Source organism: Falco biarmicus, chromosome Z, assembly GCF_023638135.1.
Source record: "Falco biarmicus isolate bFalBia1 chromosome Z, bFalBia1.pri, whole genome shotgun sequence".
NCBI classification, from domain to species: domain Eukaryota; kingdom Metazoa; phylum Chordata; class Aves; order Falconiformes; family Falconidae; genus Falco; species Falco biarmicus.
Genome location: NC_079311.1, coordinates 30,349,943 through 30,638,300, shown reverse-complemented (window position 1 = coordinate 30,638,300; position 288,358 = coordinate 30,349,943). Strand labels below are relative to the sequence as shown.

Below are 288,358 nucleotides of genomic sequence, written 5' to 3'. Positions count from 1 at the left end.
GCCAACCGTATCTTGGACTACATTAAAAGAAGTATGGCCAGAGGTTGAAGGAGGTGAATCTGCTCCTCTACTCCACTCTCATGAGACCCCACCTGGAGCACTGCATTCAACTCTGGAGTCCTCAGCACGGGAAAGACATGGACCTGTTGGAGCGGGTCCAGAGGAGGGGCACAAAAATGATCAGGGGGATGGAACACCTCTCCTATGAGGAAAGGCTTAGACAGTTGGAGTTGTTCAGCCTGGAGAAGAGAGGGCTCCAGGAAGACCTCATGGTGGCCTTTTAAGTATAGAGGGGGCTTATAAGAAAGACAGAGAGAGACAGATTACCAGGGGCTGTAGTGACACGGCAAGGGGAAATGGTTATAAACTAAAAGAAGGTAGATTTGGATTACACATAAGAAGAAATATTTTATGATGGGGGTGGACAGACGTGGCCACAGGTTGCCCAGAGCAGTTGTGGATGACCCATTATTGAAAGTTTTCAGGGTCAGGCTGGATGGGGCTTTGGGCAATCTGATCTAGTGAAAGATGTCTCTGTCCACAGGAAAGGGGCTTGGACTAGATGTTTGAAGGTCTTTTCCAACCCAAACCATCCTAAGATTCTATAAGTCTTTGAAATAAATTTAAGGGCTTTTCATTTTTCAGTGCTATCACAGTCTGCTCGTATAGCTCTGGGAAAAATACTACCTTTGTTCCCTACTTCAGTAATGTTAGGTGTTGATCCTTTTGCTTTCCCTGTGCACCTCTGCTGTAAACTGTTTCCAGCAGGGGATGACCCCTCAGTCTGAGCATGCGTAGAAATAGACCACAGAGCCTATCTGTCTGGACAGCACAGTAATAATACATCCTGGTGGTATCTGGAATTTTGGAACAGTATTAATTTTGTTTAGGAAAGAGCTTGAGAGGGAGCTAGAGCTGGTGCTGAAAGGTACAATCAGATGGTGTAAAACAGCAAGGTTCCTATATCTGGTAAGGAAGCTATGTGTGAGACAGAGAAGAAAATAAAAAAACCTGATAGACCTTTCTGAACACATACAGGCTGGATACATAATCCCTTTTTGACATTTCTTATGAAAGACCTATCATGAGATAAAGCATTCTATGCCCTAGCTCTTAATGCTGTAGCATTTTCAGTCTCACAAGAGATTTGCAGTCATAGAGGAATTTTGCTTAGAATGTGGAAGCAGATTTTTTATTGAATATTTCATATGCAGGAATAACAGTATTCACCAAGAAATGATCCGCTTGGGAAATACTGATAAAGACTGGTTTCATTTCTTTAGGTTTTCTTTAGGTCCTCTACAGAGACATACTGGCACTTTGTTGGGTTAATCAATCCCATTTCTATTTGCCTTCAATTAGTTTTCTACACTTCTGGTGTTAGCTAGCAGAGAATGAAGGTGAGGACTGGGATTAGGAAGCAAATTTGGCCCTTGGTGAGGACTAAACAGTCAAGCAACAACATTATTTCATTGTTACCTTCGTGAAGAGAAAAAGGCAGACCTAAGAACTTTGCCACAGACATTGGCACCATCTTAACTGTCACAATAGAAACTAAGGAAAGGTACTGAAGATACTGTCTCGGTTATAGGTTCATGGTGAACAAGTTTGGAAAACTGTGAAAGAGCTGCCATCTTTCTACTGTTCACAGTTTACAGTCCAGCAGCTTTGTATAGGAAGAGGAAAACGTGTTACATGGATCCTATATTAGGGTGATGCCAGCAGCAAGAGCAGATACTGTTTCCAAAGGTGACTTGTACTAGCATCGATGTGTACCACAACAGGGAAACTGAAGCAGCAGGGACTGCAGCACTGGCTGTACTGGCAGCAGCCCTCTGGGAATCTATCAGATGGGTTTGCTGTGTGAAGTTCATCCTGTTTTTCTGCCTATTGCACATTATGCAGTCACCTCTCTGATTTCCAAATAAACACAGTGGGTAGCTGATAACCTCTCTGTTACTGAATTCATGAGAACTTTTGTGCCAGTAGAACTCCATTTAGCTTGGAGTCTACTGTTTGCTTGAATGATAACTGTAAATAGTTAATGTGTTGTCAATGTGACCCACCTGTATTGCTGGAGAGCAATAGCTTTTCAGGTATTGTTCAGTGAGCCATTTTTTCCCTGTTTGTGTATAGCACCAAGTGTAATTAAAACATATGGCAAGAGAAGAAACCTTGCAGTCTCATGCACTGTTACCTTCCTTCCCATCTGCTTCAGGAGTTGGGTGTCCTCTTTGTGGATTATAAATGGCTTAGTCCATCTAACCATTTCTTTTAAGAGTGAGATGGAAGGGGAAGGGAAGGTTCCAAAGGGCATAGCCAAATGTTTTCAGTTCCTGGGATTTTATTGAACAGGTTGAGAGTGAAGCCTTTCTTAAAGCTCCAACAGCTGGACTAGGAAGAGTAGCACTCTTTTTTTTTTTATTTTTCTATTTTTTTTCTTTTTTTCTTTTTTTGTTTTTGAGAAAACTTTAGCTTCCCTGGCTGAGGAGAATATCTGAAAGTAGACCTGAATGTAGACCTGAGTATATCATACAAAGCAACAAGTATGAACTAGATGGCTAAAAGACCACCCAAGTTGCCTGTTTTAAACACAGCTGAACAATCGGAAGATTTGAATTATGGTGCTTTCATGCTTGGAATAAGACAATGCTGCTTGTATCTGGTAATCCTGCCAAGTGTTCCCATTCCCATGGCCTAAATCCCAGATCTGTCCTCTCTTCCAATAGGTACTTAGGACACACCTTCCTGCAGTTCCGTCACTTTTCCCCATCTCTGTCTAGAATGACATCCTCTAGGGAAGTGGTCTTCAAAGTGGAGTGCACACACTGCAGGAGCTACACAAGGCAATCCATTGGGTTACAGGAAGAGAATAGGTTTTGTACCATTAATAAATAAAAACTTAAAACATTGCTTATTTAATCTTTATGTCATCTTTAAAAATTTCTGATTTCATACATGTTTTATAATATACATACTATATTGTTGCAGTGGTACACGTATATGATAAATGAACATAGTCGCATTGTGTGCTCAAAATTTTTTTTCTGATAGGGTTGTACAGTCAAAAAAGTTTGAGGAACATTGACTTCTTTATTTTTTTTTTTCCCAGTGGTAAAAACAAGCATTAAGAGGGAAGGAACTGAAGTAAAAATATACATTGTGAACTTCACTTGTTCCAGGAAGAATAATTTTCTAGCTCAAGTTTTTGAGCACTGTAGCTAGTGCTTGAACATTTGGATTTGATTAAATAATGAAAAGAATAAGTAACCTTATTTTCCCAATGATGCTTGAGCAGAGATTACCTTTTGTTTATACTTGCTGTTAAATCTATTAATCTCCTTACAGATATCAGATTAAGTTCATATTTTGTGTTTTATTGTCCTAGTTCCTTTAGATCAGACTGTTCTGCTCTATATCTGCCTGGAGAAGGTTAAATTTTGCAGAATGGCCTCTGAGCCACTTTTCAGTTCTTTAGTGGTCATGTTTCCATGAGAATCCCAACTGTTTTTTCAGGCACAATCTTAAAGTCTTTAGGGTTTACACCTTTATTTTGTCGGGTGGTAGAGGGCACAGAGAAGAATAAATTCATAATGTTCAGTAATGTAATTTTTTGTTTTCAAGGTAATTCCAAGAATGTTCTGACCTCAGCCTTGTCATAATATTAATAAAATACTTGTACCCATTTTTATACATGTAATATAAAAGATACTGTAATTTGTTATTTTGACTTTTTCTGAAATTTTGAAGCAGTACTTTCTTAGCTTTGAAGCACATCCATCTTCCCATCTTTTTAGTCAGTTGTTCATTAAATAATTCCTCCATGAATCTGTATATCTGTTCATTCATCCATCCATCCATCCATCCATGCACTACTTCTTGGAACTGGACTTGTATGTGACTGAATATCTCTCCGTGTCTTTGTATATTATCAAAAAACAGAAGCAAACATTTTTTTATGCACTACGATGAGAATCCCAGAATATATTGTCTCATTTGTGTATATTCTGAAATTTATTTCCATTTCAATGCTTTGCCAACTTACTTGTGGTTATTTGTTACAAAAAGAGAACATTGTGCTGTGGTGATGAAATCTGAGATTAAACATTGCAGCCCACTTAATATAAGTGCACTGCACTCTGTCATTGTGGCACGGCAGACACATCAAATTAAGTTTTACATTTTTTTTATAGATGAGGGTTTTATTCTAAGTGGGAGAACTCAAATTTTGCAGATGGACCTGCAAGTTACACTTATTTTTTAAATATTCCCAATACAGAAAATTTCATGGAAATTTTGTATCATTATAGAAAACAAATACTTCTTCATATTTTTTTTACAAATGGAAAAAAAAAAAGCAAAACCAAAACTGTAACATGGGGGTAACCACACCTGAGTTCAACTTCTCAGTCAGAGGTCACATGCTCATTCTTTGGAGGAAGATCATAATTTCTTCCAGCAGTGGTATCCAGCATTGAATCACAGGCTATGGTTATGACTGCAGTCCCTCTAACAGTTTCTGGGAATGGTCATACTTGGGAGAAAAAGGAGAACATACAGAGTTCATTTAAGTAAATGGTCATACCTGGGAGAAAAAGGAGGACATAAAGAGTTCAGTTAAGCGGGAAGAAACCTATTTTTTCTCCCACTTAAACCAGTGAAAAGGTCGAGAACCAGGAACTTAATAAAAGCCCATGGGACCCACAGGTTTAGATCACTAAGGCTTCTTTAACTGCAAGATCTGCCACAAGAAACTGGTGCCTGGAAACTATAACTAGACTTTATTTGGATTAGAAATAAGGCTCCTGGTTTTAAGGTGGAGGGTAATTAACCATTGCAGGAATTTGTTCAAAGATGTGACAGCATCTGTATATTATCTATATATTTTGATGCCTTTCATGGAGTCTGGTTATCCAACCATAAGAAAACGTCCTGTGGTACAGTGAACATAGTTGCTCTATGTTGCTGAGGGAATGACAATTGGTTAGATCCCCTCTGTGGGTTCACGTTGGAGAGGAAGGCCATGTGAGACTGTGCAGAACAAAGAGCTGAGCTATGTGCAGATTTTCAGAGACATTAAAAAATTCTGTATGTTATTATCCGTGTATTATATAAGCTACATATATTATGTTAGTATAATTAAATACGTATGTCATTTTAGTTTTGTGGCTTGTGCTGTTGCTCTGATTCAGACCTGACTTCAAACATCATGCTTGGATAATGAATAAATCATGGCACACTGCAGTGGTCACTGTCCTAACATACATAGTCTTTCAGACCTGGAAACCTATATGTGAGGAATCAAAGACTGAAGACAAAACCAAGACTCTGAAAGGCTTAGGGTTTTTTGAAGCTTGCTGCATTGATAGAATGAAGAAGGAAATTCAGTCACAGCTTGAAAAGAAAAGGCAATCACAGAATACTTATCACAAACATATGCTGCTTCAGTATTTTAAGTCACAGGTGTTCTTTCTTCCTCTAGTTTCTCCCAGGACTTGGACTAGATCTCCACAGTCATTCAGTGAATCTTGAGGAACTGGTGCTGGTGAATGATAGGGACCTAGCAAATGAACTGCATCAGAAAGAGCCATCTACAAGACAACTAGGAAACAAGGACTGAACTCAGTCTCTGGCTGTCTGAACAGTTTGGCCTACGCTAGCCTCAAAGGTATTCATTCACACCACCACTGTCTGTGCCATCCCATCTGATTGCTCTGCAAGTATCTTTTTTAAATCACAGAAAACCAAAAAATGACCTGGGACACAAGACAGCCAGTTATTACTAATTTAATTGGAGGAAGGTCAACACAGAGTGGTAAAATCCCTTAAGAAGCTCTTAAGATCTGATTCTTTGCAACCAGATAGAGACTCATGAGGCCCACCACACAATATTTAATGAGTCACAGAAGCTGAAGAAATTCCCAGGAGTCTGAGAAAGTCAGGTATCCTAATTTTTTGAAAAAAGGGAGAACGAGACCATGGGGAACAACTTCAACTTGGGAAGGATTCTTAGGCACATTATTAAGAAATACATTTACAAGCTCTCAAGAGCATATTAAAAGGATAGAAAGCAGTTGATATGGATTTGTCAAGATTAAGTCATATCAAACAAATAAAACTTTCTTCTCTGACACTGTATCTGGTGTTGCAGATAAGAGGAAAGTTGCTAGTGTAATAGATCCTGATTTCCACAAAGCATCTGAACCAGGTTGTCCTGGGTTTGTCTGACAGGCAGTGTGGCAACAAAGAGGCCTCTGGACAGCACAAAGAATCACTGTGATTCATTCCGTGTTATGATTTGAATTGTCCTCTGGAATGGGACTATCGTCTTCCGTTGATTGGCAAACTTTCTGTTTGAAGGGGTCTAAGGCTGCTGGTCTTCTAAGCTGTGTCTAACCATTTACGCTTCTCAGGAGAGGTAGGTAAAATCTGGGCCATTGTAAGAGACCTATTTTGCTATCTAAACTTGCTATATAAACTATTGTGTTAATGATATTAAATAGCAGGTAGAGCTAGCTGGCCTGGCTGATCCATACACAGACAAGCAGCTCTGCAGCAGCAGTGGGGACACAGCTGACTTCTCCATCACTGGCCAGTGGATCAGAGCACGGTTTTCAAGGGAGAAAGAAACCTGTTGTGAGATTCGGGCAGGAAAGTTTTTATGAGAATATGGGAGAGAGGCTGAATTGAGATTAACTCTGCTTCCCTGGTACATACGGCTTTGCTTTCTTAGGATCATTTTTGTCTGCTGTCATGTAGGAAAGCCTCATGTGAGTCAGTTTACAAGCCCAAATGCGAAAATTGAGTGACGGCTTAAGTGAAACTAACTGGTCATTGTTGTAAGCCAACATCAGCAACAAGCCAGAGTGTATCCAGAAGTAGGCTTAACAGCCAAAGTCTGTAGTCTCTTCAACTCTTTCTCTTGTGTGCTGTTACATATCTAGCTTTTATCCAGGCTGTGCTCAGCCTTCCAGTGCTGGCTGGGAGCTGCAGAAGAGAAATTCATTATGATGAACTATTCATGTACTGAAGCGCTTTCTTTGGAGTCAGCAAAATACATAGTTTCCAGAAGCACCTGAAGACTAGAGTGTGCTGCAGGCTGCACTAGGGAAGGTTTTGCCATTTAATGGTAAATTAAGTCCCATTGGAGGTTAGATTCTTCCACGTTCACCAGGCTGCCTATTCCCCGAGCAAGGTAAAAGTGTTATTATCTCTAAGAAACTAAAATTATCTAACTTTAACTCAGTGTGTGGCTTGCATCCAATTTTTGATGAAGTTGTATTTCTTCCTGCTTCCTTTGTTTATTTTAGACATTACAGAAGTATTACCTGTATAATTGTGGGCAATACAGTAATTTAGAGAAGTACTGATGCCTGGTTTGAATATAGCAGTCTTTTGCCTATTGCTAGTATCATATGAAACGTCAGTAGGGCACAAGCATTCCACTCTCCAGGTTTTTCCTCATTTTTCAAGACTTATTGAAACCCAGGGTATGTCCCACTGGCAGTGGATGAAGACTAGGTTGTCAAGTAACCTTTGCTTTCTGCTGCATCAGACTTGAGGTATATGAGAGTCTTCTGTACTATAAAGCTGATGAGACAGAGACTGCATAGTTTGCGTCTTAGGCTAGAAATGTTACTGCTTTATTATCTTGTGGGGGTTTATTTGGTTCAGTTAAGTCCACCATGAAACAAGACCAAAATCAGTTAGACTGCAGCATCTCATAATACATTAGACACTGGCACGTCATTAAGGCAAGACAAATCCTGAGGTTGCCTCTCCTGCTAAACTCATGCTTGACATCAGTAAACCCTATCCCGTGTCATTCAGGGAAGGGGTTCTTTCTGGCTGTATATCTCCATGGAGCCTTACCAGAGACACTTTCCCTTTCCATGCTGCCACAATATCAATGGAAGAATAGTGTAGATCCTTAAGTTTAATGGTTACTGATACAGGGATTCAGATTTTATGGTTTAGTTCTGTCTTCAGGTTACTTCATTCATCCCAGAAAATCTTAAAAAAAATCTAAGTTACTTATAGGTTACCACAATCTACTCATTACATTTTTTTTCTCGGTAGAGATAATGATGCTCATCTTTCCTGAGAGGGGGGGACACTGTACTCAGCTGATGAAATTGCAGCTGTTGCCTGGCCTTTTGACAGTGAAACAGAAACAGAACATGCTGAGGCAGCGTTGCTGGAACTGCAAGGTATGCACTGTCATGGTGAGCCTTGGCTTGCTTCAAGCTTTTTCTTTTTTACCGGTCACTGAAAGATGATCATTATCACTGGACATTAGCCTGTATGTCAGAAAACAGAAAACCCTAGAAATATGCTTAGAAATTCAATTGGCACTAAATAGTAGGGTCTTCATTGTAATTACACATCTGTTTATTACACCTGATGATTCTGATAGAAACTGAAGGAGACCAGATGCTGCAGCATTAGGTTATAGTAATGACTTTCATCACCTAAGTGTAGTTAGTCACTAAAAAGAAAAATAGAAAAAACACCCTATTAGCTTACCTCATAATATTAATTAAATCATGTCTGAATCTGTGAAACTGTCAAACAAATCTAATCCTCTGAATAAAACATGAGTTTAGTTGTAAATGTTATTATTCAGATACAGTAGGTATTTGCAGTCTCCTTAGCATTGTCTCAGCAGGAATAAGGCAGCTTTTGTGCAGTGAATTGACAGGAGCATCTTCTGAGCTGCAGGTTTTGTGTACCCTGCTTCCACTGTTCTTAGTGGGATTAACAAATCTCCAAGATGGGTGAGTGACAGTCTGGTAAGAATGGTGTTAGTGGCAGAGATCTGTTCCTGGAGGGGTGTGAAGCAGTACATAATGATCAGCACGTGGCATTTCATCAGCTCTCTTGTCTTAAAACACCAGTTTCTTGAGTTGTGGGGTTACTACATTTTGTTCATAAAAATAGGCATTTAGAAGTCTTCAGTACACACAAAGGCTTGAGAATAAAACATATTCAACTTCAAAGACTCAAAACAGAAAAAAATCACAGAGTTAAAAAAGGAAACCATATATCATTTAATGATATCTATTTTTAAGCTAATCCTATGTATAAAAAATTATTTTAGGTGTGCCCAAAATTAAATACATGCAAGAACACAGTGCTTTAGGTTTGTATTTGTAAATAGCCTGTAAGAAGATAGGCTTTTGTTTCTTTTCCTTCTCTTTGTTAGTGGAAGCTGATTGTTCATATCCTGATGCTACTCCAGGGACTAGAGCCTGAAGACAATCTCAGACTTTAGGATTAAAGCATGAGAACTGTGAGTGGTTGGAATTCACAAAGCTTCTGAAAATCATTGAAAGCAGAGAAGCAATTACTTGTTTTTTAACAAATTAAATGACGTTCCATTCCAAAGAGATATACTAAGAAAAACTGCCTGGACAATATTCAGCAGAAGATCACAGTGTCTTCAAGACCAGTAAATGCAAACCCTTGTGCTGAAATGCAATGTTATGTTGACCAAAGCTAGTAACATAAGCAGGTCTTAGACCTGCTGCCAGGATCTTCCCATGCTTTGTGGTCTATTTCGGCTGGTTTTTATTCTCTCTTCAGTCCTCAATTGCTGTGTGCAGCTACAGAACATCAAGGAGAAAGGGACCACCATTTCTTCTATCTTTGCAAGTTGAGTCTTTTCCTTTCCTTTTCTCCAGTCATCTGTCATGCTGGCCTAATTTTCAGTTTCTGTGGAACGTTCTATATAGGACTTTAAATTCACTTTAAAAGTTTCAATTTGTGCAAAAAGAATCCATTAGCTCAATTTTGCAGATGTGTTTCTGGCCAGCACAGCATAAGATGCCTGTTCTAATTCCTTTCCTGTGGTTCTGTGAACCAAATGTGTAAGGAAATCTTTATTCCAGCTCTTGCAATTCCTTGTGACAGCTGGTCCTGTTATTAGTAACATTTGCTCAGTAATGGAGTCTGCTTATCTCATTCTGGGACTAGGACTTTTTATTTCTATAGCTGTAGTTATAAAGGCGCTGCAGAGCTGGGAATGACCTCCTGAGCTGACACCAAGGCAGGCTGCAATACTTAGAGAAGTAGACAAAGAATTACACTTCACACAGATGCTCAGGGCTGTAGAACGACTCCTGTTTTCCTCCCAGTAACACATTAAAGTCCCTGTCCTTCCCTCTGTGTTCATGCTAGGCCAAGTGGGGTAAACACTGTGGTTCACTGGAGTTCATCGACCCTTTGCCACAGGGTGGCCGAGTGAGGACTGCTGTGAAGAGAAAACCTTGCTTCCCCAATAACATAAGGAATGATACTCCCTTACAAAGCCACATTAGTGTTGTTCCAAAAAAGTCATCCTCCTTTTTTTTTTTTTAAGAAAACATAATAAAATAAAAGCCAAGTTAATTTGCTGCAAGTTCTTCATTAGGCAACACCTACTGCAACCTATCAGGGATCTGTGATTGCCTTTGGCCATCTGGGGATGCTGGGCATGAGTGACTTTTACCTGCCTCTGCAGGACCCTTCCTAAGGTTCAGGTTTATTTCTGAATAATACAGGCATCAGAGTGCATACAGAGATAATAGGCTTGAGCAGGGATGAACTGTATCTCCAGCTGCCCAGAGTTAATTTGTAAGGACCAGAAATTCACTGTGGACCCTTTTGTTCTTCCTGTACAGATACAGGCACCTGTCTGATAGTAGAATTAGTTGTCTTGTGACTGTTCATTTGACTTGGAGTACAATGCATGATTTGCTGTTTTGGGACTTTGTTCCACTTCAGCCAAACCTGTACCACAGCACCCCCACATATATTCATGCAAGTAAAATGGTGGAAAAGAATGACAGTCCTTGCAGATGTTTGGCAGGTTTTTGGACTATTTTGCTGTGAAAAGTACAGGTAGGAAGAACAGTAGCCTTTTATCGCATCATTCTCCAAACTATCAAGCTGCAACAAGGTCTTTTACCATCTCATACCAACACACCCTTCATGCCAGTCCCTCTACTGCCTTCTCCTCATCCAGGGCCTGCTCTCTCTTCTCTTGCTTCTTCCTCTCTCTGCTTCTTCCTCAGCTGCCCTCTCTTCATTGGCTCTCAACCCCTTAACAGAACCAGCCACAGCTGCGCCTTATCTATATCAGCCAACCCGCAGCCCCTGAAGCCAGCCCACAGTTGTATATTATCAATGCTAATTAACCCAGCTTCATTCCTCTACAGCCTTTGAAGCAGAAATCTGAATTACATGAAACACATTTTGGGTCCCTCTCTCACTCATCCATCTATAACTCAATAAAGCAAATAAGCTGTGCTGGTAGCATGCTATTTAGTTGTTATTCAGGCACCAGGTGCTGGAAGAATGCATTAAAATGCACGCTGACTAGCAGGAATATAATCATTGAAATTATACAAAATTTTAGTTTTATTTGCACGATGCATTAATTTCATCCTTAAGTGTACTCCAGAACGTTTCTGTTGTGGATTAGAGCTTGATGCAAAATCCTTTGGAGGCAGCGTGAAGAACCATCTTGATCTTGGAGAATTCTAGATAATTTCACTCCATAAATTCAGGATGTTTCATTGATGTTTGTCAGAAAAAAATCGTAAAAGAACCTTTGGAAATGAAGATCCCAAGAGAAGGTAACAGTGTAATAGATAATAGATAGACCAGCTGTGGGAATTATTAGACCATTTGAAATCTTTATCCAGGGAGACACATCATTGTATGTCTGTGACACACATTAACTAGGCACGGAATTTCCATTCACCTTCCCAAGAAAAAATTATGTCACTGTGGTTTTGGGTTCTTCTGCAAAGATGCCACACATCCATCTGATTCATGTAGTTTCTTCTGTGAGGAGGGGACAATGGCTGTTGCTCCATTCCTTGACCATTGGAAGCAGTGCCCCATCCCTTCTCTAATCACAATCGTACAGTATTGTTGCATCCACAGTAACACTTCCAGCTTCATTTTCTTTTTATTATGATTTGTCCTGCATGTGAATGAGGTAGCTAGTTAAGACTGCTGCTTCTTGCCCAAACCTCACAACAATTAGTGGCAAAAGGAGGTCGCCAACTCTGTAGCAGAATCTCTTCTTGACTCCATGACTGATGCTGGGCACATATCAGAGGGTTTGTAAGAATAAGCAGGCTTCACCTAGGACATATTACAATTTAAAAAAGTTTCATAACTGAAATGAACCAATTAAACACCACCTGGCACTGTAAAAACAGCTGAGAAAGACAATTCTTTATTACAACCATAATAGGTTTTCTGGGTTTTTTTTAAGTTTAAGGCAGAAGTTCTTTTGAGTAGAAAAGTGCACAATGGTGCTTTCTCATGATACAGTGGGACAGCGATTTCCTTCTGGCATCCTAACCATTTTTTAACATGGGCTCCAGTGTTTTCCATAATATGGATGGCAACCTGATGAACATATCCTACACCATCATATCCTAGGTCTTTGAGGATTGTTCTAAATGATTGCTCATTTCAGGATTTGGAGTGGAAAATACAGATAAAGGAATGACAGGGTTGTTTAGCACCAGAAGGGTCTGGTTTGTTATGATCCCAAAATGAAAGACACTCATACTCTGTAAAATACCACTTTAAAACAACATTTGTTAGAGATAACACTATTAAGAAAGAAAGCGTAGTACAGACAAACTTACATCACTTCAGGTGCTGGCAATCCCAAGTTGCGCAGTATTGAATGGGTGTGGCGCGTTCCACAGATCCATCCATGGGAAGTTTATCCCACTTTGCTCCTCTGAGCTCTTAAGGGATTTTCTTACAAGGGAAGTAGCTTTATTCATCATTTCCACTGTGCACCAAAAGGATGTTCCCTTGGGAATTTGTTGCTGCACTATCAGATAAAGGCAAGGACATACAGGTGGTGTAGTCACTGATACCAGATGGGAGCTGCCTGTAGGTTTCTCTGCTACAGTCAACCATTTAAGTTTATTCTGCAGCTGATGGATATGCACAGCACAAGACAAGCCTGAAGGCCAAGCTGTGTATGCCACATAGCACAGCCCTGGCTTGGGCCCACTCTGCATCAGCTGTTACATGAATCAGTAACTCTTCAATGTACAGTGGTCTTCCAATCAGGATCGTTACATGAAGCTTACTGATTTTGCAGCACAGGGTGTTCTTTTGTGTATGCTCTTGCTTTAGATACTTAGAACTAGATCCATGCTTCCCAGTTTGTTTTCACTTTTAATTTTGAGAGTAGTGCAGAACACCAGGACTCCATGCAGCATGTTAGGGAGGACTGGGTATTTCTGAATTAATTACCTCATATGCTGGGTGCAATGCTGCCTTCTAGATGGCTTACTGGTACTTCCCCATTTATTCGCATATTTAACTTCTCCTTCCTTATTTCTGGAACTGGTTATTGCCTTTGCTGCTGTCACTGCCAATGACTACTTCTTGTGTTGTGATCTCGGCTCCCAGCATCAGATGGCTGATATATGTGTTGCCCTTACTCTTGCATTGGATGCAACATTTGCAGGTCATGCTATTCAAGCTGATAGTTAAGATATTGAGAAGAATGGGATCAGGGTGAAATGTGGTGGGGCCTCATTCAACTGCTCCCTGAATTTAACAGGTTATCATTAAGAACTGGTCTTCTAAACTACATCTTCAAACAAGTCTATTCTCATCACTGAGTGTTTACATATATCTGTGTGTGTACTCTGGAAGGAAAGCTTAACGTCAAGCTTCTGGGCTCAACTCTGCCTTCAGCTCTGCAAGCTCAGATGACAGTATTGGAAAGACATACTTTAGGGAAGCAAGACCAATTCTCTCATCTTTCACTAAGGAGTCTGCAGTTTCACCTATAGCATCTTCTGCTTGCCACTGAAAGGGTCAAGATGTAAAACAGCTAGATGGGCATCCAGCCTAATGCAGTCCTGTATACTGTCATGATTTCCTTGTCATGTATAGTTTTGCAGGGAAATATTTAGCAGAATTTTGGAGAGAATAAGTCTGTATACTGGTTATGGAAAGAATTCAGTGATAGTGGGGAAGGTCCTTAAAATAGACAGAACATGGATGGGACTGCCTTTGCTCTTTTCAAGTGCAGCTGTGGGCCTTAAAAAGACAACATCGGTAAGCTAGTTCAGAATTACATGCATCTAGTTTCAGAGGTAAGTGCTGCCCTCTGGCCTTCTGGGCAGTTCTCATATTTAGACATTTGTCATGAAGTTCCAATACAAAAATCTTGGTTCTTACCCTCAAATTTATGTAAGATTTTGTCATTCTTACTCTTTCCTAGGTGTGAGAATAAAGAAAATAATGAAAGCTCAATTGAACAGAAAGGAATGGAAAGGGAATAGCTTAGAATAAAAATAGAAATGTAACATTAGCGTAGCTTCTGCTAGTACTGTAAGGTATAATAAAATGGAAATCACAGTGTACTTCAAAGAAGTATGTTTTTATAATCTCAGTTTGGATAAGGCTTGCTATAGGTTCTTAAAAAAGATATATGCAATTTGAAAACTGCAATATTTTTGTTTTGTCTGGCTCTTTTACATCAAACTTATGTGTTTTTGGCAGCTGGTTTAAGAGGGCAATTTACACAATTCCATTCTTCAAATAAAAAGAACATGAATCCTTGCAATGGGTGGAGGTTTGGGCAGGCTTTTAGTATGACTAGAGGTAGGAAAATGGAGCTTATAGATAAATAGATTATGTTCATATTGTGTTTCAAGTGTTTTTCCCTTTCCTACCAGCTCTCTTCTTTGATTTGAAGTGGACTCCCTTGCAGTTTTCTCAACTTCATATATATATTTCAGGAGCTCTGAAGGTTTTATGCATATCAGATGAAAACTTTACCTCCTAGGGAGATTGACATGAGTGGCTGTGGAGCAGGAGTGGGTTTCAACAGTTAAACTACAGGGCTGAGAAACAATTACAGGCTTGGTTTAGCCTGATTAGCCTGATTAGCAGGAGAAAGTTGTAGCAGATTAGATATTTGGGTAAGTGGCCAGCCAGCAGAGGGAACAGCAGATTAGTCAGACTAAGGGCTGGTTAAAAAAAACGAAAACAAACCACAAAACCCAAACAGAACAAATAAGCTACATAAGTGGAGATGCCTACACAGAATCCAAATTAGATATCATTATAGGAATTCTGTCGGGCTGTCTGTTAAAGTCACTATCAAATATTGTGCTAGATAACCATCTTTTTTCTTTCTTATTTTTTTTTGAAGGATAATACAAAATGGAGTATGTAAACAGTGGGAATGAAAACCATTCACTACTTTGCAAGTACTAAAAGGTAGGATAAAAAAAGATGTCAGCAAGAGACCACCAGGGTGTGCAAGGTCAGAGATCTTACAAGGCAGGATGGTGTGAACTGGAGACAGATCATAAAAGTAAGACTCATATTCAGTTTATAGGAATGGTGAAGAACATGGATTAGTGTTTCTAAAGTCATGTTTGTAAGTGACAAAACATCAACCCATAGGATTTGGCAGTTATTAAGTAATTATTAGTACTTATGCAGGTGGCCTAATTCTAGGTGAGCATGAAACATGTTCTTTTCTGCTTTTTTTTTACTAGTAAGACAAACAGTAAGTTATTTAGAGAGTATCAAAGTATTTCATTTTGATTTCATTTTCCTGCTACTTCTTCCATTTGTTTTTGTTGTTTTGGGTTTTGGGTTTTTTTGTTTATTTGGTTTGGGGTTTGGTTTTGTTGTTGTTGTTGTTTGGGGTTTTTTTGGCAAAGGTATTTGTTAAATTTGACCTATATTTTTAAACAGTTCAGTAACCTTTTTGTGGGTTTTGAGGTTGGGTTGTTTCATTGTTTTTCACCAATCTGCTGTAAGCTGACATAAAGATGTTGAATAGCGAAATGGGTATGATATGGAGGTCAGAGGCATCACTGCATTAGAGAGACAAAATAAGAACAGGCTAAATATTTGGAGAAAGTCTGCTATGGGTCACTTTCTGTAATGTTCGTCTCTGTTGAAGCAGCTAATGAATACTTCGAACAATGTTTTTTTCTAAATACTGTGCTTTGATAAATAGCTCCCACTGATGGAGTGTGAAAGGTTGTGCCTTGTAAAGTAGACATTCTAAAGGACAGTATGTGTGCATTGCTATTAACATATATCAGAGCCTACTACTGATTTAAATGAGGCCAGAAACTTTCCCACACAAACCTTCTGTATGGTAATGTAAAAATAGCTTAGGCTCTTAATTGGAACTGGCATAAAAGTCACACTAGGTGCTATCTATAATTAATGTGTCTGCATTTCTAGTACTGAAATCACACACAAAAGTTTTCACACTGTGATCCACCTTACAGATTCACAGATTCACAAAGTCACAGAACAGCTGAGGCTGGATGGCACAACTAGAAATTGTTTAATTTACCCCCTCATGTAGGTTTTGCTAGAATAGGCTGCCCAAAACCATGTCCAATTGGAGTTTGAATGTCTGCAAATTTGGAGACTCCACAACCTCTCTAGGCAGCCTATTCCACAGTTTGATCACCCTTACAAGAAATTTCTTTTTTCTTATGTTTAAATGAAATTCCTTGTGTTTCACTGTATGCCTGTTACTGCTGGTCCTGTGACTGGGCACCACTAAGAGGAGTGGCTCCCTCTTCTTCATTCCTTCCTTTCAGCTGTTTAAACACATTGGTAACACCCGCCCTGAGCCTTCTCTTCTCTGCGCTGAACAGTCCCGGCACTCTTAGCCTCTCCTCGTACAAAAGATGCTACAGTGCCTTAATCATCTTTCTGGCCCTTCATTGGACTTGCTTCAGAAAGTCCATATCCCTATTGTACTGAGGAGAATGATACTCCAGCTGTGGCCTCACCAGTGCTGAGAGGAAGAGGCAAAGGATTGCCTCCTTCACCCAGCTGGCAACTCTCTGCCTCATTACTTTATATTTATTGTTATATTGTATTATAATTGTATTATTTCATATACAATGCCTGAATCTTAGAGAGATTGTCTGCCTATGATATCTCCAATGACTTGGTGATATTGATACAAATTTTGTCCTGTACTACAGCTTTGCTTAATGTAGAATAGAGAGCAGTCCAGCAGTGTGAAAGACCATGTGGTGTGCCTCAACCTTATTCATGTGTCAGCACAATGTAAGAAACGACACTTGGGAGTTTTTGTTGATAGCCAGATAGTGGTGCATAGGAATCATCCTGCTTGGCTATGAATAATGTGGTTTTAAAAAGTTGGTAAGTTCCTGTTCCTGGTAAGTTCCTGGTAATTGCCCTGTTCCAAGTGACCATCACTTGCTCAGATATCTGAGATGGCCAAAGGCCCTCTGAAATAATGCAAGGAACTCCTTACACCCAGAATCAGAGGCTGTGTGTTTCCAATCCACTGTACCATAGTGATTACTGAGACAGTTGTAGAATTTTTCATGCCCTTCTGTATTTGTTGACCCTGTTAGGATTTTAGCCTAGAAATTAGATCTTGTTAAAAATCATGTACAATGGCCTTAAGGATTACTTCTTCAGTTCAGCCCTGCCCTTGTAAACAATGTTAGCTGTATCTATATTAATAGGCCTGGATTTGTGGGAAAGCATTCCTGGAACGCAGTTGCCCAGACTAGTAGGCTGTTAGCCCCGTTCCTGATCAGCTGAGCACTGTCCCAAACAGGATCTTTCAGTGAACATTTGCCATAGGCACTTGACATGCAGCCACCTCCACTGGAAACTAAGACAGCTTACTAAGAGGTCAGCTCATGGCATGTAGCCAGAGGTGCCTGGGAATGTTCCTGGTCATATTTAACTTACTAGGATGGGTGCAGTGCCTTCAGGCCTGTCTTGAACACTATGAGCGGTCTCGTTGTTACATCTACATGTATATGTACAAGCTGAAGACTCTAGTGAATGTTTGCCAGCTTGGAGTTACAGCACAGATGACTGAAGTAATATAATATATTCTTTTCTAATGATGAGCTGTAAAAAACTTCTTCAGGAAGGCTTTATTTAACCAGTATATCAGCATCCTGTAGGTTCTTCTCTTTCTGATGCTGGGATGTAAACAGAAGTTGGGGTCTACTATCTCTAATTCTGTTTTTCATGACAGGCCAGGAAGCTGTACAAATCCTACTAATATTTATCATTGCTAATCTACTGAGGACTCTTCAGCTTCTTTTCGCCTGCTACACAGTGACTCCAAATCATGTCCTGCTAAGAGCTTTGGCATGTAAACAACAAGCAATAGGAAGCATCCTTTTGGTGGAGTCAGGTGCAAAGGTAGTGACTTTCTCATTCTCAGACTTCAGGGGTTTTTTAGTCTCAGACTGTTAGGAATTTTCTTCTCTCTGGATGCCTTTACAGACACTATTGCTGTACTGGTACTGGATAGCTCTGCCCCACTCTGCTTTTCTTGCTTGAAATTAGGTCAGCTCTGGTGGTGAGGGATACCCTCTGCTCCCTGAGGTGCATGTTGGCAGTCTAAAGTAATGGAAGGACTTTCCCCAAGAAAATTTGTCACCTGCTGATGGCTGGAGACCCTTCAGTGAAGTGTAATTGTACACTATTTGTGGTGTACTGATAAAAGTGATACCTGTCTTGCTAAGCTCACCCCAATAGTGTTCATGCAGCAGGTTGCCTTGCACACCAAGATACCCTCATTGCTGTTCCACAGCCCACAGTAACAAGAATCCCTGGTACCCAAGTACTTCTCTCCATGTCACTTACCACATGCATCTTCTGGTATCTGTCTACTTCCTAGCATCCTTTACACCCTCCATCCTGCCTGGCCACCTGTGACAAAACAATGATCTACTACAAGATATCTGGTTTTGTTCTGGTATTTTATAGTTTCAGTATGGGAAACCTTTGGTATGTTCCATTTTCCTGGCACATTTCATGCTTCACATGAACATTTCAAAGCTGATATGCTTTGACATGCGGTGGGTGGGGACACATATGCACCACATCTAATTGTGATCCCACCTTCTAGCTATGCCCTGTGATATCTCATATGCCTTCCTGTTGTGTGACTGATGCCATCATTTGCAAAGATGTGGAAGAAATTTCAGTCTCCTCTGCAGATTTTCATTCTTCATTTGCATTCTCCTTTTTGATGTACTGGTCCTCAAAATGGCCAGTTCAAAACAGTGCAAGAAACACCAGAAAGAGAGGTCATTAACTTTGAAGAAAGGGGGTGACTTGGGATACTTCTCACCAGGGGTATTTTCCAGTGACTTGAGTTATTTAACTTCATTTCAGGTATTTGTTCAGCTGCTCTCACGAAGTCTGAGGAGTTGTGTGCAATACTTTTCCTATGGACAGCATTCCAGGAATGCTGCAGTGCTAATTGACTACCTTAGCTTTTAGGTTTTTAGAGAGGCTTTATGCTTCGCAGTTTGGGAATATGCTTTAGGAATACCTGTCATATCATGTGCCTGAACATGGTAGTCCTGCCTTGCAGGAGGCTGTTCTAGACTGAGGTAAGGAAATTATGATTTCTGTGATGTGGGCCACTTCTCCTGTGACAAGGCATTAGGTAAAGCCAATGTGTTGAATCGAAACAATGCCATGTTCTATGGAATGCCTGACCCAAAGCAGAGCACAGCACTATCCCACACCACTCAGAGACAGCTGCTTGTAGTCAAGGGATGGGAATCAGTATTGGGCAGGAATTAGATGCTAGTCTAAGTTGCTTCCAGTGACATCCTTTCAGTTCTGCATGGATTCACTGTGCAGTTCAAGGCACCTGTCATGCTCTCTTCCTCCTCTGATCATTTCATTAACCTGTTCTCCCCAGAAAGGAACTGTATTCTACAGACAGGTTTGGAGATGACAGTTTCTCATGGCATATATTAATATCATCTCCCAGAACACTTTCTCAGTGTTTCATGGATATCTGCTTCACCATTTGGAGTTTAGAGTATACGAAAAGTGTTTCAATTTTTATTCCATTTATCAGGATCTGAGACCTACAATTTGGCTGTCAGAAACTTAAATGGATGAGAATCACTTTTAAAGCCAAAAATTATTATAGTCCCACACCTGCCAGACAAGAAAGAGTCAGGACACTTGAGGGAAATGAATTTGTTAGGATGGGTGACAGACATTTTTGCTAGTGATTCACATTATGAGGATGTCTGACTTTTTTTTCAGCAGTAACTACAAAGAGATTATTTTTCTACCTGTTGGAGAGATTCAATGAAGACATATTTGCAGGGCCAGGACTCATTTTCTCTTTGGCTGGGTTCCCCCAAATGCATTTTTTTCCATTTCCTCTTTTACGAACAAACTTCCTGTAAATCAAGACTACACTTACTCAGAAGGTGAGCTGCTAAGGACAATACATGCTCATAATACAGGATCATGTATTGAACAGGACTGTAAAGGAACGGAACATACAGGCTCCTGGCAGGATGTTAATAGAATAGAAGTTTGTTTGCATGGGATGAAAGCTGGCTGACCTATGGTATTGTTTATGCTACTTAGACATTGCAATCCTGTGTTCTTTGGCGGAGGAGGAGGGTGACTAACTGTCAGCCCATGGTACTGGAGATGCCATAAATCTCCTCTCTTTTTCAGGACATGGTATGAAGTGAGATCAGAGTTCAGATTGCATGATGATTTTGGAAATGAGTAGAAGAGGACCTGTGATTCTCTAAACCAGTGAATGATGCTTTCCACGCCTGCTTGTTGCAGTCAGCCTGAAAGCTTTTCTGTGTGAAGAGTCTATTGCCAGTGAAAACTAGCATATTCATAAATTAGCTTTTCCTAGGGGAAATCTTGTGGTAAAAAATCATATTTACTATTTATCCCATTAAATCTAGTGCAATTTGACCAAGCACAGTACATCCTTCCAAAAACTGCTAACTACAACTTTTCCACTATCATTCACTGAACGTCAGATAGGTGAGATTATGGCAGTGGCCAAGAAAAAGTATTTAAGACTTGCACTGGAGTTCCAGCCTAAGTGGGGATAAGCCTGGGATGGCAACCTGCCTGATGCTTCCCTGGGTATATTATCTATAACTAGGTATTTATTATTTTGATTGATGTGTTCATATGCTTCCAGGTAAATACAAATGTTCAAATGTAAAAAATAAATTGTTAATTAGAGGAAGTACTAGCCATAACAAGAAGAATGTAATACTCTCGTACCAAAAGCTGTTCTGTAACGCAGCATTAATGTCTCCCATTCCCTCTGTTTGTGTAGGCTGTCCAAAGAATAAGAACTGTCTCTTCCTTGCATTTATCAGGCTACTCTGGGTGGGGAACTCTGTGAAAGAAAGAGCAAAAATAACACTAAGGAAATTGTCCCAAAATTTGTTCATGATGAAAACAATTTGCAGAGAGTCAGGGGATGTTGAGACTTAATTACACTTCTTTTCCCAGCAGCTTTGCCATGTTTCAAATGACCAGGGCTAGATCAGGCTATGTACACTGAGCTCTTCAGCCTCTTCTGTTCAAGGCTTTTGCCTTGGAGCCTTTTCCAAAAGGGAGGTGTGACAGTTTCAAGTGGAATGATGATCAGGATGCTTAAATCTTGCAGGTAATTTGGAGCTAAAAGAGAGGAGGAAGGAGTCTATAATATATACTGGTAGGTAGGAATAAGGTCTTTCAGGCTGTATTTCAGAAAAGTGAAGAATTTCAGAAGTAGGCTGACTTGCCATGACAGTAATCTGGAGCTGCAAGTTTGAAATAAATGGGATTTGCTTTAAAAGACTAAAGAAATCCCGGTAAACCCAAAACACAGTAACCCCCACCTGCTTCAGGTAGGGAATAAACAAGTCTTTGGGCTTATTTTGGGGTTTCTGGCAAGAAGACAAAAAGGCCAGGACAATCTAACCAGATGCCCTCACAGTTGCTACAGAGTGGACAATTTGACTGCATCAGGGAAATAAAGTCTTTTTTCCATGTGGCTGAACAAAACAGTGGTTTTATCATCTACAGTTGTTCTTAGTGATTTGACAGAGCAATTTAGTGATTTTACTTTGAGTTTTGTTCAAATGTCTGAGTCAAGAAGGTGAAAGCACACCAGAAAATAAAACAGTGAAACGGACCTGCCTGAAGTATCACAATGTTTGTTCCTACGCATTAAAGAAGTGAAAGCTTCAAGAAATCTTTTATGCACAGGAGGCAGAGTATAATGAAATACCAATGGAATGCCATAGAATTCCACTGGAGCAAGAGAGGTTTTTCCAGAACAGTGCACTCCCTGAAAGAGAATCTGTATTTGAGAAACAAAGTAGAAGTATAAATGACTTCTACTCTTTCTTTCACTGTCTAGAAAGGTTCCTCTGAACATCTGATTTTCAGTCCAGCAGCTGAATCACACATCAAGAAAAAAAGCCACCACAAAACATTCCAAATCAAGAGGAAGTTTTCACTTTTTTTTCTCTGACTGAAGTAAAAAAGGCAGTGTTTTGACCTGTTGGACATTAGCTGTAATAATTTGCACTTTTAAAAAAATGGAAGTGCAAAAGAAACAAAGAGTGGATCTCCAGACAGTACTCATTTTTTTCAGGATGTTATATGATTAGAAACCTGCATGAGAATCAGAGGAGCTCATATGCCTTCAGACGAAGGAAGACAGGTTGGGTCTTGCACAGTGTAGTCAACACACTAGGGTTTGGATTAAAGGGAGGTACCAGCATTACTGTGGGAGTTAAAATCTGGAACCTCGGTTTACTGCAGCTGAATGGTTTTTTGGGTATTCTGGCAAGATAGAAGAACAAAATGGCTTTGGGTCTGAAGATTACTTGTGATATGGAGTAAAATCAAAGGAGCCTGGCCCTGTTTGTACACAGATACTCTTGGTCATTACTTTGGCAGTGACCCTTCGGGCCTGTTACCAATGGGTTTGAAGTTAAGTGGTTTTATAATCACTTCAGCTAATATTATCATTAGGTGTTAATCTCCCATGAGCTGAAGATCTCTTAAAATCACAGAGCATAAATGTTGAGGCTGGCTGGCACTTCTGGTAATTGTCTAAACCAAACACCCTGCTCAAAGCAGTGTCAGCAGGATCAGGATATCCTGGATCATGTCCAATTGGAGTTTGAATGTCTGCAAATTTGGAGACTCCACAACCTCTCTAGGCAGCCTATTCCACAGTTTGATCACCCTTACAAGAAATTTCTTTTTTCTTATGTTTAAATGAAATTCCTTGTGTTTCACTGTATGCCTGTTACTGCTGGTCCTGTGACTGGGCACCACTAAGAAGAGTGGCTCCCTCTTCTTCATTCCTTCCATTCAGCTGTTTAAACACATTGGTAACACCCGCCCTGAGCCTTCTCTTCTCTGCGCTGAACAGTCCCGGCACTCTTAGCCTCTCCTCGTACAAAAGATGCTACAGTGCCTTAATCATCTTTCTGGCCCTTCATTGGACTTGCTTCAGAAAGTCCATATCCCTATTGTACTGAGGAGAATGATACTCCAGCTGTGGCCTCACCAGTGCTGAGAGGAAGAGGCAAAGGATTGCCTCCCTCACCCAGCTGGCAGCTCTCTGCCTTGTGCAGTCCTGCTGCTTGAAGGCCTGAGGGTGTATTGCTGGCTCATGTTCAGCTTGCTGTCCACCAGGATCCCCACATGCTTCTCCATAGTGGTGCTCTCCAGCTGGTTTCCCCCCAGAATGCATGAGGTTATTTGTCTCTGTGGGCAGGGCTTTGTTTTTTCCCTTGTTGACCTATGTCAGATTGCTGTTGGCCCGATTTTCCAGCCTCTAAGGCCTCTCTGAGCCACCTTTCAAATTTCTTATTGCAGATTGAGTCTCTATCTCATCATCTTGGTCATTAATGAAGAATTTAAGATATATTTGCCCTAGTATTGACCCCTGGGGTACATCACTAGTGACTGAGTTCCAGCTGGACTTCATGCTGCTGATTAGAACCCTCTGACCTTATCCATTCCACCAGTTTTCTGCCTACCTCACTGTCTATTTCTCTATCCCATACTTGATCAGTGTGCCTAAGAGGATGTTATGGGAGGCAATGATGGAAGTCCTGAGAAAGTCAAGATAAGCAACACATGCTGCTCTCCTCTCCTCCAGCACATCGGTCATCTCACTGTAGAAGGCTCTCAGGTTGGTCAATCATGATTTCCCCTTCATACATCCATGCTGAGCACTCCAAATCACCTTCTTGTCCTTCATGTACCTGGAAATGGCTTCCAGAAGTAGTTGCTACATCACTTTCCAAGGACCTGAGGTAAGGACCTATGTTAATATACACAGCCTATCAGGCCTCACAGGCTTACATATGTCCAGTTTGTTTAAGTGTTCACTAGCCTGACTCTCCTCAACCAAAGGTAAGTCGTCCTTACTACAGGCATCTGATCTCAGAGGCCTGGGATTACTGAAGGCTGGTCTTACCAATGATGGCTGACTTGAAAATGTATTGAGTATGCTGGCCTTTTCCATGTTTTTGTCACCAAGTCAGCTACCCCATTCAGTAGCAGGCCCACATTTTCTCTAGTCTTCCTTTTGTAGCTGATGTACTTACAGAAATTCTTACTGTTGGCCTTCACATCCCTTGACAGATTCAACTCCAGGCAGGCTCTGGGTTTCCTAACCTGATCCCTGTACACTCAGACAGTGTCACTATATTCCTCCTAGGTCACCTGTCCCTGCTTTCACCTTTCACATGATTCCTTTTAACATTGAGTTTTGTGAAGATCTCCTTGTTCATCCATGTAGGACTGTTGCCACCTTTGAAGTGGCTTCCTGCCCACTGGGATGGACCATTCAGGAGCTTGGAGGAGGTGATCTTTGAATATCAACAAGTTGTCTTTTGCACCTCTCATCTTCAGTGCAGTGTCCCATGGGATCCTTCCAAGTAGATCTCTAAAGACATTGAATTCTGCTCTCTTTAAGAACAGGGTTGTGGTACTACTTTTTTCCTTGCTCCCTCCTCTCAGGATCCTGAACTCATGGTTCAGCTCCTGACCCACTGTTTCTCATTTGTAAATGTCAGATGCAGTACAGCACCCATACTTCCTTAGTCACCCACAATACAAAGTTATCCTCAATACCCTCCAGAAAACTGCTAGACTGACAAGTTTTGTTCATAGTCAGAACATGTCACTATGCTTTATGGGGTATTTTCCCATAAACCCTTCATAAGAAAAAAAATAAAATAATGGGTTGGATTCTTCTATTTGTATTTGGCTCACTTTTAAAAATGAACATCTTCTATGGGTAAAAAAGCAAAATTTTAGCCCATCAAGGGAAAAAAAACCGTACTGATACAATCTTTTTGTTGAATTCATATTATTTCCTGTTTCTTGTAGACAGAATCTGAGATAAAAGACATTGTCTAAGTTATTAACCATCTTTCACGTTGCCTAAAATGGTTTTAGTCACAATTATTTTGCATTTCAAAGATCTTTTTGATGAAAATTAGAAAATGGAATCTCTCAATCTCCAATCCTTTCTCTTTTCTAATTGATTTTCTGCATGACAAGGTCACAGCCACAGTGCTGTATCAAACTCCCAATTATGCCTCTAATTTAATTCATCAGCAGAGGAACTGGGCAATCTATCATGAATAATTTCAGGGCTGTGGAACTAGACAAACAATTCAGCAATGCCTTTAATATATGCTCAGTTCTTTGGCACACCAAGAGTCAGGTGATATCACATATCTGCACTATTTATTGCTAATTGTGCAGTCATGGACCAAAACATGGTGTCTGACGTGCCAGTCAGAATGGAAAAGGATGGACTTGTCTACCTTCATTCATTTCAGGGAAAAATTTACTTATACCAAGACCATGTTGGTTTACTGAATTTGTCTGTGGTTTCTGGAAGAGACAAAGAATTGTAATAGAATTATACTGTTATTTTTTTCCACTCTGAATGAAACTGTATGTAGAGCACTAGTTCTTATGTAGTTTTCCTGCTTATATTTACCCATATGAGTCTAAATATGAAGTTTAGGCTGCAGGATCATCTGTACACTCTGGTACTCATTTTCTTCAACCCAGAAGGAGCACTGGAGGGATTTGCTACACTGATCCAAGGGGGATTCCAGGAGGAGAACTAGTCAGAGAGAGGGGAAGTAGGTATAGTCTTCCCACTGCCTCAAACATGAATTGTTGTATGACTTTCTGGACCATCAATATCTTTTGTCTGTCAAACACAACCCTGCCCCCACTACCCCTCCCCCCCCCCCCCCCCAAAAAAAAACCAAACCAAACCAAAAAACAAAAACCACAAAGGAAAACCTAAACAACCCCCCCCCCAAAAAAATCCACCAACCGAAACCCAAACAGATATAGGGAAAAATATTAACATGGGAAAAATATTCTGAAGTGGGTGGGCGGGGCTGCTTGTCCTGGGCAGACAGTTCTCCATAACTCACAGGGTGTGGGGCTAAGGAACATTATCAGCACTGAAGAACACAGAGCCATCCATTTTGTATGTGCTGCCTTGTTAGGCAGCAATGCACAGAAGTTAGTGCAGGATGCCAGCAGCAGCTGAGAAGTCTTGATCTCCTTTTAGAATGGAAAAATCTGAAAGACCTTTGGCTGCAGGTCTGTTTAAGCACCTGTGGTCACCTGATGCCAATAGCCATACATAACATTTTTTCGAAAGGATAGTACACTTCCTAGACCTTCTTCCCTTGTACCCTTTTCTGTCTCAGTAGGCTGCCACAGGCAGTTTCTTGCATACACACTTGACAAGAGTTATGCTGTGATTCTAAATTTGTCCCTTGATGAACGCAAAGTGACCCTGTTACAGGCTCTGCTCAGAGGCTGCTTAGACTTCAGGTACTTCAGAAAATACCTGTTACTTCTGTTTGCAGCTTACCATGAATGTATTACCTTTATGATCGATAAACCAGCCTTGCAGACTATTTCCCAGTACAATTTCACTGCTGAGACTAATACCTGTATTGCAGCAGCACTTCTCAGCACTAGAGAATAGTCTTGAAGATGACATTTCCTGTGCCTAAATAAACTCAGAATTCAGCAGTGTGCCTCCAGGAATTTTTTGGCCCATGAGAAATTAAGATTCTTCAGGTCTCTAAAACCTTATTTTGAAATGCTGAGTAACTGCAGTTTTCCGAAGACGAACTTTCAGGGAGGCAGCTGTCCTTTCTGATTTTAGGGCTGCTTCTCTAAACTGCATTTCTGAAACTGGCCAAGTGAGTACTCAAGTGGCTTAGCTTGCAAGACTATGATGTTGCAGGTCTGCAGTGTCTGCAAAGAAGACATGGCAGTAAACCTTGGTGTATAGGAAGCCTGGAACATGGTGTAGCCAAATGAAGAGAGGCCAGTAGCAATGGGGAGCATTTGGTCTGCAAATCTGCATAGGGAGTGAAAGAGTAGTTCCAGAAAACCAGTGGAAATGGGCAGCATAACTGAAAGAAGGACTGCTATAAAGAAAGCAGAAGGAGAATGAACAAATACACATCAGTCGTAATATGAGCAATGGTGTCAACAGGCTTGAGGATTCATGCCGAAGAGGAAAAGAATTAATATAACCAACAGCATGGATTTCCTAAATATGGAAGAAAAATACCTACCTCTGAGATGCCATAAAAACCCAGTAATTCCAGAGATGAATGTTAGATAAGCAAGCTATTTTTGAACTATTATTAGAAACCATATTAAAAGAGAATTTCTGATGTATCCCATCAACATCAGGCTGGCAGGCAGGTTTAATGTCAAATAAAACTAGCTGCATCTGTACAGCCTTCATACACAGAAAATCACATCTGTGGAAAGCAGTTGCTCTCCTGTGGAAAGTAGATACTCTTCTTTAAAAGTATGTGCATTTTTAATGCTTTCAATGTTTGTATGTAAAGTTGTATGTTTTGATACTGTAGGCAAACAATCCTAAGGGCTTTTAGCTTGGGTGACAAAGTGTATTTGAAAATTGATTGAATAGAATAATAGAAAAATAAAAAAATAAAAGGCTACATTTTATCCAGAATGTACAGAATTAGTACACTGAATTAGAAATTATTACTGTGAATTAGAAGACCTGATGCCTTGGTGCACTGAGGAACCACTGAACAACCCTCCCTGTTATTCTTGGTTGCCTTCCTTAAAACCAGACTTCACAATAGAATTGAAATAATTAATAATTAAATCCTACAGAAAGTATAAGCGTAAGAGGATTTTTAACCCCCACTCAGGTTTTTCAAGCAGGACACATACTTTGGCTACTAAGTGCTAATTTAGGAATTGATTGCACATTTCATCTTGTAGGCTACCACACGGAGTTTGCAAATGTAGCAGGAGATGTTGAACAGTAGCACACTTTTTCAGCTAAACCCCATCTGCCTGGGATTAACATAAGCATTGTGAGGGTTCATTTTTCCTTGATATCAGTTGTAAGAGAGGGCAAGATTAACACAGGAAGTATTTTGAACCCTGTCGGGCATTTATGTCACTGACCAGTTGCTTAAAAATAGAGTACTTTGTTTGGGGTGTACCAGTGCTAGGAATGATTGCATCTCATAACCTATCTGAAACGTTACATTGGCCCCCTCCCCACTCCAGTATAACAGGCTAAAAGCTCAAATACTGAGAAGCATTTTAAATGCACCACTCCCTTCTGATTGAAAAGCTGTACATAATTACGACTCCCATTTCTTAAGTTAACTGCAATGGTATTCTGATGAGATGTGTTCTTTCATCTGGCATTAGCCAAAGGAAATGACTTTACATAGACATTAATCTCATGACAAAGGAAATTGCAAAACTAAAGCACTATCATCACATTCCAGGAAATGGGTCACAATCCACTCTGGCTCAAACAGTTCTGTTCACCCCAGAATTAGTTCATACCTCAGTACAAGCAGAAGCATCCTACTGTAGAAATCTGGGCACCCTCTCAGAAAAGCAATAATAATTTATATATTTTTTCCCCACAGGTATAACTACCACCCAAACCCAATTTTGAAACTGTATACAGGGGAAAAAACCCTATGTATTAGTTTCAAAGTTGTTCCATCTCCTGCACCCCACAGGCTACAACATTGGCCTGCAGTGGACCTGCTGCTGACGTTTTCCTGTTTTTTTGCCTCCTTTTCCTCCCTTCATTATCCTTCCTTCTCTGAGAACGTTCCATACGAGTCAGAAGATCTGCCTAACACATCAGGATACGTTTGCTGACTACCCAGGTTAAATTCTCATGGGCTTTTTGTCATTGCCTTCAGCAAGGCCAGACCTACAGGACCTGCAGCACTGAGTGGTGGTTGCAAGAAAAACAAAGCTAGGGCTTGGATTAGGGCAGCATACTGTGACTTCTCCTCGCTTAGAAACAGTCTTAGAACACAGTATTCTGCAAGATGTGTCAGCAGGAAATGCCAGGTGGTACAACTAAGCACACCCCTATGTTCAATTGTGGCTGCGGTCATCCTAGGCTGTAGCTCCCATGAGCAGGTTCTGTGCTCAGAAAATGCATTTTGTGCTTGCTCCCTCCCCCCAGTTTTTGCACTTTACTTCACTCTTCTGCATGCTGAGGAGTAATATTGTTTCCAACTATCTGTGCTCTGTTAAGTATGAGAAATGCATTAAAGCAAGATGGACCCCAGCCATTGGCTCATCTACAATGTAAATATTGCTGAATCCTCTTGCTAGAGAGTATAGAGTTCTGAACTCCCCTGCCTATGTATCTTGGCCCAGGGACTCTTGAAAATCAAGAACTATTGGAGTCCGCTTGCTTTCTACATCCTTGTATAGCCATATTATTGGGCTCTGGTCTGATTCACGGTGTTGGTGTGCACTCCTTTGACAATTACACTGAAGAGAGAAAAAAGTCCACAGGCAGCTGTTAGTTCTCAGGAAAAGTATAGATAGTCTGAACAAAGCCACATTTAGAGGGAAAATGGTGGGTGGCTTTCTCAGGAGGGAAAGAAGCAAGCACCACCACAGTGACCCCATCCCTACACAAGCAGGCACCATTCCTATAATCTTCCCAGGATACGTGTCCCTGCTTTCACTGCCTGTGCCTTTCCTTGTTGGCCTTTAGTTTGACCAGCAGGACTCAGCTCATCCACACTGGTCTCTTGCCTTCCTTTCCTAATTTCTTACACCTGTAAATTGGGGATGCACAGGGGATCAGTCCACCTAACGTGCATCCAGTGCTACAATAAAGGAATGTCTGCTTCTTAATGCTATGTTGGTGTTAAGACATTTTCTTATTCCTGATTTCAGTGATGGTTTTGGCAACCCAGATGGCACACTGCTTCTTAATCTCAATGGATTTGTGAGATCACAGGACCTCCACCTGGTACCAAGGGATTCTCAAGGAGAAGCTCTGATCCCTAGACCAAAGATCTCTGAGCAAGACCCTAGGAAAGGTAAAGGCATTCTTTGGGGAGTTCCCTGAGTCACAAGGAGAGCTCTTTGCATTAAGGAACTGTGATTTTATTTGGTATTATAAGTCTGGGGATGCCCAGAATTGGGTTTTTTTGGTTACCCATCAGTATTATTTACATAATGGCACGTCAGAGTCCCCCTCTGTGCAATTGTGATTTTGATCTTAGAACAGCATTAGAAATTGAGACCTAGACTATGTTTTAAGATGAAAATTTTTGTAACAGTGTGTGTATGAGTGATTTGTATTGGATTTTTGTATTGTACTGTCTAAGGTGTTTTGTCATTTATTGTAATCTGTGTTTATTATTATCATGAGAACAACTCAATCCATTGAAGGATGTATTTTAAAGAAAACCCCTTTGGGATGTATATTGAAACATTGGAAGGATATTGCAGGATGCCTGGGAGGTTCTTTAATTAAAGGGATATTTTAATTAAGTATTGTCATCAGTGGTGGCCATTGCATAAATTGGAAAATTGTGGTCAAAAAATGGTACTCTGAATTATAATATACTTTTACAACTAATGTTGTTTTTACAGAGGGAAAAGAAATGGGATGAAGTTATGTAAGCTAACATGTTCTTCACTTTAAGAAATCATCCAGAGTGGCAAAAACAAGTCTAGTTGCAACAGATCCTTTTATTCTAGCATTAGATAAGAAAGAAAATTTTACTGGTGTCAAAAGATATTGTTCTGCTTGTAGTATAGCACAGAGGTGTCTCAAGCTTGTTGAACAAATGGACGAGGATGATACAAACTTGATAGTTGCCCTGGGTTGCCACACGCACCCAGGAAAGCCTATATAGGAGCAGGAGGAGAATTGTCAGAATCAGTAGGGACAGTTGTTGGGAGCTGAAGGACTTAGTCCTGTTGCTGGGCAGACATGAAATTACCAGGGAGAAGTGATACAGGCACACCTATGTCAAGTGGTAGGAACAGAGGGACTAGTAACAGTGAAAGTTCCTTTTTTGAATTGTTGACTTCAATAATTGGAAGGTCACCACAGGAAACTGTAGGGATGATCCTGACAAGGTAGCCAGCACCTTTGAAATGATGGTTAAAATTCAAGATCCTGACTGGAAGGCTGTAGAGGCAATAATGCAAGTGTTCTTTGATGGTGCTGAGAAAAAGGTGGTCCACAAGGTAGCCAGAACACATGTAGAGGCTCAGGTAGCAGCAGGTGCACTGCAAGGAACTGTGAAGCAAAATTTTCCCTGTGTGGACCCTAACTGGAACACTAATAGCCACAGATCTAGACAATTATTAAATCAGTATCAAAGGTGGATCCTGTTTGGAATTAGAAATGGTATGCCAACAGCTATAAACTGGTCTCAATTGTATGAAGTAAAACAAGATTGCAAAGAATCACCCACAGATTTTGTAATAAAGGAGGCTGCTCTAAAGTATACAACTATTAATCCAGAATCAGAAGAAGGGAGAAATCAACTGGCCTCACTTTTTATTGGTCAGTTGGCTGATGATATTAGAAGAAAATTACAAAAGTTACACAGTGAAGAGGCCAGAGATCATGGAAATTTATTAGATATAGCACAGACTGCTTATCAAAATAGATAGAGAAAAGGAAAAAATAAATAATAGATTGGTAGCTGTACTAGATAAGTCTCAGGATAAAAGGGAAAATCTGAAAGAAGGAAAATTAAGTGCTACAAGGGCTCCAGAAGGAGTTGCTGGAAGAAGGGGCGGTATAGGAAGAGGGTACAGGAGAATGGGAAGGAACAGGGGACCTATACATCCCTGTTTGGCAGAGGACCAATGTGCAATTTGTAAGAGAAATGGACACTGGAAGAAGGAATGCCCTAACTTGGATCCTGCTTTGCAAGCCATTAAGTTGATCAGATTAGATGATGAGTACTGAAGGGGACCAGGGGAGTCATTCCCAGCTGAACCTCTTGTTATATTAAAGCTAGGAAATGATGAGACAGAATTTTTGGTAGATAGAGGAGCTGCTTATTCTGTACTCAATAGTTTTTAAAAATGTCTTGGTCAAGCAACTGTAAATGTTGTTGATGCCACAGGGGAAAGTGAGAAGCGACCCTTCCTGTGACCTTTAAAATTCAAGTTAGGAAAAGAATGGATAACTCACCAATTTTTTATGTGCCTGAATGCCTGATGCCTTTAATGGGAAGAGATTTATTAAGTTAGATGCACAGATGTTTTTTACTAATGGAGAAGCACAATTGTTAATATCTGAATTTAAAGCTGTGGAAGCAAAGATTTTTATGTTACAGAATACACAGGAAGAAATCCCTGAAGAAGTAAAAGATGCAGTAACCCTTTTGGTACGGGCTAGTGGAATCCCAGGTTGATCCAAGTTGGCTGAGCCAGTAGGAATCATTTTAAAGTTCAAAATCAAACCAGTAAGACAAAAAGAAGTATCCTATTAAGTGGGAGGATAGAAAGGCACTGGAAGAGTTAATACGGAAATTTTTGAATTATGGACTGTTAGTAGAATGTGAATTGGAATATAACACTCCAATATCGCCAGTAAAGGAACCGAATGGGAAGCATAGAATAGTTCAAGATTGAAGAGCCATAAATCAGATTTTTCAGGACATTCATCCCATGGTAGCTAAGCCATATACCTTACTGACATCATTAAAGGAAAAACATAAGTGGTTTCTGGTGCTTGACCTTAAGGATGCTTTCTTCTGCATACCTGTAGACAAAAGTAGACAGGTGATATTTGCCTTTGAATGGGAAAGCCCAGCCACCAGATGCAAAACTCAACTTACGTGGACAGTATTGCCACAAGGGTTCAAAAATAGCCCAGTAATATTTGGCAATCAACTGGCAAAAGAATTAGAATTTTAGAAAAAGGAAAATCCAGAAGAAATAATATTACAGTATGTGGATGATATTTTATTGGCTGCAGACTCTTGGGGAGAATGTCTGCAAATGACTATAAGCTTGTTAAATTTCTTAGGACAAGGAGGATGTCATGTATCAAAGGGCAAAGCCCAAGCAGGAAAAGAAACTGTGCTCTACCTAGGATTTGAGATTTCCTAAGGAAACTGGGAACTGACAGGAAAGAAGTGATTGGCCAAACTCCAGAACCAAGAACTGTGCAGAGCTGAGAGCATTCCTGGGCACGGACGGATGCTGCAGACTGGATCTCAGCTATGGAATGTTACTAAACCCCCTTTATGAAACCCTGAATGGGTCAAAAGATACTCACTTACTATGAACCCCCAAAGCCAAGCAACCTTTTAAGGACTTCGAAACAGGCTCTGATGTCAGCACCTGCAACGGGACTGCTTGGCTTGTCTAAAGCTTTTGAGCTATTTGTGTATGAATGCCTACATCTGGCCAAGGATTTGCTGACTTCCCATGCTGGGAACATGGAGGAGAGCTGTGGGATATTTTCCCAAACAATTGGACCAAGTGAGCAAAGGATGGCCAGGATGTTTGTGTGCTGCGGCTGCAACTGTTCTCCTAATTCAAGAAGCAAGAAAATTAAGAACGGGACAGAGAATTACAGTACATGTGCCGCATATGGTGGTTTCCATTTTAGAACAAAAGTGAGGACATTGGTTATTTCCAAGCCACATGCTCAAATGTCAATTTATCTTCTTGGGACAAGATGATGTGGAACTTAAAATTACCACAGCGATTAACCCAGCAATGTTTTTAAACTCAGAAACAAAGGATTCTGAATCCCTGTATCATGCCTGCCTACAAACTATTGAACATGTATATAAAGCAGACAAGATCTGAGGGATGAACCATTAACTGAACCTGATTTGGAATTGTTTACCAATGGCAATAGCTTTATACAAGATGGAAGACGAATGGCCAGGTATGCGGTGGTTACAGCTACACAGATGAAAAAGGCTGTGGCTCTACCCATCAACACATCAGCCCAGAGGTAGAACTGATAGCACCAAGACAAGCCTTGAAGGTAGCTGAAGGAAAGAGAATAAGTATATGGACTCATTCAAAATACTCATTTGGGATAGTCCATCCACATGGGACTACCTGGGAGAAAAGAGGACTGTTAGTGGCCCAAGGTTCACCTATTAAACACAAGGAAGAAATTCTTCAACTTCTACGAGATATCAAAAAACCTAAAGAAGTAGCAATAATGCATTTTGAAACACATCAGTTTGGATAAATTGTAGTAAACGTGGGTAACTGATTGGCTGATAAAACTGCTAAGGAGGTGGCTGAGCAAAGCATCCTTGCATTAGTGCCAATAGGACAGGTACAGCTCCCAGTTCTGAAGCCCAGCTATAGTGAGGCAGATCAACAATTTGCATCGCTATTAAAAGCAATTATAAATAGAGAGGGATGGTTAGTAACTCCCACAAAACAAGTCCTTGTTCCATTGCAAATGATGACTGAAATGGTAGAAAAGAAACATGAAGAAACGCATTAGGGTAGTAAGGCTATGATCTCCAGTCTTCAGAATTTTATTGTATGTGTAAGAATGACTGGACATAAAGTCTGTAATAGCAAAGTGTCCCATTTGTCTACAAAATAAGCCCATGAATAGGAAAAGACCACACGAGGGACCACTAAGCAGGGAATATTACTGGAGATTACTGGCAAATTGATTTTTATGAACTACCAAGATAGAATGGGTATAGGTATCTTTTAGTACTGGCTGATTCTTTTTCAGGATGGCCAGAGGCTTTCCCCAGTCACACCAACAAAGCTAGAGAAGTAACTAAGGTACTACTCAAAGAAATAATACCAAGGTTTTGGGTACCAATAGGAATGTCCTCTGATTGAAGTCCACATTTTGTAGCAGACATCGTTTAGCAGTTAAGTAGAACCCTTGGTATCAAATGAGAGTTAAATACTCCATGCAGACCACAATCAAGTGGAAAGGTAGAAAGAATTGGGAGAATGGCACCACTTTTATTGAGTAAGGAGGACTTAGTACACAATGAAAGAGTTAAGAGAGCTGGGAGAGACATACTACCATTACCAGAAGATTGCATTTAATAAGTAACTCTGTATGGAGTTAGTGAGATATCAGCTGCAGCAATTCTCGTACCTGGAATCAGGGTGGCTATGAATTATCATATGTTGAAAAGAATCACTTGTGCTTTAGTTAAGAATATCAATTACACTTCCCAGGCTCTTAGAGCAACGCTGGAAAAGAAAGCAGCCATTGTTAGCTATTATTAAGACAATCATGAGTGGGAGGAGTTCAAAGGGATGTGTTGTTTCAACCTTACAGATAATTCCCAATTAGTAGAAGGAAAAATTCAACAATTAAAATAATTATCTATAGGGATTAAAGAAAAATAAGGATTGGAGTTTTCTTGGTTATTCTGTTGGCTTCCCAATCTGAATTGGCTAAAAAAAGTTTTTTTGTTTGTATTGTTACTAATCATGTCTATCATTGTCACTTGCTGTGTGTTTCAATGTTTCCATTGTGTAGACCGCAGATTTACAAGGAAAGGGTGTGCGACTTCACCATGTGCATAAATTGTAAGTCTTCAAAGGGGGGAATTGTTACCATGTAATATAGTCTGTTTTAGCTTTGCAACTATATTGTTTGTTTCAGTGTAATCACTATGGTCAGACTGCTAACCAGCCCTGGTTGTGTAATTTTATCTTCGGAGTGAAAGAGTCATTTAAAACATACAGTCACTAAGGAGTCTATATAGTAGCTGAGGAGACCATTGTATAGGTAACTAATGAAACAAACGGACTGTCCATATAAGGGAATTAAATTAAGGTTCAGTAATCAGTCAGCTGTAACTATAGGATTGACTGTTATTTGAGACCCCTTAGAAGAAGAGATACCTGTAAGGAGCATGCACAATGCTTAATTAGCATAGTACTCCCTGTTGAATGAATATGTATGATTTTTCCTGAGAAGTGTAATGCATAAATGTAAGTGTGGACTATATATTTTTGCTTGAATGAAACATACAGCATGCACATTAAGTGGAACAATCCACTGTGCATCCAGTGCCGCAATAAAGGAATGCGCTGCTTCTTAATGCTATGTTGGTGTCTTCTTATTCCTCATTTTGGTGACAGAAGCAACTTAAAAATTTGGAAGAATGGGACATTCATGTAAGCTATGACACAATTTACTTTCCCACATTTTATGTTGTTTCTTCATGTTGGGGAAAATACTTGTAAGAGTCATGAGCACAGACTCATAAAAGGTAGCTTCAAACTGTCTAGTCTGCCTGCTTTCTTTGTTAGTCATCCTTAGAGCAACTGCTTTGGCATGAGTTTGGTGCTGTCCTCTTAACACCTAGATTCACAATGAACAGTCAAGCAGCTGCTTCCCAGAGTGTCTATTCAACCAACATTGTGAAATAGAAAGCATGTGTAAGGATGCTTCCTGTGAGCATATGCCATGACATTCAGAAGGCAAAGCAAATAAGGGGGCACCAGAACAGAGCACATCTGTCTGTCTGTCTATGTCTAAATTTCTAAGACAACCAAAGAGCAATTGCTGATTGGAAATTAGATTTGTAGGTAAAGCAAGAGACTTGCTTTAAGACCTAAATAATTTCCTGTCTGTTGAATTACATGAATCTCTCAAACCAAATCAAGCGCTGCTGAAGAGACACAGCAGCATTTGAAGTAGCCAGGGGGAATAGTGAATGTTTTGTAAGTCATACAAGTGTCTCAGATAATAATGAAAATAATCAAAGGCTACTCAGCTGGAATAACTTTTTCCTCCAGGAAAAACACTACTGACAGAACTAATGGGCTTTAGAAAAGCAAACACAAGCCAGGACAGTGCATTTAAAGTGACTGTTGCTGAAAAACAATATAATTAGATCTCTGTGTTTGCTTTATAGTCACAAATTATTGCAATTTGCCTTGTTCCCCGGCTTCCTGGGAGTTAAAATGAAGATGAACAGGAATAAATCTCCCTGCGGGCCTTGGTATGTTAGCCAAGCCAGTGTTAACCAGACATAGCCCATTACAGAGATGTTAGCTCACCCATGGACATTAGAAGGATGTATGACATTTGTTGTTTATTTAGAAAGAATATATTTGAACTTATTAATCCTTTCATTTTACTTTCCTTCCTTCCTTCTCTTCCTTCCTTCCTTCCTTCTCCTCCCTGCCTTCCCTCCTTTATATAACATTTTCTCCACAGTTACTTATGTCTAATCCCCAAACAACATGACAGCTCTGAGATATTAATACAAGCAGCTATTTAAACTCTGTAACTATATCAATGGACTTTGAGAAAAACAAACCAAACCAAACCAAAACACAAACCCCCCAACAATCTTGTGCGTTTGTCTCTGCTGCAGAACTTCCCTCCACCATACATGTTTACTACCTGATCTAAAGAGCTGAAAATGAACCCCTTTGCACTGTCCCTCCCTCTCTCCCCAGAAAGATATCACTTACCTCCTTATGTCAGAATGAGTGCTCCTGCACTCCTGTGCCTGCCTAGGAAGGAGGTTGTCTATCACAGGCTATTTCTGATGATTTTTTTTTATCTGCAGAATGAGCTCAGATGGTTATTTTCCCATGGGTTCTGGGAAATTACCCTGAAAGCGAAAGTATTTGCTTGTGGTGGGAATCAGCCCCAAAGGAAATGCAAGGGAAGCCTTTCCCTGCTGCAAAGCCTGTGTAATACCATGTCTGTTAAGCACACTAATTCCAGCTCAACATTCACCAAAAGGTGTCCTTTCAAAAAGGTGTCCTGTGAGCAGCACTGTGGCTGAAGCTGTTGGGACATACTCAGAATCAATACATAGGGTTAGACACAGACACAGCAGCAGACAATTGAATCCTTGTGTCTTTGGGAGAAGATGCAAAATATGCTGTAATTTTTACAAAGTACAGAAAAGAAAGAAGTTACTCAAAAGCAATTGAAGACACTCACACCTCTGTGGTATGTGGCTAAGTGTTTATGAAGTAACTATTAATGAAACTACCACTCAAGCAAAAGCATACCTTGAAACATGAAAGGCTAATGTTTTAGAATGGCCTTGAAGTTGGGAAGTGATAGAGGTATTTAAATATGGAACAGTCAAGCAAGACCCCAGGCCTCCAAGTATCGTTACCCCCAGAATAGCTTAGCCTCGGGGAATATAGTTAACAAGATAAAGAGAAGAGGATTCCTGTTTCACTCATGCAGGAAGCCAAAAAAGAAGACATTACATTGGAAGTTTTATCTCCCCAGACAGCATCCTGACCAAAAGATGCCTAGAAGAATCAATGGATTGATTCAACTTCTTTGTGATTTTTCCTCAAGGTGATAAATTTTACTCACAAATGCCCAAGAAATTTGAAGTATTGGGTTATTCTTTGCATATTTCAGAATTTTCCAGTTATATTACAGCTGCTCAACATACAGATGAGCTTCCATTTTCCGCATGCTGTGGAAGCAGAAAAAGCATGGGATAAGCACTGTAATGTATCCTCTCTAAAAAAAGAAAGTGAAGAAGAAGCTTCTGACGGTAAACAATTTACAAGAAGAAAAGCTTTTCTCAAGGTTCTTAGTTCATGTTTTCATCAAAGTTCTTGTGTGTGTCAAGGCAAAAATTATTTCTGCTATCAGAGCTGAGTGTAATACAAGAAAAACTACATCATGCCTCCTTTCATTTTAAGATACACAGGTATGCCTCTTGCAGCAATTGTGTAGCATATGGTTTCAGTTTCTAAGGAACATTTACCTTCACCCTTCACCATGCAAATGCAGGAAGACAGGTGACGTTTCCTACTGTCTGATGTGTGCATTGTAGGTCAGGTTTCATCTCTCAGCACCACTTCTAGCCCAGCCCAGTACCAATCAGCATGGAATAGAATCATAGACTGGTTTGTGTTGAAAGGGACCCTTGAAGATCATCCAGTTCCAACCTCCCTGCCATAAGGAGGTCAGAAGTCTGTAGATCTGTTAAATAACACTAACCAGAAAAAGGTAATTTCAAAGCTGTCTTCTTCTGTGGATTTTTCAGGTGAGCATAGGCCAGATGTAACACTTGTTTGTGAATGAGTTTTCCTTGCTGGAAAAGGGGGAAAGATTCTGCCACATTTCACGTAAACCTTTCTGATGATATTCACCTTTTCCCCTTGTTATTTCAGCCTCTCAAGAGATTACTATGCAAAGAACAATAACAATGAATACATCAGCAAGATCTTTGCAGCCTTCAGAGGTAACTGAGTGGCTGGGCTGGAGTTGCAATCAGGCCATTGGAGGTGGAGCAATCAGCAAAGTTAAAGGCAAACCCATTACAAGGCTTTCCTTTCTATAGACTGAGCTAGTTAGGAAAGACCATCAATGATGTGGAAGTGTGTTTTTGTCCAGTGCTTTATAATTGCTGTGGACATATGGTGCCAATAAGGAACAAGTCAAAAATGAAATATTGTAATCTGGAATCATTCCTCTGTCTTGGTTAACTGCTAAAACATCAGTGTTAGATAAATGACTTTTTCTGCCTGTGGGATGCTAAAAGCAATCAGAAGACATCCTCAGCTTCACCTGAAAACCTACCATCTTTCGCAGTAGGCGGACTGGGTAGATCAGTAAACATAAATCTGCATTATTTCATTGACTTCAAGATGGTTACTGGGTTATTTTAGTGAGCTGAGAAATTGGCCTATACTGTCCATGCAAGGAATCTGAAGGTGTGAGGGCCAAGAGAGTCAGATGCTGCAGGTAGTCATGATAGCTGTCGAAATGGTGGAAACTGCGTGGCTGTAATTATACAAGAAGCTAAAGCTTCGTCTAACAGCTCAGGCATCCCTGAATTTTCGTGTTTACAGACTTATTACATATTATTTCAACTGTGGCAGCAGACTTCATTTGTTCCTGTATGTTCTTGAATCATGTAGATAGGATAAGGTAAATAACGCTATTTAAAGCCTCTTTACTGAAGTTAAAGCTAAAAGGTTTTTCTTCATATTGGAGTGGGTCAAGAGGGTGAGCTGCTGTGACACAGCTCACATGGGGAATACATGAAGCAACTCTACCCAGGCTGTGTGTTTGGACCTGAGTTCCCCATGGCCATATCCCACATCCCTCTGAAAGACAGCTGTCACACCTGTGTTGCTCTCTGCAATATGGTGAACAGTCAGGCAAGACATGGAGTGATGGAAATATCTATTAAAACACTGCTGTGACACCTGAGTGGGAAGAAGCCTTGAGTTCAGTGCAATACTCTGGCTAACCCTGAGACAGATGCAGGATATACTCCCACCCCCATAAAAGATAGAGCTGTGACAAGAAGATGTAATACATTTGTCTAAATTAATAAAACTGACAGGAAATTAGGAACTGAAGGTGACCTACGGAAATGAAGTTATTGACTGCAAGAAACTGGTTGCTGTTAGACAACTGCTAAAGCAGGCTCAACCAGTTAGCATGTTCACATTCAACTCACAGCTTAAGAAAACCTGAGTCTTAAAATAGAAAGCTTGAGAGAGAAGGAATTGAAGGAAACAATGCAATGTGTAACAGCAGAAGTCTGCATTTCATTCCTGCATTTTTCTTTAGGTACAGAAGGGTGTGTGTCACTCACAGCTTTGGCCAGCCCTCAGCACCAAGGCAGCCCTGGGGGTCTGATGGGAGGCAGCTGTCTGCTGAGTGAACAGAAGTTACCCCTTGGAAGTAATGGTGCTGTTTTCTAGCCTGTCAGTGGGTCAAACAAAGACAGCTGTGATGTGAAATCTCTGAAATCTCTTTAGCTACCCTGAGCAATTTACTGCAGTGTCTGGGGCTGAAAGTGGAAAACCTGAGTAACACAGGTTTCATAGCGGTTGCAGACACAGTGGGAGAGTACACAGCAGTCAGTGGGAGCAAAGCAGAGACCTGACCATGCTTCCAGCAGGTGGTCTCATAGTCTCCTGCCTGTGGCCATGTCACAGCCTGTTTCCAGAGCACAGAAAATTTTTAAGGGTCAGCTAGCGTATGGTTCTCAGAAGACAGGCTGCTCCTAGGAAATAAGTACCTTTCCAGTGGCTAGATACAGGAATTTTAGACAAAGTAGTCTGTTGGGGAGGCCAGAGGGAAGGTTTTAAGTGCGGTAAAGCCTGTGCTTTGTGTGCCAGATAGAGAAAGGCTGATGTTTCTCATGCAGCTCATGGGCTTCAGTGTTTACTTTCTGTACCACATTAAGAGAGACCCTGATGGAAAATGCACCAGGCAGCAATCCAGAGGACACAGGCTCTGTTTTTAGCTTCAGGTCATTTTATCTCTTCACCTGGATAGTGGTGGTGTTTCTGGAACTCCTGAGTACACGGACAGTAAATTCCATTGCAGTGTGGCAGCACTTGTGTGCAGACAGCTGGGTTTTACCCCTGCTAGTCAAGACCTTAACTGGGATAGGTCATATCTGGTTTGCTGATGACCAGAAGTCATTTGAAATCATGATGAAAAATAATTCACGTGACTATTTCCCACTAAAAAACCCAGATGTTTTAACATTGTGCTACAGCTGTGCTACTCATCTATTGCTTCTCTTTGTGAACTGCTTAGGTGTTTGAGAGTGAAGGAAACCATGTTTCTCTTTATGATGACTCATTTGCCACTGCCTCAGAGTGCTGGCATTTGTTCAAATGCATGGTAAGAGCATCTGGCACTGAAATGCTCCTATCTGCTAGACAAGGGACGGAACTGAATCTAAGGGCACAGACCAGGGAAACAGCTTTTTTTTTCACACAGAGACAGAGTACAGCTTTAAATGTGGGTATATAGATCCAGCGTAGAGTTTGAGCTGATGGCATTTTCAGCCTGACCATATTTCTTCTTGCTTTTCATGCATTCAACTCAGGGAAAATCTGGGCAAACACGGCACTGAAAGCAGATGAATGAATCTGACAATTGAGGTCAATTTGTAAAAACCTCTTCAGCAGATGTGACAGAGGATGTTTTTGTACGAAGCCTCTGCAAACATATAATTTCTAATGACAAATCTGGAGGGACAAAATAAGAAGACAGGAAATTATAGGAAGCACCAGCTGTGCCATCTGCATCTGTGAGCAGGTAAAGACTTTGCACCACAACACTTACAGAATGGCACTCACCATTTAACCCCTCTTCACAGTTGGACTCCATGATCTTAAAGGTCTTTTCCAGCCCTAAAGGTGCTATGATTCCTTTCCGGTCACTCACAAGCCACTCCATCTATTTGTCTCTTACACAAGTAGATAGGCAATGGAAAGCTGATCCCACACTCTAGAAAAACAGAACAGGTTTTTACTTTCAATTATCTGGAATTGGCCATGAGAAATAAAATGAGCTTAAGCACAGAACCAAAAAAGCTAGGGAATTAATGAGGTTATGAATCTAAAACCTCATCCACAGATAGGACTGGATGCAAGTTTACAATCTGGCATTTTCTGTTTCTCCACACCCACATCCCCCACACCCAGTTATTTCCCATTTGAACAGATTTTTTTTCAAATAATTTTTAGTTTCTTTCAAAATAGTCTGGGTCTCTGTTGTGACTGCCTGTGCTAGCTTTTACTCCTTTTTGCATAGTTAAGGTCTTGAAGCAAGTCTTCACTTCAGCATGTCGTGAACTTTGCGTTATTATGCAGATATGCAGTGTGTGGTGAAAAAAGACCTTACTCAGAATTGTTGCAGTTGATATGAGTTGACTTATGATATACAGTCATATACATATATATGATACACAGGTTCTGTCTGACAACTTGCTTGAAGGTGGGCAGTTGACCCTAATCAATGCCAGCAATCAGCTTGAATGCTCTAAGCTGCTCCTTGAACCATACCTGTTGGATTGATGTGGTTGCCTACCTTGACATTGAGAGAGGAATTACCCTCTTATGCTCCACACCTTTGTCATTGCTCTTGCTTTGCCCCAGTAATAGGAATTGCTTTGCTACCCCAGTCTGCTACTTGCAGACAGTCTGGCTACATCATGTTCCACAGCACCTCCTCAGTGTTGCCTTCAAACCACATGGTATCCTGGCTATGCAGTACAGGTTGAACTCGAACCCAATGAAACCTCTGCATGTGTCAGCTGGTGGCTTTCTGGAACAGGGCACCTGAGTAGCTGCAGGTCACATTCTTTCGTGCACTCCTTACACTTCTCAAAAATTCTCCTTCCTGATACTTACAGACCTTCTAACAATGCCCTTCTTGGCCCAGGCAGGGCCTGAGGGGTGCCCCGCTCCCTGCTTCCTGCAGCAGCTCTTCCCCCTGTGCAGCCACCAGGCCTGCTCTTCTGGTCATGCAGCCTGCTCAGGTGCCTTGGTTTTGCCCCCAGGGGGAAGCCATTTTGAAGAATGCCATTCCCCAGGCGTTCACTGAGTCTGGCTGGCAGCAGCTGCTGCCCCTCCATGTTGATAATACCTCAGGAGGTCCCCTCCCACAAGATGCACAGAGTCCATTATGGTGTTTCTGCTGGCCTTTGTCAGAGCACTCCTTCCCACATGTCCACAGACTTGGCTTTGAGATGTCCATGGAAATTATGGTTACAGCACTAGTGTAGCAAAAAAACCCAGCACACTGGAAAATAATTCACTCATCTTGGTTCTGAGCATCATGTTAAAATGTTCTACAACTGCTGCATTTACTTCATCACTAGTAAAAAAATTATGAACGTTGTACTGCTTTAACAGGCTGTTTAAAACCTGATTTAAAAACTCTTTTCTTTGGTAGGTCTGTAATTTCTGAGGTGTCTGGCCACCTGCTAAGAATTATTTTAAAGGCCTGGGCTGTTTTAGAGCTTGTTTTACCTTTTGAACTGATGGTTCAGCCATGCTTGACTACTACGTCCATCACCATTAATGATGTACTTAACACCATTGTCATATGTGGAAAACCAGTGCATATCCACCAAGTCTGCCTGTCACCGCACATCCACTTCTGTCACTATCACCTGGCCTTTTAGAGTGGTTTCTTGCCGCCTTCTGTAAACGTTAAGTGTCCTAGTTGGAGAGCCAGGTTGCCACTTGTCTTCTGTTCAGAATGACAATTTATATCTCCCACATTTTCCACCTTCCCACACAGTTAATGGCTTTTAACAAAAGCACTGATACAGGCATGTCTAGTGACCTGCTGCTACTACACCCTTGTAAAAAATGCAACACCTGACAATCAGTTGAACTCATGTACAGGTAAACTTTACTAACAGTGTATGAGGGCAGCTGGTTGCTAAACTCCAGCCTTTTCCCCCAGAGTGTCATTGTCCCATCTATGTCCGTTCTCCTTTCTATGACTCTGCCAGGCCCTGGACAGGAATGTGAGGAGGTCGTAGTCCACTTCTGACTTCTGCCTCCTCGATCAGTCCGCTGGAGCTTTTTGAAACTTTCTGTAAGGTCACTGGCATAAGGGTAAGAAAACAAATTTAGCACTGCCCATTGGTCTTGCAGGTAGCTTGAAGACCTCCCAGCCATGGGGAAAGGGAGCTCACCACCACCACCTCTCCTTTATGTGTGAAAATTATGGAAAATTTCACTCTCCAGTTCTTAGGCCCATTGGACAGTACTCCCAGTCTGTATGGTCTACGTCAGAAAGACTTTAGGGGCTTTCTGTTGTTGTGCCCCAGCTCCCCCCACCACCCAACTGCCCGCCCCAATCCTTCCAGAGCTGACATTTTTTCCTGGTTTTTCATTTTCATACACAGTGTTGCCTGTGTCCTGCATCACTGTGCAAAAAGTGAAGTCCACCCAAATCACACTGTATGGTCATCCAGCTGGCCTGTGGTCAAGTGCAGGGGTCTTTTGGTTGACCTCATAGGACTGGTTTCTTCCATCCGCAGTTCAGAGATTGCACAAGGGACCCCTTGATTGGGCTCTGAGTATGGGTTCACAGCCATCAGTCATGTTGTACCTTGTTTATGTCTCCCACTCTTATGTCCTGCCCTCCTGCCCTTCCCCCACCCCAGATCTGATAAGGCTTGTTCACTTGCCTTGTAAAGCAAGGTGGGGACTGAACCTGTCTTTAACTTTTCATTTAATTGCTTTCTATTCACACTTAAACTTTAGTTACTAATTTCCTTAGCTCTTATTAAAGAGTATTTTCTACCTTTTATATCTACACTTTTATGAATATATACATGCATATTTAATTTCTGCCTTTATGTAAGTATATACCTATATATGAGTGCTATATATACATAAAGGTATGATGGAGTCAAGACACAGCAAATCACAGACCAGTATGAAAACATCTGGGGCATGACAGTTAGTAAAATGGTGGCTACTTGCCGTAGCATTGTGGCTGAGACAAGTGGATCATTGCACATTCAGTGGTGGGGCTTTCCTGCTCTGAAGTCCTTCCAGGGTAGACAGAGTGGGTGGATGTCTGTGGCCGCCAGCCAGTCACAGGGCAGCCTGTGAACACTTGGGTAATGATATTTACAAAGTTGTGACGCTCAGGGTAAAAAGAGGTGGAGCAACCAGACTCCATGACTGGAAGAAGGGAGAGACCTATGGGGCACATGGACATGTGACTGCCTGCAGAGGGTGAGGCTTACCCAGGTAAGTACTGTCATTATAGTACTTCCATACACTTGTCCTGCCTTATTCTTCAAACTGTTAACCTCTGATTCTAACTGTTTTTTTCAAACTGCTTCTTGGGGAAGTTACATATTTCCATAATTTCTACAAGCAGAATTCCAAAGGAATGTGAAAGAGAAGCTGGCATTTTTTTATGGGACACAACTCATCTGACCTACTTTGCTACTGCCTATGACTTTACGTTGATTGTAAAGTGAGTGTAATTCACACAGCGTCACCTGCTCTCTAGATATTTAGTTAGGTAAAGTGAAACATCCTACCACTGGGAAAATATCCAGGAATAAGAGCTTATTAACACCTCTGCTGCAGGAAAAGCTATGAATGAGTAATAGCACTCTGCCAGACAATCAAGAACACCTCCAGGATACAAAAAACTAGAACACCAAGCTGGTATGATTTCAAGAAAGGTTTTAAGCTGGCAGAATTTGTATCTTAGGTAAACTCTTGAGAACTTTTCTGTCGAGTCTGGCCACCCAAATCTAATAAAAAGTACTGAGACAACTTGGTCCTTGTGTAGGTTTATCGGGCATGACCCAAAGACCACTTACGTCTAGTTTGGGCTCTTCATGTTGCCTCCTATGCCTCCTTTAACTCAAAGTCAATTGCAGAACACTTAGGCCAAACTAATCATGTACAGCCTACAAGATAGTTTGGGGTTCCTTACCTGCTTGAGTTTGTAGAAGTTGCTTGGGATTCCTTGCCTGCTGGAGTTTGGCTTAAGTAGGGCTCAACACTGCTTTTTCTTGTTCCACTTCTCACCATCACTAATTTTCACCTGGGACTTGAGACAGAAACTCAAGCATGCAACTAAGGAAGTTTCACAGGATTTGTAAGAGTGAAATGAGGAAGACAGTTATTAATTTTTGTAGCGTTCCCCAGTCTTCTCATATGCTGTGTATTATAAGGAGATTGATGGCAACCTCCTTATATTTTAGCTAATGTTTGATATTTCTGAAAATCATGCAGCTGATGGATGCCTGCCAGGAGGCACATTTTTTTCTGCAGAGAGGCAAGGAGTATTATTCTTGTGTTGAATCATAAGCCTCTAATATCTGCCAACAGACTGTGATGCAGCTGTCAACAATGCATAGACCAGTCTCTCTTTTTGGTGCCAGATCATGGTTTGAGGAGGAAATATATGCTCTATAAAGGACAGGATGTTTCCAAGTTAAGTTTTTTATTTTTCTGTGTGTTATTGCAGAAACATATTTATGAAATGAAAGTATGTGGGGAAGTACACTTTCAATCTTATGGCCTTACTAAATGTTTTTGACAGAATGTGGTCTCTTGTTGCTTTCTGCATAAACAGACCAAAATTCATTAGATAGAAATGAAGCAATAATGAAATTTTGACACACAGTGCCATCTCTGGAAATAAGCAACTATAAATTACAATGACAAGTTCTGTCCGGTACTGAGAGTATGGATTAGAGTTCAAGGTAAGTAAATCACTGGAGTAAGATTTTTCAGTTGAGCCCACCAAGATATAAGATCATAAATCATGGAGGCTCAAGCTATCCCTCATATAAAGAGGTCCTGATATGTGGTAAGAACTGACAACTAAGCAGAGAGGAGTGAGAGAAGACACACAAAGAGCAAAAGGAGATATCAAAGAGCAGATGTATGATTTTGCTGGGGAGGAAGATTGTCCCTTTACTGTATTCATAGAAAGTTTTGATGATACCCTGATGGTTTAATGATTCCCTGATGGTTATCATGGTGTGCCACTGTGTGAAACTTTAGTGGTGGTCTGCTTATGATGGGATAGATCATGATCCTTAACTAAGGGAGGCACATTGTGGACCGCACAGTGCTGCCTTCCACCATACTGTAGCATACTTCAATGATGTACGGTAATCCTTCTGTGCCTGATCTTTTGCAGGAGAAAGACCTATTACTGCAGCAGAGATTTTTGTTCACATGGAGAAGAAAAATCTCACACCAATTAAAGTCAGACTCCTGGTGTGTGAGGTCTGCTCACAGTACCTGAGAAGGTGATACTTTTTGGAGAAACATCACTTACACAGCAACAGTCACTTTCAGAACCCAAAAGCTGTGATGTATACCAGAGTCACTGCTGATCTGCTTGAGCCCTTTTCTTGGAATGGTTCAAGCCTGATTCAAGCATAGAGGATCTGGAAGTTCATCACCTTGGTTTCTACCATACCTCAAAGAGAGAAAGGATGAATGATTTTTGGGGTTTTGCCAGTCAATTAGAAGATTTATCCTTGACCTCTCATGACCCTGGGCTGGTCTTTTGTTTTGTGTCTTCATTTGATTCACTTTGAAGAAAAGAAAAATGGCTTTCAAGAATGGTAATAGTAACCTATCAAGAGCCTACTGTGGCAAGAACACTCTCCTCTCTGCAAAGTTTAGTACTGGGCCTCCCCTGTTCCTTTATGCCATCCCAAGCTTGTGACCCCTGAAAGCCCTAACGCCACTGGGTTTATTTTTTGCTGCTGGAACACCTGTAGACAATGGCTGTTTTCTAGGTTTCTCTCCCATATGCAGATTTGTCAAATGGCTGTGACTCATGTCTTCCTTGGCTGCAGTCAAGCCTTTAATGGTGTTTTTCTCCCAGAGGGATAGCTCAGATCTCCTCTTTGCTATGTGGCTTCATAGCAAGTGGGGAGTCTTTGGCATGGAGTTGCATCAGGGCGGAAGTGCTGCAAAATCACCTTCATAGCACCTATGTGGTTCTTCAGCCTGCTCCCATTTTATTTCCCCCTCCTGTTCCCTTCACAGATCCATGCTGCAAGTATGATCTGTTCATCATACAGATGGTAGTGTAGTGATGAGAAGTCAGAGAAAGCTGTCTTCTTACCTCTCCACATCCTCAGCAGAAAGGAATTGCATGCTTTTGCTCACACCAGAGAATAAAAGACACTTTGTGTTTGGCCTGAAACGTACTTGAATTGTCAGCTCTATAAGGTGGGGAATCTTGCAGAAGCTTCTGGACAGTTGGGCTGAGTAAGACCGATGCTTACTAAACACTTTGATGTTTTTTGCATACCTCATATTTCAGCACTAGAAGTGCTGATTTTCTTCACTCTTGTTTGACTTCCATAATATTACTCCAATCTCAGAACTAAGTCATTTTGCTATGAAGATGAAGAAGACCTCACAATCTTGATAATGCTTCCCCTTCTTCCTTTTTCTCCTGATTTTGGACCTCCATTATATCCTCTGTGCTCTGCTGTTTCTGTTCCAGTGGAATAATTTTGTCCCAAGATGACTGAACTTAATTAGAAGTATGTGTTGGTAAGCAGAGGTTGTTCAAGATGTCTTTTATGTATCCACCCAGCTGTGGCTCAGGCACAAAAGCACAGGATTCAGAAATCACATGACACTGCTTTCGTGTCACTGTAATCACAGTACACTTTGTGCAAATGAATACTGCAATCTAGTGAGACAGCATCTCTGCCATTGCCCCTTGACAAAATTCTTCATTGACCTGAGAGGCATCAAAGGCAAAGCTGGAGCAGAAAGCTGAGATGTGGAGAGCTGATTAGCCAGATTGGGACAGAGAATGCATGCAAAGAGGTGCAACATGTACCTCCTCTTGTGATGAATTAAGACAGGCTAAAATGTGCAAGGAAACAGTACTGACATCTGAGGTATATGAGACAGAAACACGGAGTTCTCAGGGCTTGACATGCACACAGAATTTCAGGTCATCCTGTGGTTGTTGTAAGGTAGTATTCACTGGGATCTCACCTGTGGGATGGAGTGCATGATGAAGCATGGGATAATGTTTGTTATCCTTTTGTCCTCGCAAGTGCCAGTCATTCTGCAAAGGAATTTCCTCCATCAGGCTAGAAGTGACGAGCTGAGGGCACCCATAGACCTTTGCCAACCTCACAGCTCTTTCCACAGGCTACAGTTCTGCTCACTTTTCAGCTACCTGGTGACTGACTCTTTCTATAGCTGCAATAATTAAATGCCTGTTTGCAGCTTGCCCTGGCAAGCCACATACTCTACTGCGTTAGTTGGTGGGACATCATCTAGCTCACGTACCATTCATAGTTATCTTCTATTAGATGACCACTTCCTTCCTCCCAGACTCTTCCTGCATATGCAAGACTAGATATGATGACATCAGTACTTTCTGTACTAGTGCATCTACATAGTTCAATGCTGTTATACCAGCTTCTCCCAGCTTCTTCTGGATGGTGGTTGCTAGGCCTCCAGCACAGTTCACAGCCCAGAAAAACAGCTGTTGTAGATTTTCCTTGGTCTGTATCTTCTTAGACAAAACTTAGATTCAGAGGCTTATGGATCAGATCCATGTTCTTAGGTTTTGATTTGCTCTGTTGTACAAAGCAGAGGTAATGTTTCCATTCCTATTTGTGGGACATATCTCAAACATAATACCCTTCCACTTAGACTAATGGGTGTACAACATCACTGTGAGAAATGTAGTTGAATTATGGTGCGCTGCCTATTCTTTTCTTGTCCTGTTTGACAGGGTACTGACAGAGTCTAAAGCTGAGACTGAAAGCAGAAATTGTTTGCATCTCATGGGAAAGACAATATGAAGAAGTCAGCATGGAAAAGACAGTGATAACAATCTCTGGCAGACAGAGCAATTCTACTAGACAGTTCTTTGCAGGTGGCATACACACAGACACAAACAACATGTGCGATTCCCTACAGAAAATTCAGTACTGGTCCTTTGAGTCTCTGTCACAATGGGAAGAAAGAACAAGTGAGACTCAAATGTTTATTCATTGGCCTAGCACCCTGTCTCTGGAATGCTTTCCACTTAGTGAAAGTAATCTGATAGAGAACTGTAAGATACAGTTTCCTCTGTTTAACTGAACTGATAATTCTTCAAGGACAAAATCTACATGCAACCAGATGCTCAGATGGAAAGATATGCACACAAGCATCTTGCTTAATGACTGTATGCCACTTGCAAATTTGCTGAAATGGCTTCAGTTTTCTCCAGAAATGTGGAAGTGAAGATCCAGCAGATCTGTGATGCTTAGAATGAGAAGTGACCTCTAAACTGAAAAGCCAATACTGCAGATAAATATAGGTTTTGGTGAGCCTTTGGAACAGACAGGTTGTACTATTCAGTGTAAAGGCTACAGGGTGCACAAAAAGTTTCACTCCCTCATGATAACAAGGATTATGAGCTCAGTCAGTGAGCAGAGATGCTGATAAACCTGTGCTGACCAAGAGAAACTATATTCTTTATGTTTCCCATCCTGCTTCCTCATTAATTTTGGTTGCTTCATATTTTCCTACTTTGCTGTCAACTAGGTCCTCATTAGGCATATTCTATGTGATTTTTCTGCTGGAAACTGAGTGATTATGAGAGATACTGCCATTTGATTTCATCCCTCACTATTTAATAAGTCATGGAGCATTTTTGCTTCAATAGATAGAAGTGAATTGATTATAGCATTGTTGGCTTTTGCACCCTGGAATTTGCAGGAAATTTATGCCATGATGCTGCAGAGAAGGTGAAATTCAAGAGCTTCTTTTACTATGTCCAATTGTTGCTTAGGAAGGATATTCATAAGCTGGGTGTATTCAGAACTACTTGTTAAGGTCTGCACACAGAAAGCTGCTTGTACAGGTTGTAAACAGTATTTCTTAGCTTTAAACTTCATTTTTATTGCTTTCTAGAGATACATGTGTATGTTTACTTTAGATTTGTCTCTTAATAACTCACATCTGATATAACTGGGTGACTTTAATTTGTTTTCTACAGTCTTTTATGTGACTGGGAATTTAGAAAATACATACATTTCTCTCTGCTGACTCACACTCATTTCTTTAGCTGTCTTCCAAATATCCAGTCAAAGATAAGGTCAAAATTGCTTTTGTTGCTTTATTGAAAGCCTTAAGTGCTAGGCTGGGTTAAAAAAGTAGTCTTTAATTCTGTGAAAGCCTCTCTCTTCTTCATTCATTTGCCTGTGTCTTGCCCTGAAAAACTTTCCGAAGAACTGACTTTGACTTGTTTTGTATGATAAGGTCCAACCTTCTCCCAAAGTCTGGCAGCTGGGAACAATACCTGATGGGACTGTTCTGTCATTTATGACACCTTACTTCTTAACAGAAAAATGAAAAGCAAGCATTTATTTTAAACTGTAGAGAAATGCATATGGTAATTTATACAGTGAATTGCTGTCAGTTATGTTCTCTTTTGATCACTTTAATTTCCTTTCAATAAATAGCTTTATCACTGCAGTTTCCTTTTAGAGGTCAGAAAGTTTCACTGATTTATTCCATTATTCTCTTTTGTGATCCTCTCTTAGGCCATTTTGCCTTGAATTAAATTTGTCTAGTAAAGCTCACTTGTACCAGGAACAGAAGAATATTTATTATTAAAGCATTCTGAAACATGCTATGTCCCTTTAATTTTTTAGTTGTAAAGACACTTTTGTCAACTCCTTGGAATGTTTTTGTGATACATTATTATCTCAAATTTTTATTAACATTTAGCAAAATGTTTCCAAGTGTACTGAATATTAGAGGTGCTTTTAATTGCCTTTTTTTTTTTTAAGAATACCTAAGCAATTTACTTCTGTTTAGTCCTTACGTGACTTTACACAGCTTTCCAGTTCATGCCAAGAACCCCTAAAAAGCTGAGTGACACTTTTGGATGTTGAAGAAAATGAAATTTTGAAAGAAAAAGAAAAAATGCCACTTATTACACAAAAAGATTTCTCTCCAAAATAAATGCTTCTTCACCAAAAACATTTCAACTGGAAATGTGGCTAATCTGATCCATTGATAAGGGACTTTCCCCTGCTTTCCCTTGTCTTAGCATTTATCTCTCAATAGTCACACTGCAAAATCCTTGCTTATGTCAATAACCATATTCTTTGAAAAATCTCCTTCTGAAAAGAGTGTGGATGACTCATTGGCTTAAATCTGACTCTCTGACTCAACCAGTAGCACTCTGGTGATGTGCACAGACTAAGGAGTAGAGCCTTTTCCCAGGAGTATGGGAGAGGTCAAGAGTGGTCTGCCTGTGGCAGACTAACTAAGGGGAGAAAAGCTGAAAGAGGAGAGAGGAAAACAAGACAAAGTTGCTGAGAAAAACCAGAAGATCTTCTGGAAAGGAAAACACAAATTAAGGGGATAGAATGGAAGAATAGCAGTGCACGTGAAAGGAAAAGGCCAGGACATGCACCAGGGAACATCAGGCACTGAGAACTGCCAGAAGTAGTGACACCTCCTGCCCTAGTGCTGTAGGACATCCTTCCCTGTCTATCCTATAGCCTATGAAAAGCTGTAGGCAATATAAACAGAACAAAACCAGGATACAAGTGAATCCTTCAGAAGGTGACCATCTGAACTTTGGATCTCTTCCTCAAGTGCTGAAGTAGACATCTGAGATTCCAGCTGGACACTTCTAAAGTCCTGACAAGATTAAGGCATTTGCCAGAATACCTTCAGTTTCGAATGTTCTACCTGTGTGTGCTTCAAGTCTCAGGCTGGCTCTGAGGGGCTCTCCCAGTTTTTCTCCAGCAGTGGCCAGCTGTCCAGGTACGGGTACACATGTATCTGTGAGACTGGAGCCTTGAGTGATCATGACAAATCACAGTAATATCTCTGAATATGTCCTTCAGGGAAAGCAACATGGGCCCCTACACAGCTGTTTCATATTGGTTTGTATTGTTCAGGCAGTTCTACTCTAGAAACTGCTCATACCTCTGGAAGGAACTGATCTTTCCATGTCATACATCATATTCGTGTTTCATAGAGAGGCTCAAAGCATAATCTCGCTCTGGTCATGACTGTCATAAGCTTGCACTTGCTTTTTTGTAACAAACATTCCTGCAAAACTGTTCATCTCCTCATCCATTTAAGAGCATACAGTGCTTCTCATTTGATTTGTCTTTTTTTTTGAGTATTCCAGATGTGGGGAAAATTAGTAATTAATAGACTTTATTTTGTCCCAGAAAATATGGGTTTGGAGTTGTTTTATCATTTTCAGACTCTGACAGTTCTAATCTTGAAAATCTTTTTACATATCTTGACATTTTCTTTCATACTCATAGAGCAGTCATTGCAATTATGCTATTCTAAGCTATGATTTTGGGAAGTGTTTATCCATGGCTTTGAAACTCCTCTGGAAGCATGGCTAAGCTGAAATATATAAAATTGCATCATTCTCAATCAAAATCTCAAAACTGGCTTACAGTTTGCAACTTTCAGTGTCGTGGGACTCATTTTATTTGCCTTATGGTTTTAAAGCTCTTGCAATATTGTTGAGTCATGTTATCTAGCACTGTGCTGTATTCCTGAGGGCTAGAGATTATTGGACTTTGTGTGGAACTGGATTTATTTTTTGTGTATTAATAGAACTCCAACAGCCTTAAGAGAAAATATCAATTGCCATCCCAGGGTTCTCAGAGATGGCACTGAATCTGAGGCTTACCTAAGAATTTGCCTAATAAAACCTGCCCCTAAAAGCTCAAACAAGAAAAAACTTGAAAAAAAAAGTAGTAAAATACATTTTTTTAAGTTGTCGCCTCTACTGTTTAAAGTGAGTCAGCAGATCAGTATTTCTAGAAAGGGGATTATCTGTGTGTCATCTATGATCACATCTGTTCCAGGACTGGGTTTCCTTAACTACACCAAGAAAATATTCTGATCCTATACACATCGCCTCTCTATCAATAGGAAGCGAGCCTGCAAGAAGACCCAAATATCACTACAGATTTGAAAGGGACAGTACTGTCCCTTTGAAATACTGGTTTGCATTCCAGGGATCTACCTGTCTCTTGCCTGTGGATCACTGGAGACACTTTTTGTTACTTAGCAATATTTCACCTAGTCCAGGTTCAGATGGGCAGAGCTCCTGAATTCTTATCACTCAATTCTGCCTAACTAAGCATCACGACCCACTGGTCTCTGTAAGGATCCCTGTGCATGCCCATGGAGCAAAACCAGCTATTTTTAACTGCCTTGCATAGTATCTATTTAGTACTAAGTACAGTATAGAGAAGGGGAATGATCGGAGACCTGTGATGGCTTTGGGAATGAGTAAAGAGACTGCTACTGCTATGAAAAATAATAAATAGACTTCACCATGGGACAGAGAAAACTAAGGGGGTATGACAGGGATCTATAAAATCTATTGTAGTGTGGAGAAGCTGAATGGAGTTTGACTATTCACTGTATCTTCAAAATAAAAAATTAAGAAGCAACACATGAAATTAGAAGGAAGAGGTTTCAAAACAGAAGGATTGTTTCTTCATACAAATTACCATTAATCATTAATTAAACTCCTCAGAAGGCAACTTTCTTTTCAAGGATATAAATTCATTGGGGTCTCTTAAATATAAAAACATCTTATTTGGCTGGGAAAGTCCTTGAACTGCAAATTGCTAGTGGTTAGGAAACTATTTTATAAAATATTGCTGCATGTTTGCCCTGTTCTGCTCTCTCCAATCATCTGGTGTTGTCTAGTGTTTCAGACCAAAACTGGACATTTTCTGTTGTGTGCAGAGTGTTGAGAAAAACAGTCCCTAATATTTCCATGGTTTTGCAGCTACCCTCAAAGTCCAGAAGCTGGATATTATTCATGGCAGAGGAATATGATGCAATATTTTGCTCTCTTACTGTGCTGCTGATTATGGCTATGTAATTGCTGTTTGACTAATAAAAAAAAAAATTGTTTCATTGCCTCTTCAAACTATACTCTGGTGGAGGTATATCCTTTTTATCCTGCTACCTAACACCTTCGAGGTGTACACAAGCTGACATAACTTATGACAAGGGGACAGGTGGGAGCAGGGCTGCATCTGTACTGTTTAGGCAGAGTCTCTAGTGTTTCTCTGTTCTGCCTTTTTTTTTTTTTTTTTTTTTTTTTTTTGTAGAAGGCTAGCCAGAGAAGCTGACTAGCATAGGAGGTTGCTATTGTTCCATGTGGTCTTTGTTCTTGCCAATGCTTACACTGAAGGCTTATAATAGAAACATTTAAAGTCTTCTCCCATGCTTATAGACCTCTTTTGAAGGACAAGTTGATTTTGTTTTGGTTTTGCTTGGTTAATTAATGTGCCTTTAAATAAGCCTTTACTTTGTGAAACTCAGCTTTTCTTCTCCCGGTACACCTTTTGATGTTTCTGTTTTAGTTTTCCATTTGTTCCACTGCTGCCTCCAGGGATGAAGTCTTATATTTATTTTTTAATTTCTAATGAATGCAGTATCTTTTTTTGTGTATTTTAACTGCATTTTATTCTTTCACCCATCATCCTATTCTCCAGTCTGAAAAAGCTTACTTTGCTCTTAGAACTCCATTTATCAGCCCTCTTAAATCAGTTGATTGTGGCTAGGATATGCAGTGCACTTCTGGATGTATGACACAGCAGTGAGGTACTTGATCTTTCTGACATGCTGCTCAGCCTTCTTGTAAAAGGAGCTTTAAGGAGGCATTATCAATCCATGAACAAAGATGATTGTGTGATGTCCTCTACTTCTTCCCTTGGCTACTCCAGCTGAGAGCTTTGCGATGTTTGTATGCGTGTAACAGGATGCTGTTCATTGTCCTGAAGCTCTTACAGCCTGAGGAAGCCTTGTGTTAAACTGGGAAACCACAGGTAACTAGTCTGTGGTTGACTGTCCGTTAAAGAGAATAACCAGCCCTCACCCCTGTGAGGGCAGGCTGGTTGATAGTTTGGACATCAAGTTCTCCTGGCGTGGAAGAAGCCAGAGCTGAACGGTTGTCAAGCCGTGCAAGTGCAGTCCTACAGAGTGACACAGGTACAGGGAATTTGCATCATCAGAGCCAGTAAGTGAGTCTTGTTTGTGCCTTCATGCCTACATGCCCATAGTACCTTGCTGCTAGGTTATTTTGGCCTTCTGATGAGGTGCTTGAGTCTCTCCACAGACCTTACAGACAGACTTAAAACAGTGTGAACCAATTTGTACACATCACTACAGTGGTGCAGAACTCCATGGGGCACCATGGCCAGATCCTGTCAGAGCTGAACAGCACTAGCATCTAGTAGTGGTGATGGGCATTAAGACTAGTTGTCTAGCTCCCTGGGCATCCCCTCACAGAAGAAAAGTCTGTCCTTTGGCAGGGCTGAGTATATCTGTGCTTCCAGTAAGCACTCCTCAGAGCCTGTGTTGGGAAAACCTTTCTTTGAAAAGGAGTTGGTGTGCCCTACAGACAATGTAATAAGATCAGAGAATGAAACGTCTAGATCTGCAAACCCTCCTATGACAGATTGTCCCTATCTCTGTGTTAGGAACTCACTGATGCCTACCAAACCTTTGTGCTGCTCCAGGAACACTGGGAATGTATGTTGACTTATTTCAACTCCTGCAAGGAGGCACATCCCTCCTCACCCAATAATCAACTGTCATCACTTTTTGCACAAAGCACTTGGGGTGCATCCCATTGTAGGAGGCAAACTAATGCTTCTCATGTTACCAGTGGAGCATCTGTGACACTTTAGGAAGACACTGAAGTCAGCAAAAGACATTAATTCAATTTTTTGAGCAAGAAGTCTTAACTCAAAAACATGCAAGTCTCTTCAGTTTTTCTGCCTTTTCTTGTAGCTGGAAGGACTTGAAAGCGAGTTTAGTATGTAATGAGGAAGGGAGAGGCAAGTACTCCATAAAAACGAAAGCCACTTCGGATATGTTAGTGCACCCTCCAGGGTGCTCATAACTTAGAGCAGTCCTGCTGAAACAGGAAATTCTCCGTGGATGCTCTCTGCTTAGAAAAAAAAAAAAAAAAAAAAAAAAAAGAGGCAGTTTTATGTACCTCATTAGCATGCTTAGGAATTTACATATAAAAGTCTGCCTTGTTGGACAGAAGCAACACAAGGTGGTGATTTATCTTAATAATAAAAATATCCAGGCACAACATCCCCAATGTATTTCCCCATATATCTTCTTTGTGTTTATAATCTGTTAGATCATCCAGGAGACAGAATGAGTCATGTGAAAACTTCTCTTGCCAAGTTATTGACTCAAAGCAGAGTAGGCAGAGTCTTAAAAACAAACCCAGGGAAACAGACAATGTTCTACAGTTAAGATCTCTTGACAAATGATTAAGAGTAACATGAAATCTGGAAGGCTCTTAATCAAGAAAGTAAAGGAATCTATGTTGCATTTAGTTGACCTCGTGTGTAAGAACCCTGGAGGGGTATCTTTACTGTTGTAAATATATAGGTCCTGGAAGCCAACATGCCTTCTCTACTAAGACTGCTTTCAGCTTCTTGTGTCTTAGAAGAGTGGTTAACTTTCATGCTCACCTTTTTTTATCCCCTGTTGCATGAACATCCCTGGTAATGAGAACTAGTTCCCAATTTTTGTTAATGGTGTATGAAGACCTACCCTGGCTGCTCAGATCCCTCCTCTACAACTAAAACCTGCAGTAGCTGGCCAGTGGACAAGGACAGTTTTATAGCTGACACTAGAAAGTAAGTGTTGAGACACTGCGGAGCCTGAAGACACTGGGAGTTTGAGACACATTTGTTTACCTCTCAGAACAAGTACAGGGGGGTTTATTCCTTCTTGTGCTCTCCAGAGATATCTTAGATGAGCAGATTCCTGTTCAGCCAGTTCTGCCAGAAGTCACTTCACTGTTGCAACATACACATTTTTAGAGAACAGTTAATGCAACATTTTCTGAAAATTTTGCTGAAAAATGGCAGAAAAATTTCAGTGTGAAGGAAAAAAAAGTGAAAACTGCATCCTGAACACTAAATGCATTTATAATTTTTCCTCTGTCTTTTGTGTTTGCTTGGGGGTTTGGTTGTTTTGTTTTTACTGAAAGAATGAGTGATTTTCCAAATTATGCTCTTACCATACCTTCGCAGCACATTTTTCAGTGTTGATTGCTGAAAAATTCTTTTGAGAATGGACGGTACACGTGAAATCTCATGCAGTTAAGTCAGTTCTGAACCCAGTTCTTGCAGAAATGGACAGCTGCTTTCTTCCAGCTGACAGACTTATTTCTTTCATGTGCTTCTATCAGTGTTACCATATAATATAGTTAGTTTTAGCTTTGCAATTACATTGTTTGTTTCAGTATAATCACTATGGAGAGACTGATAATCAACTTTAGTTGTGTAATTTTATGCCAAGATGGAGTCATTTAAACCCTACGATCACTGGGGAGACCATATGGTATCTGAGAAGACCATTGTATAGGTAACTAATGAAACAAATTCAGACTCTCCATATAAAGGAAGTAAACTGAGGTTTAGTGATAGGTCAGCTGTAACTATAGGGTCGGCTGTTGTTTGAGACCCCTTAGAAGAATCAGGGATACTTGTAAGGAACATGTACAACACTTAATTAACATGGTACCAGCTGTTGAATGAATATGTATGATTTTTTCTGAGAAATGTAATACATGAACATAAGTGCAGACTATATAATTTTGCTTGAATGAAACATGTGGCATGCACGTTAGGTGGAACGATCCCTCATGCATCCAGCACTGCAGTAAAGGAATGCCTGGTTCTTAATGCTACATTAGTGTTAAGGGTTTTTTTATTCATGATTTTGGAGACAACAGCATAGATCATTTAAGCTTGATAAGCAAACAGAAATGTACAATTGTGTAAGTAGGAAGCTGATAATGTAAACCTGGGAAGGATTATCAGGTTGAGATTAGCCCTTTAAATACCATCACTTAGTGGGCTGGAGGGTTGTTGGGGAAAGAAAAGGAAGAAGTTTCAACACAGTTCACGTGCACACACAGTTTTTGACATGTTGACAGCCTGCTCTTAATTGCTTACAAATTTTTTATTATTGTAGGTGTAATAAATTGGAAAGATTGAGTCAGCCATGTCGTTTTCCTAATAATTCAGTAAGCAGGAGAAGTCTATGGTCTGCACCTTCACCTTGTTGGTTGCAAGGAGACTGAAGATGTTGATGTCTGTTTATCTTGTGCACCCAGATGATTTTTTTTCTTATCCTGTTTGTCAGGGTAAAGAACTGCTATTAATCGTACATTGGATGAGATATTAGAGCAGTTCCTAGCTCCCTATCTGTCAGCACAGATAACAGTTTTTCATGAAAGTAGGATAAATATCTCTGCTGACCTCAGATGATGATGTCTAGGAAGTGTATGGTATGCAGTCTTTATGTTCAGGTATGGGCTGACTGTTTGATATGCAGTCTTTATGTTCAGAAAACTTAAAATGAAAACCTCAAAAGAATTGCTGGCTTTTATTAAGATACCTTTTTCTTTGTATCCTTCATTCTTTAATTAATTTGTTGATTTTTCTTTTTTTTCTTTTTTTCTTTTTTTCTTTTTTTCTTTTTTTCTTTTTTTTTGGGGGGGGGGGGGGAGGAGGGGAGGGGGAGGGTATCATAATTACTCATAAAATCACCAGAGGAGGGAGAGGGGAGGAAAAGATTTGGGCTGGGGGAGCAGAGCCCAGTCCAGCTGCACTGGCAAAACATGAATTCCTTTAGGATTAATAGCCAGGTTCTGCTCTGTGGCAAAGCCCTCCCTGTTGGTGAAACTACAGGCTAGGAATCCCATCAGTGAAGATTTGACTGTCCTCTTCAGAAATTCAGAGGATGTAATGATTGTGACACTGATAATTGCCTTTCAATTGACAGGCTCTTGCCACCATTAGCAAGGGCAAATGGACACAAGTGTTAACGTACCTAGTGAACAACTTTGAGTGGCAAAGAGTAAAACATTTTGGGGATATTTGGTCATTAACAGGCTGTTTACTGTTATAACCTAGACCATCATACTTAACAAAGCAAGGAAGTGTTGTCCAGGCTCCTGTTTGAGGAGTGGAAAGATTTTAAACCAGGCAGAGGCTACTAGCCCCTGTAATTGATACATTGCTGCTGGTGATGTCACTGAAATTGGGAATAACAAAACTCCTTAACACCAATGTAGCCTTAAGAACCAGGCATTCTTTATTGCAGTGCTGGATGCATGGGGGATCATTCCACCTAACGTGCATGCCACATGTTTCATTCAAATAAATTATATAGTCTGCTCATATGTTTTTGTATTACATTTCTCAGGAAAATCATATATATTCATTCAACGGGTAGTACTATGTTAATTAAGTGTCGTACATGCTCCTGACAGGTATCCTTGATTCTTCTAAGGGGTCTCAAACAATAGTCAACCCTATAGTTACAGCTGACTGATTACTGAACCTTAATTTAGTTCCCTTATTTGGAGACCCCAAGGAGAGTCCAAAATTGTTTCATTACTTACCCGTAGAAAGGTGTCCTCAATGATCATAAGTTTTAAACAACTCTTGCCCTCTGAGGATAAAATTACACAACCAGGGCTGGTTAGCAGTCTGACCATAGTGATTACACTGAACAAACAATATAGTTGCAAAGCTAAAACAGATGAAGAAATATAGTTACAAAGCTAAACTAGACTTACATGGTAACAGTGGGGAACAGTGGAGTCCATTTCCAGGTCGGTTTCAGTTCTGCATGGTGGAGGGTACCCTGTTCCTGGTCCCTAGCAAGCTCAGGTGTGCAGTACAGGTGGCCTGTACTGCAGTGAGACTCTGAGTAGACAAACCTCTCATTGGTGCTTCAGTACTGGTTCAGGTTGTTCAGCAACACACACTAGATTGAGCTTTGCAGCCCTGGGGGTTGGGACAGAGTTGTAGTTGTGAGGTGAGACCCCCTGGTGAACCAGTCTTGCTGTACATGCTTCTGAGCTAGCCCCCTCTCCCAAAAGTCAGCACCTTTAGGCCTCTGGCAAAACTGCCTCAAGCCATCTGTGGTGTTTTATGAGAGGCAACACTGCTTGTTGTGTGTGATGTTCTTGTGTTGCTGGGAGCTTTGTCTGAGGTGGCAAAGGCAACTGTCTGCCCTCTTCCCACCAATACTTGTGTGGAGTGGTTGCTGCCAGTGCCTAAGGGATTTAGAGGCAAAATATTTTGTGCTTCCTGTGCTCTCACATCACCAGCTGCCACTGTGCCAACCCCACCTCTATGCCCAGTCCACAGCTCAAATCAGCAGAGAGCTGACAAGTGGTCTGTTGAAGTCTTGCAAACAAATCAGCCATGGCGTTCCTTGGTCAAGAGCAAGAAACTTTAAGCTGCTGCTCAAACCCAGCTCTTTTTTTCCTCAGCAGAGGCATTTCCATTCAGGGTAAAACTCTGGTTAGGAAAGATGGGAACAGAAAGAATTCATGCACCCCAGGGTCCCAGGGCATACTTCATGGGGGGTTAAGGTGGGTGAACACATCAGAAGTTTGAACACAGCAACTCTGGTTTTATATCAGATGTCTCCCATGGAGTAAATGACCTCTGTTCTTTGCTGTTCAGATGAGCCTCTTTCCTTGGGCTTGCTGCCATGGATGTAGTGTGACCATCCACATCCTTAAGTTTATGTACAATGCTAGTAGTACCACAGCTACTGATTCCCCTTCTATTGGCTCAAGTTTGTCCTTGGACGTGTCTTAGCTGGGTTGAGGGAATGGGGCCAGGAGGACAAAGTCTGTGTTGCTGAGTTTATCATGGGACAAAGACAACTAGGGAAGAATCTGGCATTTGTCTCTTTTGAGATCGAAGTCTTCTGTTGCTTTGGCCTGGGGAAGAGATGACCAGTGAGTAGTGTGGTTCACACTGTATTGCTACCTGCCTGAAACAGTATTTTCACAAACAAAAAAGTCTTGTTATGTATTAACCAGAAAGTTCATGGAGAGTAGACTACCCAACAAAAAAGCATAAAATGTGTTTACTGGATTCCCATCAACAATTTTTATTAGACACATGAAAGGTCCCATGACATGGAAAATATAATTACAGACATATTTTTACTGTGTCTGTAGGGAGACAGAAGATCTTAAAAAGCCAGCTATAGCACCAGCCTTTTTGTCTTGTCTCATGCAGCTCTTGGACATTTTGACACCTGAAAATCTACTAAAATTGGTGGTGCCTTTGTCTTTGTGGAGGCACCCAGCTGCCATCTCACTTTTTAAATTGACAAGACCAGTCTTTCCTTTCAGTGTTGTCCCCTGTGTCTCTAACTCTAGGAGTAAATGCACAGGCTGGATTTTATCTGCTTGTGGGCCACCACAAAAAAGGAATGTTGTTCAGTCCAGCCTCTGCCTTCAGCAAAAATGCACATCATAGGTCCGTGTAGGGAAATGGCAGTTAGCAGAAAGCAGCAGCCTGATTTTCTTCTGTGAAAATGCAGAAAGAAGGAAGATGAGACCCTAGGGAATGTTTTGCTCTGCTAACCCTCACCATAATGATGAACTCTTTCTTTGTTTACTGGTACACCATGGAAGCCTGAAATGAGTGTTACCTTTCAAAGATGTTGCTTCCCTCCTTTGCATGCATATTAATGGAGACTTTCATCCTCAGATATGCAGAATGAGTCCCCCTGGACTTTCTTTGTGCAGCAGGAAATCCAGATTAAGGTAATAAAGTAGAAGAGATGACCTTCCTAAATGCCTGAATGGCCTACATGCCAGAAACAGATGCTTATAAAAGCCTAAGGATTAAGGTACAATTTAGAAAGCAGGCACCTACTTCTAAATACATTTACAAATAAGTCTGTTGTTAATGCATTTGATCCACTTCCTGACATCTTATCTAAACCTCTCAAAGAAGATATTTTTGTTATTAGCTTATTTTTATCACTGATAAGCACAAATATTAAGTGCAAACAATATACTAAATTCCTTCCCTTAAACCTCCAGCATACTTATGCTTGCACTTTTATGCTTCATAATATCAAAAGATTGTTCCAGGTAAATAAAGGAAACAAACACATACTTCTGATTTGCTGCTTGCATTGCAGTACTATGTAGAGACCATTCATAAGAATACAACCATGCAAGGTGTTGAACACACAGGGTAGAAATTAATTCAGAGCAGAGGAGTAAAATGTGTTATTAGTTCTTCTTGCAGAGGAAACGAGGTTCTGGAAGAGATCGTGGGGTAGACAACTGGCAGCACCATGCCATGTCACTCTAGTTAGCACACAAATGTGACACTAATCCTGAAATGAATCCTTAGCAGTGGTCCTGGGAAAGCAAGCTCTCTGCCACCTTTCCGATCCCCTTTCCTAAGCCATTTTCTAACCTAACCACCTCAAAATGTCACCTGCTCTGTCAATTGCTTTTGAAATGGTTTCATAGGGCAACTGTTGTGATGCCAATCTGTAGACTCCAGGGAAGGTATTCAGTGCTGCTAAAACGCGATGAATGACTGTGGTGCCTAGCAGGGCTGATTTCAGTGAGCTCTGGCCATGGTATAGACATGGTCCTCCTGAACATCTCAGAAGATGCTTTGCCACAGAGAAATGCCATAGTTGTATCTGTAGATGAGTTTTGTTCCAGCAGTATACCAGCTAGGTAATTTCTCCTTGTTTGTCATTCATCAGCACTTTCAAAGGCCAGTGCTGCTGCATGGAACAGCTTTCAGTGAGGTAGAGCAGCTTCTCTTTGCTTAAAACCTGGTTATATAGATATACATATATATAAAAATATTTTTATATATAACTCCAGGTATTTACATATCCATATATATATATATCTATATATCTCAAGAGAGAGCTGGTGGAAAGAAGGTGAATTGTCATCTTTCTGAGACTTGCCATCAGGTTTTAATAGTGAGATGTAATTTGGGCCCTAATAGCATATCCCAGTAATAAAACAATGTTTAAGTGTTTTAGGAGACAGAATGAGACCAGCACTTAAGACCTTCTGTTCCCACCTGCTTGTTTACCTTTCAGCTTCAGTTTGTGAAGGTTTTTCCAGGCTATTTCCCCTGCTCTGTAGAGCTGATTAGGCAGTGTTGTAAGAATTACTACACAGGAAAACACAACTGCAGCACAGCAGGCTAGGACATTCAGACATGCTTCAGACAGGCAGATGATGATGTACTAACTTGCTGAGGCTTTCAGGTGCACACAGAGCTCTTTATTTTACCCTCATTTGCCATCATTTCTGGATAATCAGCTGTGCAGTTCCCCTCTGATGCACAGAATTTAATACTGTGCACAGGGCACTGTCTTCTGCATATACAGGAGAAAGGGATGTTCTGCCAGCACCTGGAACTGAGGTAGGGAAAGGTAGCAGAAATTATGAAGGAAAGAGAGGGAGAACAGACTACTGTCCTCCAGGTCTTCAAGAATATTATCTCCGTTAGGGCTGCATTATGAACCTGACAGCATCCATCTTAGTGCTTCCCTCCTCAGTAGTGCCACAGTTTGGAGAAGACATCTAGGTTTTATCAGAAAACCTGAGATTAACTTCTCTAAGTCATTTACATCTCTTTTGTCCCAAAATGTGCCTGATCTACCTGACTGAACCTTTTCCAGCAGTGGTGCAAATATGCAGAGACTTACTAGTAATCAGGTTCTGACTAAGATCCAGACTGCACCTGGTTAGTCTGGCACTTCTTGTCTGAGGTTGGTACTGGCTTCCCAGCCATTTCTTCCTATAGAAGCTTTTCTGGAGATCTCAGTGAGGCATATGTGTTCAAAAAGACTAATCATTAGGTATGCTACTTGCTGATTTATGCTCCTCAAAGAAAGAGAACTAGAGTCAGTCTAGAAGGAAGGAAATCACTGTGGCTGGTCCTGGCACCGCTGGGAGAGCAGCTAGTGTGCTCTGTGGGTGATGTTTTCCATGACAACCTACCTGACATAATAAGCATTTTGCTATATACTCAGCAACTGGGCTGATACTTTTCCATGCGAGCTGTGTGACTGACTGAATGCTATTTAGAAAGGTTCAGCTAAATCTGCCCAGCTGTTGTTGTGAATGAGACTTGGAAAAGCTTCACTAGCATATTCCTGCCTGATCTTGGAAAAAATCAGGCCAACTGGCATGAAGAGAAGAGTTTCTGGTGAGAAAATGTAAGTGCATGAGGTGCATCTGAAGGGCAGGCCCACTGGATAAGCTGGAGAGACATTAAGTGTATAACCAGGACACATAGGCTCTAGCTACCAGGATTCCTTACTCTCCCCAACTCTCCTGCTGTCAGCTAATAGCTGTATCAGCAACAGCAATCACTCTTAGACATTGTTTCCCAAGATGCCAGAAGATACTTCCCAGTCAGTATATCTGAGGCTGCTTCGACAGTTGAAACACATTAAAAATTTACCAATTTTAAAGCATAAAGGAAAATTCCTATGGAGTTCATTTTTCAATTCTGTGACAGCTAGATTAAAAGAAGCATTGCATTTATGAATCACCCAGAAATCTTCATCATCTTCCTCTGTTGCTTAAACTAATAAAGCAAGTAATTTTCCATTCTCTGTCACTGTGTCTTGACACAAGGCTTTAGCATTTAGGTGAGCAACACACACTGAAATTTTTATAGAATTGCTCCATGCTGTTCAGCTCTAAACCACAATTCCTTGGTAGTCTTCTTGTCTTAAAATCTTAAAACAATTTCAATGATAATCTGTTCTGTGCTTTTCATTATTGATAATTGTTTTCATTTATTTCAATGATAATTGTTCTGTGCATGTACTGTCTGATTGCTCCAAATACTGATGTGTTTTGTTTGACTGCTGTATGGGGCAGTGGTGGAACTGCTTTCCCTATAGTACTTTAATTTTGCCACATGTGCAAAAGAAGGATAAATTGTTCTTCTTCCTTTAAAGGGTGTTGTAGTCGTTAACACACTAGGCAAGGAAAAAAAAGCTAATTCTGAAAGCATAGCACTGATCCTGGCTTCCTCACTTTTTCCCTTCCTCACCATCACCATGAGATATCTTATGCATTGCTTTCCCACTCCACCTGTTAGACCACAGTTCTGTCTTGTGCAGAGCAAACATATATATCCCACCCACCCTACTTCCTCTTTGGCTCTTCAGCCCCATGTGCAAGATCTGTACCTCCCAGAATAAGGAGAGGTAGCAGTGTGGCATGCAGGAATATTGCGCCACATTACAAATGGCCCCTAGAAATGAATTTATGATATGAGAGACAGCAAAACCTTAATTATAGTCTATAACTGTGCTGCTTAACTAAACTCTTACTGTGTTTTCTGAGTCTTCCATGTAAAAAAAAAGGTAAAGGCATTCCTAATTTGCTAAAGGAGTAGATAAATGGCATCAGCTTTCTGTCCCAGTTGCAGGAAAAGGGATTGGCAAAGCCTATGAGGAAAGTTTAGCTTTTTCTTGCCAGGAATAGCTCATTCAAGATGCAAGGTGACACAGCAATCAGTGTGATGGATAGTGACAAGTCTAGCAGACTAAAAATCTCAGGAGAGCTTCTGTGATAGTTTCAGGGTTGTAACATTTCCCATTTGCCTGTTCTGCTTCTGTTTTCTCTGAAGGGAAAAGTTCATTTAAAAATAATAATAATACTAAAAAAGATTCTTTTCCCTCTCCTCTAGAACTGCAAAGTTCCATTATGCAGTATTTATCAACACAGTACATTCCTCATTATGCTTTTTGAAACGATGGCTCTATTCAAACAAGAAAGGCGAAGTCTGATTTCTGGACTTGAAAGAATCCTCATAAAATGCAGATGTTTGATCAGGCTGAAATGGCCTGAAACCATCTTTATATTTCTGGCATTCAAGCTGTCAGCTTGCCTGCTTTAAATTCCACAGCCTTTAAAGACAAAATATATTCTTTTGGTATATTTACTGGCTGCCTGACTCCCCATCCAGTAACACATTTTGCAGGTGATGGGTTGCACATAATATACATTGGATCCAATTGGGCATTAGATTATTCCATACTGATCAGTTCTACAAGCAAAGCACATAAAGGACTCTTGCCAGCTAGAATGCACATACAACCCACACCATGCAATGGTAAGCTAGCATGTGTCTTAGAGGCTATTTAGATACATACTGATCTCTGTATGGGGCTGCCAGACTCTAGTATTTGGGTGAACAACCAATAAGTAGCTGATAACACAGAATCATATAATCATTTAGGCTGGAAAAGACCTTTGAGATCACCAGGTCCAGCAATTAACCCAAGACTGCCAAGTCCATCACTACACCATGTCCCTAAGCACTTCATCTACATGTTTTTTAAGTACCTCCAAGGATGGTGATTCCACCACCTCCCTGGGCAGCCTGTTCCAATGCTTCACCACCCTTTCAGTGAGGAAATTTTCCTAATATCCAATCTAACCTCCTCTGACATAACTTGAGTCCGTTTCCTCTTGTTCTGTTGCTTGTTATCTGGGAGAAGAGACTGACCCCCACCTGCCTACAACCTCTCAGGTAGCTGTAGAGAGCAATAAGATCTGCCACCTTCCCCAGAAGTTTCATCCAGGTTGTGCATAGCTTTAACCTTCACTGTGGTCCTGCATGGAACAGGGAGGAAGCAGAAACGAATGCCACATGGCATGTAGATAAGCTGTAGAATAGCAACTAAGATTAATACAGACTAACAAAGCTGAACAGAGGAAGGAATTCATGCACTGTGAATTCAATTAACTATATTTAAAAAGCAGCATCCCACAAGTTCTAGGGATACAACTGTACACTGAGAGATAAAAAGCAACAGACACTGCGTAATGAAAATTGACACTAATTAGACAAATAAATGAAAGCAGCAGTTAAGGAGAAGGGATCTCTGAGCAATTTTTCTACGTCAAAGGTGGATACCAGAAAGGGGCTGAGGAACTTGTGGAGTGGAGGGCCATTCTCTGCCAAGTACTCTGCTCCACAGCCAGCGTCAACATCTTTTTAGAGGTTATGGAGGAGGGCTTGTGAGTTGTATTCTTAAAGACTCTGAGTTTCTTTAAATTATCATCCCACCTTTTCTTTCCAGCATTTGGGCAAGCATGGATCTGTTGTGTACCTGAGTGCAGGGGCTGAGCTTCAGAAGCAAAGCATGTCCAAGATACTACCTGCTACTACCTACTGCCACGTACTCCTGCAACCTGCATGGCTCAAAGCCTGCAGAGTCCCATTCACGCCAGCTGGGCCAGATTGTATTCTCCCCACCAGGGGATGCTACTTGCAGGCAGCAGCTATTATTTGAGCCTGTCTCCTCTTTCCTCTCAAGTATTGGCAGTCCTTAGCAAAATGGAAATGTCTCCAGCACCAGTACCTCCATGCCATTGGAACCGAACAGTTGCAGCTCCTTTGAGTATCAGGAAAACATTGATTCTTCTCTTTGGATTGCTAGTGCTTTGGCACACTTACTGTTGTCTCCTTCCCTACACAAATGCCTATCAATAAGTATCAGCTGATGTTCCTGGGCCAAAATGCCAATCACAATTTCTGGCACAAACGGTACAAAAAAAATTAAGAAGTCTTTTTCTGCTCTTGGTCTGGCAGTTCCTTGTGAACATTTCCTGCCTGCTTGTTCTGCTTGTTTGTTTTCCAAACCAGATTGTTCTCTGAGCTCACATCTGCCTTTGGTCTTCCAGTAGCTCTTTTTTAAAATTTGTTTTTCTTTAACATAGGCCCCACTGGGCCCCACTATGTTGATTCAGTCTTTGTTGTTTGCAGCTAGTTTTACCTCTGGACTGCTCCACCTTCTCTGCCACCTGTCATATGATGGGTAAGGCCACCTGCATGTTCCCAGGCTGCCAGAAGTGGCATGAACAGAAACTATCCTGCTTTATTCTTTATCTTTAGAAGATCCCAGAGCCACCATAGAAAGCTTCTCCACTCTCATCTCAGTGTTGTTTCCTGCTTGCTCTTTTCTGCTGGAGAACATCAGAGAGGACAGCTTTGAGAGCTGGCAGACATGAACATTGAGGGAAAAAAATCTCATTTAATGATTTAGGCAGACCATGGCAACCTGGACAATTTCTGAAGCTCTCCTACACAACCTGCACTGGAACTGGGAGGTTAAAGTTAAACTACATATTTACAGGCTTGTTGTCCATGACTTCTACATGGTCTGCCTCCCCATTCTCCTATGACAGTAGATTTCACAAGTTTATTTCCCAATGGATTATTTTATTGCTTTAAAACAATTTCATATTAATTTCATTGAGTGTCCCCTTGCTCTAGGCTTGCAGAATATTCCTTGCCCTCCATTTTCATGATCTAGTAAACACCCATGTATTCCTTCCTCTCATATTTCTCCTGTCCAAACTGAAGAGTCCTGGGTTTAGCTTCTTTCTCTAGAAGTCCATCACCTGATTGCCTTTATGTATCTGGTCCTCACAACCACTCATTTAGAGAGGTAAAGAACAGAATTGCATACAGTGGTTGTGAGGTAGGTGTGAGCTGTTTTTATGTACAGAAGAGTGGTTCCCTCCATATTGTTCTCCATCCTTCTCTGGTGGTCCTTAGCTTTCTTCTGGGTTTTGTTCAACTCAGTGCTATTGCATGCTGGACCAATGATTGCAAAGACCTGCGTGTAGTGACTCTGAGAGCTCTGCCCTAAGCCATAATTGCCAGTTCTGCTCCCAGTGCCACATTGACATGGCTTACAGTTATTTTTTTGTAGACACGTTATCTTAGTTTTGTTTATACTGGAGGTCATTAGCCATTCTTTTGACAACTAAATGCGTTTTGAGAGGTCCTTCTGGACTGCCTGATCATTAACTGTGGCATTTGACTACCTGAAAGACTATCATCAGCAGGGTTGGAGGTTCTTCATAAATTCTCTGATGAGGTTGCTAACTAAAACCTGAGGGATATCATTACTGAATATTTTCCATCCAGAAAAATGATCATTAAGCTTTCTTTCCTTCAACTGGAGTTCAGTCTATGAAAGAACCTTGTTTTCTTAATGACCCTTAAGATTTTGGGATTCTTGCTGTCCTCTCCTTCCCTTGTGCACCCTTGGATACATGATACTCTGGAGAAATGCATGCTGCTGTGCCTCTGTTTCTAGCCAGTTCCATATTACTGAGTCCTCAATAGCCATTATGCAGCACAGGCAGGGCACACCTCTCTTTCTTAAGATTACCCCTGATTGCCTGTTGCTCCAGTGAGCCCATGACAGAATGGTTTGAGAAGCTTTCCTGCCTGCAGTGATGTTGCACCTTCCTCCTTTAATTTCTTACCACTCAGAGATGGTGTTTGTTTGCAGTGAGATGGTCATGCTGACTGAAAGATGAGATAGGTAAAGGCATTCTTACAGGCTGCTGTAATGGTGTAGCTGTCTCTTGCATGTCATGCCATGTTGTTAAGATGCTGCAACTGCAGTTTTATAGTTAAGTATTAATGTTGTTAAGTGCATGGCCAACGCTTACTCAGAAGACCAATAGTAGAATATGCAATAAAAGAATAGATGTCTAAGACCTTATTCATGTACCCTGACTGAGACTTTCCTCATGTTCATGTGGAGCTCATTACTGCAGCCTGTGCTGGCCACTTAAAACTCCAGTCTCCTTCTTTATGAAGCTCCACAAGAGACTCAGCAGGAAGACTTGGTTTGGGGATGTCCAGTCAGGTTAAGCTATGAATTGCTCAGACTTCTCAAAAAGGGAGTGTTTCTGGGCAGGAGAATGGTGAAGTCCTGCAGGATAGTCAGAGCTGATGGTGCTGGGGGCCTGAGAACCATCTGGTGGGTGATGGTGGAACGAATCTCAGCTGAGATATGCTGGGCTCTTACTGCTGTCTACAGAAGGGCCCTCAATTTGCACTAGCACTTAGTATCAGACTACTAAAATCAAGTGCATAGATTACCTCTGTGTCTCTTGCTGTCACCCTATTCTTTTCTCTTGTCTGATATGAGTGGCACAAGGACATTTAGGAGCCCTGTGGCAGGACAGGACAACTCACTCATTCTGTTTGTCCTCTCTTCTCTTTGCTGCTGCAGTGCAATCACTATTAAACATCAATGCAGAAATAGTTTCAGCCTTCCCTTCTCTGCTGGAAGAAACAAAACAAAGCTGTTGGGATCTCTTCAGATTCAGGAAGGGGGAGCATGAACTGTTAACCATCATGCAAAGAAATTAACAGATGTTCTCTGCACCAGGTATTCTGTTCCGCATTTTCTGTAATTTTCCATTGTTTGCTCTGATGGTTATTTCTAAGCAGATGAAGTATGAGTTTTTGCTTATTGTTATCTGTGTGTGTTGTGATTTGCTGTGCAAAGTAATACTGCTTATGAATTTTGTATACCCTTTATTCTTCCTTGTAGGAAAAGATTTGTTTACAATCTTCAATTAATGCATAATCTTTCTCACCTGCACTGATGTTAGCAGGGCATTCTTCTGAAAGGATACCCTGGCTTCTTCCAGCAAATTCTCTTCAGTGCTGTGCAGGTAAAAAAATTGTTTCAGGGGGATATAAGGAGGGATCCCTTTGTATATCAGTGGCATTAGCATCTGAAAGCCTCTAAATAATGGGTCAGTGACAAGAAAAGGCTGTGTCATTCTGCTTTTACAGAGATGTGAAGGGATGAATTGGCCAGAAAACAGCTTCTTGGATTTCATTCATAGAGAAAGATAGCCAATTCAGGAGCCTGGAACTGCCAAGTGAAGGCCAGCAGGAATGTTCACAGCTGTTGCTAAGAGCAAGAAGGGATCTTTTTTCTCCATGTTGTGCTTTTAGGAATGGACTACAATGAAAACAGCAGGAAACAGTGATATTTTTTTTTCTTCTGCAGAATTATATTTGTTGGGTTTGGGCTGCTGCTAAAAAAAAGCTCCATCTGAAAAGAAAAAAGTAGAGATGGAAAGTTAGAACACAACTTTCAGTGCTTTACCTCCCATTATCTTTCCGTGAGGAACCCTACAGTAGAAAGTGAAGCACTGCACTGAAAAGTCTTAGGAAATTATTACCACAAAGGGATTTCTGTGTGAAATCCTCACTTCTTAGTCTGGGACCAGACTCGGAAATCACAGGTTCAAGGTCACCTGAAATACAGCTGAGAGCAATATGGAGCTTACATTCCACCCATCCAGTTCTGCAGCTGTACATGTGTTTCAACAAATCCCTTTGTAATATTCATTTCCCAAAGCTCTTCAGTGCATTGACAATTAAAAGCTATTATTAGGCTAGGAAATTGGTATGAAACATCTGCACTCAGTTCTTTGTTGTAACTGAGAAGGCTTCAGGTTTAGCTCTGAGAGACAATGGAATGCATTCATCAAAATGATGGTAGGAACATTCCTCACTCTATTTCACCTGGCTTGTTGACTGGACAGGTCTGAATTCCTCTTGAATAACAATGAAGTGCTTAAGAGCAGTGTAGTCACAGTTATACACTGTGCTGTAAAAGAGTGCACTTTACTCTCGTGGTGATTGGCTTATTTAATAGTGGCATTGCATGCAATAATATGAAAGGAACATATTCCTTAATTCTTGTGCATGTTCCTACAGGCATACCCCTGCCAGTGATTCCCATGCTTTCTAACTGCAGGATTCATTACTGTCTTTTTGGTAGGTAGGAAAACAAAAGTTTACAAATAATTTAGTCAGTACATTGGTGAAGAACAAATCCGTTATTTTAGACTTCTGCAGAGCGGCTAATCTACCACTTCATTATGGTTTCACTTGAGGCTCTAGGCTTACATTTAAATCAACTGTAGTTGCAGAAGCTACCCCTAGTAATAGAAAAATTCAGAGAAAGAGGAACAGAAAGAAAGAGAAAGAGAAGAAGAAAAATCAACAGGTATTGTAGTTTTTATGGATCTTGAAAAACGTTACACCTTCTCCTCTGAGCTTCTGTTTTCTTGGCTTGGTGGGCCCTGAGTTTCTGATGGAGGCAGAAGTCAGGCACCAGGGGGACAGAAGATATGTGCCATAACTGAGTCCGTCATGCTCTGTCTACAAGGAAAAGTTATTCCAAAACAAGATACGGTTCATATTTAAAGGACACAAACAATCTTTTATTTCCTGTAACTGCAGCATTTCACAGTTTAGTCTCCCTCCAAAACTGGTGGAAAAAGAGGCTTTTCCAAGTGTAATATGGGCTGGCTAAGATCTGAGTCACTTTGGGGAAGATGAGCTCTCCACACACCACAGCTCCTGCTAGAAAATATCCACTGGCATGAGGTCCTCTATGGGCTGCAGTGTGGATATCTGCTCCAGCATGATCCTCTCCATGAGCTGCAGGGGAATCTCAGCTCTGGCACCTGGACCACCTACTCCTCATCCTCTGATCTGGGTGTCTGCAGGGTCACTTCTTGCATTTTTTTTTACCTCGGTCTTCACAGCATTTTGCCCATTCTTAAATACATTTTCCCAGAGGTGCCACTAGCTTCACTGAGGGGCTTAGCTTCACTGAGGGGCTCAGCTGTGTTTTGTGTTGGGTCTGTTGGAGCCAGATTGAACTGCCTGGAACTGTTTGTGTCCAGCACAGGGCAACTCCTGGCCTTTTCTCATAAAGGCCAGCCCTGCAGACCCTCTACAACCAAAACCTTGACACCTGCATCCAATATTTTCTGCCCCTCACCTCTGTGAAACTGTATTTTCATTAAATTATATGTTCATCGCACATCTTCAGATGTGTTACTTGCATCAACAAAAAAGTTCCCCACCTGAATGTCAAAGTAATTCCTCACAAAACCAACAAAGTTGGACAGTTTACACAGAAAATAAAAGCATATGCCTTGTCCCTTCACCACATCGAAACAACAGAATTACTGCACAATCTAGCAATGTTCAGCCTTTTCCAGGAAAGCAGGGCTTTAACACGTGTACCAGCAGTGTGGGAAGACAAATGCCATAACCATGAACATGCCTCCTTCCTCCTCCTTTCCCCTAGCTTTTATTGCTGAACACAAGCATATTGTATGGGGTATCTCTTCAGTCCATTGGGATCACAGCTGTGTCATCTCCCCCCATCTTCTTTTGGCCCACCTCTGGCCTGCTCATTGTGGGTACAAGTCAGAAACAGAGAAGGTCTTCACACTGTGCAAGCACTGTTAAGAAATAACTGAAACACCAGTTTATTATCGACATTTTTTAGTCACAAATGCAAAGCACAGCTACATGGCTGCTGTCAAGAAAGTTAACTTCCTAACTTTGTCTCAGCCAGACACAGTACAGCAGTAAATCATTAATAGCCCTGCTTTCTATGGTTGAAAAGCCATAAAAAGGAGAGGTTTTATTCAGAAGAATTACAAGCATACCCTTTCGCCAAATAAATTGTCTCATGAGAGCAGTCTGCCTAACTGATAATATTTTAACCTATATAAAGAGAAATATGGATTCCTTTGGTTCAGGGATAAAGTAAGTTTTATCTTAACTCGGTTTTTCAGGATAACTTTTTCAAATGCCTTTGTTGGACCTGAAGAGGTATTACTGTGGGAAAAAGTTCTGTCCAAAAAACCCCAAGCTGAATAGATGATGGCTCTGTCTTGTCAACTGCAAAAACAAACAGAAGTGAGCAGTTTCATACCTAACTGACAAATGGGAGAAAGATGACTGAAATTTTCCATGTTCATTCAGAAAGCATCAGTTAGGAAGAGTCTGTTATTTTAAAAGGCATTGTTGTGTCCAGTCGCTCAGTTGCTCAGATATTAAAAATCTGCTGCTTTGCTGAGAGATGGAGTTGCCTGGATGCCTTATTGCTATAGGCAGTGTCATGTTCATAGGGTTCTGTAAAATGTGACTGGAAGAGTGAAAACCCAACATTTATGATGCTTTTTTTCAAGAATCATTGTAAATTTCTCCCCCTGCCCTGGCTCTGCAAGCCAAGATGAAAAGGCACCTGTTTTGTAGAGTCAGTGTCTCTCATTAACTGCAGTGTTTTGGTTGGGATTAACTGCTGCCTAAAGCTGGAGGGTCCCCCTCTCCTGAAGCACAGCTCCATAGATTTCTGTGGCAGCGGTGGGGAAAGAAATGGCTGCTCTATCTACAAAGCCATAGCCCATCAGGGGTGTTTCTGAGAGGAAGAGCAGATAGATGGGTAGAGTCTACTTCAGTTTTATGAAATTAAAACAAATTGGACCAAAGACTCATTCCACACAATATCATGGATATGTGAGCCTTCTCAGAGCTGGGACTCTGAAGGTGTTTGCTCAAAATTTTGACAAAGGTATTGCATCCCATGAGCTCTTTTGTGTTCCAGTTCTCTTCCTGGCCTGTCCCTGAGAAGAGAGGTATTGAGAAAGGAAAGAATTAAAGAAAAATCTGTTTAACATTTCTTAATTCTGTATTGGAGGATTTGCATGCAGTATTCCTGGAGGTGCCTCTCCTGTATGCCTGACATGCAGGATTAATTCCCTGTTGAGAGGATGGTAAATAATCATGACAAAGGTCTTTTGTCTCCACATGTATGATATTCTCCTCTTGACTAGGAGCGTTGTCACACTTCTGCCCTGTTGCCTGTGGCCCTGGCTGTCTAGGAATGCTGTGCCTGTTTGTCCCTGCTTTCCCAAGGTGGCTTCCTGCAGGCTGCGTTTCTCAGAGGGACTATCTGTTTTTGCAAAGGGCAAGGGTCTGACATATGGCATAAACTGTAAATGGGCAGTCATAAACAGTGCACAGCAAAAGCCCTTCTTTTCAGAACATCAATTAAATAATGTGTCCCAGTGATCTGTGCACAGTATCATAAATATTGAGTACAATTCCACAGTGGGCAGGCAGGTAAGGGAATCACTGGCAAGCTATGAGCAATATAAGTGCTCTAAGTTTGATGCCTCAACTTCAACAATGCAGTTTATCTTCAAAATATAGTCCCCTTATTGTAATTGCTATAGTGACAAACTTCTAATTTTTCAGTTTATGTAAATCCAGGATAGCACTATTGTTTAATTAGTAAAGCAATCTCAGTCCGAAAAGATATGACTCCAGAAGGAGCTTTTTCTGCTGGTACACTAATTGCCTAAAAATGAATTGATCTTTCAAACAGACAATGATGTAGCAACCCTCTGTGAACAGGTTGTTTATGCAGCTGTTTGCAAAGGTACTACTTGAATATTTTATCTTCCAAAAAGGCCATTTCATCAGAATGAATAAAAACTTTACCAAAAAATGTCAATTCTGATGAAATTTCCTTGAAAAGAGAAGGGTGGAGTACAATACTTTGATAATGTCAGCCCTTTGCAGAACAGGCTTTCAGTTTTCTGTGATTTATCATTGGTCCTGATTTCTTTTAAAAGTTTTTATAATAGTAAACACAAACAGTTCATGCTGGAATGCAACATTGTGATCATGCCATAGTATTTGACTTATCCTGAGATAGTTCCTTCTTTTTGCCCCAATATACTTCTGGGGAGACTTAATAATTTTTTTTCCCCTTACTTGTTTCTGATTCAAGAATCTGGTATTTCTCATGTCCTTTCTCACCCACATAGCCAAATTATTAGTGGGTGGCCATAAGTAGTGTCTCTCTTGTCATTTCTTGTTATTAAGACCTGGTAAGTGTTGTAGTGTTCCTAGATGGTGATCAAGGAAAAATATGTATTGTAACCTTTCAGCTCAGAGAAATGTTTAAAATAACCACAATAAAAACAAAAACAAAAAACAAACTTTTTTTTTTCATTGGACGTCATTGCTTCTGTCCCATGCCTGAAAGGAGGCTTGAAGTTCAGTTGAAGGAAAAAGTCAGGTCCTGTTCTGCCCTGTGGTCAAAAAGAACTGAACTCTGGAGAACTCATTGACTGAGGTTCTCACTTTAAAACTAGAAAATCAATTAGGAATCTACTAAATGAGTTCATTTTCTGCAGGACATTGGGCTTTGTGTTTCTTACTACACTGAGGAAAGTTGTTGAGCAGAGGTGGGTGACCAGCATAGAAACTCAGAGGTGCTCCAGCCAGCTTTGATAGGTAAAGCCAGGCTGTTCGTTCTTAAGAAGTGTCCGTCTGAGTAAGTGCTTGCTGTTGCACCAGGAAACTCAGAGGATGCGTGGTGGTTTTTTGATCTTTATGATATCATGTGGTCTTATTTCAGATATTTTCCAGCTTGTGGTGCTTGATTTTGAAAATTCTCTTTCATTTTAAATATATTTTTATATATTTTAGGTAGGCATATGTCAGTGTATGTATAGTTATGTGAATATTTTAAAACCATGCAACAAGTGAGATTCCTCTCTGTTTAAAGACCCAGATTTCAACATCTATATCTAAGCTGGCTACTCTTTTTGGATGTTAAGAACCATGCCCAGGCCTGTCTTGAACACTTCTCTGGTGAGGTGAATATCTCTGGTAGTTCTACTTTTCCTTTTGTGAAGAAAGTCTTGAGTAACTAACTCAGTCTTACACCTCTAACTTTTAGGTAGCTTGTTCAGGGCATATGAATCTCCTTTCATTGCTTCCACAATCATAACAGAAATGTGTGAGTCCTAGTGAGAAATCTGTTTGATGGCACCTGGCCATGTGTGAAATATTCTAGCAGAAACATATGATAATTACCAACTCATGTACAAAACTCGGGAAGTGTCAACCATTTCAGTCCCACAGTAGTTTTTCTTAAAGGATCAGAGATCTCTGTAATGACTGCAGCAGAAAATCCTGATGTAACTCTCCTTAACAGAAAACCAACACATTGCCATAGATTAACAGGTTAACTTCCCAAATAAAATACACCTTTTGGTTCAGTCTCATGGCTTATCTATGCTTATATGACTTAAGATTGATACCATGAGACATGTAAAGGATTTGTGGAACTATATGCAACTCATAATTCAGTTGTGCACCTATCATCAATTCACAGATTCACCAATTAAGTTTTGGATGCTGTAGTTTAAACCAGATTTTTCACATTTTGTATCTCACTCCTGGTCACTGCTTCTGCTGTCTCCACCAATTTGTGTATTCCCAGCTACCTGGAAGTGAGTATCTGGTGGGTACTTTTTTTCAGGGGCAGGTGTGCATTGAACTTTCACAGACCCTAAAACAAACACACCCCCAGGGACTTTTTTCTTGGATTGGAAGACATGCCTGTAGTTTTATAAATGGATATTGTGTTAGTGTCTCTGTAGTAGACCCAGTGCCTGACTGTACCAGATGCAGTGCAGACAGAGTGTAAAGCCACAGACCTTGGCCCAAAGTTGTTATCTCTTGTAGTCTAAAGTTCTTGTCACCAGCCTAAAGCTGATAGTTTTCTCTCTTAGGTTTTATGTACTTTTTCGGGTCATTCCCTGGAAACAAAGCCAGAGAATCTCAGAATATCTTAAATAAGATGAAGACCAATTGAAGATGAATGTGAGTCAGCATCAGGATGACCGAGAAAAGCATCGCAACAAGGATGTATGGTCTAATGAAAATGGCTTTGCTATTGTTACATGGTCCTACATCTTTGCTTGCAGGCTTTGGCAGATGTTGTAGTAGGCCATCCTTCCCCATCTTGCCCACCCTCCCCAGAATGCGAGACCCCAGCCATCCAGGCAGTGTGGTGTGCATGGCATCAGGTGTTGAGAGGGAGCCTGCAACGCTGCCTAGCAGTGGAAAGGAGAGGCTTTACCTGACAGCAGAGCCTCAGGAGCTCAAGCTTTTGAGAAACTGGACTTACAACAGATGCTGCACATTCTATCCCTACAGAACACAGTTCAGACTGAACAGCTGCAAGGAGGGAGCAGGAGAAATGCAGTGCCACTGGTAGCTTACACAATTTATGTAATGCAGTGGACTGATGCCACTTTGGGACTTCTGGGAAGTGTCTGACCAAGGTCACATTTCCTGTTTCATGCTTCTAGCACCAGACTGTATAGTTTGCCTTTGTTGGGTTTTATTTTGTGGATGCTGGAAATACTTGTACTGCATTCAAAGGAAATAAGGTCCTCCCCTTCTCTTGCTCCTTCCATGAGTGACTTTCTTTTTTGACTTCTCTGTGTATGGGCCAAAATGCAGCAGCATTCACACTGTGGAGTCAGTGCTGTATATTTATGTACATGTATAGGCACAATGTAGGGAGCTTTAGGGTGTATTCAGTCATATCTGGGATTTGTGTAGTGAGCCTGCCACAGAAGGTGTACTTAGTTGTCCTCCATTTGTGTGTGTTTCGAATTCCCTGAGGTAACATTTAGAAGGAAGATCATCTATATGCAGTAACAAAAGGCACCATCTCACTATACTTGGAGACAGGCTGTGCCAAGGCTGATCCATGGCATTGAGAAGGCACAACTGAATTTTTGAGAAGGATGAGAAGATAATCCTTTTCTATTAAAGTCACAGGGCTTTAGAGGTAAATTTCATACAAGAGCAACCACTCAAAAAAAGGAACACAGCTGTCAACCAGAGTTGTTTTCTCACTAAAGGTTCTAACTCAGCCACATATATTAGCATGCTTTAAGCATTTGCATACATTTTCTGATGGATTAGCCCTGTGATCTTTCAGACACTCTGTATGCAAATATATCCTTTCTGGAAGATAATTCCTGCCTCACTGCAGTAATGTACATGAGGTGCGTTATACCCTTTCTAGTTTAAGTTTACTTAACATGCTGTTAAAGCACTGGAGAGAAATGTTTTGCTTATTCCATATTTCTAAGGTTGAAAACAACATTTTTTATCTCAGTGACCATATACAGTAGATATAGTGTTCTTTATATCTCATTTTTGTGTCCCTCCCTATTTCTTTAAACGTACGCCTTGGTCTAGGGTCTGCAGAAAATAAATGAAAGGTGTGCATTAATCTGAGCAGAAAGTGGCTCATGGTCTGAATTAATTGCCAAGATGCAACTAGAATGTTTTTCTAAGAGTAGAATTGATATGTCACTGTCTCCAGGATATTATTTACTTGGTTTTTTCAAAAGATGAACAAAACAGAGAAAAGTATAAGTGTGAACTCTTTTGTTCTTCCCTATTGCAAGACTGATAGGATCTTTTCACAGCTGGATTTGTGGTGGTAGGTGGTCCCACTGGTTGTACTAGAGATCCCATTTCGTTAGGTGCCTTTGGTTTTGTCAGGCCATTGCTACACAACTGTTTTGAAAAAGCAAACTCAGATCACATAATTCTGCTCTCTGTGTTGGCATTCAATTCAGCCAGCTCCAGCTCTGGGCCACAACTCTGATTTTCAGTGCTATGTGATGAGATTCACAGAGGATACGACAGGAGGTATCTTCTCTGATCTCCTAACTGGACCTTTTTGTGTAACACAGGAGAAAGCCTTACTTGATAGTTCTTACATCAGTCCTGAAAATAGTGGAAGAAATGGGGCATGTCTTAGGAGGACCTTTAACCCAAGTCCTAGCTATGTCAGAGGAAACTCTCTCCTGAGTCGACACCCTCTTTTACAGCTGGCTTACGTGGATATTTCTCACAGTAAGTGAAGCTAGACATACAAATGGCAGAGAAGATGGGTCAGAAGGGAAAGTGAGGACATTTTGTGAGAGCTAGATGGATTGATTGTTAGAATCCAGGGCTGGGAGACATAAAAACAGCTTTCTCTGCAAATCCAGCTCTCCTCTTATACAAATATTCTCCTCATTTTGCATAGAAAGCAATAGCTAATAAATACATAGAATCCCATCACTCTTCTTTTGTGAAAGAGTTGAATAGTCATTTATTATGAAAGGGAAGTATCAGATAATTACTACTGCAGACATTGTTTTGGGATTAAAGTTAAAGCTGCATAGCTCTTCTACCTTATGGCTAAAATAGCTTCTGCTTAGTAGTTCATTAAAATGGAAATACACTAAATGCATTTCATCCACTGGAACTGTGGGTCACTCATGCTGATTACTCATTCTTTGGCTTTTCTTCTGATAGTGCTAAACTTACATTTCTGCAACAATTCCAGCTGTAGGTACCATCACAAATTCTACATATACAGTTAAGTCCCACTCCAAACAGGATTTGAACTTGTCTTGTTTTGAGTTCAAAACAAATTTGAACTTGTGCTATTGTTTTGCTTGAGCTGCGTTTCCCTCATGGAGCCTTTATTTTTACAAAGAGAACGTCTATGTAGGCATCTTCTTTCTGTACATTTTCCTTGGCACTGTTTCATTTACCAAAACAAAGTCTGTTGCAAGATGTGGAGCTCTTTCTTCTTTTGGCCTCATGACATTTTGCTTGCATTAATGTTGCCTTTCTACAGAAGATAAACTTGCATATAATACTGAACCACAGAAGGAATTGTCAAACTTTTCTTTTTGGACTAATCAAGCATGTGCCATTCAGGCTCTGCATTGATCAGCTGTCACAGTTCAGGCCCTTCTTCTTTCAGTAGGGCTCTTCACAGATGATTATTGATTGCTATACTGGACTAAAATAGCTTAAACCACATTACAGTTGTTTAGAGACCTTGTCTGCTGGGTTGACTTGTATGTAGTGTCTTTCTGATGACATTCACACTATAGCTCTTAATTTCTACTCTAGAAACCTACCTAAAAGTCAGAGTTTGTTTTAAAGGATAGTCGAGGTTAATTCCTCTCTCATACTGCTTTCTTCAGTTGTTTGGGAACATTTGTCTTGTTAAGTATTTCAGTAGCACCAGACATGACAGCGCAGACCCTCAGCCAGCTGCCCTACAAAGGTAATGGCTGTTGACAGTTAACACGGCACTTACTGTCACACAGTTGAATCTGGTATGAGAGGAGTTTGCAAAATCAGGGCCTGTCTCTTTCCATCTCTGAAGCCTCTTCTGAGGTATCATAGGCTCTCTCTACCCTGTCGAGAGAAACAGAGGACTGAATATGAAGTGCTAGGCTGCTGACCATCCATGTTTGTCAGGTTGGCTCTGAAGCAAGACTGCTATGGGACACTCCAGAACATGGGCATACAAAGAGCACTGGGATACTGCTCCTGATCTGTAGCTATGGGCAGAAACAACAAAACTGATGTCCAGCATTATATCTCAAGTGAAAGCTACAAGCTGTGGGAGAAAAGACCAAGGCCCAGCTCTAGCCCAGCACCATGCATAGTGCCCTTTTGGAGAAAGGACCCTCACCTGGACTTGCTTCTTTAACCCCTGTTTGGTCTTTAATAGACTGAAAAAAATCTGGGCTGACACTTCTATATCAAGCAATCTGATGAACGGTATGCCACTGAGCCCATCTTTGTTGGTCTGCAACATACTGGCTTTACTGGGGTTTGGGAGCCACCTGAAGTCAACAAGAATCAAACAAGTTGGCGCAGTAATTTGAAGTTAGAAAAGTTCAGATACGCTACGTGCTAAGGATCTACATCATATAAGGCCACAAGAAGCTGAACTCCATGCAAGAGTAGCCAGTGGAACTCAGACCCAGATACCTGGCCTGTATCTCTCCAAATGCCCTAGCTTTTGGTAAGCTGACGGGAAACTGAAAAAAATAACAAAATTTTCTTCTTTTAAAGTCTGACTTGACAGTTATACTTGTTGTAAACTCCTAGAAAAGGGACTTTTTATAATGAAGGCTTTTTGAGCAAGAAACATGTTAAAATATCTTGGTGCTGTTAAATAACTGTGAAAAAGTAAAATAGCTGACCAATTTCTGGAAAAGTACCATCGCAATTGGAATAACTAACTTCTCTTGTGATGTACAAAAAGCACAGGAGCAGACAAACTCCACAAGATGAAAGCAAGAAGCCTAGCATGCTGTCTTTAGCAGGAGCTACTTTTGGATCTTCAGGGAACAGGGTGAGAAAAGGGGCTTTTATACTGTTCTGAAAGAGACTGAATCTCATTAGAGGTTTTGTTAAGATCCCAACCTTTCAGGCTGTTTGTTAGAATTGTCCATTTTTTTTATTCTGATTTTTTTTTTCCTGGGCATACAAAGGTAAAAATTCCTTTGAAACCTTGCAATAAACTTTACATGACAGATCTATAACAACACAGAAAAGCTGCACTGAAACATGAAAAGAGTCTACCTGTTCTTGTTTGAGGCTTGCATATAGATATATAAGTTTATGTATTTTTGATATGAAAGGAGAGTATGTGGGCAGTAAAGATAAAAACCAGAACTCCTGATTCTCAGGTGATTTAACATGTCCATTTTTTATGCTGCTTTATGCTTCATCACTGCCAGAGTGCTTTATTCTTATTGTTATGTTTATTATTTATGTTCCCATGGCAACCAGGAGCCTTTGTCAAGGAGCCAGCTCTCTGTGTCTCCTTGTAAGAAGTGTCTCATAGAGACAGTCCCTGCTCCAAGGAACTTACAGGCTACAGAAGTTGGTCAGAGGAGATGTGGAAATTAGATGCATGAATCAAAGGTAGCGGTGCTGGCTGTGCACTCTGTTGTGAATGCATCCAGGGATGGATGTTCACTTACAGAGGACAGGAGCAGACCAAGGAGGTACAGGAGGATTAATGCGGGGAACTGACAGATGTGACATGTGGTCCAGGCACAGAAGTTGTTCATCACTGGGATAATCTTTCCTGGTAGGGCAGGTGTCACCTGTCTTTGTCAAGGTCAAAGGTGTCATGTTGAAGGAGGGATTTAAACCAAGGAGGCAGCAGCACAGTTTTTTGTTACATGTCTGTCTGGCTTTCACCAAGTTCACGAAGACAACAGTTGTAATCCTAAAAAAAACACATGCTATTTCTGGCTGAATGTTTCTTATGTTGAACATTTATGAATTTTTAATTGTTTTGACTATATCTTCATATAATGCAGAAGCATTCTTACTTTTTTATATTATTGGTCTTACTAAAAATACAACAGAGGAATTTCTCTTTAAATTATAAGACATTTGGGAACATAAGTTATAGTTGCTTACAAAAAGTTTAAAAATATGTTATAGGGGGTTTTTTTTAATTGAATATGAGCTTGGCAATTTTGAAAAACCACGAGGAGCACAGCCATTCATATTGTTTTATTTATGTTCATGTAAATAACCCTAATGTGTTGAAAGTCTGCCGGATTCCAGATGGACTGGTGTAAAGCTCCCTTTCTAATATTCACACTGCAACTGTATGGCTGCCAACCCAGAAGAAGCATCTCAAACATACCCAAACAACCTTACAGACCACTTTTTGTCTACAGAATTAACGCAGCTGTCAAACTACACATCCCCTAAAACAATGTCCATGCTATAGACAGGCAAAAGTCACTTCGGTAGAAAAAATTAACAGGGTTATTTTATTTTTATTTGATTTCAACCTTTTTAAAGTGTCCTACGTTTTAATAAACAAAAGCATTTAGAACAATGTACTTATTTTTCATTAAAATCTTTAGAATGCTACAAATTCTGTTAAGAGGGTGGCAAAAATACTAGTAGGAAGTTTTTGACTATTTTGTATGGGCCCCTATTTCATAGCTTCCACTGCCTGCTCAGCCCTGCTGAATTCTGAAAACGATGACACTGCTGTAGAACTCCTTAACCAGCTCTTTAAATGTCCACAGTCCTTTCTTGCAATGTATAATGCATTAGGAAACAAGTTGTACTTTTTTTTTTTTTTTTTTTTTTTTACCTGGCCCACCTTAACAGGCATCTTTAACAAGTGGCTGCTTGGGATTTTGAACTAAAACACAGTTTCCAATATTATGGGGAAAAGCCAGTCAAAACCTTAGCATTATACCACAATGCATGTGCCTTCCTTCTCCTCCATTGCATTATAAATTGCCTTTCCTGTAATCAGATGACTTTCAAAATACTGTTGCTTAGAAGGAAACTTTCTAGCTATATCACAGAAGACAATTATTCTGTATATTTACACCATTAACAGTTGAATTTAAAAGGCCACCACCAAAATGTTGTCTGGTTGCAGCATTTCTGGACAACAATACAAATCCTAACTAAAATAAAATACTTGAAGTGGGATAAATTTCTTTCACAGGCACATCAGGGAAACTTCTTGCTCTGACAGTAAATTGCCAGGGTGGAGACATACCTAGGGCAGTCTTCAAACTGTCTATTCAACATTTGAAAATATCGGGACATTAAGTTGTAATATGTCATGCAGAACTCAGTGGAGCATATTTCCTGACTGCTGTGCCACGTGGGTATACACAAAGCCACCTGGCTGGTCCCGTGAGGTACTGATGGGCATTAGGTGTTTGTCAGATTGTGGTGTAAGATACCTTCCATCCTCTAGGAAACCAAGGACTATGGGAGCAGGGCTTGTGGAGGCACTTTCAGAAAGTCTAGAGGCCAAGGAGAAGGCAGGATCATGCAGCCAGCTCATGGCAGTGCAAAATTAGTAGGTGGTGTATCAAAATAGTTTCCTGCTGTGCTATGTGCGTGCAGAACGGGGATGAAGCCTGGTAAGTGGCTGTGCTCTAAGATGCCTTCTTTTGATTACAGTCCCAAGAAGTCTTTAATGGGATTTCACATCCTTGCATCTGGGCAGGGTCAAATTGTCATGCCTCCCAGATCCTAAGCCCAAATGACAATTTTTGGCTATTATGCTATTTCTGTTCTCTTCACTAATGACTAACAGCCTGTTCCAGCTCTGCTGTGATCCTTGCAGCACAGGTATTGCTTCTTCAATGGCGGTGCAATCTCTCTGAGTCAATTGTGGGAAGAAACAATCACTGCCAGTGTATTTATGCTGCTTAATCTGCGTGTGTAGGGATCCAGTTAACTGGAGGGTTTCTGCCCTGCTGCTGAAGTGTGATGGAGATAGAAAACATCCAGCAGCTAGTCTGGGAGCAGCTTTGTTGTGTTGGAAAAGAACTCATGAGGATCCACATTAAAGGTCTGCATGAAGTGCTTTCCCAGGAGGAACAGGACTGGGACCTTGTGTTCCAACCTGCTGTGAAGGGACTGTAATTTGCCCCAGCCAAGTATCTGGCCTGGACCAAATGCTACACAGGCATTCACAGTATTTCTGTCCTCTGACTATATGGCTAAAACAAGTGTAAAATTCATCTGCCAATGTGGCCCTTAGGTAAAATGTAACATCTTGGAATGGCAAATGGCACGCAGATGAGAGCCTTTTGTATGTAGCTGGATATCTGCACTGTGAAAATTAGATTCTGCTCCACTTTTCCCCATACAGCTCAGAAACAAGGAAATGAATCTGGAAAACACATATTTGTGATCTCCAAACAATTGCACATGTGAAATATATGATAAATTTTGCCCACGTCATCCATGGTACCTAAGTCACAACATATGTATTTGGTGGGATCTTCAAAACATCCTGAGAAATACAGAGCATAGAAATCCACAGTTCATGCACTGTTTGTGCATGCAGTTCTATGTTGCATGCTCTTCCTTGCACAGGACCGTCAGGCAAGAGCAAAGCTTCGTGACTAGAGGCAAGTCAAGAACAAGAAATGCCAGTGGGTTTCCTTCCAAAGAGGCACCCAAAAAGAGGCAGCAAGTCTGTAAACTGCAGGCTCCCGTCCTAGACAGCAAATGAGGCATGAAATATTTATCTGTGTCACTTATCTTTATTTTATCTTCCTAGTCTAAATCTTTGTCCTTTGAGTCAGAACCAGCTATTTTGGTAGAACAGGAAAGCCATCTGAAAGTATTGTGGTGTTATTGGGTAAACAGCTGAGCTGCTGAAGTGTGGGAGCTGAAAGTGAGAATGATCTCTCGGTGTCCATGCATTGCACATTATTCTCCTCATCAATATCCACGATGACTTCTGTTGAACACAAAATTTACATGAGTGGATCACTGACCAAGCACAGATATTCTCTCTGCAAATGAACAGACCTGGGAGTCCTCAGCAAGCAGGGTATGTTCAGAGAAAAAAGGCTAGCTCCCCTGATGAGTGTGTGTCTGGGGGGGGGTGTTGTGGAGGGAAACTTTTGAGTAACATGAGGCAACGGAAATGTTCTTTGGTGGATTCAATGGATGGCTGCACCTAAATCGTTCTCCACTGCTTCCCTCCCTACCACGCATGTATGAAGCAAGCTGCTGATCTGCAGAGGCATAGGCTTATTCAGTTCTTATGGATCCAACCCCTTACACTGGAAGGCACAGTGGGACACAGTCTGGGGTTGTAGTAAGAAAAGCTTATGAGCCTTGACTGCAAAGGATCTATGCTGCAGCAGAGAAAAGATCATCCTCCAGATCATCCACTGTGATGGAGGTGTGAGTGTCCTTGGCCACACCACCATGTAAATATTCTCACTGAAAGGAGAAGGGTTTGGGAGGTTTCTTCAGGTAGGATGCTGATGTACCTGTCACTCCCAAGCTTGCTCTCTCCAGTTTCAGTGAGAACTATAGGAGGAGCTGGCTACCAGTGAACACTGAAAACTCACACAGGAAATTCCAAAAGACCAATGCTTATGACCAAAGGGCTACAGTGCATTTGGATCCTACCCTGGGAGATGCTGGCTTTTTCTCGCTTACCTGCTGTCTAATCCCATCCTAAAAGTTCACCTTTGGAAGCCAAGCTGGGAACAGAACTTGTTAAAAAATCAAGCTCCCCGCTGCTCTCTGATTTGTGGTGATGAGTCCCTTGCTTCTAAATGTTACAGTCATGAAGATTTTACCAATTTCTGTTTCATGCTTAATGTATACCCATTACCAGTTGATGGCAAGTTAAACAGGACCCCATGTAGTGGGATTTCTGCTTGGAGATTAGATGCCTTGTGATCTAATAGTTTCAGAATTTTGTTTGCATGTGAATGCCACTCACTTTGTCCCATCTGGTTTGCTCATCCCAGCAGACTGGAAAACATGGCAGAGATGAGTCTGAAGAAATTGTTTTTTGCAAGGTGCAAGGTAAACCCAGTAAGAAGTTAAACCAATGAAGCTGTGATGAAGTTTTCCAGACAATGCAAAATATTTAATAGTACCCAGGCTTCTTCCTCATTACATCTGTAGCAGTAATTCTACTTGGGTTACAAAACTCAGGAGATGGTGGCAGATAATCAAAACAGTGTGCTTTGCTACTTTTCCCCACCACATCTGTCCTGATCACTTTTACTTCTTGGTTTTGTGAAAGGGAGATACAAAGGTTGTAAGGTTCCTGCTATGGGTGCATGATTTTGGCCTCTACTGCTGTAACACAGTGACTGGTGGTAGCACTTGGCTCTCCTGAATCTTGTTTTTGCTTTCCTTCGCAATGCCTGCAGCTCTCCTCCCTTCTCTGCCTGCCCCTCACCTCTCCTTCAGTCTCTTTTCCACACATCTCCCTGTAGCTTACTCATGACCTCTCTTTATTGAGAAATCAGGCTGTCAAAGGAGCAGAGTGAAAGTGCAGAACACCACAGGGCAGATGCTGGACTTAAAATGATTTGGTGGTCTCTTCAAAATAGCAAACAGGTGAATTGCTGAGTGTTTATTAACAAAAGGCAAGGTATTCCTTTTCCATCCAAGCTTTTTTGTGTTTAAGCCTTAGTGTCCTCAATTTCTTTGCCAGTGTTGCTGTAAATGCACAGTTGCAAATTCACAACCAATTACACTCTAATCACAATTGTTAATGTACAATTGTGATCTCCAGTACTGCTGTAAATGTTTCTGGTGAAGTTTGACCTGTGGCATTTTTTTCCTTACAGTATTTTCATTCTATTTGGAGGGTCATGATGCCCCTTGTGTTTTAAAAGATACTGTCCAATTTGTTACCCCATTGACCACATGCTTTTTCCAGTGCTCACAAGAACAACTGGATGTCTGCATTAGCTGCCAGAGCAAACCTAGGGCACTGTGTTGATCACCTCCTTCTTTTATATGTGGTTTTAACTGCTTGAATTCCAGTTCCAATTTATTTGCACAATACTACATTCAAATACATTTGTATTTGAATCACCACTTGCTGGTGGCCTGATTCACTCTAAAGAATAGAGCCATTTGACTTCCGTCGCATACTTTATGGAAGCTGGACTGTACTACCATCAGAGCTCATCCTCTCTCTGTCTTTCTTGAATTTTAGCCTCTTCTGTTTCTTTTGGCACATCTGAACCAAAAGATGAATATGTTGATGCAGTGACTTCTAACCAGAGTGTTGACAGCAGCTAACTCTCATTTATTCATACCTGATATGTTTTTGTCCACCTGCAGGTACTGGCTGAAGAGAGCTCCTAAGGGTTATCAGATGGGCAGTATGGATGGGAATGTTCCTACCTTCCTGGTTTGTGATGGACTTGAGAAGCTGTCATGCTTACAGTAATATTTTGATACACTTATGATCTGTTCCAGTTGTTCCTTTTCAGCCAAGACATGTCTTTAACACACAAGAGAAATTCTTGTTCTTCCATCTGCACTCACAGAGAGTTTGCAATGTCCAGAGAGGTATCATACATCTCAAAATATATAATAAAAATCTCTCCTTAATTTATCCTACTGCAGAATGCCCGCCTCTGCTGGCATTAATTGTTTATTCTTTCTCATTATGTTTAATGCTCTGACCTCTGGCACTGGTCCTGACTGGTCTAGAAATCTAGGTTTTGACATTTTTATGGAACCTCTTTCTAACTGTGGATTCTTCTGGCAGACATGCTTTATTGCATTGTATAGGATTCTTTCCCACATTCTTTCTCAGTCATTAGTTATCTCAGGATAGTCATGATTTCTCTCTGAAAAATATCTTTTTTTTATGCTAATATTTGTCTGAGGGGAAAAAATAGTTCAGGCAGCCTGCCTGTATCTTTTTTTAGCTTGCTTCAGTGCTTCAGTGAAATATCAGCTGTGCTCTGCAGATTCATTGGCTTTTTTTGTGCAAATACATACTAGAAAACAAGCAGGACCTGGTTTGTTGATTAGGCCACTACTTTTGACAGGCCCTGCCAAGCTTGGCTTTTGAGCTTTCTACGGTATTTCTGATTTCATGTTCCAAAACTAGGGGAGGTTTTGTGGCAATCTTTACTTTGTCTGCTAAATGCCTAATGTGACTCCACACCAACACTTTAACCAGCAGTTCATCAGAGAAACAAAACCCAACATCTTTTAGCGACTGTGAGACCCTCAGCAGTGATCCAACCGTACATGGCTCAGGCACCCAGGGTATGCAAGGCCGGAGCAGGGAAAATTCAGAAGAGCTATGCAAATCTAACATGCATATGTTAGCAGACAGCAGAGTTTAAAGTTATACTTTTTTTTTCCTTACTTTTGGTCTGTGATTATTTTTTTTTTAGGTTTATTATGGTAAATATGATTCCCAGTGCAACAATAACCATTTGAGAGCAAAAGCCTCCATGGCAAGAAAAAATCTTCTGAAAATTATGATAAAAATAAAACTGCTAATGATGTTTTATTTAAACACCCTGAAGGCTCTCATATTTACAAGATACTTCATAAAACTATGACTTGTTTTTCACGCAAAAAAATCCAAGCAGTTTTTTTGTGTGCTAGAGGTAATTTTTACAGAACAAAGCAAGAGTGAATGAAATTAGGTACCAGCTCATCACAGCCAAACTTACTGCAGGGATTGCATAAAACACCTTCAGAACAACAGGGTGCCCACCCCAGGGAAGAGAGCACTTACAAAGAGCTCTTTCTACATCCACCAGCTTTTGTTTTTCCAGATACTTCAAGTGCATTTCCTACTAGACAAAAGTATTTTAAGTGCACACAACAAAACCAGGCCCATTCTAGTGGCTAGTTAAGATTCAGGATCAAACCAGTGGCATCAGATTAGTGATGGGTAGTTGTGAGATGAGGTTTTCACAGTGCTGGTACATAGTGTAAATTTATAGCAGGGGTAAAAGACTTCATGTCAAAGACAATGATTCTATGTTAGCACATAATCAGCTTGTGTAAAAGACATTGCTTGCTTCAGAAGCCTGTGAACCAAATATAAGATACAAAGCATATGGTAGAAAAGGTGGAAGGAGAAGAGCGTACAGTACTTACCAGCATGGTGGTAAGAAAGTCTGCTTCGGGAGGGTCCCTGCTGTGATTGTGATCAGGAGACTATTGCATGTTGAGGAAGTAGTGATCCACAATACAGTTAACCTGAGCTCACCAGCCCAGTGCCGTTTTGTGCTGAGCATAAGCATGGCCATCGTGCTTACATTGTGATGCACAATACCTTGGCAGGATAAACTCATCCAACTCATTGTAGCTACAGGCAGCTCCCACCTGGCACCAGTAATTACTACATCTTCACAGTCTTGCCTTTATCTAACAGAGCAGCAAGAAGTTTTCATGAGAACACTCTTTCTGTTTGACAGCATAAATGGTGAACAGAGCTGTTTTGCTGTGACCAAAATGAAGGAACCTTTCTCCACAGAGGCAATCATCACAGCATGCCATGGGAAAATCCATCCAGGGTCTGTTCAATGCTGCACAGTCATGGGTTTCCCAGCACCTGAAGGACGTAAGATTTACTTGCTATGTATTTTGCTCTTTTTATTCTCTCTTACTAAAACAGCTATTTTGTTAAGCCTTCTTTTGTCAGACCTTTCTCACTGAGACCCCGAAAGAGCCCTGTACCATCTCACTCTTTCTCACCTCACCTCCTTCCTGCTTGCCCTCACCCTCTCACCAGCGCATAACAGGCCAAAACCCAGCCTACAGTGGAGAAGGTCCCTTGGGTTTGGCTCACTGTGTTTAAATACCTGGATGGGAGTAGAGGGATGATAAGGACTTGGCTCTCTGTAGGGGGTGGTAGGAGCGGAGAAAGAAGAATCTGTCAAGTACCACGGTGAGGGGACTCTGTAAGCATAGACCAGAAAGCCATGCACAGGCAGATAGAAAAGCTATTGAAGGCAAGCAGCTGTCAAAGGCTGTGTCTTGTAGACTGGGGACTGGGTGTTTGTGAAAGCCATGGTTACTGATCCAATGTTAGATATGGAGCTGAGATGTCTGCCAAGTCTGTTCCATGCTATTATTTTTGCTAGCCTCTGTCACAGGGAGGGGGGGAGGTGGAAGGGACAAATCCCAGCATTAAACCTTTTAACCTTTTGTCAAAGACAGAAAAAGAAGTGAATCAAGCTAGACTGTTTTATATATGCATTATAGCATGTGGCTTTCATTCAGCATTAACCCTTGTTCCTTACTGTTTAGCTGCTGAAAGCCTTTAATATGGAAAAGTCATGTCTGGCAATCCTATAGACCAGGGGTCCTCACACTTTTTAACCAGGGGGCCGGCGCGGATGCAGTGGCAGGCAGCCATCTGCGGCGGCTTGGTTTCCCCCCCCAGCCCCCGGCGGGGGAAGGGGGGGGGCAGGGGGGTCTGTAAATACCGGGGGCCAGATTGAGGACCCTGGGGGGCTGTATTCAGCCCGTGGGCCGTAGTTTGAGGGCCCCTGGTATAGACTGTATTAAAGAGAGGGGCTGGAAGGCAAGGAGAAAAGGTCTGTTTAGATGTCTAGAGCTTCTGTTGTCAGTCAGTCATTTGTTTTCCTTCAGACACGCACATACACAAAAGTGTAGAAAGACAGCAAAGATAACTGGGGTTCAGCCTGTGGTGCTGACTTTGATTTGGAGAGCCACTCCACGTGGTCAGCCACTCGGCAAAGCAAGAGATCAGACTGCATTGCCTTCTCCTGAAACATTGCTTTTAACTTGCCTTCAGATCATAACCTTAAAGTAGAAATGGAAAGGGTAAAATTACCATGGCTAAAACAAACCCTTATCAGAGGCAAAAGGAAATAATATGTCATAAGCAGCAGGTGGCATCACTGGAAATCTAAGGATCCCTTACAGAACCATGTTGAGGAATAGGAAACTATCTGATTTCTTCTTACTGGTGGCATGGAGGTATGGAGAAGGTCTGTGTAGAAAGAGGGGAAAGAAGTGGGGACAAGCTGTTTGCAGAAACATTTCCTATTTATATATGGGTGAAGGTTCTGTTTTGTCAGCTGGTGGTGGCCTTGAAAATATGTGTAAAACCACTGTCTCAGCTCTTTCTCTGTGTCTGCTGAAACCTCTCAGCACTGCTGAGCTGGAGCTAGGGCTCATGGGCATCATACTAGCTTCTGGACTCCCAAAAATTAGTGGGAGGCTCTTTCACAGCCTCTTTATATTGTCTATTTCCCTCACAGGCTGGGGCAAGTGACCTCTGAGCCAACAGTGCTCACATGGGCTGGCAGTCTCTTCAAGCATTTATCAGTCCCAAACCCATCATATTCTCACATCAGGTTTTCCTCCCAGCTGTTCTGCTCAGTTACCATTCCAATTCATGCCTTTATAGCAGCATCCATAAGAACCCTTTTAGCACCATTCTCTTAAACCTAAGGAGTTCCAACTTTGTCCCAGCCATCCTGCCTCTAGCTTTTTTGATTCTCATAATGAATTTTATGGAACAGGCTGAGCTGGATTTTTGTTGCTATGGAATACGTGAACAGGCAGATCTTTACACGGTAGGGGCCAAATAAACCTTTTGGGAACAACATAAATTTCTGCACCACTCACCTTTGCAACCCTTAATATTATTTTCTGTTTCACAGAGGAGGTAGGAGTGGTTTTCTTGTGTGTAAACCTATGAGTTAGGAAGGAAATGAAGTGTGCTTATGAATATGCAGCAGCCTGCTTAATGGCAGGCCATACAATAGGTCAAGGGAGGGAAATGACTTGCTGTATGCAGCTCTATTTTGCATTTGAATGCAAGCTACCCTCCTCTGATTACAACTTGAGAATCAAAGTTTGTCACCCTGTTAGAGGTTACCAGCCTACCTAGCACATGGATGTTGTGGCAGAGGGAAGGAACTGCCCTGTCTAGGATTCTAGAAGTGATCACAGAGACATCTGGTCTTTGGCAGTCCCAGGGATGTAGTAGGACCTAGATCAGTAAAAGTCAAAGGGCTGCATAGCATGTTCAGGGAGAAAAGACCCTCAAATAACAACTTTCTTCTGCAGGTGGGTATATTCATAAAGAAGCTTTCTCTGTGTCTGTCTAGGAGTCAGACAACTCAAAACAGCATTCTCTGCTGCATGCAGGAGGGCTGGGAGAAGTGTTTTTTGAAGTCAGACAGAACGATCATATACGGAGTTTTCCTCAGCCTGGTACTGATCTAAGTCAGGTCACTTTCTCCCCCAGGGCCCTAGTTTCCTGCACTATAAACAAAATAAACTGTCAGGTTTCTCTGTGAGGTGCTTTCAGCTTTACTGGTATAAATCTTATAAAATAGTGATCCCTAGTTGTCCTTCCTAAAGGGATGGATTCGTGGGGTATTTCATTCATGTCAAACCTGTTAGTGAAGCAGAGGATTTATTACAGGTAATCATAAGATGCCTGTCAGGAGGGAGCTCTCCTGATGGACAGTGAGCCTGGGGTAGAAGCAGGAAGAGCTCTAGGACCACTAACTTTTTCTCAAAGAAGCCACCTTGTTGTGAGATAGCCTGTGAGGAGAGATTCTGGCTGCATATCCATTTATTCTTCTCTTTCCATTTCCAGTTTACTTGGGAAACGATTTGATTAGACTGCTGTTATGCTGGTGGAGGCTTATTCAGGTGGTCATGGAATGGCTATTAAGTCATTTAGACTTAAATGCGTGCGTTCTCAGAGTGAATCTCATGCTTTCAACATGGTGGGCTTTTTAGTGGGTCTTGCATATTTTTCTTTTTTTTTTCCCCTAAGCACACTGTTCTCCATAACAATCTTTTATTTTTGTTATCAACCTTGAGCCTATTTTTAGCACTCTATATATGCACGCAGGCTCATGAATATCTTAAATGTCACATATAAATGGAGGCATCATTTTTTCCCATCGTACTGATCACACAGCTGGTGGCAATCATTCCAGCTTCAAGCTAGCTAAGGTCAGCATAATTAAAAATTCTACTAAGGATGATTTTACTGAAGAAAGATTCATGGCAATAGTCAAAGTTTTTGCAGAGACTACAGATCATGGAACCTCGTGATTTTTTGTTTATTGGAGTAGAGTCTTCCTGTCTATTAATTCTGATTTTTGTATCCATTTCCTGTCTGTGCTATTTTCTCATGGCCTATCCCCAAATTTTTCAACTATCCTGATGTTTCTTTGCAGAATTAGCTTACTACCTTCCCCAGTTAAAATCAATTAGTCTGTGGCAAACAGGAGGAGCATAGTTAGGAGTTGTTTAATAGCAGTATTCAATATTTGAATTCATATATGGGTTTTGTTGTGTTTGACTTTCCTTGTGAATTCCAATTTTCCATAGATCTGAAGGACTCTTCAGCATGATACTGCACAATATTGTAGTTAAGTCCACACAAGAACTTACTAGGCGCAATAAAAACTCACAATCTGAAGCCAAGCCTGTTGCAGAAAGATTGCCTCCCACTTCTAGAGACTTGTTAAACACCCACAATAGCAAGCAGTTTGCTGGCAAATACAGCTTGCTGGAAGACAGCTCTAATCCTAAAACTATGACTGCCTCAGACCAAGGATTTTTAACCTGTCAGTGACTCAGCTGGCTTTGCTGAGATGCTGAGAGACGAGCCACATCTGCAGGGAGGGCATGTGGCTTCCTTAATGAGGATCTTTATCAGTGTAAGTTCATAGCTGTACATGAAACATGTTAGTGTATGTATGCTGGGGACAAAAGACAGAGAGGGGAGAGAACCAAGAGCCCTCAATGCTTTTTCTTCTGCTACAATGTGAACAGATGTGTTGATATTTTTTATAGCCTTTCTAGGAAAGCACTGTTTGTTTCCTCCCTGAGCACAAGGAGACCATGGAGGCCACAATCTCAAGACTGCTGTTCTTTTCCTTTGAAAATTTGAGCTTGACGTGAAGAGCTTCTGAAGCTGTTTTCCCACCACAAAGAGCCTCACAGTTTAAAAACACAAGTAAGTGAGAGGTAAGAAACAGAACACTTTACTGTATCCTTTCTCCTCATGCTGTAGAGCTGGGCTTTTCTGGTCAGAACACAGAAATCTCCTCTTCTCCCAGAGCGGTTTCTGTCACCCTGTGTCCTGGGTTATGGCCAGATGTACTGAACTAGCTAAATCAGTGTGCTCTTCCTCTTCTGAGAGTGTCCTGACTTGCCGTTCAGGGCAGCATATGTCAGATGTGCTAAGGAAAGCACGTTGTTGTGAGAGGAAAAAAAATTACAGGGAAGGATCCACAGGCTGGGAACTACTTAAGATCCACAGGCTGGGAACTACTTAACTTACAGGCTGAAAACTATTTAATGATGGTCTGTGGTGTACTGTAAGATGAGACAAGAGGAAAGTTGATGGCTATTCACTATTTTGACTTAGTCTTGTGTGATCTGGTGGTAAACTGGCTTCCTGAAAGAAGATGACTGTAGGAATGAGATTTGGATCTCCCCCTACATACTGCCTGAGGCTCGGAACTGTGGTAACTTCTAGCAATAGTGGTCCTCTTTTTCTGTCTTTGACCATTTGGCCGAAGATCTCTTTACCTACACTGACAGCTGAGGCTTAGTGTACAAGCTAAATACAGACACACACCAATTGGCGGAGAGAGGCAGAAACAGCTCCTGCAATGTCAGCTGGATGGATTTCCATACTGTCTGAGGATTTCTGATGCAGGGTGGGCTGGTAATAAGTAAGATTTTTCATGGCTTCTGGAGGAGATTTGGTCACTTGCATTAAATCACTGGGTCAACTGGTAAAATACATGGGTGTCAGTATGGGTCAGTGGTGGTACTGGAGGTCATATTGTGGCCTGGAGTTGAGAGATCTTGGTATATATACTGGCTTGTTTGAAGAGGACAGCCTTTGGTGAGAAGCCACTTTGCCTTATGCACAGCTACATCAAACTGACCCCAGGTGCCAGCAATGCAAGTCACATCTGTTGCAAAGCAAGGACTTGAACCCCAGGTACTAAATCCCTATTAGAGCAGGTTTTCTTTCTGCAAGCTTTACCATGTACAGTCAGGGAACTGAGTTCGTTAAGTGATGTTAAGAGCATGACCACCTCCTATAGCAGCCCAAGAGTCCCTACTGCCTGGCTGCTGGCGTCCAGCCCAGTGCCCGGGAATCCGGAGTCTCTGCCCATGCATCGTTATCCCAGATCTGGGTTCTTCACCTTGTGCACAAAAGCTGATCCGCACACCGATTATCGCACATCTGCGATTGTACATGATATGGAGAAATAGTGTGAAATGGGGACAATGGACATCGATTGTGATTGTATATGTCTGCCCAGGAATGTGGGTATGGTGACTGGTCATGGGTGCGGTGTCTGGTCACATAGGCACACAGCTTTGAGGAGACGCCTACAGTTTTGAGGAGACGCCTGCCCTTCTTCCTCTAACAAAGGGGAGATGCCTGCCCTTCCTCCTCTAACAAAGGGGCTATTTAAAAAGAATGAGAGATATTCCAATGCTATCTAGAGGGAGGGAGTGCTAAGTCTCCTTGCTGGAGAAGACTGCTCCTTGCTGGAGATGCAAGGAGACAATCGGATGGTCACAAGAACATGAATCACCTACAAACCTGCAAGACCACCACATTCCAGGCAAAGGACTGATAAGCTAATTAACATACGAAGCGGGTTTAGGTAACCAATATGTACAGGCGTTAATTGAATATTCATTTGTTTTATTGTATAAATGTGAGATGGTTCGTCACTTTGGGCATGCACGCTTGTGGAGGAGCGATCCCCCGTGCATCTGCGCGCAATAAACATACCTACTTTATAACTTTCGAGTTATAGAGTCTAATTCCGCACGTCATACAATTACATTTAGTCACACTTAATTCTCACTGGTTCTTACAAGCCTCGTCTCCATTTAAAGGCACAGTGTTCTTTTTTTTCATAGCACATGTGTTTGGGGAGGGGGCTTTGTAACTGGGGTCTTTCTTTGTTCTCTGGTGGATGTTTTAGTATGGTAATTAGGACAGTTCACACATTGTTCCAGTAATTTTCTGTTTGGTCTCATTAACCATTTGGTTCTCTTTGAGACTACTTTGTTGTGCCACAACTTGACTATAGTGTCTATTCCTTCTCCCAAGGCCAAGTTTTGTTAACTGTTCATAAGGATTTAACAACATCCTCTGTTTTTCAAATTCTTTCCCGTTTTTCACTATAGATATTTACAGTTCTTTTTCCCTCTATTTTTCGTTCATAAAGTAAATAATTTTTGTATCAGGATGAGGCATGTGGCTCTTGATTTTCGATTGGCACGTTTAAACAGCTGAGCACACACACACACACAGGACACTGTGATGTCCAGTCACACACACTGCCACAGACGAGGCACTGCCTTGCACAGCACCCACATGCAGGACGCACATAAACACAAGGCCAGCCAGCCGAGTCCCTCCTCCTCATGGGCTGGCAGAGAGGTCACTAGTGCAGGCCCACACACATGACAGTCTCCAGGTTCACAAGCACACACAGGTTCATGGATATCCCAGGTACCATCATGGCCCTCTGACTACCCGACACCTCTGCCTGGATCCCAGTTACTCGAGGCCACACATGATATACGGCAGAGTACTTGCACATTCACAGTACATGAAATATTCATTCACGCACAGGGTTGGGTACAAGTTTCTCTCTTCTAATGCAAAGTAGCTCACAGCCTCAGGTAGCATGGCTGGAGGTTTTTCCCAGCTATGCAGGCTCCCTAAGCAGGGGCTTTCGGGGTGTGTGTGTGTGCGTGTGCTATTTGAGTTGGAGGTCATGATCTCTCACTACACTCCCACTACCACAATTACCTTTGTCCTACTTTCAACTAATTTTCTGTGGGTTGCAACACCTTAACAGCTTGTCTCCTCTTGAAGCCAGAAATTTCTCACTTGGAGGCTTCTTTCTGCATAATTTAGGTAATTGGGTTCTTATCATGATTGGTTCTTCGTTTCCCAGGGATGACTCCCTTGCTTAGAAGTCCTTCCATTCATCAGTTTTGATGACTTGAGAGGGTGGGTCAGTTTGACCTAAATTTTGTGCACATACTTGTTTAACATATAGTTAAACAGCAAATCAAAGTTTGGTGATTTGGGAATTCAAGAAACACTCCCTGTTCCCCCACACATTGCCTCCTTGGCTGGCGTAGTCCCACTGACCCGTCCAGCACCCTGGACCTTCAGGTGTGCATCCTTATCCATTGCAAAGTCCCAGGTTTGCCTGAGGTTTCTTGATGGCCCGTCAGCTGATGTGACTGACCCAGTTTGTTTCTGGTTGTTGGCTTCAGTAATGCTAACTGCTCATATTGTTTGTCTCCCTTATTGTCACAGCTGAGGAAAACTTTGTCACACTCCACATATCTGCATGTGACTATCTCGTTTAGAATCTTTTCTGTCTACCCCACCTCCCCTAGCTTCTGCCTTTTCCTCCTGCATGTCCCTTACGTGTCTGTACAACTGTCAATTCGCACACACCCCGTTGGGTGCCCGGCATCTCCCCACTTATTCACAAGTTTATCAGTTGCAAAGACCGAGATTCTCATGCTAGGCTGGCCCTGGTAACTGCTAGATGGCCCATCATTTAGTGAAACCGGCAAGGTTAATTTCTTGCTCATGTCTTTTTGTTTGGGTTCTTTGTCAGATCTATGCCCCAGTATGCTTGCTTTATTGTCTCCCTTTTCCTTATCACCCCAATTACAAGTCCTCAATCAGATGTATTGCTGGTATAAACTTTCTCAGCTCCACTACTTTATTTATCAATTAGAGCAACTGAGCAGATTTCTTCCTGGTCATTGCCTTTGTTGACATCAATTGATGTTTGTTCTCTTCCCTTTCCTGTCATGTCATCCAAGTTTTGCAAAGCCCCTTGTCAGACAATCTTACTTCAAAGGGTAAACATTCCCCCACTTAATGTATTCTTTCAGCGTTGTGTGACAGTTGTCTCCAACAGAATTGTCAAATGAATGGAGAAATTGAAAAGTAGATATTCCAGTTATACATCTGTCCGGCCACAAAGGTTGAACTGCTGCTTAGCTTGCCCAGCTGCCAGACTTCTAGTCTTCCAAGCTACCTGACTTCCCATCTAGCTTGAGCTGTATTGATAGAAATAGTAAGAGAAAGACATTATTTAAAGGAAACCCAAATGACTATACAGGGTTTGTGGTTTGTTGGTTTTTTTCCCCACAAATGAAATTACTAAGCAAATTCAGTCCCCCAGCAAATGGTGCTTATTTATATATTCATTCTAATTCAGGATGGAATAAATTAATATTTGAAAACTTGGTATTATTTTAGAGGCTGAAAAGTCCATTTGCTAGCCTTCTCTTGGTCTTGATCTCTTTCATAGGCTTTTGGAAAAGTGGTAACTGCATTACACAGAGCCACATACTAAGGAAATAATTATTTTTTTTTTTTTTTTTTCTTTCTTCCCAGTTTGGAAACTGACTCTTTTGGCACACCACAGAGCTTTGTAAGATTTGCTAAGTGGCTGATTTACATTAATAAGTAATACAGTTGTAGAAAATAATATGTTTGTATAAAACGACCAAAGGGTTTTGCCAAGTAACCCAGTAAAAACAATTGCACCAAAATTGGGGAAGTAAGCCTGATTCATTATAACTTTTTTTCTATGGTTTCACTTTATGAAGTTAATTCATTAGTTTCTCCTCAAAATTGTTTAAAACAATGTATCAAGGAAACAGAAGAGATCACACAGGAACTTTTAAAAAGCTTTTGAATATAAGATATGATGTGACCTGAAAAAGTTTGGATTAAACCACACCTTGGAATGAACAAGAAGTTAAATTTTTCATTTTCCTTAAAGTCATTCCTCAGTTTGAGGAGGTATTTTACTGAAAATAGGAAGTGACTGCCAGCAAAATATCAATAGAAGCTCTGCAAAAGAGGTCTGTTTGAGAGTTTGCCTTTGAACTACACATCAAAACACAGCAGTTCTTACCAAAATTGTACGCATTTCTGTCACAGACAAAATCTCACAGCTATCAGAAAACTCAAGACTGTTCTGTGTAACCTCACTGACAATATGCAGATGTAAAACATACAGGAAAACACCAATCAAGGAAAGGAAAACCAGCCGTGTATTGTCACACCTGACAGATTAATGGCTGAAGGAGGAATTAAGATTATGACGGAGCGATTTAATAATTAAACTGAATTAGATGAAAAATGCTTAATTGTTACTTATCATGATGTTGCTAATGCAGTAAAATCTTGAGCACAAGAAAAAGTGATCCATTCTTTACTCTTCGGTTACCTATCAGAGAAATGATCAGAAATTCATAGTTAGAAGTGGGAATGACCTTTCTAGCAGAAGAAATTTTCAGGGGCCTTACAGTACTGTTCACAGAAAGTTCTGAATAATTTAATCACCACTTTAACAGCTCTGGGGCAAAGACTACTTCTTTGCTGTGCTGTCCCATAAGTTACGGTCCTGGTTTTACTGGGACAAAGTTAATTTTCTTCCTAGTAGCTGGTACAGTGTTTTGGATTTAGTTGGAGAATAATGTTGATAACACACTATTGTTTTCAGTTGTTGCTGAGTACTGTTTAAACTCAGTCAAGGACTTTTCAGTTTCTTAGGCTCTGCCAGTGAGAGGGCTGGAGGAGCACAAGAAATTGGGAGGGGACATAGCCAGTGACCCAAACTGGCCAAAAGGATATTCCATACCATATGTTGTTATGCTCAGTATATAAACTAGGGGGAACTGGCCAGGGAATCTACAGATCACTGCTTGGGGACTGGCTGGGCATCAGTCAGTGAGTAGTGAGCAATTATTTTTTTTCCCTTAAGTTTTATTTCTCTTTCTCTTTTTATTATCTCCCTTTTCATTACAATTATTAGTAATTAGTCTTATATTTTACTGTATCTCAATTATTAAGCGTTCTTATCTCAACAGTGGGTTTTACCTTTTTCTGATTCTCCTCCCCAACCGTGGGGAGTGAGCGAGCAGCTGTGTGGTACTAACCCTTGCATAGAATTCAGTTAATTAGTGGCTACTCAATCCATATTTTTCCCTTTCCCCACTTCAACATCCTTCTCTTCACTGTGTAACTGCAGTCTTCCTGTGGTTTTTACAGGGACACACACTGGGCAGTCTCTTGCAGGAACAGCATTTCTGATTTGTGTTTGATTAATCCTTGTGAAAGGAACTCTGATGACAATGCCAGCCCTTCACACAATAAAAATGCTTTTTAAACTCCTGATGCTCTTGTGTCCAGCCTTGGCTCTCATAACCACAGGAACAGAGGTCTGCTCAGTGTCCTTGGAAAATGCTGATTTTTCTGTAACAAGTCACAGAATCACAGGCTGGTTGGTGTTAGAAGAATCACAGAATCACAAAATGGTCAGGGTTGGAAGGGACCTCAGGAAAACACCTACTCCAACCCCCCCCTAAAACAGGTTCACCTACAGCAGGTTGCACAGAATTACTTGCAGGCAGGTTTTGCATATCTCCAGAGAAGGAAACTCTACAACCCCTCTGGGCAGCCTGTTCCAGGGCTCTGTCACACCTCAGAATAAAGAAGTTTTTCCTCATATTCAGGCGGAATTTCCTGTGTTTCAGTTTGTGCCCATTGTTCCTTGTCCTGTCACTGGGCTCTGTTGAAAAAAAACCTGGCCCTATCCTCTTGACACCAGCCCTTAAGACATTTGTACACATTGATAAGATCCGCTCTCAAGCCTTCTTTCCTCCAGGCTAAACAGGCCCAGCTCTCTCAGCCTTTCCTCTCATCATCTTTGCAGCCTTCCGCTGGGCCCTCTCCAGTCGCTCCCTGTCTCTTTCGAACTGTGGAGCCCAGAACTGGACACAGCACTCCAGATGTGGCCTCACCAGGGCAGAGTAGAAGGGAATGATAAACTCCTTCAACCTGCTGGCCGCACTTCCCCTGATGCAGCCCAGGACACCACTAGCCCTCTTGGCCACAAGGACATGCTGCTAGCCCACATCCAACTTGGTGACCACCAGGGCCCCCAGATCCTTTTCTGCCAAGCTGCTTTCCAGCTGGGCAGTCCCCAGCATTTACTGGTACATAGCATTGGTCTCTTGCTGCAGGGCCTTGTACTTCTCCTTTTTAAATTGCATGAGGTTCTTGTCAGCCCATTTCTCCATCCTGTTGATGTCCCTTTGGATGCCAGCACAACCCTCTGATGTACCAGTCACTCCTTACAGTTTTGTATCATTAGGAAGCTTGCTGAAGATACACTCCGCTCCATCATGACAATTATTAATGAAGATTTTAAATAGGATTTGACCCCATATTGACCTGGGGTACACCGCTAATGGCTAGCCTCCAACTAGACCTCGTTCCACTGATCATCACCCTCTAGGCCTGGCTATTCAACTAGTTTTTAAACCACCTCATTGTTTGCTCATCCAGCCTATCCTTCATCAGCTTCTCTATGAGGATGTCATGGGAGACGGTGCCAAAAGCTTTAAGTCAAAAGTCAAAGTAGACAATATCCACTGCTCTCCCCTCTTATACCAAGCCAGTCTTTTAATCATAAAAGCTCATCAAGTTCATCAAGCATGACTTCCCCTTGATGAATCTGTGCTGACTTCCTAGAAGTGTCTGGGGGATTTCCCTGTAACGTTGCCCTGTAAGCACCACATTGCTTACATGGAAATGGTGGAGCTGCCTTTGTTTAACCCCCATTTTGTTGATTTTGTGATACCTTCCTGTCACTTTACCTCATGCCTTTTCCTTGTCAACCCTGTCCATCACTGTTTCACACAGCTGATGATTACTTTCTCCCTCCCCTGTCATTCCTAGTTTAGCCTTGCCCAGTTAGCTATCCAGTTAGCTGGCAAAAATATCTTTGCCCTGCTTAGGAAGGTGGATCCCATCTCTCAAGCAGATGCTGATCTGTGCACAGTGTCCCATGGCTGTAGAACCAAAACCTTCCATCACCAACACCAACACCAGCTCTGCAGCCAGTTACTGACCTGCATTATCACTGTCCTCCTCTCACCCTCTGCCCTGACCCGCAGGGTTGAAGAGAACACCACTGGGGTCCCCCTGCCCTTGACTACTTAATACTACGTGACTAAAGTGACAGGGATACCCAGGTGGAATGAAGATTTGAACATAGCACCTGGCTCCCTGCATTGCTTCAAGGTATCTTGGAGCAATATTTGGAGTGCTTCATGCGACCCCTCTGCCAATCCCACCTCTGTGTATGGAGGTGCAAGTCTAAAACCAGCTTCTCCTGAGAGCAGGTATGCGGACGTGGTCATTCATTGCACATAATTGCTATGTGGACCCACAGAGTGTAATGAGGGCTCAGATGACAAGGCTTTAGTTTGGGAAATCTCAGGAGCTCTGTATCCAAATACTCTGGATCAACTAAAGCCTTAGGGCAAGAGCCATCTTCTAAACATTCAGGGCCTTAGGTGCTCCTTCCCCCAGTACAGACAAACTGCTTCTTTACAGCCCTCACAGTTTAATAGATATCCTGTGGAAGATACAGACGTTAAAAATAAATGTCAGCAGAGATTTCTCTTCAGCATAAGGCATCTGTATTTTGAATAATCCTTATATCCTGATTTGCTTTTTTCAGGCATAGCTACAAGGACCAGTGTAATAAAAATATTGTCTCATGATCTGTGCATTCTCATTTGTCTCTGTTTATTTCAAAAACAGTGCAGACTTCAGAATGGATCTGGACAGCACTTCACCAATCAAAAAAATGGTTTCTCCCTTCCCCAAATATTTTTTTTCTCTGAGGTTTTAATTTTTTTTTCATTTTTCTTCTTTTCTGAGCAGCAGAATGAGAACTGAAAAAAGCAACCATAAAATTCCTGAAAAAGAAAAATGCCACCGCTGCTCAGAGCCCCAAATCTAAATACTAATGATATTTATGAAATACTTCCCTGAAGAACTTCACATTTTCCATAGGACTTCCAGTACAAAAGGAACACTGACAGGTAGGAGTCTTTGTATGGCACACTGCGTAACAGGTCCTCTGCACATCTGAGTCTTCAGGTGGTCCCTATTCTTGTTCTCTCTGTCCCTCCCATTTACACGTAGCAGTGTTTTTCTTCCAGTGTTTTGGTTTTTTGGGGTTTTTTTTCCCAAGTAATGCTTTAGACCTTCCAAATCCATCTGCTTTTTTGCCTCCAGTCACTGACCTATGGAGCACTATCATTGTGCCATGTGCCATGGACATCATTATGATCACCAGTAGCTGACTGTCACTAGACCAATTCAATCAGTTTTTAAGCTGACTTTATTAAAATACAACCAATAAAGACAAATGTATTTAAATTCCCAAATCATGCCTAATTTAAGCCTTTTATGGAAACACTCTGGTGCTAGTGTTTCCAGAGTACCTTCTGGCAGTTTATCCAGAATATCCCTTTGTGTTTGATTTCTGCATTTTTAACAATATTTATTCTTTTCTTAAGGCTTATTCTTGTTCTAGTCATTCTAACTGTTCTGCCTTTCATTTTAACGGAGTAATGAAAATAACTGAACCTGGTCTTATTGTGGCCTGTACTTGTGAGCACTTAGAGTGTCCTTAGGGATTTCCTTTATGTAAATGACAATCTTTTCTTCAGTTGGCTTTCATTGCTCAATTTCTCCCTGATGAGATGAACCTTTTTTTACTGCTTTGGGGTACTTTTTAGAAATTTTCTCTAAAGGTTAGCCAGCTGACCTGGGGAAAAATAACAAATTTATAATTCTGTGGCTGATTCAAAAAAAATGGAGGAAAAATCCAGAGTGAGTCTGACCGAACAGGTGTTTTCTTTTCTAAATGAGAACCCAGATCCATTTAACTTTAGCCTGTTTTGTATTGATTTTTGATGCTTCCTAAAAAAATTTGAATTATTTAAGCCTTTCTCTAAAGAACTATTTCTCCTATTAATTGAAGACAGGTTAAAAATGCTATTTGTAAATGAGGGGTGTCTTTTGTTTGCACAAAAACCACAGAAAAACATTTTTATTGACTTAAAGCAAATTATAACTTAGAAAACAGCAACAAAGATATTCTGATTTATTTTTTTTAAAAGTCCTTATTTTTGACAAAAGCATTTGTTAAAAATGGCTAGCTTTTTGTCCTTTTATTCTAATCACATTCTCTGTTCATTCCTTATGCTTTGCCTCATTCTAGTTACATTCTATCCTATATCAATTTCTCATATAGTGGTATCTTTCTGCTGGGATGCGCAGATTCACAAAGTATTCACTACTCATATGATGATGCTTTCCCATGTATACCCTATGCAGTGTGCTTTTCCCCTCAGTTTTCTACATATTTGCAGCAGCCAGTGAGTTAGGGAGCTATTCTTGGGACAGTTTGGCACAGTGAAATTGATGGAGAGCACTGAGCTGGTTTCATACACTTCTCCATATAGGTGTTCGGTGGATGTGCACTTGTGGGTGCAGCATGGAAAACATTCAGCCGTGTGTGTTGCTCAAGAAAAAGAGCAATATTTAATTCCTACACAGACAGGTTCAATTATTAGTGTCCTGAGACGTAAATGATTTTTTCTTTTGTTGGCCCTGGGATTTGGCTTATAATTGTCCTTTTTATACAACTCATACTGCAGGAATTTGTCTTTTCTTTATTATTTTTAAATATTACATACAACCAATCAGCAACTAAACATTTTCCCATCACTTCTACAGATGATATCAAAATCTTCTTTTTATCTGTTGGAACTAGGTCAGTACCTGTCAGTAAATAGTCTGTAACTCCTTTTCTTTTTTTGATGAAGGCTTTTTGTCTTCCTCATTACACTGCAGATTACAGGAATTCACACAATCCCACTTTTTAGAAATCTTACTGTAGACATTTACATTTGGAAATGAAGATATTTTCTGGTCACTGTAAAGGCAGCCCAGAGAGTTAATATGATGTGGTAAAACAAAGGAGGTGATAGAAAGAATGTCCTTTAATATCAGAAGGAATGTTTGGGGATGAGGAGGCATAAAAAAGGAACTACAGAAATTCATATCTATGCAGAAAAAAGATTAAAAATTACAACAAAGCCTGCTGTGTCTCTAGGGCTGTGCAGTTCTAAATGGAAGTAATAACAAAGAATTATGGCTATTTTTTTTTACAAGTAATCCCAATGCCATTTTATTCTCTTTAGTGCTGGGTGTATGTCAGGAAATTCTTTCCTAACAAACACTTGCAAATGTAATGGCTCACAGAAAACTGATCTGAATGAAAATGCTCACTTTACTTTCCACCCCTTCAGCATGGTTCTCATCAGGCATAGGTGCTCCTAGAAAACCAGGTGCTAGAGTGATGGTGTAGGGAGGGATGATTCACAAACAGCTGTCATCTTGCTTCCTCTCCCTCCTACAGGTCTCAGGAGAGCTACTTGCCTGAATCCTTTGTAACCCACACTAATCTTGATAGCATGGTTCATGGTGGGAGAGGTAGAAGTTCCTGGGTATGCTACCTCCTTCACTGGTAGACCTGGGTCTGGAAGGGGATACCTGTGTACAGCCTTGTAGGTGGCAACACAGCCTGCTAACAGTCCTTATAGAAGTGACCTGTTTGATATGGAAAGAGGCTACTGCATCCCAAGGTCAACCTGCAGTGACTTGGCTTGCAATTATTAACATGAATCACTCAAGTCACAGGGCAGTGAAGAGCCTGGAAAGAATGTTAGCAGGTAGACCATTTCTGATACTGAAAAAATGGCAAAAAGAAAACCCTCTAGACTTTATTTTGTAAGTTCAGAAGGCAGCAATTCTCTATTGCAGCACTGGGCACACAGAGATTAGCATCTCAAATCATGCACACCCATCGAACCAGTAGTCCTTAGTTTACTACAACTAAGCATACGTATTCATCATATTTCACTGAAATATAATACATAGTATAACTACTTCCTCAAAAGATCTACATATGCATAAGGCACTTTCACATGCGCACTTTGTTCCTGGGGGTCTTTTGAGACTGCTGGTGGTCAACAAGTTGATGAACTTCAGCTGAACTTTCCTGGGGAACATGCGCACTACTTGTATTCTTATATAACTTCATTCGTTCTCTGTGCTGTACTGTTTTGACCGCAATGCTCCATTACCCCACTTCTCTTGTCTATTGTTATATCCCAGGTGTCTCAGAAAGCATGCTACATCTTAGTGAGAGTATTCAATAGGTCAAGTTAATTATTGCTTTAGTTTCAGCCTCTGTTAGTGATTCTTTATATCTTAATTACATCATTTCCATCTTCCCATTGAGGGTATTCACCACTGTCTGGTGACTGGGGCGTTCTTTTCCCATCGCTAGAGAGCAGGTTCCTCTGTGCTTTGCAAAAAATGATTGCCACTATGGTCCAACAGGCCCTTCAGTGAGACATTTAAAGCCTTCTTTGCAACATCAGTGTCCCTGACGACCTTGGTTCCAACTCACTACCAGTGATGTGAATCTCATAGATATCTTTGCTTGTCCACAGGTATCCAGGGGTGATTTGATCCCACCTCTCTCAGAATGCTGTTTTGAGACTTTGTCATTCTACAAAGGGAGCTTAAGGAGGTGATTTGGAGCAGATATCTGACTTTCAGACAGCTGCATTTGAACCATTAGAACCTTCACTTAGGAGATCTATAACCAGCTACTGTGCAAAAAGCATTGATATCTCTTTCCAATTCATGGAATAGGTTGAACACCAACTTTCATCTAAGATGACTGGCTCTGCACTTTGCCATGGTGTTATCATTGAACAATACAGTTTATATCTCCATTCTTACTGGTAATAGCTGAGTCAATGGGATAATTCCTTACAGATGTTCTCTGTATCTTCAAAGAGAAAAAAAAAAACAACTGACCCAGGGTCTTCAGGTCCATCTCAGAGATATGTTTGACCCATTTCAGGCAAATAAGACAGGAATAACCTGTGGTTCCAAGTTGTTTGAAAGGAAGACTGGCTTCTATAATTATATTCACAAGGAGCCTAGAGTTAATAAAAATGTCCCAGAGTAATGAAATATTATTGAAAAGAGATAATTAAGAACGTATCACAATTCCATAGCAGCTGGAAATACAAATGAATTAAAAGAACTTGGGAATATACATCCAGTACACAACAGTGTTTCCAATGGTGACTGTTGCCAATGGGATGCTGAAGATCATTAGCTAGAATAGTTAGCTCTGGTTGTGGACCTTACTTACCCTGGGAGTTGAGGCATATCCCTCTTCCATGTTGATGGGTATGTACGAGGCTGTATCTAGCACTTGTCACCCTTCTTGGAGTAGGAATCAGCAGGCACAATTGGCCCAGTGCAGCACCATGGACCAGGTTAAGTTTCATGGTAAGCACTCGTGTCAATACCATTTTTCTTCTCTCCCTTAATAGTCTGAGGATAGGTGCCAGATCAAGTTTCTTGAAAAAGAGGCAGTATTACTGATGGCAAGTCCTGAAACTCCTTTGAAGCTGAGAGTAAGTGCAATTTGCCACTGTGGGGTTTTTTTTTTTCCTTCCTTTGCACCAAATGTTCAGTTAGAGATGTATTTGGTATGCAGGATGCTATAATACCAGTACGTAGGTCACAGTTTCTGCAGTATATGTCACATAATGTTAAGCTTAATATGCAAAGTGTTTTATTACGAGTCTTACGAAGACCCAGCTAGAAATCGTGATAGCAAGAAATTATACTACACATGCATCTTAATTCCAGCCATTACTGGACTTTTTGTCATCATCAATATGTAAGTAGAACGTATGGTTAAGAATAAATGGGACAAAGTCTCCCAGATAGAAAAATCCCTAGGACTAAAGTCTTCTGTGTTAATGAAGGAGAAAGAAGGAAGGGACATTTGAAAATCTGCAGGCTTGATCTAGTAACTGTTGAGTGGGAAACAGCTCCATTAGCAGCAATTCCTACAGTTCTGAAAAACTGAACTGAGACTTAGCTGCTTGGAGCCTTTTCCTGTGCTTGTTCTCAGCGTGGGAGAAGACTATAGTTCAGTGGTCACCTTTGTACTTGAGTGTGTCTCTAGCATTAACTGTAGCTGCATATCTCTACATGATGTTGTTTCAGATTAATTATATTTATGATAATAAGTCACAGTAGAAAACAGATGGACAAATATTCAACTTTATCAAAAGTGCAGCTCATCTGGGTCACAAAAGCTGTCTTTCTCTGGACTCTGGTAAAACCTTAAAAGTTGTTCAAAAACCTCACAGTTCATGGTGGGAATATAAAATTTTTGCTTTCTGTGATTTGGCATGAGGTGAGGGAGATTTTTGTTAAAAAAAAACAAACACCAAATACACATTTTCTGAGAATCCAGCTCTTTTTCCCCAGGTAAACTTTGTCTGTGCACATGCTCTACTCCTGGGAAACAACCACAAAAAAAAAAAAAAAAAAAGTGCTATTAAGGGGGAAAAAATAATCCCAGAAAGAAATGACAAGTCTCTTTGTCTAGCAAGGATAAAGGAAAGCAGTGTCCCTGATCAACAGGTGGAGTGGCTTTGGGCTGCCATTGAAGTTCTTGTTTCTACAAAGAAGGCAATCCTATACTGGAAGTGAAATGAGAGAAAGTAGAGCAGTAGAATTGTTTTCTAAAAGGATGTCACAAAAAGCACAACAGTAGGCTTTGCTCAAGAGATGTTTGTGCATCCATGTGGAGGGAAGAAGGGCTTAGCCACTTGAGCTTATTTGAAGCAAAAGGTATACTTGTCTTAGGTGGACAGACAATGCACATTGCTGGTCATGTGCAAGCAAGGAGTAGTGTTTTGCAGTGGTCTCCATAGAAGAAGGCAATACTCTGAGGGAGGGAAGGAGGAATGCAGAAGGTAGGCCTACATGTTTCAGGGTTTAGAAAACTTTCCTGTTTCCTGAAGCTTGGAACCTAACGTCATTTTTATGTTAGCTGCAAGACAAAAACGATCAATAATAAAAATGTGTCCAAAGAGGTATAGTTAGGGAAGCAGAAGTCTTGTATTTTACAAAGCCTTCTGCCACTGGATTCCTATATGGCTTCAGCCAGAGGCAACTGAGGGTCACATTGTCTTCTAACTTCTCTTAAATCCTATTTGCAGGCAAGAAATAATCCAGACAATAATTAATTTTTCTTTTAGCATAGTGCTCCATGCTGGACACAGTACTGTATTTGAAACCTTTTCCCTCCCCTAAGACTGTATATTCAATATTCCTGTGAACACATCCCAGGGGAGGTGCAGTAGCATACTGCTGCTGTCTGTGAGCTAGTTTCACACTCAAAACCCCTAACGCTGTACTAGCCATCTGGCTACCTTTTTTGTAATGACACATTTGTTTTCCCTCCTTAGAATGTATCACTTGTCTCTGTGGCATTTCATCTTGTTGACCTCAGGCCAGTTTTCCAATTTCTAAAGATCATTTTGAATTCTGATCCAGACCTCCTGGATGCCCCTTTCAGTTTTCTGTCATTTGCAAATCCTATATGTGCCCTTACTCTCTATCTTCCTGGTCATTAATGAAACAATTGAATAACATAAGGCACAGGACAGACTGCCATGGGAACCAGTTTCCATCTCTCTCCACAAATTACAGTGATTAATCAATAACTATTCTAACTACCTTCTAAAAAAGAAACAGACCATCTCCCAGTCAGCTGTTTGTTCCCTAGATGGCTCGTCAGAGCCATAGGTTCATTGTTTGCTAACAAGGAAGTTATGTACAGGTTTACTGAAACTGATATACATTACACCCAATGAGTACCATGATGAGCGAGGCCAGCTATGCAGTACTTGAAAATGCCTAATACCTGTCCTTGTCTTTTCCTCCACAGTGACCTTTGTTTAGTCCCAAGGTCTGTTTTTCATGGGGCTGAAGTTAGAATGATTAGCTCAGAGCTCTCTAGGGTCTCTTTTTCCATTTTACAAAAGTAGTGTATGTTTGCACTACACTTTCATGGGACTTCACCTTTCCTCTACTAGTTCTCAGAAACAGTAATTTTAAGAATATTTTGGTTGTTTCGTTCAATACTCAAGGATGACTTTCTTCAGACTTGGCCAGCTTTTCCAGTATTTTTATCCTGTTCTTTTCCTTACTCTAGCCAGTGTTATTTTTTCTTTGTAACACTGTCTGGTCACCATTTTGTGAAGATGAAACGGAAGGGGGGGGGGCTGTGTATGTGTGCATGTGAGAGTGAGTGAGTGTGTGCGTGCATGTGTGTGTGTGTGTAAAGACTGAGAAGCAGAATATTTGCTTTTATCACCCGTTGTTTCTTCCATGAAGTAACAGACCTATACTTTGCTGTGAACTGCTTTGTTTTGCTTGAAGAATGTTTTCTCATTTATTTTTTTTTAGGTGCCTTATACCTATTCCTCCACTTTTATATCCTGGTATTGTATCTTTTGATCCTCTAGGGTAACATTTGGAGTATATCTTTGCACTTTTCTCCACAGCTGCAAGGTTTTCCATTTGTAGAAAGAAAATTCTATGAAAACTATGCTGCTCCTGAAGATGGGATAGCAATAAAAATATAGATGTGATGCCACACAGTGTCAAACTGTGAGGAACTGATGGGGTAAATGCCAAGTATGGTTGGTAAAATCATAATGGAGTGTCCTGTAGACTTATAGGACATATCTCTGCAAGGTAAGACTAAAACATGTCCTCACCATTTTGCATTCACTTCATGTTGCTGTATTACTTCCCTCTGATTAAGATGTGGGCTAGTATAATTAGGGACTAGACAAGAAAATAACAGAACCTGGGGAATTTGGACAGGGCACTTATTTTTCTGATGTTGTTCTTCTTCCAGCATCTTGTTTCTAAGCTGCAAACTCTAGTCCAACTGGTTCATTAGGAATAATCACATGCTGTTGCTCTCTAAAGACAGCTGACTATCTTAAATGGTTTGATGGCATAAGCATTCTATATGTCTCTCTGAATGATGGTAATTGAGTCTAATACATAATTGCAGACTATGGAACTTCAAGCACAAATTGTTAAGAAGAGTAACTGGAAGCAGTTTAGGACTGTGACATTGATGGAGAAGTAATACTGCAGTTTGTGGGATGAATTAAAGCAAATCAAATACCAGTCTTGGTGGCCCAGAGTTAAAAAGTAAACACCCACACAGTAAAAGCACAGATGGCTTGCAAGTCATGTGTGAGAGGGCTGTAATTAATTGCAAGGTTGAGCTGGAGAAACAGTCTAAGACGCTTACTGTTCAGCAGGGGTTTCTTACTGCATGATGACTCATTACACATCTTACTGGATGTGCAATAAGTTTTCATTGGCTTGGTAACCAGTGGGCAGAGGCATGAGTGATGCTACCTGACCATTACAGTGCTAATTTCCCAGCTATCATCACATCTTCAGATGCTACGGGTGCATCAAACAATAGAAAACTAGTTTTTCCTTAGTGCACGTGACTGGCATAGCTTCCTGTGTTATGTGCTTCTCTGTTTGGGAATGATGACCTAATGGCCTGGCACAGCACATAGTGTGGTGTTGAGCGGGAATGGTTGCACATAAGAAAGCTTCTTCAATCAGGTCAACTTCTCATGTGAATAAGAATACAGAGACAGTTGTGGTCATATCCAGCAGGGTCATGTCTGCTTGCCTACAGAGCTGGTAAACTGACCCTTTCATATCTTGGATGTAAGTATGGGGATTAGTCAAGAGGGCTCCCTCGTGGATTTTTATTGAGATTATGGGTATCAGACATCTGTGTTGAGTAGGCAATAGGCAGCAGATGCGTGTATATACTTAGCTGCCTTTTGTGGTGTGGTTTAGTTGGTTTAAGCATGTTTGGAAATATTTGCTTTTATTGTAAGAAGCTATTTCTCTGAAGAATTAATTTCTTTGTAGATAATATGAGAAACTAGTCATAACTGACACCCCAGGAACAGTCAGGAGTTAGTTCAGCAGTAAATGAAACCTATCTATGTTAGTACCGAAATCATTAAATTTTATGTTCTCCTACAATGCTGCTTGCTGTGAAGTAATATTATGCATGGGATACCTTTTGCTGTCATTGCAATTTGTTAGGCATATACAGCATGTTTGCTTGTTAAAAATGCTCTTAAGTATGAGCTAGGAAGGCCTCATCCACATATGACAGCATTGTTTTGAACATGAAGCCCGCTCTTACTTGTTTAATGGGATCTGGATTGTGTGCACAGGAATATTGAGCTAAGAGGCAAGATAGGAATCCATTCCGTTTTGCCTCATGTTCCTGGAAAGCTTCATGTCTCCTCTCCTAGAAGTTCCTTTCCATTGGAATAGGCAGTCTGCCGTCCTGGGGAATCTCTCTATTTCCTCCAGCATGTGTCACCACAGCTGGTGCATCTGCTTTCAGCAAGTTCCAAACTATTTGTTTTTAGTCTGGAGGGTATGATGAAGAATTATAGCCTGTAACTTCTGTCTCTTCCTGCTCAGTGAGTAGGCACCTTCTTTTGTCCCTTCTGTCAAAGAAACAGGCAACCTGAGCCTCTGGTCCTGACTTCATCTTTAGGCAGTTGCTCAAGGCGAGACCAAGGTCAAAGTGAAGCAAGACTAAGAAAAACTTTTTTCTTATGCTTGCTGCCAACAGGACTCTAGGACTCTCCTCTTCCTCCAGCCCACAGCTCTGAAGGGTTTGTGTTCTTCCTTTTTTTTTTTTTTTCTCCTTTTCTTCCATTAAGACCTTAGTTATTACCAAGAACTTATGCAGAGGAACTGCAGTTCCATTCACACCAAAGCAATTGGATGGGTAAGTGCCAAGAAGGAAAACCAGATATCGATGACAATATCATAAGAGAAGAAAAAAGAAGTTATTATGGAAATGTTCCCCTTTCACTGTGTTTCTTCATAGTATCTGTGAAGATAGTATTCGTTCCAGGTTCCTCAAGGACAAATTTACCAAGTGTGCTTCACTTGAGTAAAGAAGTTGAGAAGCGAGTTTTGGAATTGCAGAGTCCTGCCTTACAGATTAGGTCCATATGGGACTATTAGAAGGTCTTTAGCATCAGACTAGAGGTAAGGGCTTGTTATTACTGTTGAACAATAAGTCCTATTGGAAGAAAAGTGCAGTTGCCAAGGGAGAAAAACACATTAATAAATTTGCCCTTAATTGACAAATATTGTTTAGAAAACAAATATTAAGGGAAAATGTGTAAGACCTGAAACATTATTTTTAGTTTTTGGAGTTTTTTCAAGTTTAACTTCAATGTTAAAAGGTAACAAAACAAAAAAAGAATTAAAGTTGTTTGTTTCTTTTTCAGGCTCCCCACACATCAAAAACCCAGACATCTTTTGCCATAAAGGGTGGAAAAATTAAGGGAATTCGAATAGTTCTGCAGTTCTACCCTAACTGCAACTGAACTAACACAGTGAGAAGGCACATCGCTGGGTGCATTATATCAACATATGCAGACATCCAGCACTTCCAGCTTGTGGAGGCTTCACCTTTCATAACAAATAGGTTGCATCTTTGTATGCACTTTGGCACAGAGTTCAGATTATACTGGGCTATTTATAGTTAACATTAGGAAGACACTTCAATGCGCTGATGCCATTAGGGAATGATACTAATTTAGGGTGAATAGTGAACACAATACTGCAGATGCTTTCTAGGAAAGAAAGTGAAATGGCAGGACTCTGGGGACAGCTTTGGACAGTGATGAAGGAGCTCTCAGGGATAAAGAGATGAGGAAGGGCTTGAAATACTGAGTTCTGAAGCGGGCAGGTCTAGAAGAATCAGCATTTCCTATGGAATGGAATAACCTGGTCATGAAAACTTCATTAATTTTACAGCCATTCATTTATTAGCACTAATGAATAGATCCATAAATAAGTAAAATTAAAAGGGAGTTTGAGAATATCCTTGGGAAGATATTAACAAGAAGGTAATTAAACCACCTCTAACTCGATGCTGTGCTTCGGCTGACACACAGGAAAAAAAAGGCTTCACAGCTTTGCCATGAAATGGGATGAAGTATTAGTATATTTGAGATGAAAGAATTTGAAAACTTAAGACATTTCAGGAACTCAGTTTTGCAGCAGCAGTGGTTATATTTCCTAATGAAAATGGGTTTTGAATGAAAAGCCAGTTTCATTTTATGGCAAACATTTTGAACAAACAACTTCAGAATTTGTTCCTACCTTTTCCTGGGGAACAAATATGTCATTGACAAATTCCTGACCAGATATTGTTAAAAAACAGTGAGATTGATTTCTTCTTCTCTTGTATAATATTAGGATGCTATTCATGCAACTGTGTCTTTTGAATATTGCACTTCTCCTGCTAACAGCATAAGTCACTATAATTCCCATGTCTCTCAAAGGTACAGAAGCAGAGAAAATGAGAGGTTACCAGGCAGCATGTTAGTATCATCACCTCAAGACAGTAAGGAAGCTTGTTTTCCAGCCAGAAAAGTTGATACAAGAGAGCAAAGAGCTGACATACATTTAATCAGGGAACGATGCACAACCCGGCTTATATAAAGAGGTTGGGTTATACTGGATATGCAGTTGAGTCTTGCTATCTGATTGTGATAATAATGGGTAACAGTTATGTCAATGACACTGCCATAAATTATCAATTTTTAAGCTAGGCGCTGTTGGCAAGAGTAAGAGAGAACTGATCACCAGATACTCTGCAACCAGTACCTTATTTTCTGGATATGAGTGAAACAAAAAGTATGAAAACTAACTTGGAGCAGGCTGACCCCTCTGTGCTGTGAAACAGTGTACCAGTTTATGTGTTGTGTATCATAACAGCCGGAAAACTTTGGAAAAAATGAGAAATTATTTTCTTTTTCTCATATCACTACTGGTGTCAACTCTCACATGGGAAAAGGCAGACTCTGGCCTTTGGGTCATTTGCCTTATAAGACACTGCGAGGGCCATTTCTGTTTGGGTTTTTTGGTGTTTGCTGTGAATTTTGCTTGTTAATGAAGCTGCCTGGAAGAAGAAGAAGAGTATTTTCTTCTCAATGGTACAGAACAAAATACTAGGTTCTTTTTTAATCATGTCTTGATGATATTAGTTTGGGTGTTTCATTTTGTTGGTTTTTTTTTTTTACCTGTCAGTTTCTAGTAGGGAATTTCATTTTGCTCCAGCATATGGGAAAAATAAACTTCTGACTGGCAAGTTTCCTCACTAATGAGAACACAGAAAACCCTGAAATGACAAGAAATATTTACCAAAATAAAGCTGAAGTATTTACCAAAAGAACAAGAACACTTTTGATGCTTTTACTGAGATACTGCAACAACCACATTATCTTTTCATATTCTTTCATGTTGTTAGAAGACTTAGAAAGGAATGAGAAGTATTCTGAAAGAATTCTCACTGGCTTTAGTAAGTTTCTTTCTCCTTAGTCTAAAATCCAAAAGATTCTTTCATTCTGAAGTCAGTATTTTTAATGAGGTCAAAGCATTCCAAAGATATTTTTTTTTCTGGAATAAATCTGCCAAAGTGAAAGGACCTGCACTAGGGTTTACTTTGTTGAACTAAGCCAAACTACCTGTGGTGTTAAACCAACCAATAACACACATACCCAACAGTCTTAATCTGATTCTTTGAAAGAGTGCAGACCCCAGTTTATTTCAGCAGAATGAGTTCTAAGGAGAATATCCATCTTTTGAAAAGGTGAACAACACCTGTAGATGCCACAGGAGAGTTCAGGAAACAATGTGTGTGTGCCTGCAGCTCACCATGTAGTTCTCTGATTTGCCTCAACCTCATAGAGTCCAATTGAAGGAGTCTTGAAAGGTATTTAGATCAATATGCCTTGGGGACTTCTCTTGTCCCCAGGTTCAAGCTTCACTTAGAAAGGTACATGTGGTTGTTCAGTCATTGCATATCTGGAGAGAACCATCCAAGGCCTTGCTTCTTGTGCTTGATATTGCCCATAGCACATGCCCTTATGCTGGAGTCTGGGAGATGGCCTATCCAGATACCTTTGATGTTTCAGATTTACAAGGTCCAGCAGTATCCCATGCAGGAATCAGGGGATAATTACTTAATGCTTCTTTTTTCCTGCATGAAAATTAATGCCTAGAGTGATGTCATTCAACACAGGCTCACCAAATTCATCTTCTTCCACTCTGGAAGTGGAAAATTAAACAGGCTACCCAGGCGTGAAGGAGTTTTATCTCCAAGCCACATCTCCATGCCCACAGATCTGCTTTAGGCAGAAGCCTTCGCAAGCAGGAACCCTGAACTGAAGCAGTAAAGGATGTGGCATAACTTTGAATCAGGGAGCACACACCTCACTTGTTCTGCAGTGCCCGTGTTGAGCACTGCAGCATTCCTGAGACAGTTTATTATCCACTCCAGCTGGGATTTACAAGGACAAATACCTGATGGAGTCTTTTGTGTGAGCTAATGTGATTAATTCATTTGTTCTCTATTAAGCCTGGCGCAGGTCCTCTGAGGCCAACATCTTAAAGACCTCTTTTCTGTGAAACTCTGTGATGGTGAGTCACTCTGGAATCTAGCAGGAGCAGGTAGAGGCAACAGTTCCTTGCTTTAAGCTGTACTTTCAGAATATTTCTGTTTAACATTACTTTGATGTAGCTGGTTGTTCCTTTTTGTCTATTAATTTTAAGAAATATATGGCAAGCTGCACTTGGTGAGTGCTTTCAGAAACCTCATACCTGAGCAGTTCCAGCTCAGAAACTGAAACTGAAGAAAACATTTGGGTTTGAAGAAAAAGGTACCCATTTAGATTATTGTCACAACCTTGGTGGATGGTGACAGACTGACAACTGTACATACCCTTTGAAACAACAGTATTGCAAACAGGAAGGTGTCAGACTTCCCAGGCTGACATGGAAATTATTAAAGCCCAAAAGCCTGTCAGAGCACTGACTGTAGAACCCAAAATGTCTGGCACTGTGCTTACATTCTGCTGTCACCCCAGTGCAGGGGACGAGCCAGCATGGGAGTAAGCAGCACCATGACCAGATGTGTTCCCTGCTCCTGAAACACTGATGAGAAATTGACTAGGAGCTGTTTGTGCTGTGCACCCTTCCTGCACAGCTTAAGAGGTCTGTGCTGCAGTAGGAACTATGGAAAGGAGCTGGGGGACTGTCTGTGCTTAAAACATTTCCCTAGTACTTTTGCAGTGGGTTGTGCTCACAGACAAATGATAGCTACAGTCGCCACTAAGCTCAGTTCACACGGGCCTAAACCAATTTCAGATCAAGGTCAGTCATTTTTCTGTGTCAGTGAGAACTTTCAGTTAATTTGACAGGTTGGGCTAACTTCATCACAAACAAAAAATATCTGGACAAGCCCCTCTCAAGTTCCCCTTTTGAGCAGTTAAGCTCAACAATGCTTTACACCAACTGTTTCACTTTTTTTCATTTTGTTTGCAATTTCATCAAAACAGTTTCCTTAATTTATCAAGGGCTACATCTTAATGTTTCCAGAGAACAAAGCAGTAATGTTTGCTCAAGGAAGGGAGCTGCCTTTTGCTGCAATTCTACTTCCCTGTACTGAAAGATGAGGCAAGCTACAGTGATACTGATGTGAAAATATGCTGTCAGCAAGTAATGTCACTGCCGAGGACAGACTTACACTTCAGTGACTTTGCTGGATCTGTCACTGGTACATGTAAAGCTGTAACGATCAAAGGATTAATTATATACTGTACAAGATGAACTAAGCAATGGATTTCCCATGAGTGTTTTCTAAGTAGCAACTATTATAGAAGCTGGTATTTTAAAATTATTTTTGTGATTTTATTTCCTGCGCAGTGATTAATCTGTATCCTCTGTACACCTATTAAAAGATGTGCAAAAACTGCACTCTTGCATCAGCTTTGGTTGTGATGGTGTTCATCCTTGTTAGTTGAAAAGTGACTGAATTAATGAATGGGAACAAAGAATGGGAGCAGAAGTACCAGAGACCTCTGCATGAAAAGGAAGAAACTTCAGCTGCCTGAAGAACTGGCCTGGTTAGTAGCCAATGCTAAACTAAGACTAAGGGAACTGTTTTACTTAGCTGTCAGCTGGGAAGGTCCATGCGCTGTAATCCTGCTCACAGGATTATTCTCTGTGGGTTGAATCCCTATAGTGGGCAAAATTAACTGGGGAAAAATACATGACTTGAAGCAAAAGAGGGATTTGTGGCAAGCTCTGTGCTGAAAATGGGTCTCACTCATTCCCTACAGCCCTGCTAGTGGTTACAGCAACAGATTAACCCTGCCCTGAAGAGTAAAAGGCAGACTGAAGAGGTGTGGAGGGGCTGAGCTGTCCCTCTCCGTGCTCTGTGAGCCCCAAGGCTCCAGCATGCACTCTGCGTATGCGTCATTATTGTTTTTATTCCTGAAATTTTTCCTTTCATCTACAATTTCTTCTTCCCTGTGCTGTACACCCTCAACTTCTTTGCAAGCTGTGGACACACCTCAGAGTTCTCCATTACATCTGTAGCACCTGCCCTTGCCTTCCTGTCTTCCAAGAAAATCCCTGATTTCCTTCTACCTTAACCAGCATCCTGTTCTTGCTCATTCATCCACTGCTAATCTTGCATGCTTTTTCCTTTTGTTCCCAGGATTCTGGTGCATGACTCATAACCTCTTTTCCAACAGCAACTATTTGTTACATTTCTGCTTCCTTCCTTCCTTCCTTCCTTCCTTCCTTCCTTCCTCCCTCCCTTCCTTCCTTCCTTCCTTCCTTCCTTCCTTCCTTCCTTCCTTCCCTACTTCCTTTCTTCCTTCCTTCCTTCCTTCCTTCCTTCCTTCCTTCCTTCCTTCCTTCCTTCCTGCCTCCCTCCCTCCCTCCCTCCCTCCCTCCCATTCAGTAGGTTCACTCAAAATAAAGTAGCTTTTTCTGTCCTCATGGTACAACAATGATTTATCATTCCAGTGACCTGACATCAAAGTGTTCCAAATCTCCCAAACTTCCCCAAACACAGGTTATATAAACAGGTTGTGGTATATTGGGCATGCAGTTTCCTGTTCAGGGTTTCCAAGTCTGCCTGTCCAAATTATCTTAAGTTTCTCACCAAAGGATGTCTGACCCCCATGTCTTTATCTTCTGGAAGAATGCAAACCCTTTGTTCTCATTGCAGTTTTGCTGCTGAGTATGGTATTGTGATTCAGGAGAACCCTGCATGCATCCAGAAAAATCAATATTGACATCCTTCAGTGGAGTTCATCGGGATTTTTTTGTGAAAGCTCCTGTTTTGCATGAAAATGGCAAAACAAACTGATTCACTTGACAGCTGTAATTTCACAATATCCAAAGGGCTTTGCCCTGGTATCAAAGAAGATACTGAGTGCTTCATCTCAGACAGCATCAGCCTTGCAATGAGCTGTGTGCTGCCTATATGTAGACGTGGGTCCTTACTCCCAGTTCATGGTTATGAAAATCTGTCACCAGTCACAACTGGTTCTGATTTCCTGCTTGAATCTGGAGTGACCTTCTCCCTGTGGACAGCCTAGCATGCCCATCTTTTCCATTGCTAGGTGTATTTTTCATATTATGAAGACAGGGGGTAGGGAGAGGGGGTAGGGGCACAGGGATAAGGAAGGTCCAAGACCGAAGAGGGTTCCCCCGTGGAAAATTGGCCAAGTCCCGACAATCACACCAATATGGCTACATGCCATGCTCACTTTATTAAACAAACAGGTCATATTTATAACTTAAACTGATCGCTCACCCGACTTTACACACAGGTGATTGGATAAAAGTCTCTGGGCCACGCGGGCGTCCGTGTGGCTGACCGGTGGGCATGCTGCAGGCGCCTGATCTGAGTGTGCCAATGACAGTGTGTTGATTTCGCGGTTCCCAGGACTTGCTCCGCACCTAGCTGCTTGTTTGTGCATAGCTTGTTTTCTTTCTCCCACTGCTTGTCCCCGGGACAATTTAAAACTGCTCTGCAGCTTCAACTAACAGGCCTGGGTTGTCCAACCCAGACAATGGCAACATATGTCCTCAGTCCCTTAAAAATCCCTCTACACAAGACATCAGTTGATCAGCACTGTACTATGAGAAGATGTTTTCAAAATTATGTCAGGAGGAATTTGGCAAAGCTCCTATAAAACAGAAAGACCATCTTGATTTTCAGACCACATCACAAGAACCCTTGTCTGTTTAGATCTGCATCACATGGCCAAGAGCTTGATTTTACCATCCACGCAGATAGCTTTCTGCCCAGAGTACTGGCCTAGGGATTATGTGAGTGCCTTATTTCCCTCTAGTCTCTGTGGCTGTGCTTACCTGTGAGGGGGGTTCACCTTCAGTCTCTGCGCCATACAGTCAGCTTTTGGTCACAGCCTTCTCGCAGCCTGCCTGTTTGTGGTTCTACTTGTTAAGTGGCTGATGGGTCAAAACACCTGTCTCTCCTAAGAAGCTCCCAGTCTGACAGGAATACAAGCATACACATTAGCAAGAAGAACAAAACAAAACAAAAACAAAAACAACACAGCCATCATAGAAATGCACTGTGGTCATCACTTTGGCTGTTCCAAAATGAGGGCCTTCCATTTCAAGTACTCACAGAGGCCTTGACCCTCATCAGAAGCTTGTCAGAACTTCTTTCCGCCTTGGGAAGACCACACTGTCTGTGGCTCAATATCCGCCACTACAGAATGGTTTCCTTCAGCAGAATTTTCTCTTCAGAAGCTTTTCATGGTCTCCTTGACAATGGATTTTAGTGCTAAAAAAGTCTGTCAGTGTCTGTGCTTGAAAGAACATGTGTTCAGACCAGACCTTACCATTTGATTTCTTATTTGACCATAGCAAGTTACAAAGCCTAAAATTTCAGGGCTACTGAAGAGCCTGTTGTGACTCAAATGTGATCACTAATTTTGATATCCCTGGTATCTAGAGATGCTGCAGTTCTTGGATAGAAGCGAGGCCCGTTCTCCATGTTCCACATCCAAACTATTTGCATGCAGGGTTGTCTAACCTGGCTCATGAACTGCTTTTGCTAAATCCTTCCCCCTGTTCCACTGGGCAGGGAGTCAGCAAGCGACTGTGTTGTGCTTATATGCCTACTGGGGTTAAACCACATTAGTCAACCTTCAACAGTAGGCAAGAGTTCCTGACTTGATTCCCTGTTCTGCTGCTCAGCCATGCCAGGAGTGGAGTTCAGAACCAGCTGAATTTGTTCACTACAGCCTTTCTGAAAGATGTTTGGAGGCTTCCCTGAAGAATGAAAAGAAAAATGTTCAAAAAATTAGACAGCATGCAGTGAGGCAAACCCTACCTTTATTCCACAAGGAACAAGTATCTGTTATGCCTAAGCCTTGTGAGGGGCAGCAAAGATCAGGAAAAAGCCAGAGAGCTGTTAACAGGACAAAGAAATTGGAAACAGCACAAAGTGGTTCTGAATCCTTAAAGCTACTAGTTTTTTGCAACCTCCTGTTAAATGCACTTGTACTTTGAGTGCCAAGAGTTCCTTCTGTTGCAGAAATGCAATTCCCTTTAATATGACTGGTGCTCCAACATGCTGGAAAGAGTACCAGCTGCCAGAATACCAGGGAAACTATTATGATAGCAGCTTGAAGGTGGCAGGAGTCAGCTCCAGTGATTGGCACTGACTCACAGATAGAGCACTAATGAGCACCCACATCAGGAGAACAGCTAAGCTGTGCCAAAGGGAGCATCAGGGAGTGGAGAAACGGTTGGAGTGGAACACAATTGAAAGAAGGTGGAAAGGGGATAAGCTGTTTGGTTCAGAAATATGATTGATAATCCTTGAGCCAGTTGATCCATCTCAAATAATTCCTGAGCTTTCTGAAGGCAGAATTGCTTTGTCTGGAACCAGCTGGGTGAGGAACAGTTGCTCCGGAACTCACTTCCCTGTATCATACAGGTGAAATACAACAGCAGGCCAAGAAGTAGTGATTTTCTGGAGATCTTGAGGATAATTAATCTTCAAACAGTTGATTCACTGTGAGTGTGCTGGCAGACTATGACGTAAGCCAAATAAAGCAAATACTGTTTTTCTGTTAGTGAGTGAAGACATTTTCACACGAATGTTTCAGCTAACTTCTCACAGGCTATGATTTTTTTGCAGTGGATGTTTTTAAGTAAGTCAGGCTTCATAAAACACAAAGCTCACTACAGAAACATTTCTTGGTGACAGATCTTAATTGGTCAACCCTTGGAAAGCAATTAACTAGTTTTTTTTCTTGAAACTCCTTGGACAATTCAAGTTTTATTCACAGATAATGGTCTGAAATATGGCAAGATTTTTTTCCCTACTTGCAATAAAAAACCCAAAGAAATTCCCCTCCTGAAGCACACAAATGTATCTTTAACCATGACAGTACGATAGTAACATAATTGCTGATAGTAGATCACAAAAGTAGAAAACATTTTCCTGATGCTGATCTTGTTACTTTCTGAATTTGAAATTAACCGAGGCTAGGGTACATAAAATCTAGGAATAGATTCCATCATTGGCTCGGTGAATTTACTGTGCCTTCTGGAAATTTTACTCGTAATTTAGAGTGCTGTCAAACAGAGCAAATGACCATAGTGGTTGATGAGAAGAGGAGTATTTGGCATAGGTATCTCTGTCATTGCAAAAATCTCTATGAAGAATCATCAGATTCAGGTATACTTTCATATCCATTTGCAAGTTTATCTGTTGCCTGGAGGTACTGAAAAGGACTCAGCAAGTGAAAGAATCAAAGAACACTACAATCAAAGCTTTAATTCAGCAAGAGCACAACTCAAGGTCAAATGAAGACTTCACAAATAGGAGGTTTGTTTTACAAGGTGATTTTGTCAAAACTGAGTTTTCTTCTCGCTGGCAAAACTTAATGGTCCTTTGAATATTTCATGTCTTCAAGGGAAGTGCACTTATTCTGTTAGTTCTGAAACATACTAATTGTTTCACCTTGCCTATGATGTCCAAATATACCTTAAAGCTATAAAGGAAGCACTAACATGAAGAGGTAACTTCCTGTAACTATAAAAATATCTGAAGGCAGTAAAACCCATTCAGAATACCATTTCAAGGCTGTAATTTTCAAGGCTTCTCAAGAAAAGGTGAAGCTTTTGTCCTGATTACTTGGCCTGAAAAATCTATTAAACTTCATTCAAAATCTCAGTGCTGTCATTCAGAGAAAAGACATGAAACAAGGTGAAAATGAAGCTGAACACCACTGTAAGACAGGTGGGTTGTCATTCTTTCTCCACATCTGTAAATAGGAAGTAGAGTTTTGTCATGTGAAAGTCTGAAGGGACAAATAAAAATTTCTTCTGGTTATGGAAAGAAAGTAGAACAAGGAAACTGCTGCTCCACTTAGATGTGCACAAGTGTATGGGGCTCGATGTGATCCACCTGAGGGTAGTGACGGAACTGGTGGAGGACATGGCTAAGCCATTTTTCTGTCATTTGTCAACAGTCCTGGCTAACTGGGGAGGTCCCAGAAGACTGGAGGTTGGCCAGTGTGACACCCATCTACAAGGAGGGCAGGAAGGAGGGTGTGGAGAACTACAGGCCTGTCAGTCGGACTTGGTGCTGGGCAAGGTTGTGGAGCAGGTCATCCTGAGTGCCATCATGTGGCACATACAGGACAACCAGGGGATCAGGCCCAGCCAGCATGGGTTTATCAAAGGCAGGTCCTGCTTGACAAACCTGATCTCCCTCAGTGACAAGATAACCTGCCTAGTGGATAAGGGAAAGGCTGTGGATGTTGTCTACCTGGACCTTATTAAAGCCATTGACACTGTCTCCCGCAGCGTTGTCCTGGAGATACTGGCTGTTCGTGGCTTGGATGGGTGTAGCTGGGTGAAAATCTGGCTGGCTGGCCAACCCCGAAGAGTGCTGGCGAATGGAATTACATCCACCTGGTGACTGGTCACAAGTAGTGCTCCCCAGGGCTCAGTATTGGGTTATATCAATTCTGTTTAATATCTTTATCAATGAGCTGAATAAGGGGATTGATGGATGACACCAAGCTGAGGGCCAGTGTTGATTTGCTGGAGGGTAGGAATGCTCTGCAGAGGGATCTGGACAGGCTGGACAAGGACAAGGAGAAGTGCTGCACTTGGGTCACAACAACCCCACATACCACTACAGGCTTGGGGCAGAGTGGCTGGAAAGCTGCCTGTTAGAAAAGGAACTGGGGGTGCTGGTTGACAGCTGGCTGAACGTGAGCCAGCAGCGTGCCCAGGTGGCCAAGAAGGCCAATACATTTTGGTTTGTATCTGAGATGGTGAGCTCAGCAGGACAAGGACAGTGATTGTCCCCCTGTGCTTGGCACTGGTGAGGCTGCACCTCGAATCCTGTGTTCAGTTTTGGGCTCCTCTCTTCAAGAGGGATGTAGAGGTGCTTAAGCATGCCTGGAGAAGGGCAATGAAGCTGGTGAAGGGGATGGAGCACAAGTCTGATGAGAGGCAGCTGAGAGAACTGGGGTTTAGTCTGGAAAAAAGGAGATTCAACAACTGCCTGAAAGGAGGCTGTAGGCAGGTGCAGGTAGGTCTCTCCTCCCAGATAACAAGTGACAGGACAAGAGGAAATGGCTTCAAGTTATGCCAGGGAAGGCTTGGATTGGGTATTAGGAAAAATGTCTTCACTGAGAGGGTGGTGAAGCATCGGAACAGGCTGCCCAGGGAGGTGGTAGAGTCACCATCCCTGGTGGTGTTTGAAAAATGTGGTGTTTAGGGACATGGTGTAGTGATGGACTTGGCAGTCCTGGGTTAACAGTTGGACCTGACGATCTCAAAGTTCTTTTCCAGCCTAAATAATTCTATGATTCTATGTTTCTAAGGAAATTCAAGAGGATTATTTTTTTCACAAAGTAGTAGCTAGATCCGTTTTTTTTTTAACATGCAGTCCCTGAAGGACAAGTTAACAGGTGTACAGTATGCAGTGATCTCCATTTTTCAGAAACAAGTGACTCACCATGGGGAACAGTTTTTCAGAGTTCTTGGGCAACCCATTCATTTGTGGCTACTGAACTCCTTCCAAAACCCATCCTCAATCAATTTTCACTTTCCGGCTGCAGGAGTCTGAGGCCAAGACCCTGGAAAGCAAAGGGGTCTGTCCATTATTCTAAGAAATATCTAGATTCAGTGGATTCTGTAGCACAAATATACCAGCTTTTCTTGAGCATTGTTTTGGCTGCTGTAAAACTATCAGGAGAAGAGTGGGAGTGGCAGGATAGATAAGCCAGGAGTGGGGACTTTGTTAAGCAATGAACAAAGCAAGGATCTTCTAAACCAAATCTTGTTTGTCTGAGTTTTCAAGCACAGAACACAATTTCAGCTCTAACTTTTCCAAGCATGGGGTTTGTGCACAGCTGGGTGCAGGTAATAAGCTAGAGCAGATCATGCTCACCCCTTCTAGGCATAAGGTCCTTGTCAGTGCTAATCCAAGCCTTCACTGTGCTTTTCTAAAACAAAAAAAATAATTACCTTTATCAGACAATGAAAATATCCTTCCCTCTGATGGCGTTAAGACACTTTATGTTGCTTCTTACCTTTACCTTTTGCCCATAATGTAGCTCAGGTGGAGGATTAGTGCAGTGCACACCGCAGATAACCGTACAGGCCTGAATCCCTCTCTTGCAAGAATGCTGCCCCTGCTGTGCCTTCTGCAGCCTACTTTCTTCTGGCAGGTCCATTCAGATGACTGATTGAAAATGAGCCATTCTAAAAATACATTTTTTTTAAAATCGTCTTGCAATTTTCAGATTATTTAATAATGCAAATACATCACTGTGACATATTTAATTAAAAAAGAAAAAAAGACAGATTAAACCGATGTCTTTCCTAAATGATATGAAGTTACTTTCAGCCATTACACAATTAAATGATGTGAGCTTTTGCTAACCATTTTCTTGAGAAGTACAATGAGAAAAAAGGGCCCTCCAAAGATAGAGCAGAACCTTCAGAAAATGTTCTCATCTGTGATGAAACAGAATCCTTTAAACTCCAGTCTAAAGTTTTAAAGTACCAGAGTACATTTTTGTGGGACTGACATTGCAGTCTTTCAGTTTTCTAAGAGGTAAATGCCCCAGCCTTTGAAATTATTTTTCGTATGCTTAGAGTGTAGTGTATCCTCAGAAAGTTTTCTCAGCTAGGTGAGATGAGCTTGGGCACAATGCTGGTCTGACCTGGGCAGCATGCTGTGTTGATTTGCTTTGCAAGAGCTTCCTCTTCTTCCTTCTGTTGTGGGATGAGAACTGAGCACAGGTGCTGTTTGAGACAGAATTTGCTTAGCCTCCACTGCTTAGCCCAGTGTTATCCCAGTGCAATGTTAACCCCCCAGCAAACAAGTATTGGGGGAAGGAAGGACTAGCAAATGACAGAAACTGGACCTCTAGTAAGCCACCAGGCTTTATCTCATGAGGAAGCAGGGCTGAAAAGGGGTTCAGAAAGAGCACATAGTGGACCTGAAGGGAGCAGGGTGAGAGTTGATGAGGGAGGAAATAGGATGCCCCGTTGTCTGCTGGAAGTGCTGGCACTGACAGCTCAGAACATTGCAGCCAAGACCGGGCAAGTAAGACAGGTATCACATGAACCTTCATCAAATTTTCTTGCAGAAAGCAAGCTCAGATAAGCAATGAACAAATATGATTTTTTAACTGATTAGAAGCTTACAGCAAGCACTTAGCAGCAACAGATATTAACAGCATTCTTCAGCTTTGTATTAATTCAGTTAATGTTTACAGAGAGACATGGAAAAATACTCTTCTACTAAACCTTCTCCATGGAGTCTGTTAATAACATAGGTCAACTTTAGGAAAGCTGTAGAAGTGAACTTATCCAAGGATTATATAATTTTGCCTTAGTACCACATGCATAACTTTGTAAATTATTTCACACCCCTGAAATTAATATTTAACACAAAAATTAAATAGAAATGAATTAGTAAGAGGAAACTTCAGTAAGTTACTGTCTATCTGCACCATTAGAAATGCAAGAGCTTTTCTTTATCTGTTTTCCCACCCCATACTCTATAGCCTGTTAAGTCATGATCCTGTCTTTGTTCTGCTGCACTTAGCTCTGTAACTCTGTATTCTGGTATTGTCATCAATTTAAAATAGCACTGTCATTTTTCAGTATGCATCACATTATAACGCACAATAAGCCTGTGGTTAAAACTCAGTACTGCCTTTAGCAGTGAAGTTTTTTACTGACTGTGAATGTCTCTTTTTTTTAAATAGTTTTAGTGTTATTGATTAAAGACCTAAATTTCATGCTTTTATTCTGTTGTACAAATCTTGTCTTCCAGCATGTAACATAAAGATGAGAGAACAACATTTCTCTAGATCTGGAAGCATCCCCTTGAACATTTTGCTAGGTCTAAAAGTTTGAAACCCTCATATATTTTTCATTTATAATTCATGCAAATTTCATATTTAGGTCTGAAATCTATTACCAGCCTCTTTCTGATAGTTCCTGCAAAAGAAAAACTCTTTGAAGTCTCAGATGGTTGTTTTTTTTCTTGCAAAAGGAATCTAGTAATTAATCCATTACATAGGATTTAAATCCCAGTTTCTGTGGATTTTAATTTGTTTTATTTTTAAATCAAGTTCAGCTCTCTTGCCAGTTTGCTTCTTCAATCTAAATATAGATCTATATCACGATTTATATTCTGGGAGAATCTCATTTGAAACCACAGTGGCACCCAGCACTTGAACAAAACATCGATGTGAAGTGTATAGCTTCCAGGTGGAAGGTAACAAAAAGAAGAGGCAGAGAAAAGCCAACCTAAATCCCAGTCTGGTGACCTAGCTCCCAGTCCACTTGTTTCCCTCCAAGCCAGTGACACTTCAGCATCCTTCCTTCAGGATCCAGTTCACCACCACTGAAACAAGCCAGTGCTTCCCCAAGGACATGAAGAAGAGAGTATTGCTCCTCTTTCACTCCTGTGATCATTCAGTTTCTTTTGGTCTCAGCCATATAGCATTCTGAGAGCTGGGTGAGACAGCAAATGCTGCATCTTTGCCTTATTCTAATAATACCTTTTGCCAGCCAGGTCTCAAAACCAAGAAAATGTTAGTGGAAAAATAAGCACTCACCTCAGGTTTGCTACTGTGAAAGCAGACTTTTGCAAGCCAAGAGCACAGTGTTTGTGACATAACTTTGTGGGGGTTTTGTGGTCTGAGATATTGTGTCTGGGGGGTGTGTGTGTGTATGTGTATGCCTTTTCTCCCAAGAACTCCTTATGCCTTGTGGACTTGCTGGGCAATTTCAACAGGTCAAAGTCACTTATAGCCAGCTCTGACAATTGCAGTCATCTGCAGCTTCCTGTTAGCTCTCCAACATTCAGGCAGTCTTGTCCTCAGTAAGGGAGGGAAGTTTTGAAGGCTGTGTTTATTGCTGTGGGATTAGCTCCTCCACTCCTCTCAACAGCTGTAATTGTTAGTTCCATGCAGTCGTTTGACAGTGACAAAACCATGCTTGCCTACAGGTTTTCATCTAAAAAGCTGTGATTATGATTAAAACCAGACCTGGTTTGTTGGACTGTGCTGCCTTTATTTTCTTTTTATTTTTTTTTAACATCTTAGGTTGTCTAGCCTCAGAATTAAAAGTCCTGGTGAGCTGTAGTGCCACACTTCAAAGTAATGCCTGCCTCAAATGTTGTGGCCCCACTGGACTCTTCTGTGGTGATTGCTATTAAAATGCCAGTGCTTGATAGTGGCTATTGCATTTGTGAGTTATTTTAAAGTAGAGAGGACATGGTCTGGTTATTGTGTATTACCCAACACTCTCACTGTTAGCAAACATTGGCTTTTCACTGTGGGGTTTGCATGTGGGAGACTTCTAAGGTAGAGGTTAAAAAATGGTGATCAGTTCAATTTTTACAGTTTCACAGGTAATATTATTAGAAATTAGATTGTGCTTTATAGTTAAGCCTGAATTTAAAAGAACTGAGTAACTGCCAAGTAGATTGATAGATCTGATCTTTGGGAAGATGGCAGGGAAAGTATTTGCTAACTGGAGCTTGAGTTTCTCACTTCTTATCATTAGAGGATATGTTCACAGAAAATGTGCAGGACTCCAAGGATAGAAGGAACCTTGTTCTCTTCAATGTCCTCATCTTCTGCTCTATCCTGTCCCATATCTCCTTGCACTACTCCAAACGAGGAGGTTTGTTTCTCTGCTTCCTTGGAAACTTTGTGCCAAAGAAGCCCCAAGCTGCATCTGGTGACTCATAGAGACATATAATAGTGTATTCTCTTCCTAAAACTACATTTCCACAGCAAGCCTGGCCGCAAGGGGAGATTAAGAGCAGGGAGCTACAGAGGGAACACCTACTGTATGGAATGCAGTTTAAATGGTGTACCTTAGTCATTTACCTTCTGCCTCAACAATTCACACAAGCTCATCCTCCTGCATATTGGCATGACACAGCTGGAGTACTACCAACATGTCCTTGGAAGGAAATTTGTCCTTAGCAGCCAGCCTGCAAAAGCTAGTAGTCTCCCAGTGCTATCTGGTCCTCCCTTTTCTTTTCTAGTCACACTGTCATTTGTATCTCATTCTGCCCATGCACCTGCTGCCATAGGATGGCAGGTGTTCAGCTACAGGATTACAGCTTCTATTTGGCAGAAGGGGAATGGGTTGCTCCATAAACACAAAGAATCAGTGAAAGTGGGAAGCTTTTGAGAATCAGGCTGATCCTCACACAAGTACTTCTGTTATGCTCATGTAGACGGCTGATGTGATGGCTACCACTTGCAGGGGAACTGCTGTGCATGCAGCTTGGAGTTATGTTAAGCCCCTAGCAGAGACTGTCAATTTCAGAGAAGGTAAAGGGAGATTTTCCAGAACTGTCTTATATCAAGCTATTTGTCAGCCAAAGGTATGACATCTTACATTACACTGACACCTAACAGTACTGATAGGTCTTAGGAGTGTCCCTAAGATGGCATTCCAGTTGCTCCAACAGTAACAAAAGGTGTTCCTGCAGAAATTGGGCAGGGCAGTCTGCAAGCTGCTGTTGCAAGCATGATGAGATGGAGAGTTTTCCTCCATGATCAGCAATAAGGATGTCATTCTGGCCTTCACTGAGACCACAGCAGGGAGGGCCTTAAGGAAACTTGTGACACATTTCAATTAAACCCTGCTGAAGAAAGGCTTATCTGAGATGGTGAGAGAGTAACATAGTCATGTTGAGATCATGCCGGCTCACATGGTCCCAGTGCTGCCCAGAGGTGCTCTAAACTTACAGATCTGGTTTTTTATGTAGTGCATTTTTTGTTTAAGCAAAGCAGATTTCTATGCATTGGGTGGTTTTGTCAGATCAGTGTCTCTTTGAACCCACTGGGAGATGGTAGAGAAAGACCATTCTTTGATGAATCAATTAAAATTAATTTCTCAACAGTCAAGCCAGCTTCAGGCTTATTAATATGAGCAAATTTCATGTTGGTCTGTCATTTTTTATCACATTCTTATAACACTGTCCTAATACCATGGAAAGCTTAGGAATAATTAATTCTCTTGAAGAAGAGAGTTGTTGCTTTTTTTTCCCTCCCTAGATTATTGATGTCTTCCTTGGAGAAGCATGAATAGAGTTTCTTCACTGTCATCTGCCAAAGTCTTTTGGCAGTAGCAAAACAGTCTGTGAAAGATGTAAGCTTAAGTCTCCATCAATTAATGAACCAGAGTGGCATTAAATGCCTGCACAGACTTAGGGTGGACCAGAGCCAGCTGTACTCTGCCAAACAGCAACACACAGGGGAAAAGTTGTGCATTATCTCCAAATACAAGCTTATAGATGTTGCTGTTATCTTTCTTCTCTGAACACTCCATGGTGACTGCACGTAAAAATGCTGCATGAGCCTGGGTGAGGCACTCACTCTTGGCAAAGAATTGGAGCTAACCTGGCTTGGGAATATATTTCTTAAACCTACCACCCAGCAAAAGCTAGGGCCCAAGGCACAAGGAATGCCCTGGCATTTTTACCCAACAATGTGGAAGCTCAGTGAGAGTTCAGTTGTCATATCTGTTAGGAAGGATTTCAAACCTCCTTCCTGGCCCTCTGGTCCCCAAAAGTTGAACAAGGTCCCAGATTCTCACCAAATGTATTGGTAACCAAAGAGTCAGGCTACCATTAGGTAGACCACTGAAGGAGGTGTGGAAGGGTAGTAGGGAAGGAGATAAGGAAACAGGAAGCAAAATATGAAAGTCCTGCATGCTGTCACTGACCTTCTGTGTTCTGCTGACATTTGGGAAACCTGCTGGTGCAGTGTGCAGCTTCTGAGGTGGTCTTTCAGAACAAATTCAGACATCAGCTTGAAAAGCTGTCGAAGAAGGCCAAGCAGAGCTGTCTACTCCACTGCTTGAGACTCCTTCATCATCAGCTTCTTCTCATCCCAGGAAAAGCCTATCAATATACCTGAGATGGCTGGCACAAGGGGCAAGGAAACAAAGAAGCTACTAATCTTATGAACTGGGCACTGTGAGGGTAGGGGTCCCAGTTCTACATCAGCAGAGAGGCACAGAAGGAATGAACCCTGCAAATGTGGCAATGGAAATGTAAGACCTATTTAAAGTAAAGGTGGAGCTGGTAAAAATATTTTCACTTCAAAATGTTTCATATTTTCACTTTCCAGGAAAAAGGACATAAGTTTGGAAAGGGAAGTATGTCGGAGCTAGAGTCTTGTGCTTTTGAGATGGCCATGTGTTGCTTTGCAGTCACTAGACAGAGCTGGGAATGGGCCTTCTGTGCTGGCCAAGGAAGGTGAATCAGTTTTCTGACAGAGTTTAGTTGACATGAGAAATGAACACATAATGCTTTGGCTCTGGTCAGTGCTTCCGATATGCCTACAGTCAAGCCCTGAGTTCCCAGGCTTATGGAACACTGCAAGTCCCTCACTGTGCAGCAAGCTGGAGCACTGTCAAGAGTGGCCGTGCAGAGACACTCACAAACTGTGGAAAGAGGGATGAATGTTTACCCCAGCTTTGTCTCTCCAGAGCACCTCAAGAGTCCTTCAGGCTTGCTGAGCAGCCACTCCCTGTCCCATCATATGCCACATCACTACTAGTCTGTTTCTGCCTTTTCTCACTTTTTTTTTTTTTTTGTCATCTTAATCATAAAATCTGGGTACTTTCTTTGCACAGAACCAAGCCAGAGATTTACAAGCCAGAACAGACAGGGTTTAAGAAGCCTTTTACAGTCATCAGTGGGGAAGTGTGTTTTAGCACATTAACTCACTTTCTCAGTACAATTCTTGCTTTCTCCTTTCTGGTCTCTTGACCAGACAACAGTGTTATGGCACAGGAGGTCTTCTGGGAAGCAGGCTCCTACTGGCAGGCCTGTGCTTTTTCTGACAGCAGCTGGTACTGTATCTGAGACCCTGGATGTAGCCGAGCCTACTTCCATGGGGAACCTGGTCTTAAATGGAGACTTTCAGTACCTGACAGTGACTACTATCAGCCATGGGACTATGGGACATCACTCACAATGAACTCTGCATTTGTTCAGCCCTAAGCATTGCTTTCCATGATGACTACAACCTCTCCTGAGCCCTTGCTCTGAGCTACTGGTGGGAAAGACAGGTAGAGGACTTGCAAAATTTTTGCTCTTCATTAATCCTTTTACATTACTTATTAATATGGAAAGTCTTAAGAAGTTTATTCTTCATCTGTTTTTTTGTTTCGTTGTTTTTTTTTAAACAAGCCAAGAATTTAGTCTTCATTCCTTTTCCTGGCGGATCTTTGGTCTGGGAATACTATGATAATAACAAGTGAGTAAAATACTAGAGTAAATACTCTTAGTTCAGAGAACTTCTTGACTTGGAAGAAAAGCTCATGGTGAGATATTTAACGTTCCATTTCTGCTGAGTGTTAATTTACCACCCATGCAACATCCACTGAATGCCTTGCCTAAGGCCAGACTGTCTTGTCTCAGCATTTGAGAAAGGAAATGAGGGCACAAAGGAATTTTTTTAGTTGAAAACACTTGCAGTCTCTGAGAAACAAAAAATAACGTAAGTGAATAATGGCCACTCTATGGTGAGCTTTAAAGAGGCTTAGATTGGTTCGGGGGGGGGGGGGTGGGGCTGGGGGGGCGGGGTCAACAGCAGGTAAGTAAGCTTTATCCTCGATGAACATTTACTTGTAGTGAACTGACTATGTCTCTCTCGTTTGCTAAGCTGCTTATGAAGCGTAGTTATCTTTAAGGTGGCACTCTGTGCTCCACTTTTATGTAAGTATGTAGTGGACATTAATAAATTTCCATTTGAAAAATATATGCAATTAAAAATCTGACTATCACCTAGGCTGCTCTAACTAATTTTATTTGGGGTCATAGCCTAAAGTAACATTTGGTTCATCAGAACTTTTCCATTTGTTTCACCTCATCATTCCCAAGAGTCTTTCTGACACACATTCCTTGGATATTGTTGACATCTGAGTTGCCAGAGTCCTCAGAGAAGGCTGCTTATGTAAAGAACGGCATGTCTCACTGGGACATCTCAAAGAGGGGTCAGTGTCACTATCATTATCCTCACTTCACCAGTGGGGGAAAACAAAGAGCTCTGTAGCTCTAGCTTCTTCTCACGCAGGTGAACTAGACTTTAATAACCGGGCGGTGCTCTCCCTTGCGTTTTTTGCACAGGGATTACTTTCCACATCCTATTCTTGTGCATGACTAGTGTTCATGCTGGGCTATTCCTCACAACCTTGGTGAGTAAGAGGACTTGTGTAAACTGCCTAGGAATTTTCTACTGAAATGTTCTATTCTCATTTTTCTGCTCCCAAATGTAGTGCAGAGCTGTGCTGAGCTGACCTAAAAAACACATGAATGATCGCCATCTGCCAGCCCATGATTTTAACTGCATAGTGGACATTTTATTTTTCCTCTCTTTGTCATAGCCTATTAAGCTAATCTGGCTCATATGCACACTAAAAATGGCTGTAAATCCACAAAGAATGAAGGAGCTTTTTTTTTTTTTTTTTAACGTAAAAACAAATTATTGTTGGGAGCTTCCTAATGCTACACTGTAACATGATGTGAAAACCTCCAAATGCCTCGCCTCTCATCCCCACTTAGTACTGTGAAACCCAATTCTTTATTTAATCATCTACTTAAGAAGGGCTTTCAACCTGTAAGCTGGTGGTCTGCTAACAGTTGCAATGTTGCGTGCAATGGATGTGCTGGATTTTCTTCAGATATTACTTAGAAAGAAATAATAGTTGTGGGTTTTTTCCCCAAGTCTCCCAGATGAGTTTCAGCACTAAGATATTTCTTCGGAGAGTCAATCTCTATTAACATATTTATTTGTAAATGCATTAGTGCCAAAATGTTCACATTTTGTCTGAGATTTGCCATGCTCAGACTTCACAAAAAAAAAGGATTCTTTGTGGCTGAGGGGTGAGTATCTGATGAGCATCTGTTCAGTTGTTGATAAGGTAGGGAAACCTGGAAAGGTATCTTATTTTTAACAGTTTAAAAAAGAGCTGCTAGATATTGGGTTCATGTATGCAGAAAATTCACAGCTTATCAAGCTATGAAACTGGTATAATAAAGAGTCCCAGCCCAACCATGCACGGATTTCAGGATGATGGCTTACATAACCAAATTTGAGGTGGCTGCACACATACTTTGGCTATTTTCAGCACCCATAAAGTGAAAATTGAAACAGAATATAGAGTTAATACTTTAACTCTATTTCAGTACACATTCTCCCTTCTCACGCAGACTGACTTTTACTTGGGTTTGACTTCTTTCACCAGTACTGACAAATTGGAAAGATGATGTTCCATTTTGTGTAAATTTAAAAATAATTTTTCATTAAAAATGTAATAGAACTGAACTGAATTTTCAGTCAGGCAGTTGTTGCTTGTCATTGTCTAACCCTCTCATAGCCCAACTGAAATGTTCACCACATAGGTTTTAAAGAAGTCATTTTCTGACTCAAAACACCCTCGGTTGCTGCAGCTAGATCTTGCCAAATACACTGCTATATCTGATCCTCTAGTATCGAAATACAATTTGGGAAGAAAGAAAATCTCAGATGAAAAAATTGCTTCCATCACACATTAGTAGCAGAATTTTGCTTCCTTCTAAATACTGAAGGCTCAAGAAAGCATGGGTATTTGGCATCACATGCTCCAGCCATTTGTCTTTCTCAACTGTGCTTTCAGCACTTAACTCAAGCTGTCTGTAAAATCACCAGAGACATGCCGTAGCACAGCTGTCTTCAACAGGGAATATCCCAATAGAGTTGTAACCTTGTTTTTCCTGAAGAGAGGAGGAACAGTTGGAGAGGGAAAATAAAAAATATTGGTTGAGATTTTTAAACTGGGGCTGATGGTGTTTGCCACATACCTCCTGGGACCTACATAGGATGACGCTGTGCCAGCATTGTCCAGTAGCCTTCATTCAAGTCCCAATTGCAAAGGAAGTTTTATGAGGCCTAGATCATCCATAGAAGAAAATGAAATTAAACCATTACAATGGACTTACTCAGCACAACCAATGGTGATTATCATTGCACTCATCTTTTCATTTAGAAGTTTATTATCTGCCCCAAGCGTGTAGTCTGTGCCTCCATTGCTGTTAGTGATGGCTGAGAGCCTTCTCTGTGTGAGAAGTAGATCAGTAATGCACCTTTGTAACTGGAGTGATTTTCACCAGAACCACTCATGGTGTGCCTGCTGACTTCTTTTTGTTTGTTCTCCTCTGGAGAATGTTTTACTTGACAAAGCATACTTTTAAAGTGGGAAAATGTAGATTGCACCAGGTTAACCACTAGAATTATCCTTCTGTATCTTTTTAATTAGAAGGCAGAAGCTGTTTCCAAAGAATAATTTACCTCCATTGCAAAATGTAGACTGTCAAACTCACCTGCTTTCCTTCTTTGGTATCTGTACCCTGTCTCCCCACCACATTGATCTGATATGATTATTTGGTTCCCTTGAACTGGCTGTTCTTAGGAGATCCAATGAAAAATGCTTCCTTGTCCAGTTATCTTCCTCAAACACAGATGTCACCTGGAACTCTGAGTAAATGAAGAGCCTGCCTTTGAACTTACAGGTTGCAGAAGCATTAGCATGTGTTGGCCTTAGCAGTGCTAGGCTCAAAGTCTGAGTAGATGCTATGGGATGTAAATAATACGGGTTGATCTCTGTGACAGTCCTGTGGCTGCTTCTGTTATCAAAAAAAAACCCCAAAATATCACCATGCAGTGGCATAAGGAAGAGCTTTCCGAGGGGAATGGGTATCAGCATTTCCTATGGGAGGTATGGTTGTTTCTCTTCCTTTTTCTAACATGATGCAATGCTTTTATGCTGAATGTAACAACTCCTGATTTATCCCTGAGCAAGAGGCTTAGCTGTGTGTAGCTTGCCACTCAGTTTTGTATATATCACAAATTCTGGATCCAGAGACATATTTGATGTCATTGCAAATCAGCTTTTTACCATTTTTGGTTTAAGATCCAAACATATTCTCACTAAACCATAGCTAGATTCCTGTGTTTCATTCAATGAAATGTTGCTCTGCTCTTCCTAAGGAAAACTAATTTGTAATAGCAAAACTTATTTCAAATTTGAGAATCAGCTGTAGATGTCAAACCTCACCACTGTTTTTGACAAAAAAGAACATATTCATTCAAATAACAGCCATGTTTCTCCTTGATTCTACTACCACTCTATTTATGTATCAGCATACATTCTTTGATTTCCAAGTGTAGCTTGGTAGGAATTTCACAGGAAAGCAATACAAAAATGTGTATGAAATCACTGGGTTTTTTATTGGCTGTGATTCCATTTTAAAAGAACATAATACCATTTACCCACATCATGCAGGAAAAAGTAGCAGGCAAATAACAAACGAAATCCACATTCACAAAGTCTGTACTTCAGATTATCTTCTAGTTGCTTGGAGAGTACTGCATGCATCTGAAAGAAAGCTGGGGAGCATTTCTGCTAGAAAATGCATGGCTAAGTTGAATTTTTCTCTGTGTGTGAGAGAGAAAGAGAGAAAACAAGCAATTTTTAAATGACCGTACCAAAACATTTTACTAACTGAATGCATGAAGAAACAGTTACCTTGATAACATATATTCCGAACAGATACAACTTTCAGATACATAAGACGTTATGTGAAGGTCACAACAGCTATATTCTAACAATGCTTATTCTAGCACAGTAAGCTTGCCAAAAAGGTGTATTCAGCAGCATTGGTATGGTCTTTCTTGATGAAGGAGAGGGTCTGGGAGGGACCTAAGCCAACGCATGGTACTAGAAACAGACAGAGGAATGCCAAAGTGATTTAGCACATGATTTTATATTTTGTTTCATTTATTTTAAACACAAGAGTAGCATTCATAATTAATATTGCAGTCTGATTTCATATGGCTTTCTCTAAATAGAAATGTGAGTTCACAAGGTCAATGGCAAACTAAATCATTTACCCTCCAAATGCGGAGGCCCTTTGACTTTTTTTTTTACTAACCAGTAAGGTCCTGGAGCTGTGAAGGAAACTGGCTGCAGTGTCTAGCCACCAACCTTTCTGTATAAATAAAAAATAGTTAAAAAAACAAAAGACCTCATATACCTGAGATTGAACAGACCAGTGATACAAATAAAACAATGGCGTGGAAAGACAAGGAGATATTCAGAATCTAAACAATGAACCATGCTTCTCTTTGGTCTTGTTTAAGTGCTTTGACATCTGCTTGAGTGCTGAGGGGGAAAATGTCTGAGACAATGCTTCTCACATCCATACATGAGCCAGAGGTGTCTGTGTCCCATGTTGCCAGTTCAGAGTGGAAAGAGAAATGGGTGGGTAGAAGGGAGGGGAGAGTGCCTGCTCTCAAGTCTGTTCAGCATGGCTTAGGCACTTTGGGGACAGTAGAATGACTTGAGGAGAGGTCCAGAATGCATGCAAGGTGCCAAAAGTTATGTGAGGCAAAGCCAAGCAAAACCTGTGCAGTACCTGTGGTAGATCTGTCATGTTCCTTTATTGAAAGAAAAGGGAAATTAGAATGGGAATACCAGCTTACACCTGGCTGAACTCTCTGCTGTCCATGGAGAAAGGGCTGCTGTGGATATGGAGTGCTGAGGTACGAAGTGGAGACATGGCTGGGCTGGGCAGCTCCCATAATGAAAAAGACCCAGCAAACAACATCTAATAAATTACCTTCCCTTTCCCTCCTGCTCTGTGAGCCTGGCATGAAGCCTAACAAACTCAGCGCAGAATTCCTATGACGCTCTTCAGGGTTTGGATCAAGATGCTCATGAAGCTCATTTCACAAAAGGAGTATTTTTAATGCTTTGAGCCCAGGGGTAGCAGTACTTGCTTATGAAATTTGAGCACAAGATCCAACTTAGATCTGCCAATTCAATCACTCAGCTGCTAAGGCAGTTAGCACAGTTAGCAAAAATAATACCAATCACTCATCCTTTTTCTCTGTTCTCCCTCTTTTCTCCCTTTTCCTTGTCTTCCCCACATATGTGCACACACAGCATATCAGGCTGCCAGGGAGGTGGTGTGTGAAAATAAACAATTGGCAGCAAAATTCTGCAAGGACATCAGGCAGAAAAATTCTGATTCTGTGTCAGGAACACTATATGGATGGATGAGGAAGTGAGTCAATGCTGGAGGTTAGGGAAAGGTCAGTAGGCAAGTGGTAGAAAAAGGCCAATGTAAAGCAAAATGAGTTCATCCTCTTTGTTTGTTTGCAGAGTTCTCCAGCACAAGGCCAGGGGAAAATATGAATGGATGTGGTTTTTTTTTAGTAGGGACAATTTCTGCTGGTTCTGCTTATGTATTATGAGATGCAGGGCACAGAGATTAGTCAGAACATTTCAAAAGTATTGATGTCAGTGTGTCGGTGTGATCTGGGTTAGATTTCACTACCAATAAGTGGCTGAAGCAAAGAGCCAGCCTCTGCCTTTTAGCTTTCAGGGGTGTTGGATTTAGTTCCCTTTGTGGCAGGATCATCAAATACAGCTGCCGCCTTTGTGACAGAAGAAGAGTTTTCAGTTTTTTGAGGTTTACTTGAATAGACTCAGATTACTAGTTCCTGAATTTGCATGGGGTGAGTAGGACACTCTCCCTAGAAAAAGGTAAATTGCTCAACACTGCTATGCTATACCCAAGCACTGATTCAGAAATAAAGAGTACTCTGGGCCATTAAAGTCATAGGGGGGGTACACTTATCTTGCTTTAAATAAAAGTTAGGGAAAAAAACCACTGACATTACCCAAAAGAGCAAAACCTGCCTTCTTTTTCCTCTGGGAAGATTACCCAAAAAAGCAAAACCTGGCTTCTTTTTCCTCTGGGAAGTTTAGGCAGATTGTACATGAATGAACATGCCTTATTTGTAGATCCAGCTGGAAATAAGTTGCACATTTATGAGCTGGTTCTGACTTGTAGATCAGCCAAACCTCCTCAGCCTCCACCTTGGCTAAAATCACTTGTAAAGAAGCAAGGACTATCATACCTGAATAAGAACTGGATGAGGAGGGCAAAATAAACATATTTCTTCTCTTTCATAATATTTTTCCCTGTTATGAGAGATGCTGCTAAAAGGCACAGAGTTCACAAGCTCACTGCCTTAACCATAGTGCAGGTTTCTTCTGCTTACCTGAAAAGATGATAGTTATCTTTAAAAATTTCTCATTCTGAGATGTTTGCCTAACTCAGTTCCACTGAACTAGTGCATGAAAGAAGTTCCACCGAAGTTAGATGCTTAATTTAGGTACATAATGAAGTGTCTGAGATTGCTTTCCTTTCTGTGGTCAGTAGAAAGCATGTATTTGCTTCCAAATTTCTTCCATGTCCTTAGGAAAATTTTTTTCCATGACAAGCTATGCTAGTTCTGCCACACAAACCCCGATTCTCTGACAAGATTATGTGAGACTGAGATAGCATGATGCTCTCACAACAGCAACTACAGAGACCTAGCCAAATGCAAAAACTCCAGGATCAGCTCTTCATATGACAAGCCAGACAGCTGATCACAAGGCTTTGTGTTCAAAATGAGTCTATGTATGTGAGTCTGTGTATGTACTAGCAAGCCAAGATCTCCAGTAGAATTTGGAATTTGGCTTATCTTATGCAGTTACTCAATACCTACAGTGCTGTATTGAGAAGCCCTCTGTATCTGTGTCTGGGAAAGGCAACAAAGATAGTAGTGAGAGAGATTTCCTCCCACCCTGCTAGCATCAAGGGATGTAACACACTGTTACAATATCAATTAGCTCCTGCACAGCAATGGAGAAGCATCCTCACTTTATGCCTTTATAGTAGGTAGAGATTGGAACCCACATTTTCACAGTTGGAGAAGCTGGGTGGGGCAGAAAAATAAGTGTCCTCATCAAGGCAATGCAGCAATTTAGCATGATACATAGCAGGCATACTCAGGATTTCTGGATCTCCAGGGCCATGGCTAACATTCAGACCACTGCACTCTCCCACACACTGCGGGAAGGGGTGGGCGTGTCACAGTTGCAACAATATACCTGAACCCAAATATCCATTCTGTAAGCACTGCTGGGAATGGGACAGCTGAATATGGCACTGGGCAGAAAGAGGAAAGTTAGTTAATCAGAGCAGCCTGTGTAGTTGGTCATTGGCTTCAAAGGGGTTGAAGAGGTCCTCTACCACAGCAACATGCACTCTCCTGTGGTTTCAGCTCTCTGTATGGCAACTGTATGACCAAATCTGCTCTTTCAAGCTAAGTGTATGGCTAATTCCCAAAGTAACATGAGTCTTGCTTAGATTCTGAGGCATTTAACTTCTACCACCATCTGAGGGCAGATGACTCACTTCTTGAACAGGTCTGAGTGATGTCAGTTAAGTCATGCATGATTTACCTTACAGATGATCTCTTACTTATGCCAGTCATGGAATTAAAACAGAAAAGCTCTGCTTCCATGGGATAACTGAGATATTCCTTCCAAGGGCAGATGTGCCTAACATCAAATGGCTAGTGTAAGCCAATCAACAAGAACATTTATAATTATGATGACTGATTTTATTATCAATAATAATAAAAAGAGAATTAAAGAAAATTAAAGAGGCCACTGTTCACACTCAGTGAACTCCTTCCTGCTTTGGATGGAAATGCATGTGAGGTTGTTCCTTTTCTATGCTTAATGTACAGTTGCCTTATTTAACATACATAGTACTATGGCTTATAATAAAAGTTGTGTAGTCTGCAGCTTTTTAATCTTTACATCCATTCAGAGGCATCTACTGGATGTGACTATGTACAAAAAAGGAATGCATGAGTCTTGGGGTGGAGGGAAGGGAGAGGCAGTCAGAAGGGAATGGGAAGCAAAGGGATTCCTAGTGAGCAGTACGGGCAGAGGTGGGGAGAGCTGCGTGATGGATGGCAAGATTGTAAATCCCCATTGGGCAAAAGAGAAATCCTTTGCAGTACTGTTTATGCCCATCTAACAGCCTGCAGGTATTATTTCTTGAACATGTCCTGCAGAGGCCCTGGTAGGTATTTGATGACTGTGTCTAGAATGCTCTCTTCTTCCTCTTCCTCCTCATCCCCACAGCCAGGAGGGATTGCCTTCTTTGGGCGCGTCAGACTTCCTTCAGCATTAGCTTCCAGTGCAGCCTGGGCCTCTGCTTCCTTTTCTTCCTTCTTCTTTATCCCATACTGCAGGGGAGAGAGAACACATTGCCAGTCACCCACTGAACAGGATGACTGATGAAGCCAGCCACCACACATGGTGCCTTCTATTCTGCAGTATGAACATCGCTGTTAATATTCTGCTTTTGGTCTTTTACACAGACACCCAAATTATCCATCCTAACAACTCACTCCTAAGTACATCCCAGTGGATGGACAGCTTTCACAAGACAAGATGGTCAGTTGCTCAGATCATTCAGAAGCAAGCACAGAAGACAATTCGGGACTATACAGCCATGAGCCTAGCAAAGACAATGCTAGCTGGGTTAGTTTAAGTTTTGGCATGGTATTCTACTGGTGTTGATCCTTCTCTTTTTCTGTTAACAAGTCTGCTGCTCAAATTCATCATGTGAAATGATTTTGAAATTCCATCTGCAGCATTTTATAGTAAAGGTTAATGGATATGGCAAAACTTCAAGAAAAAAAGTAATTATGAACAAAAGAAAGCAAACAGGATAGGACAGACAAGCATACTGCAATGAAAAGGACTGGTTTAGATATTCTCATGTGGGAGATATCCTATACAACCTCATACCCATTCTCTTGGTATAGGTGGACAGGAACACCTCTTAGTGAAAATAAACCTTCATGAGAAACTGTCTGTATTTGCACACTGAACTCTGTACATCTGGGGGTAAAGCTCACTCATACTGTCTGAAGAGAAACACCCTTAAGCCTGTGAGTAGAAATTCAGATAATTGAAATTCCCTAGCCCGTTAAGAATTAAAGGCATGCTACTAAGACTTTACATGAGTAGCCAAAAATTCATTTTATTATTTTATATTCATAATGCTAGATTTAATAGAGGAGTAAAGATGTGGATGAGTGAATCAGACTAGGGACAGAAGTGCTGTAGTATCTCAGCTCCCACAATGATTGGGACTTTCTTTCCAACTGCTAGTTTGAAGGCATGTCCAAGGAAAACAATTTCTGCACCACCGATCTTCATCATTCCTTAGCCTTCAAACATTTCAGTAATTCTCAGGTTTTGCTGCAATTTCCATAAGTATTTGCACAGAAACTTTGGAGATTATGGTGATATATGATAAGAAAAATCAATTTAAACTGTCACATGCAAATCTACAGCAACTAGGATACCTGCAAACTACCCTCTATATTACAGAATTATGAAATTACTTGGGTTGAAAGGGACATTTAAAGATCATCTAGTCCAAATGCCCTGCAATGAGCAGGGGCATTTTCAACTAGATCAGGTTGCTCAGAGGTCTTCTTTGTTTATTCAGACCAATTCAAATTTCCCAGACTGTTTCCATTTTCTTTGATGACAAATGGAGGTTAAACTTTCTTGATTTTGTGATCATCAGTGCAGTCTCAGGAGATGTTCCATTTCTCAGTGTCCAGCTGTACATTGGAAGGATGCTTCTGGTCCCCAAGCTTACGTTTCCCAGACTGGCGGGAACATTCCTCTCGATCATTTCTAGCCAGGCACCTTTATGTCTGTTCGCACCTGCCAGCTCCTGCTTATCAGCTCGTCAGCCACCAGTGACCTCACAAGCACCTGCACAATTACTTAAAATCGTTTCACTTCAGCTATATTAGAGAGGTATTTGACCTTTGTGAGGAAGAGGAAAGGCATTCAGGTTTGCTGTAGCAGCCATCAACTTCAAAACTATTGCTCTGTAAAAGCTACTCCTTTACTTATGCCTAAATTTTAATTAAAGCACCAAACGGAATTAAGATGGCTCTCAGAATATCAAAACCATAAAGTAACTAACTTAAACTCATGCAAAGGCCAGAAAAATATCTTGCATAAAGAAGCTTGAAAAAAACTTTGAAAATTATGTATGATTTCAAAAGTATCAAAGAATTATGTTGGTACAAAATAATTAGTATTTTCTAGTATCGATAGTATGGTACTGCCGAATAGACATGAAGTAGATGCTCTTTTCATTATTTTCTCTTTGTTTTCTCCATTAAGAATAGACCAAACTGTTTACCACTAAAGCAAAAAATGCATTGTTGCTGTCATGACTTTCTGATTTCAAAGGGCTTTTGGGTTTGACAAGAAAATCCTAAACATTTCTGAGCAAAGGCAACATTTTTTCTTCCTTTCTCCATCACCATTAAGATTTAGGATGACAGCCTGCAAGGTTGAAACCAATAACTTCAAAAATCCCTGGTTCTGTAAGTCAATTCTTTCAAGCCAAAATGCTCATTAAGAACATTTGTCTTAAGATTTTTATACCTAATGGATGCCAGTCACACCAGATTTCATGGGAGAGATGTTCCAAACAAATGATGTCTTCATTCACCTCTGAGGCAAAGGAAATATTTAATCAACTTGTAGTTACAGGGCTGAACATCAACCACAAAGAAGATCCAGCATAGGGTCAGCAACCACTGCACGGGGAATCACATATACTGCTAGGCTATGGACAATCTGTATGGCTGGGTGATACTGTCTCTCCCTCTCAAGTCACAGGTAGATTCCTCTAGGTGATTCTTAGTGTAATTTATCTACAGCCTTTACCTTCCTTTTCCAGCTAGATGAGAACAGCAGTAGTGGAGACAACACAAATCATAGTAGCACACAGGTCCCCTTCATGCTCTCAAATTCTCCATCTCAAAAATAAGTGTCAGTTCCTGGGGGGTTGATTCTCTAGCTCATGAACTTGTTGAACAAACATCCAGGCCACTGGAAACTGTGGAAAACAATCACTCAAGTGCTCCTGTGTGCTAGGACAGAGGGAAGCTCAAAGGTTATATGGAGGAATTAGCACTGTACTTGTCAGTATGTGCTAACACATCTCCTTAGGAAGCCTCTGCTGAGTGCCCTCTGCACAGCTGTAGATAGACCTTAGGCATGGCCAGTCTTACAGGACAGCTGCAGAACAGAGCAATACATGGCCTGGGAAGAGATTTTTCACTATAAAAGGGTATTAAGGAAAACCAGACTCTATTGTTCCAGCTTACAAATGCCAAGTAGAGATACTAATTTTTCGTGGTTCCTACCTGTAGTGATGCTACAACATGTGGAAATGAGTCATTTCCCCCTAGTACATATGCAAAACCCAAACATAAATTTATTTTGGACAGAATTATTCTTCTCTTGGAGAAATATGACATTGCATCAAAAACAATTTTTACAAGAAAGGATCAGTTTTGAGGAATCAGTGTTATCATTTAAACTTTGTGCTATTTTGTAATGCTTTATATTAATGAAAATATAATGCTATGATGATTCATAGGTGAATAAAATAGCATTTTTCATGTTTGAAATTGTTTCAGAGGAAATCAAATTATATAACAAAAAGTCTTAATATGAGCAAAATCTTAAAAATCTTAGTGTCTTCACATGAAACCTTTTAGATGAAGTCAACAAATACTTTTAAAAAATACAACTAAAAATGATGGGTTTGGTACTCTGGCTTTCCTGAGGATGGGAAATGTTGCATTACCTCCAAAAAATATGAAGCATGAGAACACTTTCATTTTTTTTTAAGGTCCACCCCAAAGTTTAATATCAGAGGCTGTATTTGTATCATTATCTGCTTGGCCTTTGCTCATGCCACCATATAGTTAATAATGCAGAATCATGGACCTAACCCAACAAGTTACTGAAACATTTTAAGTACGTGAGCCACCTTGCTGGTCCTAAAGTCATTACTATGCAGTCACATAAGGATTGTTTTCACTGGACCACATGTTGGTGAAATACCAGCAGGCTGGAGTCCTGATTCATTAGATGGAAAGAGTAGGGAAAAAAATGCCATGGCCTTTGGTATACCCCACGCTCACCAACTGCATGTCAGGAAAAGACTAGACTCGCAATGCCATCGACTTCCTCCCCATCTCTTCCCTTCCCTATTCCTTCTGCTTTCAACCGGCAGCCAAAGTAAGTACATGATCTAGAAACATGCTGGTAATTCAATCTAACTCTAATGGCAGTAAGAGTGTCAAGGACTATTGAGTGAAGCTGGACCTGCAGCTAAAATGTCAACTCACCAAAAATATGGTTAACATTTCTTATGATGAGCTAACCATTGTTTGCTAAAATTGAACCTATCTATCTAGTAAATATCTAGGCCACAGAATGATTAAAGCAGTAACACCTCAGTTAAGGCACTTGCAGACATAACTGCTGATCTATGGGTCAGTTGTGGAACAAATTGTCCAGGAAGACAGCTGCAATCAAGGTGTGAGTGGTTACCTTTAGATCAGATTTAGTACTGACTCCTTAGGAACAACAACTGATTTATCTGGACTAGCTAAGGAAATACAGAAGGAGTTTTGTGGAGGTTACAAAGACAATTCAAAGATTTCAGGCTGGGACCAGCAGGAGATTATCAGTGCAGAGGATCTTGGAGTGAAAATGAACTGCCTCCAAGGTGAACGTCTTTTCCATTAACGTGCCAGGCAGGATGCCCCTGGTACTCCCATACTCTGTTTGGGGATTCAAAAGACCAACAGAGTGGTCTTCCTGACCTTAGCAGGCTGGGTTTACCATAACACAATAACCATAACATTATGCTACTAATATTTACCATGATTTTATGCTGCTAAATTTATTATAGTTACTTGCTAAGATAATTACTGTTATTTACAGAATTGTATCTGCTATTGTCATGATTGAACTACAACATTTTACAGTCTCCATAAAGTATTAAATACAGCTATGTATATACCTTGCATAGTCAAAGCTTCTTTCATGACTGGGTATTTTCACTGCACACTTTTCTTCCTTCCTAATACCTGGATAAACATGGAATGAGGACTGGTGCTTTTAGTACTGCACAGCTGCCTGGCAGCTCAGGCTTGCAGCTGCAGGGCAAGTAAAGAAGATAAACAAAGGTCCTTGAAGCAGAGAAAGGAAACCTGTTCCCTTGGCCAGCTTGGTGTGTTCACAAGTCTGACTAATGCAAAGTTCATCTGACTTAGGGTGTGCATGTGAAGCCTACAGCAGGCAGTGGGTGCAAGTAAAAGTTGTAGTGCCTTGTTATTTTAAACTCATGCAGGTTTGGATAGCAGGAATTTTATAATGCAACAGCACGCCCTAGGTAGACCTGTCTGGCCAGCACTTTCTGTGGCTGTTAACAGCTGTCAACTAAGTCTCTTCCTCTATGGCTGCATCTGGGTGATGGAAATCTAGAGGTATGTATACAGGAACCCTGCCACACAGCTGTGCACCACCCATGGTGCTAGGCATTGCTCATGACTGGTTGTTTTCATTGCGGACAGCTGAAAACATTGCTTTTCTTTCACTTTGGAAACGCTTTTCCCTCCCAAGATGCTCTGAGAGCTTAAAATTGGTTTTCAGTCTGCATCCCAAGAAATAATACTGCATGTTAGCTAACACTGAGCTTTAGTTTCTGGGTAAAGGTTGGTATATGAATGATGTTGGTTACATTTCTCTTCAGAGAACTTTTCTCCCCTGTGGTTTTTTGTAGCTGCTGGTAGTACTGAACAGGTGTGGCAGATATAGCCATCTCTGGAATTACTATTTTATTTACCATCTGAGCTTTCAAAAGGTACCTAGAGACTTCAGTGCTTGTTCCTTATCCTGCTTCATATACTAATTAAGGGGAGACCTTTTCTTTTCTTAAACATCCCTGACTATTAAATTTAATTCACATTCCAATCCACAACACAATAAAGAAAGAATAAAATTATCAGCCAGACTTGAAAGCATATGCTTAGAGAAGACACTGAGAGAGCAACTGGCCCACCCTTCCACCTCAAGGGTTAACTTGACCCGAACCAGTCTTTTTCTTAGAGACCTCAGCTGATGAAGGACTCTTACCTGCTCTGGAACTTGATTACCCTTTACAATAATATACTTCCCCTCATGTCCAACCTGATTCTTTCTGAAATGACTTTTTTAAAAGCAAATAATCTGGAAAACTGAAAAGACACAGCTACTGCAAAAAAGATTTATCTTTCATTTGTCCTTCTGGGCTTCATTTATTATATGTGCTGAGTTGCGGTTGGTGGTTTGTTGGGGTTTTTTTCTCTTCCATTACCAAAGAGAATACCAGCCTAATTAAGATCTTTCCATCATTACCTCATGGAACCTTCTGCCAGAACTATATGTAGGACTGAAACAAATTGAGAGCAACAAGCAGGGTTTAGCTCTGACCTTTAGCTCTACAACTGTGAGAGTCTGTGGTACAGAAAAAGACTCCATATGTATTTAATATATACAAGCCTGAAGTCTTTTACACAATTTCATTGGTCTCTCTGTGACTAAGCAGGCTGCCAAGCACATTTTTGGCTTCAATTTTAGGTGACAATAAGGCAGTGTTCAGCTAGAGGCTTAGGAAAGTATCTGCCATTGAGATGGACTGTGGTTTTGTCTTTTTACTGATGCCACAGCATTGCTCACAGATCTTTCTGTGGTGAGAGTGCTGCTGTGTGTTTATGTGGCAATGGAAACAGCATATTTTTCTTCCCCTACATCTATTCCCTTCAAACCCCTGAGTTGGGGATGTTGCAGAGTGAGAGAAGGGTTTTGCTGCAGGAGATGACAGTGCTGAAACCCAAAGTCCCAAGGACTCTGTTCTGAGCACACAGACCTGCTTGGATGTGGACTTGTCCCAGTAATGTGCACTGGGTCTTCTTCCACCCCAATATTAGGGATCTCTTGATTTCATTCATGTCTCTTTTTTTGTTTGTTTGTTTTTGTGGGTCTCCTTGTCCTTCTGGTCAGTTCATTTATCCCTGGCTTGATGTCCAAGGAGTTCTTATGGAGAGGGGGAGCGGATTAGTCCCAAGAAAACTTCTGTGGAGGGCTTTTAAGATATTTGAAAGGAGGACACTATTTTTGTCCCTCAATTTATCCATTTAAGTTCTGCGATACAAAGTTAGAACTACCCAGACTGCCTCAGGTAGCTCAGCCATGCTGATCCTGGATAGTCTCTGTGCTTTATGAAGAGTAATAAAGAATCACAACATGCCACATGGGGAAGTGTGCAACTTTCCAGCTGTGGTAGAGAATAAAAGGTCAGAGAGAGAGTGCTGGGTGTCTCCAGTCCCTGTCTGGGGCGCGGCGTGTGGGGTCTGTGTTAGTGGAAGAAGGCTGATTAATAATGGAGAAGAACAAGGCAATGAGGAAACTGCAGTCCTAAATTACATTGTTCAGTTGCATGTGAGCCGAGAAGGAATGCAACTCAAGAGACAGGTGGCAGACAGAGAGAAAAAGAGGACAACAAAACTTCAGGAAGCGGGCAATTAGGTGCAAAGGCAGACATATGGATATATGAGCAGCTTCTGCTTTGTGCCTCATCTCTACTGGAACAGACCTTCCCAAGCCATCTGACTGGGGACTGTCAGTTTTTCAGCCAGGTTTCCTGCAGATGCTGTTTGTAGACATGGCTGCTGTCCTTTGAGTCCTTTACCTCACCTAAGGCTCCATCTCCCCACAAGTTCCCTGTGGCTACATGTGCCTTTCCACTTGCAACACAAACAGACCAGATGCAGATGTGGATTTCAAAGGTCTCATCTGATCTTCATCAGCGTCTCATCAGCATTGTCTGGTGACACCGGGGGAATCTGACAGTCACTACATTCTCCCCTACGGCAACGTGGCTGCCTGAGAACCACACACTTGCTTTCCATGCTGATCAGCTGTGGGTTTGCAACATGTTCCTGTGGGAATACGCATTGTCCCCAGCATCCAAGAGCAGTGCTGCCCAGATCAATAGACATAAAAGTTGCTTTTCTGCGGTCCCACAACAGAGACCGTAGAACATAAAGTCCTGCTCTCCTGAGCAGATCTGTTCTGTACTCCACAAGCCTTGCTACTTTACCTTGATTGGAAGTAATCACACATCTGTCTAATGTTTACTGTTTATGTAACTGTAAGTGAAAACAGAGCTGCATCTGGTTCCTGGTTACAGAAGATACTGTGAATTTGCTCTAAGATCAGATTAAAGGGAATCTTTTCATTGGTCTCAATGAAGGTAGGACCAGACATTTCTGGTTAAAAGAGAGAGATGGGAAACTTGATTTGCCTTGATCTACTATGGTTGCTGAAGCAAAGTGGCCATTTCAATGTAATCATAGAATCATTTAGATTGGAAAAGAACTTTGAGATCATCAAGTCCAACCTTCAACCCAGGACTGCCACGTCCATCACTACACCATGTCCCTAAGCACCACATCTACGCATCTTTTAAACACCACCAGGGATGGTGATTCCACCACCTCCCTGGGCAGCCTGTTCCAATGCTTCATCACCTTTCAGTGAAGAAATTGTTTCCTAATACCCAATCTAACCTCCTCTGACGTAACTTGAGGCCATTTCCTCCTGTTCTGTTGCTTGTTATCTGGGAGAAGAGACCGACCCTCACCTGCCTACAGCCTCTTTCAGGTAGTTGTAGAGAGCATTAAGGTCCCCACTGAGTCTCCTCTTCTGACTGAACAACCCCAGTTCCCTCAGCTGCCACTCAGAAGACTTGTGCTCTACACCCTTCATCAGCTTTGTTACCCTTCTCTGGCCACACTCCAGCACCAATATGTCCCCCTTGAAGTAAGTAGCCCAAAACTGAACTCAGGATTTGAGGTATGGTCTCACCAGTGCCCAATACAGGGGGACAATCACTTCCCTTGTCCTGCTGAGCACCATTTCAGACACAAGCCAGGATGCTGTTGGCCTTCTTGGCCACCTGGGCACACTGCTGGCTCATGTTCAGCCACCTGTCAACCACACTCCCTCAGGTCCTTTTCCACCAGGCAGCTTTCCAGCCACTCTGCCCCAGCCTGTAGCATTGCATAGGGTTGTTGTGACCCAAGTGCAGGGCCCAGCTCTTCTCCTTGTTGAACCTCATGCAACTGGCCTCAGCCTATGGATCCAGCCTGTCCAGATCCCTCTGCAGAGCCTTCCTGCCCTCCAGTAGGGCAACAGTCCTGCTCAACTTGGTGTCATCTGCAAACTGACTGACAGTGCACACAAACCCCTTATCCAGGTCATTGATAAAGATATTAAACAAGACTGGCCCCAGTACTGAGCCCTGGGGAAGGTCAGACTGACAGGCCTGTAGTTCTCTGGATCCTCCTTCCTGCCCTTCTTGTAGGTGGGTATCACACTGGGTAACCTCCAGCCTTCTGGCAACTCCTTGGTTAGTCAGGACTGTTGATAAATGATGGAAAGTGGCTTAGTGAGCTCCTCCACCAGCTCCCTCAGTACTCTCAGGAGGATCCCATCCAGCCCCATACACTTGTGCATGTCTAAGTGGAGCAGCAGGTCACTAACCATTTCCTTCTGGACTGTGGGGACTTCATTCTGCTCCTTGTCCTTGTCTGCTGGGTGCTCAGGGGGCTGAGTACCCAGAGGGAAGCTGGTCTGGCTGTTAAAAAGTAAGGCAAAGAAGGCATTAAGTACCTGTCTCTTCCTCACCTTTTGTTGCAATGTTCTGCACTGCATCCAATAAAGGATGGAGATTATCCTTTTGTTTCTCATATATTTCTAAAAAAATTCTTTTATGTCAGTGGCCAGCCTGAGTTCTAGTCAGGCTTTTGCCTCTCTTGCCCTGCATAACCTTGCAACGTCCTTATGGTCCTCCCTAGTTGCCTGCCCCTTCTTCCAAAGGGGTAAACTCTCCACTCTCCTTTTTTCCATGAGTTCCAGCCAGTTCCATTTTGCTCACTGCTCAACTGCTTGGACTATGCTAAGCTGTCCCAGTCAAAAATGCTTCTTTCCCATTACTACATTCAGGTGGTGTGAACTACAATTTGTGAACAAATTTACTCCTCTTTGGTAAGCAAGACTATGAGAAAGAACAGGCATAGGTATCACATATCATGAATTTTTCAGAATACTGAGAAGAAAACATGTTTTATCTGTGTTTGCAAATATATTAATTTGCTTCCTCTTGTGTACAAGGCATCCATATTAAAACAACACCCTAATGCATAATGGTCAGCCTCAGTGAGAGGGAATGTGGTTTAGGAAGTTTCAGGAGTGGATGTAATTAAAATACTGCTGAATAGCAAAGACTTTGTCTTGTAAATAGAGGAGAAATCTCTAAAGTGAGCAGATAATAATAATAATACCTGACTCATAAGAAAGACCTTAGGATCAGAGTCTCCAAAATATTGATTTTAGGTACCTGGAGTGTTGACTGAAATCACTACTGTAACTCATGACCACAGGAACCAAGATAAGTGCTGTACATATTGTACTCCGAAGCCTGTTAGGGCACTGGGAAAATCTCTCCCCTAGAACCCAACTCACAGCTTCAATTAGGAAAGTCTGGGTCAATTCTATCCTTCAAAGCAGTTGAGACAGGATAATAAGAAAAAAAGTTGCATATTCCCCACTAACAATTACAGCTTAATTGTATAGGTTACAGCGAAAATTTAGATTTGCTCTATGATCACTAAGATGAGGTCAAGCTGCAGAAGGTTCCCATAAGAACAGAGGCATTTTCCAGTGACGCAGAGCAGGTGCACTCCTAGCCAAGGTATGATATGATATCTTGGGTTTCCAATGTCTGCATTTAGGTTTTTCACAAAAAACCCCACAAACTTCCCAGAAACCAATGGGAGGGACCCTGGAATGTGCAAATGCAGTTGCTTGTATAAGTTTAGAAGAATTTAGGTTACAGCTATGTATCTGACAGCATAAATAAATCCATAGGATATATCTGTGTTTATGTGTGCATTTTGGAAGATCAGAACATGGAGTATAAGCTGCTCCTCCTCCTTCCTGCCTCCTATAATTTGTTCCTTTGCCAAATGAAAGCTTTCCTTTTAGTACAACACTGGTAAAATTAATTTCCCAGGATGCTGCAGTAATTTAGATTTGATATAACTGTTTATTTTCCTTAGCCTCTCTTTACCATATGTGAAAAGCTTTTTTAAAATTATTTTTTAATTAATATTTTTGCTTTATTTAGTGTTATTTTGAAAACTCTGGTCAAGTCAGTGTAGGTCTGGGCTTGTGTTTCAGCAAGAATCTAATACAAATGCTCCAGTGGATGAGGAGTGGTTCACCGCAGGATGAGGAGTCAGCTTTATCTTACAGGGCAAAGTATGGTGAAGATGCAGATAACTGCCAACAGAAATCCCCCTCTCCAGGGGAACAGGAAACTCACTGACTGCTCATGAAGCTTAGAAATCATTATCATCCTGCATTGCTAGGTTTGTGCTTGCTAGGGTTCATCGTTTCATTGCCTTATTGATCACAAGCACTTTAACAGTCTGTAGGTTGAAGCCAGCTGAAATTCAGACTGAACCCTAAATGGCTGATTCATTTCAAGTCCAGCTCTCAGTAGACAAACTATGTGATCTCTGTGCATTTGATCTCATTGCAAATCTCTGGGAGCCACTGAAAGCAGATTTTTGAAAAAAACAGTTGCTGAATGCCAGTTTTGTTTCTAGCATGGTGCATCTATTTCTCTGTGAGCATGTCAGCTCTTGCTGTTATGAACTTTAGGTTGTCCTTGGCATTTTGTAGTAGTGTAGCACACTAAAAAGTGCTCTTGAATATGTAGGCATGTGTTACCAGCAAAGCAGCAGGTAACAGAGCTCATCGTGGCTGATCAAAAAAGGAATTTAGAAAGCATTCTGGAAGTGATATTGTTCTACACGATTGAAAACATGCTCCAACTAAATTTATACTCCTTGCTGTAGTTCAGCACTGTGAGGGGCAGTTCCATTCAATTATACTCTTCTATTAGATAGTAGATTTGAGGGAAATGAAAAAGATTAAATTCTATCTAAACAATAACAACAGATTATAAACATAGCTTAATTGTTACATAAGGAAAGAAATCCAAAATATTAGAAGAGAGCTAACTAACAGACCCAGATATACAAGAAGCCTTCATATCACCACTGCTGAGAGTCCTGGGGCCTAACATGGAAGGAAAATAGTCCCCTAGATTCACATCTGGGTATGCATCTGCAACTTTTTTGCCAGCTTTCTGTGTGACCTCTATGGGAGAGAATTAATTTCTTCTTGATGGACAGAGAACTTAAGTAAGATTTACCCTTCCAAATGAGCTGCAATGAAAGACTCCGCACTGAAATACAGTCATTGCTTATAATGATGCCTCACTGAAATACAATAAGTGGCTTCCACACCATTCTCATAAGGTTATTGAGTCCTCAGTAACTCACGTGGGTTGGTAGGATGAGTTTGACAGGACATTAACCTTCCTCAAAGTTTTCTCTAAGTTTTTTTCTTTTTTTCCCTTCAGTAACCTGCACCAGTGTTTTCAGTGCTGACTTTGCTGACAGCCCAGGACAATGTAATTCTGCAATAGTAATAGCTCAGGACAGATTAGTTAGGTGATTATCTTTAGTCCTTGCTGTGAGACTATTTAATCTTTGTCATCAACTCCTTGGTGATTCTTCTGTGTGGAATAAATGCTGCCATACACCATTGTGGCTAGGATCTCATTAGCACACCCACCCTGACAGTACATCTGTGGAGACCAAGGCACTGCCGCAAGCTCAGAGCCAAAACTCAGTAAAATCAAAGGCAGATAATCAATTAGTCTCAAACCTTTGACATACACTTCCCTCTGCAGTGCAAAAGGTACTTCTCAATCCCATTAGCCAGCAACAGAGAGGAAAACTCTAACATCAAAACACTTTGAAAATGAGAACACTTTTGACACCCAAAAAAAGCAAGTAAAGAAGCATGAGTGTTTATTCACATGCTGTAGCCCTGCACAGGGATATGAAAAAATGAGGGGTAAGTCACTTACCTTTCTCTAGCCCTTTTTGATCTGGCAAAGCAGCCCCTCCCTTTTGCAATTCAAGGTACTCTTCTTCCCAAGAGGTTGTGCAAGTCATGTTTATAGTGAATGAAAGTTGATTGCGGAGAATATCTGGTGCATCTTAACAATCCAACTGAAGAGCATTAACGATGTTACAGTGCTAGAGGGACCCACTCTGGCTCTATACTGCTGCAAGGCTGGATTGCTATTACAAGGCTGTAGAACTGCTGTACCTGTGAACAGCCACTACACACAATAAAGCTCCCACCATTGCAACAGCCTGCAGCCAGCCCTGGGCTAATATCTCAAAATCTGCATTGGACATGAAGTGCATGTTTCACATTTCTTTCAGGTGAAATCAGCTGTTGACCTTTTCGCATTCTTTCTGTTGACTGGCTGTGGTCAGAGAATAGATGTTTAGCCTTGTTGGTGATACGTGAGCAGGGGCAGATTCCATGAAACTCACAACTCACAGCAAGCTAAGAGCTGTACAGCTAAGAGGAGAGACAAACCTGGTATGGAAGACCTTGCTAACTCTACTGTACATTTTTCATACTCATGCCTTTGCTTTATGGCAGCAAGATAAAAGAGTTTCATCTTGCCCCTACCTGCTTCTATTTACTGAAGTAAGGAAAGGATAAGGGAAAGCAGTTACTATAATAGTTTCCAAAGATACTTGAGCTCTTGGTTGTGACCTGCAGTTTTTCTTGCTCTCTCCATATATGCAGGACCTCATAGCAATTCAGATGTGAGGGAACAGAACAGCTGAAATGTTCACATCTTGTTGGGTGGAGTCATTCATGCTCCAGACAATGAGTCAGGACAAGAGTGACAAGCCCATTTTCTTTCTCTCTGGATGTGATTGGGTGCTTTTTATCTTTCACAGGAATGAATGGTGTCTTTTGCAGCGCCATGTTGGCTTTCTGTTATGTCCATTTCAAAGAGCAGCAACTCTGAGTACTCACTTACATGATAAGTGTTATCCAGCCATGCTCATGTTATCATCACAAGCTGGGCAAATGAAGGCTGACTATTTCATATTGTCTGAGCGATTTGGCATCATTAATGAGATTTTTAGTACTCTTGATGAGGGGCAGGGGTATGTGGCATGAAAGACAGCCCTTACAATCACACTGAAATTGAGCCTTGGATGATGTGAAGTGGCGGGGAGTGCCAGAAGGAAACACATTGGTAATTGAGCCTGCACATATATATGACTATACACATCAAAACCATACTCAGCTGATCATGCTGTTCCATGCCCCCGACCACTATTTAGCACCTTTCCATAATCTTCCCTTCGTAATATATGTGCATGCCTAACAGAGCCATGATGACACCAAGCTGAGCAGGACTGTTGCCCTACTGGAGGGTAGGAATGCTGTGCTGAGGGATCTGGACAGGCTGGATCGATGGGCTGAGGCCAGTTGCATGAGGTTCAACAAGGAGAAGTGCTGGGCCCTGCACTTGGGTCACAACAACCCTATGCAATGCTACAGGCTGGGGCAGCGTGGCTGTGTCCTGGTTTCAGCTGGGACGGAGTTAATTATCTCCTTAGGAGCTAGTTCGGTGCTGTGTTTTTGCTTTGACGTGAGACTTTTCAGTTCCTTGGGCCTTGTTAGTGAAAAGGATGGAGGGGCACAAGGAACTGGGAGGGGACACAGCCAGGACAGCTGGCGTAAATTAGCCAAAGAGGTATTCCATACCATGAGGCATCATGCTTGATATATATACCTGGGGGGCTGGCTGGAGCAGGCAGATGATTGCTGAGGGACGGGCTGTGGATAGTTCAGCAGGTGGTGAGCAGCTGCAGTGTGTGTCACATGTTTCATTCTTCCTTTCCCTTTGGATTTTATTCTTTCCCTCTCCCTTTTCATTATAACTGTTATTGTCATCATTGTTATTATGTTGGGTTTTTTTTAATTTTTATTCTATTTTAATTATGAAATTGTTCTTATCTCAACTGAGTTTTACATTCCTTTTCAACACTTCTCCCCATCCCCCTGGGTGGTGGGGGGAGTGCTGAGCAGCTGTGTGGTACTGAATTACCATCTAGGGTTAAACCACAATAGGCTGGAAAGCTGCCTGGCAGAAAAGGAGACATCGGTGTGCCCAGGTGGCCAAGAAGGCCAACAGCACCCTGACTTCTATCCAAAAAAGTGTGGCCAGCAGGACAAGGGACATAATCGTCCTTCTGTATTGGGAACTGGTGAGGCCACACCTCAAATCCCGTGTTCAGTTTTGGGCCCCTCACTTCAAGGGGGACATAGAGGGGAGCATGTCCTGAGAAGAGTAACAAAGCTGGCGAAGGATGTGGAGCACAAGTCTTCTGAGGAGTAGCTGAGAGAAGTGGGGTTGTTTGTTCATGGAGAAAAGGAGGCTCAGTGGGGACCTTATTGCTCTCTACAACTACCCGAGAGGAGGTTACTCTTCAGCAGCAAGGTTCCTCTTCCCTTTTCTCTCTCTCTCAACCTCCCTTCCCTTAGGCATAATCAATTCCTTCTGCAGAAATGGAAACAGCCTAGGAATACATTTCGGTGTTGCTAATGAAAGCTGGTAATAGCTGTGAGATTCACCATAGCATGTCCCAACAAGTTCCAATGTATATTAGTCACACGCTATCATTTCACAGCTAACAGCTAGCATGAAGAAAAAGTCTTAAAATGAAGGTCAAACTACCTTTATTTGATTGAATATATCTCTCGGTTTACTGGCATGGATTCAATTTAATGTAGTTTCAGGATAGTCTTTCTGTAATTCTTATTTCCTTACAAGACTTCTGTTGCTTGCCAGATCTTAGCTCTCTGCAAATGTGGAGCCTATCCCTGTGAGGAACTTAAGATGAGCTTCACTAAGTCATGCTCTTGGCCTTTTTTGGAAAAGATAGATATGTCTCCCCTGACTAATATCAAAGACCTTCCACAGAGTTAACAGCTTCCCAGTCAGGATGATAATACTCACTACCTGCCCCTCAGTTGAGACATCACAAACAAAATTATTATTTCAGCTGGGGAATGTGCAGCAGGAGTAGATGAACTCTTGAAATGTCAGGCCTGATGACCCACTTACTATTTATCCCTGTTTCCCTCAGTGACCTGTGGACCTTTTCCAGTCATGCTGTGTAACTGGAGAGTTCCTGCAAGTAAAAGTTCAGGGAACAAGCTTTGGCTGTTTTTCTCTGCACACCCTGGGCCACAGTGCAGTAGGCTCATCTCCTTTCTTTGGGTACTGGTCTGGCACCACTACTCTCATGCAATCTGAGGCCCTCCCAGACTGACTCCTTGAAGGGAGTTAGTGGGTCTTGAACTTTGAATGGTTGCAGGGTACTCAAATCTCATCAACAGTCAAGTTCTGGAGAGCATTTTTGTTTTCTGGGGAGAATTAAGATTTTTCTACAAGAATGAGCTTTCATCAAGTATCACTTTATGACTGTCTGAAGAAATTATGTCAGTAGTTGTGTGTTGGGACAGTCTGTGAAACTGAACATTGTACGTCGCCAAAAACAGCCTTCTGTTGAGATTTGAGCAGAATAGTTGTGCTGTGGTTTGAACAATGGACCCTAATCAGGCACTTTCCTTTATGCCCTCCAGTATGACACAAAGCCCAGACACATCACCTAGAGTTGGGATGAATCAGGATGAATTCTGAAGTAGAACATATGGATTTGTGGTACAGTAATTTCTGTGCCCACCAAAAGCAAACATGCTTCTGTCTTTGAGTTTTTCATAAACAAACTAACACATTTTTTCCAATGAGGACAATTTAAAATACAAGCAGTTCACATCCCAGACTAAGAATGTGCCATGCTTAGTATAAGCCAGGACTAAGCAGGGAGGAGAAGGAGTGGGAGGAAGAGGGGGAGGGGAGACAAGACATAATCACCAGAACCAACAGCCCAGACTTGCTCTCTTCTTTATATGTAGTAGACGTTAAATCACAGCCTGGGATTATAAGGGAAAGAAAGAAAAAACCTACAGAAAAATGAGCAGCAGGAATGCAATAGTAGAGCAGAACTGCAATACTGTGTTAGATCAAGGGGCCTGTTGGCAGGACAGAAATTTCTGCTTTAAGAAGGATTGCAAGAATTAGAGTAATATTAAGTAAGCTTGCCTCTGGCATCAAGGACTTTCAACCGTCAGCAGTTCAGGGACATACAATCAGAATCATAGAATCATTTAGGTTGGAAAAGAACTCTGAGATCATCAAGTCCAACCTTCAACCCAGGACTGCCAAATCTGTCAATAAACCATGTCCCTAAGCACCACATTTTTCAAACACTGCCAGGAACGGTGACTCCACTACCTCCCTGGGCAGCCTGTTCCAGTGCTTCACCATCCTTTCAGTGAAGAAATTTTTCCTGATATCCAATAGAAAACTCCCCTGGTGCAACTTGAGGCCATTTCCTCTTGTCCTGTCACCTGTTATCTGGGAGGAGAGACCGACCCCCACCTGCCTACAGCCTTCTGTCAGGTACTTGAAGAGAGCATTAAAGTCCCCACTGAGCCTTCTCTTCTCCTGACTAAACAGTTGCCTGTTTAGCAGCCGGTTTCTTCAGCTGCTTTTCAGAAGACTTCTGCTCTAGATCCTTCACCAGCTTCATTGCCCTTCTCAGGAAACGCTCCAGCACCTCTGCATCCCTCTTGAAATGAGGGGCCCAAAACTGAACTCAGGATTCGAGGTGCAGCCTCAACAGTGCAGATTACAGGAGGACAATCACTTCTCTAGACCTGCTGGCCACACCATTTCTGATACAAGCCAGGATGCTATTTGCCTTCTTGGCCACCTGGGCACACTGCTGGCTCATGTTCAGCCACCTGTCAACCAGTTCCCTCAGGTCATTTTCTGCCAGGCAGCTTTCCAGCCGCTCTGCCCCAGCCTGTAGCACTGCATAGGGTTGTTGTGAGCCAAGTGCAGGACCCAGCACTTCTCCTTGTTGAGCCTCATACAACTGGCCTCAGCCTATGGATCCAGCCTGTCCAGATTCCTCAGCACAGCATTCCTACCCTTCAGCAGATCAACGCTCCTGCCCAACTTGGTGTCATCTGCACAGGCTTGCATTTGGGCTACCATCTAGTGCTTCTCCATAAATGGATATAATGTCTCTTCTTTTTTAATCCTGTTATATTTTTGCATCTCCCATGCTCTTGAAAGACTTCTGACATGATGCTTGGAGCTGGATGCACATAGAGCAGTGCAAGACACCTGAAACTGTGACAAGTTAATAACGCTTGCAAAACCCTATCTTTCTCCTACTTCACTGATGATTTGCCTAATACCACCCTTACTGGGGATCTCTGTGATAATTTGTTGACATGGATGCAAGTGTCACACATTCTTCTGAGTTTCCGTGTTGCAGCATCACAATTCAGGTGCTCTTTCAATCACAGCTAGAGACTGAGCTACCGCATTAAGATAAAATTCCAGAAAGCATGGAAGAAAGAGTGAGTGTTGTGAGTGCATGTGACCATTCTTTAATCTGAAGGAGCATTTATCCACTTAAAAAGCTATTATTCAACCAAATGTAGCACAGTTAGATACTCTGCTAATTGTTCATTACATATATTTAAAGACTTATGCATACAGCTAAATCTACAATCACATGGAAGTCAGGGGTCTACCTTTATTCAGAGTCAGCAAAGAAGTTTGAGTCCTGGAGAACATGCCTGCTAACTGGCTTCTCTTGCTCAAAGACGTAGTGCTGACTTGGGACAGCATATGCTTAAAGAAACACTTTTGAGCATGATCTTTCCATTCTGTATGTTTTCAACTTCAGAGGCTTTTTAAAAATCAAGTGACTCTTCAATATTTAGTGAAATCAGTTCTTTACAATCCAGCATTTGGCGTCTGTGTCTTTTCTCCAGGCAAAACTGAAATGTGCTATGAATATTTCTACAGTGTGTGCATGTCATGACTACTGGTTAATTTACAATTGGCAAATGAAAAGGTCAGAAATGTGTCAGCTCTCTGTTATGTTTTGAGACTGCATAATTAGAGGATAAAAAAGAGATCTTGGCACTTCACGAAATACATATCAGATAAACATTAAATATATCCTATATTTTACCATGCTGGTCTTTATGATTGAGTTAAACATTATGGTCATAATGAGACTTTACTGAGCTTACTTACACTGGTGTGAAAGTACAGGTCAGAGCTGGCTTTCTAATTTTCCATTCTCTGAATGTACCAGATGTACTTATTCTAATTGCTATGCTTACCCCTTTCTGAGTTAAACACATCCATGTCCTTTACCAATGTACATTTTATAAATATTAAAGGCACTGGGGCAATATTTTATCTATTACTTTGTGTCCTCTCATCATAATACAAACTTACATTCTTAATATAAGATTGCCTTTTCAGCTGTGATTTCAAGCTAACTTAATGCTCCTAAAAAGATCAATCCATTCCAATTAACAGTAATGAAAGTCTTTCAATGATTTCTCTGAGCAGGGGATCAGGCTCGGGGCTGTTATTTCTTCTCCTCATCTCTGTTAAATTGATTAAATTTTACAAATATTACTCTGCTAATCACTTCACAGTAATTTGCATTTGCACAAGGGAGTCTGTTTTGCCTAGTCTGCCAGGTTCTAACTTATACAAGGGCTTTGCTTTTCTCGACACCACACGAATAATTTCTCAATCAGATTTCTTTTCTTCTTACAATATTGGAAATCAGTGGGATTACCATCTCAGGCTGAAAAGCCATACAGTTAAACAGATACAGGAGTTCCAGATACATGGGATTTTTTTTAGCTTTGCCACTAAACTGTCATGTCATCCTGATGATGTCACCAAAACCATTTTGCCTTCTCATTCTTTGTCTTTTCTCTGCTGTCCTGAACTCTTTATGACCAGCTATTTAGACCTTATTTTGCACCACAAAAGTCAATGGTAGTTTTGCAATGCTTTAACAAAACTCAAAGGGCATGATACTTTTGCTGTTTTGGAAGAAACTCTCCATGTTTGATTTTCTTCTCCCTCATTGAAATCGTCTTATTAAAAAAAAAAAAAAAAAGTACTACATGAGAATGAGTTCCAAACAAACGCTGAATTTATTTGTTTTACTAACATTAAGACATTCCACTTATACTGGTCTTGTCACTTGATCTCGACAATGAGTACTTGTTTGAAGAGAAGTTTCAATATTAAAGAAAAGTATTTCCTGAGATAGAGCTGTTTCATCAGGCCAGAAACATTCCATTCTTCTGTTACTAGACAAAGTCTTTCAAATGGATGTATTTTCTTCAAAGATCTTCAACATCAGTGTTTTCAGCAACATTTTCTTCTCTGACAACTCATTGATGAGATTTTCAGAACTATCCACAGCACACATTCTTCTCACTTAACAGAGATTTTGCTTCAGGTCTATAATGCTCCATTGACCGTAACAGAGATATACTTTAGGAAATAAGCATAAATTTATCTAAAATTTATCCTGCAGCTGTCTGTTCCTCTGGGAGACGGGAAGAATTTCTTCCAAGAAGGCTGCAAGCCCTTACTCCCCTCCCTCTCCTCCCTCACGCCAGGAAAGGGCAAAGAAAGCATTCAGATTTCAGCTAACTTGGTGATTGGATTCTGGCAGCATCAATGGCTTAAGGGCAGCTAAGTGAACTGGAGTCATTAGCAAGCAGAGCTGTACATCTACCCTAACATCATTCAAAGCACAAATAGTTGTTTCATTCTTGCCTTCAATTGTCTGAGAGAACACAAAGACATTTCCTACTGCAGAAAACTTATTTTTATCATCAAATGCATTTTCCCCCTTTTATTCCTTGTTTAAATAATTTATATATATATATATATGTATAAATAATTTATTATTTCAACAATGGTTCTGAGTAAAGCTGCAATTTTTGAAAGAATTGGATCTGCCTTTATTTCCATCACCAAACCTCAGGTTTGATGGCTGAAATGAACTCTGCCCACAGCATTGTTATTGTCACATGATGATTCACCTGAATTTTTCATGGGATGTTATTTCTTGCTCTTAATCTGTTGTGCAGAAAAGGAAACAGATTTTCTGTTCTTTCTGTATACAAACATCTTTATGTCCTTAACAAAAACATTCATTAGGTCCAGGGCCAAGGACTAATAATTCACAAGACTTGGAAGCTACTTTCTTGATAAGGATTCTGTTTGCAAAACCTTTTATCCATTTAGTATGTATTTGAAGCTAACAATTCAGAAATGATATTGTGCCAAGCCTAAGAATGTCCTGTTACATTATGAACCAAGCTTCTAACTGCACACAAGAATCAATTCTGTCTTCCAGCTTCAGATGGTCAAAGGTAGTCTCACTGGTATTATCTTATCTGTATTTCTTTTTCTGATGTATCCACCTAACTGGCCCAGTCTCTAGTATCCGCTGTATAAATCATATAAGTATGGTCTTTTCATGTCTGACCTGTTATCTAGCACCACCTTTGGTTGTGAATGACTTTTTACATTTTCATCTCATATACATTCTTTGTGTTTCCTGTACCCAGAAAAAAAAAAATTTAGATCCTAGAAAAGCTGGCTGTGCAGTTCTCTGTTGCAACATAGTGAGCCATACCAGACACCAACTTACAGCCCATCTTGTATGTGAAGCATGAGAGTATCGGTTCAGAAGTATTTGGGATCATTTGCCTCGGAGCTGACTCAGAAAGCACAGGCAACCCACCACATCACAGGAGCGATGGGGAATTCAGCATATGGTGCCAAGGAAGGGCTGACCAGAGTTTAACCTTACAGTCTTTCCAACCACTAATAAAGAACATTTCTGTTCCTCGACGGTCTAGACCACAGGCATAGCAAGTTGGTGGCATGCATCCCAGCTGTTTCCTTGCATCAGAGTGGTGTGGACATCTGTATGTGCAGAGGCCCAGACAGGGGCCAAGCTGGGTGGAAATACTCTGGCTAATCAGGGACAAAGCTGTTTGGCAGAGCACTGTTTTTACATTCATTTATAAGCACTAATACTGTTTCTATTCAGATCAGAAAGGAGAGGGAGGAATTACTGACTAGCAGCCAGGAGACTGTAGCAACATGGAAGCAGCTCATGCTCCTAACTCTACATAGATGGAGTAAAGGAGACTATGGTATCATGCTCATGGTCTGAAGTACAACTATAGAGTACTTTACATCTCAGGATTGTAAGGCTGAGGTGTATCCCCAGAGCCTCTCTTGTGTTTAAGCTCTGTCAATAGCACTCCACTTTGTACCTGACAGAATCCAGCAGCTCACATCACACACAAGCCTGCTGTCCAGAAAGGTACTGAGGACTAGGAGTGATTGGCAGCTGCACAAATGTCCTTGGGAACAGGTGGCAATTAACTACCACCATGTGCACACTCATTTATTTTTTTATAGGGAGAATGCCTTTAAACCTTGGCTTTTGGATTTTCCTTCTTTAACTTGCTTAAGTTAATGACTTAAGTTAAGCAAAATTTTAAGTTACGACTTAAAGAGTCAGAGGACAGAGAAAATATTGTCAACTCCACTTCATATATAGTGAATGTTTCTAACCATGTAAGAAGATCTTGGATACAATATCAGGTTCTGCCATTTTCTTATCAGTTGACATTTAGTGATACTGTTTCAAGAAAGAAAAAACACCTACAGGCTGTGTGAAAAGCAGTCATGGAGCAGAAAGGCTGATATCTTGCATCAGATAAACCATAAACAACCATCTGATGCACACATACACAAACAAAACAAGTTTAACTGTCCACACAAAGAGCATTGCAAACCTTCCTCCTTTACAGTAGGTGCAATATCTATGGCAAAACAACTCTACTGATTGGTTCAGAACAAAGAATCAGAGCACACCAGCTCTTACAGAAGCAAAAGAAAGGGAAAATCAATCTTTAGTTGAAAAGATGAAAAAAGTTGTGATTAACATAACAATATCATATTCCTGTATTAATCTGTACATTTGCATTTAAACAAGTTAAATACTGTAGGACATTTCTTTGCAGTTTAAAAGTTCTAAATAAAATCATCAGTTACTTTAATTTGTAGCTAATATTTTCAGAGCTTTTTTCAGTGGAAAAAAAAATCCATGCATGTATTATCTTATTGAAGCTTATAATCAGCCACATACTGTGACTTTGAATTAATTTCATTTTTTTTTTTTTTTTTTTTTTATGCTCTGGCAGTAGGAGGCAGAGGGTGATGTGGAATTCGAATTCAGTAAGGGACATAGACTGCAAAGAATCTTGCACATGTCTTTGCTATGCTCTGTGATGGTCTTCACAGTGAGACTGGTTCTTAAATGCACAAGTGGTAGGAAGCATCACAAATGTAAGTTCTGCTGTCATCATTAAAATAGCAATCTATAGCAGAAACATTAACAACGCTTTTCTGCCACAGGGTATTTTCTCTTAGCTATGATATCATTATCCTAAAATGTTCTGCCTCTGATCTAAAGGCATCTGGCTGATTAAAGGAGCTGGACAAGGACCCAGAGTATTACAAAATGAATTTTTCAAGTAGGATGGGGGAAACCACCCACCAATCTGTGATTCAGGCCCTGTCATATGCCTAGCCTACACCACACCCCTCTCTGCATCTGCTTTTCCATTCAGTTTGGCACATCTGTCTAGCAGCGCCCTTAGGACAGGGATAAATAACCCTGACACCAAGTGCATGCTGTCCTTCTCACGTGGGACTGTAGAGGCAAAACAAACGATCTTACAGCCCTGACTCAGACAATGGCTGGAAACAGAAGCCAGGCTGCTTCTTGAGACTGAGATCATCTTTTCCAGGCTCAATGGAGGTGAATTTATCTCTATTCTTATGTATTACTTCACCTTTCACTCTAAAGCACCACTGTAATTTCTGTTTTAGAAAGCACGAGGCTGCTTACCGGGGTGGTACTTACTGTATTTTGTAGATTATAAAGCCACTGCAACTCTTGAGTTTTCCCAAGCACTAACCATAACTACAAAGGAAGTCCTTGCCTTTGAGTTCCACCTTTGTAAATCAGGAAGCATCAGAAGTTTTAGCCGCTGTGATCAGGACTGTATTGCATGTAAGACTGGAGGATTTTACAGGAGGGAAGCTGCATTTAAGAGCATGATCACTGGAAAGTTCATAGACTACCTGCCTTAATCAGACGAGTGAAGGCAGTGTTATGTTTTATTAATCAAAATTGTGATAAATCAATCCAATGAAGCCTTTTGTTAGCTCTGCACCAACTTATAAATTAGTCTATTTCTACTGAAATCCTATTGTGCAGCTTCCATTTTGGTTTTTCATTCATATTGTGAAGTTGTTCAGTGTGCCTTTGAGTACAGTAAAGACAGAGAGACCTGGTATCTCTTAGCAAGACCCAGGTGCTTTAATGACTGTTAGTCCACTTAGCCAACACTTCAGAGCTTTCAGGTTTGATTTTAATTAGAGCAGCTCTGACATTTTCAGTACTTTTTAAGCAACAGCCTTATTTCATAATCATGATGCTCTGATTACAAAAGACTGCGGGAGCAGGAACTGTGCAATGCTTTTGCAAAACAGCTGCACTAGGGAAGAGCCGTAGTTTTGTCCTGTGGGATTCTTACCAAACTCCTTAGCTGTGCTTACCTGGTACTGACGCTTTGAACTTTTTATTTCAGGCTTCTGTCAGAATCATGTACAAACTTACATGTGCACAACAGTGCAGGGATTACTGTATTGTTTCTGTGTCATCACTGAGCAAATGTCAAGGAATTCTAAAAAAGCAAAGTTATATTTTGTGTTAAAATTTTGCAGTGTATATGTCTGAGATATGGGAATGGATTTCATGTTCAGTGATATCAAGACAGACAAAACACCTTTTGTGGTCTCACTGCACCTGAATTACCCCCACCCTTTCAGTAAATCAATAGTTAGTTCCTCAACTCCATTTCACATCAGACTTGGAAGGAATAGATGAATTTTTACATTTAGCTTTTGAACTAAAAACTCAAATTTATTTCTAAACTTTTTTTCAAGCCACTAGAGGGGAACAGTCTATGTCAGTCAAATAAATCACTTCACTGAAACTAAAGTATACTTTTTTCATTTCTGGGCACCCTTACTAAAAGCAGACAACAAATCACAGACAATCTTTCATAGAGCTACTGTGGTCATGTCAGTGCTCTTATTCATGCTGCTCTGTGGTTAAGACACTTCCCAACACAAATATTGTAGAAATAGGCAGGGAAGAGCTTTGAACTACCTTCTCCAGGATTTCAAATATTGTCTCTGCCTGCCTCAATAACATACATGAACAGCACAGGAAAAACACAAGACGTGTCCAAATCACTGAGACTGGAAACAAAGATGTCTCATAACTGTCCATGTAGTGAGACTTCTTAAAAAATATGTCACTGAGCCTAAAACCTTTCACCAAAGAAGTTTTAATAGGAGTATAGTTTCATAATTTTGTTAAGCAGATTTAAATTATTTTAATGCCTTCAAATTCTGTGTTCCTGTCAGATATTTGCTCTTGTTACCTGTCATATAGTACCTCTAACATTCATGTGTTCATGTGGATCATTAAATTGAAAAGAAGAGAAAAAAATTTAAGCAGGTCAGTTCTCAGTTCTGACAGAGTGTGGGAGTGCTGAATCTAAGGCAAAGCACCCTGCCTTCTCTCCTTTGCCTCATGCCTCTGTAAGTGCTCTCAATATTCAAAAATCCCAGGTTTGCTCTTAAGAAATAGCTGTATTTTTCAAGGAGAAGCTGCCTTTTGGAAACTTAGGGGAAGGAGAAGAACACAGTCTTGTGTGTTTGGTTTAAGATGTGATTTTGCATTTGTGAGGCGAGCAGAGATAAAAAGCAGTACTGGGAACATAAATTGACCATTTTATGTGAACAGCCAGAAGGTGGAAGAGAAAAATCAATGCAAATGTTGGGGTGTTGAGTTCTCCCATAATCTGTGATTGCTTTTGCCAACCAAATTCACTCAGAAATTCTTGCCAAAAATGTTGGTGAACAGCCCTGTGATTCCAGTCTCTGGAAGGGCCTGGAGGGTGCAGAGTGCCTTTACACAGGCTCTGATGTGACATGTCAGAGTGAGAGGCAGATTATGACTAACACAGTGACAGGCCTTTCTCCTTGACACTCACTGGGCCTGTCAAACAAGGCTGACTGCTAAATCTCTGAGAAAATGGAAGCTTACAAGGGACCACACACACCTGTCAAGGGAAAGAGCCTCCAGAGCAGTTCTGAGCCAGTTAGATTCCTGCTGCTTCCCTCACAGTGTCAGATGCCCTTCAGAAGCAGGGGTATCCCTATTTCTGGGAATAGCTTGGCGGTTTCTCATTTGAGATTCTCCCACTACCTGCCAAAAGTGAAGCCCTGAAGTATCCCCTACCTCCCTCCACCTCCAAATCCACACCTAAAGCATGTGGCAGCACAGAATCAGCTTAAACCACTTGCCAAACACGCAGTCTGAATGACAGAAGAATGGCCATTTATCCAAAAGTAGACCAGTGTTTTTCCACTTGTTCCTGTTTGCAGATCTTCCTTCCCTAGCAAATCTCTTGGAGGAGGATTCTTTCACCATGCATTAAAATTTAGCAACAGCACATTACTTTCCTTTGCACGAACCTGTCAGAGATAGAACATATACCCTCACCCTACCCCTACATCAAAAAAGATTGGTTTTGGGATGGGCTGACCATTTTTCAAATGCCTGTAAAGAGATAAGTCCACAGTCCTCTCACTGTCCAAATCAGACTTCCTCAGCAAGAACACAACACAGAGCCTCCCTTGCAGGTTTCAGCTTGATCTGTGGTCCTCATCTCCTCCTCTGAAGTCTGCCTCCCTTCTCAAGACATGGGAGACAGGCAAATGAAGTCAGAAAGCACACATCAAGGCTGAGACTGTTTCAAGAGCACATGCAGGTTATTGCCTCTTTTATTGAAGGAGACAGCATAGTTAGGACTGAGAGTTGGCTCTCTAAATTAGGAAAGACAGATTTGCAAAGGCTGGAAGACCAGCTGGTGCATGGATAGAAGACATTGGTGTTGTACTTCCTGACTGATAAAGCACTGTCAGACTTTCAGAAGTTAACTACAGTAAGCCTGCTTCTGGTAAACAGCATCAGCCTGACAGGGCCCTCTGTGAAGTCAGGAAGCTGTTCTCTCAGATTTCCAGAAGGCTCTGCATCATGTTCGAGGCTTCATGGGGATCTAAGTATGCCTCAAACACATCTCTCTCTGTTTTTGTTTTAAATCTTCTCATCCATCTCTCCTATCAGAGCTGGCCAGGAGCAAAACCACTGAGGTATGGATGGAGAATTTCCCAGAAGCCTTGCTCTCCTAAAACTCCCAGCCTCAACTCCAGATCAAAACTCAACTAAATTCAAGCCAAGTGGAGTTGCTGTTCTTCACCTTACTGAAGACACTTCCTTCCTTCCTAAACAAAGCTAACACCCACTGCAAATTACAGTACATGGAAATCCATGATTACTACATCAGAGCACAGGAAATGTGAACACAGCAAGCAAGAATTTTCTAGCCAGATATGCAGCTGGACGAAGCACACAGACATGATGAAGTTGAATCTCTGCTGCGCTGCAACACTGTCTTGCCACTTTTGCCTTTGCTGGCCAGGATTATAATTTAAATTGGTAGGTTCTGCCTACAGCATCTTCACAAGCAATCTTCACGACCACAAGCCACTGATTAGACAGGAAAGAAATACTTTCAGCACCACCCACTAGTCAATAACCAGGGATTCATCAGAAACACCAGAATGTGACAAAACATTCTAGAGACTTTCAGGGAGGTACAGTGGGATATCTCTATGCCCCAAACTCCATGGCAGTAGCTGGAAGAAACTTCCAGGAAGGAAATCAAGCATACAAGTTCCAAATAAAAACCACCCACAAACCCCATTTTTCTTTCTGCATTTGAGTGAAAAGTTCTGTTCAATGGACAATTTGTCAGCTGGTTTTCCCACACCAGGCCTTTGCTTGGGCTGTCTTTCTGGTTTGATCTCTGATTGATGAATCCTTCCTCTAATTTAGCATCAATCTGTTTAATAAAGAGACAGAATCTGAATCCCTATTACAGAGCAAGACAGAAATAATCCAGCAGCTGTAAAATGGCTAGTAAGATTGTATAGATATGGTGCCAGTTTAAAAAGTCCCTATAATAACCCTAAATTTCTGAAAGGTTGCTTGGAGCTCTGGCTGGGATGAAGAGCATAAAAGCACTGTACCTGCTCTACTTGGTCTTGTGAAGACCATGCCAACAGTTCCAGGAGATGCTGGGTAATTTGAATATGGTGGCTTGAAGCTGACAGGCTGCATTCTTCCTCTCTTCTTCCTGAGGAAAAGCAATTCTTCCATGAAGTCTCTCTCTCAGCAGGTAATGAATAATGTGACTCTGTGCTTCCCAGCAGGTGTAGGCATGCTTGCATGCTGTTTTAGCAAAGCAGAAGGCCTACAGCACTAAAGATTGTGCTGAAAGGAAAAGGAGGGAATCCTGAAAAACCTCAGCCAATGGAAATGATGAAAGGGCAAGATATCCTATTTCTCCCCCAGCAGCAGCCAATCTGTCTTCCTCAAACTCTGACATGGTCAAAGGAAGGCCACAGACCTTCTCCTGCATCAGCAAGAGGGCTGCCCTGGCCTGGAGCCCAGGCAAGGGGACCTTGCACTGGAGTCTGGTGAAGATTAATTCAGCTCTGCTTGTGAGTGCCTCAAAGCTGGCCAGTGAGGAAGGGGAGAGAAAGAGAAATCCTGAGGGCTGTCTCAGACCCTCAGGAAAGCCATACGAATTGACACTCATCAGAAGCGGGGATGCAAACCCTCTCTTCTTTTCCCAGCTTAACCATAAGCAACAAGCATCCATAGGGAGCAAGGACACACATCAGGCAAGCAAGGCAGGCATGCCTCAAACTTTGGCATCCTGTCCCATGCATGAACTCATATCTGGCCTGGTTTCAGCCCTTCTTCTTTCAAGCATGTGGGGGGACTAATTGTCCCTGACAGTCTTAAATCCCAGGCTGATGAAACCAAGAGCAATGTCAGAACAGATGCAGACCTTCATGATGAGGCCAGCATACACTCATGTCTTGCTCCAAGGAAGCAGCAGAATTTCAAAGGCTGAGCCTCCATTAGCTGAGCCATGAAGGCATCAGGCTGCATTCTCAAGCAGGTGTAACTCCGCTGGTCTCATTAATTCCTGGTGAATTACCTGATTGTTCAAGACTCAGATAACAAACTGCCAATATAAGAGACATAATGTGGCTGATGCTTGATTTTAAACAGTAATGGGAGCTCTTTGGCTGCAGCAGAAAGGGAAAAGACCTTTAAATCCTCTTCACTGACCTTCACAGTCCTTGAATTAGATTGACATAAAAAAGAACCAACAACTGTACAAGCTCTCCCTTACTTTCACAGCTGATTTGTAAGCTGTGAAAAAAAAATAAGTTACATGAAAAAAATGGTGTAGCTGTGCTTGTTACAGGCAACAGTACTCGTTAAATTACTTTCATGCCATTATCTGCATTTTGAGGCTGATGTAAGCAGCATGACCCATGATAGAACTGTCTACCTTTAAAGGTCAGATGAATCAAAAGACTTAGAGAGGTTGTCTTGGAAAAAACTCGGAGGTACTCCAGCCACTCAGCCAAATTTTATATCATCCTGACTAAGGGGTTTTTACCAATGAGGAAAGAGTATTTTATTCCTTAGAGCAGCAAGGCAACAACTATGCTGTTCTGCCTCTCAATGCAAAGGGATGCATTTATGCCTTTGGTTTGGATTTAGCCAAGAAATTATTACATGTGGTCTTGGCTCTACTGGCTAAAGAAATTTGAATTGGAAGGGTTTGGGCATGGCAACCATTTCTATAGACCAGTAGCAATGAGGATGCAGGTCATACAGGCTCTGGGATGGTGTTCATTTCTAAGTCCTTACCGTCTGTTATGGACTGCTGCCTGTGAAGGTGTCCAGGCTTTCAGGAGGAGATGAAATCCCATTTGCACAAGGGTTAGACTATGCCTACGCCTCTGGCTCAGGAAACTGATTCCCTACTCAGCCACTGCATAGTTTTAGGCAAGTTGCTCAATTTCTTCACCCATGAATCACAAACAGTAATGCTAAGTAAAAAGTATTATTATTAATAAAATTATTAATCACATTGTATACTTAATATATAATATATTATAAAATATATAATATACAGTATATGTTATATAATTACTATGACATATACAATAAAATAAAATAATAATAAAAAATCGGATTTTCAAGATCTTTTGGGAAAAAGACCTTCCTCTGTGCAGCTTGGTCTTGCTGGATGATGTGAAAAAGAAGTATCATTTGGTGACACTTAGAATCACAAAGAAGCATCAGAAAGGCAGAAACTGAGCTAACTGGTATTTCAGAGGTGAATGCATACTGTTACCTTTGTGTTTGTTATAGCAATCTACTGCAGAGACCTGCCATTGTCTTCTGCGTACAGGTTCTCAGGTTGCTATTTCCAATTGCACTGACTTGAGTAGTTTCTATTCTGGATAGTCAGCATGAATGACTCCAGCCAAAACTCAGGTAGACAGTGGGCTGTGCCTGCTCTGCTGGGGAAGTAGGCTAAGACAAGTCTGCAGCCTTTGCAAAAAGAGAACTCTGGATCCAGCATGCATGTAGGTAGCTCTCCACCTTCTTCATGTAGTAATTTGCTGTCACATATGACTGTGAATGCTACTACCCAACTTAATAACCTCTTTATGTAGGTGTTAACCATTGCTAGTCCACTGAAGAAGGGCAGGTTCCTCACTGACTTCCTCAAGCTGTGGGCTAAACATTGTGGGGACTGAATGCAGACTGTTACTGAAACTGGAATAAAGTAAGGCTTTATCCATGACGCAGACATTCTCTTTGCATTCATCTTCTCCTTTACACAAAGGAAAAAAATCTTTCTGATTAAAGAAAATGTATTCAAACTTTCTTTATATACATTTCTATGTGTCTACACACACAAAAACTTGGTAATATACAATGGCTGTGTATATTGTTTCCATATAGTAAGACTGTTCTGTAGAAATAAAGCAATTCCTCATAGATCACACATTCTTGCTCTGCAATGTAGTCAGTCTATCCTTGCTCTGAAAAAACGGAAAGCTCCTAAACCAGCAGTTCAACCAGGAAAAAAAAAGGCACAAGGGAAAAAGAAAGAGAGGATGTATTGTGTTATCAGACAATAAATTACAAGTAGTTACTGCCTTCCCACCTTCCATATCCTCTGCATGGTAATGTAAGTAAATACCTGACAGGTTAGGGAGTGCTGTACTGAAGAGTTCCTTATTATGAATACAGAATAATTTGTCAATTAAAATTGTTGGATACTAGTTTCCAAACAGATCTTCTGGTAATGGGGCACCTTGATATGAGGGCCAGAAGTGTGGATTGGACTGTGAGGTGGTATAACAGCACCTACAGCAGAGTAGTAGTGTCTGGCTGTTCAAAGATGCTCAGTTGCAATGGTACTGGAAGAGAACTTGCAAAAGGCCAATTTTTGGGGTAATTGTTTCTTGCCTTTCCAAGTAGGTAAGCCAAATAGGTCGCACCCAAGAAGGCATGACACACCATTCAGATATCCTTCCTAGCTAAATTCCAGCACTGATCACTGTACATCATCTGCTTGGGTTTATTTTGCACCCAGTCCTGAGTGGATGAATCTACTTAGCCCTGAGCCAGCAATTATAATAGGTTTTGCCAGCCAGCTCAGTGAGACAAAAGTTAAGTGAGGATTTCAGCTGAATTACTTTACAAGATACCCTAATCAGTGCATAACAGTAAAAAAAGGCTGCATTTCAAGAGACATTTCAGTAACTCCAGAAGCATTGCCCAGTGGGATCTCGTTAGCAAGTATCCAAAGTGACATCTACTGGTGTAGATCTGGATTAGCGTAAAACGTAGAAACGAAGTTAGAAAAAGGCAGAGCTGCACAAAAAAGCGGACTAATGAGCCCCAAAAGGTATGAGTGGGGAATCAGCAGCTGGAAACTGATCCTGCTGAGTTCTGCTAAATAATCAAACCTCTAACTACTATGATTGAGGACGAAAAAGATACCACTTTGCTTCCAAGCTCCAATGGTTTGCTCCCTTTTCTGAATTTTAGAAACGGCATAAAGCTACAGTGCAGGAAGGAATCCATACAGCTTTTCCCATCAGATAAGTTCTATTAGTCTAATGTCAAGAGATAAGACCTGGTACAAACACTTTCATTCAGACCACCTAGAGAATTCTATATACATAGGTGGCTGCAACAACGAAGACCCAGACGTGTTGTGTATCCTGGCACTTCCAAGGGAATATAAAGATGAAACTACAGGGGTTGGGTAGGAACACATGCCCTAAAATCACTTTGAAGGTGACTATGTTTAGTAATGGCCTTGGAGGTCCTTAACAGGTACATCAATCCCTGTTCTGTGCTAAAAAGCACACCTGGGAAGGCACAATTCTCTCTCAACTTTCAAGAGAGACTGCTGAACTTAGGCATACCCAGATAACTTTGTTAACCTTTGGCTTTCCAGCTGTGCTTCTTCTCACTGAAGCAGACCAGTTTGTTAGCCTTCTTACAAAAGACAGCTGCTGCATCACAGACAAGGGTTTGGGGTTTTTTTGAGATACAAAACAGAAAATCAAATCTGGCTAGAATTTCCAGAAGTGAGAAGTGAACTAAATCATATTGAAAAGTTCTGTGGTCTGGGAACAAGTTTGATGCTAAAGATCTGTACTCTAAGCTATGAAGAAAACTGATTCAGAAACTCAAGAGTACGGCTCAGAGGCAACACAGGTCAGTCAGGACTTCTTTGCAACAATCACTGGGGGACAAGTTCTGGCAGAAGGTCAGAACTCTAGTCCAGATCAAATCACTTTATCCCCTTGAATGCCTCCAAATACCAATATGACAAAGATCTGCAGTGTTATGGTGCTCTTAAATCACCCTGCAAATGTTCTTTCCTTCTTCTGAATTGTCCTGGTTTCAGCTGGGATAGAGTTAATTTTTTTATTAGCAGCTGGTAAGGTCTTGTGTTTTGGATTTAGTATATTAATGTTGATAATAAACTGATGTTTTAGTTGTTGCTGAGTCATGCTTACTCTACATCAAGGGCTTTTCAAATTTCCTATGCTCTGCCAGCAAGCAGGTGTACAAGAAGCTGGGAAGGAGCACAGCCAGGACAGCTGACCCAAACTAGCCAAAGAGATATTCCATACCACAGAACATCAGGCTGGGAGAAGAAGGAAGGGGGTGACATTTGGAGTGATGGCGCTTGTCTTCCCAAGTAACCATTATGTGTGATGAAGTCATGCTTTTGTGGAGATGGCTAAACACCTGAATTCCTTGTTTTGCTTTGTTTGTGTGAACAGCTTTTGCTTTACCCATTAAACTGTCTTTACCTCAACCCACAAGTTTACTTACTCTTCTGATTCTCTCCCCCATCCCACTTCAGGGGGCAGGGGTGATCATGGGGAGGTGTGTGTGAGCAAGTGGCTGCATGGTGCTTAGTGGCCAGCTGGGGTTAAACCACAACTTGACTTTGTTTGGGCTTACTCCACCTTCCACTGTCCTCAACAGCCTGTGAATGGAACGTGTCCAGAACACAGTAAGCACCACAGGACATTGCCCTTGCAGCCTTCTTCACCCAGATCAGCGTATGATTTAATTGCTGCAATGAGTGCAATTCTTCTTGGTTGTCGCTGTTATTGGGGTTATGACTGTTCCCACCCAGCCCAGTGCCCACTTCTTGGAAAGCACAATATAATCCCTGTCTTGCAAAGCATCACTCTGGGAGTGTCATAGCCAGGCCTATTGCTTTCTCATAGCCAGAGGGCCAGTTGTAAACACTCTTTGGTCTATAGCACAAAGAGTACCTGTACTGAACTAAACTAAGCAAGGAATTTTTTTCTTTGTTTGTCTTTTTTATTGTGAATTATCAAAAGCTACAGTGGAAGCAGGAGAAGAGTCAAGTTAATGATACTTTTCCATCTGTGCAATACATACACAATTCTGAAAATCATTTTAAGACCCACACACTGAACAGTAGCCACAGCTTCATTAGATCACAAGTGCTGGATAAGAATTCACATCGCTGGTTTAATATCAGTGATTTTAAAGGGAAGAGATGAGACAGAATGTTTCTGTTTATGGAGATACAAATTTTATCATTTGAATTACAGAAGATGATTCATTGCAGAGGACAATCTTCTTTGTTTGAGATCCTTCACCTTCTGACATGCAAAGAATACAATTTCTGCACTTTTTTCTGTTGTGGATAGTCTCCAATGAAAAATGTGCTATATTTCTTCCTCTGAAGAAAGACTGCACTTTCACACAGCAAAATTTCATTCCTTTGTACAGGAATTTTTAAAGCCCTTGGCAATATCTGCATCTGAAGTCAGACAAGAATGAAACAACCCATAGATGTACTAATACTAAAGAGTTTAGCTAACAATGTAAAGCTGTTTCATAGCAACAAAGTTTTATCAAAGTTAAGTTTGCACTCCTGAGCTTGGAGTTTAGTTTTAATGGTCTGATATTGCTGGAGAACAGAGTGAATCCACATTCTGGTATTTTTCCTGTCCCAAGATGGGATTTTCGCAGCTATGTACCAGTTACATATGGAAATAAATAAATGAAATAGTAGAAGTAAATAATTGTATGATGTTGCATGTTGATTATCTCATGTGAGAATCTAGTACTGCAGCTACAAATCCTGATTGCCTTTTTGTCTGAGTGATCTAATGCCAAAAGTGAGTTCAGCAATCAGATTTAAAATAAAAACAAAGAATAAAACCCCAGCACTATGAGGACACATTCCCAACTGGAGAGAACAAAAGCTCTAACTTAGGACTTCTCACATTGCTGGTAATCCAAATGTTCTCACTTTTCTAGAATTCCAAAACCACCAACCTTATACCATGGACGACCTGAAGATCACATCTTAAATATCTACAAAGTACTGAATAGATTTCATGACTCTCCTGGGAGATGGACAATTCCAAATACTGCAAAGACTCTTACTGCCTAACCACTGAGAGTGTTTGATGGCCCAGTAGAGAAAATGGGAAGAATTAATGGCACACATCCAGAGACAGAAGGACTTACACTTAAACAGAACAAGGACTGCACATTCTCCTGCTGTGTGATATGGTGCTTGCAGGAACAAACATCAAACCCCAGACTCCACCATTTTCCTATCACCAGCAAAGGGACAGGGAAGCCCTGAGCTTTTCTTACTACGTGCCATAGAGGCTCACTCATGCCACAAGATGTTAACATTCTACTATCACCAAGGCTTTAATCACGTAACTCTTCTGCTTTTGTACTTTGCAAACAAAAAAACCCTCAACAAAATTCTTTGTTCTACACCCAGATAAATTTCCAAAGAAACCGTGTTTGGGATGAACTTAACAACCATATTCGTGAAAGCATAATAATAACAACAACACTGAATTAAATGCTTAAATGAGGAAATTTGTTATATTGCTGTCAGAATTTGGATACTGCTTAGTATATGAGCTTGAGAATACGCACTGTTCTCTTCACGGCAGAGATGAAATACTGAACTTCTGCTTACTAAGAAAAGCTGACCCTCAGCTTGTGCACCAGGAGAGCTGACGTTCCTAGAAGCATAATTGTATGACCATGCAATTAAGCACTATGCCACAATCTTTGCACAGCACCCAACAGGGTCAATTACAATGGTAGAGACAAATCTAATTCTTCCAGCATTTGAATTTTCCATTTGCCACCTTTCCATACTTCTCATGCAGCTGCAGGCTACAGGCATCGTCCCACTGGCAGCCAAGACAGGTAGTGTTAATTACAGAGCATGTACTAGGGCTCTCTGAGGCCTGGGTTCTACCACAGTGGTGGAAATAATTAATCATGTAAATAAGTAATTATGGATTATTACATGAAGAAAGTAATTAGCTTTCACTGCTGAGATGTGCAAGTATATAACACAGAAAAAGATCATCTGTCTATAGAAGGCAGTATTTCACCCAAAAGCATTGGAAATAAGATGGCTGCTCCAGCACAGCAGGTTGATAGAACTCGGTATTAGCAAGATAACGGGGATATTAGCTCTCCAGTCCCACCACCAGGGTGCTGGACACAGACCCTGACCTACCAGGCATAGGAGCACTGAAGACCTCTCACAGCCTTGCCTGCGCTGGTCAGGTGAGGCACCTCTGTCCAGACACAGCTGTGGTAAGGCCCAGAAGATCTGTGAGGCAGTAGTGTTGAGATCAAGCCCAGATGAGATCAGAAAGCAAGCTCTATACATGCACCTTGGGGCAGCAGGAAGCTGGAGCATTCCCAGTTTATGTCCTTTACACTCTTGCAATCCATTTTCAGTATCAGATGCTGGACATTAAGTAGGAGCTAGAAGACAACTGCCTGGTGGTCCAGTTATTTCAAAATGTCATGTCCAAACATCATCCTTAAAAATTCATTTCCATATGAAAATGCTGCGTAAGTTTTATAAAAATACTTGATTGTTGCATAATTCATTTTGTCCTTTCCCTAAATCATTTCTCTGCCCAGCTGCCATGCTGGGCTCAGGGCACATGCATCTCGATTTAACAGATTGAATTTAAAAGCTGAAGTTAGCACATGCTGGAACATATCTGTGGTATCTGTCCCTTCCAAGCTCTGCCGTAGCTCCCACATTTTCTGAAGCCCTAAACAAGAGAGTGCATTTATCACACTCATTGCAAAGCCATGGCAAAAAGATCAAAACAAACATGGTGAGCCTGTCCTTTCTGTGGGCCTCACCAAAGAGCCATATTAACTAACTGATGAAACCGTCATTCCCTGGCTTGTTTCCCTGACATCCTGCAGCTGCACTAAGGTAGTATCTTTGCAACTGTGGATTCATGACCTATGCACACACTTTCAAACTTGTATTCTGCATAAATAACCTGTTCCTACTCACTCAAGTCACGTGCTCATTTCTCACTTTTTTATGTGAGAAATAAGCAAATATCATCATGGAGATCTCTAATACCTAAAACTTCTTGGATTTCATTTTTACCTGCCAGCAATAACTTGTGTATGTACGAGATAGAACCCCTGTTTCAGTTTTCTTTTCTACATTTCTGCTTTTACTGGAGTTGGTGAAGAAATGAAGGTAACTTCTAAATAAACAAGAAATGGATGAAATAATCCAGCCCTTTTTTCTAGTGTTTCAATATTTTTTTCCCACATTTCCAGCCACCAAATTCACAATACTTGAAGACAAAGTCTTGTATATTATCAAATCCACCTCCTTGTCAGGACAAAATAATCTCTCTCTTTCACAGAACTCTCAAACATAAAAAAAAAACACCACACACCCCAAACCCACATCCCAAAACCAACTCCTTTCTACAGCTTTATCCATTTTTTCTGATTTTGTAGAAAACAGCTTTATCTTTCAAACACATACTACCTGGGATTATTCCCAGGAGAAAGAAAACCACAGGAAATTGAGCTCCTGTGTTTTCACAAGCTGGGTGCACTCTCCAAAGCAGGACTTCCTGTTGCTAATCTGAAAGATAACCCAGCACATCACTAGAAAAGCTGCAATCCAGAATTTCAATGGAGGTCAAGTAACATTCCTCCAAGTGTTCCTGTTTACTCTCTCTGCAGAGCCAGCCCTTTGCTATATCATCCAGGAGTCAACGCATTTCCAAGAGACTTAAGCAGCCAGTACCCAGCCTGACTCAGCAAAATCTAGGTAGCTGACAATATCCCAGGGAAATCCTCGTTGGCTGGTTGTTTCATTGAAACTCAGGCTGTATACATCCTACTCATGAATGCATGAATTCTAGTCTAGATCACCTTGGATTTGCAACAGAGGGCATCTTGGATTTTTCAGACACTTTCACAGCAGTTTGCCCAACAGCAAGAAAAATGCAGCAACCCCGTCTGCCTCTGGGAACATTTCAATGGTCTAGCAGAAAGATGGTGACAGATGAAAACGGGGCATTAGGCCCATCTGCCTTCAAGTCAGAAATTCATCATCTCTCCCGCACCCCCAATGTCTAATACAGACCTATGTCATTGCTTTGAAACAGTTCCACCTGTAAATATACATTAAACATATACCGCACACATTGATATGCTTATATTAATATATTACACTGTCTAGATATGTATTCATTAAATACATTATAAAACAACAAATATTGACCAGGTAGGGGTTCTTCATCTGTCTCTCTCTCTGCTAACTAACACCCTCTTTTAAATTATCATATGAATGCCTTTCTCTGGCAGTGTCACAGGCTGACAATTCCCTGTAAGTACGGTCTTTTCTTAGAAGCATACTCCCAAATTTCTTTATTTGCAGAACAATTCTTGATACTCTTTACAAGATGCACTATCCCACTGGAACAATTCATCCTTATCTGTGCTTCCCTCCTGAACCATAAGGATTAGGTCAGAAGTCTGACTCAGTGCAAACATAGTTTTGTTTATGGACAGTTGCTCTGAGCTCTGTGATAAGATCTTGAAGCTTTCTCCCTGACATATTCTTAGGGCACTGTAACGTGCTCAGAGGTAGGCACTGCAGAGGAAAGATCTCTCAAGACTTCCTCATTCTGTCTACAGGTATTTTCTATTGTTCTTTGGTATGTGATGTAAGTCAGCATACAGGCCTTCATTATCAGAAACCCCTTCTCCAACCATTACCCACATTTCTTTCAAAGTTATCTGAGTGCCAGGACCTCTTCCTATAAAATTAAGTTATTCTAAACAGACAGTTTTGACCCAGTCTTGAGGGTGAAGCAGTAAAACTACCTTCTCCCTCCACACATCAATCCCTAAAAGCTAAAGTATAGTAACAATAGCTTCAACTATCTTAAATTAAGCTCATTTCTCTACTAGACGTTTGTTTTGTATGTTTCTTTTCAATCTCATTCTGAACTCTCACAATTATTCCTTTCTTCCTTGTGCAAAATTACAAGATTACAAGAATCAACTTAAGTAGAAGAGAGTGCTTCTCAATGGTTAAGTCCCTCGGGTAAACGAAACGTGGTTTCTTTCAGATTAACGGCCTGTGAGTAGTAGAAGCCTAAATATGAAAAGTAGAGTAGATTTGTCCCATGTCACCTGTTAACACAAAGAAAGCTTTGGAAGCAATACAGAAGATACTTGGACTGTATCTCTCAGAAACACTGAATTATGCCTTTCTCACAAACCACAAATGCAAGCTTAGAAAGCACCTGCATGGGGACAGAGATGTCACTAACATTTAAAGTAGTGCAAGTAATTAACAGATGATGAGAAAACCAGGCATTTTTGTCCCCTTATCTTCACTCTCTTTTTCATCTTTGCAGAGGACTTATCTGTGTGGGAGGTATGTTTAAACAGGAACAGAGCTCGAGGGACAGTGCACAAGATTAGAAAGTTCAGTGTGGCAAAGTAATTGCCTGGCTCTATCCAGGTGCTCAGGGAACTGGTCACAAACCAGCTGAAAACTGCAGTTCTCCATGAGCATTATGAGTTACCTGGTCTGTGCTGAAAGCCAGATCCTTACCTTGTCTCGAATCCCTTGTCTCATAACTTCTCTTTCAGCCTCCATCTTGGCATATTTGGCTTTCCTTTCTTCTTCTTCTTGCCTGAGAGCTTCCTGTCGTTCCTCTTCTTTCTTGGCAGCATCTGGATCTTTCTCCTCATCCCCACCCAGCATCTTCCCCATGTCTTTGGTAGCCCCTAGAGAAAGCACATGAGAAAGTCAGCCCTGTAAGAATGTGGGAAAACCACCACAATGCCAGCGTCCTCCTTCCACACTCAGGACCTTATTTCACTTCTGCATCTGCAAAGGTTTCTCCTTCCACTGAGAAGGAAGCACACTCCACACAGAGGAAGGAGGTGGACAAAGTATCTTGCCTGACCAGGTGGGTTACCCGGCAATGGTGGGAGAAGCACAGAAGTAAGAGGAAGAGACCATCTCCGTACACTTGCATGATGGCAAAACAATTAGTTTGCAGTCCTGAGGGGGGCAAGCTGCCATCCACACAATGTTTTCACTCCATCAGCTCAGTAAAGTGAACTGAAGCTTGATTTTGAAGGGTCTTTAATGTTACAGGTAGATGATGCATCCAGAGAGAAATGACACCAGGGCTAGGAAAGGAATTTGAAATTTTGATTGCAGGGATGAGTAATCACAGGCTTAATTGTTGCCAGAAATTACACATCCCATGACAGGTAGGAGCACACAGCATTAGCAAACATTTGGAGTTGCTGATGATTTGTAGGCTTCTACCACGGATCAGAAAGAAGCAGCATCTCTGCATGTCTCTTGTCTACCCTTGGACACCACTGCCTCTAATGCCTAGTATCTAGGAGGGACCCTGGCTTGGCTTTGCCCTCTTTATACCGCTGCATGAATAGTGGTCCCAAATTTTCAGCCTATGTGTGACTCCTGAGCCAGCTCTTTGTTATTGTGAAAAACCCTTGCACAACCACGCAAATGGGGAGGCTTCTTATGCCCCTTTGTCCCCACAGGGCCGCATAAAGCCATTTACCCTGTATTTCAGAGGAACCTTTATTGGCAAATGGCTGGCAATCATCCAGCTGGGGAGGAAAGCAGGTGCCAGGGAAAGGGGTAGGGCATCTACTCTGGTGCATCATCACCATGGCACTGCAGGGCTGCAGCAGGATCAAGCATGGTTACATGGATGAAGTGAAGACATGTATCCTTTGGGAGTTGTGTCGGACTTTGTCTACATCATTTATGAAAGAAAGTACCTTCACTGTGGCAGAACACCGTAGGTTGCTGGTTACTGTCACAGAATGATACAACCATGGATTCATTTAGGTTGGAAAAGACCTTTAAGTTTATCAAGTCCAACGTTTAACCCAGGAATGGGTTGACCCAGTCTGAACCCAGGTCTTTAGTTCCTGGGTCAGGACAGCTTCAGACTGGCTCCTTGCTGAGGAGTTAATCCGAGATAGCCTTGTTGTAACACACATTCACATGCACATACGTGTATACACATTTAACAACTCTTGCCTTGCATAAAGCTAAGTCATCTGGTCTTTTCAAAGGCTAGGCTGGAAGGACACACTGTCAAAGTTCTTCCAAATAACTGTTGGCATTATTAGAGGCTAAGTGAAGGGAAAAGGTTTTCAGAACCCCCTTATCCCTCTCTTCTAAATTAGCTCTTCAGTGCGGCAACAGTGCAGAGGACTGTGTTTGCTCTGGCTTTCCACATCAGTACTTGGGATGGCAATGGTGGAACCTTGATTGTTACAGGAAGAAACAACTGCAACCTGTCAGAATAACTCCTCCTGAATTGCCCCAGAGATGACAGTTATCAGACTAACTACTGCCTCTAACAACTACCATGGAATTTGTTGAGAGGTGAGCAGATCCTGTGGCTTTTCCCCTCCACATTTCTTTTCCAGGTCACATGTTCTTCCAGAGTCCTAAATTGAAAGCAGTTCTGAATCCATCTCCCATGAAGAAGTATGGGGAAAACAATCATTTTAAGCCTGCCAAGATCTGGCTATTATAGGTGGGGTTTTTTTGCCGGCTGGGAAATAATAACAGTAAACATGACTGTCTCCATTCAGCTAGCTAACCACAAGCCTTTCGACACTTGCATCCTGTTGGGAAACCTGCGGATAAGAAAAGGACATAGGGACCCCCCAAAAAAAACCAGCTGGAATACTCATGGTCCCCAGCTACTGTCAGTCTTCCTCTACTGTCATTTTGCATCCTTCCTCTGCAGGGTCAGAGTAATACAGAGTGTCTTGCACTTTGAGGGCAAATTTACTCAGAGCATCTGGTGATTTCTTTCCTGGGATGCAAGGAAGGCTAATGGAAGGCTAACTGAAATTGTAAGCAATCTAGAATTTCATAGCAAGTGGAAAGGGAATGCAGACAAGTTGAGTACCACATCCCTATTGCAGGAACCTCCCTAAGCAGCCTTATTGCAGAACCTATTTGGGTTCAATATATCAAGTTAATCTCTTTGTAGCTTCTCTCCACTTAGAGCCATCCAGACAGTGTAATACACTAGCTACTTATGAAGCAGAATTCAGCAGCAGAAAGAGATTATTTCTTCCCCTGTAAGCACTACTTCTAGGCTATCACTGAGTTACAATATCAGCTCAGCTCATCATGTAAGGATTGAAATTGTGTAGACTTTCTTTTATCTCTTAGACAAGACCAAGATTTTGAGTGCTTCAGGCAGTTGATTTTGCAGCTATTCAGCACACAGGACACCTACAAGCACAAGAACACAGTTTCAGGAATCTCACAGACTCTCTTAACTCACCACTGATTTCAAAGTTGCTTTCTAAATGTGCAGAAAGCTGCACTGTGGTATCACTGTTAACTGACTGGAAGCAAAAGTTTACACTACATTTTAACTTTGATCTCTTGTGTTACTTCTGGTATAGAAAAGCTTTTTTTTTCTGTCTCATTTGTTCTTCATCCTAAATTTTAGGCTTTGTTTTTAATGTTCCCTGGATAACAGTTTCTGGTTTTAACAGTTCAGCAGTGGAGGCCCCAGAGAATTCATTTGCATGCAACTGAGATGCTGCAGTTACAGGCACAAGCAGAAGGGAAGAGCAGAAGTTCTGTCCTTAAGCCTAATTTTGAAGCTTCCAAGGAAGCAGAGGGGAAGGACACACTTACTGAATCTGTTCATATGATATGCCTGGGTCTTTTTGTCTTCTTTCACACCCCAATCATAACACCTACCTTGACATGAAGAGAAGGCAGACAACGCCAAAGTAATCACTGATCAGTAACGAGCTTCAATCAACATTAATTCCAACATCTCTAGACAAAGCCACAGGAAGAACACAGAAGTGGCTAAAGCTCTAGGACAACATGTGCAAGTTTTCACCTTTCCGGCTATAATAAACAGCCCTGTCCCTGAAGGATAAAAAACTTTGGTAAGGGAAAACATCTCAGACATGGTTTGTTTAGAAGGCAAGTGCCACAGCAGGCATTTCAAACTAGTATTCATTCCCTTCATCCATATGGGCTGAAGAATGAGGCAATATAGGTGTTAAGACAAGTAACTATGAGTGCACTTAAGACACATTTCCATGGGAGGCTTGTTGGTTTAAGCTGTCAACAGCCGTCTGAAAAACAGTATTTTAGATGTTTGGGAACGTGTGGGACACATTCCCTAGTGAAACAGCTGGAAAGCAGGTCAGCTGTCCAGAAAGCAGTTTTGCAGTAAAGGCCTTGGGATCCTGGTGGAAAAGCTGACCATAAGAAGGCAATGCATCCTTGCAGCAAAGAAGGTCAACAGCCTCCTGGGCTGTATTAGGAGGAGTGTTGCCAGCAGAACGAGGGATCCCTCACTTCTACTTAGCCTTGATGACACCAAATTTCAGAGTGATGTGTCCAGTTCTGGGCTCCCAGACACAAGAGAGATATGAATCTACTGGAGTGAGCCACTTAAGGGCCATGAAGACAATTAGGAGACTTCAGGATCTTTTATATGAGGAGAAGGTGAGAGCTGGGACTGCTTAACCCAGAAAAGAGAAGGTTCAGGACGTCTCAGAAGTGTGTGTAGATATCTGATAAAAGGGAATGAATGAGAGGGAGTCAGACTCTTCTTTCTGGTGCCCAGTGACAGGAGAAGAGATAATGTGTATGGGGAATCCCATTTAATACAAGAAAAAAAAAAAAAAAGTGTTGCAGACAGAGGCTGTGGAGTCTGTCTGTGGAGATACTCAAAACTTCATAGACCCTGAGCAGCCTGCTGTAGGATGCTCTGTTTGAGAAGGGGATTGGACTAGATAGCCCCTGTGCATCCCTGCCAACCTCAGATATTTTGTGACTCTGTGAGACCTCACAAATAAGTGGTTTAAATGGCAACAGAAAGTGACTGAAGTGAGTTTGGCAAGGAAGAGGGTGAAAAGCACATACCAAAACACATCCTACATCTGAACTGAAGGAAAGTAAATTCTTAAACTGCCTGACCTCTGTCACAGGAGCACCACTTCCTATGACCTAAGTCTTCAATAGCTGACTGACATCAATCCAGCTTTCACACAGAAAACAAAACTCACAGAATTAGCTTGCAGGAGCAATGCTCAATTTGTTACTTGTTGAAAAAAAATCTGCTTAATATTAACATGCAAAGTTATTTGCCACAAAAGCTACACAGAAAAGGATTAGGATTTTTAAGGATGAGTTACAGAAAAAGATTAGTAGAAACGTCTTGGGCATTCTTAATTAAGCAAAGCATGATGGAAATTTGCACACATCATTGCTTCAGGTAAGGTAATTAAGTGAAATCAGAAGAATTTCTTTTGCACAAATCTCATTTCATATTGCAAAAAAATAGCATCCCATACCTGTCTTTCAGGAGGGCTGAATATGTGTGTGCATAGATCTCAGAGGATGTTGCAGAAGCTTGCCCTCTTAATCACAGGTGTCAGAGGAAGGAACAAGAAGTTTACCTGAAACAGGCATGCCCTGAAGAAATTTTGCAGGGTTTTTTTGGTATTACTATTCGTGGCTGAGCCATATTTAGATCAAACAGACAGGATAACTGATCTCTCAGAGTTTCTAAACCACAGCATGATTTTTATCACTTCGTCATAACAATTTGGAGCTAATCAGATAGCACTGTCCTGGAGCAGGAATGGGTCACTCATTTTTGCAGCATTACTTCAGAACTAGAACTAAGAATGTTTTATTGGTACCAATGGAGAGAGACCTTTTTCATCAAGGCCATAATGTAAAGCTTATGTCTGGTATACAAGAAATCCTTTCCCCATTTTAAGGCACATGAAAAGGTGAATTTGCTATTAAGAAAAAAGCCTTATAACAATCATTATGGGACTCCTTACTCTGTCCAGAAGTCAAGACATTTAATTGCTAATTTGTCAGGAAAGGTTAAGCTGGTGTTTGTATGAAGACTTCACTGAGCAAAGCAATTTCATATGGAAATTTTCCCCCAATATGAATCATATCTAAAAGAATCAGATTTGTTCAAGTGTTTTTATCCAAAATCCTTAGATACTAGAGATGCTTTCAAATTATTCCCCCTGGCTGCTGTGACATAAACTTTGTCCTCTGTTGCAGCCAAAATACACACCAATAGGTGAGATTATTTTAGACAAAATACAAATTAAACTTCCGTTCCCCTTGTCCTCAAAATGTGGAGCTATATTTCCAACATGTCTACCTTCTTCCAGCAAAGTCATTACATCTGCTGGTTACACCTGAATCAAATAGACTGGCTGCGAGAGCAGTTCTCACTACCAGGGTGAAATCCAGTTCCCAACAGCAATGGCTAGATTCAAGTTTCTGCTCAGAGATGTATCCATGTGTGATTGGTACCTGGCTTCCCATTACAGCAACTGGAAGCCCACTGCAACCTTCCATTGCCTCTGTCTACTGCTTAAGAGACAGGTTTCCTACAGAGCCTGAATCACAGCCCAGGAAATCAAGGCCAAAGCTGCCTCAAGCTTCAGGTAAAGCACAGTCAACCTCCGGTGAGTTTTGGTGAGTTTGCATACCTATTTGCTGTGTCAATACCTCATGTAGACTCCCTGGCCTATGTGTTTTATACAGCAGGATTCATCTCCATCTATTCTGATCTAGCAAACAGTCAGCAAAACGTCACGCTGAGATCCAGATTTATATACACATCTTAGTCAGAAATAGAGTAAAACCCCCAAACTACAGTCTACAGGAACTGAAGGGGGCAGGGATGAGTGTAACTCTCCCTGGCATAAAATACAGACAAGAAACAGCAGGCTCCCAAACACGTTATGTTTGGACAGCAATCCCATTTTAATGCACTTCCTTTCACCTTTAAGCAAGAAAAAGGTGTTTCCAGCACATCACCAACTTCCCCTGCAGCTAAGACAAAGTGATAGATGAATGATCACTAAAAGGTATTTTATAAAGAAGCTAGTTCAGTCTCAAATAAAATGGAAAGTACTGAGTATGTGTTCTACAGAGAGACCTAACCCACCGACCTCTAGAAGTCGGATTTTTCAGTGCTATGCACTTCCATTTTATAATGCCTTGCAAAATCAATTGAATCATCCATGAGTTTTTCTGCCTCCCAAAAATGAAACAGCCCCAAACTTACTACCCAAAGCTCATTATCTTGTAGACAAATAACTCCTGAAACTTTGTTTAAATCCAGCAGGAATGTAAATTTTCCCTCTTAGGACTGGGTGAAAATGAAACAATGGCTTTGAGATTTCTAGCAACCACATGGGCCAAACAGGAAGGAGCAAAGAGCAGTCAGTGATGGATGGGCTGAACAATCTTATTTTTGTCTTTCACTCTGAGAGTTGTTGACATTACAAGATGGCTTCGATGACTTACACTTCCCCATAGTTTTTTGTATCACTCTTCTTTGAAAACAAGACCAGGCAAGAACAAGCAAACTGAGCTTTTCAGGATCTCTGCCCAGGAAGAGCTCCTATGCTCCATTCTCTTCTAAGTCTTATGGTCTGTATATTATGAGCTTTTCTGATATGCCCTGCTGCCTCTCCTTTCTTAAGTGTCCCCATCTGTAAAGCAGCAATGAACCTAGATGCCAATCTCACTTTGACAATCTCACAAGACTTTGTGTTCCACACACAATGTAAGGCTGCTCCTATTTTCTTACTTTTTTTGAGTCAGTTTCCATCAGGTGATGCCTGTTTCAATGCAGGGTTTGGTACAACCCAATAGGGAGTTATCAGAGTTGACATGAGCGAACAAGGTTACACTTTGCATAATCCAAAATCACTATATCCAGAACAGGGCAGACTAGGGCCAGCGCAAGGACCCTTTACTGCATGGAAAATTTTTTCTTGTCAAGGATGAGATCAAAATAACTCATCCACAAAGAACCAGTAAATGCTGTCAGCTGGTTGGAATAAAGGTGCTGACTTTTCCACACCACTGGGGCAGCTTGGTTGTCTGCCTGGTCTTTCCATCCCATTGACAAAAGTGGGAAGGGCAGAGAGGGATCTGGAATATAGGCCATCATACCTGTTTTGGAAGCAAAAGTCTTCCTTATATGAATACAAAACAATGCTTTTAGGAATGTTTTGGAAACTAAAGAGTACTGCTTCATGCTTGCTATAGAAAGCTGTTTTCCTGCAAATGTTTGTACATTTCTTCAGTGATAAGAACACAGATGCCTCTACTATCTGCCTCCTGCTCCTTCCACTGGCAGATAAAGGTGTGGGGTCTTTTCCTTCTGCAGTTTTATTAGCCACCAGATTGCTATTTTCCATCAAAAAAGTAAATGCCACATCAATCCTTTCAGGTGAAAAAAAGCCCTGACTTCCTCCTGTTAATTTTAATAAAAATACAACAGCCCTTCAGGAGAGCATCACATGATATTCCAAAGTGGTACTTGCATGAATGAAATAGGGTATTTATACATTAGTACTGAACAGCTCCAAAGGAACAACCACAATTTATTAATTAACTATAACTACAGACCTACTGAAGTGCATTACCAATTTCCCTTTCATAAACAAAGAACTGATGCCAAGTTAACTTGAGGAGCTCACTTAAGAAATCACAAATGGCACAGAAAATGGCATTGTTCTGGTCTTTTTGGCACAGTGGGGACCTCTGAGAAGGATTATTAGCATTGTATTAAATGAAGAAATTCTTAATGAAGTTCAAAGCTCAAAACAGACAGGAACTCTTTCACTGTTTGCTTTTCCATATCCATGCAGCACAAGTGTCTTGCACAACTGAGAAGGTGCACATTTATACACATTTCTGCTCCCTGAGCCAGTCTATGGTTTTAGGCTTATTTCCAGGTCAGTGGGATGTCTATCCCTTTCAGTGTCAAGTCTTCCGAGATACCACAGAAAAATAATATTGGAAGGATCTTGGTGAGGTCCATCTGAACATATTAAGTGTTGAGCCATGGATCACAGGTACTGTGCAAGTTATGTGGTGGCAGAACACAAATGGCCAAGACGAAGGAGCAGAAAAGGAACACTCAAAGCTTCAGTTTAGTTTGTTTATAAATGAACACTGTTGAGGAAAAGTTGCACAGGAAGGTATAAATTTGGGTTTTTTTATTTTGTTCCTTTTCCCCACACACTAAATTGTTAGATTACCTTCCAGATAAACGAGAATGCAAGACACCAGCCTGGTATATCCCTTGCCCCAAGGATCAGTCTAATGCTATTCCTGTCAGCCTTTTGTCTGACTGCTGTCAAAGGATTGTAGAATCGAAGACAAAACAGTGAATAAAGCTGTGGCCACTGTAATACTCATCACATAGCAATACAGACATGGTCTGCTTTCAGTCTTTTTGTTTTTCCTCTATCTCCTTTTTCCAGGTTGTTGGTTGGCTTGCTGTTTTCTCAGAATCTGTAGTAATTCCCATTCCTTGGCCTGGTAGAATTCACTGACTCAGTTCTTTCTGTTCTCTGAGTGCTTATGCTGGAATCTCAAATATTCCTTACCATCAGCTAATCAGAAAAGATACGGTCTGTGGATACCCAGTACCTAGAACAAAGGCTTCACTGAGACCCATCCCATGTAACAGATAGCAAGACAAACAGATCGAGGTGATAATAAGAAGTTATTCACAGAATCAGCACTATGACAAGACACTAAGTGATCATTTGGGTGATCAAGACTTTAGGGTGATTATCAGTACAATATCTATTCTCCATCTTTCCTTCTTCCAGATTCTGGGATTTTTTACCACACCTCAGTCTGTGTTCAGGCTTTAATGCCATAAACTTTCAAGTCTTGCCATTCCCTGTGCCTTCTTCAGAAAAGGGTCCTAAAAAAGCAGGTTTTGCTCTGGCTGTCCATGTTTAGACATATAACTCTTTATTTTAGTGTCCTTGGGGACCTTTACTTCAGCCATTCCCCTTCCTCAGACCCCAGCTTTCTCTGCCTCTGGTATTTTACTTCTTTCTTTCTCTCTCTCATACTGTATCCAGCCAGACAAACTGCATTGCTCAGAGGTCATCTTGTTGGGAAATAAACTGGTAAATTGAGGAAACTCTGTGTAAAGGTACTTGAAATATTTAAGAACATTTGAAGGTATTTGGAATTCCAGCTATTTGGAAACAAATGCCTCTTCTCACCACTATGGTAAAATTACATTTCCTTTACACACCCTAAGGCAGACTTTAGAGGCTGATGTCGAACGGCCTTTTTCAAACTTAGTACAAATCCACGTGGAGGCCCACAGAACTTCCTAGAAACTATTTTTCCCCACATTTTTCTGAGATAGCAGTAGGTTCTAACATGTGCAAGAGCAATGTTTCACCCTGCAGATGGGTATTAAAGCCCAATAGGTGAGATAGATAGCCATGTTAACAGAACATAACGATTTTCCTACTTTACAAGCTACTGGAGAGCCTCCTTTGACAGACAAAAGAAAGTACTATTTTTGGAGCAAGACCCTGCCAGCCTCTTCAGCATAATTTCTTTTGCTAAAATCTTAATCTCTATGGTTCTTGCTCTGTGAAGTCTCCATGTCTGCACAGTGACGATTTTTCTCTAACTACGTAGAGATGTACAGTACTTGCACACAAAACAACATCTAATCTGAATGGTACTTGTGCGATTTTGCAACAAGTAGTTAAGTTCCTCTTCTGTTTTCTCTTTCTAGCTTACAATTATCAATTCATGTATTTAAGTGAATTCTTCAGTTAATATATGATTTATTCCTTTCACTGGTGCTAAGTCCTTTTTATACTGCTTTAGCTAGAACAATAAAGTTGCCTTTGTAATGCATGTGGAGAAATAATTTTCAGGTGACATTCATCTGACCTGATCTCAGACCCAGAGTGGCACTATCCTGGACATATGAGGCTTTCTCTTCTTCTTCATAGAATCATTTAGGTAGGAAAAGGCCTTTAAGATCATAGAGTCTAACCTTAAACCTAACACTGCCAAGTCCATCACTAAACCATGTTCATAAGCGCAATGTCTACACATCTTTTAAACACCTACAGGGATGATAATCCCACCACTTCCCTGGGCACCCTCTTTCAATGCTTCACCACCTTTTTAGTGACGATTTTTTCCTAATATCCAATAGAAAGCACCTCTAGCATAACTTGAGGCCAATTCCTCTCGTTCTGTCACTTGCTATTTGGGAAAATAGGCTGATGCCCACCTTGCTACAACCTCCTTTCTGGTAGTTCCTGAAAGCAATAAGGTCCCCCTGAATGTCCTTTTCTCCAGACTAAACAACCCCGGTTCCCTCAGTTGCTCCTCAAAAGACTTCACACCATTCACCAGCTTTGTTGCTCTTCTCTGGACACGCTCCAGCACCTCTACGTCCTTCTTGAAGTGAGGGGCCAAAAACTGAACGCACTATTCAAGCTGTGGCCTCACCAGTGCCAAGCACTGGGGAACAATCAATGTCCTTTTCCTGCTGGCCACACTATTTCAGATACAAGCCAGAATGCTACTGACCTTCTTGGCCACCTGGGCACACTGCTGGCTCATATTCAGCTGTCTGTTGATGAATAGACGCAGGCTCTTTTCCACCAGGCAGCTTTCTGGCCACTCTTCCCCAAGTCTGTAGCATTACATGGGGGACGCCGCACTTATCCTTGTTGTTTGTTACTGGTTTTGTTTGGGGGTTTTTAATTGCCAGTAAGAACTTCCATTTCATGACAAACTAGAAACAACCACTGGGCTAATACCTATTTGTTACTCAGAATGACCTGATAAGGCTTTTTCCAGGTTGAAGCAGGTACTGCATTTTACAATCAATTTGTGAAAGATGCCAAACACCGTTGATGGCCTATCAGTGGTATCTCATTTGCATGCGTCAGAGTCAGTGTTCGTACCTTGTATTGTGCTGTGCACATTCAGTTTAGTATACTTAATATTTTTAAGCAGTGAAAGGTTCACTTCAGTTGATTCATTAGCTTGCAGACCTCCTCTGCTGTAAAAAATAAAAGCACTTCCTAGCTGAAATAGCTTATACTCCCTGATGGACGTTCATTCATTCCCTTTCTGCTTTGTGGCTCTTGTGAAGCCTATAAGGCAGCATGAACCATTGTGTTCTGATACGTAAGTGTATTGTATGCCAAACAGCTACTAATATCATAAGATGACACCATTTAATGTCAGGAACTACAAGATGGTGGCACATGACGAGATGATTGAGAGGAACATGCATTGTAAATGTGGGAGGACAGAAGCTGCGGGAAGGTTATCTTCTGCCTCTGATGTGGGGGTAAGGTTTTGCAGGAGAAAGAAACCTTGTACTAGTAGAGGTGTCTTGGTACAGTCTGCTGCATTTTGGTTTTGAAAGGTTAAAAAAGTCTCAGTTCCACATATATACACATCTCACATTCTGCACGAGACTGGTTTCTTTTTAATCTGAGTGCATCGTTCTTCAACACACAAACCACAATGAAGCACTTTTACTATTGCCTTTAGACACACAGGCCCTTATGAAAGGCTGACTGTTACTTCAGTCACTGGTAAAAGTAATACTGCTGGATTATTACTTTTATATTATATATAGTGTATATATATATGATATAATATAAAATATATTTTTATATTATATTATAATAATACTGTCCGGATAAACACTGAGCTTACTTAAGAAGGTCCTATTGAAGATGAGAAAACTGTCTCAAAGATTACAGTTTTTCTGCAATATTTTAAACATAATTTATATTCCAGCATTTTTATAAAAGGCTCTTCTTTGGTGTGCATATGTGTTCAAGTAGCACACCTGCAACTCTAACCCTGACATACAAGGCAACATCTCATGATGCATAGGTAAAGCTCAGTGTAAGCAAGGCCAATGTGTCTAGGTTAGCCTGACCCAAAAAGATGCCTTGGGTTGAGGACATAACATTAGTCAAACCCAGCTAGCTCATCACCTTACTGGCCCAGATAATTCTAAAGCTAAAATTTAGACTTTCACTCCCACATGCTTCAAGCAGATATTTTCACAGATTATCTTGAAGGAGCATTTTCCCTTTCCCATCCCACACTGATGCCTGTGTCCACTGCTGAAGAGTACCAGGTCATGAGTCTTCAAGGTCCTGCAGCTGTGCAAGGGGCCAGGAGGAGATACATTGGTTCCTGAGACCAACACACACAGCAGGCAGGTTCCTGAGCTTCCTTTTAAAACTTAGCTCTTGCCAGTTAAATCCAGGTAGCGGAAGGAAAAAACAAAAGGCTACTGGCATGGAGGGGCATTAAATGCTACTTCCTGTGTGGACTTCTGTGTTCCAAGTTACTCAGATTATACCAGTTACCTTCAAAACATTTTGCTAGCACCAAATTCAGATGCATTTGTCTAATAGTATTAAGGGCAAGAAAACATTTAAAAAAAAAAAATAATCACAAAATAAAACCAAACCAGAAGACCAGATATTTTAGCAAGATGTAATGGCTGCCTCAGTTGCCTCCTCAGTGGCTGGGTGGGAGATTATTAACTGTTGTTCCCCGCAGCAGATTTCTCAGGAACGTATGTCTCCTTGAAGGACACCCCTGTAGGAGCCTATCAGCAGGAAGAATTGGCACTGGGACTAACCATGAGCTAAACCATCACTGAAACACAACATCCTCCCACAGAAAAGTTCCAAAGGGAATGCAGTCAAATCTTCAATAATCATTACAAGCCTTTCCCACACAGTTGAGTTCTTCTGATGAGATACCATCGTGAACCTCTTCATAGCAGCAAGAGGTGTTTAAAGAGCTGTAATATACTCTAATTAGTGAAATTACTTACCTGTCAGAAAAGATAGGAACTCCTTAGAAATAATTAATGCACCTTCACGTATTTTCTTAATGTACTTCAAGAAATGTAGGTGCTTGATAACAGCAGCATAGCAAGGCACTGGTGCTTTGATGCTTCTTGGCAGCTACAGTGCTAGCAGTGGGGTGGTACTATACCAACCAGAGGAACATGTTCTGTGGAATGGGCTGTTACTCAAATTAGGTGCTTGTAAACCTCAGCTTATTGCATACAATCAAGTTCTGCTTGAAGAAATGTTAACATATTTTCTGTCAGTGATTTGTCACACCTTCTCAAGCCTGAAGGTCAGTAGGTAGGCTGTGAGTAGAAAAGACAGAGTTTTCATGAGAGGCTGTGGAACTTCCATAGTCAAGAAATAACAGCGATGGCAGACACACTACACCCAGAAAGAAACTTTAAATTTGGTTTGCTCTCAGCAGTTTCTTCATACACCCACAGACAGAAACATAACATATATGCTCACACACACACAAACATTGTATCTGCTAGCCAGACTAGTTCTCTCTTCTCTCTGCAGCTTGGGCTATTTCAGCTCAATGTGGGCGTTTCATCTAGGATGCAGCACTGATGAAAAATAAATAAACCCCCAAACAGACAAATCTATCTGGAAGGAAAAATTTAAACAGTCAAAGGCGAAGTGTGCCTCCAGAACTTTCAGAACAGAAGCTATCAAAAGCTGTTACCTTCCCTCAATATTTTCTTATTTTTTTAAAAAAAGAAATTGCTTCAGAGATGTGACTTCTGCAGTCATCCATGTCATAACCCCAACAGGCTTATTAACAGATTTGACATCATTTGAGGTGATGTAACTCTTTGGTAATGCTGAAAAGTTTCTTGGGCAAAAGGAGTTCTGTGGCACCTTTCACAATCCATATCCTTGCAGAGCACTACCAAAGCTGGCCCAGAGTCAGCAAAAGGGTGCACACACACATCCCTGCGGCACAGGAACAGTATAATTTGCAGTGTCTTTTGCATAGAGGTGCAAATGAGAAGTCCCAGGCTGCAAGGGCTTCCTTTGGTGAAATGGAGGCAAAGGAGTGTGTTTTCAGTTTCACATGAGGTGCTTTGAAGCCCTGCACCTGCACTGAGTGACTTCTCACCCAGGAGTCTCTGTGTCACCTGCTCCAGAGCTTTAGGTCATTCCTTCCACTTGAGCATGCAGTCCTGCCTACATCCCACCAGCACTCGTGCCCAGTCTGACCTTTCCCTGCCACTCATCCCTGGCCTTGTCCATTGCTGTGGCTTGAGGGAGCCACCTCCATATTAGTGTTAGGCTGCATATGCTGTCCTGGCAAGGAAACCCTGAAGATGCTCACAGCCCATTCTCACCTCCTGTTTCCCACTGGCTTTGATTCACAATGTTGTGTTACAAAAGTAGCACAGCCTGAACGGTCTGCAGCCTCACAGCCTTGCCGGGGGGCAACCGTGGAACTGCAGGACAAAGGATTTCCGAAACGAGTTGACAACGTGCTGCCACCTGCAGGCAGGCTCAGAAAGCAGCACTGGGTATCCCAGTCTGCTGAAACAGTCGTGCAGCGGATAAACTTGCTTTTCTAGGCACCTATCTCCATGATTTAGAGCTATTAGCAACTGTAGACAGAATCAGTCCATGAAAGAACTAGCACATTCTGCCCAATGTTTTCTAAACACTGCAGCCTGTCTAACGGCCTTGGGTCTGGTTGTTACTATGGAACTTAGCAAGATGGTTGCCTGACCTTTTCAAGAATTCCATGCAGGTCACTAAAAGAACTACCTTCAGAAAACTGAAAAAATGAAAAATATCTCCAAAAGGTGAAGAGGAAGCAACGCTGGAGCAGTTGGAACCTGCTCAGCTGAAAGCTTTCAGGAGACCTGAGATGCCAAAACTCTGTCATGAGAAATAAAGAACTGGTCTCTTTCAGCCTAAGACATATGGCTTTATTTGTAAAAAAGTAATAAAAAAATCACAACAGCAAGGCATTCATTAACGTATTACATTGTTCCATATATTAAGAGAGTGGAAGTGCAAATGGAAGCCCGAAAATACATTTTAAGAACTACAGAATAAAAAAATAAAACAAGAGAAGTAATTCTCTTAATGTCTAACAAAGTTCACTGAACATGTTGTTCATGCTTCAAGTCTAATAATTAGGTAAGATGTATGAGGTTATTCTCAAAACTCTCATTGTAGGATTATTCTGTGGTGATTGTATCTCTCCTACAAATCTTAAATTTTTTGTCCTGGCAAGGAGGAGATTCAGTATGAAAAGTCTGATCTGCAAGTTCTTTGAAGTCTGTATTCATTGAAGAGAGACCTGAAAAAGTTGCCTTCACCAGCATGTAGCTAAAGAGTGTTGGAGTCTGGATCTCTATGCCTCCTTGCTCAGTAAACACAGCTTCTGCATATGACCTGGCTGTTGTCTCTTTTCACATGCACCATGCTCTGGTTTATTCTTTAGGGTTGATTAACACAACTCTGAACTACACATCACTATCATCTTCCTTTCTATCATGGTGACTTTACACTTTATGTGTTTCGAGACTCTCATACACAGTCTGCAACTCAGGCATTTGAACACCTCAACAAAAAAAGCTTTGCCATTTTTCGCTGACTGTGAGCAGTAAATCTACTCTGACATCCAGAACATCCTCTCTCACGACTTAGAACACCCCAAGGCAAGTTCATTTCCTCCAAATATCTGGAAAGAGCAAGAAATATCTTCTACTCCCAAACCAATGAATGTAGCATTTCTGTTGCACACGTTCCTACCCTGGAGGTAGGCCTTTTTTCATCCCAGCATATGTGATTCTGGGCCCTGCAGACCCCAATGAGTAACACCCTCAAGACAAAGGCTGCTCTTTCTTTTTATATTAAAGAAATAGATTTGTAAGACAGACTCTAAGGTAGGTTTTCAAATTTGCTGACAAATATAAGGACACTCCAGCTATCTGACAGTACTGAAGTTTGTACCATAGGCTGCTCTGAGGATGCCAAGATGAAGCCGTCTCCCTTTTCCAAAGCAAGAGTCATGAACGTAGCTTGTGTAAGAAAGATCCATACGGCCACCTGAAGCACCACCCAGAGTTTGGCCACACACTAACCCAATACCAACAACAGTCCTTTCCTGTCCAAACAGCACAAAAAAAGTAAGGGAAATACAGTAGCACTGTTTCTATATTCAAAAGAACTTTCTTTTATAATTTAATCTAAACATTTAACCAATCTGAAAGGAAGAACAAGGCAGGATTTTCCTCCTGGAGGCAGAACATCAAAGGACTCACTGAACTATCCCAAGGCCATCAGGATGAGAGGCCACAATGACTGCCCAGTCTGCCATCAACTTCTGTTGGCCTTCCATCAAGACCAGGCTACATAACCCTGTCTCATACAACATAGCCAGGCTGCATAACCCTGAATCATGTAAAATCCTAATTCAGCAGCAGTGTTCACGCATCACTCAGAATAGAACCCACACACAGAGAGCAGATTAGAAGAGTCTAAATAGCTTTGTTCTTAGTACTTTGGTACTCTTTCATACCTTGATGTCTTTTTCACTCTCCATCATAGTGAGACCTGCACAATGCTTCTAGAACATGCAAATATCAGCACAAACATTCTTAAAAGAAGGAAGGTAACGTTTGTTGCAGAATTTTATAGTAATTTACTTCAGGAGACAAAGGCCCACAATGCTGCTAACACGGGACCAAAGACCTCTTTCAAGTCACCTTACAGCCTTGATCGTACAAGATGTGCTTGTTCTATTTTTAGTCTTCTATCAGTAGCTCTTTCTCTCACTCTTGTTAATATATAGGCCATGCCTGCTATTGATCCATGCATTTTTCAGCATGGTATGGAGTTACCTTAGTCTGTAGAATTACTCAGAAAAGCTCAAGGGATCAGGATATAATTGGGCAAGAAATATAATTGATGTAATTTCTGTACTTTCTTTTTACTGCAGGAGAGTCAAAAGAAAATTGAAGGGCATGGAACACTTTTGAACCAGAAGAAAATGTTTTTTTGAAACTTGTCTGTAGAAGATTTTTAAATGTTGCCCAATTTGAGATTTTACATTCTCATTTAGGGATGGAAGATGAGGAAAGCAATATTTTAATGACTCACAGCTCTAGATAAGCCTCAACTCACAGATACTATAAATTAAAGAGCCAACAATGCAGCTCTAAAACAAAATTTATTTATATAAATGCCTACCTAGTGAAAAAGACGAGACTGTTGCTTTGACTCCTTGAATTCATCTGGATTTACATGGGAACAGTTTACTACCTAAGCAACACAGCTTCATTCATCCTGTGTTCATTACTTGTATGAATGTTACCTTCTTTTGCGCTCCAGAGAAGGTATTACAAATGGTTGTCAGAACTGCTAAGACACCATCTATACTTCATGGAAACACTTTTTCCTTTGGGAACTGCTGTTGTCTACTAAGCCTGTTCTCCAGAGACACTCTGTCCCTCTTGCTGTCCTGTAGAATGGAGAGTACAGCAGAAGGATACAAAGGAGACCTCCACAAGTTCTCCTTTAAGAGCCACAGCCACCTCTGTTGCCTTATCTGAGCAATAGAAAAGTCAGGGTTTAAAAGAAACTCTGAGGGTACAGCCATGCCCAAAAACTTGATTTTGCTGCAGCACTGTGTAACAAGTTTGCCCCAGGCAAGGAGTATAGCATATGGTTCTAACCATCCTAGCAGCAATTCCAGCACAATCAACTGGGATTGCATCCTGCTCTCCTTGAAGCAATTTAAGGCAGGGAGAGTGCTATACCTCATAGCCTTAAAAAAAGGACCACCGTAGTCACTTGGTATATAAAATGACTACTTCATAATCTGAAGTTCCAATTTACATAAAAAGATGTATTTTTTGCTTGTGGTAAGTATTTTATGCATACACAGTCTCTTCATTGGATCTTCGTACTCACATATCTGCATCTGAACTATTACTAAACTGAATGTTTTACATTAGAAGTGTGCAATATTCAATGGTTTGTCAAGCAGCTTAATCCTGTCATGGAAACATCACAATGAGGTCTCTTACCTAGAGGAAAGATGACTTGTAAATTTTCTTACTCCATTTTTTTTCCTCAGTCCAAACCCTATGGACTATGCTGAATGCAAATATGACTCAATATGTCATTACTGCCAAAATGGAACCAGAAATAGCATGATGCAGACTTAAGAATGGAGTAATTGGAAGATAACGTGAGACTTCAGCAACAGATTACCTTGATTGGAAAATTCTGCAGCTCTGAGTTTGGTCCTGGTGCTCCTGTCTTCTCTCCTCTAGGCTCACAGAGAATCCACACACAGCTCATTAATTACACTGACCCCTCTTTGCTGTGAACCTAAGCATTCCAGTATTTGCAACAGGTAAGAGAAGAGTATACTGTCATCAGATGTCCAGCGGAGCTCCTGTACATGCCTAGGTGTGGTGTCATAATAGTAGCTCATGCACCTGGATGAACCCAGCTGGGAGGTTTCCAAGGTAGATCCTCCAGCACATTCCTTTCCAAGCTCTTGGTGATGTTAGAAGTGCTGTTGAACCCAGGTGATTCCCACCCAGTTGGGAGCCCTCTGGCCACCTGAGCCATCCAAGAGAGAGCAGGGGAATTCCTAAGAGCATCTCAACATACCTGTTGTTGTTACCTACAACATGTCTTCAGGATCCAGAAACAGAGTGTCTACTACCTGTTAAGAGTGCCTACTACCTGTTAAGAGTGCTGTCTTTCCTTACCCCAGGCTGAGAGAGAAAACAACCGACTTTTTGCTACCTACATTCTATGCTAGAACATGGAATTAGCATCTCATAAAAACTCCTTATCCCTGGATGGAGTGCTGCTGTTATACCACTTTGCCATTCCCCATGTCCACAAGCCTCAACACCCAAGGGAGCTCGAGGAACACATATAAAGCTTTCAGTACCGAACAAGAAAATCTGATACATAGAAACTCCAGGCCCTCAAGCTTCAACTGGCATAAACGTGCATAGAGAAAGAGGCTGTTTTAACTCCACTGTCACTAGCGCAGTAAAGACACAGTTCTGCAGTGCAACCTAGTGCTGGTAAGCACATACATGATTTGTCAGGGGGAAACTAGTTCAGTCTAGGTCTTGTGTTCCCTTAGTACTTGCTCTGGTATCAATAGTCACTGGAGCAAGGCTGACATGACAGCACAAACAGCAACCTTTCAAAGCTACAGCTTGCTTGCTGTTAAAGACATAATCCAATGTGTGGCCTGCTGTACTTGGCCCTGTTCTTCCTGATCCATAACACTGTAGTCAAACACAGACTATATGCAAGGGAAAGGAGTGAAGGGCACAATTAAAAGCTTTACATAAAAAAATACTGTTCACTTCAATAGCCAATTAAATAAGTTTAGGATCTTCATTTAAAGCCCAGAACTGCAGACATAAGGAAGGACATCAAAAGGACAGTTTCAGCATTGAGATGTTTAACAGAGGCACTCCAGAAGAATTAATAGGAGGGACTGCTGTTTTCCATCCGTCTGCAACCTGAACTGCAACTCTATTCAGTCTCATTTTTGCAGACAGATGGGCTGCAATACTGAGGAGCTGCCCATTTTTTCCTGTGAAAAGCTGAGATCTCGCCATTCCCTCTATGCATGGGGAAAAAAGGATAAAAAAAGATATAAAGAGAATATATTCTCAGTTATAGGAAGTGAACATCTTTTAAACGAAGTCAAAATAAACTTACTAATCAAAGGTCAGAAAGATCTTCCAGCAGTAAAACAAAATTTATCAATATCCACTAAACGAAATAGTCTGAAGTGGTAACCTGGGAGAAGCACAGTGCATTTTGTGGTGTGTATATGCACTCAGCATCTGTCACAAATAGGTGTAGGTTCACATAAACGTGTGATTTAGACTCCATTTGCACTGCAGGAAAGGTCTGTAGAGATTTTCAAGGTAAAATGACGTGAAAGTAGGTCATCAGCAATGGTGGGCATGGGATAGCTTCAATCCAATAAACTATTAATAGTATGGACCTTTCCAGGCAGGTAAAAAGACACATTGCTGGAGCTCTGCAGAATTGAGAACTGCTGGGAGAAGGAACGACTCATCACTGTCTGTAAATATAAGAGCTAAGCAGGAACTACGGAGGAAGCAAGTTTCAAACAAGGTTAGTTGTTTCAAAACTCCAGAGAAACAGAAAAATACCTTTATTTATAAAGCAAGTAACTGACCTGTGAAACTCTTCAACACAGGATATTGCAAATCCTATAAATTTCCATGGCATGGAAAAAAGAAAAGACCAAGAAGAAAAAGAGGGCTGCTAAATATTAAGAAACTATTTTCTGTTCAAGAAGTTCCTTAATCAGAATTTTTGGAAGTTGGGAAAATATCTGGGGCAACATGATTCTAACCTTCCTCTATTCTTATAGCCTTCACTATGAGTAGTAACAGGATGGGGAGCTCAAGTGACCTGTGTTTTTACCATGTTGGACTGCGCTTCCAGCAGTGCATGATGTTGAGCCTAGATTAGGATTAAGGTAAAACCAGAGTTTACAGCTATAAATTATTGAATTTCAGCACTAGTCTGGGGGCAGGGGAATGAATGGAAATTGAGGCCTTTGTGCAAGAGCCCTTTAAAAAAGAAAACAAAACGTGACATTACAAATTCTGTTATACTTTCTGGAGGCCAAGGCACATCATCTTCCCTGATGTGCCATCAAGACATGATTTCCTTTATTCCCCACAGTGAAAGCAGCATATGGGTATCTGTGTATGTATTTTACAGTGTTACCACATGGTATGGATAATTTTTTTGGTGTTTGGAAGTTTCAAAAAGGCTATTACCATTAGAAGGTTTAAACAAAAGAAGTTTGTTCCACCGATGATGTTCTTTAGTAAGTAAAATAAGATATCACTAAATATAACATACTAAACTATTGCACTCGCTTCCATTCCTTCCCTAGCTGAGGAAGAATTCCTTCAGGCCATAAGAATAGAGTATGCCAAGGGAAGGATGCCCGAGCTCATGCTGCCATCACTTTCACAGACGAACTGAGTGCAGTAACAAAAGTGCCTTACTAGAAGTTGAATAGCCCTCCTCACCCTCCAAATACACCCACTCCTAATGAAATGGTTTTGTGCTTCCTGTTCAGGAACCAACCATAAACCAACACTAAGGATGCAATGTAAGGAAGATGTATTGACAGCCTGACTTTACATAGCTGTGATGGACTTAATCTTTTCAGCACGATAAGAATTATCTTCCAGCTTTCTTTTTTTTCTCTTTCACATAAATGAACAGCATGTGTGGATGACTAAGCAGAGAAACAGGCTGTAAACCATGTAATAGTCACATAACTGTTAGTGAAGGAGAAAATAGAGCTAGACCAAAAAGAATATTGTCCTTTAAAAGGTGGAGCACGTCTAAGTATTGGTTTCTGAGTTTAACAAGATAGAGCATACTGCTCAAGGTCAACAGCTCTTCGGTTACAGACATTCAAATTAAGCATTTGGATATTTATTTCTGCTAGTAATTTAAGGGTACAAGCAACATACTCACTCAGAAGGCATTTGGGAGATAATATCCCTAAAGCCAAATAGAGCCATTTTACAAGTTCACATAATTTTGTCTTGCTTTGGGAATTAACACATTGTCTTTCTCTGCTGCTTGAGGACTGGGCTTCTATCGAGCTAGGAGCTTTGAAATAAATAGATATCCAAGCATGCTTCAGGCTTTTCGAGTTCAGTACACAGTCTAACACTGCACTTCAGCAAAAAATTGAAGGTCACAATATAAATTAAAAATGCCATCAATTTTTGCAGCAGCACATGGAGATTCTTCCTAGCCCATCATCAAACACCTTCTACGTCCATAGAGAATTTATACTTGAACAGAAAAAAGATAAGTTGCTTGTTCATCACAACTTCATTCTTTAACAAGAACGTAAATGTATTTTCTTTAATCCCAAGAAGTCCAGAAGTTCGAAAACAGTTCCATTTAAAACGAAAAGTCTTGTAATGTAAGCCTACTGTTTCTTTAGGCTAATTTTACTTCATCAGTATTTTTCCATTAGCAGTTGTCAAACTTCAGCTATGAAAGTTCATCTGTGACGTGCAATGTGCTGTCTGTATGAAATAGAGCAAGCAATAAACCCTCATCTCCCCATCTGCTCAGTGACAGAATTACAGGGCACCCAACTGGTCATGCTTTGTCAAACACTGACACAAGTACTTTTCTTTTGAATTGCAAATTTTGTGGAGCTATTTATCTAATACAAACTCTCTTTGAAGAGGCATTTACAGCCAGTAGATTCCTCCTTGGAGAGGGAAGAAAGGAAATATATATACTCAGAAATGTTATATTTTATTTAGGCAAGTGCTTAAGTCCCAGGTCCTTCCCATGTGCATGTGTGTGACACTTGGCTGCAGATCATGCTGTTGTGCTGAGTACTGCACAGCAGTGTGGCTGAGGTGTGGGTGCAGAAGCACTTGCCATGACAGGGCCTGGTGTCCAGAACCTTCATTCTGTTCTGGAAGCAGGTACAGCCTTCTGCCAGACTAAAAGTTTCCACTGTTACCCTCCAAATTATACACCCAGGGAGAGATTTTGCCTTAAATCAAGAGTTGAATGAAGTGTTTCCATCCTCCCACTTCATTCCTCTTACTCTGTGTCTCACAAATGTCCCTGTGTAAATCTTTGCATGGCTTCTCTGAAAATGGATGGGAACCTATGCCAGAAGGAATTGCTGTGTTGAGGACGGCCACTGTCTATACCATTCCTGGAACCACAGCTTGCACCATTTGCTTCACAAAATGTGAGGCTGAATGTAAAACCAGCCATTTTTCAAAAGCCTCAAGAACCCCACAGCAAATTAGCCCTTGGTGTCTTTTCAAAAAGCAAGCCGCTTTGCTGGCTGGGTGCAGATGGCATATATGCTGCTAGGACTCACTACATTCAGCCAGTCATTCCTGTCCCTTCTTTTTCCTACCAGAAATTGTCTTCCTAAGTTCTTCAATTCCGGTCATGTGGCTGTGATCCAAGATGAATGTGTCAAACCAAACCGGACAATTTGATCGGTGTGGGAGGCCTCAAGTGCCAACAAAGCAGCCCGAGCAACACGTTTCTGAACCTTCAATATATTCAGCTGTCTGAGGATTCTTACCATGAAACAGACACTAGTACAAAGGTGGTTCCAAAACAGGTTAAAAGAGTATGAAACACTTTTATACAAAGGCTCCTTGTGTCTTTGAGTTTAGTCATAATACCAGCATAACTGTGCAAATATGTAATTAGGTAATCATACTGGTAGCTTCCCGTAGTCCTCAGCAAATTCTTATTTGACACCACACTGCCAAGAGTATTAGGACTATACAAAATACAGTTGCCTAATAATAGGCTTTGAGTTACCTTTATTGTACAGCCCAGGCTACAGCAATAACAGATTCTAGCCTAGTAATAAGTGACTATTCTCAAGAACAGTTACTGTCGCTAGAAATAGTGACTTCCTTCTGCCCCAGGCACCATAAACAGCATTAACAGCCACAAAAGGATGCCAAATTATTCCAGAAGAGTGCTCCTGTAATACACAATGGAGTTTCCAGTCCCATTGACAGTACTATCACATACCATTCCTGGCAATATATTCTCCTCAGCTCTACCTAAACCATTAAGGACTATCAAGCAAAGATTTTTCACAACTAGCTATGTCCTTATCCCTGCCAGGCCAAATGAGGGGAAAATGTTTAATCTGTTCCAATATGGAAATATTAACAGCACAAAGTTTAAACCTGTCTGTACAAATGGTAGGATTTGTACAGATAGTCTTTCACAGAGGATCTTTAAGGGAACTGGGGAAACAGACATCAGAAGGACAAGGATTTTTGTGATGTACTGCGACAATCTTCAGAAGAAGCAATGCAGCTTATGCAGGCCAGAATGGGAATTCAGGGTAATGAAAGTCTGAATCATGCTGAAGTAAAAGTTGTTCCGAAAACAGTAGACACCCACTGACTTCAGTGCATGGTGGAGCAGGTTTCATCTGTGAGCACTATTAAAAGCTTGGACTTCTTAATCGCAGGAGGCCTGATGCATATGATGTCTTATAAGCTGAATGGAATTCTGGGGGGAAAAAAATGCAGCCACCCCCATAGTGGCTCTGCAGTCTGAAGTGCCACCTGTTGATACCTCTGCTCCATTTAGATCACTGCAGTTTCATTTGCTGTCTTCCCCTGCCACCATTTTGGGGTTTACTACATCATTTTTCCAGCCCAGAAGCTGACATATTAAATTTTTTATCTAACCTTTTGGACAACTCAGCCTCTTTCCTTGGGAACACTGTCCCTTGACAGGTCCCCCAGACCACTATGTACCAGAGGGCAAGACAATCTTCAAAGAAACATAAAGGTCTACTCGGAGAAAGAGTTTCTTCAGACTGCCTTCTAGGTTACCATGGCATGCATCCCTTTTACTATTCTGGCTTTTGCTTTTCACAGAATCATAGAATACCAGGTTTGAAAGGACCTCAAGGATCACCTGGTCCAACCTTTCCTGGAAAAAAGCACAGTTTAGAAAAGATGGCCCAGCACCCTGTCCAGCCGAATCCTAAAGGTGTCCACTGCTGAGGGACCCACTACTTCCCTAGGAGATTATTTCAATGACTGATCTCATTATGAAAAATTTTCAACTTGTATCCAGTTGGAATCTCTCCAAGATTACATTTTACCCATTACCTCTCATCCTTCCATGTGACTCCTTGTAAAAAGGGACTCTCCTTCTTCTTTATAGCTACCTTTTCAATACTGGAATATCGTAATAAGGTCTCCCCAAAGTCTTCTTTTCTCAAAGCTGCACAAACACAGTTGTCTCACCTTTCCTCATGTGTCGTCAGGATTCCCAGAAGTTTGATCATCTTTGTGGCCTTTCTCTGGACACACTCCAGTCTGTCCACAACTTTTTTGAACAGACTTTTAGAATTATTTTGTTGGAAAAGAACTTTGAGATCATCAAGTCCAACCATTAACCCAGGACTGTCAAGTCCATCACTAAACCATGTCCCTGAGCACCACATCTACGTATTTTTTAAACACCTCCAGGGATGAGGGTTCCACCACCTCCCTGGGCAGCCTGTTCCAATGCTTCACCACCCTTTCAGCGAAGTAATTTTTTCTAATATCCAATTGAAACCTCCCTAGTGCAAATTGAGGCCATTTCCTCTTGTCTTGTCACCCGTTATCTGGGAGGAGAGACCTACCCCCACCTTGCTACAACCCCCTTTCAGGTCATGGAGTGCTCTTGTAGAGAGCAATAAGGTCCCCCTGAGCCTCCTTTTCTCCAGACTTAACAACCCCAGTTCGCTCAGCTGCTCCTCAGAAGACTTGTGCTCCACACCATTTATCAGCTTTGTTACCCTTCTCTGGACACACTCCAGCACCTCTGCATCCCTCTTGAAGTGAGGTGGCCAAAACTGAACACAGAATTTGAAATGCAGCCTCACCAGTGCCCAGTACCAGGGGACAATCACTGTCCTTGTCCTGCTGAGCACACTATTTCTGATACAACCAGGATGCTGCTGGGATGCTGCTCTGTAAGGCTTTTCAGCCTTCAAGCAGATCAACAACACTTTTCTTCTGTTCCTTCCCTTTTACTGCTCCCAAAATACAGAAAGCCTTGAATATCTTCTGGGCTTGACATACAGACTCTGTCATTCCCTGACACATCTCAAAATGTATTTATTCTTACCAAATTCGCAAAAATCACAGTCTTCCTTCTTACCTAAACTCTCTAATGAAGGGATTGCCTGTGATATGACCCAGCTCATTTTCTTACTAAATAAACATAATTTTTGGATCATTTCATTTAGCTGACAAGCTCCACCAAGCATTCTACTGATCTCCCTGCATTTTCAGCTTTCCTTTTCTCCCTCTGTCATGCAAGTTTAACTTTTCCTTGTGCATGAACAAGGTCTCAGTGTGACTTGGCAGCATCTTTATTTACAGTATAGGTAAAGACGTTTATGCAACCATCAGAGAAATCGACTCTGAATATTAATCTGATGTTGCTAAAAACTAATTTATTGGTACAGCAGCCTACATCTTACTCTCAAAAATCCATGCAATAATCTTGTCAACATGTATTACTGTAAATCAACTGTCAGAATAATTCTAAACATAACTGTCTTACTGGGTTTTAGGCTGCATTCAAGGCATCAGTCAATGAACTACAATGGCCAGGCACAGCCTGGTCTACCACTAGCTGGGTTGTAGCTCACAATGTGCAAAGGCCCAGTTTCTTTTCACAGAATCCCTAGCCTCCACCAATATTTCTAGCCTTTCTTGCATACTTCTTCATGTACCTTGAAAAACATCAGCCAACAGCACTGGCCTGAACATAATGTTGATTGTGATGTGGTACCAAGGATAAGCAAGGAAAGGAGATCCCTTCTTACACACTTGCATGGATTCTCCCACCTCATTGCTAGCTCAAAGCATAGGAAGCTGCTAAGAGTTACTGTGATGCTGGTCAAGTACATATTTACACACAGCCATCATGGGTTTATGAAAGGCAGGTCTTGCACCCAATCTCCTACAACAAGATGACCCACCTAGCAGGTGAGGGAAAGGCTATGAATGTTGTCTGCCTGGTATGGAGACCATATCTCAAACTGACTTGTTAGCTAACAAAGCTTGTTAGCTGAGCTCCTGCAAGACTTAACAGCTGTGGTAGATAAGGAGCCAGCAGCTGACTGACATCAGTTTTTGGCCAGGGTCAAGGAAAGGCCACATTGCTGTGAGGGATGTGCCTAGACATGGATGATCACCCCTACCTATGCAGTAATCCCATGTGCCCCAGAGAGGAATGCAGTACATGCTGTTGTTTGGGAAACAGCCCCCCTGAATACCCTATAAAAAACTGCCACCAAACAATAAGTGGTGATCCAGAGCCGCCCGTCACTGATTGAACAGAGACTATGGACCAATGGGACGCTGCTGGATCCATGGTGGTGACTACCTCTTGCAACTCTATCCTGACTTCTTGCTAGATTACCTTTTTTCCTATCTTTCCTTCTCTTTCCTACCACTGTTTTCTTACCACATCACATGAATGTTTCGTTTATGTAAGTGCAGACTAAATTTCCTTGATTAGCAGCATTTGACCTTGTTTGTATCTTAATCTGGGAATAACAAAGAATCTTCCCGGCTCGGACACCTGGACCTTATTAAATTAAAGCCTTTGACACCATCTTCCACAGCATTCTGACGCAGAAATTGGCTCTTCATGGATTGTGGATGGGTGTAGTATACAATGGGTAAAAAGCCGCCTGGCTGGCCGACCCCAAAGAGTGGCGGTGAATGTCGTTACATCCAGCTGGCGGTTGGTCACAAGTGGTGCTCCCCAGGGCTCAGTACTGGGGACAGTCCTGTTTAATACCTTTACTGACAACCTGAAAAAGGGGATTGAGTGCACCCTCAGTCAGTTTGGAGATAACAACAAGTTGAGCACGGATGCTGATCTGCTGGAGGGCAGGCAGGCTCTGGCAGAGCGATCTGAACAGGCTGGATCAATGGGCTAAGGCCAACTGTATGAGGTGCAACAAAGAGAAGAGCTGGACCCTGCACTTGGGTCACACCAACCCCACACAGCACTACAGGCTTCGGGTGGAGTGGCTGGAAAGCTGCCTGGTAGGAAAGGACCTGGAAGTGCTGGCTGACAGCCAGCTGAACATGAGCCAGCAGTGTGCCCAGGTGGCCAAGAAGCCCAGCAGCATTCTGGTTGTATCAGAAACAGTGTGGGCAGCAGGACAAGGACAGTGATTATCCCCTGGTACTGGGCACTGGTGAGTCTGTACCTCAAATACCATGGTCAGTTTTGACCACCTCGCTTCAAGGGGGGCATAGAGGTGCTGAAGAATGTCCAGAGAAGGGTAACAAAGCTGATAAATGGTGTGGAGCACAAGTCTTCTGAGGAGCAGCTGAGCGAACTGGGGTTGTTAAGTCTGGAGAAAAGGAGGCTCAGGGGGACCTTATTGCTCTCTACAACTGCCTGAAAGGAGGTTGTAGGCAAGTGGGGGTTGGTCTTTCCTCCCAGATAACGGGTGACAAGACAAGAGGAAATGGCCTCAATTTGCACTAGGGAGGTTTCAATTGGATATTGGGAAAAACTACTTCACTGAAAGGGTAGTGAAGCATTGGAACAGGCTGCCCAGGGAGGCGGTGGAATCTTCATCCCTGGAGGTGTTCAAAAAATATGGTACTTAGGTACATGGTTTAGCAATGGACTTGTCAGTCCTGGGTTAATGGATCAACTTGGTGATCTCAAGGTTCTTTTCCAACCCAAATGATTCTATGATAATGTTGCACAGAGGTGAGCAAGGAGGTGGAGAGGGTGAGGAATGCTTTTTTGCATCTATCCTGAACACGCTGAAAGTACGGTCTAACTCCTAATGAGGTCCATGAAATGCTTGTCTTAAATCTCAGTACAGAACTCAGTTGTTTTCACCACAAAGTACAGGCAGATCATTGGCTACAGTTCTGCCCTTGGGAAGAATGCAAGGCCTTCTTGGTTTAAGCTATCATTATCAAGTACATAGTCCTTCCTGAACCATCTCTAGAGAGTAATCATTTTGCTGTTGCTCTCAAATCTCAAAGCAGCATTTCGGAGCTACAGTACAGGTCCCCCTTCTTTCCTAGGCTGGGCAAACAGTCCACTCCACCAACAGCAAGTTGAACATGTCAATAAGGACACAGAATCTGAGCCTTTTGTTATGGACTCCACTATGCACCATTCCCAAGTTGTGTGTCTTTTCACTGCCAACGCCCTAGCAAAGCTGTACAAACTTTCCTGGCTAAATCAGTCACCAAAAAGACTAATTAAAAAGCAATTTGCCATCATGCTTGTGGAAAGATTATTGCCTATAACATGGCCACAGTTTTAGCAAATCTCCATATATTACAGCCTTCATTATCTCTGAAAACCATTATTCAGTACCTGGCATCACCAGAATAACGCAGATAACCTTGTGGTCTCTGCGGGACTTTGCTGGGTCATGGGGCCAACTGGACACCCAGCAACACGGTGATCTAGACCACATCTGGACCAGCATCTACTTCCCATCAGTTGAGCATAGGCTCACCAGCCCTTGCCTTGCCAGCCACATAACAGTGCACATTTTAAGCCTATGGTTTCTGTTTGAAAGGACATTCTGAATCTGACCTGGGACTCAGCTTTAATCCATTCAGTATGCTGTTTGTTAATATCCTAATGTATTTAATGACAGTACACAGTGCTTACTTTCACATCCTCCAGAACCCAAGGCATTATATCAGCAATACTGCAACTCTTGTCTGGCATATCATCTCCTTTCCAGAAGAATTGGCTTAGTGTGACGTGACATACTTTTAAGAAAACGCATATTGACTTGCATTAATTAAATCACTCACACTGAAGCATGCACCTACCTTCCTTGTGTCAGATATTTCCTTGATTTTTTCAGCATAGCGATGAAGTACAGTCATCCTCTTTCCCTTTCAACATTTAGCTGTTTAAGTAACATCAATATTCTTCTGGACTTCCAGCAGTATTAAACCAACTTACTGGGAAAACACAATTTTACTTTTTTAGAGAGTTCCTTCTTCAGCAATTTTAAAATTTTGCTAAAGCCTTCATCCTTTCGGGATGGAAAGATTTCACGAGTTTTATACATTGTGGCTGTACCATTTGTCCCCCTAGAAATACTTACTCAATGCATCCCTTTTTGTGCAGAACACTGCAAGCTCAGCTGTCATTAAAGAAACTAGGTCTAAGCCTTTGGCCACTTGCTAATTCTTCATGCCTCCCTTGTCAGAAGAGTTGGGTTTCCCTTTCTATGCCAGCTTGCTCCATTTTGCTCATACACCCACGTAATTCACCCTAATTTATTGCCACACAAATATTTCTTCATTGGAATTTTTTGCTTAAGGATGCTTAAAGCACACACATACGATTTTTTAAAATAAAAGTGCAATGTGATTAGGCTAGAAATGAAGCTGACAATAAAAGGAATACTTGTTTTCCAAGGTAAAATATTTGCTGAACTGCTTTGCATAACTGTTTTTACAGTTCTATCAATATTTAGATAGTTATATGCACAGGGACCACTTTAAAATGCAAACATATCATGCTTCCATCATTAACAAGGACTGGCTCTATTAAAATAGAAAAGCAAAAGCCCACAGTGGCAAAATCTATTACCTTCATTTTCCACAGCTGATTCTGATGACAGTCACAAACAGTTCTTCCTTTAACCACTAGTGAGAATGGCGTGCTACTGTGGTCAACAGTTCTACAAAATGCAGCTCCATGTGTGGGATATTTCACTGACAACTTCCTTCAAGTTAAGGGAAATGTAAAGTTTCAAGTACAGTATCTTTAAAAGGGAATTAAGTGACCCTGGACTCCAAATTATTTGGGCAGGCATGTCCAGACATGCAGATATTCCCAGATGAGCTGTTCTTGAAATAGGACTTACAGATAAATCTTAAGAGAAGATGTATTTGATTGTATTTCTTTTTGATAATTTGTAGATTTTGGTTTATGACAGAGCTACCTGAATGGTAACACCTACTAAAAATATCAGTGGAGCTGCAAAACCCCAGTCTAAATTTCCAGAACTGAAAGCACAATTCTAAACAACGTCACAAGCTGGAAGCAAAAAGGACTTGTAGGTCTCCTATCTTATGAATTCAAGCCTAGATCACCTGGAGATACAAGCCTATGCCAAATCTACAGAAATGTTTCATCACAGATTGTTGGTGTATGTCCACCTGAACATTTGAATCAAGAATTAAAAGATTACTCCCCAAAAAAGGAAAGACTGGGCCCATCATGCTTCCTGCTCCTATTGTGACATCCTTGACAAGGAATCAACAGAAAGCCTTCTGGGTGATCTTTTAGCACTAGACACAGGACACCACAATACACTGACCAATAGAAGAACAAAACCTGGGACTGGGTGAGGGGGATGGCAAAGACAGATGGAAATGAAGCCTGCAGGACTGATGCAAAATATGTATTGAAGCAGTGCCAGACCTTGGTGTTTGAAGATGATTATGTCTATCACCTTTCATCTTCTTTCTCTTTCTTTCCTTCCTTTCCCCCCATAGATAGAGAAGGAGGGAAAGGCAGCAGGCTACTGGATAGCATCTGGCACCGAAGCAGGATTTTGGTGGCAACAGCTTTGGTAGTAACTCCAGGACCAGCTTTCCAATGGACACTGCTGGCTCAGGATTCACTTCTAATCTGTCCTACCTTTGTGTTATACTCAGTGCACAGGGTGGCTGGTAAATTTCTATTCTGGATGACTAGCTCAGGGAATTAGGTCTGAGGCACTTAAACCATTAGTCTAGCACCTTTTGGGTGTGGGTACAGACAGTTGTCCTGAACATTTGGCATCTCTAGAAGGGATTATGCTGCATGCATGGCCAGAGTCACACAGGCTGGAAAGAGGTCTTCATCAGCTCCCAGAACTGCTTTTAATTGCGCTATTTCTCACCTATATCCCAGCTCAACCATTTTTCCTCACACATCTCAAGAACAGAGGCTGAAATTTCAGTCAGTACTCAGCAGGAGGTAATAAGAAGACACTAGCAGAAAATCTTACCATGTCCCAGAGCTTTTTAATGGAATTGGCACTTTTAAAAAGCTCAGCTAAAGACTGATACATCCATTTTGTAAGTCTAAGCATCCAGCCTCTGACAGATCAGACTATCAAGGTTTTCCAGTTTGGTACTGAGAAATCTCTGCAGTTCCTTGACTTTCTGCTGCCTTTTGAGAAGTGAACCTTTTTCAAAACATAAATTCCATATCCATGTTCTATGTCTCTGCCTTGTTTACCATCTTATTACCATCAGACCTTGTTTGATGCTGGCATATGCATTCTGCTATCCCCAAAACATGATAAATAACAGCACATCACCAGAAGTACCATGATGCTCATAGATTCAGCGAACTAATTAATGTCTCAGAGGCAGTACTTGTTTGGGAACTGACAAAAAGTCTCAGCCCTGCAAGAGAGCCTCCCACTCCTTCTCCAGGATTCTGCCTTCTTTGTGGGCTTTTCCTTTCATCCTTGTGTAAATACTGCTAGTCCACTAACATAAAGTCAACCTGACCTTTGATTTCGTGTTTAACAGAACAGTCAGATTTGCTTCCCATTTTAAGATTCAGTGTACCCTGGAAAGATAAAGTAAGATTATTTGACTTGATTCTGTTTAAATAGACAGGATTTTCTCAGGAACTATCAAGGTTCTTTTGTTTTTGTTTTGGTTTGGTTTTCTGTCATAGCATATAGGCATGAGCTCTAGAAACAAAAATCGTACCTGGCATTGAAGAACTAACCCTTAAAAACCAGAAATCTGTTAGACTCCTGTCTCTTCGTCTGAAATTTGCTGAAGTTTTATTTACTTGGTGAAAAAGTTCTCCTTATTTCACAGTCCACACAAGAGCAATTCTGTGCACTCCCATATTCTCCTTCCCTGGGACTCAGTGGCTGGAAATGCTACAGTTTTCTTGTATGGTTTCCAAGAAGGAATGTCTGAACAAGCAGTTAACCTCATGTTGTATCATACTGGTCATGAAAAGGAAAGCTCTTACAAGCTCAGTGCAGGTCTTCTATAATCTCGATGCTATTTCTAAAGCATTCCTGCAGTCATGTGGTTGGAGATGGAACTTTTTTTTTTAATTGTGTACTGGGAAAAAGATATTCCAAGTAGCTCTTTAATGGCTCAGTAACTAGTAAGCACAGTGAATAAAAAGTGACCTTAGTATGACTTCTACACTCCCTTCACAATAGGCTGAGCCATATGACTCAGCCCTCTGCAATCCTAAACTGTCTGTTGGAGTGACTTGGCTCCAGAGATCAGGAGCCACCTGCCCTGCTGCTGTCACAGCTTATTTCACAGCTTCAGTGGGACTCAAAGAGAGGACTAAGCTTTTAAAATGCTGGGGAGGCAGCAGCAGGCAGAATTGCTGCCTTCCCCATCACAAATGTATCCTTCCTGCTGCAGAGCAGCCCCAGCTAATGTAGACATCAGCAAACCATTTCCAACACAGCTAGAGTGAAGCTTAATACAAAGGATTTCTGCTCTGTATGAGGAGTTTAATGGGGGAAGTGTTCATCAGGACATCTCCCATGCTTACAACATTCAGTCTTCTGCACCGACTGCTTTGCAGCCAGGTATAACCCATGGAAAGGTTCATCTCAGTTCTGCCAGACCAGAAGATCTACTGACAAGGAACATGACTAATGCAACACTTTCTAGCTTCTTGAATTTGGACACCAGCAATAAAGAGGCAAAAGCAAGTCTTGAAGCCCTCAGGGTTCACCCAGTGGAGAGAGCCCTGCCTAAGCAGAAGAGCTTTTATCTTAAATCATTCATGTCCACATATTTTCCTTCTGCTGCTCTCATTTCTTCTTTATCTTGAACGTTGTCAGGACATGACATGAGGCTATACAGACTTTGCTACATAAATAATGACAGAATGGCCTTTCAGCAGGTAGAAGATGCAAGGATTAAGGCCAAGGTGAGGATACCTGAAGTCCAAGCTTCAGCATCCAGTCTGTAAGGTGGGACTGTGTTAATGTCTCATACGCTTATACACTAAGTAAACAGTGTGGACCACTCAAGCCTGCACTGGCTTAAGGCATAAGTCAGCACAGTAGACTTACCCATTCTTGCACCACTTAGTCTTCTAAATACATGGAATTTACATCCTAGCTGTGAAATTCTAGATAGAGGTAGGGACAGAATGGAGAAGAACCTGCTTTTCCATCCATAGATCTCATGGGATGTTTAATATGGAGAAAAAGGCTTTCCAGAAAAAGCCTACCTTTGGAGTGACTTGTGTTTATCAAGAAGATGTCAAGACAAGCTGAGCATTGGACTTGCATTTTGCAGCAGCAACCTAATTGTTCCCTTAGCTGCCAAGCAGGCAGGTTCATAACAGCTCCATTCTCATTCATCATGCTTCCCTCCAAAACCAGAAGGGATATTCTTTGTATTTTCCAAAAAAGTAGAAAATAGTAGGAAGTTAGGATTCATTTAAGTCCTCAGCATTGGCAGAGGTCACCTGAGCTCTAGAAAACAGCACAAGTGGTTGAGTAGAGCAGTGCCCATGGTAGTGTGAGTAAAAATGAATGCAGATATATTACACACAGACAAGTCCAGACTGCCAATTTCTTCTAGTTCAAAACAGAATGAAGTGACCTGGGTATAAGACTGTCTGTTTGACTTCAGGTCTTATGGATCATTGCAGAAACCAGCCTTAAGAGTTTGAGCCAGTGTACTGTCTGGAGGCTGCAGCAAGCACCTTCTGCAAATTTTTCCAGCACAGGAGGCTGACAGGGCCCTGCAAAGTAAATTGCCATTCTATATGTGTAAAGCAATGCACACTCAAAATGAAGACGCAAGTGGAAGGCAGGTTACAATTTTTGTAGAATCTCATTTGTTCATTAGTGCAGACAGATCAGACTGTGATGTTGTTTTGACATGCAAGCGGGTGGCTTCATAACTGCCAGTCCTGTTCCCTGGCTTATTATCTGGGCAACACACCTGACAATTTCTCTTTTTCTGTCAAAAAGTCACAAAGAAGTCACAGATGCCTCTCAAATGAGGCATTTGCTCTTCCCACCTTCTACAGCTCAAGCACAACAGTGTGCTCAAGTGGCTGTTTTTCTAACAGCTTGTGTTAATTTTCAACACCAAGCAAGTACGTGTTAGGCAAAAGATCTTCTCTTTCCCACCAACAGACAAATGACCTTCAGCCCAGGTCTTCAGAGGATTTGGGAGTAAAACCTATTTCACAGCAGTGGAAGAATTTATTTACCGAAGTGCCATTTTGTGCTCCTGGAAGGGATCACGAAGACAGGAGCACAGCATCATGCGCTATGACAAATCCAATCCTGTCTTGGGAGCTCATTCTTCCACAGTTCACTCAATTTCTGTGACAAAAAAACAAACTATTGAGAAGATGAACTCTGCTAGTTTTATGACAAAAATTATGTGGCAAAAATTATTCTTTATTTCCCTGACCATACAGTCTGGGAACCAAGCCTTTGCATGAAATGTAGTCTGTTTTGAACTTTATAAAAAATAAAATAAAATATACATATATATATATATAGTCTGGCAGAGTCCTTAAATTTCTCTATGGCAGGAAGGCCAGGATTCAGTGAACCTACTGACCAAACCTGAAGTTTTGAGCAAGCTCAATTGATATCCTGGTGAGGCCCTCATCCTCTGAAGCACTTTTCTTATTATTTTCCTACTTTGATTTCAGTCTCTTACTATGGAAATCAGATCTGAGCAGGCCAGAAAAAAGACTAACCTCTTTCAAACTATTGGAGAGACTTTCCCTTTGCCTGCTTTAAATGATAAGAAGTTGGAAAGAGAGCAGCAAGACTAATAAAGAAAAATTTGCAAACTAATAATAAAATATTTACATATATCCAGATGTTCAAAGAACTGCGGCAAGGGCCCTGGTTACCAAAATACATCAAACCCCCGCAAAAAATAGTATTTCAATCACTGTTCCTTAACAAGATATTCACAAACCAGCTGGTTTATTCATCTAAAGGCTTTTTCCTACATCTTCAATTGATTACTTGCTATAAGAGCATTACTTTCTGGGGGAATCCTGAGAAGCAATCAAAACCCAGTAGGTACTCAGTAAAAATATCTGAAATTGCTGGAGCATTGCCAAACTTCTCTGAAAGACTTCCCTTAGCAGGGCTGGACAGGACATCATCATCTCCTCAGAAAACTACCCACTATATTACCTACTGCATCTTTTGGATTGTTTGGGGCTTTTTTTCCTGATTTTTAAGTTTGCTTCCTTGGAAGATTATTTGTATGCCACCACACTGCAATATATAAACATGCCACACTGATCCTCTCTCTGCTTTCCTACTGACAGAGGGACACGCACAGTTTCAGCCCTGTTTTCCAGTTGCAAATAGATTAGATGGAGCAAACCAGCTTGAAAGCTCTTGATGTGTTACACAAAAATTGTAAGATAGAGAAAGGTTGATGAGCTGAAATTAGCATTCACAGGGATAGAGATGATGACTTTCCCTATGCCAGTGGGCAGTGATAAGAAGTGACTATTTTTTCACTCCAGCAAGCACATTGCTTGATTATTGAAATACATTACATGCTTCCGTACACCCCCCACCCCCCGCAAAGACATAGTACAGGTAACCAAGATCCCCTTGTTTCCATAAGCTTCAGTGTGGTTACATTTTAGTTTGTGTTACAGCAAGGAGTTGTGGCATAACATAAACCTGAAAAGAAGCCAAAGCAGGTAGGAAAGTTGTTCCAGGTAAGTCAGACTCTGCCCAATGCCAGGATGCTGTCTTGCTTAGCCAGCCTTTGTGGCCTGGCTATAGCTTTACCTTCCTATAGAAAGCCACAGACGTGCTACCCACAGTTGTAAGCACAAGGGAAAGATTTACACCAGAAGTTCAGAGTGTGCATCCTTAGCAATATTTTCAAAAGACGGAACAATCCCTGAATAATTTACCAGTCAACACCCTTCCACAATCCACTCCCAGTAGAAAGCATTTGCAGCACAACTCACTCCCTCATGAGTCTCTGCAGGGACCTGAAATATTCTTGAAGATGCAAGTAGTTACATACTCATTGCTTTACCCCAGTGCTCAGTGATGGCTTATGCTCCCATGCAATTGGTTCAAACAGCAAATGTCTGAGGGGTAACTCAAGTTATGTCTTCTAAATTTCAGAATGACATAATTGAGTATTCCTATAAGACATGGAGGCCTTGTTTTGAACAAATTTACTTTCATGAGCAAGTACTTCCTAAGAATGTCAAGGAATTATCTGCTAGGTATTACCGTCCCATCTGGAAATAAGGTAGTGTGAAATCTGTCCAGCAGTGGAGCCAGGAGATATTTCCACTCTCCTTGTAATCAGCTGAGCTATGCACCTGGTGCTGACTTCACTCACTGCCACAGAAACAACTACGGTAGGAGCCAAGCTGGAGTCCTAATATCACATCATGACAACTTACCAAACTTCACTGCATAACCTGAATAACCCTGGCCATGCATCTATATATTGGGCAATCAAGAGCCTTGGAGATAACATGCCAAATCAAGTCACAGAACACTGCAACCATTCCAGCAAAACAGCAGTCTACTGGGGAAAAAAAAACCAACCACAAAACTACCACCCCCATACCCTCTCCCCCGAAACCCTAAACTCCTCCTTAAACACATTTAAAGATAAAAAACCTGCAATACCAGATGCATCATATGGCAGGACTCAGGCTAACTACACTCAAGGTTAGAGGTCTCCCATTCATGGGGCTCTTAGAGCAATGTTTGGAAGTCATTGCTCATTTTCAGTCAGTCCATCATAGATCCATTCTCCTTCTCGTACCCATGACCTGTCTTACCAGAAACAAAAGGGCCAGGGGGAAGAAACAGTGTAACTTGAATGTACCAAGTGAAAATGCTTCATCCAAGCTGCACAGTAAGAACAAGAAACACATCTGAAGGAATGAAATCAATGACAAACAAACAACTAGGAAAAAAAAGTACTATAATTCCCAAAGAACATGTTAATTACTACTAATAAAGTAATTAACATTTTTTTAAAACCTCTGAAAAATGAAATTGGCTATGCAAGTTCTAATTAATACTGTAATAATTTATCACAACCTAAAATGAGAAATCTTTGCTCCTCATTAAAGCAATAATTCAGTAGAAATTTATCAGGGAAAAACAACCATGGGAAATAGGGCTGGAAAGATCCCAAAATAATCACACGCTCCATCCTCCTACTGTGACTAGGAAGCTGTTTCTGCATCACTTTATCTGATGGATTGTTTTCTTACTTGTTGCTAATCTTTTGGTGGAAGAAACTCTAGTCCCTGCCCACCCCCAAGAAGGAATTTAGATTTTCTCTGCCAGGTATCTGAACCCTGAACGTTGTCCCCTTCCCTCTCCTTTAAGTCAGTATAAACCAGTACTTTGGCACCACAGCATGCATGGAGAACAGTTTTTCATTTCCTCCAAGCGTATATATGGAGATATTCCAAACCTGACTGTGCACAGTCCTGGGCAGTTCAAGTTGACCCTGCTTGAGCAGGGTAGTTAAGTGGAAGATCTCAAGAGGTCTCTTTCAAATTCAACTATTCTGTGCTTCTGAGAGTATTCCTACTAAGTGTATGAATTAAGATCCAAACCAGTAGGCACTATCCTTCAGGTAAATATTTGGTCCAAGACACAGTGTTGTGCTTTTCTGGGGTGGAAAGAAGCTACTGGAGACTTCACTACTTCTCATTCTCTCACACTTATGACAAATGTCAGACAGGTCTGTCTCTATGTATTCATAGACACCTCATCCAGGAATTTGCCTCAGTACAAGATATTGTGATGGTATGTGAGCAAAAACTGAGCTCTAAAATGCAACCATCATCTCCATGTCCACTTTGTGCAGCAAGGGACTGGTGCTGTCACTGCTATGATACCTCACCTCACAAAATGAACATAGCACATAAAACAGATGACAACTGTGCTCAAAGCTAAAAAGAAAAGAGCCACAGAAGAACAAAGAAAGATTCACAAAGCCTTTTCCTGAGTGCTGAGGAAATTTTGGACAGTTGGTTTTCTTATAAATGCCAGTTTTCTGTGTGTCTGCAACAACAACTAAAGCTTCCAAGCCATACATTCTCCAAGTTTTTCTCCTGATTTCAAGAGCACTTTAGGACAGACTAGTTAGCATGAAAAAAAGAAGTAAAAAGCAGAAGAAAATCAGTATTTCTCTTTTCTATTTCTACTTTATTGCTTGCCTTCCTGTAAGATATTTTTCTCTCATTACAGTGACTTATGAGCAAGTTCACTGCCTAAATATCAGAGAGAGATTTTTATTTTCTGTATGTACAAAATTTCTTCAGGGATGACACTGAAAGTTGCAAGTCAGGATAACTTTAGTGCACAAGGAAGGCATGGAAAGTTGGATACTTATGTTTCCTCAAATCTCTTATCCTCTTCATGATCCCACTCACTCCTGCTAAACATCAAATCTAGCTCCTGTTTTCTTTCCCTTGCATACCAGTAATTGAACTGTAAACTAATGCTTTTGTATCCAATCAAGGCATCCTATCAAATCTGCTATATCACCACATCAGGAGTGAGAAACTCAGTTCTCCACCAAAACTACTCAGATGAGGGAAACAGCTAAAAGAGTGCTGCCAATAGTATCATCTGCCAGAACTGATACGCACAGACAAAATATTAAGGCAAAGCTGGAACCTCTCTGCTTCAAAAGAATCAGAAGCCATATTAGTATTATTCCCCACAGAAATTACTTTCTGGTTGTGACATGCATACTAAAAAATAAGCTTTTAGTCATGACACTGGCCTGCAGAACATGTCACTACTAAGATTTTCTCTGGGGGAGAATACCAACTTGAAAGGCACAGCCAACACAGAGCCCTTGACACTCTGCAACAGTTTGAAAAGAGTAGGCTACAGACTGTGGCTGTTTTATAGGCCAACACCATCTACGCTTACCCCACAGAAGCATGCTAGCACCTCTAATGAACTAAATTTCATCTTGCAACATCTTCTCCATGGAACATCTCTCACATCTGGCAAATTTAATTCCCTGAATTTATTTACATTGAAATATTTCTGTTCCCAATAGCAGGATGTATTGTCATCCCGGGAAACCCTTTCTAATGCATTTTGTCTAGAGGAAGGCAAGAGAAACTGGTTCTATAACCTGCATAAAATACAGACTTGGGTGCGGGCCGGGGGAGGGGGTGGGGAGTGGGTGAGCAGGGAAGCACATGTACATTATGTTTATAGACACAGTTTCCATTTTTAATATCAGAAGTATTATTACTGCTAGCTCAGGCAAAAAGCCAAGATTTGGCATGTCCCAAACACCATCATTATACTGAATGTTTTACAAATATTCTGCACTAAAATTGCTATGCTAGCTTGGACAGGAGAGGAAGCCTGAATTCCCAGCCCATGAAAGTGCTTAGTGGCTTAAGCAATGTTTTCACCAATCTGAGAGACACTTGGAACTTCTTTAGGTCTCATGGCCACCCACATTCCATATTGATATTTGTGCATAGTCATGAGTGGGTCTGGTTTACCATCTGAGCCAGGGAGGTTATGAATAAATCTGTGCTGGCAAAAGTAGGGGGTTGTATTACACCATTGTCTTTTTCTGAAAGCAGAGGTCCAGATATTTCTCAGCTACTACCTTCAGCACTGCAGTCACTTAGCTGCAAAACTATGAATGGCCCAGAGTTTCAGTTTGCAGGTAAGATAACACACACTTTCTTTGCACTGGGGCATAGGATAGGAAATCAAAAGGAATTTCAGTTAACCCTTGCTACCTCTACAAAACATAAGCACCCCTTCACACAGAAGCAATTTGCTCTATACAAGTGGCTGTCATGCTAAGGACTGCAGAGGAAAGATGCAACTGCCCATTTTCTGCTCTTCAGCCTCAATCATTTGATATACCCATCTGTTGTCAGAACAACAGCTGATCCTTTTTCTCCATTTTTTCATTGAAGCTAATTTCCCCAGACTAACTTATAAACAGTAAGTAACAACAACAACAATAATAATAACAGCAGCAATACTAGTTTAAAATTACCAAGAGAGAACTCCCCCTTTCTTCCAAAAGGCAAAAAAGATGGAGATAGTTAATGTAACGTCTTTTTTTTTTTTTTTTCTTTTTTTTCTTCAATCACTTTCTTTCTAACCACATGGGTGGGGCTATGATCTTGGTTCCTGTCTCAAGGCAGGCTTAGACTTATATGAAATGAGGTCATCCTACTTGATGAGCAACTTGAGGAGAAAGTCAGGGAAAGAATAAACAAGTGAGCCCTAATCTAATTATTCCAAATACATCCTTTTTGATGCAAGCTTCGCAGTATCACTCAATCTTCTTTCTAATTTCTGGGGGTGCTGCTGTTAATTCTTCACATTGCCATCAAACCATGGACAGAGAATTGACAAGTGATGGAGCTTTCTGAACTGTTCATTCATAGTTAGTCTGCTGCTTCTTTTTTACACCAGAAAGATAATTATTTCCTTAGGTCACACAGCATGTTCTATCACTCCTTAATTGACCTATTGAATATGTAGAGACACCTCTGCTGAAATAGAAATGTTTCTGGCAGGTAGACAAAGAATTCCATTTGTTTACCAAGGCTGAGCTTGCTCTTGTATAGCAAGAAAACTGTACAGAGGTTGTGCTTTTAATTGATCAAATTCCCTTACTGCCCAGGATCAGAGCTAACACTTTCAAAAGTCCCTTTACTACGGAAGACTTTCAAGAGTCTTTGCAACTCTGGTTCAGTGGCACAACAGTGCTACCCCCTGCCCCCAGGTACACTGTTCCTTTCAGAATTCTTCTCAAACCACTAGGAGACAAAGTGGATTTTGTCACTGAGGATGTGATTTCCACTTTTGATTATGCAACCATCTTCATCAAGAAGTTCTTGAATGCTTGAGATGTGCACTGGGAATCATGCCTCTCAGAATTCCTTTAGGTGTCGTGTCATAGGAAACAATACACTTCCTCACTGCAGGGAAGCATGATGCATTTTCCCTGATCCATGGACTTAAATTCAGAAAACCAGTTGAGAGAGCAAATGAAAGTACAAGGACCAAGATTCAAAACCACCAGAAAGAACTGGATCTTCATGCTACAGGTTGCAGGCTGGTGGAACACCTCCATGAAGTGCTGTGGACACTAGAAGGTGCCAAAGTTTAAAGGATAGGTTGGACAAGCTCATGATGGATAATTCCACTGAGGATCATTAAATACAGAGAAACTACTTATAGCCCAGGAAGCTGGAATAAAAATAGAGAATGGGAGAGATGAAAGAATATTAGAGGAAGTTATTATTCTGCCCTCTACTTACACTTTCGTAAAGTACCTACCTTTGGCCAGTACTGGAGACAGGATGCTGACAGAGGCACTGTATACCTGCCCTTCTACACACATTTCTGGCATAATGGATCCCAGAACAGTAAAAAGGCCCTACTGTAAGCAGATAATGTGAGACACTGGTAAAACAAAGTGTGAGCTTCCCACACCACAAGTAGGATCAGAAAGGTCTGTGTTTCTTTGCTTAGCCTTTTCAGAACTTAAAAAACCCCACATTAACTTCAGTGGTGCAGGATGTAGGCAGAAATCTGCCTACCTCCTTGCAGAAAAGGACAGCCAAAGCTGGCATCTAAATGACAGTAGGCAACAGCTTTTTGGTAAGATTTTCTAAATATTATGTATCCTAGTTACACAAATGGACAGCCAATGAGTTGCAAATTCCCTAGCAGAGTCTGCCTAGCACAAGATCTTTTAATTCCACCTTTCAAGTGAGTAATTTTCAGGAAATACACTAGAGATTTCAGTGCTGACTGCAATCAGGCCACTTACCTTTACAATGAGCATACTTTTAGCAATTTTATGTTGATGGCACTCTTCTATCATTACCATGAGAGAGTATATGTCAAAATTCTTTATTGACCCCAAGCCATACAACACCAAGGCTTTCTGTCCAATGGCTTTGAGTCTTTGATTGGGACCTACAGAAGCAAAAGGCACAGAGTGCTCCACACAATGACTTTCACAGCCTTTGGACAGCCTATAAAATGTCAGCTTTTTTTGGTTTCAATGACAAATCCAGTTCAATGCAAAATACAGAACAGAGGATGGAGATCCAGTTTTATAAGACGAATGAATAACAACTTTTTTTTCTAAATTCAAATCCCGTATCACATTAATTTTTGACATAAATCCTCCTTTGCACCCAAACAGTGAATCCTCACATTTATCAAATATCTACAGAGGTAACATGTCTGTATCTGAAAGCTACAGCTACTGGAGGCTGGACAGTGTTTTGGGGCAGATCTCCACTACACTTAAGCGGTTTGCTGTATTCCCAACACATCCACTATTGAAGGCAACACTGGGCTAGATGGTTCTTTCATTTGATCTGCTGGAGCCATGCCATCTAATATTCTTTAGAACTGACTATAAACAACAGGGAAGCTGATTCCACACAGTTCTCATTTGTCCACTGTTCAAAAGTAAGGATTAAATTTACAGCCTGAGGGAGTAACAATAGGAGCTGAATCTTGAGGGAATGTTAGTCATGGTAGGCACAGAGTATCTGCTAGGAACTAACAAGAGCTAAAGGCACAGAAAGAGACTTTGCTGTATCAAGATTTGCCTGCCCAGCACTTCTTCCAGCTGGATTTGTAGTGAAGATTTTCAGCTTACGTAATTGCAACTGTGGTTTCAGTGATCCAGGCCAATCCCGCTACACACTGAGCAGCCTTGAGTTCCAGAAGGCAGTATCTCTCTTGCTCAGCACTTCTTCAGTTCTTATCAGGATCCCCTCTGTGTTCATCCTGCATTTATTTATAACAAATGCTTTCCTATAGGCCTGCTATGCCAAATACCAAAACTTGCTCTGAATCACTGCAAGGCAGAAATTCTGTCCCTGTGTAATTTATTCTGTCTTTACATCTCTAACCTAGAGTACGGAACAGATTCAAACAATTTGCAAGCTTTCATCATCTTCAGATATAATGTGGGTACTGCACTAACCTTCTCCCGCACACGTTAGTCAGCTTGCACCACAGTAAGCGTGTGTAAGGGGGACACAGAAACTGCTGCTTCTGAGAGCTACAGGTAAAAGCTGAGTTCTTACATTCTGTGAACTAGCCTGCAATTAAGTGAAGTTAACATCAATGGAGAATATGCCCTGGTGACTAGAGACCTACGATCTATTTTGGTGCATGTCAGAAGAAGTGCAGGATGGGTAACCTACATGCACAGTGAAAGTCAAAATTGTAGCTCCTGCTCAGATGGAAACTGTCTTCAGACGTGTCCTTGTTTCATAAAACTCTGGACTGGTTCTGGCTAGTAACATAATTAGTGTTTGATCAAAAGGCTGTGTACGTCCTTCCTGGAATAGCCTTCCTGGCCATTCATTATCAGTAAAGATATTTGTGTTCTTTATATTACCCTCCACTTCTTTCTTCTTTTTAATCCTTTCCAATTATATTTTGGATGTTGCCTGTTCATGCATAAATTTTCTTCTTCAGTGCTCTAAGGTTGCACATGAGAGCTAGGCCCCCTCTCAGATCCATAGCAAACTGCTAAAGGTGTTCCTACTATGGGTCGCCTGAGGTGAGATTCTGCTACATCTCACATGAAAACAAATTGCAACAGTAAAACAATGTAACACACACATTTTGATTAATATGGCAGACCCAGGATCCTGTGACAGAATTCAGTGTAGAGTTTGCTACACCAAAGAACACCTTGTGCTTGCCCCAGAAAATTCTCCATAGCAAGATCTTGGTAACAAATCCTGGCAGATTCAGGTTGCTGTTGATTATGGCAGCCATGGAACATTTCCAGTGCAGCTTTTCTAAGCATTAAAAAACATGTAACAAACAAACAACATAAAAAGATATTAAAAAAAAATATCTGAGCCCTAGATCACTGGTACCATGGGTGTAATCCTCATCTGCATGAATGATAGGTCAGCATGGAGAGTTCAAGTCATTAAAATGCAAATGAAATTAAATTTGTGGTACAGCTAAAATTACCCTCAAGAAAGCTGTTAATAACACTGTGATGTCGGGATTGTATATTACGCTATACTAAATGCAGTTGGAGACAGTAAACCTGAGAAACCAAACAGGCCTAAGCCATCTAGGTGGAAGGTGAGAGTCAGGTAGGCAGCCACAACAGCCAGAGACCGTGCATTCCAGCTCACCCTAGCTGAAGACTTGTGCTGACAAGGCAGTCTGCAATAACTGCCAGTATAAACACCACAGCACAAATTGTGTAGTGAGTCTGCGTGGCCTCAGAGCTAAGGCTTGCCAGGCCTGCTTTGTTTGAACTGGTTTTGACCCTCCTGGGGTTACAGCTGTGCTTGGTTTAGCTCTAACAGTTTTTTTCTAATGACCGGGCAGCTATAGCTAATTTGTCTTACTCTTGCTTACCTTCCTACAGCAAAATCATATTTTTTTTAAAAAATAGTAGCAGCAGGCAACTATACTCTGTAGTTGTATGATTCTAGAATAATTTGGTATAGTTTAGGGAAAAAAAAATGTATCAGGGGCCTAGAGAAGTAGAGACATAGGATGTTGTAAAGAAGACCTGATGTGAGCAGCCATAAAGGTGACCAAGTAAACCTGCTGACAAAGACAGATACCTGCTTAGCCAGGTTCCCCCCACCTCGAGGTCTCCCTGATGAACTCAGTGCTTTAGTGAACTCAGCAAGAGTCCCAGATATTCCCAATGAGCTCAGAGAGAGCCCAGGTTATCCCTGATAAGCTCTCCAGGAGCCAGGACACACTTGGTTAGGTACCACTGGCAGAACAAAGAAACCGTGATGATGAAAAAATCTGGGAACTGTGCCCTATGCCCACTTATGTGTCTATGCCAAAGCCATATAAAAATTAACCGACTATCTACCCAAGATCTGTGGAAGCTTCTCTGCATGAACTTCTCTGAGAAAGGTACTCTGCATGACATTGCCCAGATTGGACCCTCACTGGGAATGCCTGGCTGACTCCAAACCCTGTGACATGGATCATCTATGAAGAGACACTTTTCTATCATTGATGAGTCACACCCCTGGAAACAGTTTGGTGAGTACTGTATTGGTAATACTTCTCATATATAGGTAAGCATAAAGGTAAATGATCATAGGTATATACTTCCTTTTGGTAATTCTGTAATAACAACAGGTTGCCCAGAGAAGATGCAGGTGCCCCATCATTAGAAATGTTCAAAGTCAAGTTGAATGGGGCTTTGAGCAACCTGATCTAGTAAGAAGCAGAGTGGCTGAAGATAGATGATCTTTTAACTTCCCTTCAAACACAAAACATTCTACGACTCTAAGAACTCCACTTATACATATTTAATATTTATATTTATACATATATATATATATAAAACTTATTAGTGGTCATTTTGTAGCAACCTGTAATATATACTTGTTTTACTAGTAGTAATTTGTAATAATCTACAATAAAGAATTTCACTGAAACCCAAACCTTCATGTCCTTGTGTGTTACAGAATCCTGAGAACACCACAGTCTCAATCTTACATGCCTGCACAGTATGTACACTCTTGTAGGTAATGCCTGTGACTGCTACAGGAGCACAGGATAGAAGATGTGGCACAGATTAGGCCTGGAGATCCTGCAACAGACTAAAAGTCAGTTAAAGAAATGCAGACCTGAAGATGGTCAAAAACAATTGCAGAGATAACAGAACAAAGGATATACATGTATGGAACCATACATAGTTTATCTGAAAAGAGACTAAAAGAGCAAGGTGTCAAAGTGTGCTAGGAAACATAAAAATGACCATAGCTGGATCCTTAAGTGAGGAAGAAGAAATCATTAACATCACCATCATGTTTCTACTGGTAAAGGACTTCCAGTACTGATGACTCAACCACATCCTCATCCAGATTGAAGCTATCCTCCTTAGGACCTCAATAAGCAGCGAAACAGCAAACATACCATCACAAAATGGGGTAGGAAGATAGACACCAGAACATGTGTATGACAATGTTAAACACATATGTACATATTACATGTTTATTACATATTATTATGGCAATGTTCATTTCTGGTTTTCATTTTCTGTAAGAACTAAATCTGAACTAATTATATTTTGATTAGACAGCTTTCAGTTATACTAATAATACATTCTTGGCTTTACATATGTAACGTATGTTTCCTTTATGCCCACAACAAGATTTGAGATTAACAGAAGGGCATGCTGGATTTCTACCCAGGCTGTAAAGCAGCACATCAGACAAGAGACAAGTTCTCAGCTCTTTTGTGTCTTCACTGAGTGTTCTCTCAAGGAGGACTGACATGAACCAGCACTGAGCAGACTTCTAACACCACAGGATCACAGAACCACTTGAGTGGGAAGGGACATTAAGAGCTTTCTAGTCCAACCTCTGCTGAAAGCAGGTCTGATGCATCCTCTTTCAAGCATATTTGCTGAATTTCAGTTTCTAGCCAGAGAAACTTCAAAATATCTCCATTCTTGTCTCCTTCCCTCACATGATGTTCTAATTTCATTCCCCCCTCCTTTTTGCTTGCTGCAGAGTCTGCTCTTCTATCATAGGGATGCTATCCCAGGTGCCCTGGTGACTGAGTTAATTTCAAAGACAGTCACTCCACCAGCTGCTGCTTCAAAGGCTAACAGCTGTGGCTGAAGATAGGAGCAGAAGAGAGCCATCTTCTAAGCCTGTGTCAGCCCTTTGTCATTCCACACATACCACAGGACAGATGAGCACTGGGGGACACAGCTGGTTCTTAGTCAGGGAGGCAAGTTCATCCTATTCACATACCAGTGAGTGGGCTTTACCTTCAAGCCTTAGCTCTCTCTTCTGTGAAAAGCAGTAAAGACCTTCCCATTCTTTGGAAAATATCTGGGTTCTGGAGAAGTAAGGCCCCTTGTTGTTACTGAAGAGGTGTTCCAGTGCATGCGGGAGGGATGGGGAGGGTACCATCTCCATGGCTGTCAAGAAATTTAGCTGCTTTCTAAGCAAATGATTAATTTTGCAGCAACTTATCAAATTAGAAGAAGAACAGTGGCTACTCAGCCCCAGGAGGATGGAGAGCCTTCAGACATTGTAATTATAGAGTAGCACAAGCTTCCCTAAAATGCAAACGAAAATGTATGTGTCTCTGTGAGCTAATGAGCCCCTAAGCCTCACTTCCAACTAGCAGCTGCTTATCACCATTTCAAATCACCATTTTGCCATGCAAAAGAACCCAGAAGCACAGCTGTATCTGAAGCAATATTGGAGACAGAGAATTGGATGCAAAGAAAGATGGGATGTGACCTACAAGAGTGGCTGGAAAAATTTGTGACTGCACACTCTTCAAATGGACCAAACACCAAATGTTTGAAATGAGAGGCAAACAGGGCTTTCTGCTGCGAAGAATAAATGTCAGTGGCTGCAAGAACCAAGGCTTAAAGACTGTCTTATAAAGGAAGGTAGCAACTGATGACTGTAGCCTGGATCTCCTCACAAGTCTCAACGCATCATGGTTTTTACTGATATCCTTGCCAGCTGTTAATAATTCTGTATCCATGTTCAGTTTTCTGCCATGCATAGATCTCAATCTACACCAAGACAACAAGGAGAGTGCAGCTATAAAAGCTGGGCAAGTTTTAGTTTCCTCATTGTGTACAGAAAAGGATAGACCCCCAACCTAGCAAAGGAGTTACACATAGCTTAAATTTTAGTCCATATTTTTTATCTTACTGATGGCAAGGGTGAATTTTTGAAATGCTTTTTTCAGCTAGGGACTTGGATAGTTTCTGACAGACCATAATTTAAAGTATCTCCAGATTAAAGCCACGAATCATCAGCCAGGATCACAGGAATCCCACTGATCTTCATCTTCTTGTGCTAAACATCCCAACTACTTTGTTTACAGAGAAAGTCATGCCTTGAGTTAAAGTTTACACTGTTAAGGCAAGAACCAACACAACTGCTAAAAGCAGATGCTTTTTTTTCCCCCTTTTAAGTCTGTGGCAAGGCTGACAGACAGTGACTTAGAGAGAAGGAGGGAGCTGGGGAACAGGTAGCAGCATCAAAATAGCTGTTTGAAGTGTCATTTTTTTGCTTAGAGCCAAAAACAAAGCTCCAGCTTCATACACAATGAAAAAAAGAGAAGACCACTAACAGAGAACAATTTGAATGCTCTTGTGGTAAGCCTTTGTTGAGTGCCATGCCTCAGCTATGACTGCCACCACAAACAGGACAATCTGATTAATCCTTGAGTCAATTCCATTCTGTTTCTTTCTTTTGCAAACACCAACAACAAATTTCCAGTTATCCAATTTTAAAAGAACAAAACAGGTTCACTTGTTTTGTGAACTCAGTGCACGTTCTCCAGTACAGAAAGAATTCTTCTCCCATTGCCATGTAGGCAGCCTACACACAAGGAGACACTACGTTGGCCACAACTGCTGCGAAATCACACCTCCTCCCAATAGCTGGCATGGAAAAAAAATAAAAGAAGAAATAATAAAAAGAGAGATTAAGTGCCAAAGCTGCTAGAATAGAGCTCAAACATGGTCCCAAGTCATCACACACCAAAGATTGCTGTGGGTTTAGATGCTTTTGCAGAATGGAAGACAGAATTAATAAGGGCTGCCTGCCTTTTTAGACTCAGAACTTGAAGTGCTGTTAGACTGGTGGGCATAACCAAAATGAGTGTAACTTACATTTATGTCAGTTACTCCTGTTCAAAGAAAGTGCAACTGTGATGGATAGTAAGAGGGACAGCACATCTTATTCACAGCAGCTTCAGGCAACTTTTCAAGGGACCTACTCCCAATGCAAGCCACTGTACTCTTTTTTTCAGCTCCTATAAACCATACTTCTTTTTTTGGCAACACGGCATCTCAGCTACTTTCCCCTGTATCCTCACCTCCTATGTTCATAATGTTGCCCCTGCATAAGATCAGCCCCTTGTTGATTCTGACAAGGGTTCTGAATTTGTGTCAGAAGTGCAACTGATAATCCAGTTGGGAAGGACAAAGCAAAACCAAAACTATCACCATGGTTGCTCCCACAGCCGAGCTACAGGAACATCAACCCTGCTTACCTTGCCAGATAACTTGCCTTTGCATGCACAGAGCTGAAAGAACCAAAAGAAGTCCACCATATGACATCACATTTGCATTCCTCCCCAGCGCGGAGTTCCTAGCTGTGCTGCACTGTCTCCTTGTGTGGCTGCACTCTCAATGGGAAGGTGTAAGTACCCAGAAAGAGCAGTGGGGATAATGAAACCATAGACAGACTCATAGGAAACATATCCTTGAATTGCATTCAGTTTAACAGCTTCATTTCTAACTCCATTGTGTCATGGAGCAGGAATTCTGCTGCATCTCAGTGCTTTTATCACTGGTTTGCAGAATGATGTGGCTTTGGAAGACAATCCTCACAAAAGTCTATTCACAAAGAGTGCATTTGTGTGGTATCTGATTTGTCTGGTATCTGGCCAACATTCTGAAGACCTCCTCCCAACTTTGGAAGTGAAAACTATGTGAGACATCTTTTCCTCCCACTTCACCTACCTCAGCTTAAGATGTCTCCACTGCAGAAACGTTGTGTACTGTCTCAGAACAAAAACTCTCCTGCTTGTTGCTGTAATTTATCCAGGTGACTAGCATGTATGCAGCACTGAAAAAGTTACAAGGAACCACAGCACATAGAAATTACTCGTGCTGGTTATGTCTTCCTTTCTATGAAAATACAAAGCAATGTCCCTGAAATAAGTGAAACCACATTCATGCTGCCTCTTGCATACTGAATTAAGGCTCAGATGCCTCCTGCTTTAAATGCTACACTTTATGAACACAGCAATCCTTTGAGAGGACTGCATTACTCATAGAAGGCTTTAGTTTGCTCAAGAAAAGAAGACCAACATCCACCAAACCAGACTGAAGAGCAGACAAAGAGAGGTAATAGCAACAGTGCTAACATGCAATAACCTTTTCCTTGCACCTATAAAGGATGCAATACATTAGAATACATAACACAAGTAACAGCTTGGTTGATTGGCTTGAGTGTAACACTGATCACACACCTTATTGATGCTTTGCCAGCATTATTATCTAAATTCTAGAAGATTAGGGGCATGTCTTAGTTCCAGGATACTTACAGCTCCAAGGCTGCAAATAATACATGACCCGTCAGACTCCATACTGTACCAGCAGAATACCTCTTTGCCTCTCTTAACACCTTCTCTAGTCTCACAGCACCTCTCCTTGTTCCATTTGTTTACCAAGGGGCAAGCAAAGAAATAAAAAGAGTAAATTGTTGCAAAGAAGCTATGAAGTTGACTGCTGGTTAGCAGACATGAAAGCAAGGACGGACTTTCTTCTTTTTGCAAACATTTCAAGCCAATGTAAATTGGGTCTATAGCTGTGACCATGCCTTCTCCCAGGAAGGTATCCCTAATGGGATCCATCTCAGCTAATATGGGCATCCAGCAGATATGGTAAAGGAACATTGCCTGTGTTCTCTCCATTCTTCTAAATAGAAGCCAGTGCCTCTGGAAGGTCCCTTAGAAGGTCAGTTAATGTTGCTTCTTTGAAGGGGCCTCAGAATCTGCTGGTTAGCTGCGTTAATTGTATTCATCCGTACATTTGCAGAAGCAGTGAAAATGCCCCTGAAGCCCACTTGTATTGCTTTGTTTAGTCTGGAAGCTGATGCACAATTGATTTACTGTCAGGTTGGAAGGATGCGCTGCTGTGAGAGTGTTCTGCAAGGTCTATCGCTCATTTTAATCAATTGCTTGAATGACAACACGGACACCTATCTCATTTTTGCTGTAGTGTAAGTGTAAACTGGATAATGTAAGGAAGTAAGAGATGCACAGCTTGTTAGGAGACAGAATACTTTGCATTACCAGGGGAAAAAACAGGACAGGTTTCACGCACATTAGCTTTTCTGCAGCTCTTTATCTAGATGATGGCAAGCTAAAAGGGGCTGCTACACAGAATAAAATTAACATTACAAGTGCTCTCAAATATTGGCATGCAACAGATGCTTGGAGTGCAAAACCGAAGTTGTCTACCAAAAGAGGAATATTCAAGTGCACAAGCACAAGTACACTTCCCGCAAGGGAGTGAGGACTCACCAGCAGTTCTGCTGAAAAAGAGACAACAGAGATCTAAACTACTGTCACAGTTAAGGCATGGAAGACACTAGAAAAATGAGACTAGGTTTTGTCCTGCCTCTATAATTATTACAAGATCAGGATGAGATGGAAATCAATGCAATGTGCCAGGGAATAGCTCATATTGCAGAGTAAAGAGAAGAGCTACTAAATACAGCTCTCTCATTCTGACATAGTGTAAATGTATCGGGCAGCAAATAGTCCCAATGTTCCAAGTGATTGTGTTCTGCTGAAAATGTTTAAATGACCTTCACCCCGTTCCTTTTATTGGTGTTCAGCATATATGCCAATGCTGTGTTTCATCCTTCTCTAGCAAAGAACTACCACAGATCCTGTTAAAGACTTCATTATCACTTTTTGGACCAGAGAAAGAACACATGCTTACTCATAGGAAGAATTTGTAGTATCTTCCTCGGAGGTGCTGAGATCTGCTTGAGGAAAGCACATTTTTTAAGTGTTAAATAATGAAACAGGCTCTAATTAAAATTATTTGTGTTACCTTCCATTGTCAAGCTGGTGTATCCATTTCAACGCTGTGATGAGCTCAGTGCTTCAGCTGGAATGTTACACAGATGAGTCTGTCACAATTATGCTGAAGTTTAGATAACAATGGAGAGCTTTTCATGACAAATATATTCTTCCGCCAAAACCAGTTCAACACTCTGCATCCTTCAATGTCATGGTGGCTGACCAGTTTGCAACACATCGCTGTGTATCTGTGCTTGTGCTTATCTGTCTGATACAGATGCGCAGCAGTGAAACCACAGACCATTGTTTTTCACATGGACCATCACAGCTGAAGTCCAGCCTATTTCTGCCACAACACTGCACTGGAAAACTAAAGGTAATGCCCCAAAAAGCAGCAACAGCACCGCTGCCTGTCCAGCTGGTTTCGTCTCACACATTTGTGGCTACAGAAACAGTCTTGGAAGAAATGCGTATTGGGTTCAGGCATACACTCTGCACTCATCAAATGACTAAATATAACTATGCTGATACACATAAAGGTCAGTGTAGTTATAAGCCAGACTGAGATTGCTAAAACCCAAAGGTCTGCTGACAGTAGACAGTGTTGAGAAAATGTCTGAAAATTATCTGCCATTTGGGACCAGAAGTCAGTGACATGCCAGGAACGAGAGCTAGTGGAGAAGTAGCTGTGCTTCTGATAGCAGGCTAAGGCGATGGTGGACAGGGAGAAGAAAGCTCTCTGCTCGGAGTTTCTGTTCCCCAGTGTCCCTCAGGAGCCCCAGAATACGCTGTGAAACTGATAGGACTTCCCATATTGCCTTGAAAAATTATGTAATCCAACAGGCCAGAAAGGGAGAAAAATCCCTGGATAGGCAATTCTGCCTCATTTATCAAACTGGCATGTGCTCATGACCACAAAGTCAGCCAAAAGTCAGCCAGGTCTCCAAGTGGCTGATTACAAGTTGTCCTTGAGCAGCTAAGGCTGCAAGGGTAGGGCAGCTTCTCCAAGGAGAACACAAATTATGCCAGTACTCCTCTCTCCTCCCACTGCCCCAGAGGGTGCGTCTTGGCTTGTTTTTGAGGGCATGGAAGTGGATGTGAATGAGAGAAAAAAAACCCAAACAAATCCTGATCTGTCCAACGCAACTAATTTCTTATTTTTTAAAGAGCAGTTACTGTCAGTTTTAATACATGTCTTAATAAACACTGACTCTTGAGCTGGCTCCCTTATAAAGGCTTTGTAGTTAAGAGGAATAGGAATATGACCTAGTTAATATGAATGCGCTGTTGAGTGTTCTACATTTCGTAGAATTATAGAATCATAGAATCATTTAGGTTGGAAAAGACCTTCGGAAAACACCAAGTCCAACCATTAACCCAGGACTGCCAAGTCCATTACTACACCATGTCCCTGAGCACCACATCTAACATGTTTTTTAAACACCTCCAGGGATGGTGATTCAACCACCTCCCTGGGCAGCCTGTTCCAATGCTTCACCACCCTTTCAGTGAAGAAAGTTTTCCTAATATCCAATTGAAACCTCCCCTGGCATAACTTGAGGCTGTTTCCTCTTGGCCTGTCACTTGGTTTCTGGGAGAAGAGACCTAACCCCACCTGCCTGCAGCTTCTTGTCAGGCAGTTGTAGAGAGTAATAAGGTCCCCACTGATTCTCTTTTTCTCCAGAATAAACAACCCCAGTTCCCTCAGATGTTCCTCATCAGATTTGTGCTCCAGACCCTTCACGAGTTTTGTTACCCTCTCTGGACATGCTCCAGCACCTCTACATCCCTCTTGAAGTGAGGGGCTCAAAACTGACCATGGTATTCAAGGTGTCACCTCACCAGTGCTGAGTACAGGGGGATAATCACTTCCCTAGTCCTGCTGGCCACACCATTTCTGATACAAGCCAGGATGCTGTTGGCCTTCTTGGCCACCTGGGCACACTGCTGGCTCACATTCAGCTGGCTGTCAACCAGCACCCCCAGGCCCTTTCCCACCAGGCAGCTTTCCAGCCACTCCACCCCAAGCCTGTAGTGCTGTGTGGGGTTGGTGTGACCCAAGTGCAGGGCCCAGCACTTCTCCTTGTTGAACCTCATACAATTGGCCTTGGCCCATCGATCCAGCCTGTTCAGATCCCTCTTGCAGAGCCTTCCTGCCCTCCAGCAGATCAACACTCGTGCTCAACTTGATGTCATCTGCAAACTGACTGAGAGTGCACTCAATCCCCTCATCCAGATTGTCAATAAAGGTATTAAGCAGGACTGTCCCCAATACTGAACCCTGGGGAACACCACTTGTGACCAGCTGACAGCTGGATGTAACAGCATTTACCAGCACTCTTTGTGCTTAGCTGTCCAGCCAGCTTTTAACCCAGTCTAGACTACACCCATCCAAGCTGCGAGCAGCCATGTTTCAAGCCAGTTACCTCTTACAAATTTCTTTGTTTGTTTCTAATTAAAAGGTTAGCAAACACAGTGAGTATTTGCCAGAACACAAGGAACTTCCAAGTTTCTCTGAATCCTGAACTGGATTTAACTACTCAGAGACTGTCACAGATATAATCACGGCTTGTACCAGGGAATCCTGGTACAAACTTGAACGTGGAATGATAATAATGGGGAATGGTGGATAACTGGAGTTGTTCTCCTACTGTTCTTATATAATCAATGCTGTCAAGGAAGGATTCCTTCTTGCTTATATTCAATGCCCTGTACAATGGCACCCTGCAACTGTGTGTACACACTAGTGCAGGGGTCCTCACACTTTTTAACCAGGGGGCTGGCGTGGATGCAGTGGCAGGCAGCCATCTGTGGCTGCTTCGTTTCCCCCCCAACCCCCGGCGGGGCGGGCAGGGGGGTCTGTAAATACCGGAGGCTGGATTGAGGACCCTGGGGGGCCGTATCCAGCCCGCAGGCTGTAGTTTGAGGACCCCTGCACTAGCGGGAGGTACATAGAGGTCACCTTCTCAGAAAGGCTAGCAGTTTAGCAAAGCCAGCCTGGTGTTTTTTCTGTGTGGCAATGAACATATCTAACAGATGGAGAGGGAGAGGAAATGTACTCTTAGCACAGAGTGGTGCTTCAAAGGGTGCAATGGGCCTTCTGGAAGGAGATATCTGCTGGAACTGAGATTGTGAGCAGGCTCCATCAGCTGTGGTCCATGGTGCAGTACACCTAGAGGCAGTACAGGGTACCCTGTCAACATATGAATAAGGTCCTGTGCTTACCACTGGAAGCTCCAAAGCTTGCCCCATGCATGAAGGAGCTAATTCTCTCCCCATCCTAGGTGAGGATGCAATTTCTGCCAAAGATCACCACGCTTTCTCATTCAAGCCAAGGCCAGGTCTTTCTGGGGGAGAACTGCATATACATTGCCCCAGTGCAAATTGTTAAATTCTGTTGTGAGTCCAGTTTGTCACCAAATTACCATGCCATCACTAGCAGAGAGAACAAAAGCTCACTGGACTAAAGTCTCTGATAGATTAACCCCTAGGTGTATGCTTCACTAGCAGTTCACACCAGCTCTTTCAGCACCACCATGAGGATATTAGCTCTGTAATCCAGAATGATGAGCTATGTAAATTCACAGGGTATCGTTTATGTTTTCTTCATCTTCACTGCTGGGCCCAAGAAGCACCTGGCTTTAAATAATGGCAAGTGCCAGAATCTAGGCAGATGGTTGCACTGAAGAAGAAAGGCAAGAGTTTTATTGATGGGTAGCTGGAGTGCAGAGCCCTCGAACAAGATTTGCTGTTCCATTTTCACCTTTTCATTTTTGTCCTGGTAAGATGTCACCAGGAAGAATAGACCCCAGCATTTCTATGAAACACTGACAGCAGCTCTGGCCATACCAAATAGCATTAGCAAAGTGTCATTAGATTTATGATGTTACCCTGTATCAGCTGCACCATTAAAAAATGTAGGCTCCTAAGGAGTATATGAGAAAGGGATCCCCAACAGTGCCATACAGGTAGACAGGGGTGATTTACTGCTCTGTGCAGGGTGATAACATGGGTGTGAATCATCAGATGCCTTGACAAAGCAGCTAGATGGGAGCTTGCATGACAAGGAATACAGGTAAGAAAGAATTATCAGGGCAGAGGCCTGCCTGTCTTTCTCACATGGACTATGTATAGCATTCCTGACCCTGTGGGACTGACTAAACAAACAGGTCCTCTCTGTGCCTCCGCGGGGCACTGCAGCAGTCCTGGACTAGCCGAAAGGATACAAAGGATGCCAATGAGATCCTTCTGCTAGGCACCGCATACCGGATGAGGAATACCACATATCTGTTCCTGATGGATACATCTCCAACCAATGGTTCCTAAGCTCTCCTGTTAAGTGGTTTCAGACCCCTGTTAAGATTGAAGTAAAACAAAGAGAAATAACATCCTGACAGGAGGGTTCATGAACTGAGTGAAAAACCAAGACTGTAAGATAGCCCAGTGTCCATATCTGTGTATGCTAGCTATTGAGACAGAACAGAAAATTAACCATGAAAGTCAATATAAAAGCACAGCATGGAGGAGATATGGAAAAGCATCTGAAATCATATGCAAGTGTGTCTTATATGCTTTCAAATTTCAGATGGCACTCAGACTACTTGAAATCAAGTATGGCCTTTCCCCTTGATGTCAGTCACATTTAAGGCCTTCTAGGGCCTTCAAAGCCCTCGAATTACACAACTGGCCTTTATCTTCTGTGGTATCTTGGTATCTCTGAATAATCCTTCCCAATGGAGAAAAAATTCCCTACAAAGGTGAATAGCACTTCCTTCTTACAAACTGTTTGAAATTATTAGAGTGTGAACTCCAAGCTGCACTTGGAGCAAATCTGGCTCATGTCATAACAGATAAGCTCAGCGATCAGCCTCGTATAGTGTCCCCCTGAACATCTGCATACTGCTTCCTTACCAACCCACTCCTCCCCAATACCAGGAATTTCAGCACAAATACAGGAACAAGAATTTTCCCAGACACTTCTCCCTGAGCTCTCCCCTGATCCCCGAGGAACTTCTTTAAGCCCTGAAGTATCAAAGGCAGATTTTGGCACAGAGGGATACTTCTTTCATGTGTTGCTGAAACCAAATGTATCTCCAGGCTGGTAAGGAGACCATCTGCCTCACACTGTACAGAACAGACCTCGCAGCTCTGAGACACCTTCCGGAGACCGAAGCAGTAAGTGAGCAGCAAGACTATGCACTCCAGCTGAACCTGGGTGATGGGATTTTCAGAGGAGGAATGGGTATGCCTGCTCTCTCCTGCCATCAGGAAATATATTTACAGCATCAGCTTTCCACAGTGTCAGAGACAGGAACAAGAGCAGAATGCCAGCTGCTTTTTTACCTGGTGAAGTTGTCACACTTGAATGTGCAGATGGCAACAGTGTGAGGGCATGCTGCTCAGCTGCAGATGATGTGGTAATACAGCAAGAAGCCATGCTATACATCAAGTCCAAAGAGACAGAAGGTACTTCTCCTACCACTTGGAGTCCATGCATAAATCTAGTGCTAGGTTCCATCCACAGCTTCATCCCTGCTGCAGATATCTACCTAGAGACATCTACCTAGGAGTGTAATTTGAATGTACATATCTTCAGGGATTAAGACCTCTTATTGGATCCTTTCCCTCCCTGAACTTCATGGGAAGAGGAATTTTATTTTCCAGGTTGTCCTGTGCTGAACAGACTTGGTTTTGTTCTGTTTTCTGAGCTTTAATTAAAAGAAGAAAATAGATGAGGAAACAAATATGACACTGAGCCAATGCTACCTGGCTGTCATGTCCTTAACCTAAAGGATAACTTGGTTACCAATGACTGCATAGGATGGGTTGTTTTCAGCTGGAGTTTGGTCACCTGCTTTGCAAACTCTACCTGGATGACTTATTTGCCCTCCTGATGTCTCTGACGATTTATTAGAGAATCTGCAGGTGCATTAAAATTATAAATAATGTACAAGTGTCAATGTGTTTTATGTATTCACATAAAAAAACCCAAACACATTGTTAATTAACATGCTGTTAATGCATTTCCTGACTTTGGGCTTATTTTGGATTTAAAGCTTATTTCAAATCTTTTATAAATTGGATCATAACCTTTTCTTCTTACCATGAAATACATAACTTTTCATTGAATCACTTTTGCATTCCCTACTACCAGCCAAGGCTATTGCGAGATGACTGTCACCCAAAAGCTACTAAAACTAATGCTTGTCACTTAATCCCAGCTATAATTTCCAGCTAACCAACAAGGCAAAACAAAGAATTACTTTATCAACCCCAGCCTCTTTACAGCTGCTTTATTCCCAACTATAACACAACCAGTTATAATTGAGTTGCAGTTTAATCAACTAAGTGGGCCACCCCGTGAGGAAAAAGGAAAAAAAAAAAAGAAAAAAGAAAAAAGAGTAAAAAGCAGAGAGAATCTAGGTCACTCTGTTCTTAAGACAACAAAATAGATAATTGCTTCACTCCAAAGCATCCACACTGCACTTGGGATATGATTGAGATCTTATGTAACTAATATCATCTCTGGCTTAGTCAGCCCCTCCCTAATTATGTGCCACAAATGCCTCTTCCATGCACATCCAGCACTGGAGATGTTAGATCTAACCCACCATTTTCAGACTGTGTGGAAACAGGAAATACCCCAACCCATGAGGTTGAGGAGATTTTTGTAAGTTTTTAAAAAGAAGGGGAAGAAAACCCCTGTGATTATTTTACTTGCAGCTGCAAGAAATTAGTAGAACTGCTACTGTAGAGTGACAGATCTCTGTCAAAACTGACATGTTTAGAACAGTTGAAACTTGTAAATTACATTATGCTGTATCAGAACAGTGCCTGTGAGGGCTCATGGCCCTGTTGTGCAAAATCAAGCCTCAGGTTTCACTGACCGTTCAGAGTTTGCCTCTTGTCAATTGCAGTCTTTCAATTAGGACTACTTTTTTAAGCACATAAAAAGGACCTAGTCTTCTACAGTACAAAGCACAATACACATTAAATCGAGTCCTAAATAAATATCAGGCAGATAACCATGTAAGAACTAGCAATAAGACAGCATGTCTATTAGTTGAAACAAAAAATAATTGGTATTCTTAACACAGAGTGGGCAATTCACGGTAGCTAGCTGGAGGTAAAACAACATTGAAGCTGACATATCCTGCATTTATCCCAGAGAGGGGATTCAAGATGTGAAGCAGAGTTACAGCTGTAGCGCTTTGCCTTCACTTTAGCTGCTGTGGAAGCAGAACATTCTTGTCTGTGGTGGTGATCGAGAGGATGCATTTTACCCATCTATTTTAAGCAACTCTTACAGCAGCTGCCAGCATAGCAGGAGCACATGTGCACTGTCTTGGAGCAGGGGAACTGAAGTCCAGGCAGAAGCAGTACCACCTGAGAAGTTTTACTAGGTAGCAGTTAAAAGGCAAAACCAAAAGTCCCAATTGAATGTCTTAGCCAGGAGGCAAGTCATTGTCTCCATTAATGGAGAACTCGAGCCACATGACCAGAAAAGGGAGCACCTTGACATGGTATTCAGAGAGATATGAATTGCACTGGGATGTCTGTCTGGCAGAGTGCTCGCTGGCAATACAAGAAGATGTACAGTCAGCAGACAGGGATGGCCGATTCGTCTTCTCTTCCAGAAGCCAATATCTTGCTATGGCAGTGATCTGGTGTCCTACCATCTGCGTGTGTGCCCTTGCAGAAGGTTTTGTTTGGGTAGGCACTCCTGAAGTAATCAGGTAGTTTTAAGGAGACTTGGGTGGAAAGTTAACAGCCATGGGGGCAGAGCCTCTTAATGCTACAGGGGACATTTAAGCCCAAGGGATTCATACATCTACATATATGAATATAAAACATGTCTTTTTTCCTCAGTACTAAGATAGCATAAGGCACCTTCTTAAAGTGCCTTCCTAGGCAGAGATTTAAGCCACATCAAAATGTGAGCCTAAGTCCAGGATATTGCCAGGGTAGAAAGCAGGAGCATAAACTGAGTCTAGTAATCTGCCATCACAAATAAGACAGTAAATATTGGTATTGAAGAAGATAACAGCAATAGCTTGTTCTCAGACAACTGTTCAAAACTGGGAGAAAATTCCAGGGAAACACCTAATTCTGAAATCATTTATTTCTCAACTGTAGCATAAAACAAACAAATGAACAAATGTATTGAAAACAACTGCTTCCATCTGAACTGCAGGTCAAAGTCAGCATGGAGGGAATTTCAAGTTATGCAAAACTCAAAACCTCTGCCCGTGTTTAAACACCACAGGTAGAAAAATATCCACTGTAGCTGTGAGCTTGCTTTACTCAGAAGCAACCTGGTCAGCTAGTCTAGAAATTACTTTGCAAATCCACAAAGTCCTTTGAAATAAAATCACTTTCAATCTTATAGTTGATTTCAGATCATCCTTGAGGCAGTGAGATAATACAGCTGGTAGACCTCTCCTCCTCTCATACAGACATGAAAGGGCTAAAAAGTTTTCAGAAAAGGGAAAATTAACTACAGCTGTTTCAGCCTCACCCAGAGGGGCACGCTGCTAGTTCCCACTGAGCTGGGCCAGACCCCTGGGCATGTTGTAACACATATTGTAACAAACAAGCTAAGCCTCTTTTAAAGATGATTTTGTTATTATGGACAGTCTCACAAGTGCAGAGCCAAAGATGTCTGCTTTCTATAGAGGCACTCAGAACAGAAATTTCCTGACTCTCTGGCTCTATCTCTCTGGGCATGCACAATTACACTGATACATTATTTGAAACCGACCTGAGACTCAGCTTCCATTTCTCCCAGCTTCCCCCAACAGCAGGCTGCCCCAGCACTTCTCTTCTTCTAGCCAGAAACACTTGTAATTCCTGGCTTGAGTATGCTCATGACCAATTTATTCATATTATTCTTTTACCAATATTGTCCTTCACTTTAAGTAGCTCATCCTTCACTGAAGTGTTTACCTCTCTCATGTATTTAGAGAAAGCAGTTGTGTCCCTTCTTAACCTTTTTCCTCATGATTTTAATGCATCTCCATGTAATTATAAATTTACTTTTTCATGCTCTTTTTAATCTGTCACTGTGCAGCTTGGCTGACATGGAACAGGAACTGCTGATATTTAATTTAGATTGTGCACTGAGAAAAACACCAAGGAGAAAGTTGCAATTGTCACAAGAAAAGTGTTCTAAATATACAGAATGAAAAAATATTAAAAAGACTGTCTATTTCTAACAGGGACTGAGGTTTTTCTAAACACTCTCCAAAGTTTTATTCCCAGCTAAAACTGTGCACAGGAGGAGCTATGTTGATATGCTGGCAGTTACCAAAACCTCTGAATATTTTCTCATTCTCCTCATTTTTTTTGTTTGGGTTTTTTAAATAAAAAGACTTTCATTTAATGAAAAAATACATCTGAAGGAAACCGCAAAGAGAAATTGGTTCATTCACAAAGAACAAAACATTTCACTCGGTAAGAGCCATACATCGATTCAAGGAAGAGTGGCATGCATCCACTTAACCACAGCATAAATTAGATGGCTGTCACAGATTAAAAATACATCTGTTTTGATATGATGTCTTAGTCTCATGCAGTCTTTCAGGTTTGTGATGAGTCTTTCTCTACTTGGTTGCTGAGAAAAGGCAAACTGTGTATTTAAAAGCTTTTCATGAAAAAAAACATGTTTTAGTAAAACCTTTACAAAACCCTCTTGCAAATTAAAATTTTAATTAATACTTGCATTTTCAAGGAATTTAATGCACACGTACACTTAAGACAGGCACTGGAACAGGGACAAACCAGGCAGTCCCACACAGTTTCTGCCCCTTCACTGGGCATGCAGAGTCTTACACTGCATGCAATAACATGGTGGGAGGAAGGCAAAATGAACAAGAAAGTTTCATTGCCAATATTAAGTCAAGTACAAACATTCAAGTCCATTACGTGCACAAGTTCAACTCTGGCAAGCTGCTGAAAGCAGAACAAGGAGTGACAGAAGGCAAAAGGAATGCTATTCCCTTCCCATGAAAAGAAGGGCAGTGCTCAGATGCCTGTGAGTCATATGCAACTGTGTCCTGCTCTTGGGGTAATGGAGCCACATACTGCTTCCTCTGCAAAGGGAACTGGGAGAGACACCAGAGAGCAACTCACCTTCCCAAGCATGCCCAAGGTTCTCCCACAGACAAGGCCAGCAGCTGAGATTATTTCCCAGTTACCTTAAACCAAAGGTTCAAACTTCTTTTCTGCTGGTCAGCTTTGCCTGTGCTTACCAGGAAAAAGGAAGAGGTGGATCCAGGGACACAGAACCATGGCACTCCAGCTGTCTGCCAGCCTAAGCATTGGCACACATATCTTTGCCATCCCTTTTCCTTTAATTGTTGTCTGCCTCCCTCTTCATTGCTCCTATTCTCTACAGAGACAAAGAGTTATCAAAACAGCTGCACCATTCCAGACTTAGGGTTTTTTATTTCTTTCCTTATTTTCTACAGAAGATAATTCACAGCTCTTTGAATCCTGAATTTCTGTTTGTGTTGCACATTTGACATTCCTTCAAGGTCACTATCACTGCAAATAAGCCACAAGACTCAAATCATCCTGCAAAACCGTAAGTAGCTGCTAAGCAGCTTCATTCCTGTAGGTAACGAGAAATTCAAATTGTAAAAAGATGCACATCAAAGTTAGTGATTAAATTTATTGTTTGTACTAATGCATTGCTGCAGTGACATCATCCACCCAATTTGAAATCAACTCATTTAAAACTGTATGTGTGTAAAAAAACTAATAAATTCTTGAATTGCAGACCATGATCAATTTGTCCCTAATAGAGAGACACAATTTGTTTGAAGTATTTTGTTTGCAATATGCACCATGATCTGTAGGAGTGTTAGGAAGATCACTAGTAACCTTTGCCATGTCTGTATCTGCAGCTGTTACCCTTTAGCAAACCACACTGACGATCTGCTCAGCAACCTGTAGAAATTCTCAGCAAAGCCTTACACCCTTTGAGACATGTCATCCAGCCACTAAAGCCAATCTGCAAGAAACAGAACTGCCTGTATCCAAGCTCTCACAATCAAGCTGTTGGGGGGAAAATAAGATGCCAACCAACATAGTTCTCAAAGCCATAACTTAGCAGATGCTTACAGTTCTGTGTAGCCTTGAGCGAGCACTTGATTTCAGCACATGCAATGACTATACAAAGGCAGTGCAGAGTTGCAAGTTCTCAAACAGGAGTACCCAAGGCTAAGGCAGAGTGTTCTCTGTCCCACCACTGAAAGAGGAGAGTCAGAGAACCTGGAAGAGCCACAGCATGCTACATCTCCAGCTATTGGAAGTGGGAGTATAAATCCTGCAGCTTTGAGGGACTAATATCCAATAGTCACCACTTTATGAACTATATCCATTTTCCAAGGGCCTGAAAAACAATGGATTCCCACCCTAGAAAATACTAGAACCTGTATCCGTCAGCCTCAGCACCAGCCTCTCTTTCCTTTGAGCACTATCATGTCAGGTTTGAAGAAGTGACCATGGTATTCAAGCAGAAGAGCATGCATTTTCATGCAGCTCTCTGACCTGAGACAAGCCAGTGGCCACACACTGGAGATCTGTCCCTTTCTTTATGCCAGCCTTTCCTGTTTACTAGCACTTCTTTTCCAGGCCTCTTCAACAATCTGGTGACCTTCAAAATCTGCTGGAGGATTTCTGTTCTCCATGCAGCTTCCAGAGAATTCATACTGCAATTTTCCATGCAAATATCTTCCTGCTGTTGGCCTTGGAGGTGCTCCAAAATGAGACAGTCATTCCTGTCCTCCACAAGGGCAGGGTGCCTCTCTTCCCTTAAGAATGGAGAACCTCTGCAGATATAAATTAGATCATTTGGAGCCCTGTACATTACTGCAGCACTAACAAACACAAGCAGTCCATTCACTCTCAACTTATCTCAGCAAGATTTCTAAACCCGTGTGGTCTGCACGTATTTGATTTCATAGCTTTATCTTCACTTCTGATCGAAGCACGAAGCTCTCCCATGTATACCAGCATTCAAATATACCTGCCTTCTTTCATGGCTGTCCTTTTGCCAGCACATGAGCGAGTGAATAGGTCTCCACAGCTAACAGCTGAACTACAGTCTGAACTTCCCTGTCTCTGAGGACCAACACAAAGGCAAACCAGCAGCTTACATTTTCAGAGTCTCATTTCACCAGGAAGGTCTGAATAAGTGTAATGCATAATGCACTAGTCTCCTGCCCAGCTCTAAATCCACTGCTGCAGGTAGTGTTTTCTGTCAACACAGGACAACAAAACTCAGCATTGAAAAATGCTATTTGTGCCAAAAGTATGTAGCTGGCAAGAAACCATAATTTTTCTCTACTCTACCCCCCTTGAGAACCAACTTCAATTATGAAAGACACAAAAAAAAAAGCCAGAAATACTCAGGTGTACAACAACAGATGTCAAAATGAAAAGTATGCAGAATTTCCTTTGAAGTGAACAAAGAATCAAAGAGAAGCATCTTTTGTTCTGTCATGAAGGAATCCTAGACAAACTCCTTAATGCATGTGAAACTTCCTTATTTCTTCCTCTCTCTCCTCTCCAAGAGGGAAAACTTCATGCTTATCCATGCCATTCTATTCCAAGCAGGCTCCTGGCAAGCAGATGCTCAGCAGGAGAAATCTTAGTTAAGCTCTTTGTGGCATACCTTTACAATCAGCAGGCTGAAGGTTGCTCATTTCCTCCAACAATACTAAATAAGCATACTGCTCTCAGCACCTGCTTACGAATAAGGCAAACATAAGTAAGATCCCAGCAGACACAAGTGAGAGTATTTGTAGGGTTCCAACAACAGGCCCAACAGAGGCAAACAAACATAAAATGAAGGTTTCTCAAGAAAGGCACAGGAAGAAAGGACCTGGCCAGTTTTCCTCCTTCTGGTTTGGATCATGGATGAAATAAATCAGCTGACCCTCAGTGTAGTTGTTTCACTGGTATCATCTCCACGATCAACAATTTGCTTCCTTGGAAGATATCTTGCTCCTTGGCTTTAATGGGAATTCCTGAAGAACAAACTAAGCACTATAGGCTTCCATTGGAACATCTGGCATCAAATAAATTAACAAGGAAAATCCAAGGCTGATATAGATTAATCAGCCTTGAACAGCTATAGAACCTATGTTAGTTTTGTTTTTCTGGAAGCACTAAGACACCTCCATGGGATTTTCCTTTCTATCCTTGTCTTGGCAACAGATATCAAGACTGCACTCAATCGAATTTCTTGAAGAAAATAGCTTTGCCAGCAGCATGCATTAGGAAAAAAAAAAAAAAAAAAAGGCCTATAAAACCATTCCTTGTGAAAAATGTATCCATCAGACACCAACACTACCTCTTCATCTTCAAAATGTCATTAAAATGCATATACTCAAAGCATGAGACAAGGAAAAAGGGATCCAGAAGAACATCAAGAACACAACCATACTACAAACAGGCTGCAGAATTCATCTTATACTCTTACTCAAAAATTTATAGAATAGAATAGCCTAGAATAGTATAGTTCAGTGGAAGGGACCTACAATGATCATCTAGTCCAACTGCCTGACCACTTCAGGGCTGAACAAAAGCTAAAGCCTGTTACTAAGGGCATTGTCCAAACACCTCAAATACTGACATGGGTGGCATAGGGTATCAACCACCTCTCTACAAAGCCTGTTTCAGTGTTTGACTGCCCCCCCAGTAAAGAAGTCTGAACCTCCCCTAATGAAGCTTTGAGCCATTCCCATGCATCCTGTCACTGGACCCCAGGGTGACGGGATCAGCACCTCCCTCTCCACTTCCCCCCCTCAGGCAGCTGTAGGGAGCAATGGGGTTACCCTCAGCCTCCTTCTCTCCAAACTAGACAAACCAAGTCCTTTGCTGCTCCTCACAGGGCATGCCTTTCAGCCCTTCCACCAGCTTTGTTGCCCTCCTCTGGACGCATTCAAGTACCTTAACATCCTTTTTAAATTGTGGGGCCCAGAACTGCACAACATATAGGCAGATGTTATCTGAGAACAAAGGTAGCTAGGCTCCCAAGATCTACCACATGCTACAGTGGGCTGGAGACCTCTGTCTCATCTCAGATTCTTAAGTCTTTGTGATTTGGAAGCACCTGACTGCAAAATGAAAGACCTTACGTGTCACAGGTTTCAAGGATTACAAGCTAAAGAGACCCCAGAAGTACACCAGTGCTATTTGTTGGCAGTGCAACTTGCTGTTCTGCATTACAGTTTCTGTACTGCTCCAGGACTTCACACATTAACATAACCAGAGGAGCACAGTCTAGCTGATGCATGAGGTCCCAGAACAGGAGAGAGGCTCAGCAGAGAACTGCAAATGTGAGAAACAAGAGGCTGAATTGGAGAAGGAAGAAGCAGAAAACACTGGTTATTTCACTGTCTGTTCCATCCTGGACAGGTCTGTATTTCCTCTAACTGCAATCAGTCTCACTGAATGCCCCAGGGAAAATCAAGGATGTAATCCTCACATCACAAGCAAGTAAAATGAAGCAAATGCAGCAGCAAAATACACACTCCGTAAGTCACACAGAAGGCCACTGCTAAGATGTTGTTAAACACTGGTACTGTTTCCATTCAGGCTTGTCTAGCATTCACACACACATCTTCACTAATGTAAGCTTAGCACAGGGGCTGCTTTTTCAGAGCTTACGGATAGTGACTTATATCCCGTTGTCTTCAGGAGGGTTTAAATCACTGCCTACCTTCAAGGACAAGGGGACTCCCTCTGGACTGTGTTTGTCGTATACCTCACTGAACCAAAGCTGCCAGTAAGGGACATTAAGTAGGCAGTCCCCCCCTGCTGACATATTCCAGATGGCAATCTGGTTGCATTTGCCTTCTGCCTACAGTATTTCAAGAATACTTATGAACAAAAACAAGTCTCCGCTGAATCTTGACAGATAAAGAAGTGAATGCCAAGCAGCAGTCCTCACTCTAAGCTGCTGTCAATACAACAGAAAATCATGCCTGTAATATAGCACAGTGATTAACTATCCAGAAACTCTAACATACCCTTCCTCCTGATGGGGTTTGCATTGTGCAATGAGTTCAAGGGGTAGCAGAAAGAAGAAATTTAGACAGTACCATTCATATGCATAATTATTGATTATTTATATATGATTATTTATATAATTATATATTATGATTATTTATGAAATTAATTACGTGATTTATCCACAGGCTGATACTAGGAAAAGTCACTATTTAAGGCAGGCATCCCAGCTAGACATTTCTTCTATGCATGGTAATAAAAGAAGCACATCAAAAGGGGCTTGCACAACACCATGTAGTACAGAATCAGAGCTATTGTGTGTTCTGTATATCCATAACTTCACAGCATTTTGGCCTGCACAATGCTAGTTTCTGCTGTAAGAAATCTGTCTCTTCAACCACATCATGATCCCACCTCAGACAAATCCCTTGCACCTTCCCATGGGCTTTCTCCTTCTCCTTTTCCATATGAAAATGGCTAAGACCCTTGGGCCCTCAAGTATCCCAGTAACAGGATGACAGCCAGCAGAACTTTTGTACCATTCAAAAAATCCCAAGCAGACAGCAGAATTAATTCAGAGGTGTTCTGAGAAAAGCCACATTAAACTAAAATAATGAAAACCACAAGAAAATCTCCCTGAAAGTAGGAATAATTTAAAAGCTTACTAGCAGATCACACCTTGCATCCTAGCCAAAGCAAGCCTGTCACCCACCAGAACTTTAATGCTTTACTCAGTTTGGGCATTTGCCTTTGGATGTCAGAACTGGCAGACAAAAAAAGGTTCTGGCTCCATAATTAAGGAAACAAACTGTAACCTTTAGTCCTTGGTTTGCTGCGCCAGTGTGGCCAGATGGCATGCTTGCATCAGCTTGAGCTTTAGCTCCAGTGGGAAACAAGTATCCAAAACCACCTTTACTTTCCATGTTATATTTGCTCTGAGATATCTTGTTTATCCTCTTTGAAACTATTTCTGATTTAAAAATAAGTCTCCATGAATTAACATTTCCTGGATTTTATCACTCTGCAGTGACTTCTTTATTGAGTAAGCGGGCAAGTTCCAGACACATTAAGTCATCTGGGAGAAGAGCTGGTGACCTGGGCAGCATCTTGATAGATATCACCAAAAGATGCTTCTTGAATTTGCCTTCTCATCAACTGCTGTTATAACGCAAACCCTGACCCTGGCATGCAACGTTATGTTAGAATGAAAGTCTGCCCGGAGTGAATGCTGTTAAGCATCAGCAGACAGTTTCCAACTCAGGTTAGTCACTAAGCTGCAAGAAAAGGCATGCATCTCAACTGTTACTCCTCTGCTGCAACCTTCCTCCCCCTGCCTCTAACTGCAGTCTCTAAGCAGTTATTTCCCTTTAGTGGATTCAGTGATCTCCAGCTGCAGTGGCTGTATTTCCAGTTTGCAGGTAAACTTTCTCATTTCTGTGCAAGCAACCTTATATCACTGTAGCAAACTGCAAAACCTGCTCTTCTCAAATCTATTTGTCCTTCAGAAGAGGCACTGAAGAGTAACACTACTACCATAAAGAATGTTAGCTTCTCACATAGTTATCTTCATATCTTGCTATTTTGTGCAATCAAATTAGACTCTTTCTTCTTTAGTTCAATCTTCCCATTCAGAACAGCCCAACTAAAACTTGGGTTGCTTTTTCTGTTCTTAACTGTGAGAATTTTTCTCCGTTGGTGAAAAAAAGAGACACACACACAAGAGTTCCTTTGCTTTCAGAGATGAAAATCACATTTCCATGCCATGGGAGGGAGTCCTGCAGTAAATGCTGAAGCCGCATAAGACACCAATAACACTATGCATGAAACATTCTTACATTCCCATGATTCTACAGTTTCATCAAAGGAAAATGAACACATAAGATAATAGTACAAAAGAGAATGAGCAGAACCACCTCACTGACTTCTTCTGATGACAACTATTCCAGTTCCCAATAGTAGGCAGCATTCAGTATAGTCTCAGTGACAGCCTTGTTTTGACTGAATGTTCAGGTCAAGCAGCCCAGAAAGGCAGCACAACTGTGGCAGAACGAACGAATCTCATTCCCAAATACTTTTGTACTGTTTTCAATTTCTCCCCCTCACACCACTGCCTTTTCTATTTGCCACCATTAAAACAATTCATCACACATGGAAGGAAATGTATTGAAACCATGTAAGAAGTTGCCATCATATCCTGGGGAGCGGGGGGAAGGATTCTTTATTACTGTTTCCCTGCATATTGCAGCAATATTCATATTAAAAATAACTCTCCAAATACCAGATACAAACATTTCTGCACTGGCTGGTTTTTAGTAAAGGTCGGGCCAGCATTTGGGGGAAGGATGAAAAGGGGGCTCATACACATACACAAAATGCTACTCTTTCTTTGTGTTTGCTCCAGCTAAACCTGTCTGCAGCCTTTGTAATACCTGCCTCAGTAGCATTGCAATAAGTAAAGCAAAGACCTGTGCACTGTACAGCAGGATGTGCAGCCAGCTGGTAGGGTGCAAGATTAGGTATAACCCAGGGCCTGCACACTTTGTGTGGGAGGTCTCTCCCCTGACACGGGGCTTTGGTCTCTGCTTGATGCTGCCCTCTCCCGCTCAGATTCTTCAAAACACTTGGTTCTGGGATCATGAGCCAGTGAACAGATGTGCTCTTCCATGTTCCCAAACAGCTCTTCCAGCTACAGACCCTACCAGAGCCTCATAGCAGTCCATGCCCTCTCTTGCCAGGTGCACAGGGGAGGGAGGGCTGCAAGACTCTTCACGTGCCAATCACACTTACCTCCTAGAGCTTGTTTCATAACAAAATCCATGGTGATGGCTTAGGGGTGCTGCCCACCTTCACACCTCACATGCACCGAGACCAGGAATCCTTGGAGTGCAGCCTGCAAAGAAGCACAGTCAAAAGAGGAATGGTGCCTCCAGGAGCAGAAAAGGCTGCTGCCCGGTCTCGGCTCTCTCTCCAGCAGCTTTCCTCCCCTTGTCTGAGGGCAGGCAAGTTTCCCACCCCCCATCCCTGCCAGGACAAGGCACCTGGGGAGCAGAACTGTATGCTGGTGAACAGGGAACGGGCGGGAGGAGGAGGAGGTAAGGGGACACGGTGGTTCCCCCCGGGCAGGGCAGGTGGCCGGGAGTGAGCCTGGGGGAGCAGTGAGGTGCTTCTCCCGGCTTGTCTCCTGCAGGCGGGCAGGAAGGCGTTAAACCTTTGAACTTTCTCGTTTCCCCGCCTGCCTCTCGCCCTCTCGGTTTTCGGAGAGCTAGCTCCGGAGCGGCAGCTCCGCTGGGGACAGCTGAGGGGGCATTTGAAGGTGAAGCGCTCCGCAAGTGCCCGTGCGGGCAAGCGGGGGAAGCCGGGAGACTCGGGTGCGGATGCAGCCGGGGCGGCTGGATGGAGAGCACGGATGCGCGACCAGCTCCCCCAGCCAGCCCCGCGGAACCCTCACCCGGGGAGCCCTCAGCGCAATGCCGGAGGGGGCTGCGCCTCCTCAGGAAAACCCGGGGTGGCTCAAGGTTGAGACCGGGCGGCCCCAGGTGCAGACCCGCAGCCCCGCCGCGCAGGCTGCTGCTTCCCTCTGCTGGCCCCGGCCGCGGGGAGCGGCGGCTCGGCTCCGGGGCAGGCTGCCGCCCTCCGCCCGGTACCGGCTCTCGTACAGGATCACGGCCGCGCCGCGGGGCTGCGCGGCCCGCCAGCACCCGGAGGACGAGGGCGTCCTCCGTCCCTGAATGCCCGCACGCCGCCGCCCCGCCGCAAGCCGGCCGGCTCGGCCCGGCCCGCCCGCCCCGGCGCCGGTACCTCGCTCGGCGGCGGGCGCGGTGCTGAGCTGAGCCGGTCTGTGCTGTGCCGGGCCGGCGGCAGGTGGCTGCGGCTGCTCCGCTCCTCCCCGCTCCGCACAGCTCCTAGAGGCTCCGGCCGGCGCCCATGTGCCCGAGGGCTGCCGGGGAAGTTGCAGGTACGGGGTGGGAGAGAGAGAATTTGTCCAGAGCTTCTCCCTACTTTTCCCCCGCGCCCCTCTTTTTATCACAGGATTTCCGGACCATCCCACCAACACGGTCCCTCCTTCCTCCTCCCCTCGTTGCGGGAGCTAGGCTCTCTCCCTCCCCCTGCCTCCGGCTCCCCCGCCCCTTCCCTGCGCCGCCCTCGCCCCCCGATGCTCGCCACGGAGGAGGCCCCCTGCGGTCCCCAGCCCCTCGGATGGGTGCGTGTATTTTGCGTGCACGTCCCCCACCCCATCCCCAGCCGTCTGCAGCAGCCAGGTGTCCTTGCCCTTTGCCTGGGGGAAGGAGGGGAGTCTGTCAGCCCTCTGTTGCATTTTGCAACTGCTTCCATGCATCTCCTCAGGAGTCAGTGTGTGCGTGTGCCAGGGGGAATCTCTGCAAATACGGCTTCCTGAAAAGGGGGGAGGGTGGGAGAGCTATCCGCGTCCTCTGTTCTGGTCCTTCCCGCAGATCCCCTCTCATCCCCTAGGTCCTGGAAGGAGTTGGAGAGGCATATGAAGAAGGTAGGAAGGGAACAGCCTTCTCTTCCCTCCTCCTTCGCCTCGGATTTTAACTGTGGCCGGAGAAGGATCGCCAGCTGTTCGGCTATCGGATCGCTATCCAGCGGTGTTTCAGCACAGGAGGAGGCGGGAAGAGGGGGGTGGGGGGTGGGTGGGGGGGCGAAGGGGAAAGTCCCCTCCCTGCCATTGCCCGTTGAAAGGCGCGCGTGCAGCGTTCCGGTGTCCAGCCGGGATTCGGGACGGCGTCTGCAGGGGAGGGGGAGGGAGCCACGCGCGGTGCGAGCGCTCCGTGGCAAAGCGGAACAGAACCCCTGACGGCACCGGCACTGGCACCCGGCTCGGGGGTGCCGGCAGCACTGGAGGCTTCGTGGGGAAGGGACCGGCTGTGACTGCTGATCCGCCCTTCTGTCGCCAGCGAATGAGGTGGGACAGCAGCCCGCAAAGCAACAGATACGGGGCTAAAAGGAGGGGGGAGGGAGGAGGGGAATCGTGCCGGCAGAAGTGGCTGCCCCGGGGGTGGGGCAGCGGCGGCGCTGGCATCCCGGGGTGGCGCCGGCACGACCCGCTGGGCCACCTCGGCTGATGGCGTCGCGGGGAGGGTCCTGCAGCTCCAGCAGGCGCGGCGGGCTCGAACCAGCCCCTCCCGGGCAGCGATGCCGGCCACCGCGCCCGGGCAGCCTGCGGAGCCCTCGGGTGCCAGCTCAGATGCGGGAGGGCATGTTTCTGTGCTCAGGACAGTGAGCGTCCACCCGGGTCTGCCTCGGTGCCCCGTGCTAGTCACTGTCTAAGAGGCAGTTGGGCAATGCTCTTAATAACATGTTTTTCAGCCCGGAGGTGGTCAGGCAGTTGGACTAGATGATCATTGTGGGTCCTTTCCACTGTTCTGTTCGGTTCGGTTCTGTTCCATCTCATCTCATCTCATCTCATCTCATCTCATCTCATCTCATCTCATCTCATCTCATCTCATCTCATCTCATCTCATCTCATCTCATCTCATCTCATCTCATCCCATTCTATTCTATTCTATTCTATTCTATTCTATTCTATTCTATTCTATTCTATTCTATTCTATTCTATTCAGCTCCCAGAACACCTCTTTTCCAATATACACTAGTATCAGCCTAAGAAGCTCAGCTGGGTAGGCATGTGCTGCATTTTTACAAACTTCAGAAAGGAAAAAATAATGTCTAGAAGGGATGGGGAACTCTTTTATTTTAAGCCTTGACTCACGCCCCAGCATTTCTAATCCAAAGGGCATACTGGTAGCTTTTTGATTCTCTTACTTGCATACATACCATAGCAGTAGCTCAGCATAGATGGCTGTGCCCAAGAAATTGAAGCTTGCTGGAATTGTGCGCCCAGGTTCTTGTGCAATTAATACACCATTTCCAGGTCTGTGTTCCTTCCCCAAGTGCACATATAATTTTGAGCAGGACTTGTAGTTTGAGTCTGTTATACAGCACCTCACATTCTTTCTTCATTGTGTGATTGCTCCTGGGGAGGATGGCATTGTGCCAGCTCCATGCTACTAAACCTCCAGGTGCACACCTTGCTCTTATATCCTGGAGTCTGGGAAAGAACAACTCAAATGCCCTCAAACACAAGGATCGGAGAGTTGTGGGCTAGTAGTTAAAACACCTAAATGCCTAAGACCAGGTTTTTCCTTCCTGCTTTAGGGATCCTAGAGAATGCTATGTCAAGGAACTCCTGCAGCAGTCAAAGGTCAGCACAGCCATGTGGGATTGCTGAGAAATGTAATCATTCCTCTCCATAAGCTACTTACAAGCTTTGCAATGGCAAATGTCCTCCCTTTTGTGCAGGGAATAAAGCAATGTCATCCACAGGGCTTTCACAAGCAAGGCAAAACAATAAGTTTATCAAGAAGACCCTGAGAGATCCTTGAGCTTCTCATTGACCTGTTTAGAGCTGCTGGTCAGTCCTCAGAGCCAGCTGACTCTCCAAAGGTCATGTAACCATGGTTCTGTCCCCAAACTACTTCCACTTTTTTCAGATTATACAACTGCTTCAGAAAATCAAGATGCATGAGGCAGTGAAACATGACCCCATGTAGTGTTTTGACTCTGGGTGAATGCCAGGTGCCCACCAAAGCCATTCCATCACTCTCCTCCTCAACTGGAGAGGGCAGAGAAAATCTAACAAAAGGCTCATGGGTTGAAACACAGACAGGGAGATCACTCAGCAGTTACCATCACAGGCAAAACAGACTCAACTTGGGCAAAATTAGTTTAATTTATTACCATTCCAATCAGAAAAAACACCCTCACCCCTCCCTTCTTCACAGGCTTAATTCCTGATTTCTCTCCCTCCTCCCCCCAAGCAATGCAGGTGAAAGGGGAATGGGGATTACAGTCAGTTCATCACACGTTGTTTCTGCTGCTCCTTTCTCCTCACGCTCTTCCCCTGTTCCAGCGTGGGTTCCCTCTCATGGGACACAGTTCTCCACGAACTTCTCCAACACAAGTCCTTCCCTTGTGCTGCAGTTTTTCAGACACTGCTCCAGCATGGGTCCCTCCCATGGGGTGCAGTCCATCAGTGTGGGTCCCACATGGGGTCGAGTCCAGCCAGCAAAGTCCACCTTCAGTGTTGGCTTCCACAGGTCACAGCCTCCTTCAGGCATCTACCTGTTCCAACGTGGGTGTCCTCCATGGGCTGCAGGTGGATATCTGCTCCAGCATGGACCTCCATGGGCTTCAGGTGGATATCTGCTCCACTGTTAACCTCCATGAGCTGCAGGGGGGCAGCTTGCCTCACCATCGTCTTCACCACAGGTTGCAAGAGAATCTCTGCTCTGGCACCTGGAACACCTCCTCTTCCTCCTTCTTCATTGACGTTGTGTCTGCAGAGTTGTTGTTCTCACATTGTCTCACTCCTCTGTCCTGATGATGCAAATTCCCACCCCACCCCACCCCCCTTTTTTTTAATATGCTATCACAGAGGTGCCATTACCTTCGTTGGTTATTTCAGCCTTGGCCAGCAGCAGGTCTGTCTTGAGGCCGGCTGGCATTGGCTCCACTGGACATGGGGAATGCTTCTGACATCTTATAGAAACCACCGCTGTAGCCCCCTCACTACAAAAACCTAGGGTACCTCCTGTCTAGGCCACACTGGTACTGACATCAGTTAGGAAAGATCCCACCAGTACTCTCCTCACCACACAGATTTCAGGCACAGAGGCAAGAAAGGGCACGGTCAGAACAAGGTGATGTAATCTATAGACCTGTGTCTAATCACAGTCTCAGAAAGGTTTCTGGAGAAGGATTTTACCTCGGGAATTGAACAGAGGGATTCTGACACAACCTTTCCTCAATTTGCTGAAGAATCCAACTGACAGATGGACTCACAGGGATCTGTTATGTGATTTACATATGTGATTATGTTATGTGAACCTGGACAGTTATGAGATACATAACTCCTGCTACAAGAGAAATAGCTTGCCCAGTCATGGCAATGATATGAGCAATGCTTCATGGATTTTCTTTCTGATGGCATATAACAATGTATTATGTTTGGAATATTTATGAATATTAATCTGGCAGTAATGCAATTTAATGGCCTATTTACTGGACAGCAACAAATCTCAGTAACAGCAATGTTTCCTCATGCAGCTAAGAGATGGACATGGGTACGTCCATGCAGAATCCACCCCAGCATGACAGACAGCAGAGCACTGCCGCACACACGGAGGCCACTGCCAGCACCTCCAAAACCTCCCAGAAGACCAGAGACAGTTCTTGGTCTGGTTTGCACTGTGTGACTGAGATACAACTGCTCCTGATTGTGGGAACAGGCTTATTCTTCCTTTACAGAACTAGGACAGGAATCCACTCTGTGACCTTGCTTGCTGGAGATGAAGAGTACAGAAAACTCAGAGCAAGGAGCTCCTCCATGGGGCTTTGTCCACGGAACTCAGACTCTTTGCCAGCAGCTGGGAATCTGTGCATTACTGATGTCTGTGGAGGAAGATGGAAAAAGCCAATAATTGGTTTGGGTCATGTTTTCCATAGAAAAATGAATATTCAGGTCCCCAAAAAGAAAGAGAAGAGGGGAAAAAATACCAAATGAGTCAAGATGTTTCATTTCAACATCTTTAAATGCAATATTTGATTATTCAATTCCATATGGTGTTTGACTGCTAAACTGAAATCAATGCCATGTAAAAACAGTACTAATAAGAAAGCTCTCAAACCAAGTATGAAGGTTACAGAAATACTTAAGCCACTGCCCAAAATAAACCAGCTTTGTCTCTTTTTCCCTTCCCCCCACTTCCCCCCACCCCCCACCCCCACCTTATTATTAACTCACACTGATGTAACTGCAGCACTGTTTAGTGCACTGCAGGCAGAACCTGGACAGCAGCAGATGATTAGCTTTTAATCAATACAGCTACGGAGACAGAGGAGTCAGACACTTGCTAAAGGTAGTTTGTGGACAGCAGATGCAGCCCCTCCAGTGATTTAGCTCATTGAACACAAACCTACTACATGTAGCTGGGTTTTTTGTTTGTTTGTTTGTTTGGTGTTTGGGTTTTGGCTTGTTTTGTTTTGTTTTGTTTTTCTCCAAAAGTACTGCTTTGTTTCTTGTTCTTCCACTCAGAGCAGGTTTTAAGTAAGCTCTTTATTTTCTAACCAAAGAGAAAATATATAGATACATTCTTTTAAAGAAGTGGATCTTTCCCTTAAGCCAAAACTGTGAAAGACTTTTCAACCATTTCTGCTAGCTCTGAAGAAAAAGTCACTTCAGAGTTCTGGAAAATGACCTTTTTATGGAACATTTGCTGCAGCTATATCACAAGATCAGATTTTAGCTGCCTGTGCTTATAAATCCTGAAACAAACATGTACTGATTGCCCTTTCTCCATGACATGCAGAAGCAGGTATGCATATTATATTTTCCTCTCTGTGAGCACAGGTGTACAAGTCTGGTTTATGAACAAGCTCCTTGGTGGCCTGCTGTTTACAGCTTCTAGCTCCTAAGCTGGTGGTTTCTTTCTTGTACCCTCCTTGTTCTACCCATCTGGTCCCTGTAGCTCTATCCCTTTCTCTGTTTTCTGTTCTCTGAACAAGCTCTTGCCTTCGCAGACAGAGTCCCATCTCAGCAGGTCTCTGACTCCTGTGGATAGATAGGCATGATGTGGTAAAGATCTGTAGCTCTTATCTCCAGGATTTACTTTTTCTACATTATAAGACTTCTTTGGCAGGTGGAAATTGTCCACACGGGTCAGAACCCTTCTGTATCACTTGGGTCATCAAATCATCATGTGTCCATCAAAAACATATCAAACTTTTGTTATGAGATTACTATTTCAATTATTTTTGACATTAATTTTTCAATCAGTAAATAAGCCATCCAAATTGCTGCATTATATGGAAATGTGTCAGTCCGTACAGAGGTTTAAAGGCAAGCAAGCGAAAGAAAATATTTTTATTTTCTTATATTTGATGTTGTTAAGGCATTCTTCTTTGATACGGCAAAAATGCTGCACTTTGGCAGCATTTTGTCTTGACCCTTTTCTTCCAGCAATACACGTCTGTATCAAAACTAAACACATAATCATATCAGAGTACCTCTTTCAGATTTTCCATGTCATGGAGGCAAAGAAAAGGGTCACAATTTTCTTCTTTGTTGCGATTCAGAGTGGAAGCAAGATTCAAAATTTTTAACATACTTTAGAACAGAATTTCCATTTTCCCAACTAGTTCCATGCCTTTCCTTCTTTCATTACTCTGCTTCTTGGCAAAGAAAGGGAACAGAGGAAAACAACATACTCAGCTGAGATGCTAGCTTCGTATTAGATGCTATGGCCTGTATTTCTTTTCCTGTGCAAGAAGGTAAAGTCCCCAGTTCTGAACTCAACTTGGCAGGGAGCTATTCACCCCAGTAGTCATAATTTCCCAGCCATAACAAACAACTTAATCATTTATTCTTCTTAACTTTCCATCAGGCATGAGGTCAGCGTGTGCATATCTCTTCAGATACTTCAGATAGTTGCAGAGCAATTTCTTTTAGGTGTGACATGCAACACTAGCAAATTAAGCTGTTATGGTACTATGTTTTTACACTCAGATGTCTCCAAAGAGACCATAATAGTTAGATGCAATCCAACAGTTCAGGAACGCTCATCCTTTTCTATTTCAGTCTTGAATTTGCCTTCCATTGCCTCCCTTTGATAAGGAACCTAAGCATGTGATGAATTAATTTTCTAGGTAGAGGGAAATTGTTGAATCATGATGAGGGAAATAGCAGTACCTGGAAATAACAAATCTATGTAATCCACAAAATATAAGCATACATTTCACCTTAGAATGAGGGGGGGTGGGGGGAGTGTCCCCCTCAGTGGAACTGTGAAAAGGAATTTGTAAAGTCATATAAATAAATAAATATGTCCAGCCAACTCATTTCCTGCCTTTATTGGCATGATGTTTCTTGCACTGGTCCATTCACTGTCAAGTAACCTAACAGCACCACAGGTTTGTGGAAACAAGGTTACATGTATGTAGCCATATTGGGGATGCTATCCCTTCGGGTTGCACAATCAAACACAATGTTGACTACACAATGAAGAAACCCGTCCGCAAGGGCAGCCACAGCCTGTTCTTCCATCAGCTGCTCTCCAAGAGGCTCCAAGAGGTTCCACTGTCATCCCTCTTCCTGCTTCATCCTTGTCTTGCCAGTTGATCATCTATGTCATAGTCCTTATAATGAGTTTTTCCCTTTTGATATTTTTTTAAAGCTTCCTCTCTTCAGGAAGTGCCACACACTTCTGACAATATTGTAAGTCTGCATTTCATATCTCTTGCTCTGAAAGTACCCACATGTGTACTAATCCATGCAAAAGGAGCTAAAATGTTGCGTCTATTCTTGATTTGTCTTTCACAGCTTGTTTTTTACACCACATCTCCCACTGTCCTCTTGGGTTATAACAAGTAGTATGTCAGACCCCAGGGATTTATTCTGATCCTGTAGTAACTTTTATAACTAAAACTGATTTTTTAAAAAAAGAGCTTAACTTTTTATTCTTTCCATTCCCACATCTTCCTCATGCACTGGGCATGCAAGTGAAACCCTTGACAAGAAAGAAATACTAGCTATGCTATACAATATTAGTGTCTGTGGAACACATCAACTGTGATCCTATTAAACAGTCACAAAATGGATGGCTGACTACTGGCTGACAGAAATGAGACTTCAGTAGCCATAAGAAAGTTCTTAAATCTAAATGAGATGAGTATTAGACAAGAATGGCCCAAACACGGATTCCAATTTAAGCTAAAGCACTAGAGGAGTTTGACTTAAAGCACCTCTTTAAGCTACACCGAAATAACTGAACTTAAGCAGATACATCCATTACTGCGTGTGTGTAGGTGCTTCGCTGAATCCAAATTAGCTCCTCTAGGCCCGAACATCTCAAATTACAAATTTATCTGAATACAAATTATATGGTTTGGAAACATGATTTGACAATTTAACTCTTATACAGGGCCTTCCTGTATGATGAGTCTTTGCTAAAATTAGTTAAGAGTATTTCATTGTGTTTAGTGAATCTTCAGGAGATGTTGATATAAAGAGGAAAATGTCCTGTGTTGAGAGTCAAAGAATTTCAGGATTCAATAGCTGGAATGCTTAATCATTAATATGCCTGAATCCTGTGAAATACAAACATTTTTCCATACGCCTGTCTGCCTTTTAATTTCACTTTGCTTGCCACTAATTAGTTATGTGACACTTCTCATCTAACCCCCTTTTGTAAAATCTAATCTTCAAATGATAGCATTTATCCAACACACAAAGCAAGCTGATGCACATCAGGCAAAGCAGATCATTACTCTTGCAGATAAAAATGAATGCCTCTCTGCAAGCTCCCCTTTGCTGTGCCAGTTACAGTTTAGCAGAGTGAGATCATTTACCCACTTTCTGAAACTAACTAGAATACAGGGGCAGGGCAGGTGGAGCTGAGCTGAAAAGGCCTGAGTTGATGTTGTATTCATGCTTGGCCCATGAAGGACTGAGAAATAGCTTTTCAAAGCAAGCTTTAGCAAACACATAGAAAATTTTGTTTTCTTATTCCATTGGTGTTATTTCTTATCCAAGTTTCCAAGCTGTCTGCTACTGGTGGCAAACACCATGCTGGGCCTTCCTCTACAAATTTTTGTTTGTTTCACTCCCCCACAGTCTGTACCACAATTACGCTTTCGACTAAACCACTCACTTTGGAGAGTTTCCTGATTCAGTATCATGGTGGAGTAGTGATAGACATCCATATAACGGGTTAGGACTCAGTGGTTAAGCACACACTTCAGCACCTTGCCTGAAAAATAGCTGTGGCTTGATTCAGACCCCAAAGGAGTAAGAAGGAATCAAAGTTCCAACCGTGCATTCATTTGGTATTGTCTATCTGCTCCATAATGTTTTAATCCATCAGCAAGTTCCAACCTCACATAACACAGCAAGAAAAGTCTCAGACTATGGGTTTTGATTAATGTAATGGAAATTGTTGGCTTGATAGAGAGGAGAGATCTAAATTTACTAAGTCTTCATGAAGCAAAAAGTGTAGTAAGATTCCCTACTAGGCAACAGAGAATCTACCCAGGAGACTTTTAAAGGAATTCATATTATATTAGCTTGGTGATGTGTTGGAACTTTTCCCCTTCAATTTGAAATGGTGAGAGACTCAACTGAATCCATCTTTTCCACACTCCATGTTTTACTTGGAACTACCTCTGTCGCAAAATGACTTTATAAGCTAATTTTAAAATGAACGTCTGCACACTTGTGTGATCTGAGATTTGCCTTCTGCTCCATGCTGTATGACACTGCACTGGCACTAGAAAATTAAATAAGAACTAGAAATTGTACTTTGAGAGGCTCTAGAAATCTGCTGCCTATCATCTGCATAGATTCAAATTGCCTCACTCATTTATTGAAAAATTTTTGAACATGTTATTTCACTGCTGATAAGGACATGCCCCATGAAGCCATCCTTGCTACATGGAGAGAATAGGTAAGCAAAACAAGAAAGGCATCAGCTTTCTGCAGGAGCAGAATCTGAACACAAGTTTCCAGGAATTAAGAGTGAACTCTTACTCCTAAGATGAACCAGCAGCTCTAGTATTAATGTTGCATGATACCACAAATGTGGATATCTGAAGTTCATCAACAAAGTCAAATGGAAGAAGTGTTGTGATAGCTACTAAAGGAGGCCATAAAAGGAAGTTTAACCCGTGACAACCACAGTAGTGTATCCAGAGGAAAATCTACGTCAATTCAACTTAGTGACAGAGGCAGAGCAAAGGCAGGCCTCCAAGCACAAAAACAGGTTTCTATGGAAGGACCTTTTCAATTCCAAATGGTAAGTGTGATTTTCAATGTCCTAGCTCTAGACAAGGTGGCAGTCCCATAGGATCCCCTTAGGAGTTTGTTTATACAGAGCAGATACCAAAACACTGATCATGCATGGATGGAGCCTTCTTTGTGAACAGAAACCTCAAGAAACAAGTGGGTTCCCACTGCCCGTATAAGGCCGGACAAGAGCCAGGCACTGCATTTTGGCTTGTGTCCCAAGGGAGCTCTTGTCTAGGTTAAATCATGTTCATTTATTGGCTGGCACAATTGATGTGGCTAGATGTGTCTTGCTGTCAACTCATAAGTGTGTGGGTATCCAGGAAAGATCACTGGTCCCTAAGGAGTTGATCATAATTCCTGGGGCCATGCAGGGCAAGTACCTTCATCTTTACAGAAGCTCAGAATTTTTCTAGTGAGAATAATAAGAATTATTTTCTGTGTTATTAATGTCTTATAATGGAAGGGGTATGGAAAATTCACAGGTAAGTAGGTATGTTCTCTTTACCCTGCTGGGTATTCACTTCCTTTCCTTGGCCACAGATCAAGCTACACATGGATAAACACCCCCATGATAGTAAGACAGTCTTTAGGGGAAGAAACGTTTTGGGACCTCTCATGGAGAATGACTCTTCTATGATGATGATAAATTGTAGATAGGGTATACAGATGTCCAGGGTAAATCCTGCAACATCCATGTACAATTCTGCAACATTCTTTTGATCCTTGTCTGTCAAATTATACCACGTCAGGTAACCTAGCTCCTGATAGCCAACCTCACGGCATATCCTGAAGAGTACAAGCCCTTTGCCCCCAAGATACTGCCAACATCCTGTATTTGTGGAGGTGAAAAACATTAAGGTTCTGAAAATTTTACTGGCTTCAGTGGTGGAGCACTGGAAATCACTGGGCAAAGAAGTCATTTGATGCCAGAGGACCCAAATGAGATCTCAGAGACATTACAATGGAGTGGGAGATCAGCTGACTGTACTGAAAAGCGGAGTGCTCTGCACTCAGCACTGTGCCACCGCAAAGTATTCTGTGTTCTCCAATGCCTGATTTTACCATCACTTCCCCACTTACCTTTAGCAGCTCTTCACAGGCCTAGTAAGGGAGGAGAAGGAACAAACAGGTACAAAGCTTACATTTATAGAGCCCAGTCTTTCTCCAGGGAATGTTACCCTACAGGACTGTTCCCACAGTCTTGCTAGGTCTGGTTTTATGACATCTTTGCATGCCCTACTATGCACACATCCAGACGGAGTGCATATATCCTCAGAAACTGATTCCCTTCTCTGTAGAAGGTCTTCCCACTGGAAAAGCTGAATCCATACTGATAAAACATAGGTAGTTTCTTCATACTCATCTTCTGCCTTAATTTTCTCTGCATGCTCATTTGGGAGAAAGTTATCCACATAAGGATCCACTTACTTTGTAGGCACTGAGGTATTTGGTTTCTAGTCTGCATGAAGAGCAGATGACATTGACTAGTGGAGACTGCCTGGATTCCTTGCCTGGCTCTGCTAAACAAATTCTGAAAGACCTCACGTGAACCACTTCTCTCCATATGGGCACTACATACTTTAGTGTCCCGTGGGTTTGAAATGGATTGCTCCCAGACACATTGTTTTTAGCTTGACTTCTCAACCCCATTAAATACCGCACCACCATTTCCGTTGTTACAGTGTTCACAGCAACTACCCAACCTGACAGGTTTGCACCTGAGCTAAATGTGCTCCACTCAGAGCTCTTAGACAGGGGTGTTGGAACAATTTTTGAGAGAATGTTAGCCAAGTTTGTTTTCAACCACTGTGCTGCTTCTCTGCATCTGGCTCATTTGAGTATCCTAAGACGTTGTACAGTCACCACCCTGAGACCATAGCCATAGTTTATGGATGAGGAAGATTTCAGAGTTAGCGGTTACTTTATACCATTGCATTTCCTGTATGGATTTTCCCCTAAAAGCTGACGCATTGTAGTGATTTGGGTTTGGGTTTTTTTTTTTCTTTTTTTCTTTTTTTGTTAGAAATGGCATTAAATTTCTGGCATGGTGTCAGCATCATGAAGTTCATCAGCAAGCTCACAGAAGATGTCTTCTAATTACTCTCAATTTTCTTTATTTGAACAGTGGCCTTTGAAAATTGCCGAAGAAGCCCACAACCTCTGACAACAACCCAGCAGAAGTGACACTTCTCAGTGGCTCAGAGAAGCAGAAAAAACACTCATTGAAAAGTCTTGATGTAAGCTAACTTTTTCCAAAACATTAGAAGAGGTTAATCAGAACATTTTTTGAGGTACCTGTTTCTCAAAAGGCTCAATAGGAAGGCATGAAGACATCTTTTCCCTCACTTCATGGGACACAGAGAGTTTGAGCATTTTTTTCTCCCCTTTCTGGGGCATATCTTTCCCAGAGTTTGTGACTACATGGTGTGGTGGCTGCCACCAGAGTGTGGCCCCTTGTAACTGATTCTTGCTGTAGTATGAAAAGCGTTTATCTTCTGATTGCCATGACTCAGCCAGGGTGTTCCTGGAAACATGAGTACTCATAGAAAAGGCAGAAGTGAATGTCAGAGCAGGAACTGTAGCCGGTTTAGCCAACCTCTTCACGTTTATAAATTCCTCCCTTTAATGGGACACACTTTCCTAAGCTGAACACACAAGGATCATGAGACCCCTTTGCAAACAGAGCCTGAAAAGGAAAGCTTGCTGTTTTAGCCTCCTGCAGCAGCAGCAGAAACACAGCATGACATATGAACAGAGTTCACTCAATCAGATAACATCACTCTGATGGATCAGGGAAACATTACTTTCCATCCGTCAGAGGTGCTCACAGCGAGGGTCCAGGAACAATGCAGTCAGAAATAACAAAGTAAGAGTGTGACCTGCCACAGCCTTGAGGTGTACAGCTGTAGATGATCAGGTTTTGAGAATGTTGTATAAAGATTTTTAACACTAAGGGAACAGCTGGTCTGAAAGATGAAATAATGAAAAGTGTATGTTTGTGCATGTGTGTGGATGTGTGTATGCACCTAAGAACAGAGGTAGAGTACATTTCACAAAACCAGACTGTATTGGTAACCAGGGACATAAGGCAAAACAATCAAACAGCTAAACACTGGCAAACGGATTGCTTTTTGCATTGACCCCAGAAGGTGAGTGCCCTTGTAAGGTCACAACCCATGACTTGTCGCTGACACCTTTCTTGACAGGAAGATGGCAACATAATTACAGAACATCCTATCCTGGTCCTCTTTGTCCTATCTCAACAAGACAGACTATATGCTTAAAATGATGTAACTATCAGGAAACAAGGACAATAGGCTTATCGTGTTTAGTATTCATGGAGGGTGGAATAAGCAAGTCTCAATGCAAAACAGCTGGTGATTTCTCAAGTATGTGAAAGACCTATCAAAAAACAAATTTGTCCAAGAACCTACCAAGACAAACCCAAGAGATGAACTGAAGAGTCAGCAGTGAGTTGTCCCCTGTGTCATACATAACTGATCTTAGAGCAGCTGGGGACACTCATCTTGGTGCTGGTGACTGGATGTGAAAGATCGAGTGCATAGCTTTAACCTACTTAGAAAATATTTAAATAGAAGTCCCTCCTCCTTCAGTAAGGTCTTGCACTGAGTTTTGTTACAGTTATCTCCTGCAGTACATATTAGTGGGGAAGTACAGAATAATATGGTGTAGACTTCCTGAAGACACAAGGAGATTAGTGGAAAATGTCAAGTTACGTTGGGACAGGAAAACAGCAGAAATGTCACAGTTAATTGGTAACCAGTTCCCTCCTTGGCTCCCTGCATAGGACAGAACTTCGTAATTAGCAGACAAACAGGTTTGGGAAACCTCACTACAGTTCTGGGATTGAATTATTTTCAGGCTAGAATTAAATGGGTATTCAGCAGGTAAAGGTCAAACTTTCACAGTTGTACCAGTCCAGAGGGGATAGAGAAACCCTCCTTTCAATTCACAAATCCAAGATGAAAATTCAAGTCATGGTGATATATATAGCTGGCTAAAAAGGGCACTTCCTGTGATGCAGCTGTGGTAAGAGCTCTTCTGACTTCAGAGAGGCTGCAGCTTAAAATATAACAAAAGGCAGAAACTGAAATCAATGAAGCAGCATTTACCACACAAACACTAATAAGAGTTTAACTCCAAACAAAATAAATGCAGCTGTTGAGAGCAGCGTTAACACCCACCTAGAAAACAGGATTGAAATAAAACCCACAAGATGATGGTATTTTTCGTGAGAGTTTCTGTAGAAGGACTTTTTGCTTTAGTTTGGTTGTGCTTTTTTCCTTTTTTTTATCAAGTTTTCATTCAAATTAATTGTGGTCAAGTTTTAAAAGGGTTCAAGAAACTTTAAATTTAAAAAAAAAAAAGGCACTAAAAAAGAGCCAAACACAACTCCAGTTTTTCAAAACAAGTTTTAGATTAAAAATAGTGGTAATTTAATTTCTGGAAAAAAATTTACAAATGGTATAAAAAACATTTCATCTTATGCATTTCTATCAAAACCACCTGAATACCAAAGACCAGCAGAAAACGTTACAAACAAAACCTGATGCAAAAGTTATTATTCGTTTCTGCTTCCAGTTTCTAGAAGAAGAAAATTTTCAGCCACAAACAAAAGGTTGCTTCACAACATGTTTCTCTTAACCTTACAAGGGATTACTTTGACCACAAAGTCATCTAAAACTTCTTTGTTTTTGTAAAGGGATTCCACATGGAGCAAATGGTAAGATTTTTGGTATCTTTTTATCCTGGGGAAGATTGCTAAAATACCATGGTAGGACCCTTTTGTAAACTTCTGTGACTAGATTAGCTTTTAGAGAGGAAGAAAGAATAGGAACACAGTGTTCTTCCTTTTAAAATAAAGATACAGACAGTGTCAGAAACCAAATTCTCGTTGGACTTCAGGGGAGATAAAAATGTCTTTCACTAGTTCAACAGTAAAAGGAGGACTGAGACTTACCTAGAAAGTAGTTCTGTTCAGGGTATTTAAACATTGCTTGGCTCTTACTAGAAATTCCAAAATCGAGGGGCTTAATAACTAAACAATGTTTTCTACATGATTACGAAATTGTGCGCAGAGCTGTGATTGAGTTATTGCTTGATGACACTACAATTTCATGTGGGCCTCATTTTAGGCTGATTACTTGCATTGCTTGATTATAAGGTACATCACTACTGGAACTGATTTACTGTTTTGATTATTGCGTCATGTGATTGCCTGGTTCACAAAAGCACGTATGCTCAAACAAAATCACTATCAACAGCTCAGAGGATTTAACTCCTGCAGTGAGCAAACTGTGCCTTCCCATGTGGATTTTGGTTATTATGGATTTTTTTCTTTACCTTTCCCATTTTTAAGCCTTGTGCTTCTTAGGAAAGACAAGTATGAAATAGCACATTGATTATTTGCTCTGGACTGATTGTGTGAGCTCATCTTTTATGGTGCATAAAGCTGCATAGGTGAGAGATAATCTCTTTCAGTTCTCAGCTAAAATCAGACAGGTCTGATATTCTTGTAAGGACATCAGGAATGGGTGCAGGATGACAGTACTTATATTTAAAGATAAATGTTTTATGTGGAGAAAGGTAGGTAGAGGTAAGCCAGTTCTTCAGCCCTAAACATTTACCATGAGAACTTCCTCCTTTCCCCACCCCCACTCTCCTCCCCCAGACAAAAGTATCCAATTTGTCAAAGACGAATCTGCCTTTTGAGGGCTTTGAAGGAAGGCTGGAGCATAGTTTGGAAAGAATTTGGCCTAATAAAACTGAAGATGAGGTTTTGACTAAATGCGATGTTGCATACTTTGACTGTGGTGGACAGATTTCTGCATTGTCACATCAAAGATTAAATCCAGTCTTAGGATGAAATCCTGTCCCTTATCAGGGAAGGAAGCCACAGCAGGGGAAGGAGGGAATGAATAGCTGAATCCTCTGATATTACTGAAATAGAACCATCTGTAGTAGTAATCTTCAGGGAACTGCCCTTCTCCCACATCCAGGACTGCTCCATCTCTCTTGCCAGCAGCATTTTAACCAGGATTGACAACTGCAGCAGTCAGGGAGGAACACCACCAAGAAAATAGTGCCAGCGTGCAGGGGAATAGGTATTCAAACAATAAATGCTACTAGCAGAGCCTTGTTTAAATGAATCCCCCTTTCAATCTGCCATCCATCCCAAAAGTGGTGGGTGGCATATTCTCAGGATGGATTATTCCTGGCACAAGCACAACTCTGAATATTTGTCAGAAAAAGCTATCTACTACTATGTTTTCCAGCTAGACTGTTGGTCCTGATTTCATGGTGAGGGCACACAAGTCATCCAGAGGGAAGAAAGAGCAGTGCATTTATGTGTCACAGGGAAACCTGTCCCTGTTGAATTTGTGAGATCTTGCTGCAAGGCATACATTAAAGCATGCACAGAAGCATGCTAAAATTTTCAGTTAAAGTAAAAAATACATGCTGAGGGTGATGATAAAGGAGAGAAGGCCAGACCACACTTTCAAGAAAACTCTGTTCTTGGACTCTTGATACCTGGACTGAGCTCCAGGCTGCCAGTACTGGTGTACTGGTTTTGCGTGGGATGGAGTTAATTTTCCTCACAGCAGCTCATATGGTGCAATGGTTTGGATTTGTGACCAAAAAAACTGTTGATAACTACCATGTTAAAAAGGGGGGTTTCCTCAAACCCTTTTTATTTGATCAGGCTGTCAGTTTTGCAAGAAAGATGAGACCCTTGTGCCCGACCACCCTGCCCGCTCCCTGCTTTCTGACAGCCCACCGTATCGGAGGGTGATTCGACCAACCTGTGCAGGGACCCTCCCAACAGCGTCACCAAGTCAAATACCTTATAACAACTACTCAGATCTCTGGAGCCTTATAGAAAATGAAGTTCAGCTGAAGATTTTTTTTATGGTACAAAATACAAGTTTGTGACAGAGTAAGGTTCAAAGATTATCGGCGATAACACATGCCTGCAAAACAAACTTAAGGCAATACACTTAATATCAGCTAGCATGAGTTGGTGCTAGAATAAAGTTCTTACCCAACAGGCATCCCTATGGGGGAGAAGACAGTTTCAGCCTGCCAACTAATGCCAGAAGTTGCAATGGAGTCTTCCCTAACTTCTTCCCTCAGCTGTCCACTTATATACTTCATAGTACTTCACATGTTTGTTATCACACAGAGAATTGGTTGAAAGTTTCTTGCTTCCAATGTAAATTAGTATGCCTCCTCAGATAGAACTATTGAAGCTTTTCCCTAACTACACATGCTCTCCAAGTGGGGTTTTGTCCTCTTTTTTTTTTGGGGGGGGGAGCACTATTTGAGTTGGAGGTGCAACCTGCCACTGCCACAATTACCTCATTACCTCATCCTACTTTCAACTAAGTTTCTGTGGATGTATGAGGGTCATGACACCTTACCAGCTTGTCAGCCAGAACTTACATCTTTAGACAGTGGGTCAGCTTGACCTGACTTTGTTACACTAAATCAAAGTGTGGTATTTTGGGTGTTTATACAACAATTTTCCCCCTTTGGATTTATTTCAGTCCAGTCCATTATCTTTACATTTAGGTGGAGCTTGAGTGACTCTAGACATATACACTTTTGTTATTGATTGATGTCATGTACCCAGTGAGGTGCGGAAGTACGTTGGAGGCTGGTAACTTTGGGATGGAGGTGTGCATTAGTATAACAATCATCTAAGGAAAGCAATTTTGACGCAATGGTCAGCTTAGCTGCGGACATCACCATGACAATACGATAACTGCTATGCACCTTATCAGACCATCAGGTCCCCCTTCCTTCAGGGAGTACAACAGCGCCTGGCCACAGCTCTCCTCTCTGCTCCACCCTCTGTTACTCCTATCAGCATGTGCTAAAATGACATGGTGTGTGGCTTAGGGAGCTGTGGTAAAGTAGATTCTGTGTGTGCTGGCCATCCTGAAAGTGACAGATGTACTTTACCCTAAAAAATTTTCTGTAATACTACACTTCTATTAGGTCCCAGTTTTCTGTAATTCCCTCCCCGAGTAATTTTCCCACAATAACATGAGTGTTTTAGCTGTTTCTGAACAATGCTTACACAGCATCAAGACGTTATCTGTTCCCCACAGTACACTGCAGCAAGCAGGCTGGGGGTATACAAGAAGTTGAGAGGGAATACAGCTGGGACATCTGACCCCAACTAACCAAAGGGATATCCCATACCATTATGGCATCACACTCAGCAACAAAAACTGGGGGAAAGAAGGAAGGTAGGGATGTTCACAGTTATGGTGTTTGTTTTCCCAACTAACTGTTACATGTAATAGAGTCCTGTTTTCCTGGAGATGGCTGAACACCTGCCTGCTGATGGGAAATAGTGAATTAATTCCTTGTTTGCTTGTGCATATGTCTGTATATCAACCCATAAATTTCCTCATGTTTACCCTTCTGATACTCTTCCATTTCCCATTTAACAGGGAATAAGGGACTGTCTGTGTGTAGCTGCTTACTGAGGCTAACCCACTACAACTGGTCATGTAAATGTGGACAAATCATCTAACCCTGATGTGAGGTCTATGAATAACTATTTCTGTTGCTTTTTGCCATGCAGTGCCATTTGTGTGGGCTATGTATCACCTGCATGCATAGAGGTAGTCCTTATGCTGGAAGTTCATTGCAGGCTCAGGGCCAATGCAACTCTACATCTGCAAACAAATGTGCTGCTGCATTCCTCCCCTTTGTCTGCCTTCTCCGATTCTGTAGAAAACTCTTTTGTGTAGTCAAAGGAAAACTCTCACATGCCACATGACACAAGATCACACAACTCCTGGTACAGTTGGCCAAAAGAAGCAAACTGTGGTGTCTTTTACCCTATACTAAGAGCTGCAATCACGAGAGGATAATCTTGTATTATCCATCCACTTTGGGTTTTCAACACTGATGAAAACAAGCAATGATAACATGCGTCTCTGTCCCTCTGCCTTGATATGAAAACAGCCAGCTTGATACTTAGATGAATTGGTGTTCCTCACACAGGACCTACACAGGCCACCCTTGTGTCTACCCATGGAAGTCAAGATCCCTCTGAATAGCAGCACAACCATCTGGTATATCAGTCACTCCTCCCAGTTTTGTATTGTCTGAAAACTTGCTGAGGATTCACTTAGCTGCTTCGTCCCAGTCACTATCAAAGATGTTATAGTATCATCCTCAGTAACGCATTTGAGAATACTTTAAAGTGAAACCTTTTCACAACCACCCAGACAGCTGAGTTGTCCTAGGCCAGTCATTCCCATCCTTGGGCCCACCCACCTAGGACCTTGCTGAGATGCCGAGATACCCACATGCAGGCTGATGACATGCGCTGTGCACACAGATCTCAGAGATGTCACTGAAGTTTGCTGATACTTTTTGTCTTTCTTGCTGAATCCTGTGTTCAGGACAATGGGCTGGTTTTGCAGAGGTGCTAAGTGAATCTTGATTAATGACCACGTTTAAAAAAGCTTCTTCCCGTGTACCATGATAACACAGATCTGCTGTTGCTATTTAATTACTCCTGTACTCATCCATGCAATAGTTATTTCAAACTCTGACAGACCAGGAGAAGATGAACTAACCAGAACACTGACTCATATAAGAAATGTGCTAGTAACTCCTCCTCCAAACACAAAGTTTCTCAAACGCTTGTGTTCAGATATACGTCCTGAAAAGAGTTCCTGGGAGAAGAGACGGTGTTGACGGCTCATTGTTTCTTTCACAAATGGTCTCTTCCTGACATAACGGAATGGAGGAGACTGAGAGGTGGAATGTCTCTCTACATGTCCACTCTTAACACAGCAGTTGGAAGCATGAGACGCATGCTTGATTCACCAAGGCTGAAGAAAAATGAGACCATATGCTTACAAAATGTTCCTGTTTGGGGCAAAGATTTGTGATTGCAACAAACTGAAATTCCTTTGTTTCTAACACTTTCAAAACTTCAGTAGATCCTGTTTGATTTGTCTTTTCTTGCAACACTGTCTCCTTTGAATTCATAGATCCCACTGCCATCAGCTCCTTTCTGATAAACAATGCAAAGGGTAGATTACTGAAATTAAACATTTTCACCTTCAAGGATTGTATAAGAAAGGTGACATTTTCTTCCAGCTTCATGCAGATAAACAAGTATCAACGATATTAACCCAGCTGTCCAGATGCAGTCAAGTATGACCATGTCTAGGAAAGCATATCCCAGTCGGTTCATTTTATATTTATTGGATGGATCTGGAGGACAGGCAAAGCAAAAGGCCATCTCCTGTTAATTTTTTTATACTGCACTTTCAGGAACTTCTGGGTGAGTTACTCCACTGGAAAGCTTCAGTATCCAATTAACTACAGTTAAAGAGGATTTTTTTAAAAAATGCTTGAGAATTTTTTCCACTCTTTAAAAGCTTGTTATATCTAAAAAGTACCATTTATTATAAAAATGGAGCAATCAGAGAATAAGTATGTGAAGCTTTGATCACTGCCAAATTACTCGCAGTTTTGTAAAGCTGACCTTTCCCCTCAATGTGAGTTTCCCAAAGTTTACATTAAAGGTAGCTGTGAACTTAAAAGCTAATTAAAATGAAATTACTTGTGGAAGTGAAGACATCTGGCTTTGCCAAACGAAATTACAAGTAAGGTTTTAACACAGTGGAAAGAGCTGTCCCATGACTCATCTCCAATTACTTTATAAACTTTATACTTTTTTTTTAAAAAAAAAGGCTAGTAGTTAACAGGTAGGTTTATCTCAAAAAGCCTCCTTGAGTTAATTCCCATTACATTCAACTACATACTGAAAGAATATGTGGAAGGAGGGCGCCTGCTCCTTTAAGGGTATCTGGTCAAAGAAGCCATAAATAAGAACATACAGAGACAGAAACCTGACTGAAAAATCATAAGGGAGGTCATGATAAGACAAAACTTGGTCAGTCACACTAATTGGTAAGGGTAAGTAGAGTGTGAGAATCCCTAGGACTGGGGAAAGGGTGTCGGGTAGTCAGAGGGCCATGATGGTACCTGGGATATCCATGAACCTGTGTGTGCTTGTGAACCTGGAGACTGTCATGTGTGTGGGCCTGCACTAGTGACCTCTCTGCCAGCCCATGAGGAGGAGGGACTCGGCTGGCTGGCCTTGTGTTTATGTGCGTCCTGCATGTGGGTGCTGTGCAAGGCAGTGCCTCGTCTGTGGCAGTGTGTGTGACTGGACATCACAGTGTCCTCTGTGTGTGTGGGGGGGGCATCTGTCTGTGTGCCTGTGTCTCTGGCATAAGTGCTCAGCTTCACTGCTTCTTGAACCTGCAAACAGGCAACAAGCAGCCATGTCCCTCAACCTGGGCAGACACCCCAGTTCCCCAGGCACCAGGCTGGGCTCCAGCAAGGACTTGGGCAGAGGGTCCTTGGCCAGAGCAGCTGGAGAAGGCAGCCACTCATAACATCCCTTAATATCTGGAGTGGTTGACAGGTTCATTCTTAACATCCCTTAATGAATACCAGAAAAGAAAACATATGATCTATTTTATCTTTATACTTAATATTAATTGACAGCTTTGTGTCAGGAAGCAACAAAAAGGCTGCTCTTCAAAGGAAAGTAAGGTGAGAGCAGAATACAGTAACAAAGCAGGCATGAGCAGGTACCTCGCCAACAAGGAGCCAGGATGCAGAGCTGCAAGTCCAGGTCAGGATGAGGGCCAGTGGCATTGGTGAAGGTCAGATACAGTCTTCTGATCAACCAGAATTTCTGTAGTGATGAGACAGGTCTGAGCTCAAACCAAGAAGCCAAGCTGTTGGGTCTGTGTCAGGGTTAGGACTGAGGAAGTATGAGGCCAGGCACAGATGTGGCTGCTGCGTGGTTGTGATATAGATGGCAGGCAGGGGACTGCAGTAAAGCTTCAGCCTAAAGGTAGTTCCCAAGAGAAAAGAGGGGCATGCCCTTGTTTCTAGCTTTCCTCACAAGAGCTCTAATCACTGAAGGACCTGACCTTGAACTCAGTCAGTTACACTCTCTAACTTACCCAGCTAAACTGGAAGGGGCCTGTGTTCACACCTTGTTGGGTCACTCAGGCTTAGCCAGGCTTTGCAAACTTAAAATGTGTTGATGTATTGAACACTGTCAGACAAGGCTTGGCTTCAAAAGGAGAGGAGGCTCTTCACACCTTGGAGACAAGGCTGGCAACAGTTTTGAACACTTTATTCCTTGCATTTTCAAAGCTGACTCCATCACCATCATTTGGGAACTTAGAGATAAGACCTAATTTTGATCCAATCAAAATACATTAAAAATTAGGTGTTGTGTATTTACCTTTGCGTTTACCTGTTTGTCAGAAAGTCATCTCTGGAGCACGTCTATTCTTGCTTACCAGCACTTTTCTGACCCACCAGCATATTGCTAACCTTCCTTCTTCCAGAAGCAATTCCAAGGGGTAGGAAAGCATTCAATGAGTGCTTGAGGATCATAGTATTTGACTAGTTCCATAGCACAAGACACAGCGAGGAGCCATGTCTCTAATCCTTGCACCAAAAGCTATGGGTGTGGGTTTTTGTCAGCGTGGTAGAAAGATGGTATAGCAGGGTCCACAGAGTTGAAGAAAGACTGTCATAGGCTTCTTGGGCCCAACGAGTCAAGGAAGCAAGGCACAGAAGTAGCCTTTCAAGGCCACCCGTATGGCTAGTAGCAGAAACAGGAGTTAATCTACTTGTTTTATGAGCTGACCACCTGCACCAGCTGATTTTTGAAACATTTAAGAATCCCCTCTCAGCTACAGGACAGGCCTGGTTACATCCACAGAGTACTTGTCTTTGTCTTTGCCCCCCTTTGCCTACAAAGCACATCAAAATTCTTAGGCCAGAAGATTAAAATGATAATAGATGCCCCATAGACAGTTCACAGCTCTCCAGATCAGCCTTTCAGTCCCAGTAGGACCTCTCCCATGTCCTTCCCAGCCCCAAAAATCCTTGCAGAGGAAAGAGACTAAGTGTATTACAACTTCTACCCGTCTCCACTGTCTCCAACTACGGATTGTATACAAGTCCAGACTCACCAAGGAATACAGCTTTGAAAACCGTACCAACTTCGTCCCCATCACTCAGTCTAAAGCAACCGTCTCAGTGTGGGAGAGAAACTCCATTTCACTCTCAAGACAGACTGGACTCAAACAAGCTCTTAGGCTAATCAATAAGCTCTTTATACACACCAGAGAAAAGATCTGAAAATCCAAAAGCAGTCCAAAAGAGGAAAGGGAAGTCCTAGTTGCTTTTCAGAGCCAGATCCCACTGACTGTGTCTCTGGCAAGGGCTGAAATTTCCTGCTGATCTCTTGTTCCTGCACTTGGATAGTGCTGAGACAGCAAGGTGCAGAGCAGCTCCATTAATTGTTGTCTAGCTGCCAGCTCAGAAATCTCCTTATTAAGAAAGCTTTCTGAGCAGCAATAAATACGGCTGCAGGAGACGGACTTGGGGTAGAAATCTTTTAAAAAATTAAATTACATGGAAATTCCTTTAGAGGATTATATGAATTTCCCAGTACATATGTACTAACACTTGTATTTATATTTATATTAATAATTAATTTTATATATTTATATACTTACATATCTATTTACATATTTTCCACAAATATTCTTACTTCCTGAAAAGGAAATTACAAGCTCAGAAAACATCTCAAAGGAGGCCAAAGATAACAACCAGCCTTCAGGTGAACCCAGCCAGAAAAGGAACCGTTTAATATAAATTGACACTGGCCACAAATGTATTTCTAACCAACAGCAGTGAAAAGTCTAATTTCACCTCTCAAAGAACAATGTAAGAAAAGGCATTTCTGTCTTGCTGGGTTAACTGCTGTGAGTACTACAGTGGCGTAAATGGTGTGGTTGACTAACATAGAATCCCCTTCTTGCAGAGTGTTCAATGTAAATCTAACCATAAGTAAGCTTGCTTTTTACTTGTGAGTTTTGTGTTCCTCTTCATCTTGTCTGGTTGCAATGCATCAAACTGTTTGCTGATGCACTCTTCCCCTGCAGTTTTATCTGAGATTCATAGAAATGCGAAAGGTTCTTATACTGTGAATCACTACAATTATTTGTTCAATTATTAATTTAGATGTGTTTCCCAGTTACTATGAAACTGAGATTTGCAAACAGAAAGCTAAGAGATTTCAGGTGCCCTTGGGCTGCCAGGGAAATCCTGTCTCAGACACTTTTCCTCTACAAAAGAGGACGAGGAACAAACACTTTTAGGTCAGAATGGTGATTTCTGCCAATAAAAGGACTTAATTGCACTGAAAGCTTTTCCACTGACTCCGCTAGATGTTGGAGCAAACCATTAAAGCGATTTGGTATGCCATCAGTGTCAATAAGAACCTGTCCCCTTTACAGTATGATGAAAATTCACTCATGGATTTCAGGAAAGCAAGATGTCAGGTTATCTACTCAGTCTTTTTCCTACTTCATGTTCTAGTTTCCTAAATATGGTTGTTGTTGTACTAAGGTGGGTGGAAAGAGTCCTCTGAGGATACTATATCTTTTTCATACATCTGCAAACGTGGGCTCCATGCCCTGCTTTGCCATAATTTGTGTGAGCTTGAGAAAAACACTTTGCTTATCCACTAACAAGATAACAACATTGATGAACATCTCCAGCTGTGTCAGAAGAATAAAAACAAGGTACTGTAGAGCAGATTCACTTGCATGAAGTAACAAGAGTCACTTGGAAGAGAAGAGAGGATGAGTTCTACAGGAAGGACATTTTTTCTTGTTTCCTTGTTTAACTCTGACATTGATTGTAGCAATACAGAAAGATATTTTCCTCTGAGCCTTGTTACATTCCTTGTTGTGCACCAATAGTGTGATACTAGTTCACTGATGAGTGAAAACAGTTCTAAATCTCCCCAAGCTACATGGAATTTAATTCAACTGATGCACATCAGAAACACACTTACACTTACACAATGTTTTTAATTCACTGTTCCATGGGGAATGTGAAGTATTTAACACCAGGCCTGTGGATTCAATCAAGACCCAGGAAAAAAAACTGATAAAAATGTCATACACTGAGAAAGGAGAGCAGCACACAAATTGCATTTGTTTGCAAGTGATTTACAGTACAAAAGAAAGCACTCAGTAATTCATTCATTTTGAAGGATGCATCCAAGTCCACCTGGAAACCCTTTGTTACAATACCATGGTCTCATTTGTAACCTAAAATAAAAATAAAATAAAATAAAATCTAAATAAAAATTATGTATATTTCAAAATGCTTAGTGAAAATTACGCAATTAACTCGGTTTAGGATAGCGTGGGCTCAGTCTTCAGTCAGTGCTTAAATGAATCTGATCTGGGTTTGAGAATTGCACATCAGAGCCCTCACTGGACAGTCCCCACTTCAGCAATGTCATTGACGGTAGATGTGCCTTTCAATAGCTCCCACGTATTCTGTAGTCTCTTTCCTCGGACTGATTTCTTATATGTTTTCAGGCAAGCAGGTACTATATCCAGTAGTTCTGGCATTGCTCCAGGGCTTCACCTGGCCTTGCTGTATCAATTCAGACTGGTAAAGCAGAGACATGTTTTTCAGTCTTTTCTTTCTGAAGTGCCCAACTGAGCCCTGCTTCATATCTTCCATATAACACTACCCACAAACAGACGGACTTAGCTTTACAGACAAATATATCACTAGCTTTGAAAAACCCAGCAGCCTGGAGGACTTAAACATAGTAACAGCAACAAGGGAAGAAGTAATTTTCATATGTGTAAAAATAGTTCCAACTTCAGACCAGCACCTTAGTTAACAAGCCTTCCAAATGTCACCATCAGAATGTTAACTTCTGCATTTTATCATAAGGAAATAAACACTTCCCACTAGTATTATGCCCAGAAAAGGGAGTGCATGTGTTGGCATGTGCAGTGTTCCTTTCTTTGCAGCAATGGGACTCCATTCAGCTACACAAAAACATCTGAGTGCTCAACTCTAACTCAGTAGAACTGTAGAAGATCATCATGCTGTACAGCATCAGAAGGGATGAGAAAGAGATGAGTTGGATCATGCTGAAGACACTGAGCTTCAAAAGCCTGAACCTTCAGCTGTAGCAGGGGAGCAGGAAAAGCCCATGCCTACCAAGTAAAAGTGAAAAATCTGGTCATGATGAAGGCTCGAAGTTGGTGATGGCTTACATTAAGGGGAAGGTCCTGCCCCACCTAAAGACTTGCAGCTACAGAATGCATTCGCTCTCCTTATTGCTGATGAGGAGCTAGAAGTGCTTCCAAATGGATCTTTTCTTGCACATGAGTCTGAGACATTCAGGACCACCAGAAGGAAGTAGTGAGTGATGGTGGTAGGAGACTCTACTGCAGGTGATGAAGGCCCCCAGTCTGACCTGCCATCCAGGAAGGCTTGCTGCTTGCTGGAGGCTCAAGTTCAAGATGATGTATAAAGGCTACTAAGGCTGATCCAACCTGTGGCTGCTTTTCTATGTAGGCACCGCTGGTGGTGACCTAGGGCTCTGGAGATGGTGATGAAGAAGGGCATGGGGAGCCAGGTGGTGCTCTCCTCAATACTGCTGGTGAAGAAAATGAGCTTGAGGAGGACTGGATGGATACTACAGATTAACAATTGATTGCTCAGGTGCTGATAGCAGCAGGATTTCAGTGTCTATGACTTTGGGACTCTCCTTGAAGGTCAACAGCTGCTTGAAAGAGGCAGGATCCATCTGACAAGGTGGGGCAAAAGGATCTTGGCCAACAGACTTGCCAACCTGATAAGGAGAGGTTTAAACTAGGAATGGTGGTGTCATAGAGAGATTCCTCAAATAACAAGTGAAAGAGTTATGGATGAGGTAGGAAAGCAAGGATCCAGGGTGACTACAAGAGGAGACAGCAACCAACAAAATAGAGGTGACATACGTAGTCATGTATGTAAAGAAGGAACTGCCTGCAGAATAACCTTATGGGGAAAGTTCTCATGCCTCTTCTGGATAATCAGCATGCTTGGGTGTCTCTCTGAAATGTCTCTACACTAATGCATGCAGCATGGGAACAAACAGGAGGAATTAGAAGTCTGCGTGCAGTTACAGGCTATGACTTCGTTTGGATTATGGAGATATAGTGCAGTAATTCACATGACTGGAGTGCTCTGATGAATGGATATAGGCTTTTCAGCAAGAACACGCCGGGAGGGCAAGGAGTGGGAGGTGTCTTCTATGTGACAGACCAGTCAGAATGCATGGAGCCCTACCTGAGGATGGGTCAGGATCAAATCAAGAGCTGATGAGTCTAGATTGGTTGGCAGAATAACATGTGTGAACTTGTTGTGGGTGTGTGTTGGAGACCTTCTAATCAAGAAGAAATAGACAAGGCTTTCTGCAAACAACTGGAAGAAGTCTCTCATTCACAGACCCTGGTCCTCATGGGGAACTTTTAACTACTCTGATATCTGCTGGAAAGAGACATAGCAGAGCACAAACCTAGGAGATTGCTAGAGCACGTTGGTGACAATTTCCTGATGCAGGTGTTTGAGAAACCAGCAAAGAAAGGCACTCTGCCAAACCTGATCTTATAAACAGGGAAGAACCAGTTGTGAATGTGAAAGCTGGGGGCAGTCCTGGCTGGAGTGACTACAAGGTGGTGGAGTTCAGCATTCGAAGAGGAGAGAGCAAAGTAAAAATTAGGGGCCACAGCCATGGACTTAGGGAAGGCAGACTTTAACCTCTTCAGCTAGGCAGACTTTAACCTCTTCAGCTATCTGAATCCCAAAGTATATAGCCCTGGAGAGAAGAGATACCCATGACAGCTGGTTGATATTCAAGGATCCACCCTGAAACTCTAGAAAGACCCACCCTGAAAAGCAGGAAACTGAGCAAAGGCAGCAGGAGGCCTGCATGGATAAGTAAAGAGCCCATGACTGACCTCCGGCATAAAAAGGAAGCAAAAAAGAGGTGGAAGTGGGTGCATTTGACCCAGGAGGTATATTGAGATGCTGTCTGATTGTGTAGGGATGGGGTGAGCAAAGCCAGCCACCCCTCTAGAACTGAATATGCTGAGAGATGTAAAGGGCAATAGGAAGGCCTGCTACAAGTACATCAACAGAAAGACTAGGGACTAAATGGAGCAGGGGCCATGGTGGCAAATTACATGGAGAAATAACTGAGGTATTCAATGCCTTCTTTGCCTCAGTTGTTACTTTTAAGAGCAGCATTCAGGAACCCCAGGCTACTGAGAGAAGAACAAAAGTCTGGAGCAAGGAAGACTTAACACTCAGTGGAGGAGAATAGGGAGCAGTTAAAGTGGATGTGCAAGTCCCTGAGGCCTGACAGAATGCACCCACAAGTTCTGGGGGAGCTGAACTGATGCCACTGTGAAGCCGCTTTTGATTGTCCTGGAAGGATTATGGTGAAAGGGAGAGGTTCCTGAGGACTGGAAGGAAACAAACACCACTCCCATCTTCAAGAAGGGAAATAAGGAGGATCCAGAAAATCTCAAGAGGTCCCTTCCAACCTAAATGCTTCTTGTGATCCTTTGATGAGAGCAAGGACTTCAGAGTGGCTGGAACCAATGACAATACAAGTACTGGAAGGACTCAAAACTTTCTGTGAATTGCAATATGCAACACCTCAGGAAACATTCCTTCATCAGGTCTCAAATTTAATATCTTTTTTTTTTTTTTTCATTTTCACCCTATGCCTATGTTGCATAACGAACACCTGATGAGAATAATCTCTGAAATATGCCACAGTTATTTAAAGTTCTTACAGGGTGCTTGACAAAAATAAACATTTTCATCTGATGAAATAATTTTTGTCAGATAAAACATTTTAAAAGATCAGATAAAACATTTTAAAATTAAATTTTTTATCTGGAGAAACATCACTGGAAACCTCAGAAAAGTTTATTCCTATTTAAACAGTGGACTTTTCTACATCTGAAGAAACTCGTAAAGTTTAAATGTTCTTTAATGATTTATCTGTTTTGCTACCCAAACTCTCTAAATCTGGATTCATAAGACTTTACAGATGGGAGTTTGGAACTTCTTTTTGTAAAGTTTTTTGGAAAACCCACATTTGCAATGTGATAATAGTTTCAGCTAACCAAAGAATATGCAATAATCCCAGCAGTCCTGCTAGAACATCAGAAAGAATAAACACAGCCCTTCTTCATCTCCACAAATTTCATTTTTTATTGGAAAATGCAGTAACTGGTGATAAAAGACAAAATGTTGTTCTGATGTCCATAAATACCATTTACTGATCATTCTTTTAAAGAAAGAGGTCAAAACTTTAAAAAAATACATTATTCTGGGCTTTAGCATCCTTCCCAAAAAATGGGTGGAGACTGTTCAAGTTGCTGGAAACTTTGAAGGTACTGAGCTCTTAGACAGCCTGATAGGTTGAGATAACCTCAGACACATAAGAACTATTACATATCTTGTGGTGTTTGTATCACTAACAGTGATCGGTTCATGGCCCTTGTACTATGTTAATTTATACTATCTATATTAAGTATTATATATTGTATATGTATATTTTATGCATATAATATAGAAAAAGCTATTTTATATATATATACACACACAGAGTACAACATACTATACAAAATCTGTATGTGTCAAATCCTATAAGGAATAAATTAATACTGCACCTCTTATATACGTACATGCTAACTATACTTTTCATGACTGAGCAAGGCTTGCCCAGCATAGATCTTGTCAGCCAGATCACGCTAAAAACTTTATGATCAGCATGTCTTTGAAGCTTTCAATTTTCACATACAAATTAGTTGACAGCCTGCTGGGAAGAAAGTTGATATGCATGTTCTTGCCCACATATTAAGGATATTAAAGAGTAAAAATGCCTAAAATATATAGCTTAAATATGTACCATCTACTTTCTTTAAATCTGTATTGCCAACTGCCAAAATTAATTTAAATTGAACAAGTAAGAAAAAGACAAACTTAAATATTGACTATAACACACTCAAGCACAATTGGTTTCAGGTTCTAGCCACAACAAGAAATCTCATTTCTCTTTCCCCCAGCATACGTGAGCAGAAATTAAAGGAAGGACAAGCACACATAAGTGATATTATCTCTCAGAACACATATGTTTAATACCTTTATTGATGATCTGAATAAGGGGATTGAGTGTACCCTCAGTCAATCTGGAGATGACATCAAGTTGAGCACGAGCGTTGATCTGATGGAGGGTAGGAAGGCTCTGCAGAAGGATCTGGAAAGGCTGGATCAATGGACCAAGGCCAATTGTATGAGGTTCAACAAGAAGAAATGTCAGTTCCTCCACTTGGGTCACACCAACCCCACACAGCGCTACAGGCTGGGGCAGAGTGGCTGGAAAGCTGCCTGGAGGAAAAGGACCTGGGGTTGCTGGTTGGCAGCCAGCTGAATGTGAGCCAGCAGTGTGCCCAGGTGGCCAAGAAGACCGATAACATCCTGGCTTGTATCTGAACAACTGTAGACAGCAGGACAAGTGAAGTGATCGTCCCCCTGTACTGGGCACTGGTGAGGCCACGCCTCAAACACTTTGCTCACTTTTGGACCCCTCACTTTGAGAGGGACCTAGAGGTGCTGGAGTGTGTCCAGAGAAGGGCAACAAAGCTGATGAACGGTCTGGAGCACAAGTCTTCAGAGGAGCATCTGAAGGAACTGGAGTTGTTTAGTCTGGAGAAAAGGAGAACCAGGGGGGACCTTATTGCTCTCTGCCTGGAAGGGGGTTGTAGACAGGTGGGGGTCAGTCTTTTCCCACAGGTGACAGGACAAAAAGAAATGACCTCAAGTTATGCCAGGGAAGGTTTCAATTGGATATCAGGAAAACTTTCTTCACTGAAAGGCTGTTGAAACATTGGAACAGGCTTCTCAGGGAGGTGGTGGCACCACCATTCTTGGAGGTGTTTAAAAAACGTGTTAGATGTGAACATGATTTAGTGGTGGAGTTGGCAGTCCTGGGTAAACAGTTAGACCTAATAATCTCAAAGATCTTTTCCAACGTAAAAGATTCTATGAAATACCATAGAATATTACATAACCTCAGACTTAGGCAATCCAATGAAGTACAGTTTTATTTTAAACACGGCTGTTTTCCATGTTTTCCATTTCCAAATAAAATGTTCAGATAAAGGAGAAACAAAATCCAAACATACCTTTCTCTTCAAAAATTCAATCAAAATATTTTGCCTAATTTAATGACAAATTCTGTGCCAGGATCTCCATTGCCTTGCGACCAGGCATTCAAGTGAACCAGAAGTGTTATTTGTGCCAAACCAAGCTTGGATAAAAGAGAGAGAAAACACATGTAGTCAGGCATATAGCTTAGGCACCATACCTAAATGCCCACATTTGTTGACTGTGCTAAAACACCAGCTATTATACCTCCAAAGCAGTAACAGGATCATGATATTTTTTTATGTTTTCAAAGAAAACAGATTATTTTGGCAAAGCTGTCTTAGAAATAGTGTTTCCAGAATGGCTGTAGATGTGGAGATTCTAAGCAACCAAAGGCTTTTTTTTTAATCTTAACTTGAAAAAAAAAAAGGTTTAATTCCAGAGAATGGGTTGTGTGTGAAGGAGAAAGAGAGAGAAAGGAAATCTCGAACAATTTCAAGCTAAGGTTTAGGAAGTGCAAAAAGCTTGCCTAGTCAACTTTGCTTAATGCAGGTGAGACCATCACTAAGCCAGCCTTGTCTACATACTTTTGTCTTCTGGCTCAAATGGTTCTCCAGCTAAATGGTGATCATACACACTTAGTAGAAATTTAGTGCTTTAAACTGGAGCTGAAGTGATCAGTTTAAGCTTGGGAAGCACTAGCAGAGGTAACTAGGCACCAAGTAGGATGTGAGGTTACCAGATGTGTAGGCATCATAAAATCTCTGGCAGGATTGTTAACAAGTGATGAGCACATATGTACTAAGAGGAGCTGGTTGTGTCCAGTACGTATATCCTGAAATTTGAGACAGAAAACACATTTGCTGGATCAAGTATTTACTAGAGTTCATTCATTCAGCTGTTGCTAAATATGCGAAAAGAATGGGCTTTATAATAGGAAATCTGACAAGGTCTTACTTGGAACAGCAGGGACAGATACACAGCAATAAATTACAGCTCTGCTCCATTTCAAAGGCAGCAGATACAGCTTTACTTGTTAGAAAAATGTCTGCATTTGCTATTACCGCCTCAATATTTCTTAATGGTAACCACTGCAAAAAAGCACCCACATTACCTACATCAGCATTAGTTGGAGTCCTGCAGAGGCCCCACTTTATTGCACTTATTTTCTATGACCTTTACAGGTTATATTTTCCATTACCTTCACAGGCTGTATTTTTCTTTTTTCTGCAAAAATAGATGAGCATTGTTGTTCCTCTGATGTTGGAGGGAATTAAAAGGAAAAAACTATTTTACTGTGGTCTGTTTCTGGGATCTGGGGACTAAGGGCTGTGCATAAAGTGTCACAGTGCAGTAGTCTCCCCCTCAAGAGCTTACTACCTAAATGAGGTAGAGTTGGCAACCAAAATTGAAGTCCAGGCTACAAAAGTGTTCCCCAAAACCCTTTCCTCCACTAGATTCTCATTTCAAGAAGACTTCTTCGCATTGCCCTGATGGCACTGTTTATTTTACATAGCGATGCTTTTTAATCCCAGGCATATGTTACAGCCATGCTGAGACTCCTAAAACTGAGCTGGTTACCTGCCTTGGCAGAACAACAGCAAGGAGACTTTTATCACCACACCACAGACCAGTTGACACTGGGACAAGATCTACAGAGTGCAGGAATCTACACTTGGATTTGACCAAGAGGAGTCAGTGCTTCTTCCAGGGAGGAAGGGAAAGTGATGGTCCTGATCCAGTCCAGGTCCATTGCATTGGATCCTTATGTAACTGCCTTGTCTCCTGCAACAAATCTGCTTCCTCTTTAAGGATCTTTAATGTCATATTGCATTCTCCTCCTTCTTAGGCTACCTAGCACAGTTCAAAGCATCTGCACAAGCTATAGCAACAAGGCTTATTAAAGCTCTACCACATTTCTGGACTCCAACCCTACACCCCCACCCCACCACCACCCCCAGCTGCAGCAACCCAGCAGTCACTAGGTTCAGAATGACAAAATCTTCTTGCCTTGCAGATGTCCTCTGGGTTTAATATCCACTGAGTTCCTCTGCCCATTGTGGTGTGTACTGGTTCAGTCACCACATATAGAAAGTTATGGTATTGGTAGAAAACAAGACTGTCCAAACAGTTCTGTGACCTGGGAACACTGCAATCTGTAGCTTGGGGTATTGCTCTTTCTACCAAGATCAGGCAGTCTTTGACAGTCTTAATGCCTCCAGGGGAGCAAGTGTGAACAGAATCAGACCCATATGCCCACACCTTTAATTTTGTGACTATCCAGTTTCTAAAATTGTTCCACAAAGTAAAACCAGATCAAAGATGGGAAGGAAATTGGGATCCCAGATATCTATTCAAAGCTGCTCTGGTCTCTTAAGAACAGCTCACATCTTCGATATGTCTGAAACCTGCCATGAATTCAGATAACTCACAAACTCCTCAAAAGCTCACTCCTGCTTCTCAGAGCCAATTCTCATCGGAGGTTACAGGAACATGAGGGAGAAATTGTGAGCCTCGATGAGCCGTGAGTATAATAGTGGTGACCATATGAGCTGAAATGCTAAGGATAGGTTATTTGTAGAGTTTCTGTCCTTGGATTGATAAGGCACTTGGAATAACTAAGTTGATTTTATCCAGAAATGCTTATTTATTAAAGTTTTGTGGTAATCTCATCCCAAGTGAAATATGGAAACAAATGAGAGCTTCCCTACATCTTGAATTGCATTTCAGATACTGACAAAAATATGTGGTATTGAGTTATTTTAACTTAGTAATATTGTCTGCTCTTGCTTAAAACTTACAGACTATTTTGCCTACAGATACAAAAGAAAAAAATGAACCGAAAACTATCTGTATTCTGTAAATGACTGAAACCCTCAAAGTCTTATATCAACTTATAACACAGTTTGCCAGATACCAAAGAAATATTTCCCAAGCCTCCTCCTAAACCAAATTTACTATCTGTCACATACATTACAGAGGGCTCTTCACAGAGACACATTTATTCCCAGCTTTGAAACAGAGGTGTTTCTGTGTGAGAAAAATCTTACCCGCCATGCCTCTGTCCAGTCCACCATTCAGCCTTCCTTTTGCACCAGCTCACATTAGTCAGATGTGACCCTATGAAGATCACTTTCTAAGTTGCAAGCAGTTAGTGCACAACCCCATGAGATTTCTTTGTTTGCACTCACAAACACTTTGATTACCCGGCTTCTTCATAATTTTCCTCTGCCTTCCTGTTGGTCCTGCTGAAGTGGTCAACAACAGGACCAAGCACATGTATTTATGGCCTACTCCTCTTCCATGAGACAGAGAACTGCAAAAGAGATGGGAAGT

The 288,358-nt window shown here is 41.7% G+C and overlaps 1 protein-coding gene across 2 annotated transcripts; it reads right to left on the bottom strand.

Annotated features, from left to right (window-relative positions):
• Positions 1-138,519: 138,519 nt before the first annotated feature.
• Positions 138,520-254,073, bottom strand: CPLX1 (complexin 1). Of its 2 annotated transcripts, XR_008819594.1 has the most exons (5): positions 253,831-254,073; positions 252,820-252,922; positions 182,620-182,795; positions 141,059-143,411; positions 138,520-141,014 (listed from the first exon to the last, which is right to left on the bottom strand). XR_008819594.1 is itself a non-coding variant. In XM_056325479.1 (4 exons), the coding sequence occupies exons 2-4, from the start codon at positions 252,848-252,850 to the stop codon at positions 143,214-143,216; spliced, it is 405 nt and encodes a 134-aa protein (XP_056181454.1). In that variant the 5' UTR covers positions 252,851-252,922; positions 253,831-254,073; the 3' UTR covers positions 138,520-143,213. The 2 variants fall into 2 exon arrangements, 1 of the variants encoding a protein (XP_056181454.1); XM_056325479.1 differs by having other exon boundaries at positions 138,520-143,411.
• Between the last annotated feature and the right edge of the window lie 34,285 nt (positions 254,074-288,358).

Bases quoted from the DNA above. Each gene is read 5' to 3' on its own strand.
- CPLX1 (XM_056325479.1), bottom strand. From the start codon at position 252,850: ATGGATTTTGTTATGAAACAAGCTCTAGGAG. The intron at 182,796-252,819 runs GTAAGTGTGATT...TGCTTTCTCTAG, and splicing joins TATGAAACAAGCTCTAGGAG to GGGCTACCAAAGACATGGGG. The intron at 143,412-182,619 runs GTAAGGATCTGG...TCTCCCCTGCAG, and splicing joins GACAAGGGATTCGAGACAAG to TATGGGATAAAGAAGAAGGA.